This window comes from Pezoporus flaviventris, unplaced genomic scaffold (genome assembly GCF_033815535.1).
Source record: "Pezoporus flaviventris isolate CSIRO_AGI_PZ_B2104156 unplaced genomic scaffold, CSIRO_AGI_Pfla_v1 ptg000047l, whole genome shotgun sequence".
Taxonomy (NCBI): domain Eukaryota; kingdom Metazoa; phylum Chordata; class Aves; order Psittaciformes; family Psittacidae; genus Pezoporus; species Pezoporus flaviventris.
The window spans coordinates 17,674,563-17,918,210 of record NW_026892595.1 but is presented as its reverse complement, the minus strand read 5'-3'; the positions used below and the strand labels follow the sequence as shown (position 1 = coordinate 17,918,210).

The following is a 243,648-nucleotide window of genomic DNA, read 5'->3' as shown; positions in this document are numbered from 1 at the left end:
GCAGTTCATTCCCTGCCTACCAGTGACCTCTCTTTCCCAGGCCTGGGAGTATGCCTGTGATTTATCCTTTGTTCTAGGGGTGAAGGAGCAATGCTACCAGTGCAGGAGAAATCTCTCCTGTGGCAGGTCCACTTCAGAAGGCCACACAGCCTTTATCTTCTCCCTGGCTGGAAACATGAGCAAGGCCGGACTGACACCCCCCACCAAAACCCATGGTGGCTCTCCTCTTCGCCATTAACTGCCTTCTGGGGGGTGGTTCTGTCCTTCTGCCCTTCTTTTCAGGGCCAGCAGATGATAGAGGCAGGGGCAGAACAGTTGAAGAGCCAGTGACTGCTTCATTATCATGCAACTCAGTTTAAAATGTTTCAAAGCACACTACAGCACTGCCCAGAGATCTCGGGGATGATCTGTGGCCGAAGTCGGCTTCCTCCAGACACAAAAGGATGCATTCCTGCTCTGAAAAGCTCACAGGCCAAGAAGTTGTCAGATTGCCTTGCAAACAAACAAAAGGCCCCAGGGACAATGTTCAGTGTTTAGATGTTTGTTCTCTTCATGTTTCTGGGCGAGTTATGCAAAGTGTGGGAGGACTGGGATAAAATATAACTGTGCTTGCTTCCTGCAGGCTGGATAAGTCCCGGTGACAGCGCTTCCAGGCAAAAGAAATGATCCAGTATTGGTGATGTTACCTATGGCCATGAGAGCAGGGTAGGGATGCCTCTGAAGCAGTTACACCCTGCTTGTGTTTCTCAGCCCAGCAGAAGCTGAGGGATGCTTTTCTGCCTGGTCCCCGGGGATTGGGTTGGGTTTAAGCTGACTATTGACAGTTTGCAGGGATGCGTTTGTGAGCAAACATACCACAGGCTTCAAAAATAACAAGGGCAGGTTTCTAAACCTGCTAAAAATACAAAACCTGACAGACGGCTCTGCATCTTCCTCAGGAGGGGACAGGCTGCTCAGGAATGACCTGCCATACACCCCATGGTGTGCACACACATCATGCTGCTTGCTGCTGAACTGCTTGGCTCGCCACTGCACACGTGGCAGAGGGATGAGCAGGAATCTGCCAACCTCGATGTTCAAACACCACTGTGAAATTCAGACTTTGTGGTTCAAATATTTCAGGGATCGGTGTTGGGACTGGTCTTGTTCAACATCTTTGTCAGTGACACGGACAGTGGGATTGAGTGCGCCCTCAGCAAGTTTGCCGATGACACCAAGCTGTGTGGTCCGGTTGATACGCTGGAGGGAAGGAATGCCATCCAGAGGGACCTCGACACGCTTGTGAGGTGGGCTGATGCCAACCTCATGAAGTTTAACCATGCCAAGTGCAAGGTCCTACACAAACATAAACACATGCTGTGCAGAGACTGGATTGAGAGCAGCCCTGAGCAGAAGGACTTGGTGGATGAGAAACTTAACATGAGCCGGCTTCAGTGTGCACTCCCAGCCCAGAAAGCCAACCGTATCCTGGGCTGCATCAAAAGGAGCGTGACCAGCAGGTTGAAGGAGGTGATCCTAACCCTCTGCTCTGGTGAGACCCCACCTGCAGTACTGTGCTCAGCTTTGGGCCCTCAATACAAGAGAGACATGGACCTGTTGGAGCGAGTCCAGAGGAGGCCACAAAGAAGCTCCAAGAGTTTGAGCACCTCACCTGTGAACTCAGGCAGAGAGAGTTGGGTTCTTCAGCCTGGAGAAGAGAAGGCTGTAGGGAGACCTTAAGAGCAGCTTTCCAGTGCCTAAAGGGGGACTACAAGAATTCTGAAGAGGGACTTTTGACAAGGGCATGTAGTGATAGAACAGGAGGTCATGGCTTTAAACAGAAGGAGGGTAGATTTAGATCAGACATTAAGAAGAAATTCTTCACTGTGAGGGTGGTGAGGCCCTGGCACAGGCTTCCCAGAGAAGCTGTTGCTGCCCACCCCTGGCAGTGTTCAAGGCCAGGTTGGACGGGGCTTCCAGTATCAAGACTTTGCTGAAAAAAACAAGATTTGCTGGAAATAGAGGGTAATTATGTATTTACTTCCCTACCGGGCCGATTTTGAGGAACATCTGTCATGCCGGTTCTTTTGGAAAGCCGGTGAGGGGGAGCGATTTGTTTAGCAGGAGGAAAATCAATCGTACAAACAAAAATTGTTGGAGATTCCTGGGAAGGCACAACAGGGGCTGGTCAGAAACTGCACTGAAGAGCAGCCGCGACCAACAGAAGGGGAGTAAGTGCCTCTTGTTCTTACTGGGTGCTCTTCCCTCTGCTTCAGCTGCTTGTAATGGTCCTTTCATACTGTTTTCTGTGGAAATCTGGATCTGTTCATTGTTCCTTCTGTGTACTGCTGAACCCCTCTCAAAAAGGAGAGAAGAATAAAAAGAGGGATTTCGGTCGTATTCATTTGCACACAGCAGCAAATGCTGAAGGTCTTCTGAGGCTGCTCTTAAAACCATTTTACAAGCTGTTAATGCCATAAAATGGGGAGAATTGGAAGGCGAACATGCAGAACATGCAGTCCCCCCCTTAGGTTCCAAAACCTGAACGGCAGTATGAAAAAAGTGGAAGCACATTTGCCAACCATTTCCACCGCACTGATTATGGTGTATGGGAGACATTGTAGGTCAAACACCCTTCCGTTTACAACCCTCACACAGCGTACCCCACACTGTCAGATGTGTGTGTACCATAGGGGCAGAAGGGCAGTGAGTGTCCCACCTCTCCTCATCAGCCACATCACGAGTCTGCTGTGTGTGCATCTGCACTCTGTGTGTTCCTAATCTTGTGTTCCATTAATGGCCAATGTGCATCTCCCACCCCCTTCCCCTTTGCACTTTGTGTCCCCACATACACAGACGACACTTACATGTGCCTTTGGAAACAGAGAGAAATTGGATAAAAACAACCCAGAGATGATATCTAAGCTACTGCTTCACAAGTATCTCACCTGGTTGTTCCTTAGCATTCGCTTTTAAGGTACGACAGTGCTGTGAGTGCTACATTGGTTCTTCGGGACAGCTCCCAGAGTACCCAGGGAAGCAGGAGGAACACAAAGCTCCCTCACGTGTGGCTCTGCTCTCAGAGCCACCAGACGATGACAAAGGTATCTATGCTCTGTAAACTAGTTCATCTGATGGAAGATGCCGCTTACCACAACCCCTGTCCACAGGCACGGGGACGTATCTTCAGGTCCCACCATGAAGAAGAAACTAGCCTGTACACTCTCACTGGGAGTTATTCCTAACCATTGAGAGGATAAGGGAAATCCAGCTTCTCCATAGGATTCATTTTCTTAGCCTACTCTGGCTTTTAGCAGTGCAGGGGTTTGGCCATAGCTCTGAAGAGCATTAGATGAGACATTCCTCAGCATGACTGCCCAAAGACAAGATGTGGTTCCCTCCAGATTTACATACAAAATCTTTGCAACTGTCTGACTTTCATATTTCTTGCTGTAATGGTTCACCTGCCTGTCCAAGGGACTGTGAGCCACTGCCTAACCCATGTGTTGCAGCCGTGCTCTGCCTCAGTACAATGGTGAGATGTGAACACAACCAGCAGCCTCACCACCAAGGTGTCCCTCTGGGCACTTGGTGAGATCAGGCTGCGCACGTTTCTTTGCTCAAGCCACAAGAGTTTGTCATAAAGGAGAATATTCCCTTGTTCCCTGCCCCAGCCCGTCTCTTCATACAGTTTAGGAGGTCTTGTCCTTCTCATTCCTTTTCTTTTAGTGCATATGGCAACACGGTGCTGCTCTGCATGTGCACAGCCAAGGATAGAGGGAAAAACCAGACATGAATCAAGCCTAGAAGCTGACGTGGATCACTGTCTGCTCATGTAAGATCTGTAGCAGGATCTGATGCATGTGAGGCCATTGCTGGGCAGTCCCTGTAGCAAAGGCCTCTATTCCCATGGCAGTTGCATGAGCATTTTGTGAGTCAGGGCAGTCACATTATCCCAGTGACTGGTAATGAACACGCTGAGTGCTGCTGGCAAGGAAAGATGAACCACACTGCGACAGGACGGGCTCCATACATTTTATTGGCAATACTAGTGTCATACTCGGGAACCACAACCCTTTGTCAGACTGTTAGTGTTAACTTGCATGACAAGTATCAGTGACAACTGTATTTGAAATATAGTTAAAGTGCCTAGAAATAATAGGCATCTTGAAAGAAAAAAAAAGGAAACTCATTCCATCCACTCAAGCCAACCTTTATAGATCTTACATCTTAAGCACAACTGATGTACTGTAATTGTTATGTGGACTTTAACGTAACCTCTACAGCAGCACACAGACAATGCAGTTCTCTCATTACGCACATGCTTTAGGATCATTTATTTTAATGCTTTCAAATAAATATGTTCCATGCAGCACACCGCAATAAATAAGGAGCAGCAACTTTCGTATAGTACATCCATTCATAATGTAAGTCACCATGTGAAACACCACATCTAAAGTCTTTGGCCCAGTCCCATACAGTGAAGCACACCACATCTGCACATAATCATATCTGGCTTCATATGGATTTAATAGGACTATGCCAGAAGGGCAATGTGAGCACAAGTTTAACCAGGGGTTCCTAGCTATTAAATACAGCTACTAAGTAGTTAAAAGGCAACAACTAAACCCATAAAGGGTTGATTTGTCTTTTCTTTCTTACTTTTCAGACAGAAATATAAAGTATGAAAATGCTCTGGATATTTTCAGCCTTGTGTAAAGCAGTGTGATTAATACGGAATGCTTTGAGCAATACTGGCACAGACACTGGCATCGAAAGCCACAGCAGGACTGATTCTGACACTGAACACCGGTGTACTCAGTGGGGGGGAAGCTGCTGTTCTGGTGGCGGCGGGCACTGCTCCTTGTCCTCCTCTAGGCAGACAGCTCCACTGCCCCTTCCTCCTCGCTGTCTGCCCGGTTGGCGCGGATCTCCACCAGGGTCCGGGCGAAGCGAGTCCACTCGTCATTGTGTGGGACAGCCAGCTGCAGAGAGACCACAGGGAGTTAGGCTACATGGGGAGGCTGGTCAGCATCTCTCCAGCCCCAAACTGAGGCACCTCCATGGGCAGGGTTCCTACTGCAGTCATGGTGGCTGTGCTTGGTGAAGGACAAGGCATGGGCCCCCCCAAACCCAGCTCCAGGACAAACCCGGCAGCTTCCAATTCAGCACCAGCCAGGAGCTTCTGCATCAGTGCCACAGAAAAAAGCTCTATCATCTTCATTTTGAGGCAAAGTTTCTCTCTGGCGTGCTGTTGCAAAACCTACCTCTTGGTTAAAGTATTTCAGATTTAAGGTGAGGCCTTGATCTCTACAAGCATATACACGTCTGTTTAACCTTGCACATGTGAGCTGGCCATTTGAAGTCAGCGAGGCTGTGCCCAAGTGTAATCGTTTGCAGGACCAAGGTCAACGTGCACAAGGTAACAGCTTTTACAGCTCTGTATTGAAACTGTTTTCCTGAAGTACGTTAAAGCTCTTAACAGTAAAATAAATATATTATTTTAGTTACCCTCCTCTATGTGAAGGAATTCACAATTACAAGAACTGCATTACAACGGAAATGTTATACCAACCGGGTACTGCATTACTGGTCTGATTTTTTTATATCATCATGCAAGATCCATTTCCATTTAATACCATTGATGTTTCTAATGAAGAGCTCTTGAACATTAGGCTTCAAGAGGGATGTGTAATATAAATAGCTAAACTTCCAGACAAAACGCTTTAGTGCTATGGCAAAATAATACTGCAGTCATTTCCAGCTGGATCCAATACTGCAATTTCTGGAAGATAAAGCAAGCTGGGATTCAGATCATTAAAACAAGCAAACAAACAAAAAAAAGGCAGTTTTCTCAAACTTTGTTTTCATTAACTCAGATTCCAGAAAACAGCAACAAGCACCCAGATGAATGATGCCCATTTTTACTGTCTCACTGAAGCCCTGTCATCATGTCCTGGATACAATACGAAAAAATAGCTGTTCCAATATATTGTGCAGTGTTTGGTACTGAAGAAGGCAACTGTTTGGTAATTACAGGGCAGATAATAAATTAGCAAATGAAGGCCTTTAGACTGAACAGTGAGCACAAGTTTAGCTAATTCAGTTTGTGGTACCTGATATCCAACCTTACTGACTTACTTCTTTTAAAACACTGCCAAAATGCAATGCAGATGGCTGGCTGCTTATGTCCCTTTGGCACTAGCAGGTTAGAGCTGCACATAAGCCCGTATGGTACACTGTACTGGAATACAGTGCATATCCTCCTCTCCTTCCATCTCCACAGTGAGACACATAACTGGAGAGCAAGAGAAGGATTCATTACATCAACTAGCAAGCCCAGCTGGGGAAAGAGCCTGCATATGTGCCCAGTGTTAACCAGGTGTGAAAGCTCCATGTTCACTGCTGCAAGTCCAGTGTTAATCATACGGACAGGAATTCATAATACTGGATCTAAACATCTCCTCCAAATCTCAATGGCACTGAACAGTTTTTCAACTATTTTGTACCTGGTTTTGCCTCTACATCCAATATTTTGGGGAAAAACGCAGCATGCTTCAAGCTTCCCATGTATAGTGCATTTATCAGTGATTCAGTTATATTATGAAGGGCTGAAGTATAACAAGTTTGGGGGTTTGCCTGTTGGAATACTGAATATAATACAGTTCAGCACTTACTGAGGCTACAGACTGAGAAATGCAACCTGTGTGAAAGCCACCTCAGCCCCCCACAATGGGTGTTGCTGCTGTCCCTGTGTTTCCCCTTCTTTGTCTTCCACTCTTTGCATTTTGATCCTTTACTTTTCCCAGGAACAGAGACCAGACTTTTAGGAGTAAAACATTCGGGACAGCTGCCTCTCATGCTCACATGCACTGATGTGGATTTGTTATGGCCTTTATCTGAAAGACAGCTCAGTTCTCTCAAAAATCTTCAGCAGAAGGAAATGTAACACTAGATTGGAGGTCAGTGCACCAACACACACATACCATTAGCACAGGTTTCAGCATAGCCACACACCTACACAACCTACTGTACAGTAACTTAAGGGGCAGTACAGAGATCCTTCTATCGCAGACACAACCAAAACCAGCTGTATTGCAATCTCCCTGTTACTCTTGCTTGTGTCCTAAAAGATTTTTTTTTTGTCGCTATATGTACAGCACTACCATTAATCAAACTCTAGAATAAAAGCATAAAATGATATTCACTTATTTCAAGTAGTGAAATAAGTGATTTTAATGATTCTAAAATCATTAAAGTGCAACAACATCCTAGGCAAAGGATTTATTGAATTTATTAAAGGTTCATTTCTCCTTGTCTTTTAAAGCCTTAAACAGCATTACATTCTATTGAATGGCTAAAGAAGAGAGTATGTCATTCTAAAGAAAAAAATGAAGTAAATTTGTGACATTGAGATCATTTCATTTCCTTTACTCCACAGCATGGACGCAGACAAATAAAATCACGGTCCAGCCTATTAAAATAAATGGCATTTCAAACTTGAATAGTCTCCCCACAAATGCATGCATTAAGGGGCATTATTGTCAGCTGACGGATCTAGCAAGGCCTGTTTTTTATTGACTCAGTTCACAAAACAATAATTGAATACCTTCAGCACAGCCATGAAAACATTCAGTGCCCGCACATGATTTAATTCCTTAGCTTTTCATCTTATTTTACCTTATTTAATCTCATGGACTGCATCATGCTTTCAATAAGGGGGGCAATCCTGCTAATAGACTGTTAGTAGAATAAACCTCTCTAATAGAAATTCCTCAGAGATGTAGAGGGAAACCTTGGCAATAATTAAGTCAAAGGAAAAACTGAGCTTTATTCCCCCTCCCCTTCTTCCTGTGAAGGCCCTAGTACTGAACCACAATAGTTATACAGCAAAAGACCTCAAAACAAAAGTACCCACCAACTCCAAATTCTTCTCTGAATTAATGCTCCCCTTCCAGTCATTTTCCATTAGAGTCCCTTCAGCCGGGCACACCGACACCCCCAAGTGCTGGAGGCCTGGGTCTGCCTGTGCAATCTCCCTTTCAGCTTCTCCACACAAGTTTTTTCTGTAGATAGTAGGGCAGGGATGGAAGAAGCCAGGAGACACTTCACAGAGGAAGGGCAGAGGTTTAGTGTTATCTGGGTGTTCCTCATTTGTTCAATGTTTTTGCCATTTTTCTGTCCACTTCCAGATACAGATACCACAAAGCAGCAGCACCTGTTGAGCCCCAGCAGTCACGGTCTTGATGCAGGTTAGAAACATTCACCAAAGCATAATAAGTTGATGTAATAACTTGCAGTAACATTTGGGTCAGAAGGTTATTTGAATAAACTGACACTAAGGTATGGAGCCGAACAAGACAATAAATGCTATTGTGTTCTCCTTTGATCCCTTGACAATGGAAGGTAAGTGCTACCCACACCTAATTAATTGACTGAATTACTCACACTGCTTTAACTTAAATACCATGGAACATTTAGGTTGCATCAGATAGCAATTCTAATGGGGAGAACTAGTATTATCAAAGCAAGGTGGTGATTTTAGCTAAACTTTGTTAAGCTGTTGGAAGAGGGGTACTTTTGTCTTCTGTCTGGCTTTTAAAATATCAAAAGCGTTCAGTCTGCAAGCTGCTGACCTGCAAGTGTGACTACAAGTTTATGCATCCACAGAAACCTGCTTCTGCTTGTAAAGTTACACATGCTCAGCTGCTAACAGGAGTGAGAATTTAGCATAGGAAAACATCTTCTCTAGATGTTAGGATGGTCATCCATGTTTAACTGGGGAAGACATTTAAGTCAGGATAACTGGGGTCTCCTCTTCCTCAAGAAACCCAATAATAATCAAAGTTTTCTTGGTATCATCCTTTTAGATCTTCTCCCATAATTCACTTTCTTAAAATATTTCTCAAAAATCACTCAGTATCTGTAAGGGCCTCCTGCACGATCAGTAATGTACACAAATAACAAAGGCATGTAACATACTAAATACTAGACACCAGTAAGATTTTACCTAGCTCACAAGCCCTTTTTCTTGCTTATTAAAAAAATTATTTATGTGATGCAAACTCTCAGAATTATTTTTCCCACCACCTTCATTACTATGACTTGAGATAAACAGATTTTGCATAAGAAAAGATAACTCACCAGCACACACCTCCTGACTGAACAGTGCAGCACAAGTAAAGTGGCTGGAAAAAGGAAGCCTCCCTGGGCAGCACTGTCCAGCCAGCAGCCTTCAGAACCCCAGGCAAAATGGGTTCAGCTGAGCCCCCAGACTGCACCTGGCTGTGTGCTGCACACAAGGGATACACATCAGCCACAATTAAAAAACACTGGAGAGGTGGATTGGTAGAGTCAGCAAGCCCAGAGCAGCCTCAGATAGGAACACGAAATAGATTCCTGCCTATTCCTGCAAGGTGTTACAGTTATCAGTTTATCTTATTATAGATAAAAGACATTGCACATATGCAAATCTTTCCCAGCCTGTGCTTCCCCAGTCCCCGCTACATACATATACCAAGGGGAGGCAATTTTTGACTGAACAGAACACAAAGGGCCTAAAAACTGAGATAATGGGATGCAACAGCAAAAGGATTGTAAATTAGGAGCTGAGATCTCTCTGTCCCCTTGTTCTTCTCCTTCCCATCTGCTAGAGGCAGCTGGTTCCTGGCCAGCTAGAAGCCCCCTGTTCATAGTAACATTCTCACCCTCTTCTGTTGTGGGTGATAATGTATTGAGCTGTACTTTCAAGACTGGAGAGGATCTAAACAACATTTGGATTTGAAAAGAAGGGATTTGTCTAGTTGTGTGGCATAGGTCAACCACAGTAGGTCCCCTGGTTCATTTTTCAGTCATGGGGTTACAGCAGACTTTGAAGGAACAGGGCTTGTGAAGTTTTAAAGTAAGATTGTTCCAACTTGTGCCTATTTTCCACTGTAGATAAAGAAAACCACTAGATCCAAAAGAAATGACTGCTAGGATCTTCCTGATTTTCCTCTTGGCTTTGTCCTGCTGCTGTGTCACAATTCTGCGTGATTTATGCAGTGACAAGGTTATATCCTGTGGTTCCACCACAGAGCCCTTGGATTTCTGAAGCTTCTGAAGCTTCTTTGTGCTCCCTGGGTGATCACTCTAGCCAAATACTTCACTTACCTTTAGCTTTCCAGCCCTGAAGCACAAACATGTGCCCCCCTTGGTGCTCATACTGACCAAGGGGAACGTTTATGTGCATCTGTTAAGAGAGAAAAAGAGCCCACTGCCCCCGAGGCTCACCAGGCCAGTCACAGGCAGCAGCACCAGGAGCAGCCTCCTCCATCTTCTTCTCGTCAAGGCAGAGAGTTCCTCTGTGTGCAGAGCTTCCAATCCATACACAGAGATCTTCCAAATACACGCTATTTCCCACGTTTTCCCACAAACTGTGCTATTAGCAACTGCATTGAACACTGCTACTCTTAAAACTGCAAGATAGAACTCATGAAAAGGAGGTGCTCTGATCAGACAACTCTTGATGCTGGCAGTTATGTCTGCTTGTGCTGGGCTCTCCAAGCACTCAGAAAAAGCAACAAAAACCAATGCCTGAAGACACAAATCAACATAAATTTATCTTCATGATAAATTTATGATTTTCAGATTATTTAATACCTCCTGGTAACATTTGCTCTTTTAAGTTAGGTCTACTGAAAAAAGAGAAAGGAAAAATAAAGACTTGAGACAAAAATGCCAAAGCTTTGAATGTGCCTTTTAAAGGAATCTATCCAGAAGTTTGAAATGAGATATTACAACGTATTTCAAGATTTTTGTATATTCCCCTCCTATCCATCTTTTTTATGGCTGAGAGTGTTTCAGCTCAATTTGTCCAAATCTCTGTATAGCTTCAGTTTCCCTGAAAACCACTTTCCAGCAAATGAATTATTCATTGAGGATATTCCACTTTATTCCTGGCTGCCCACCTTCCCTGGAGCCTGTAAATCTTTGGGATGGAAGTGGACAAATTCTTCCTGCCTTTATCCCTCCACACTCTTCTCTAGCACAGCTCTACTCTGAGGGCTGGGCACTCTCTTGAGAAGGGGATGAATGCAATTTCAGGAGGAGCCTCCACTTTGGAAGAATGAATGTCCCATAGGCTCAAAGTGAGCACAGTCATAGAATCACAGAATGGTTTGCGCTGGAAATGACCTTAAGGCTCATTCAGTTCCAACCCCCGGCCATGGGCAGGGACACCTTTCACTAGACCAGGTTGCTCAAAGCCCCATCCAGCCTTGAACACTGCCAGGGATTGTTGTGCAGCCACAACTTCTCTGAGCAACCTGGTCCAGTGCCTCACCACCCTCACAGGGAAAAGCTTTTTCCTAATGTCAAATCTAAATCTACCCTGTTTCAGTTTAAAGCCATTCCCCTTGTCCTATCCTTGAAAAAAAGCCCCTCTCCCGTTTTCTTGTAGGTCCCCTTTAGATACTGGAAGGCTGTTACAAGTTCTCCCTGGAGCCTTCTTTTCTCCAGGCTGAACAAGCCCAACTCTCTCAGCCTGTCTCCATAGGAGAGGTGCTCCAGCCCCCTGATCACTTTCATGGCCCTCCTCTGGACTCATCCATGTTCAACCTATTGTGTTTCCTTTCAGTGCCTGTACCTCACAGGCCAATCTACCTGACACCAGTTCATAACCTGCAGGACCGTAGCCTGGTGAAAGTATTGCACAATCCCAAACACCAGGGAAATAATCACTTTTTTTCCTCACCTTCACCTAGATTTCAGATGCTTCAAAGCAAAACCAGCCATGGGAAGAACCTCCTCAGTGCCGTCTCTGACTGAGGGGCTGTTGAGAAGGGGTGGATTTTTCCAACCAGAAGGGTCTATAATCGCTTCTAACACACACGTCCCATGGACACAGGTGTAAAAAGAGAATCTGAAAATGAACCGTTACACCACGACTTGGAATGAGCTGCTGGAGTATGTGGTCTGCAGCCAGCCCATGCAACCGTGCTGCCACACACTGTTTTTAATTAGATGGTTGCAGACGAGCCTGCATGGTGGTCCAAGATACGCTCTAAGGGTGACAGTGGCTCCCCATTCAAAAACCTGTGGCCCATTCAAACACATTGCAAAGAAGCAGAATGGTTTCTTATTTTTGTATACAGAAAACCTTGTTCTGACCTAAGCTGATGGGTTTCTACAGCTACTCACTGTGCTCCTATGATCAGAAACTTTCTGATTAATGCACACCTTCTATTAGCTGCATTTGGGTCTGCTGCTGTTAAGAGGCAAAGGCTGATCTTATTTTAGACAGTCCTGTTTACTTGTCTCTGCTTCAGCACAGCTGTATTTGTAAAAAAACCTTATATCCAGCAGGGAAAAGAAAAACTGTATGAAAATTGATGTTTCCCTAATCTCTAAAATACTCTGTCGCTTTTGAGAAGGGCAAGAGAAACACTCTTTGAAGAGATAGCTAATTAGAGCTTAGGAAATATACAGATTAATTTGAGTTTGTGGGAAACAGCAAGTCTGGCAAACTAATGACTAAAATTTCAGACTTCACACCAAGTTATTTGTGTATGTGGTTTATCACCATTTTTATATTCGTTCAATTTAACAGCATCATCAAATAAATGTAGCTTCAGGCGAATTTCATTTCAGCTATTTTCTCTAAGCAGAAGTTTTGTCAACCTATATTGTCCATATCACCCTCAAAAATTAAGTGCTGTACTGAAATCTGCTGCAAACACTTTGTGCAATGGGTTAACATCTGAACGCATTTATGACATTGTAGATATAAATATTTTTAATTATGATATAACTACTTCAGCTTGATGTTCTCTCAGAAGCAGAACAGACAACCAGTCTCATTTTCTGGGTAAAAAAGAGCACTTGCAGAATGAGGACTGTAATACTTACAAGTGAAAACCAAGAAATACAATTCTGCTTTAAGCCACTGATCCTATCTTCTGGAGTGCAACAGATGTTTTATCACTATCGCTGAGGTGAAAACAGATATGTAAATGTAAATATTAAGTATCTTGATATGCACACACAGAGCAGGCAGGCATGCACCTATTCTGGCCCTGGTCTTGCCCCCCAGAATCAATTACAGACTGCCTTTGATATTTTTCTCAACCTATATGGATTTTTTTTTTCCTGAAAAAGCCTGTATTTTTCCAGGCAACACCCTATGCCACACACATGGATGGAAACAAAGTGGGAGGTAATATGCAAAGAAATGGCCACCAAAGTAACCAAGAGCACCCTTTCCACATAACTGTAGTACCACTGTATTTAACTCTTGGGAGAGCCGAGCATCACTGTTAACAATGGATGAAACCACTGGCAGGAACTCAAACCCCACATACTGCATGCAGATGATTTTAATAAGATACAGTGTTTAGACCACAAAGGATACACTCCAGAGTAGCTCTATATATATTTGTTTACTTAATTGAAGGGGTGGAATACCATAGGCAGCCTAAATACTGCATTTATTCTACACACAGCAGTCAGTCTAGTGTCACAGACACAGTATACACCACCCTTCTATGAAGTTAATTACTTAGCCCTCATCTAGATTAATGTCTGTTGTGATTTATTTCTTTGCAATTCACCAGCAGGGTCTGATTTAACTAGTGCTGCCATAGTAAAAAGAAGACAAAATATTAGCTTATATGACAAAAACCCCCTCTTAATCTCAAACAGAAACTGAACCCATTTTCAGCAAACTTTGACTTTTTCTCCTAAGGAGAACAGTAGCTGCTGAATTGTTACACATTTGATGGTAAATTATGTTTTGAATACCAAGCAAACAATGGTGTTATTTTAATAATTTATAAGTAATGTGCAAAGATACACTGTATAAATGGCCTACACAGGAACTCAAGAATTTGAATGCCCATTAATTCTTTTCTAAACTTAGTCCTCTTTGTCTACAGCAGTCATCTTGATGCCAGTCTAACAAGAGAACAGACCAAAATGTAGTCCATAAATTACACATACATGACACACAAATGCATGTTAACAGAACATTAAGATTGCAGACTGTAACACTTCAAAGATAGGAAATGTCAGAGTTGAGGCTAACTCCCTCAATTTGAGCACGTTACTCATTTTGTGTTATGATATTGTCTTTAATCTTTAAAGGAAAAAAAGAAAAAAGCAAGAAACAACAAAACCTGTGCTGGAAGCAAGCACCAGTTACGGAAACTTCAGCCTGAGGATTAAAACTTGATGGGGCCTATGGAAAAGAAAACAAGGAAGTCGAAAGTATCTTTAATTGAAGACAATGCTACAGTTTCACCTATAATATCAGAGTTGGATCAGGCTCTCCTCAATTAACCAGGAAGAATGATGTCCGAGCTACCAGACACATTAACATTCCCTCAGTTAATGTGTACAAATGCTGCCCTTGATATTGACTACAGAGGATAAAATAATGAGTAATCACCAGTCATCTTGAAAGAGATAACTGAAAATTGAAATTTAGATTACTTTTGCTTCCTTAGATCACCTCTTATTTTTAAATTACAAATGTTAAGCTATAATCTCATACCCTGTGTTTTAAGCACACCGGAGTGCTTTCACGAGTCATGTTATGGGGATCCTCTCCTGCAGATCCCCTCGAGTTATGCTTTCAATGGCAGAGACTATTGGCCTGTTTAAGTCCTTGGAAACAAAAAGGATTTAATATAATTAATAAACTATGGGAGCTGAGAGAGCATCTGACATGCTTCAGAAAAGCTCACAATTTTGCTTCAAAAGAGGTGGTGCCCTATGCAGCATCTTGCGGCTCCTAACTTCCCACCGCTTCTGCAATGCCATCGGTTTACAGGTTAAGAAAAACATTGATGCATTCTGCCTGCTGCTTGTCTCCCATAAGGATCTCAGTCCTGCTTTGATTACCATTTCGCAAGGTCATTGAAAACTCCTGTAATTTTTTTGCACGAGTTTCAGGACATTTAACACATGGAGCTAAGGGATCAGGAGAATTCCTTCTCTACTAAATCATGTTATCAGCTCTCACCATTGCACTTAGAAAGCCTAAATATACCAAATGGAACAAAACTAGAAGATAAGGAGCCTTTAACCTAATGTTCCTTCCCGTATCTATGTTTTCTTTCTTTTTTTACTGACAACTACATGGATTGGAAGAACTGTCCCACCACTTCCACTTGAAATAGCGGATATTCAGCCTCTGGGGTAACTGCACTGGCAAAGGTGCCTCCCTGAAAGTCCAGCTGAGTGAAGGACTGTTGCCACAGGGAAGAAATAAATCATGGTGTCTTCAGCTCAGCCTGCTTCATTTCCAAACCAAGTCAGTCATGTCCACGCCGTGATTCATGCCCAGAAACGTGGCAGAACAGGAACTGTACAGGACTTCTGTCACGGCTTTCCGGCTTCCAGCTGGCAAGTGGACACTGACCAAAAGTCGTGTACGAACTGCTCAAAGATTTTGGTTTGCAAGACAGTCGTTGCCTTTCCTGAGATTTTGCGCACATTCCATTACCTGCGAAAGCTCATCCATGGAACAGCAGTTTGGCTGTTGTCTTTTTTAATTTCAGACATGGTCTTTTCCCTTGCTCTACCCACTGAAGGATACATTTCACATTTAAATTAAACTGAAGATGGAATTTTAGCTGCCTAATAGGAAATATTAAGGCCCAGAGTTATCTTCAATTGATATTTTAGGTTCAACCGTTACTTTCCAAGTCAAATTAAATAAATTAGATATTTTTTCGTGTTCAAATACAGACCACTTTGCAAACCATAAAAAAAGACTGAAAACATAGTTAAGGGTTCTCAACATGAAAACTGCTGCTGAATGTGGCAGGTTGAAACCACAGAAGCATCATGAAGAAAATTAATTATACAAAGCAGCTGCTGTTTCAGTTTAACACCACAATGATAACACATGAATTTCAATGAAATTTGCAAATTGCTGCACACGGACTAAGCTTAAACTGAATTTTACATTTGGTACTTTTTTCCCTTCCGTACTTTTATGTAAAAGCTATGAACATTTTCCAGTAACACATCTTTTTGTGTATCTTTTGGGGATAAAAACTATCAGAGAAAATACCACCCAACAAACTTAACTAGTGTTAGTCTGGGACTTTATACATACATCGGCATACTTTGGGACTTTATTACATGCATTGAATTCAGTTTTGTCTCTCACTGGCGTTCCAGGTTGCACGATCAGAATGAGGAAGACCAGCTAAAACACTCGCTCAGCTTGTGCTGCCTCACCTGCAACTTCCATGGAAAGCCTAGACCCAGATTACCTTTTCCACTAAACCTCTTGAAAGGTTTTCAGGAGAAGCAGTAACTGACAAGCTGGTAGTGAAGCCATTGGTAGTGCTGAAGTGCTAAACATAGAGTGGATGGACAAGTATGTCCTATCTAGAGCCTACCTTTCTCCTTTCTCTCTTGCCCTTTACCATGTTTCCCAGCTCAGCAGGAAAAAAAGGGCAGGAAGATTGTCACAGACAGCTCTCCCTTCTCCCCCCCCCCCCCCCCCCCCCCCCCCCCCGCACAATTTACTGTGTAGAAAGGGAACGATCTCTTACAGCTTCTCTTCTGCCACTCTCATCACTTCGTTATCTGAGTGCCTTCTAATAGTGCACTAAGCTACATGATTAACTCCTGTCACATGTGGCTTGTTCTCTCTGATCTTCTCTGCAGGGGGAGGATCCGGGCCTTCGAAAGGGAAAAGGAAACATACATTTGCTTTAAAAGTAGTGTGCAAATGAATAAAAGGGACTGGCTTTCTGAAGCTTTTTATTTCATGTGATGAGGAGATGAGGAATCCTCATAAAAGATATTTGTATCATATAGGAAACTTATGTCTTTTTACCCCACGAAATTCTCTGGGGAGCTAGTGAGCCATCTCGGGAGAACTACTGAAATATTTCACCACAAGCAACTGGAAGGTAAGGATAAAGAATCAACTGAATTTTTAGGATGATTATTTAACCCACCTTGTTTTCTGTCTGTTTTCACTAATGCCCATTTAATTCCGCTGTCTATCAACAAGAGAAAGGTTTTTTGTTACAAATCTGGTACTTCCTCCTTTAGTTTTAACAAGTAATACTCTGGCAGTAAAATGATAGTGGAATCTGATGTTCATATATGTATATATATATATATATATTAAAAAAAAAAAAAAAACAAAACAGAAGAAACTCTGTTGTTACCAAGAACAAGCATACATCGGCAGCTTTCCAGTATCTGAAGGGAGCCTACAAGGATGCCAGAGAGGGACTCTTCATCAGAGACTCTAGGAACAGGACAAGGGTTAACGGGTTCAAACTTAAACAGGGGAAGTTTAAATTGAATATAAGGAAGAAGTTCTTTACTGTAAGGGTGGTGAGGCACTGGAATGGGTTGCCCAAGGAAGTTGTGAATGCTCCATCCCTGGCAGTGTTCAAGGCCAGGCTGGATGCAGTCTTGGTCTAGCGTGACGTGTCCCTGCCATGGGCTGGAACTTTCCAACCCAAAAGATTCTGTTATTCTATGATTCTATGATCATGGCATAGGCAGGAGTATGCCAGGTGTGACCCATTGCTATATCACACAGAAGCACATCACAAAATCCTGTCATCAGGCTCCACTTCAAGAGGATGTTTGTCCCACTGCCCCTATCTGTTCTGTAACTTCTGCCTTCTGATAGTTAAAAATAGTCTTCTAATTTTTTTGACTCGAATAGATGGCCAGCTTGCTGCCACATGTGTTGGTGGCAGCATGTCCTCAGCTCCACTAGTTTTCCCTCTCTGGCCCCAAGCACTCCTACTTCTGCAAGTACATGAACCATCTATATTGCCACCAGACTTCCTTGGATAGTCATACCAAGTTCTTCAGCCTCTTTCTACAGGCTACTCTTCTCTCCCAGTAGCCTAGATCCACACCTCTCTCTGATACATTTCAAGTGTTCTTTTTTAAAAAAAGAGGGGAAATGATTTTGAAGTAATTTTTTAAATAACATTGACTTTATGAAGCTACTTTGAAGTCAAAAGGCCACAGCAAAGGACGGAGAAGGGCAGAGAGGTAGTGGTGCCACATGATGTGCAAGAAGCAGCAGGGAAAGGGAAGTGCAAAGCCCCAGACTGGCACTGGAGATAAACAGCTCCAACCCGCAACAACCAGCCTTGGGTAAATCAGATTAGTTAGATCATGGCCCAGTCTTCCCTCTTGAAATGTACTTCTCTAATAAAGTCTGCTATTAGTAACACAAGCCTCCAATCCAGCTTATTTATGTACCAAAACAGACTGAAAGAAAAAGGTAACTCATACCCTTTTCCATTTCTTATCAGACTAGTACCACCTTACTAACAAGTACACAGCCAGGGATAGGAGTGTATAGGAGTACTGACATAAATGTCTATATTTCTATGCCTGTATGTAGCCAAGCCTTCTTTTAAACCCTAAAAGTGTATAAATGCTTGATTTTAACTTATCAACATGAACAACATTATTTTTCTACAGAAGAATAAACCAGTGCTTACATAAAGCCCTCATAGCATTCACAGTAACCTAAAGTAATGAATATTGTAATGAGAAACACAAGTATTTAGGGTGATAATGACTGGACTTTGCTCTACTTAGATCGGCTCACCCCCTATGGAGGCTACCAAAGCTTAAAGATTTTATCACCCTAGTAATCAGCAATGGGTAATGGCCTTCATAAAACACAGTAATTAAATTGACTGATTTCAAACTAGTGCATTTTTTTCATTAGGGAGTTCTTACTTAACCTACTTCAAAAATCCCTTTGTGAATACTGGCTGTATTAGTCAAAATTCAAATGACAACGGACGAAGAGCTTGTTCTGCTCAGTATTTCAGAGGCAGAGGGGAAGCAAATCAAAACCTTAGCTCCTGACATTTTCCAACAATGCAAGAGATTCTGCTTTGTTAAAACATGCTTTTAAAATTCTCTGAGGCCAGTGTTCCAACCTCCCTAGCAAAAATATCAATGGTGAAATTCAGGCACCGCCTCACAATCCATTTAATTATCCTTTATGCCTGGATTGTGCATGTTCTTGTAACTACTGTATCTTACTTGATCTTTGAATGCTTTTGAATAAAACCAGGTTGTAAGTACAGCCCTTTATTATTGCTCAAATTTGCTTTCACGATACGTGCGTGAGCCATTTATCTGTGTTCCAAAAATACTTGTAACTCAACACAGATTTTAAGCAAAGTATTTTATAGCGAGTCTCAACTCTGCTTTTGTGGCAAAAACATTTCCTAACTCAATATATGCTCTACAGGAGCTTTATGATGGCAAAAGTAAACCTACTGGAAAATCTACCTGGATAACTACATGACACAAAACCTAGTTTCGTATTTCTCTCTCTGGGCTACAGCAGCTTTTAACTGCATGAAAGAGATGCTGGATATATTTTCTGTATGAAATCCATAGTGGAACACAGGGATCTGAAGATAGGTGCACAAGTACCAACCCTTCCTTACTTTACCCAGAAAACAAAGTGACTCAGCGACCACGCTGAAATGTGAGAGTTGGTCACAAATAATGCATTTTTCTCTGTCTAGAACCCTAAGAATCTCAGAGCAGCTGTTAAAGGCTGTTGAAACCCAAGGTAATTATTTTATAGGCATCAGTGGGATATTCCATACTGTACTACTTTTTCTACATATTTCAGGCACTTGCCAGCTCTTCCCTCACTGGTCATGCACTTGAAAATGTGATACACGACTAACACCCATCATAGAGCAAATGGGGAAGTACACAAACAACCTAATGCAGCAGCCCTGAAACAGCTTAAGGAGATATTAACTCTGAAACCTAAAACAGTCACAAAAAGATCAATACGATTCCAATTCTGCTGCAAGGAAACATGGATAGAGGTAACAACTGCATGAAGAATTCCAGTAACTGCTTTCTTTGGCATAGCCATCTTTTCTGGGTGGTCTAGGTAAAGATCATTCCTTACTTCTCTCCAGTTCCACCTGTCCTTCTAGTTGCCCTTTAACAGCATGACCAAAATCAACTATCTGAAAGATCACCAAACAGACACAATAGTTTGTCCTGTAAACTGGTTTACCAAAATAATGTAGAGTAATAAGCTCCTTGTGACTACAGCTTCAAACTCTCCAGTCTTGTGCTGCAAAACTTACTTTACATTTTATTACAATCAAAGAATAAATAATTGAATTACAGTTTCTATCTATTTATTCACAGTGCAAGCAGAATATGACCTGGAAGAGATTAATGGAAAACAAAATAAACAATGGAAGGTGGACGAGAAGCTACTTCTTTCACAAAGGTGCAAAGAGCATTCTCAATAAGCCAAGTAAGCAACAAACCTGGTTGTTAGAGAATATTTATGACACCGGCAACTGTGTAACATCACTGAAGCATGCACAATGGAGCAAGCTTTCTAGAAAATATATCTACAAAAGAGACACACAGTTAGGTCTAACTATCAATCACCCGGACATGTGAATAAATCTACAGTCAGTGGTCCATGTTCTGTTAAAATCAACTTCTACCACACAGAAAACTTGTTGACCAGTAATTAAGACATACGACCACAGAAGCTAAAATACGTTATACATACTATCCTAATATCTCAACTACTAGAGCAGCAAAGGTTTGAATATTTAGGTCTCACAGAAAGTAAAGTGTATTTACAATGACTCATTCTATTCTCTGGATAACTTCTATAGGTTTAAGATCCCATCACACTCAAACAAACAGATTTTTGTGTGCTTGTTTGCAGTTTTCTTTCATTTTATAACTCACGTTCTTTAAATCAGGGGTTACTGATCCACAAGAGCACATCTATACGGACTATTTAAGTCTCCTCTCCACTGGAAGTGTGTGTATAACTCCCATTAATGCTAATGGACATAAAGCACATGCATTGAGGAGAAAATAGACCCCTCACTGTGAAAATAAATGTGTTCAGTTATTTTCAGACACGATGCTGAAATCAAACAACTAAAAGTACATACTCTAAGGAGATAACATTACATAGCCTAACTGAAAATGTCACCATTATTTTTAACTCCTTGCTTATAGACCCTGCCACATTCTTCATGTTTCTGCCATTTCTCATGTAATAAAGACCACGACTGGCTAATACAGCAAAAAGGGCCAAATTCTAAATACTTACACAAGCGAAACCAGCCCTGATCTCACTCTCCTTACCTTCACAAAGGATGCATGGTTAGGCCTTGTGTCTTGTGTTTTTACCTAAGCAATGAAATGTTTTCTCTTTACACCATGGGTTAATAGCAGCATTAATCTTTACTGTTGCCTAGTTTCTTAAAACCGTGATGAACCTAACAAAGTAAAAATCCTTATTACTTCAATTTTTTCCTTAATGATTTGATACTTGGCGTTTTCTGCTTTGATCAAAATTCATGGAGTCAATTATGTGCTCAAACAGGTAAGAAGAACTGCTTATACAGCAATGTGAAATTCAAAGACACTGTGCTTTATTATAACACAACTATAATCACAATTTTTTATGATGGATCCAATGTTTTATGAATTTACAGCTGACCTAATGTGATATTTAGAACAGTCATGAGAGAAGAAAGGTTTTAAAAAGGGTGCAGTATAAGTGGAGCATTAATGGTTTCAGTGAGTATATTTCGGGTCTTTACAAAGTGTCCTGCTGACTTTCTAATGCAAGTAATCACACTCATCTTCCCAAATCAGAGAGATGCACCTTCAAACAAGTGGATGCTACTGAGTTATCAGGCAGGGGTGAATTCTTCCAGTGACATGGCCTTTTCAGATGTTGGTGCTGTAGGAGATGGGTTGAGTGCTATTGCCTAAAAGTCAACTTTTGCAGCTTAGTTCTAGGCTTTGCAGTGCTGCTGGGTCAAATATGAAAGCTAGGTGCTGCCAGGCTCCCAACCCCTCGCCCCCAGTCACATGCTCACTCATCTATTCTCACACTGAGTTAGTCCATGGAGAAAAATACCCCAAGGAAAACAAAACGAAACAATGAATAAAACAATACGTCTCTGCTGATCTATCTCCCTCTCACAATGTGGGTGGTGACAAGCACTGCTACCACCACAAAAACTGGGCAGCGATGGGTTTGGCTAGGGACGGCTGGCAGACAGGGGGAGAAGGACTGCCGCTTTTAAACTGTCAGCCCAGCTCCATCATATCCCAGAATCAATCCATACAAAAAGGACAGTCAAAGGAGGACCCCAGCCAAGCCAAAGAACTGGCTGGTGTCTGCACACTGAAGTAAAGAGAGAGCCTTAAAGGCTGCCACATTTCTGCCAGACACTTCCAAAAGTGCATGCGCATGCTGTGAATCCCCCATGTGTCATGCCTGAGGACAGACAAGCATGGAATAACTCATCAGAGAGTTCTTTACAGACAGGCACAGAGGGTTAATGACTGAAGAGGCTGCTATTCACTTTACAAGCCCTCGATTCCAGGCTCTTGAGCTGCAAAGTATTTCTGCTTCTCACTTAAGGCTTTATAGCGAGAAGAATTGTGCTGGAAGATATATGAGTGCTCTTCTTTTTTTAAACCAGAAAAAGCCACTAACAACACAGCAGCCCTGGTAGCATCTGAAGCTGTTGCAGCCCAGACCAGCTCTCCTAAATTCGGTATAGGATTTACTGCAGCCTGCCAAAATGATCCAGCCAGCAAATTAATTAGCTCCTTCATTCGTTACTAAACAGGAGGAGGGATGGCAATGGCCCATGACATGCAACTGTGTGGATGGACATCCATCTGTCTGTGTAAAAGTGTGTACAGAGCTGAGCTGGAGACACTGGGGCTCTGCATGAGCAAGGCACGCAATATCCGTGGCAGAACACTTTATGTAACACTGATCTGGACTCACACAAATAAATACTGTTGAATGACTCTCTTTTGTTTTTCCTTTTCAAGTAATAGAAGCCTGTCTTTCTTTTTGATCTGAGTATATCACTGTAACTCATTTTGCGAGTTGAAGATTATACAGAGGAAAGGCCAAAATCTTACACGTTACTACTTCTGCACAGAACACTAAATCTATGTTTTCCCGGGTGAGCTTGCAGGGATAAACAATCCTATGAATGATTTGGTGTATGATATGCAAAAAGAGTCATTTCTACAGTCCGTCTAGACTCCCAGACAAGATCAGACTGTGCTGTCATCAAAGACATTTCCACAGCTTGTTGTATTATTTGTAAGACAGAAAAACCATCTTTTCAGAACAGGCATGCAAAAATGAAAAAAAAGTAAAAACAGCCTGACCTGCCAGTGTCATAGTGAGAATCTGAATGCGGGAACCTTAGAGAATTTAGAGATTATGCTAACAATACGGCAAGAAGTTTCAGCAAACATTTGTGAGGAAAGGCAACTCCTGCACAAGTGAATGCGATCCAAAAATATGAGTCATGCACAAGCAATTTCGCTCTGGGCCATAAAATCACTTTATGAGAGTTACAGATAATTCTGTATGTATTCTATAATGTTTCCCTACTGTGTAGAGATGGATATCTCAGTATCCTATCACAGATAATGATGGAAAACAAATTCTCTACATAAAAGCTGATTGCTCAGAGATTCACCCTTAACTGTTTCAAGGGACTGTAATACCGATGAAACACTTTATACTGTATTCATCAACAAAGAAGTAGATTCCATCAGTGCCAAACACACTGCAGTTCGGATGGTTTTTATAAGATGTAGCAGGGTGAATTCAGAGCAGCCTTAGACACGGAATACGCACCCTGCTATTTCTCAGCACCTACATACTCTTTATCACACATGCACTTACCATCCTTCACAATGACATCTCTCACTTCCTGGCTTATTCCAAAGAATAAGCCAAGTCCTATTCATGTGTAACAATACATGATCTTTTCTCAAACTTGGATGTAGCATTCTCCAGAAGCCAAGCTTTAAGAAAACCCCAAAGCAATAATAATACCTCTCCAACATCATAGATCCATATGCGGCCTTCTGAATCACCAACAGCTACCTCCTTCCCAGCCTGGGCCCAGCGGACACGGTTGAGGGCAGAAGCTCCTTCTATGGTGACACTGGCTGTGGGAACCTGTTGAAACAATAGGAACAGGAAGGACAATACAATCACACTGCCTGCGAACCCGGGGTCAGTTCTGAATGTCCTGTTTAGCTGGGTGAGTCATAAGTCCTTTGGCATTGCTGGAAGTAACATACAACCCTCGGAGCGGGGGGGGGAGGAAAAAAAAAGGGTTCGTTGTTTCTTCAATCACATGGGCTAAAAAGAGGAAAGAGTAAGAGATTGCTTGGAATGAGCAAGGAAGACTTTTCCACACTAAAGGGCAGTAAATGAAACGTATTTTTCCCTTTAACCTCAGAAACATGTGAAACCACATCTCCTTCTTTCTCAAAAGTGACAGACTTATGACCAAGAACCAACTGAGGGTAGGCTTTGGCTTCAGTCCTGCCCTGGCTTATGGCCTCTGACTTGGGCCCAGATAACCTTATGGTCAGCAGACATATCCCTGTATTCATGCTGATACAGCCGTTAAATCCATACTCACCTCTGTGGCTAGATGCAGAGGCTGAAACTTAGATACTATGTCAGAAAAGTCCTGAGCTAGTCACTTCAGAGTGAGGACACAGCAGCAGTGAGAAGAGCTGAACTGACATTTAGGAACTCCTACGGTATGTTCCCACAATTCTCTTTTACATCCCCAGGAGACTTCTGTTTTAAATACAGCTGGATGCTGTCTAATTTCCAAACCCCCTCCCTGCTCCAAGTCAACCAACTTAACAGGTGATCCACGAGAATACATGAAGATTCTGGTTAACGTGTGGGACAAATAAAGCTACGAACACGATCTTAGGAGAAGTATTTGTAATCTACACTGGAATGAGGGCATCAAAAGATGCTGCAGGAGGAAGGAACTGTGTGGGTGTTTGTCCCACATAGGCAGATCAGTCAGCTGATTTAGGTCACCTCACAAGACCAGTGATGGCAACCTGCAAGTCTGCTAACGCTCCACCCTGCTGCCTTTAATAGGAGAACCTGCCCGAGCAAGGAGCCTGTAGCTTGGCATGACGGTCTTCCAGAAAAGGCTTTTTTTTCTAATACTTTTTAGCTCTAATGCTTTTTACGTCAGGGCAAATAGGACAGGATAGCTGCAAAAACAGCTCCTCCACCAGATCCATCTGTGGGAACAGGTCTCAGTCACAGGGTGAGATGGGGACAAAGGGGTGTCCCGGGATCTATAAAAGGACATGGAATTGGAGAGCAGTTCAGGCAAGAAGAGGTAGCTGGACAGGAACTAGAGTCAGGGCTACCTCTGAGGGAGTGACAGGTACTCCTTCTGTCCTACTGTGGGCACAATATCACAGAAGCAAGAAGAAGGCAGTTTGAAGTTGGTATTAAAGCCTGGTCTGAACATAGACAAACTGACAAGATTAACATAACCAGTATTTTGCTGACTTCACCTCAGTTTTCCAGCTGCCGTTTTATACTGTAATTGTAAGATCAGTCAGAAGATACAGGAGAAAAATAATTTTAAAACAAACACTGTATATCTCCCATGCCAATCTCCTCCTCTGCTCTAACACCTTCACTGTGTCCCGCAAGATGAGGGACAGTGGGAAGCTGAAACTTTGTAGATCTCCCAAGACCCCTGTTATGGGTGCAGCATGTGCACAGCCATGTCAGCAGCAGGACCAGGACTGGGAAGCAGGGCTGCTTGCCTTGCCTCTCTCCCCCTGGAGACTCCCTGATCCTCCTCCTCCTCACTGACCCTGACACAAGGCTGCAAAACCAAACTGGCATCTCTAGCACAACAAACCTGCAAAGCTGAAGTGTCACCTCCGCAAAGGGCTTCATGGTAGCATCCTGAGCCCAGCATGTGAAACATGAGGATTTTGTTTGGAGAATGATGTAGAAATAATGCTGGATAACAGTCACAAAGCCGATTCCATCCTCCCCCCTCCTTTAAGAAATCATTCAAATGCAAATAAGCTACTGGGCCCAAGGCCTAGGTCCTGTCCAAGGCAGTATTACCCAAAAAAGCTGGCATGCTGTAACTCCTAGACCCAAGTCTGTTACTGCTCAGTTGGGCGGGAGCTAAAGGCCTAATTCTGACATGGGGTCATTGATCCATGATAAAATCACAGTAGAAAACAAACAAGTTTTTCTCCTGTGATCACTGATTTCTAAAATAAAAAGAAAATTAAAAAAAAAAAGAAAATAAAAAAAAAAGGAAAATAAAAAAAAAGGAAAATAAAAAGCTATTTTAATTCCAGGCAAAATGAATTTCATACCAGTTGGAAATGGGTTTCTTCAAACAACAACAACTAAATGCCACATTAGAGGACTAATCCACTAACCAGCTATGTTTCTCAGAAAACCGTAGATCAAAGATATTTGTTTCATATACAAATATACACAACGTATATTTAAGGCACTGAATTTTCACTATGTCTTTCAGGGGGCTGAAATACATAACTCTAGAGCTGCTTTTTTTTTGTTAATACAGCATTCTTCCAGTGTTTCACACAAAAGCAAGCAGTGTGCATGCCACACACGGCACAACCCATGCTTTATTTCAAAACCCAATGGTTTTGTAAAATCCTGTTACTATTCCACAAAGCTATCTAACATAATAAAAAGCAATAATGAAACAGTCTTTAAAAATCTAAATAAAAAGCCTTTTCTCCAGTGATATGGAGAGAAATATAGTCAAACTATAGTATCTTAAAATAGATTTGTCTGCTCTCGGTAGTGATAGGTTAAATTACACATGCTTATTTTAGATTTCAAAGATAAGAGTTTATTTTATAATGGTAGCATTATGTTTTTAAAATCACATTTGAAATACTTCACAAATTCTCTGAGGTTGGTGCTTGTCAGATTTTTAATGATTTAAAATGAGATTTTAGCAGGTAACAGATTAAGAAAGATGCAGTCAGAAAAACCTGCATGGTAAGAATATACCTTTTATTTTTCTACTTTTATTGCTTACATAGTGTCAAAACCTGCTTGTAAATACATCTGTTAGCTGTTTTGAGAAATAGACACTATCCTCATACTTTCGAAGCTGAGGTACGGCATGCAAAAAAAAACCCCAGAACATCCGAACGGGGTATAACACAGCAGGAATAAGCAGGTTTGTAAGTCAGTTTAGTATCAGTCCATAGATAAGTAAGATTCATCAACAAACTAGAGACCTCCAATCTTGATCAGAAAAGAAATGTTACGGATACGTCGGTAGGAGATCGGCTTTTGGTATCCTGAAACTATCATCAAACCCCACTGTCCTAATCCCTAAAAAATAATACTCAGTTTGCAAAAGAATGAAGGAGTGGGTAGGAATTTTTTCCATCTTTTTAAGGTTTTTTTTTGTATTCATTTATCAAATGTAAAATAAAATGTGATGACTTTCATTATTCTTACAAGAACAATTTCTGGTATCCACAGATCAACATGAAGCACACAAATACCCTTGTTACTTTACAGTAAGATTTTGAGAATATTTAGATTGATTAAATCTGTGGTAGTCAAATGATTTTAGTTATTTTGATCAGAAAGCAACTAGCTCTCAGGAGAAATGTCTTTAATAAATACGGGGAGCAACACTAGTGGAAACTGTGTTAGAGTTCAGGAATTTAAAGATAGCATATTGTAACTCAATCCAGGTATTTTCTTAATTTGCTTTACAAAATAATACCTAAATAATAATGTGGCTTATTTCCCAAACTAAACAAAACCAGCCCTCATTAATAACAATCACATCTAGCTCTTACACAGAGATTTTTATCAATAGCTAGCAGTTAAACACATTAATATACCTGTCATTTTCTGCCGTCTTCACAAATACTTTGACATCACGTATCTGACATCTGAAAGTAAAAAAGTTCTAAAAAATAGGTGCGCCGAGATTCCTTATTATAAAGCCGAAAGTGCTGACAAGGACTTTTCTGAGCAAATGGCAGTGATGACTTAAGCAGCGTAATCGATGGCAGGGATCTTGAAAATTATAAACTAATTATGAGCTACCAGATAGAGGGTAACAGCAAACAGACGATCACTTTCAGTTTAGAAGAACTGCTCACAGTTCTCTTTCAGAGGTACTTTTGCTCTGGTCATGCATAACAAAACCTCACATCTATTCAGAATCTGATGGTTTATCATTTATAGAGATTTTTTGTCTCATCAGTGCTCAGTAAGGAAACCAAATGGTAGTTCTGCCTTCAGAGACCCAAATTTGATTTGCACAAAAACAGAAAGCTCGGAAATAATTCTAGTCTGATCCTTACATGAGAACTGATTTTGACTTCTCAGAATGGAAATCATTTGTGAAATCAGGGGTGGCCTTGCACACAGAAGAAAAGCAGGACGGAGCTTGAAATTAACTTTTTTTTCCTGATGTTCCTTTGTATTTACATGTAAACACACTGAAAATATATCAGCAGTTTTCCACATACAGCCTTATTATTGATGGGAATGGGATCAAGCGGTCCATACTAATTTTTTTTGAAACAAATTATGGTCTCATTGAGTCAAATGGCAAAACATCAGTTGATTTCAAACAGAGCAGGATTTCAGCCCTGGAATTAGGGGGGAAAGGGTTATTTTTTTTTTTTTCTTCTTAAAATGCTGGGGTTTATGCTCTGTGTTTAAGCCTGCATTAATGAGAACACCTGAAGGATATGTCCCTCCCTTCCCAAAATAAATTCCAAGAAGACTCCTCCTGTATATCCTCCAGCTGTATGTGCTCTAATTAAAAAGGCTGCACTACTTCCTGCTCAGAGCACTTCAAAAGGCCTTGCTACTCCCCTTGACAATGCAGTGCCCGGTGCTGGTTCCTCTTACCTGTCCATGCTTATTTATGGCAAGCACCACTCACTAGAAGCCATAAACTGTTCCTGTATTTCACTCTGTCCAAAATGTACAGCATGTTTATGGGAAAGGGGTATTAATGGTCAACTAGTCCTAAAAAAAAGTAAATAAATAGGGTACATGGGGGAAATACTGCTGCTCGCTCTTTGGTCTTCTTTTTTGGAAATAAAAATAAACCATCAGTTAATATGTGACCTTTTCTTTTACAGTCTGTTTGTTCTTAATTTCACATGGAATTAAGTAAAAATATGCAAGATGTCACTTGTGAAGAAGATGACGTTGACTTCATTGTGATTCCTTCGTACTTAATACTGGTTGTTGGCCATCTGTGACTGACCTCAAGTGACCTGACAGGTTTGCTCAAAACCATTTTAGGAGGAAACTCAAATCCAGAAAAAAAAACAGTACCAGCATAAGTCTGCAGCATTTTTAAAAGTATGAAATAGTTAAGAGGAAAAAGGGGTGTTTGGTACGTTTAGAAAATGACATTTAAAAAAACACAGTATTTACTACTCTCGATCTTTGCAGAAAGGTGTTTGATTAATCCTTTCTCATCAGCAAAATACAAAGGTACAGCGCTTCCTCCCCAGTGGTCCTCACTATTTACTTAATAGCAATGTAAAAAAAAAAGTAGTTACTTTTCGTTGGATTTGTGCCTTTAAGTTTCGCAGCAAATATTAAAAAAAGGAAAAAAGGTGAGGGTATAAAATCACAAATAACATGTGATACACATGCTTTGTGCTTCGAAGACTGAAGCTGGGTAGCCAGCGACTCAGTGAGGTGAAGGCAGGCACAGTGGCACGCAGGGTTTCCGGCACGCTGGTGGCACTAGTACCGGGCTGGCAAGTTACCATCTCCAGAGGATGTGGAGCGCTGGATAAGCACGAAGGGAAATGAGGTCTCGCCCCCGAACACGAAGCACCTCCGTACCGCGGAAGGCTAGCGAAGGGCTGCCCGACAGGCCTGTGGCAGCCGTGGCCAAGTTGTGACCACCTCAGTGAGGGCATGCTGCTGTTTCTGTGTGCCAGAAACGGAGGCGGGGATGATAAAAACACTATGGAACGGGCGCGGTTTCAGAGCGCACCTTAAAATAACATTGATGGGAAGGAGTCTCCTTCCCGAGCCGGCACCGCGGCTACGTATTTGTGTTGGCTTTCCGCCGGGGGTGCTGCAGCGGGCCCTACCCACTCGTGGCAGGTACCCGAGAGCAGCAGCCCCGCCGCAGGGGAGGGAGGCGGGCGGGGAGGAGGGCGGTCAGGAGCCCCCAGCAGCGGCACCCGCCCGCCCCAACGCACCCCGGGGCATGGGCGGCGGCCGACGCCGGGCTCCTCGCACCCCGGGGGGGGGCCGGCACCCCCGCAGACCCCTGTTGGACGACGGGGGGTGCTCGGCAGCGCCGCTCCGCCGGCTCTCACAGGGTTAAGGACCCGCACGGCGCCCCGCCGCCCGCCCGCCCTCGCGTTCCCAGCGCAGGCCGCCGTCCAGCCGCCGCACCGCCTCACCTCGGTGTCGTTATTCAGGTTCCACAGATCCAGGCGCCCCATCCCGTCCACACAGGCGAAGAGCGCGGGATGCACTGGCGACCACATGACATCGTAGACATAGTCGGCATTGTCTTCAAAGGAGTAGAGCGGCTTGTTGTGCTGTAAAGCAGAGAGCAGCATGAAGACTTCGTGGCGCTAGTGCTGCCTGGGGCTGTCTGGCGAGTCTAATTAAAAACTTTGCACATTTACAAACTGTCATAAAACTTCCCCAGATGAAAGGTCCTCGCGAAGGGTGGGACTGCGCTTTAATGGGGCAACAACTGTCCGGTGGGATAAATGAGATGCCCGGCGTGAGGGGTGTGGGACGCGGGGGTGACGGGGCGGGGGGAGCGCCCGCGGCCTCTCCCGCTCCCGGCCGGCACCCCGGCGGGGGGTGCGGGAGGCGGTGGGCAGGCACCGGCCAGGCACCGTCGCGCCCGCCCGAGCCAACCGCGGCTGCGGTCGCACCCGATAATGAGGATGGTGCGATCGGCGCGGAGCCGCGCGGCGCCCTCCGCGCTCCTGCGCGCATCGCGGGTGGCGCCTGCCACCTAGCGGCGGGAGGGGCGAGCGCACGCACCGCACCCGCCGCCCCGAGAGCCGGGTGGGCCGGGAGGGAAGGCTGCCGTCTGCGGCAGGCGGGAAGTCGAGGGGGAAGTTAGGAAGTGCACCAGGAATAAAGTGTAATTGTCCGTCATGAATTATTCATCGCATCTGGCTTGTCTAATTTTTGCATAATGGCTCCGCTAATCCCCGATCAATTAATGGAAAATGAAATTTGAATGATAATGAAAACTCCAGAGATGAAGGAAATTAAGTATTCTCATGGCTGGTGACAGGAATCTCAACAATGGGACTGCTCTGAGGGTCTCCCTCCCTCCCTCCCCTGCCAGCTGCCTGCGGCGGACCCCTGCTGCTCACGAAGACTTCTGAGGGAAATGAGGTGTCACACGGGGTGCCTCGGTCAATGTCTGAACCTCATCCACAGGGTATCTGGGTCACGTCCCTCTAGAACATACCCCAGTGCCCTTTACAAAGGAAACTATCTCGTGAACAATGCAGTACATAGCCCTGTGGTATTTTCCAAACAGCAAAGCTTCCGATTGCAATATTATATCAATTTCATTTAGTGTATTATTACTTTAGAACCATAAAGCAGTCGGTTTAATCTCTATCTACAGCTGGGTCCATGTCAGTTTTGGTTCTGGTCCTCCTGTGCTACGTGGTGCTTCTTTGGGTGTGGGGCTGGAAGCACGTGGACCTCTATACCGTTGCACTTGTGAGTATTCACATGGCGTGTTGCTGTTGCAGTACTGTACGGTAAAGAATTCAGAAATACCTCTGTTTATCACAGGTGTTAAAAATATAAAAGAGATGTAATTACATGAGTTTGTCTTTTGAAAAAATACTAGAAATACAAAGGGATTGATTCTATAGGCTAGTTTTAACTCTGCTTAAATTCATGAAAGACACTTGGAATAATTACAGGATCAGGGCCCAGATTTTCATGAGTGACCTAATGTTTTTGTGCATTTCATAAGATTAGTAAACATACTCGTTTTGTGTGGAAATAAAATGAAATTAGAGCCTAGGCTTTAGTACCTCAAATTTATACAACATTTTTATTGCTTTTCCAAAGCTGGAGTCTTGCAAAAAGAAAAGGAAAAAAATTACAAGAATATCTTCTTACCTAAACAAGGTCTTGTTCTCCAAACACATATGTATCTCCTTCATATATTATCAGTAGCAGTGAAATGACTTACACGTGTTAATGGAATTACTTACATGCCTGTGCTAAAGCATTTTGAAAGGTTGAGGGCCAAAGGAAGACAGCTTTTGAAGAGGCAGGGGTGTTTCAGAGGAAATATCAAAGTAAATCTACAGCTGTGAGCTGGGAAATAGTATTTAGAGTGGGCCATGCAGATCCACAATGTCTATCTGCTGTATTTTGTATTTTCACTGGAAATATCTAATGTAGTTTCAAATACATCAGCCATCTAAATGCTAGGAAAATGGGCTTTGAATACACTAGTATACTGAAGGGAAAGGAAATCTGGTCAACTGCTAGGTGGCTGGTATTTTTCTTATTCCTGGCAAATGTACTGCCCATGTAGCACTTTAACATTTAATGTCATGGGAGAAGTAACAAAATTCCACAGAGGAGGACTATTAAGGTATCAGTCAATCCAGGGCATATTTCAATCAACATTTCCTTTTTGTCAACAAATTCTTCGAGCGTGACACTTTTTTAATGCTCTTTTTAGTTCTACCAGTTTATCTATCTTGCTATTCATGCCTATAGACCAAGGTGTTAGAACGAAGGGCCAGGAGGTTTGGGTCTAGTCTGTATCTTGCTGTTCACATGCTGTATAGTCTCTGGCAAATAGCTTTAGCTGATGTGCCTCAGTTTCCCTGTTTGGAGTGCTGGAATTTGAGATGAAACGCATAGCAGATATGCAGCATATATTGCCTTTACCGTAGCAGTGGAAATATTCAGTTAGATCAAAAGTCAGAGGGAAAATCTGGACAACAGGAATAACAAGTCTCTTGAGAAAGATCTCCAACATGTAAGGAATGACACACAAATGAATGGAGATGAACAGGGAGTGGAGCATTGTAAGGAAGTAAGAAACTGCAGCCATGTGAGCAGCCAAACCAAAAGGCAAGATCAACTGCAGTGTGGTTGGGAAAACCAGGCAGTGGTAGTGGAGCTGAGCTACAGCCTCCCTATTGCCCCCAGTATCTGTCCTCCCAGCCTGACTAGCCTTCAGTGAAGAAAACAAAAGTATTTCCCATACTGTGTCTTGTTGTCTTGTACTGTTTAGCTAGGGAAGAACCTAACAACTGCATCAGGTCAGGGTGGAGGTCCATGTTGCTTAGCATCCTGTCTTAATAGTAAGAGTGAGTGGCACTTCCGTAAAAGCTGGTATTTCATCCTGGTCTGATTTTCCCCACTGAGTGCAGTTATGTTAATTTCATTGCTGTATTTGTAAGGTTAAGTGTGTATATAAATGTTCACAGGACTTATTTACTGTAAGCCTGTTAACTAAGGGCCTGGGCCTACAGATTCTTTTAATGTAAGGATTTATGAGTCAGGACAAATACCACCCACTTCTAGAAAATGTTGAAATGTGGAACCCTGTAAAGGTCACTTGAAAGCAGTTTTAAATTACCAAAACTTCAGACTTACACAACCTATAACTAACATATGGCTATTATTATAAAACAACTGAAATTTAAACTTGATGAGCTTTCATTCTTAAATATCAACCCATTCTGTTATTCAATAGAACCAAAAATTTGTTTAAAGCAGTATCTTCAGACAAACTCAGGCCAAATCTACTTATTACTGAAAAAAAAAGAGAGTTTGGGGTGAAAATGTGGCCCTACTGAACTGATGGAGTTCTGCCATTGATTTCAACGGGACAGAATTTGAGTGTTTAGTGGAAGAAGCCAATTCCAAGACATGTGGTTTTGTCTCATTTATTTAAGCATGTCTTCAAAATCTATTGTTCATCCTTAGTGTTTGTATACAAGGCATTGTTTAAAAGAACAATGCAGAGTGAGCATTTTAAATACTTGGGAGCTGTCTAGGAATTAGCACTTGTCCATGAAATAAGAAACTCACCTAAATAAATACTACATATTTATATAGAACAGGTCTTTTTTTCCACATATAAATTTGACCAGTCTATTCCACTTCTTATTTGCATGGAAGAATTTTCTTTAATCCAGGAGGCGCCACACATAAAGTAGCTAATTATCCATACAGCTAATTATCCATATAAAGGAATGTATACATATTCACAGGTTTTAACTAGCATCTGACTTCTGAAAAGCCATGGAGAAAGCTATTGGCTTTGCCTCTTTCATGAACGGAGCGTTTTACACGTTGGCACAATTTCTGTGGGTGTCAGCTCCACTTAAAGGTACTTCCCTAGACTGTACCTTCCCCAGTACAGCTGTGTGGTGACACTACACACTCTCTTCTCTCCCCTTCTTTCTTCCCACTCCATTGTCTTTCGTTCCAAAAACAATAAGCCAAACCCGTACTTCTGGCTCACACTGGATTAACAGCAGCCATGTGTATTGTGCGGCATTATAAACTGATTCAAGCTAATTTGATTTTTCTAGGTGTGCAGCAAGTATGACAGATTAGTCTTTGGCATAGAAACTTTCCGAACAAGCTGGTGTTTGTTTAGGCTCAAGCTCTGGCTTTTGGGCACTTGGAAAGAGCAGGGCCAGAGAGGTCCTCAGCAGAGTGGCTGCTCGTGTGTCTGGCAATTGAACAAACCAGGGGACAAGGGGTTGGAACTAGATGATGTTTAAAGTCCTTTCCAACCTAAACCATTCTATGACTCTATGAATTTGCCCCTATGGGACCAAATATTGTATAAGTAGCCTTTTCATTAAAAAAAAAAAACCACCCAAACTTACAAAATGGTGTCAAAGGAAGACATCTCTTCTGGCATAGGTAACACATAGGGAAGTGAAACTCTTCTGCCTTTATTTAAGGCAAGTATTACAGTGTCATACTGAGCAGAGGGATACAAAAGAAACCACAGCAATCCTATATAGCTTGTGGGACTTCCACTCAGGTTAGGATCTGAGCTCTTTCACTATTTCATAAACCCCAGCTGCTAGGCCTCCTCTTCTCCACCTTGAGGGAGACCTCTTACTGCTTTTCTGAATCCAGGCTCTTCCTTTCCGTTCTGACCCTGCCAAGGGTTAGCCAGGCCAACCCAAAAGATGCAGACAGCCTATGCAGAAACTAAAAGCTGTCAGGAATTTTGAGGCGAATACTCCTCAAATCAGCTTTACTTCAGTCTTGACCTTTCCTTCTTCAGTTGTCTCCTTCCTGGGATACCAGGTGGTAGCTCTTTGGGGTTACTCGCATATACTTTTGTGCTGGTGAGTATGTCTTCCACTGTGTGTAAGGCTCTACTTACTCTTGTAAGCCTTCACTACTCTTGTAAGCCTACTTCTACTTACTCTTGTAAGCCTACACTACTCTTGTAAGCCTCTATTTGTATGGAGTCAAACAGGCCCATTTTTTTATTCAGACTGATTGGGATCTCCATGGGATTTTTGCCAATTCTGGACTACCATGTTTCTCTCAAATCTGTTTTCTAGCAGTTCAGGTAATTTAAGATAATCCAATAGTTCCGGGTTTAATACTATACTTATGGGACTTGACTTAGTTCAGATTATGCTAGCTTTTAAAAGCTACAGCAATCCCAGGAACTGTTATGAAATGCCATAAATCAGAGGTGCTAGTTACAGGTACATCCCTGATGGCTCAGCAAAGCCTGCCTGCATTCTTCCCAAAGGGTATCATTATCCCACGGACCCCAATACTATACAATTAACAACTTGTAGTCTGCTCCACCTTTTCCAGGGCTAGCCTGACCTTCAAGAACGGCAATGGGAAAGCGAAAGGGGGATGTTTGTGCTCTTCAACTTTATCCAGACAGTGTCACTGCTTAACTGAGGTGCCCTAGATTGAGTTACAGGAATAATAGCTCCTCTACCTGTCTTTAAATTCCTTCTGTCAGTCAGATTCAGTGTTGAATCACAGATGAGCCTCTGGGGCTCAATGGACATTTCACTGGGCTATGACCTATGAACATGTTGTGTCATCTCACTGTCAGATGATTATTAGAAAACTGAATCAAGTCTAAACTACATTTCTGGGCAAGGGAACAGGCTTCATTTTTAGATTCAGTAGCAACAGGGTGAAAGAAATGAGTGTGGAAATGATCCCTACACTCTTCAGAGCCCTGTTTTAAGTACTGTAGTTCTACACTGATTGGTTTTTGGCATCCTAGAAGTTTCAGACTGTCAAGGCATAAAACTGTTCCCTTTTAGAAATGATTGCTCTTGCGGAGATGCTGAACTGTTGCCCTTCTTAATTGCCAATAATAAAAGAAAGTCCAATATTTTTGCATAAACATGTGGGAATTATTATAGATGGAGGAGGGGACAAGGGTGAGACAGAAAGGAAAGGGGCTGTGAGAGCAGACCAAGTCTGGAGATAACATGATGATTACATTTTTGTGGTTTCCTTCAAAGTCAAAGCGTCACGGGTGAGCATACGAGAAGGAAGCAAAGAAAAAAAGGTTTGATGATGGGCACAGGAGGTTTTAATGAGAACTGTTCTTAATGTCCAGTACTGTGGCATGAAGGAAAAAACCCCAAAAGATACCACTTGACTTTTAGGAGCATCAGAAAGTCAAACAGCAGAGCTGCTGGGGTTTGTGGAGGTAGCCTGGAAGCTATACTGACAGGTGAACTGTTTATTTGGTTAATCCTCCGTAGCTATTTTAAGTCCTCTGCAGAGGTGTGACACATTCAGGCTGTGCTGCTAGACTTCAGCTGTTCTCCTCTACCCTGCCTTTCCACTTACTCAATGGAAAAAGACCTTTCTATTTTCTGAAGGAAGCATGGCATTCCTCTTCACCACTGCATATAGCTGAGGAACTATTTTCTGTTATTATATAAATCATAGAATCACAGAATAGTTAGGGCTGGAAAGGACCTTAAGATCATCTAGTTCCAACGCCCCTGCTGTGGGCAGGGACACCTCACACTAAATCATATCACCCAAGGCTCTGTCCAACCTGGCCTTGAACACTGCCAGGGATGGAGCATTCACAACTTCCCTGGGCAGCCCATTCAAGTGCCTCACCACCCTTACAGTAAAGACCTTCTTCCTTATATCCAATCTAAACTTCCCCTGTTTAAATAAATAATAAATGTGTATTATTTGATGTCTGAGATAAATTTAAGTGTATTACTGATATCTGCTTGCAGTGGATGAACTTTACAAACATCAGAATGTGTTGAAACATCACATTACAACACAAGCAGGCTTTGAAACTCTACAAGACAGGCTTAAGAAAGATTTCATGAGGAAGCTAATGCAGACTGGGTTATAGTGAGGCACCAAGGAGGGAAGCGTTCCCCAGCTCACTTTTCTCCCCAGTTCCTACTGGCATACTGGTGTATGCTTTTCTCTGCATTTTAGATGATCCAGTTTCATTCCCATTCTGGAGCCCCTCTTACTCCACACTCACAAGAGTTTTGCCTGTAGGTTTCCACTGCTTGGGGTTTAATACCTTCTACTCCACTCGCCCACATCAAGCTGGATGGAGCGTGGATGGCAGCAGTGGAGAAGCCTGTACAGGTATTTGCCATTTGTACTGTATTTCCTCAGACTGCTGACTTCATCATTAAATGTTAATCAAGTTCTCCACCTTTTATTTAAAACATGCTTTAAGCAAGCCAGCACTTTTCCCTGTGCTACTAACTATGCATTTCAGTCATGAAATGTCTTTATTAGAAATACTTCCTTTATCTTTTGGAATTTCTACCTACTTCTAAAGGTGGCTCAACTTCTTTTAAGAAGCTCAAAACACTATAAAGTCCTTATTGTCCCTGCCTAGCAAACTGATTCACAGTTTCTGTAGCTCATATTCCTGCCTTCATATTACTGTTTTCCTGTTGTTGTTTTTTTTTTTTCCAGAGAAGCATTTGGGGAACTTGATGAGAAATATGAGCAAGGTATGGTTTTCCTAGACTGATGGAATCACCAAATCCTGGTCAGAGAAAACACTGAACACAGTAAAACACTGAAGAAGGGCAGATTTGGTCTTTTACCTCCAGTTGTCACCCTCTCTTTGTATGGCACATAGGTGAGATCAGGAAGCAGGGCTGGAGAGTGAGTGGTAGCTTTTGGAAGAAGCTGGATCACTGTGCTAAGTGCTCTCCCATCATACAGGAGAAGCAGCAGCATGCACTCAAGTCCTAAACCTGAGTCCTGTTGCAGTCAGTGGAACTGGTCTTTTCAGGCCTCAAGTTGTTAGAGAGGTAGCTCAGCTCAAATTACGAGGCGAGGAGGGGACAGGGATAATGTAACTGTGGTTTCAGGGGGTTGTTTCCGACTCCTGTGATTCTGATGGAAACATTCAGTATGAGGTCCCTGAAAATTCAATTTTTCTTTTTAATGGAAAACGCTGCTTCATCACAGGGTACCTGGCCTGGCACTGCATGTGGACTTGGTGAATTACAAGGCTTTCAACACTCTGCTGCTGCAGTTCCAGCTGCTAGGAAGCGCACGCAGGAGCCTGAAGAAGATAGAAGGGCAGCTGATGCAGCCCGATGTTACAGCACCGTCTGCTGAACAGTCAAGATAAGTATTTGTAGCTGCTGCCACCGGGATGCCTACAGAGCTTTCATGGGTCAGCAAGCAGTGATTTTGAGGCTAATTATTACTGAGGAGAACTCCATCTCAGGATTCTGGATACAGTTCCTTTCTTTTACTGATAACAAAAGTCCCTCACACAGCAGAGAAAGGACAGCTGCATGAAGCAGGTGGGAGAAAATTTCCATAAGCTCTGGGTTTTACATATTGATAGTTTTCCTGAAGTGTTTAACTATTACGTGCAAGCCCGATCCTCCAGTGTAATTCTGCAACAGAACAGTCAGTGGGAGGTTTGCATTTTGATTTCAGGGGAAAAAGGAATGACAACTTTGTTTTGTACATATTATATGAGCTCCTGAAACCCAGTTCTGCTTTCCACATGCAAATAAAGCTTTCACTGCTACAGCTGGATTTATGTTAGGGCTTTCTGACACAGAGTTTAGCTCACTGAGTTTTTCAGAGCAGACTCAGTACTTTAGATTACTTTTATTTTTATTTTATTTTTATTTTATGAAATGTTTCACAAAGAGGCAGCCTGGTTCACATGAGTAAATGAAGTATGTTGGCCAGCTGAAGGATATTTTCCTATCACTTTCAAATATGGCTAAACCAAAAACCATAATCATGAGAAACATTTCATGTGAAAAACTTGGGGCTGATTTCAAGCCACCTGACTTCACTTTGGTTTTGCTTTTTAAAACTACCTAGAAAATAGCATAATCTTCTTTTTTGTACAGCTGGATGAGAGCCAGACCTCTGGCTCCAGAGGTAAAGGGCAAAAACTAAAAAAATCCTGTCTGAACAGGCAACTCCACCCTCTTCCCCAAGTCAGCTTGGCCTTCTGACAGAAAGTGAGCTCTGAAGCAAATTCATTCATTGCCTTTTTTTTTGGACAAAACTCAGAATTCTGGACTCACACCACAGAGAGACCTTTTCCATGAAATCCAGCACACTATTTTATCACCCTTTGTCTTCCCTATAATCAGATGGAATTAGCATTTGGACAGTGATTAATTAGATTAATCATTTTAATTGCTTTTATCAAAGAGAAAAGCCTGCACTGGAAATTCAGTGTTGTCAAAGGAAGGTGACGGCCTCATGAGTGGAGTAAAGAAGGAGCTCCGTGTTGTGATGCAGCAGTAAGGGGTACCATCCTAGCCAGGTATGCAAAATATGAGTGAAATTGTCCCCTGAGATAGACATCTGAGCCCACAGAATCAGTGGGAGAGAGAAGCAGTAAAGGACACAGGGGGAAGAAAACAGGGAGAACTGCCTGTATTTAGTCCACCTACTCACAAAATAGACTGAAGTGTTGGTCTCCCTCACAGTACATTGTTTCTTTTCCTCCTTCTCTTCACAATGCTATTTCTTATGCCTCCCTAAACTTTCTGGGCCCTTTTGAGATCACCCACCATGATACTAGAGACAGATGCAGATTTCATCTAGATTCAGTGGGGTGGTAGGTGCAGAAAGCCAGAGGTCCTGACACCACCATAGTTTGACTTAACATCTGGTTAGAACATACCCTGGCTTTCTTCTGCTTGTATCTTAGCTTTTGTGGCTGCAGAATCAAGGTACAGCTGTGTGGCATGGGATGAAGAGGCTGATTCCTTTCTGGCAATGGTTTGGGGGAAGCCAGAACAAGAAGATAGATGCAGGAGCTCAGAAGTGCTGCCACATCTGCTAGTTCAGATATGACCTGAGGGTGTTCAGATGCAGGAAAGCCATCAAAAGCTACAATAACTCATTATCTGCCAGACTTGGCCTCCTGCATTGTCAGTGGTGGGAAGTAATGGTGGTACCTCCAAGAGATGTCTGATGTACGCATTGCAATTACTCCTTTCCAGTAGCTGCAAAAGAAACTAAAGTATGGAAGCCCTAAATAATAAAGGATACAGGAGGATCCAAATTCATATGCAGTAAGTCATCTAAAATGCTTCATGTGCTAATGTGAGAAGACTGAATATGGCCCAAAGGATTTAGGAAAGTTTAGAAAATAATGTTAAGAATGAACAGGTTCTAGACTAAAAATAGTAATGCTTTCTAAATTGCATTAAGTCCAGCTCTCATCTGCACTTAAGTGTATGCAAGAGAAGGTACATGAGTAACCTCTGTGTTTCATCAGTCCATTTTGCTGTCAGAGACCTGTCTGATCCTGTTACAACCTGGAGCAGTAGGCTGGCCCCAAGTGGACAAAACTGGTTTTCATCAGGAAGTGTCAGCATATTAAAATCAACGCTTCACTCTGAGAAGATCCTACTTTCAGTGAAACCAGAGTTGTTCTTAGGCACAAGATACAGCTCAGAGCAAAATTGTAAGATCATTCCAGCACTTCCTTCACTTAGGGAAGACACATGTCCAGGTCGCACTCAGGCAGACCTTTGCAGCGTGGCTTGGTGTCCAAACCGCTGGCTTACAGGTTACTCTCATGGAGTTCCGTCACTCTTCATACATAACTGCATATTTCCTGGAATAGCAACATCTTCCATTAGGCAGGAGAATGCTATATACCGTTAACCACTAACATCAGTGTCTCTAATCTGTGAGCCACCGATCTACGCTGATCACTTGCCACGGGACTTCACTGAATCAAGTAATTGAGTCCAGCATTTCCAATTACAGTTAATTTTCATGAGGGAGAAGTCACCAAGCTTTCGTAATCATTCACTAGGTTTACTGTCCTTTTATCGTGACTACATGCTTGATTACATTTCTATTTGGATCTTTAACTTCAGGCAATACTATCTATAATACAAGAGGTTCTCACTCATCCACTTAAAGTGATTGAAATCATGCTAGAAAAAAATCTGAGGCAGTAACCAGATACCTTGCTACACGGTATTTGTAATGTAAAAATAGTAATTCTTAATCTTAAAAAAGTGACAACCTGACCCTGTTATTTTAGTAAACTCTAAAAATTGCTCATTTGTAAGTGCTTGTTTTCTTGGTGACTAATCCACACAATCACGCATTGCTCTGATTCATTCTGCAATACCATTTTCCAACACAGTAAATTTGGTCTATCAATTAAGTTGATGCTATCTGATCCTATCAGCCAGCTTTTGAGGATGAGGATAGGAGGGTCGAGGTACCTATCTTTAGCAACACCATCACATGCTACTTTGCATTGTCCTAGTGACACCCTTCAGCTTGACCTCTGAGGAGACAGTGTTTAACATCTAAACCGAATTAAAACCAGTGGAGTTTGAAGTTATATGCTCGTAGGAAGATATGAAAGTGCAAGGTAAAATAATTTACTCCAAGAGTCAGAAGGACTGGGCCATACCAACATAATCAGCAAATGGGGCATAAGATACTGAACACACAGCAATGTACGTGAAGGCACATAGCATAGAAATGTGAATTTTTGCTGTTTAAAATGTGCTTTCCCCAAAAGCTCAACAGATTTCAGCCTAGAACAGCACAGGACACCAAAAGAGAAGAGCAGCATGTGAAGAGCGTAAGAAAGATAAGACCATTGATGCACACACTAGTGAGGCAGAACAGCATGGTCACAAAAGGTAGTTTTGTCACCAAAGGCACACAGGTCTTTTGGCTCAGTTAGTCCTTGCTAATGGTTATGTGATGGTCCTACTACTAGTTTGCTCACCTCTGTCCCTCCTTCTGATTATACCATTCACCACTGCCCACCACCATTACTTAAACATTAGGCAAAGAGAGAGATAAGCATGCATGGTAATATAGCAGTTATTCTGATCTCTCTTCTTGTCAGCTGCCCATCTGAGCATGACTTAGGCAAAGGTGCAAGAGAAAAAGAGTCATTAGCATCTCCCCTCAATGGAAGCATAGGAGATAAAGGAAGCATGTGAAGGATGAAAGAGCTAACAAAATTTAGCTTTCTATCCAGACCTTTATTAACTCCCTCAGCAGCAAACAAGCCATCTTCTAGGCTTCAGCTGAAACTCACTTGTTTTGCTCTGCTTCAACAATTTCAATGTAGCTCCTGTCCCTTGACACAACACGTAAAAATTCACACTCCAAACAGCAATTGCTGTAATAATAACAATACTTACATTTCATTATTTAACCTCATGCTATTTGTTCATGAAGATTAGTGCTTAATTAATTAACAACACTTAACATTTCCACTTAGCACTTTACCTCTTCAAAGCATCATACAGACAGTACCTTATTAAGGGCAGAGCTCCACAGACACTTCACATCAGGACTTCCCTTTGACAACTCTGCATCCAAGACTTGCTCATGTGGTAGCATGAATTTAAGTTGAAAGCCCTGTTGCCTTCATCAGGAACCAGGTAATGCCCTGGCTATAAAGTGACTATCATCTTTGCAAATTCCTTTTCTTTTAATGCTGATTCTGGTTGCTTACTATTCACCCAGGGATCTAATTACTGGCTAATGTGACGGGTGATAATTTGAACCTTCTATTAGTGTTATCTACAAAACCTTCATTCTTCTGGTTAGTGAAAAACCTTATTCTGAGTCACCTGGTTCAACTGCCTTTGGGTAGAAAATGTGTTAACCGCGAAAACAGATTATAAAATGTCAAGCCACAGTTTTAAGGGAGATGGTTCTTTCAATCCATCAGTCAAATGCCTGCTATCAAAGCACATCCCTTGTAAGCACCCCAGGGTGCTACACAACATCAGTAGGCAATATAAACACAGTGCTTTTATGGTTCACTTTAAAATTGGACATTGACTCTGAACCTGTGAAACAGAAAGGAATTGAATTTCATGACCAAAGAGGTTAATGTGCACAGGATTAAGTAGACAACACTGGCAGAAGCAGGAAAGCAATATGGCATTGGATGCTGATAGAAAGATAAAGTTTGCAAATAAGAAACCAAAGGAATGAAATAATTCTGTGTAAATTCTCATAAACCAGCAGTAGCATTCAATGCTTCATATCAATTCACTATAATTTTTCAGAGAATCAAACATGCTGATGAGTTTATTCAAAGCCCACTGACTTACTGGGCCCTGACTATGGAAACTAAACAGAGAGAGCCCTACATGTACACTAGCTCCAGCCAAGAGAATTATCCAGACAGTATGGAAATAAACTTCTGTCAGAGTCAAATGGGAAGAAAAAGAAAACATTCCTCACAGTTCAAGAACTTGTCTAGCGTCTCAGAGGATGTCTCCACAGGGCAGTGGCTGGCATTACAGCAGCCTGGGGCTGCTGCTGCTCAAACCTGCTCCAGAAGCAAGCAAGTGATCCAATACAACAACATAGCTTCCAGCTCCGAGTGGTGCTGTGGTGTGTCACGTGCACCTCACAGCTCACAGCAACTAGGTCAAACAGCTTTCTCAGGAAGCCCCTCTTGCCAGATGAGCCACAGCTTGATAGATATTAGCAATTTAAATGGTTTGGTTCGTTGAACACTGACTATATTGAGCAGAATCTGACCTAACCGTTTTGGCACTGAATTATTCCACAAGGATAACTGCGTACTGCTAACTGCAGTGTCTTTGTACCCGAAATATGCTGTTACTGCTAACTTGTAAAATCCCAGGAGTTCAAAATAAAAACCAGGCCTTATTATCCCTTAGTATAATTTCATTTAAGCTGCCAATGGATGAGACCCTTATTGCCATATTCAACCTCAAGCTGAGGGTCAGATACTCATCGTAGATTTTTCTGGACATGTATGTTTGGAATCCATTACCTGTCTTTCATCTTCCTTTTAGTCCCCACAAATTCTTTTCGCCTTACTTAGCTTCAACTTCAGTGCTCCAATATTCCCTTGACACCAGTTACCACTGCCTAGGCCCCCCTTATCTTAGACACCCATCAGCCTAGTCAGTCCCAACCAGGTAACAACTAAGCTCTCCATCATTTGCTCATCCTGCAGTCCTCTCTAACATCTACCACCTTGGACCTATCCCAGACCCAGCCCAGCCTGTGCATGACCACTCCCCTGAACCACCTCTGCATTGGTTAAGGCTGGATCCACCAATGTATATGGTTAAATGTGAATTAGGTAAATCATGTGCCTTTTTATAATGAGTTTCCTAAAATGCCAGAAGACAAAACCACCAGCTGTTAGTTACTGCTGATCAGGAAAAAGATACCTGTTAATTAGCATGCACATTGGATCAAGCCGTTAACAAATGCATTGTGAAGCTACTATGGAAGATGATTCAAGTTACCACCTGGGTAACTGCGCTTCTGTTCCCAGCACAAGGCTGTCACATGAGCCCTTCAGATCACTTCTGTATTTACATTTGTTGTGCATCTGTTCTAGCATCTCCAGGCCCTGATGTTTTGGAGGAACACATGCTGAGATACTTCCTGACAGGGATGAGCTTCCACTACTATAAACCTGCTGGGTGCAGCTCAAGATGTGAACCGAAAGCAAGCATAAAACCATGGTTAAGACAAAAGCCTGGCATTTGGAAGTCAGTTCTCTACTCTGGTGTATGACAAAAATAACTGTCTAGATGACTCATATAATTAGAATTTTACCTCTCATTCTCCTGCTTTACTCAGCCCGTACAAAGAAACAGGTTGGTCTGTTTAATCTGTCACGAAGTTTCCACTCATGCTGTCATTACCCTATAATGTAATAAAGGGTAATATAGTACTGTTCTATGACAGAAAGCTTCAGAGGACTGCGTATCCATTTCTGTTTTTCATAGTGCTCCCCCTGTAAAAGGTCATGGGGACACGTCCATAGAGCAGTCAGCAACGGATCTGTTCTGGTCATGAATGTGAGTTCCAGCATGTATTTATTCCCTGCTTCCAGCCATCAGTGTCTGATGTCATTGGGACAATTTATACTTTCTGGCTATCACAACCTCCTACAGCAATGAATTTCACAAGTGATATTGATTGCATTAAGTCATACATGTGCTTCCCCTATTGCTTCATCAGAAGAAAGTGTTCCTGCTGCTGCCCCACCATGGTGCATAGTATCAGCCTTGCAATTTAGTCTGCACAGAGAGTGCTGGATGGAATTGTTTGATGCCTTGCAGTACAAGACATCCTAATCTCCTTGCCTAGTGAAATTACTCAGTACCAGGGTTAATACTGAAGTGCAGGCCAGCTGAAGCTACCTTTAAAGGGCAGGGTACACTCCAAAGTAAATACGGTTGACATGACACAGGTATATATTTTACTTAGAATTTTATCACTATGTCGACTGTAAGCACAGCTTTTCTTTAACTGATTCCTAGTATTTGCTACAGAGAATATTGAAATATTTCTTACAGCATTTTCACAGTAGCATTACTCATTCCACCCCTGCTTGGATTTCTTACCTTTGTGGTCCACAACTTGACTGTCCAGTCAAATGATGATGTGACAAAGAGATGGGAAAAGTCAATTGGACCCACTGCCATGTGACAGTTGATTCCTGTGACGGGTCCTTGGTGGCCTTCAAAAATTTCACCAATGCCAGCTTTACTGCAGGAAGAAGAGACCTTTGCATTTAGTGAGTGATATAACATCTGGTGATTTAACATCATTTTTCTTTACTCTTAGGTTCCTATTTCCTTTTAAAGTTCCACTTAATCTGTAAGTTTCTGTCCATTCAGTAAGGTCTTTGCCTAAAGAGGTTTACTCCTTTGGGCACAATTAATGATCAGAATCCAGCACAGGGAGACTTTCTCTTCCTTCTGAAGACTTGTCTTACTCACTTTTACATACACTGTCTACTACTGTACTTGAAATAATATTTATGTATAATCATAACATAATTCTAAATTATAATTATACTATCGCTTATGCCTGTGAGTAAGCCGTTATCACTAGGAATAACCATTAAAATAAAAATGCAAATATATTAATAACTTATCATGAGCAATTCTTTTTCTCTTACACATCTAAAATAACTTTCCACAGCAGTCAATCAAGTCACTAGGAAGAAAATCCTTTTTCACAAAAAGTGAAGGAACTGTTCCTGTGATCAGGTATCATAGAGTCACTACTTTGAACAAGGGGAGATGTGCATTTCATCAGCCTGAGGCTAGAACAGCTATTAGGAAGGAAAAATACAACGCTGTGTAAGAGAGAATGTGTGCAGTTTTCTTCTTCCTGGAAGCAAATGACACCAGATCAGTTGTCAGGGCTGTCTCACAGTGTATACAGAAAGGGGAATCATGAAATTACCCTTTTAGTTACATTATATAAAAATTGCCAGTGGAAAAAAAATACATTAAGAATAGCCACAGCCGTGACAAGGCTTCCAGCCCTGTGTCAGTGTGAGTACAGTGTACTCAAAGAGATAGGAGCTGCACTGGAGCAAATTGGTTCCTCATATTGCTAGAGCGGTCCTCTCACCTCTCCTGGTGACCACCATCACAGTGTGGCCTCACTTAGGCTTCCCTCCCAGACCCTGCAGCTTGTGCTGGAGCAGGGACTAAGCTCTGCAGTGCCTCTGCAGTGCTGGGTACAAAGCCCACCTCTTATTTTATCCCCACCTGTCTGTCATATAGTCGGTGGGATAAGGGGAGTTCTGGAGCACTGAGAACACCTTGGGTATCTTCTGTGCTTTGAAACACCTTTTTCCAGAATAACATACAGCTCTCCACTGTGCTGGGCTGAAGGACACAGGAGCCTCTGCAAATAAAGTGGGGATGATAGCAAAAAGCTCTAGGAAAGGCAGGCAGGAGCAGAAAAGGAGTGCATTTTTTGTTGGTCAGCTGAAGGTTTGCTAAAAAGTTGCACTAACAAGAGGATCTGGCACCTTCCTCCTCTTGTGAGGAACAAACCAGGCATGTCTGAAAGATCAGAAGTGAGAAATGCCCTTGGGCATACTTCATTTACCCTAGCAGCCTATGATTAATTCAAACCATCAGTCGCCACAGCCTGTAAGTATGCCTAAATAGACACAATTTTGCAATACTGCCAGTGGTCAGGCTAAAATAAAAATAGTTTAAAATAAAAATTATATGGAGCAAATATTATACAATATTATATGTATATATGGAGCAAAAATTATACAATATTAGGAATGTGTAATAGAAGCCTTACAATCTTAGACCAGTGTATTGATGTCTGTTTGGTCAACAGAAACACAGAGTATGATAAAATATGAATTCAGAGAATACTGCAAACTGTTGGTGGGGGTGAGCTTTAAATCTATCAGTGAAAAAAGTTTCTTTACAAAAGCCTGTCAAGTATCCCAGAGGATGAAACTACCACCAGAAGCCAACAGAGCACTCCAGCATCCTGAAGATTTACAGGGTACAAAATAAGAAACTTGCAGTATTAAACTACAGCCTGGGTTATGTGAGGAAGGGATATGAACTGACATTTCTGAGGTCCCAGTCATCTCTTCTTTGGGCAGATGCCTGAAAAAGGTAAAGGAATGCAAACCTAGGAGTAGTCATCCCCCCCACCAACTGTGCAGGGAGCAGTATAACAGGCAGTAGCACAGATGCTCAAAGTCAGGTGACCCCTGTCCTAACCATGCAAAGTAGAACAGTACAGACACTGTGATAAAAGATTAAAAACATAAAACGCTCTCCACACACGCTTGGCTACCTCATGCCAACACAGCCACACAGTATCAAAGTACAAAATGCTGAACATCACCTTCCATGACGACAGGCTGTGTAGACTGTTCCCTCTTCACTGCCAACAACAAAGTTATTGACATCTCCAGTTGGGAAAGCCATTCCTGTAACCGCCACTGGTTTGGACTTATTGTAAACCAGCTCCATGCTCTCCTACCAAAACAGGTCTTTGTTATTATTCTGCAATTTTGATATTATTCTGCAACCATCCTTTTGATCGGCTGTTTTTTTTCCTGCCATCCCTGCTGCTGTCTGTCACACATCTGAGAGTGGCTGAAAGGCACTGGTCTTTGCTACATCATCTTAGATCAGGCAGAGATGACAGGTGAGAATTTAAAAGCTAATGGGGCAGAAATTAAAGATAATACCTTAATGCTTACACTTGCCAGCCCCAGGCTCTAATAAAACGTACAATACCCTTCTATTTACAAACATTTTTGAAATCTGTTGTCTGTCAAGAAACACATGAAGTATCCTGTGCACCTGAGGCGTTATCAGACTGTGCCACTTGTCCCTTTGCAGAACAAAATTGAAAGTTGAGGTCCTCACTACCACCATTCTAAACATTGATTTTGAGGGATTTTCTGGGGTAACCCAAAACACTGCCCCCGGACTCCACCATCAAGCTATCAACCAGAAGGCTTTTTTTTTTACTCCTTTGGTAGCTACCTTTCAAAGTAAACCAGAATGCCCATTTTTGCCATTGTAAGTCCAACCAGCATGAACAGATTCTGGCCATTGCAAGATGCGGACGCTTTGAGCAGATTTTGCACAACTTTTTGCTTCTTCAGCCTAAATGCTGTAACGCAAGAATCCACAAAGGGGCTGAATGATTTAATAATTTTCATTTTTAGCTATTTAAGTGGGTATGTTTTCTATGTTTAAAATGTCTAAGCTGCTGTTCTTCTAGGGCCAAAACCTGTAGCGTTTTTCTCAGGAGGTCTTTTTGCTGTAGCTAAGGAAAGTGGGCATCCTTGTGAGAGGAGAGGGCTGCAAATCCATAGAGAAATACTTCTGCTTGGTTTATACTTTTCTTTGAAATACATTTGGTTCTACCAAAAAGAAGCAGAACTAGATCTGGTAAATGCATTGGCAGGGCACGTGTGGACCATATATTTCTGGGAAAAACTTCTGGGGTGAGATCATCATTTAGTGTCTCTGTGGAGACGCAGCCAGATACTGTGGTGGACTCCCTCCTCCCAGCGCCTACACCACGGCTGTATGGCTGTACATGAGTGCTCTGAATCAGTGCCTTTGGAAAGTTTCAGACTGACACACATCAGCAACACTCTACTCCTCCCAATTTAAAGCTATGGCTTGACGTCAAATCCTGTGCCTTCATCACCATGATCCACACGCCAAACTTCAGCGTAATGTGGGGTGTGTTCCCATCCCTGTTGAAAGCCAGTTTGGAGCAGGGAAATTCCATCTGAGTGATGAAGTACTGGAACTGAGATGTTCACAAATCTCTGCTTCAGAATTTAGCATTTCAGTAAGTGAATATGTAAAGGTGGGATTTATCTTCTTGATTTTTAACTGAGAAACTGGGGAAGGGATTCAGTTGCCTAAACATAGGTGACTGGGGCTTTTTAGATGCCTTCACTTCTATTCCAGAAGAGCATTGGTTTCCATATTGTTGCCTCAGATGAACACAGTCTAACTGTGAAGTTGGCTGCAATTTGAATAGGAAAAGAGATGGGATGACTTTCAAAAGCCCCTTCCATCCTAAGATTTGACAGTTCTGTACCCTAGGGTGGGTATCTGAAATGGTATTTCACACTGGGCTGGGAGAGTCGTCCTCCATAAGTGCCCAGTCTCTCTAAATTACCTGTAAAGGGAACTAAAATTACTAGCTTAGACTTGACATGGACCTAGCTTCTAGATATCAAAGTTTGGGATAGAGGAGTCCCACCTCTTTTGTAAACACTGAAAAGTAAATAATTCAATAGTAATTGCACATTAATGCATGATTAATGGATGATTAATGGAATCACGAAGAGGAGTTTCTATGCAGCATTTTGAAACAAGATCAAATCCCAGGATGCTTAGTAAAAATGATATGGGTCTTTTTTTCCTAAGAAATTACATATAAAAAATGAGTGATGTGTTGGAATAGAAAATGTACTACTCAAGAAGAAAACACTTAAAAGATGCTTTCAATTGGCCTTTTTCAGCATCAAATTCTTTGTTTAGTTTTCATTATTATAATCACTAGTGGTTTGGACAATTTTCCTGGATTTCCTTTCATTTCTGATACAAAGCGAGGATTGGTGGGGTGTGTGTGGGGGAAGACAATGGCAGCAAACATTCCAGAGGGGGGAAATCAGTTCTAAAAGTTTTGATTTACATTGTTTGTTCCTTTGGCTACTGAAGGCAGGCAGCAAAGTAAGCTTTCTGTGTGCCTTGGAAACCCATAGTGCCTAGGGCGTGTTCAGCAACAGTGCAATCTAGTCCGTATTTGTTAAACAATGCTGTAGAGTAAGTACAATTTATACCACAGGCGACTTCTGTAATTACCATGATTTAAAATGGATTATTTCATTTTCACTTGAAACTGACCTATGTATTAACGTATTACAATAATTACATGATTTGTGGTAAAGGAAATGGGTTTTGGCTCTTAACAGAGACTGCTGGAAGCAAGCTGTACTCTTTCAAGTGCATCCATTGGTTTTAGTTTGTATAGGACGTGAGGTTTTGGCTTTTAGGTTCCATTAAGCAGGTATCCTGCTCTACTGAGGGTGCTTTTTTTCCCTGTATATGTAAAAACAAACCCACCTGTGGAGTTGAGAGCATGTCCAGGCTCCAGGAGCACATTTTGCCATCTGTAGAGACGGTAATGAGATTGTGCGCATTCTGTGTTCCAACTACATTCACACAATACACGGGATGCTGAAAACACATTAACACTGGAAATCAGACAGCCATTCTCACATCGTTACAAACAGATTACTAATGTCATATGTTGTTTTAAAAAATGATTAAGTAGTCACATAATGCCTGGAAAATACAGGAGTCGGCTTTTGCCAGATAGGAATTGGTTTTTATTGTGGTTTTTTTTTTTTTTAGATATAAGTTTAAGGTGGTGGAGGTGGAAATGTTTTCAAAGTTTCATTTTCCTCATAATAAAATGACCCAGCTGAGTAATGCTGTGAAAATACTGAATTATGTGCATGAGATTTCACCCATGGGGACATGTATCAGTCTACTTTTGACACTGAAAATAACTGGCAAAAAGAGGCAAATGGTCCAAATGGAATGAAAATGAAAACTTTATTCAAGAAAACAGCTGCATAAAACTTGAACTTTTCCAGAATTTGGCTTGCATGCTTAACATTTGCAAATGTACTCCACTTGAAAAACATGAACAAGTCCATCAACATTTTCCAGCACTGGCCAATATACCTTTTTAAATCTGTCATCATAAATATGCAGTGACTAAATTTAGGGTGTTACACCTGGTTCACCATAGAATACTCATTCCATGGAGGCTGAATTCCACTTTGAGTGCAATACGAAACTTGGCCTATTCCTTTTCCGAGGAACCTGGTAATATTTGGAGCCTGAAGTGTCATCTGGTATCTGATGGTGACATATGAAGGATGGTTCAAGCTCAGCAATCTCCAGAGTGAAAAGTCAGTCAGACTGAACAATAAGATTTAATTTCTTTCGATCAGTACAAGTGAACCTGCTTAATTAAGGGTAGGGCATATACACAAGTCAAGAAACTAAGTATTGTATTTATCTGCCTCTTTTGCTGATGAATAGGAGACCTGCATCTCCAGGAAGAAAACATACTTTTCACTAATACTTTCAGTATTTAAAGAAAATTAGGACCAACTTAACAAAAGATCCCTATAGAGGTTCTAAGCCAACTCCAAGGAGGGTTAGAAACCTAGCATTTGCTCCTACTGAAAAGAATGGCTGCCCTACCACTTATTGCAGACAACTTTAAGATCCAGTTGCAAGTCACCTACCCAGTCAGTAGGGAAAGGCAGAAATCTTCAGAACACTGGAAATCTCTGAGGTTCGATACCTGAGAAGATCCATTAAATGCCCCCTAAGTGCAAAAAGGGCAGCATCTGAAAGCACAGTGCGTGTGTGTGCACCCACGCCAAAGATGGAATCACCAATTGCTGCTGAAATAGTACCTTGTGCTCAGAGGCTACCTGTACACACCAGCAAGTCACAAGGTCCATTTTGATGCAGACTTTCCTCTTTTTCTGAAGCTTGTCACACACCTCATTTTCCCCGGATCATCAAAAGGATGCCCAATCTGTCCCTCACACTATTACCCTTCTATGATGGACCTTCTTGATGCTTAGTGGTGAGCTAATGAGCCCAGTGCTAAACATGATTAGCACATGCTGATGTGTGAAATAGGCCTATTTTTTCATGGGTGTTTGACCTTCAGAAGTCCACGAAGACAGGGACAGAGTGGTGGGAGGAAGATAAAGCAAGAAGTGGAGTAGCTAGAATATTTAGGCTTGAGAGAGAAAGCAAGTCCTGTCTTTCCAGCAGCACCTCAGTGTGCCATGGCTGGCTTTAATCAGGGCTACCAGCCATCAATTTCATGCATAATAAAAATCACTACATAAATGAATAGACGTAAGGAAAATGGATGAAAAAGACAACCAACTGTACATAGAAGAAAGTCTAAACAGTCTACTTCCTTTCAAAGGGTTGCTGCCAGATTGCTTTTATTTATTTTGGAAATTAAATCATCATGCAAAAGGATTTTGTCTTAATTAAAATTTCCTGTTGTCCCAAGTGCAGATGTGTGGTGGGTGTGAAAGGAAATTAGTGAGTAAGCTGCGGGTAGAATTCTCTTCCCTGGTGAATCCAGGCGGTAATCAGTGACACTAAACTTCAGGAAGGTTTAAGTCAGTGATAACTCTATCTGTTTCAAATAAGCTAAGTGAGAGAAAGAACAGAGAAAAGTCCTTTTTTCACATCTGGTGTAAGTTCAAATTAAAAAATGACTGTTCATTTGACTAAAAAATTACTATTCACGTATGTTGCAGTACATAAAGTAACACTGCTACAGTAGAGTTCTCTTAATTTAATCCCTTTTTCTTTTTTTCTTGGCAGTGAGGATTCAAGCCAGCCTTTTGCAACCAAGACTTCATTTACATTTTATGTGATTCTTATATATGAACATAAAGCACTCTTTTATTGTAAAATCTGATCACTCCTTAAAAACATCATGCTTCCTCATGTTAGACTGTGTAAACACTTATTTATACCAATCCATGACAGCACATAAAGTGCCCATCCACAACTGAAAATCATTTATTGACATTTGTTAAAAGCAAAACATCACATATTGTTCTATTGCAATAACAAAACTAGTTTAATATATAATTCCAGGAGGGACAATTTTGTCTTAAACATTTTGTGATTGTAAACAAATTACTTCCCATTAATCTTTTTTTTTTTTTCCACTAGATTTTGAGTCCCAGTTGTTCAATTTTCAGTGACAGTCAGCTTCTTGCCACCAGTTTTCTGGTCTGCTACATCGCTAAATTGCACTTCCAAGAGAGACTGTTTCTTTTCATGCAGATTGAACAACATTACTGGCGACAAAATGAGCATAAACATTAGGGAAATGAAAAGCAATATTGAAGTTGCAACCCATGGCACAGATCATTAGATTATTACATCAACATTCATGATAGTGGAAATTTAGGGAACAATATTTGTACTGCCTGGCCCGCTAAGCATGTCTGTGCACACCTTTCGTTTTTTAATGTAAGAGACTTGCTATCATAATGCTGGCCCGATGCTGAATCTTTTGCACTAATTCACATGGCATGGCTTCTAGAGCTGTCTTTTAACTTCAAGGATTGTGTTGTCACAGCTAACTAAAAGCTGAACCTTGATCTCCAAATTCCAAAGAGAACAATCATAGAATCATAAAAGCTGGAGGTGCAAAAGACCTATCACTTAATCTGATCCTTCTCTTTGCTATAATAAAATTATTATCTTATCTCTCAGAGTGCTTTGTGAAGTTCAGTTTCTTATGTTTCAGGAAATCTGCATTTTTCTGCATTCTTATATCATACTATTACATTTTTCTCTTCTGTTTAGTTGCCCAGGGAAGTTGTGAATGCTCCATCCCTGGAAGTGTCCAAGGCCAGGTTGGATGAAGCCTTGAGTGGTATGGTTTAGTGTGAGGTGTCCCTGCCCATGGCAGGGGGGTTGGAACTTGATGATCTTAAGGTCCTTTCCAACCCTAACTATTCTATGATTCTATGATTCTATGCATTTTCTTTTCTGCTTCCCACTCAAGAATGGTCCCAAGCCCACTCCCAACCTGGGATGTGTTTATCATCCCATGAGTACACCTTCCAGATCTTCTGAACAGGCTGCCTGAGCCCAAACTCTGGAAGAGGAGAGCTCAAGAATGCATAACATCTTAGTGCAGGATGGTCTGGAAGTCAGTGCCATAGCAGAGTGAGGACACTTCAGCAGGCAATCCAGGCTTTTTCTTCCTCCAGCACAATATGAGTACTTTGCAATGTGAGAGAGTCATCTACCACAGAGATCATCTTTGGGGGATAGAGAAACCCTTTTTTCTTAGTCGTTTTGTGTTGCTGATCTGCCTGTATATCTCCCAGACGTCACCAGAGCCCTGTGCCACCATCACTATGTCTGCAAGTATTAGTGTGTAATAGCAAAATGTTCTTCCACATCATTTAATTGAAATAAGCTCCCCCTCATTGTGCAAGCTCTGCCTTATGGCCCTGTCTGGATTAGGAAACCATGACAGACATGTATGTATTGCTGTACTGTAAAACAGAAGCAAACTGTCCCACTCTTTTCAAGGATACCAGTGTCTATTTACAGGACTCCACTCAGACCACTGTAGGTGCCGAATCTGGTTCAAAAGAGAAACTTGTGTAAAAGACAACAATAAGCGATTCAAATTGCCTTCCATGTTGGACTGACAGACACACAGTCCCTATATCGACCTGACAGGCAATAAAGAGCTAGAGTTGCAGTGCCACTGTGCTGGCACAAAGGTGCCTTACTCAAGTGTTGTAATTGATCCTGCTTTCCTTCTTGGAAAGGAGGATAATCTCCTGACCTGACGTTATGAAGTGTGATGGTTAAGCACTTACAGGAGGTGGTTGTACATCTCTCTTACCTATTTCTTTCCCTTCAATGACAACACTTATATTGCACACACATCTGTGTGGCAACTATTACTGTAGACACACTAGACAGCTTCACTTCCCTGCTGTTTCCTCTAAAAAATACGAAAAGGTGATTTTTATCCTTACCGTGTGAGCAGCAGCAGATAAGGGAGTTCTCTGAACCGGAGTGCGCCTGTGACTGCGATTATCCCACAAGACGATTTGGCCAGAGTATGTTCCACCAACGACCAGGTTTGGGTGAAAGCGGGCAAAACAGACAGACATCACGGAGGACTGGAGTAAAACAGGTAGAGGAGGAGAGAAGGGTTACATGGTCAAACACCTTCAATTCTTTCCTTAAGGAAGCATATTGTAATTATCATTCTGTATTTTAGAAATCACTATATAAGCTCTATTCATATTCCTTGCACACCAGAAATTCTGCTAAAGCCAACGGGACACATGCAAAGAGCTAATTTGGACACTAAAATGTGTAGTTCCATTGGTGTTAGGGAAAATACGCACCACAGGGTGAGTCTTAGTATGATCCTAAAAATCTGAGATAACCTCTCCATGACGGTGATGGGACACTGCTTAATATCATTTCCAAAACTGAGAACTTCAAGTAACCAAATGCCAGCCCACCAGAGTGTGGCATCCTGGCCCATGATTTCCCATCAGGGAGAGCTCTTCCCCTATTGCTCTTGTCTCACAAGCCAGTATGGAGATGGATATCTATTCCAACTACCACCTTCCAGTCTCTTTAACGTAATATATAACATATGAAGTCCTCAAGGGAACAGTCTCTAGAACCTCCATATGCCAACAAGCTACGGCCAAGAGAACAAGCGGTAACTCCTTTGGGTCCTTCATTCCCTTTCTAAGGAATTACTTCCCATATTTATATAATTGGTCCTGGATGTTTTCTCTTTGTTTTATGCACATTGGAAACCAAAAGTTACAGCATTCATATAATTTCCTGAGAATTCACATAGTAATAAAGACTGACTGCAAACAGAAGCAAATGTCATTTTTTCATGGGCAGTTTTAGTGATGCTTACAAGCCACAGAGCAAGACTTAAACTGCTGCAGCAATTACAGTCAGAAAGTTAAATTCAGTTTTAGTGGTTGCATTCTTAAAACTTCATTTTTTGGTTGTTTCAAATGAATTTTTGTAACAAATCTTTGTTACAGTTTAATGACTGGGTACTTTGAAGTTGTGACGTTCCTACGTGTGAATCCATTATACTCGATGACAAAGGGTTAACTAAATTACCATATTTCAGATGCATAAAAAGCATTGCAGACATTTAAGTAAACTTTGTTGAATTGGAAACATTATAGCTGCCAAGCTGAGCTAAACCCAGTGTCTACCTAGCTGACAACCCTGTCTCTGGCAGGAATGGATTGAGTTTTAAAATCCTTGACGTGGGTAGATATGCTAGTTATCTTTCCTTACTGCTCCTGCTCCTCATCCTAATTTCTAGTGGCTAGAGACTGGTTTGAACTTTCACACCAGAGATTTATAAACCCTTTCTGATAGGGCCTGAATTAATTATGCTAACTCTCGATGTCTATAACTAGGTTAATGAGAATAAAGCAAAATGTGAAGTTTAAATAGATTTTACAGAATTCATGTGGCTGCCTGCTATTATTGTTTAAAGCCAGATTCCATGCTAAATTAGCTCAGCAGACATAGCATACAGCAGTACATTCTATACTGGTTTGTTTTACTAAGTAAGATCACCAAGGCAATGAAATAAGCAGCCACTACCTTTTTTTCCCTGTTCTCTCTGGATTTTCATGGCTGTTCACTTGACACCTTTGATCCCTTCCCTTCTTGACTAAAGCTTTTGCTGATGACTAGATGATTACTACACATAATTGCCCATCTTAGTCCATACCTATCTAAGTGCTTGAGCATAATAATTACACTATGGTCAGTCATAGAAACAAAAGGTAGCTTCCAAACACCATTTCCAAAGGACCTATTAGGTTTACAGATAAGAAATCCCACTTTTGAGTAACAGGACTTGGGTACTGCTAAGAGGAGCTTAAAACTCAGCTACAATGCAGCTGCCATTCCGCAGATCCCCCATCCATTATAATTAAAACGATCCTACAGCACATGTTCTATGTTTTATCTCTTTGTTTAATGGCTTCGTGAGTTGTTTTAATCATCCCCTCTCATTCCTTATAACTAAGCTGACAGATATTCTTACATGAAGTGAAATAGAAAGATGATTTTAAAACAGTACAGCTCCATCACTGTGTGCACCCCGTAGCAGCTACAAGGCTCCACATGTATTTTAAGAAACCCCAGTTCAAACAGTCAATCCACAACAAAGCTCTCAGTTTGTCTAAAACAAACTTGAGTGACTCTGAAGCAGGGCAAAGCAGCCCAGTGGACAGTGTATTTTTAAATGTTGTGTTTTCATGGTTAGCATGTTTTTGAACTCAGAATGCCAGAACACAGTTGAATGGTCAGGATATAAACTGCTAAAGTGTGTTTTTCATAAAGTTCAAAAATAACCTACAAACGTGACACGGACTTAAGTCCTCTGCGCTGCTTCTAGTTTTACGTATTGCTCCAAAGCAACTTATGTTCTTCTACTGGTGAAATGTTCACATCCTTTTAATTATGTCAATATTATTTTTCTACTGAGAAAAAACTTCTGTCAAATATTAGATTTTAACAATTTAAGGACTCCACTCCAGAGCACTTAATATAGTGATTATTTTCTTAAAGTTAATGGCAGTACTCAGATGAGTAAGGGCTGTAAGATCCAGCCCATTCATTTAACAACTTTAAAAGCATTCACTTCTTAGCCTTAATAGGAGAGAGCAGCAGACAGGTCTCCAGTCTGTCTGAACAGCTCTCTGCTCAAGGAGAGCAGCAGAAACCATTCCCTGTAAGCCTCTTCTGCCTTCAGGCTGCCTCTTGTTTGCCGATTCAAGCAGTCTTGCTTCTCCAAAACAGAGTTTTGCCACTGACTTCAAAGGGAGAGGAAAGAGCACATGGTCGGGTTTTAAAATAACAGCATATTCCCTCTTTGCACTTCTACCACACCTTTCTAGGGAAATCTCATAGCACTATCCAATAATGATGGCAAAGCTTTCCACTTTTTCAGTTAGGTACATTTTATATGCTGCAGGTGCATAGTTAAGCATCACAGAGAACAGAAGCAGCTAGTTTCACAGTATATGGCAAGAATTCACAGAGATGAGAGGGGAATCATGACAGAAGAGAATTCCACAAGGGGGGTTAGTGTCCATAGCATAAAAGCAGTACTTAGAATAGGAGGTTCCCAGTGTTATCTTTTTATGGGTGCCACAGAGCATCTGTGCCTGCAAGCTGTCAGGACCCACAAGAGACAGGCAAATCCAAGTGTTTGGTCACCTTCATTCCTCTGAATTGTGCTGTGTGGTGAATCATTTCATTATTCACTTTAACTTAATGCTCTGGTGTTTTCTCCCTCTGTGCAAACACAGCCAACTGGATTTAGCTTTCTCTGCCTCTGCCTCTCTTTAGGTTTCTGTACAACCCTACTGAAGTATTTCTGGTACTTCTGGCTTTGTGATCTTCCACCATATTTTCTGCTCCTGGTGGGTACCACCATGCCGGTGCTGCTGCCTCATCCCGTGTGTCTGCAGAGATGAAGAGCTAAGGAGCGAGCCCAAAGCAGCTCCAGGTAGGAACACTGCCCAGGCAAAAGGGAGAGCCAGGCCCAGGCTGGCAGACCTGAGATCTTTTGTGTGGAAAATGGGCAGTCCCTCTCCCTGAATGCTAAAGCTTCTGCTCCCAGCTGTTACAAGAACGGTGATGAAAACATAATGAAGAAACAAAGCATGAAATGTCTGTGCTCTTGTCATGGCCTCAGAAACAGAAGTGCTGCCCAGCCCATGGAGAGGCCTGCAGTTGGACGGATGAATGCAGCACAGACTGACCCCCATTTTGGTCATCTCAGGCCATATGGAGAGATGAGCTGCAGAGGTGGTGAGGTGGTGACTTTGCTCAGCTGCCTCTACCTCCTCCTTCTCCTCCTCCTTCTCCTCCCTCCCTCCCCACTGATGCACTCGATTCAAACAAGCCCTGAGCCCTCTTCAAGTGGCTGGCAGAGCTGTTTTTTATTTTAGAAGCTTAATCCAGGCCAGATTTGGATTAATGATGGCATATCCCTTCAACCACAGATACACATGCTAGGGACAGCCAGTCATTTAGATTCTCCTTACTGAGAAGCCTGACCTCAGTACCCACATCTGATGCATGTAAGGCCCCAGAGACTCAGCTGTCTGTGCTCATGTCCATAGATTTGGATGGCACTCTGCCCAGCCACCAGTCGAACAAGTTCACAAAGACCTGGGTGCTAAACAATAATGACTTTCAACAGGCAACAACTACTGCATTCAGCAAGACCTCTTCTGCAGGAAACCACCTCCATAGGCAGCGCTGCCATACTGGTACCATATGCCTACACTTGACACCAGATGTATCTCAAAACAATACTTTGTCAGTGGGAAGATGGGATCTGAGGAGTTCACAGGCATTTCTGGACTCCAAAATACCAGGTTATATTGCAGCAGGCACTCAGGAAACTCCTGGGTAGCTTTTCTAGCTGAGCAAACATATGCAAAAAAGCACCACAGTCTCTGGCATGCTACTATAGGTCAGTCTAACTGAGACAGCAGTGAGCAATAAAATTAACTGCAGCTGAGATGAAGAGCCAGGTCATTTTCCATGCTTGAGAGAATTGGCTTAGAGGGACTGACAGCAGAGGGAAAAAGCTGCTCTACTGCCACTTAGCTAGAAACATGAAAAGCTGCCAGACTTAGTTCTTTATCCATAGGAACTGAGGAATAGGGACTGGACCCCTGATCAATTATTCCTGCCCTCCTGAGAAAGAAATAAATAAAGACAAAGACCAAAAGTACACATACAGTTTACTTATAACCTTTTGCTCTCAGTCATGCTCATGAAGAACAGCATTTAAAGAGTCTAAGCACTCCTATTCCCTCTGAGAACTGCCCTACCTTCTTCTGGCCAGACAATCAGGAGACCATCTTCTCATGCTTGCATTGCTATACACACTTACATGAGGTCCCAGAACACATATGGATTAAAATCATCATCTAGAAACAAAACAGCAACTGAGTTACTAAATAAAGCCCCTTTTTCCCCTGCCAGGCCAAGGACTAAGAACTGAGAACCAGTATGGAAAGTAATGTATCACATCTGAACACTAGATTGTCTAGTTTAGTGCCCGATTACATCCTTCTTGCACCATAAAAGAAGGTGTGAGATACCTTGAAAGAGGCAATTTTAGGGTGACTTTGCCCTGGCTACTGAAATACCTGAAATAGAGACTATGTTCCTTTCAAGAGTCTTGCTTGCTTTTCTTTCTTTAGTATCAGCTATTATAAATCTGTGTTTCACATAAATGTCTAGGCATAATTAATATTAATAAGCAAGCAGCAGAGAAGACAGTGACAGAATTACAACTGCTTTTCCCAGCTGAATTTGAAAAGGTACCCAATACACAATATATCTGTACAGAAACCTTTACCAAAGAGGTTAGCTCTTAATTCTAAAAGCTTTAAATGCCAAGACTTCTGTATTGCGTCCCCAACTGTCTTCCTATTCAACTATGAAACAACATCTGAAAGATTTTGCACTAGAGATTGTGGTATCATACAAAATTCATCTTCTACTAAAAATAAAAGAAAACCAGTTGACATCCTTCACGTATTTAGAAAAATAAATAAAACCAAGCAAACACTTCTTCAAACCAAATGTCAGAATCATGTTTAATTAAAAAAAGGAAGTTTATACTTGGTTATGGTGTGTGTCGACATCCACCCCTTTGATTTACAAGAGTATGGACTGGAAAGAACAGATTGCTTTATTCAAGAGAAAGAAAGGAGGGAGGGGGGCCCAGTGTGACAGGAAAGAGTGTAGGCTGTATTAACTTCAGTGCTTGTTAAAACATGAAGGATTAATGGTAGAAAGGGAGGGAAGAATTGTGAATGTCTCCAGTTTAGGATCTTCAAAAATGTTTGGGGATTCTAAGAATGTCTCACCCGACCACATGAAAGCTGCACAGAGAGACTCAGCCACACGACTGCTCTAAATCCAAAACTGGTATTGCTCCACTTATACCATCAAACCAATGGAGCTGAAATGTAGCCACAAATTAAATTTATTTTTATTGAAAAAGTACTAGAGTCCTTAAAAAGAAGGAAAAGAGTACGTCAGGAAATGTAGCTCTTTCTTAGCCAAGTTTACAGGGTAGGTAACTGACATCTAACCTCAGTGCTGACATCCGAGCATTGCAGCAGAATCAGAAAGCTCTGCCCAAGTCTGCAGAAAGGCAATATCCAGCGTCATGCCTTCATTTTAATCAGAGCAGAAAGCTGAAGTTTCTACTTTCATCTCTGTAACTGCAGGTTCAGCCCATGTAACTACAAGAATAAAATAATCAAAAGAAAGTCCACAAGCCGCTTTGCCAGAAGGGGATCTGTACTTCAGCCCTTCTGGAAAGTGCATTTGCTAATATTATTCATTCAGTAGTGTTGTGATGACTCAGAAAAGCAGCAAAACTGCCTTGCTCTATGACAAAACCAGATAAACATGATACTTCTCAAATGCGACACAGGGAAATCCTGCCTGCCTTTATCCATGACTGCAACAATCAATCAATTTGGTAGCCCTGAATTACTACAGATACATGCAAGCCTAAGAATATAGTCTTTGCTGAATATAATACTTTCTTTGTTAGACTGATGAGGAGAGGATTGAAGTCTGGAGAAATAAGGAGCAATTTCATAACAGAAACACATCAAAATAAAGTTTTCGTTCCACCCAATTGCTTACATGGTAAATACCCAAATTTGTCTGTTTTCTCTGATTAGGATCTGACTGCTTATTAAATTGTAAGGACAAATCCTTGCACCTGCATGTTGGAGAAGCAAGCACTTTGTTTTGTTTAGATCATGACACTCTAACATGAGCACCCTTAATTGTTTTGATTAAATTATTCACAAGCCTAAAGTGACAGATCTGCACCATTCTTGCAGACCAAGAGCCTTGGGGTGTGTGTCTGTAGGAGGAGTGCAGAGACCTTCTGCCACCCCTGCTCGTACCACAGGCTGGCCAGAACTTGGAGCAGATGGTAGGTGTCAGCCTGAGCCTGGCATTCTGGCACTCTGCTTGCATGCATCAGGGCTCACTAGTTTCAGCACGGTATTAGCCAATGGCTTCTGGACCAGAGCTGCTATACACACAGCCAGTCCAGCACATGGGTGATGGTGTTGCTGCCTGCCACCACAAATAACCATAGCTTCAAGCTCTGTGGGACAAAGACTGCATTGTTATGATGGGTTTGTAACCAATTTCTTTCAAAGGTATCTCAGTCTGATGAAGGCTTCTAGAGTTGAGCAAATAATATTACATGAAAAATTTACTTGGTGGAGTGGTCAGAAATGCCATACGGTAAGAAGCAGTTCTTAAACTGAAGAGTGTTCAGTTGCTTTCTGAAAATACAGGGCTGGTGGCAGGACGTCCCTATCAACTAGGAGAAATCCTTTAGAAATCAGTCATCCCTACATGAGACATGACAAAAAAAGAAGCTGTTTCTACTGACACTTTAGGTTCTGTAAAGTGAAATTAACAGTTGTCATGCAGAGTGAAATTCCAAGGGATTTTAGAAGTTACATTTGGTGAATTGTAGCCTGAATAGTTTTCTAGTGATGAAACCTCCTTAACATTCTGCAGACATTTACCTGCAGTCCCTGTTTTAAGAAGCACACAAAACCAAAAGCTGCCTACGTATGCATAGCTATCTATGCACCAGCGAGTTGGGTAAACAGAGTAGTTAGGTGCTGCAAAGTGCACTGGCAAATCCCATTGCCTGCCTTTCTCTTCATCTTTAGGGACCTAACCACATCTGTAAATCTAGCTCAAAATCATTGGAACATAAATGAATATCTTAACAGTTTTGGTCTGCCAGCAGCCAAAACTCAGATTCAGCGACAATCAATTCCCAACAGAATTTCATTGTTAATTCAGGGCAAGAAGCGAGTCTTCCATTTTCAGCTTGCACACTGTTTGCTGTGGGGAATTTGCACAGTTTTTCTTTCAACACTAAGAAGGATCGGATTGAAATTATCACCCCTCCTCTGTTTTGTTCTTGGTTTTTTGTTTTGTTTTGGTTTTGTTTTTGCTTTTTTTTTTTTTAAATTGAATATAGGATGAGTTTCCAAAAGCCATCTCTGCATAGCCTCAAAGCACTGTTTGTATTCCATGCACTATTATCAATGCATGAGGATAGCAGAATAGACATAACAAGATTATAGAAGCTATAGTAAAAAAAAAAGAGAAAGAGCTCAGTTAAGCCTGTTTTGGTCAGTATATTCATCATTGTATCTCTTTGCATTCCTACAGTTTTGGGTTGGCTTTTTTTTCTTTTTTTTTTTTTTTTGTGGGGGGGGTAATATTTTAAGCACTGCAAAATGAAATACAGCTCTTGAGAAGCACATACTCAAAACATCACACAAACCAAAGCCTTCTCTAAGCGTTGTGTTAGGCAACTGCAGGCAAAAGCATCTATGAAGGTGAAGCCACTCCTATCTAGCAAATGCTTGGGGAACCTGGCTGGGAGGGACAAATCCAGGAGTTCCGGTCACTTTTCCTGAATTACTTCTGCCTATTCTCTGATATTATCTAATATAAACCACAGACCTAGTCTTGGCAGCTCAGCCACATGCTCATAAAGCACCCCAGCCATTGGGCTAAGGACTTAAGCTTCTTGTTGCTGCATATCTCTTCTCCAAGCAGAGTCTGCTTTCTGCTAGAACCATGACCTGGCATCAGCAGCTCAAGAGTCCCTATCCAGGGTGGCTCCCATCTAACACTATGCAAAAGCAGAAGAGATCCCCCAGAGAGGGAGGTATGGGCTAGGCTTGCCTGGCATTTTGGTGCTCTGGTCTCTTCAAAGAGAAAGCACAACTAAGATCACTTAATGGCAAGTTCTGGAAATATCAGTTAGACTTTACAGAGCACACAGAGATAGCAAATTCCAGACCTGGAGAACAGGAATAGAAACACAAGTTTTTCTTGAGCTGCAGTGGTAGCTTGGTGGTTTCTATGGCAGCAGCTCTCCAAACCACGCATTTGATCAATCAAACTATGTGAAGCCACAGACGAATTAGAAGTCAGTACAGATGCTGCAGGAACAATTATTTACAGCTCAGCCTGTGAAATTTGGCATAATAGTCACAGTTGCTTATAAGGGAGTTGCAGATAAATCTCAAGTGCAGTACTCAGTCCAATTCCCCCCCCAGTAAATGCATGGGCCATGAGAACTCAGGCATGGTCATCAGTTTGAACAAATCAGAACAAGAACACTTTAAAGCCCCAGCTGAGGAAAGAACTTATCTATATGCTTAAGTCCATCTTTTCTCAGAAGTTCATTTGCTTAACTGTAGTTAATTCCCATGACTTCAGTGACTCAAAAGCCTGCTCACAGCCAAGCAAATTGGTAAGTACTTTTCCTCATCAGGCAGTTTCTTTATTCAGGACTTCTGAGAGCCAGTGACCTCCTTTCAGGGAGGAGGAAAGAAACCCTGATGTTCAGCTGGTCCTGGGAAGCCTCTGTAGAATTAGACAGTCATGGTTCAGCTGACTTCTGCATAACCTCAGAGACAGGGAAGAGAAAAGGAGTATAATAAAGCGTCAGAGACAGGCTCACTGAACAGCCAAGGTTGGAAGGCACATCTAGTTGTTGTCTAGTCCAACCCCTGGCTCAGAACACGGTGCAGATTGCTGTTGACTATGCGTAGTTTTGGTTTTGAGTATCTCCATGAATGGAGACCCCATGATCTCTCTGGGCAACCTGCGCCAGTAGTCAGTCACCCTCACAGTAAAAGAGTTTTTTTCTTAAGTTTAAATGCAACTCCTGTATTTCAGTTTGTGCCCAGTATCTCTTGTCCTGGCACTGGATGTCACTGAGAAGAGCCTGCCTCCTTCCTCTTTTCTTTCTCATCAGATATTTATATACACTGATAAGACCCCCTTGAGCCTTCTCCAGGCTGAGTACTCCCAGCTCTCTGGTCCCTAAATTAACTTAGATATCCTTTGCTGGACTTGCTCTAGGATGTCCAAGTCTCTCTTTCCCTGGGGAGCTCAGAAATTAAGGAATTTCTACTTACTGGACCGCTCTACTTAACAAAGAGCCTACAAGTCTTTGGCTAAATGGAGTTCTGCCTGATCCTGGAGATAGGTCACTTGGTTCCCCAGATTAAGGCTAGGGAGCAAAGGGATGACAGTATATCTTATTTTACTTGTTTCTAAGCAATTGGCTTTTTGTACTCTGTAGTCTTGTGTCACTTGGGCAAACTTCTACCAGTTCACTGTCATAATAATTACAGTAATCTTTTCTTATCTTTTTGATTTAATTGTAGCTTCTAGTGAAGACTGACAGTCTATTATATTTGCCCAAATCCATCACTTTCACTGATGTATCACTTATAAGTAGTGTCACTATATAATTGGAAATAATTGAAAATTAATTAAACATTGCACATAGATATGAGGATTGAGAGACTGAGAGGCAAAACCAGCTTTCTAGTGTAAATGAAGAATATACCACAGGCAAGCCTGTATTTATGAATGAGGGCGGGAACATGACTTGCCTTTGCACTGCCTATCTCCAATCAAAAATTACTCTACAAATTCTGCTATGAGTAGCCTGGCTCTGCACCCATAGAGCATTAGGGGGCAGCTAAAGTCATGCAGGAATAGATGACTACTTCCCATTATAGACCCAATCTTTTATTCCCCTTTCTCCAAATGAACCTTAATTTCTTGAAATTGCACATCCTGCTTTCCTCAACTGCAAGGTTCTGCTGTTTGGCTTCTGCTATTTTTTTCCATGAGTATTCTGGTAGAGGAGGAAGGAATGAGACAAGTGGTTTTCTAGCCTCAAGGTTAAAGCCTTAGTTAAAATAAATCGGCACAGTTATGCCAGCTTACATTTGCTGACCTCTGGAGTAACATCTTTCTCAAAAAACAGCTTGCCCGGGTCATCCATGGACCTGCTCATGCGAGTCCAGGAGGAGGGCCACGAAGATGATCAGAGGGCTGGAGCACCTCTCCTATGAAGACAAACTGAGAGAATTGAGCGTGTTCAGCCTGGAGAAGAGAAGGCTCCAGGGAGACCTTACTGCAGCCTTCCAATACCTAAAGGGAGCCTACAACAAAGCTGAAGAAGGACTTTTTACAAAGATACGTATTGATGGGACAAGGATTTAAGCTGAAAGAGTTTGATTGGTTTGATTTAGATCAAACATTAGTAAGAAATTTTTATTATGAGGGTGGTGAGGCACTGGCATAGGGTGCTCAGAGAAGCTGTGGGTGCCCCATCCTGAAAGTGTTCAAGGCCAGGTTGGATGGGGCTTTGAGCAACTTGGTCTAGTGGAAGGTGGCAGGGGGGGTGGAACTGTATGATCTTTACGGTCCGTTCCAACTCAAACCATTCTATGATTCTGTGATCTGCTCCCATTAGTGATGGGATGTTTTATAATGCGTCACTGTCCTGACAGGAAGAATGGATTTACCTCAGACAGCTCATAGAAAAGAGCAGTTCTGCACAACTCCTATACATTGTTAACTCAGTCCAGATTGGGCTTAGTCTACTTATTTACAGATGTAAACGTGAGGTAGCAAATATTAAGTATGTCCTCCCCACGAAATGACTGGTGGTTCAGTAAATGTTCATGAACAACATGGAACTGCAGCAGAATTGGTATTTATCTTTGCTACAAAAATACTAAATTTTGTTATAAGAGCAATCAAAATGAATTACTCATAGACCCTAATGCACCCTGGCACATTTTATTGTAGAGATAATGAAAACACTCTGATCCCTCCAGTATGACAAGTTTTTAAAAGCATATTGCTTCTTGCACATAGGACATTTGCTTGTCATCTCATGCTAAAATAATTGCACTTTTTCTTTCTCTCTGCCCCATGGGAAACATCTTCCAAGGATAATATCAGTATCTCAGCCAGTCAGCACGTGCCTCTGCTTTCCCTTTGTGGGAAGCAGGGAGCGTAAATCATCATTACATCAATGTTGCCCATATACAAAAGTTCTTTTCAGGGAAGTGCTTGTCAGTCATCCAGCCATGGGGGTAGAGGACAACCTAAAGTATGCCCTCTGCTTTAGGTTAACCTAAAGCAGAGGACAGTTGTACCCTGGAGTGCAGTGATGGATTTCTTGGTTTCTGGGGCTTTTTACAGCACTTCAGAGGAGTAACTGTTTCACATTTTGTGCCAGGTAACACAGAAAGAGGCTTCACTCCTCACATAGAGCTCCCACAGAGATGAAAATCATGAAGTGAAATAATTTTCTCGAATTTGGACCAAATGCACTTTCCATTGCAAGTAGCTTGCTCTGAGAACAGTTACATAACCCAAACAGAAAAGTCATGCCTGTAGCTGTTTATCCATCATTTGCAGTGCAGCTAGGGAATTGTATGGTGTTTTATATTCCTTATGCAAAAAAATTCTGTGGAAGAATCACAGTGACTTATTGATTTCACATCTGATGCTGCATTTCTTGTTCACCCAAAACTCTTTAGCAGTGGGAATTTCAGATAGACAAGAAAAACTACAAAACACAATGTTCACATCATCAAAGGAAAGTTATATTATTTTTTCCTTTCCTTCCTCTCTGTCTCTGAAAATATTTTGCACTAGGTCATTTTGAAATGCAACCAAATCAACAACTAGTAAACTATTGAACACAGGATTTGGTGCTTTTTTTTTTCTGCAATTTTGGGATAGTGTGACAAATCAGCATTTTTTATCAACACAGTTTTAAAAAATTCTGAGTTGAAAGAATAATGTCATGTGCTTATAAGTATCAATAATCTAAGCCATCTGCAAAGGAATGGTTTTGCAAAGGCATCTCTTTCAGGACACTGTGGATTTTGTCACTGCTTGAGGTTTTGGCAAACCATCAATATCACTATAATTTTCTCTTATGAAATATAGTTTTTGACTGAGTTTTTTTTTTTCTTAGCTAGCTAAAGTTTAAAAACACTGCATGTCTAATGCCACAAATTCAAAGGTTGGGTTTTTTGCAAAATGCATTATTTGCTTATTGCTTATTAGATGCCAGCAATGCAGAAAGGTACAACGCAAGTTATTAGTGAAAACAAAGAAACTTCAAAATAAAAAAGAATGCCTGCCATATCGAGTGGCCAGCATATTCTTTATATTTGGTCTGAAAGGAAGACTACATGAACTTCAAGAAGAGAAACAGCATCAGTAAGTACATATTCATTACAAATCACTATTTTAATACCTACAAAAAGTACATTGCTATTGCTAGTGGTGACAGCATATCATTTAAGCATATAATAATCTACACCCTCCAAAAAAAGCTTTGAAGCAGAAGCCACCTAAAATTTTCCATGTAAGAAAGACAAGCAAACACGTCACTTCCTAATTCTTTGATTCATAATTGAAATCTCAGTTTCAAATGAGGAAGATGATCGATGTTAAGCATTGCTCTAAGCAACAGAGCATTATGTTGCTAGCAGACTTTGTTTTTATAAACACAGTCCTCAAGTAATTCAGAATGTTAGTTACTAATAGGGAAACTGCACCCACCTACATTTTACAGTCATTTTACAGGCTGATGGGCTATGGCATACAATTATGCTGTTATAATGCACACATTGGCTTTGATGGGTGTGTTGCTCTTCAAGGTTCTGCACAAGATAGTGATAGATCCAAGTCATCATAGAAAAAGCTTTGCTAAGCATTGGGAAAGATACAGCTAAACCCAAGGGAAGGCATGCAACTGCGAATCCAGCTGACATCCTTTTAGTCTGCATAATGATGCCTAGTTTTATCTCCAACCTTGCCTGGAAGAAGGTTACCTCTCTTACTTTTGCTATGAAAAAATACCATGACTTGATTTTCTGTGGAAATAAGGTCCATTTTTAAGAGGTTTTAGGACTAAAAAGCTGCGTGGAACATGCAGTTTCTTTTCTTGAACTGCAGATGCTAGCAGATTCCGCATTAACAGCAGTAAAGCAGGACTTGGGGCATTTCATACTGGTGATCTCAGGACAGGCTCAGATGCTGTGGCAGCTAAGACAGAATATACATTTTCACATTTTCAGTACGTTTTCTGTCCTCCCTTACTGATGCCTTAAATTTTAGTACTATCTGGGAAACAGGAGGCTCTGCCCCTTGTATATTTGGTTGTCTTTGGCTCCCTGTACAAATCTGATGGATGCAGGTCTGTCCTCTTGCCTAAGACATTGGAAACCTTTTTCCAAATACTACATCCAGTTGTTGGGTGTTTGGGTGTAACGTCTATTGACTCATACACAATCTCTCCACAAGTATTAGAGCACTAATTTTAGGCCAAAAGGTTGTTATTTTTAATCACCAAGTGCTAGAAGTGGTATAGGCTCCAATACAAAAAAAAAAAAAAAAAGGAACAAAAAAAGAAGCTGTTATCAGCTGGGAATGGGAGGAAGAACCTAAAACAAAGACCTAAGAGGCTCTTGTTTACTGAAATTCTCACAGCACAGACTGTGCTCTGTGTTTCTATGTTCCAGTCTGGACAAACACAACGGAACAGAGGAAAAAAATGCTAAAAAAAGAACAGGATGAGTATGCCCTGTCGCAAGCCATGGCGTGTGAAACAATTTCAACTGCTCTCTTCCCCCAGTGGCATAGTTACAAGTTCCCCCAAATTTTAGTCCAAAATAGTGCACCTGTGCATCTGCATGAATTCTTACAGTGTGCAAATGACCACATAGTCACAAATGTCATAGCAACAGTGCGTCCTGGAGAACAGGCACAGCAGAGGTCTACATAGCTGCACAAAGATCATCCTACCAACAATGCATAGCAGGAAATGAAACAGAAATGAAGACAAAAGAACCCCTTTATCTCTGACGAAGCCCTACTTCAGTCAGTTTTACAACATTTTGGTATATGTAACAAAAATTCTCCAACAAATTTGGGTCCCTGGGTAGAGGTATTGCAGCATTCCCACTATGGGAGCTGCCTCAGAATCTTCACAGGCATTCACAAACATTCAGAGGTCCACTTGCCAAAGAACTACTATGAAAATGGGTAGAATCTGATTCATGTTTACGATCGTAGGGTCACAGGATAATTCAGGTTGGAAAAGATTTTCTCTTTCAAATGAAGATTTTGTTTTGTTTTAAATTTGCAGTCAGCTCAGAGCCACGTGTCTTCTCTGAGATTTGCAGTATTTAAAGAATGACCACAGATGCCTTCTCTTACTAGACACTGAGACTGATTTACTTCGGAAATTCTGGAAAGCTTTGAGGGAGTTTAGGGTATGTCATTTCTTCTGTGGCTCTGAAGAACAGGATCCTTACTTGAAACTTAGATAGCAGCAACAAAGTGAGGAATCCTTTGTGGAGAAGGACCAACATAATTGTCATTTTTTCTTAAGTATTCCAGCCATACTTTCTTGAGAATTAAACTTGTTGTAGTACTTTTCTTCTAAAGTTCTGGAGGGACTGAGCTCTGGTCTGGCTTAAACAGAGAAGGAAACTCAAGGACAAGAGGAAAAGGAGGAGAGTAGTCATTCATGCTGTTACCTCAGCTTGCTCTGCACACAAGTCTCATGGATCTGGGTGCTCAGCACCTCTAGAAGGCAGGCTGCTGGAGCAAAAAGCACATCTGAAGGAATTTATGTTGATTTTGAAAGTGCAGACAACAACAAAGGAACCAAATCAGGAAAAAAAAAGTCAACTCTGGCCAACATCAGCCACTAAATATAGGCCTTCACTTACCTCAGAGCATCTAATTCTAAGATATGCATTTCTGACTCCATCCATTTAGTTGAAAAAGGAAAGACCACACCAGGATAAGCAATGAAGAGTGGTCAAACACATAACTTAATGGCAGTGTACAGAAGCCACTACAAAAAAGCTAGGGGAGAATGAAACATTTTGTGGTGTGGCTGAGTGGCTGATTTCTGTACCCAATGCACCAATATTTTCCAAGCATGGACAGCTTTTCTTGAAATTAAAATAGAAAACACAAGTCCCGTATCCCACAAAAAAACCTGACAGACTGGTAAAGAGATGGAACCAGCCAAGTAAATGTGACTGCATGGCACTTTAGGAAAAGGACAGAAATAGCTGCAGCTATTAAAAGTGATATACTGCTGGAATCTTTTTGTGATTATGCTAAAAGTCATTTCTGACTCCTTGAAAGAACTCTTAAATGTTAATGCTAAAGTCATTTCTGACTCCTTGAAAGAACTGCTTCCTCAAATAAAAGCTACTTCACGTGTGCTCTCCTTCCTTAAAAATACGCTGAATGGTGTTACTTCTAAGTGTCAGATTTGAATTTCTCACTGCCCTTTTGAGACAGTTGAAAAAGACGTAGTTGAGAAAGAGGAAATTAATAGATCAGGAAATAATCTCTAATAAATCAAAATGCAGTCAATGTAGTCATTCTTTCTGTTGCTGCTATCATTAGATTGGGTGTAGTAAAGCAGAATTCATCAAACTTCTCAAACACAATGCGGAGGCCTCCAAAAAAAGAAAGCAACATTACGTTTGGTTTATTTGCATGAAAATAATATCTTTAGCTGTCTTTTCCCATGCCTCCTTTCCTGAAATGATGGATGCTTGAAGCTGAGATCCAGATACCTCAACCAACTTTAATAAACCCTCTTTAGTTCCAGAAGAAAGGAAATGGTTTGTAATATCCCCAAGTCCACTACATTATTTCTTTTTCTTGTGACCTGTGTCTCCAGATCAGCTCTAACCCAAAAGCTATGAGATCTGGTATAAGAGCAGTGCTGCAGCCATGCTAACAGGCCCTGCTGAAGGGAATGGTATGATAGCTCAGCCTTAAACTAGCCAATTTATTGCAAACACAGTCTGTGTTCTCATTTGCCTCACTCAACCAGAAATGTTGGTGCAAAGTTTCACATACTTCTTCAGGTCACTTTGGCTTAGAAAGCTTAGATCAGACCACCAGGAAACAGAGGCAATATTGTGGGCAGAGATGACTAGCAGTACACAAACAGTGGGCATTGCATTACAAATAATCCTCATAATTAATGGGTAATGTAGATTTTAATTTTTTTGATCAGTGAAAAAGCACACAATGGACATTTCTTTCTAAGAAAGACTGAGAAGTATTGTTGATGCTACTCTAGCAATGAGTAATTCAGGCCAGCTCCATGCATTGCATAAACTGATATAGGATTGAGCTCATGTTGAGTCATATAATCAATAACCATGCCATACTATTTTAGGGCTTGCCATCCCCACCAAAACGCAGACCGACAGTAGCTGAGAGAAGCAGTGTGAACCACTGCTTAAAATTCTCCCACCAAACCAAGGGAAAGTCAATGTGATTTCCATGTTGTTGCTGGAATTCATTCCCTCTCTGGATACTGCCAAACCAACCCAACCAGGGATGACTCACCCAGGGCCTCATAAAGTACTTCTGAAAGGCTTGGGTTTTGTCTTTGGAATGCACTGAATTACAGCAAGAGTTTGTGATGCTCCAGGTTGTGGGCAGAGGACGTCCCTGACTCTTCCCTGCAATGACATTCCCAGTCTGCACTCTACAGTATTAACTGCATGTTACATTTATCCCTCACTACCTAAGGAAAGTATTGAGTGTTCATTCCTCTGGCGAATGGTATCACCTTTCCGCTTTGATTTTGCTTGAGACAACATTTTTTTTTGCTTGCATAGGAAAATAAATGAACAAATTGCCCAATCCCTCACTATTTTTTGCTTTCCCATTTCTAACCCTGTGGTAAAGAGATGTATGATGAGCTATAGAGGAAAAAATCTGCTAGAGTCCCAGCTAAAATACTGTCAGCACATCACTGAATAAAGTAGAAATCTAAAAACCCAAAGAAGGGCAAAAATAAAACAAGTAGAAGAAAAGGAATATTCCACAGGAGGAAAGAGTAGAAACCAGTTTTGTTTAGAAAAGATCTGATAGATCATATGGCGGTTCATATGAATTAATAAATAAACAAGTCCACTTGGCTGATAGTTATTTTCTCCTTAATGCATATTGACTAAAATTGAACCCAGAATTTGTAGCAAAACATATTCTAAAGCTATGAAATTTATTATGACCTACAAAAAAGCCAACAACTTAATATGACTTTAAATTGGGCAAGAATGTCATATTTCCAGAATGCATAATACCTCATGTTTGAGGACTTAAATCAATTGTTTTGCTGACTGAAATTAGGAAAAAACATTGCTGGTAGATTTTTGCATCATTATCTACCATGGCTGATAGACAGCTTTAGTTGAAGCACGTGGGTTCTGCCAACTTTCAGTGGAGGCACTGGGAAAGCCTCTTCTGATTACGACAATTTCAATGATCCTGTGCAAGATTACAGAAAGTCACAGAAAGACATAAAGAAAATTAAGAAATCCCACCATAATTATCTCACTTAAATCTGTGTAATATATCAGGAAAGACAGAAAAACATTACAGTTCCAAGCTTCAAGAATTTACCAGATATGCACAAGAGGCATCTGAAGTTCCGTTTGCTGAAGTTCAGTCAGCTCTTCAGCTGTCCAGAGACGTTTCATGTCTCTATTTCTATTGATGTTATCTGAACTTCTGAGGTACAATTTCTTAGAAGTTCCTCAGAAATGGCTTTTAAACCTATTTATTAATTTGGCTTCTCAGAAGTGGCTTGCATGAGTTCCTTGACAGTCACACCTGAAATGAGTTTCTACTTGCTTGTATCTCAGTCTGTGAGACCACATATTGAAAGGCAAAAGGTCTATTAGTCTGCACCATACAGTATTTATTAAGACCCATGTTTTTACAGAAAGTCTTTGGAAAGGAAAAGAGAAGTCTATGAGGAAAAGACGCTCAAAGTACTGCGTACATCATATCTGGGCAACCAGGCTGTAATGATAAGGTGTGTGTTCACCTCTAGATACTGGGCTAGAGTGTTATAAGGTCATGTATTTCAGAATTAAAATTGAGCCTGTCTTACAGAAGACCTAGAGAACTGACTGAATCAGGAGTGAATAAGGGAATGTTTCTCTTGCAAAATGGTAATAGAAACGATATGGGGCTGACTAATAATACACTTAGCTTTCACTAACAGAATAACATGATGATCTACAGAACTGAATACCAGACTCTGAGCTAATTTTTTTCTTATTTTCCATCTGAGTCAGGACAAAACCTCTGTTCAAAAGACCAAGTGTCACGCTTTTTGCTTCCCTATTTAATCCCATGTGGGTATCCCCATCTGACCTGAGATGCAGAAAACATTCCATATGTCAGAAGCCCCATAATGGTGGTTCAAACACGGTTCCAACTTGTAATGGGCTTATAATGCAAATTATCTGTGGACAGTTTGACCAAGAAAATAAGTACTTCCCATGGACAGAAGAACTGGTTTCATTTTACTAGAAGATGATGAATCCAGGATGCATGTGAAAGCACAATGTTTTATGTGTGTTTCAATTCTCAGTTTTTAAGGTTCCAGTTCTAAAAAGGTGGCCATCCAATTTAATGGAAGAATTAGAAGCATAGCCAGGACAAATCTCTCACCCTGACTTCGTCGTACATATATTTTTCTAATGGAGAGTATAGCCTGTCTCAAAACTTCCAATTTAGTGAATGATACCTCCCTTGCTTAAGTGTACCTGCTTTTAAAACTAGATAGAATTTTTAGTTAGCAGAGCTCATTGTTATGTCTGTAGTCAATCTCGCCTTTGTGTACTCGGAAGGGCTACCATGAATCTGGTTATTATCTTGCGAAATCAATCTAGTTGAAGGACGATGGGCAATCTCTCCTCTTGAGTATTTTTTTGTTTCATGTTAAGCTGCATGTGCGTCCTAGAAGAATTTGAACATGGGATCTGAGCTAACATCTTAAGCAGTCTGAAAGAACACATCTGTCTGCTGAATATGATATCCAGAAAAATACAAGTTCTCATTTCAAAGGTAGTATACACACACACACATACATATATATGTATATAAATCTGTATGGCATATTTGCTGTGCAGGCCTAGATTCCTTGTGAAGTTGTTTTTCAGTATAGCAAATTAGAAAAACATGCCCAGAATTAAAGGTTACTTAATCGGGTTGAAGCGGTAACTTCAATTCCAGCAACTCCCTCCCACTGTGTTATATCTGATAATGTACCCAAGTCCAAACATAAGTTTAGTTCAAAAAGATGTTTGGTCCTTGAATGTAAAATGACACTTAGCTTACACAATTAGCCAGGTAATACATATCCTTCCAAGAGAAGCAATTTTTTACCGCAGAATAATCTGCATTTTACTAATCTCTGATTGTTAAGTTCTACTTGCTGAAACTTTTCCATATGGCTTTTTGAATACTACTTCCTGTATTTAATTACCACAAAAGGATATTAATGAAGAGGTTGGAAATTTGGCCCAAGCCCTGCTCCACAGTTTGGATAGTTTGATGGAGATAGAACCAATGAGAAATTGACATTTCGTCAATACAAGGCTCTGCCACTTCACACGCAAAAGCAGCGGCAAAAGAGGAGTAAACAGACCTACAGAAATAAAACACCCACCTATATTTGAGCTGCCCATAAACATGTAAAATAGCATGATCATAAAGTAGCCCTGAGTCAAGTGAAGCACTGGTTTAATAACCTAAAGGACAGTCAAACAGTAACTGGTAGAGTAGTCCTTGTAACCAAGACCATTTTTATGGTGCTGTTAGTAAGACACATGCCCTGAAATGCAAAGTGTACTTCTCAGTTTTAAAGGCAAAACATGATATTGAGCAGAACCAAAGGAAGGGTAGGCAGCTTGGAGTGCAAAAGGACGCAAGGAAGCTAACGTGGGTGGGAAAGCATATGCTGCTGCCTGGATGAGGAAGTGGTACACCACAGTTACTTCATAAGTGCAAGGGCTTTATAAACTAAATCTCCTAGGGACTGTTTTAAATAGACAAAGAATGACATGCAGCCCTGACAGGCTTTCAGTATTGTTTGAGAAGGCTGGTTGCCTTCGAAAACCATTGGATTGCCACTTGTACTTTTTCCAAAAATGCCGATTTTTAACCTCAACCCCTTCATATAAACATTGGAAAGATGCATCATGTAGTAAACTGTTTTGTCTAGCATGAAATTAATGGCTTCCTCAGTCTTACCTGACAATGGAAAACATATTCTGGTGTGGTTTTCTTGAACTTCATGTTCCATACCAAGGCTACCCCATCAGGCTCATGTGGAGCATCTTCATTATTGTTATAAGATGCAACCATCAACTCAGGGTACTAGAAAGAAAAAGCAAATGAAGTAAGACAGATGATGAAGAATCTATGGAAAACCAGATGAGACAGAAATAATCTACACTAAATGTGCAATATCTGGTTTTAATTATAATACACACTAGTCCAATCATAGTATTCAGCTTCATTTTGATTTTATATTTTACTTGTCCCTGACATCCTTAAAGCCCCTGCTCCTTGGTTTCTAGCAGTTATTCTCATATACCACAAAGGCAATGTTATTTTCTGCAGGTAATTCTCAGTAAAAACATCAAACAGGATATTCATAAATAGAATGCAAAGCAAAGAAGAGGAAAAATCTGAAAGATTGAGTAATTCTAATGTATTTACTTAACCATTTCTTTAGGGACAAACCATCGTCTTAATTGATTTTGATAATGAAAAAAACTATGACCACAGCATTGACTTGCTTTTATTTTGAAATTCAGTTTTTTTCAGCATTCCTGAAAACTCATTTCATTATGCACCCTTCCTTTTCACTTATGCATAGAATAAACTTGAAAGCTCTTCTTGATGATTCAAATAGCAAGCAAAACATTTTCTTCACAGAAGCTCAATTTTGCAAGATGCTGAGGTCATTTTGTAAAGCACAGGGTGACCTCAGATTCCACTGACTCAGTAAGATTGATGCAATGAGCACTCTAAAATCAGATCCATATTTTCTTGCACACCCATTATCCACTGCTGTTTAAAAGTAGATATGCAACTCACACATATGCTTGCTCTGTTTATGCATGTGTCTATATAGAATCATAGAACAGTTTGGGTTGGAAGGGACCTTCAAAGGTCATCTAGTCCAACCCCCATAACACACAATACCATAAATCAAATATTCACATTCTGTTGACAACCTTATATGATTTTAAAACACCATGAGAAGTAACAATTTGCCCACAAAACACAAATTACTTTCTGCCTATGCAATAGCACCCAGTTATCCACTCTCTGTGTCTGACACTAGGCACCTCTGTTAGCCTCTGTCCTCTGAATAGTCAAAGTAAGGCAGAGGAGCTTATGCAATTCTTTCCCTCAAAATTTCTCAATGATCTCTGCAAATCATTGTCACCTTTTTGTCTCTTCCAGGTAAATTCCTGACAAACCATTCACCACTTTACATGGGGACAATGCAGCTGGTAGATGTAAAAGAAGTAGGACAAAGAAACTACCAATAGTGCTATTGGGAGCTGTGAATTTAGAATCATAGAATCATAGAATAATTAGGGTTGGAAAGGACCTTAAGATCATCTAGTTCCAACGCCCCTGCCATGGGCAGGGACACCTTACGCTAAATCATATCACCCAAGGCCTCATCCAACCTGGTCTTGAACACTGCCAGGGATGGAGCATTCACAACCTCCCTGGGCAACCCATTCCAGTGCCTCACCACCCTAACAGGAAAGAATTTCCTTCTTGTATCCAATCTAAACTTCCCCTGTTTAAGTTTTAACCCGTTACCCCTTGTCCTATCACTACAATCTCTAATGAAGCGTCCCTCTCCAGCATCCCTATAGGCCCCCTTCAGATACTGGAAGGCTGCTATGAGGTCTCCATGCAGCCTTCTCTTCTCCAGGCTGAACAGCCTCAACTTTCTCAGCCTGTCTTCATACAGGAGGTGCTCCAGTCCCCTGATCATCCTCATGGCCCTCCTCTGGACTTGTTCCAACAGTTCCATGTCCTTTTTATGTTGAGGACACCAGAACTGCACACAATACTGCAAGTGAGGTCTCACAAGAGCAGCGTAGAGGGGCAGGATCACCTCCTTCGACCTGCTGGTCACGCTCCTTTTGATGCAGCCCAGGATACGGTTGGCTTTCTGGGCTGCAAGCGCACACTGAAGCCGGCCCATGTTCATTTTCTTATCAACCAACACCCCCAAGTCCTTCTCCGCAGGGCTGCTCTGAATCTCTTCTCTGCCCAACCTGTAGCTGTGCCTGGGACTGCTCTGACCCAGGTGTAGGACCTTGCACTTGGCTTGGTTGAACTTCATGAGGTTGGCATCAGCCCACCTCACAAGTGTGTCAATGTCCCTCTGGATGGCATTCCTTCCCTCCAGCGTATCAATCGAACCACACAGCTTGGTGTCATCGGCAAACTTGCTGAGGGTGCACTCAATCCCACTGTCCATGTCAGCGATGAAGATGTTGAACAAGACCCTTCCCAACACTGATCCCTGAAGGACATCACTTGTTACTGGTCTCCAGCCAGACATTGAGCCATTGACCACAACTCTTTGCATGCAGCCATCCAGCCAGTTCTTTATCCACCGAGTGGTCCATCCATCAAATTGATGTCACTCCAATTTAGAGACAAGGATGTCGTGTGGGACAGTGTCGAACGCTTTGCACAAGTCCAGGTAGATGACATCAACTGCTCTACCCCTGTCCATCAGTTCTGTAGCCCCATCATAGAAGGCCACCAAATTGGTCAGGCAGGATTTGCCCTTAGTGAAGCCATGCTGGCTGTCACCAAGCACCTTGTTGATTTTCATGTGCCTTAGCATGCCATCCAGGAAAATCTGCTCCAAGATTTTGCCAGGCACAGAGGTGAGACTGACTGCTCTGTAGTTCCCTGGGTCATCCATTTTCCCCTTCTTGAAAATGGGGGTTATATTTCCCTTTTTTCAGTCATCTGGAACTTCACCTGACTGCCATGATTTCTCAAATATGATGGACAGCGGCTTCACAACTTCATTCACCAGCTCCTTCAGGACCTGTGGATGGATTTCATCAGGACCCATGGACTTGTGTACATTCAGATTTTTAAGATGGTCTCGAACCAGTTCCTCTTCTACAGTGGGCGCAAGGTCTTCATTCTCACAGTCCCTGCATCTGCCTTCCAAGACTTGGGTGGTTTGGTCAGAGCCTTTGCCAGTGAAGACTGAGGCAAAGAAGTCATTCAGAACCTCAGCCTTCTCCAAATCCCGTGTAGCCAGCTCTCCCGAGAGCTTCCTGAGGGGGCCTACGTTGTCCCTAGTCTGTTTTTTATTTGCTATGTACCTGTAGAATCCCTTCCTGTTATCTTTAATACCTCTAGCTAAATTTAATTCTAACTGGGCCTTAGCTTTCCTAACCTGGTCCCTAGCTTCCCGGACAACACCCCTGTACTCTTCCCATGCCACCTGTCCTTGCTTCCACTTATTATAAGCCTCTTTTTTCATTTGAATTTTCCTCAGGAGCTCCTTATCCATCCAAGGAAGTCTCCTGGCCCTCCTGCTGCACTTCCTTCTGGTTGGGATGCAACACTCCTGAGCTTGTAGCAGGTGATCCTTGAATATCAACCAACAGTCTTGGGCCCCCCTGCCCTCTAGGGCTATATCCCATGGAACCTACTAAGCAGGTTCCTGAAGAGGCCAAAGTCTGCTCTCTTGAAGTCCAGGGCAGTGAGCTTGCTGCACGCTCTTCTCACTGTCCTGAGGATCTCAAATTCGACCATATCATGATCGCTGCATCCAAGGCTGCCCTGCAGCGTCACATTTCTAACGAGCCCTTCCCTGTTGGTGAGCACGAGGTCAAGCATGGCACCTCTCCTTGTCGGCTCCTCTATTACTTGCAGAAGGAAGTTGTCTTCTACACAATTGAGGAACCTCCTGGATTGCTTGTGCCAGGCCATACCATCGTTCCAACAGAAGTCAGGGTGGTTGAAGTCACCCATGAGAACAAGGGCCTGCGAGCGTGAGGCTTTTCCTATCTGTCTATGGAGTGCTTCATCCGCAGGTTCTCCTTGATCAGGCGGTCTGTAACAGATCCCCACAGTAATGTCTCCCGTAGCTATATTCCCTTTAACCCTGACCCACAAACTCTGTGGACTGCTCACCTGTCCCCAGACAGAGTTCCATACTCTCCAGCCTATCCCTAACATAAAGGGCAACTCCCTCTCCCCACCTGCCAGGCCTGTCCTTCCTAAAGAGCCTGTAACCTTCCATTCCAACACTCCAGCCATGGGAGCCATCCCACCACGTTTCTGTGATGCCTGTTATATCATACCCCTGTACACGTGCACACATCTCTAATTCCTCTTGTTTGTTCCCCATGCTATGGGCATTTGTATAGAGGCATCTGAGCCAAGCTCCAAATGAAGCTGGCTCATTGGTTGGAGCAGCTGGGATATCTCTACATTGCTCCAATTTGGTCCATAACAGGCATTTTACCAATTATAACCCCCCTGCCTCCCCCTTATTAGTATTGGGGTTTGAACCTCTCTGCTCTCAAAATCAATTTGGAAGAAATAATGTGCGCAGCTATAACTTTTACCATCAGCAGCTGTTCTTTGCCACTTTGTGCACACTTCCATGGATAATACATCATGGAGCTGATGATTTTACTATTTAAGTTCACCATTCCAAGTGAGCCTGTACCCACATGTGGGAAAACCAGCAATGACATGTGGCTACCATAGCCACTTCTTTCCCATTCTGAGGCAGCTCTGACTGGGTTGTACCTACAACGCAGCAGACCCAGGCTGCTGACACAGTTTGCGAGGGCAGTTTAGCACCCACACCACTTGTACAGGATTTAGAGCATGCAGCAGACTTCAAGAAGTGAGAGGTACTTAAGAGTGGTTTAACGCCACACCTGAGACACCGCCTCTCTGGACACAGGCTGTGCTGGCACAGGTTTGTGTCAGCCTGCCCTCCACTGCTCTCATCCATCTTACCTATTTCTCTCTCTCATGACAGAGATTACAACCACCTCTGAACATTGAGCTCAGCTTCTTCCTTGGACCTTTTCATTCTGCGTTGGTGTAGGTCCAAGTAAACAGCATACGCAGCAGGCTTTTGTCAGGGCATCTTGTTTTGGCCGAACAGGTTAGGTACCATTCACGTGAGCAGCTAAGCCCGCACCCATGAAGGGGTAGATACCTTGGCAGGTAAAAGCAACAAGTCCTTCTACCAGAATGATTGCAGCCAGGTAGGGTGTGTGACCAGGTCTGAAGCACAAATTTAGAAACATCTTGGGGTTGGTTCTCGCTCCTGGAAAGTTTAGCAAGCATGTTCTGATTGGCAGCATGTCTGGTCATAAACAAACACTGGCTCAAATCTTGCTGGTCTACACGTAGGTTTTGCAATCACAGTTTATGCATCTTACTGTAAATACAGTTTCAAGTTTACACAGATGCTGGGGTCATACCTTGCTGGGCAACACCATTATGAGGTTTTTTGACTTTAAAGAAACCAGAGCTAAGAGCAGCACCCTAATGCCATGCTGGTGTTGCACATTTAGTGCTTCACTCAAGCTACTTGCATTTACAGAGTTTCAGTCCTCACCAGGTGCCTAGATGTCCTGTGAATACAACTGAAAACAACAAGGAAATGGTGCTTGGGAAGTGGCCTTGAGTATCCCTGAGACTGTGGTTTTCTTAGCTTTAGATGAGCTAAGATTACCTTCTCATGGACAGAACAAGGTGATCCCGCTCTCTCTGTTTACACTGTCTGTTCAGTCTTTCCCTTAGACCATTATTGACGCATCTAAGCCATTTTCCCTTTTCTCTGCAAAAGAATCAGGGGGCTAGTGGGTTGGCTTTAATAGTATGAATGATTCCACAAGTTTGGGACTGTATTTTACATGTGACTGAGAACAGAATAACTTGCTTTATCAATGCATCAAGGTCCTTTGTTTGATCAAGCTTCTGTCTGACTCCAGGCTGTTTTGCAGCAACAGCTTTATCACAGACAATTGAGCAATGTGTTCTGCAGTTCCCATGATTATTCAAGTTGTCCTTCAACATATGGGACACTGCCATGTCCTGAAGCATGGGAGCGAAGCGGAGCTAGCGGTTAGGTGAAATACATCTGTCCAGCTCCTGCCACGTGATATACCTCAAAGCACGCAAGAGAGGAGGCTAATCCCTACTCCCAAGCTATCACAGGGGGACAAGCAGAAGCCCCACAGCATGGAGAAGCTGACGGGGTGGAGGAGCCCCTGCTGGGGTGCCAGGGAGCTGAGCATGAGGAGTTAACGGAGGGGAAGGCAGGAGGGGCCACCCTGGAACAAAGAGGTGGGAAGTAAAACATGCCTTCGAGCCCCAGGGGCTGAGCAATTACATTTGGCAGTGCTCTTCTGAGGCGGCTTTTCTTCTTGCTGCCCTGGGAATACAGTAAGAGCTGCCTGTTAGGAAAATATCAGATAAGAATTCCATGTAATTTCCAGCCCCTGAACAAGTGAACAACCTAAGATAAGTGTTTCCTCAGGCTTATATTTGATTTCCGTGGAAATCCATATGTGCTTAAAGGCCACCCACGGCACGGCAGTGCATACCTGTTGTTAAGCTGATATTGTGTATGAAAGCAAAGATTTAAATCCTTCATTTCGCACATGGGGCGCAAGCTGGATATTGCAAGAAACCTCTCTGCAGCTGACTGTTGTGCACCACACCTGGCCAGACAGCCAGACCTGCCAGTGCCTATCAGCAATGCTTGGTGGGACCCTCCAGCTCCTCTCCTCCCTGCAGCCTGCCACATCCTGCATGGTCAGCTGTCACCTTACCTGAAAAATACTCAGAGGGATGGAAGCAGCCCTGCTGCCACTTCAAGAGGAAGGAGAGAAGGGCAGATGTGAGAGTCACTGCACTCCTTATTCACTGCTTCTCTCCAGCCTGCACCCACCATTTACATACTTAGCCTTAAACACAAACTATGCCCACATGCAGATCTAACTTGGTGCTGAAACTGCAGCTACTTCTAAGGTTAGGCTAAGCAAAGCTTGCTCTTAGCACTGGGCTGAGCTACATCTGTAACATCTTTGCTACCCACACCAGGGCACACCTCACGCTGGGCTGGGGACCAACTAGTCAGAATGGCTTGAATTCACATTTTTCAAGTCTATGCCCTCCTGCATTGTGGACCTCAGAACAGAGTCTCCCTGTTTCCTCCCCAGGGAAACCAGCTGCTTTGCTCGAGGCTGGAACCTAGGAACAGGCTAACAGGGACAAAGCAGAGAGGATGAGGGGGGCTGGAGCAAAACTGAGAGCAAATGAATTTGACAGGACCTGTGATGATCTCTGTGTGTGTGCTAATCACAGCTCTCCAATGGAATAAGTAACTAAGTTTCTGTGCTGTGCTAATGTGGCTGTATTGGTTTTGGGAAGCTTAAGCAAGTCTATCGTCAGTTTTATTTTGCAATATGTCAATGCTTTGCTGTGCACAGAAACTGGATCCATTCCAGGCATAGTGCTTTAGCAAGCCCCCTGCCCCCCAGCTGCAGCCTCTTCCACCACCTGAAGAGAGGACCCAGCATTCTTCAAAAGACCTCTTTTCAAGTTGTTCACATACTTTCAAATGTTGAGATTTAGTATATTAGAAAAATATTTTTTATTCCTATTATTAAATTTTATGTTATATATTATTATGTATAATTCTTTATTAGATCAATTGCTACATATTTAATAAATTATTTTAATTATTTTAATATTAAACCTTTTGTCCTAAAAAAATATCCATGTGGTGAAGGAGTGGCAGGATAGCAAAAGTCAAGACTCCATCTTAGTAGGTTGGTTAACCTGTAGTTTTAGTACAACGTTCTGGCTTTGATGCAAAGTAGCATATACAAAATAATGACAGTTTCATTATCGTCTACGACTTTTCTTTATGGAGAAACACGCATCTGCTCATCCAAGGCCCTGCTGTTAGCTAAAAAAATAACATCATACTGCAGAACAAAGGGCAAACTGAGGCTGGCTGTATTTTGTTAGGGAGAAGTTGGAAGGGATATGGAAAACGTGTCCCACCTTCACATCTTACCTGAAGAGACCAATCCATACAGGTGACGACACGATGCTTTGACCAGTGTTCATCATAAAATTGACGGTTAAAGGAAAGGTTGGCTCCTGCTTGAACATCTCTGTGTGAATGCAAACAAAGTGACAGTTTTTGAAGTACCATGGTTCAAATGCTGTGAAAAGCAATGCAAGAGTTTCTGACCACTTCTCAGATCCGTGTCCAGCCTGTGGAATTCTGTCACCTTGATTTAAGTGCTCTCGCTGGCTGCCCTGCTGGTAACAAATCTGCACCGAGGAACAGATTTTGTATCTTTTTTACAAAAACACATTTTATGATTTTCTACTGCTTTCCTGACTCTTCTGGATCATCCTAGGCCACCTCTGCCACCTTTGTTTCTTAGAACTGAACCCTGCCCTGGCATTCAGCTCTCCCTTTTCTGTGTCTTCACCTCCAAGCTATAACCAAATCTCTCTTATTTCTGACTCCATAAATCTTAAAGGTACAGCACTTCCTCCCAGCGATGCTCTACAGTAACCTCCAGTAAGTAACTTCAGTGTGACACAGCTATTGATTTGCCATGAGGCTCAACAGATACACAGCTGTTGAAACCTAAATACTTCCTCTCCTACTGACAAGTTTTGTTGCTTCTACTCCCCTATCAATTGCTGGATGTACAGCCTGTCACCTCTTGTCTTAAGCATTTAGATTGCAAACACTTTGGAGGATCGTTATTTTCATCCACACAATGCATAGTATAGTGGGATCCCTTACAGACCTAAGGCAGTAATATAATATAAACAACAGTAATTTGAATCTGTAAAAATACTATGATATAAGCACACAGATGTACACCACTGAAATGCACGCATACACATGTACATATACATCTGTATACATACATTTATGTATTTCAATTATTTCTTCAGAATTTGAAATTTCATCCCAAAAATGAAACAAAAAAAATTAAACCCTCTGAATAATATATCAAAAAAAAAACCAAAACCAACCCAACAAACAACCCAGAGCAATAAAGCATGAAGCTATTTTACAAAACAATTTTGGTTAACAAAGTGACACAGGCCTTCACAAAGAGATCTTTACCTTTTCATAGCTATAAAAATATTTAATTTAGTTTTAAAAGTTATGCTTCCTGACATTGGAATTCTTTTGAGAAAGATTATTTTACAAAAGAAAAACACAACAACAAAAAAAACCAAACCCCAAACCAACCACAAACTGACCCATCTTTCTCTTCTACATCTCTGCCACTGTAGTCAAAAAAGATGTCTGAATCTTCAGCCAAAGCTCGCTCAATTACACGTATTGTCCGGTCAAAAAATATCAGGAATTCTTCTGAATGGAGAACTTGCTGTTTTTCTTCTTCTGTCAGTTCTCTAGGAGGAGCTTGGAAAATGAAAAGATGTAGTTAAGAGTATGACATTTCACCCCTTCTCCAATGAATCAACATCTTCAGTGGGTTTCTTTTGACATGAAAGCTTGCCGTAGAAATGTCAGGACAAAAATCAAAGCTTTACTCTTAAAATCATGAGTAAGAATTTTTTAGTATAGCTAAACATACTCTTGTATATTTCCAGAATGTAGTATTTACATAGAAGAGATCCCATATCTTATATATTTATTATTCTGAAATGGAAAATACTTAAACCCCCAAATTAAATAAACTTGGTGTTCCTATTTCAGGAAATGGCTGTGACTGACATTTAGGCAATACCTAACTCAAAAAAGCAGAACACTTATGTAACAGGGGAACTGTCAGAGGAGCCAAAGATAAAATAATCTTCTTAACTTATACTACAGTTCTTTGTATTAAAAGGGCTCACATAATCTCTCCCTTTACTTCTTCCCATTTCTCCTTGGTGTCACTGGTAAATTCTGTCATTGCTTTATAGCTTCTGCAAAGAGAGGAAGAAAATAACCAAAGATACTCTCTAAGGCAGCAAAAATGAAAGCAAATGGCCAAACACCAGTCTTTTTAAGGCAGTTTTATTCCTTGCAGAGGAATCCTGACAGCCAGAGCAACAAATGCAACTGAGCTGTGGCCAAAGCTGCCCTGAGAGGGGTAGAAGCCATCTCAGGCACCAGTCAGGATAGCCTGGTCATCTTGTTGCTTCTGTACTCATACAGAGATGCTAAACCTTTACTTCCAGACCAATGACCAATATTTCCAGGATAGACTTTCATCTGAAAAACACCGTCTTTGCAGGACTCACCAAAGTTATGTCTCCATCAGTTTAATCACCTGTTGGTAAATTCCAACTCAAACATGAGCATCAGAGGGAAAGGAAACTGGGATACTGTCATTCCTACAGTGCAAAATTCTCTTCTCAATTACACTGTCAGGGTCATATTATATTGTGGCCAGTGTTGTAATTCAATTATGCCTTTTCCCACATGTACTTTTAAACTATCATTTTAGTTATATTTCAGAATTACTTGTGTTTCAAAAAGTGCCATTCATAGCTTCATAGTTACACCAAACCAATCTTTCAACTAGCTTAAATTCCCAGGATGAAAAGCTCTGTTGACACCATAGGATGATGCCAACAGAGAATTTTGTTCCAAATTTATAATTATGCACACAAAGAACACATAATAGGCAGATTTACTGCAAAATTTCAGAGGCTCATACTTAGAACTTAACCGGTGATCAAAGGTCTCCTGCATTTGGCTTTACACTACAGATTTGAGGTTTTTACTTCTGAAAAGTCTCCCTAGGCCATATTGGGTTAAACCACCAGCAGCCAGAAAAAAGAATTCAGCACAGTGCCTCAGAGAACACCCAGCATGCATCAAAGTTTAACTCCCACCCTGTCATACATATCTTAATGTTTAATTAAATAACAAGTGACACAGGTTAAAGTTGCAGTTCAAAATTATTTTCCAGTTGCTGTGCCACACCACACAGCTTCTTTCAGCTATCGGGGAGATGTAGCCCTTGCTCGCCATCTGATTCACGAGCTCTCATGCCCAAGTATGACACCACCACCAGCCGCAGGGGCAAGGATGAACTGAAAGGCGCAACAGCAGGGAGCAGTAGTGACATGGTCAGCGTTACTGCAGTACTCGGCTCACTAATCTTTGCTTTCTGAGCACACCCTGTGGCTGGGAGAGGCTGTTACCATCATGCTTAGGTTTGCCTCAATTGGTCAGAGCATTAGCTCTGGAAGACAAAATCTCTGCGCTACACCTCGGCTAAATACAGAGGGTAGAAAAAATGCAAAAGGTGAAGGAGCAATTTGGCCCTCTGGAGACAAAGCAACTAAAAAGTTAGAAACTTTAGCCTTTCGTGATCTCCTATAGCCTTGGCCCTGAAGTTCCCTACCACCAGGTTAGTGGTCCCTGTGGAGCTCCATACATCTAGAGAATATCTACATCCCCCTGCCTGGTTGCCCCTGAATAGCAGAGCAACAATTACCAGGCAGGAGCACAATTTGCCTCTAAGAAGTGCTTTAGACAGAAGCAATGCATGTGAAAAAAAAAGAATGGCTAGCAAAAAGTACAGGTTGACCTATTGCAGTGTCCACTGCTGCATAGTAATTGGCACTAGGGGAACTCATCTGGCAAGGAAGCCTGTAATGAGGCAGTATCCCACTGTCACCACTAAAGCATTGCTTTCCGAGAATCAAAGACAGCAAGCAGGACAATGCAGCAAAGCAGCATAAACGGGGAGAAAATAGCTGCAAAAGCAACTGGAAAACTAATTTTAAACTGCTCCAAATGGTAAAAATAATTTTCGAAATCAAATCCTCTCTACAGCTTGGAAATACAAATCTATTACTCGGCCATTTGCTGACTATAACTGGCAAAGAAAATACAACCAAAAAATCAATAGAAAGGGAAAAGGCAAAAAATAAACATCCTGGGAGCAGTGGAGTGTTCACAAGCAGTGGAGACGCAGACGACTGCAGTTCCACCTCAGCAAAATCTCCCTTGCAGTCAGCAATGATCTGTGGGAGGCCAGCAGTCTATTAAACCATCAGGAACACCTTGGCTAAAGTTTGTAGGGCATAAATCAGCTTACCTCATTCATCTGACTGACACACCAGATGCCCCCTGGCGATATTAAGCTTCATATTTTAACCTTATTTTCTTCTTTCATTCAGCTGCCTCTGAAGTTTTATTTGAGGCAATCTTTTCTTACAAGAATGTTAACATCATTACCTTTTTCCAGTGCTGTAACTACTGCAAATACATGAAGTATAAGCAAAAAACACCAAACAGGCTTGTTCTTTCAAATATGAAGATCTTCTAACCATGTATCTTTCAGAACCACTTCCACTTTCCCCTTGCTCCTTTTCACTGTCTGTCCATTACCTCGAATAAAATAAAAAGAACCTATGTAATTTTCTGTGATTTTTTTTTCCTCTGTCTGGAAGCTTACAGTTACTTTGATTTCAGCTTTCAAGAGACACAGGCTCTCTTCAAGGAAAACTCTGAGAAACACAAGTAGCTGATCAAAGTATTTTTTGTCTTGTTTTGTCACAGAGACCTGTGCAATGTGACAATACCTTCAGAAATTCCCTGTAAGAACACAGCATTTGCCTTCAAGTATCTGCTCTCCCTGGCATAAACCCCAAACAAACCACATCTAACCTTCCATGTCTAACAAAGCCTAGTGTGATGCTTAGCTAGTGCTAAAAGTTACGTGCTTATTGCCTGGAGTGAAATGAAAGCTCCTGTAAAGGAAGACCCATACTTTGCTTTTGTTTTCTATACCATAGCTTTGTAAAGAACTATTGTGTCTGTGTCTTGCTTTCCACCCAGAAGAGCTGAGCCCATCTGTGACCCTGCACAGCACACATCAGGAGGACCCATGGAGCAGCCACCAAGTTCTGCTTAATAGGGTCACTGGGCATGTCCATGAACCCACTGAAACATCAATGGGATTGCGTACCCTCAAGCAGAGTACTGTCTAGGTGGCTCTGGGGTTATGAGGTCAACAACATGCATCAAATAAGCCCTGTACTTATGTTAACATATTAATACTGTACAAAATAAAATGGAATTTAGATTTGAAATTAAAACATTGTGCAGTTATGTATGCACAGAGGACACTGCAGGGGAGGAAAATGCAAGGTATACCTTTAATGAAAGACATTGTATACTTGTGCATGAACGAAAAGGTCTAAGATATGTAACAAAAATTGAATGTGACATGAAAACAACTGATTTATTCAACACTTACTTATGAAAAATAAGAGCATTTATTTCACATGATTTAACATGATCCTCAGCAATACTGTATTTCCCATCAAGTCCTTTGTCCACACATTTCTTTGGACAACAGGAAAAATAAATTATAAACATTTCCTTAGATCTTGAGGAACTAAGATAAAAAATGCTGCAGACTTGTTCTTACCTAGCAGAGGCAGGTTTGTGGTAAACATAAATAGCTGTGATAACAGCCCAGAAAAAAATTCACAAATATGTAAATACTGGGATCCGAGTCTTCACCCAAGAGAGCCAAAAGGATATTAAAAAAAAAAAATCAAGAAAAAAACACAGAAAAAAGACCCATATTTAAATAAGTATAATAGAATATTAAAACTAATCTCCCGGAGTCTCAGTAAGCGTGAAAACCTGACAAGAGAAATGAATTCCATTAGAGGCAAAAAACCCTGAAAAAAAGGAATAAAAGGAGTAAGTGAATGAAAGAAAGGATGAACTAATAAAAACAGTAAAGCAGGAAGCAGCCTTGTTATGAGCCCAGAGAGACAGAAAGAGATTAGTAAAACCCTTTTAAGAGCTGCACTATTTCTTTCAGTGTATATTTAAAGCCACGTAAACTTTAGATATGCTGATGACCAAGAACGGTAGAAACGTACAGCATGAAAACTGCAAGGTGCTAAGTGGCTCTCAGCAGCTTTTAGTCCTTGCCTGCTGATAGCCTGTGATCCTCTTCTTTTTGTTGTGCTTCTCACTTCCATGTCAGGCTTGATATATGCCATATCCTGGCTCAAATGTGCCATATCATGGTTTGATATATGTCATATCATAGTTGTGTTGAGTTTAAAATGCAAGCCCCAGCATAGCATAATTGCTAAAGATATAAGGGGGAGGTTTCAAGGTGCATTTGGGGATTTGCTGGTTCTGGAGTAGGAGGGTCCAAAGCCTTAAATTTGAATCTATGCCAGGCTGGGCTGCTCCTATTGATTGTGCTTCTCAGGGCCTGTGCTGAGCACCATCCCTGAGAATGCCTGAGCCGGGCTGCCAGGATGGGTCAGCACACCCAAACTCACTATGGCGTTGGTTGCAGTGAAACCGTGGAGTTACAGGCTATTACAAACCGCAGTGCAACCTGTCCTGCTTCCCTGATACTGATGCCTGTGCTGTTGAGAGCTAAACCATCTCTCCCACCACATCCTGCTGCGTGGTCATCCAAGCCCCATGCACAGGGCCAGAGTAAGACTGGGGCAGAGGAGCTCTTTGAAGCTACAGATCCCAGCCTATTCCCCATAGCAGCCTTTCATGCAAGTTTCTGCGGATACATCCATGGTTTCAGATAAATGAAGGTTGAGGCCCACTTTCAAGACCCAGCCTGTCCCTCTGTTCATGTGGTTTCTACTGACACAAAAAGGCATCTTAGGTGGAGCTCCCGAGTACTCTGGTGGTGGAAAGCCCCAACCCAGTTGATGCCACAGTTTGGGACCAGTCTCTTGTTTACGTGGTGAGGAGAGGCAGAGCCCAGCCCAATTTACCAGCAGGTATCTCACACTCGGCTCTTCCAAGAAAGATGGGGAGACCGTGCACCTGAGACATGGGTGATACAGGCAGCCCCATGGAAGAAACACAAGAGGCTCCAAAGGCTTCATATGCTTCAACTGGTCAACAAGCCAGGTCTTCACCTCCTGCTGCAGAAACACTCTGGGGGGCTCCAGCTGTTCCTCTGCCCTTAGCACCTCCATGGCACTGAAGTGCTGCAAGAGGTTTTGTGCCAGACAGGCTGCCCTACTACAGGTGCGCTGTGTGCCTTATGGTGATGCTGAGACAGCTCCAGAACTAGGATCAGACAAAGAGCCATGACTGCTGAATAATACCACCAAACCCCACAGAGGTGTGTGAGGGCAAGACAAGGAAATTAAGCATTCAATAAATGTCTGTAGAATTAAATTGGACTACCTATAAGCCACAGAGGGGGAAAAAAATCACATTTCCTCTTAAAATACCATTATAAAAATAGACCACTCCTGCCCTGTTGGCTTGGGGAGAGGGAGACGGAACAGACTGGATCCAAGCTTTATTTTTCATCCTGACCTATTTTTGAGTTACATTCACCAAAACATTGTCTGCCTTTCTCTCCCTGCACTTCCCTCTCCCATGGTTTGTTGTTTTTTTTTTTTTCTTACACTCCTGTAACTCAAAAAAGGCCACTCCGATTTTTTTTTTAATCTGTTAAAAAATGTGCTCCCTGAGCTAAAACCAAATTTCAGCCCAGAGCAAATTTTTACGGTTGGGTTATAAATCCCTGAAAAACAGGATTCATAATGGAAGTGCTGACACAGCCTTAACTACTATATAGCAGTGTGAATGGCGCCACTATAATATCTATTAGAGATTCTTTAAAAAGTTTGCAAAATATTGTCTTGCCTTGCAGAGAAAAAGAAGCCAGAGTACTTAATGCCAACATAAACATGCTTTTAACCCATTATGTGCTAATTTGCAGAAAAGCTATTAATTCTGAGTGCAGCACAGCGCAGTACCGACAGGAAATGTTGTTCTAAACTCCTGTTTGACTTGTAACATGGTTTTAATCACTTCCATGAAACACAGACGATGGCTTCAAACTCTGAATGTTGCTCAGCACATGAGAAGGGTGATTACAACAGAGAAGAAAATGGGTTTTTATTGGCAAAAGGGCTAAATAAAGCCAATAGGGAGAGAAAGACACCAAAAGCTAAAAAATGGGACTCTGTTCCCTGTCAATTTGGGGACGAATGCTTCATTTGATTTCACAGCATTTAATGATGGTCATCAGCATGCCACTATTTTATCCAACAAAACACATACTGCAGGTGAAGTTCACTTTCTATCAGGTAACAAGCATGTCTTCTTCTTCCTTGAACTAAGTCAAGTGTTAGCACCTCACAAAGCCGGTTCTGCTAAAACAAGCTGTGCCTTGCTGTTTCAGCCAGCAGTTTGTGTGTCTGAGACTAGTGCTAGTTTAGCCTAGCTGATCTACTGTTCCAGGGGGTCTGCTAAGCAGGGAAGGCGAACATGGCCCTGGGACTAAAACACAACAAAGAAATAAAAGATGTTGGCAATGATGCTTACTCAGCAACATACATAAAAGGCTAACTTGAAAGCACACAAAAAAGTGAAGTAAATCAGTTCAGGAATGTGCTTAGATTTTTTTCTTCTCTTTGTGCAGGAGTTTGTGCTTTCTCCCCAGGTATGAGTGCTAGCTTCACTTTTATGGGGAAGTGGGGATGGGATCAGCTCTAAGCTGAATACTAGAGGGACGTACAGAAACTCAGGACAGTGCTTACACACTGGCTGCAGTGGTAGTGGGTTTTATGTTTCTACTGTTGTCATCAGTAGAAGAGATACATGCCAGGGCCAGCGGCTGCTAGAGCATGCGAGCTGGCCCCACAGTTTTTGGGAGGAAAGGTAATTTTCAGGAAAAAGGAAGTTTTTCTATATTGCCATGTTTCTTCATAGAATCATAGAATGTTTGGGTTGGAAGGTCATGCCTTCAGTTCTGCTTTTGCAGACTCTTGTGTTATTCCTCTTCCTGCTGCAACCACTGTTCATGCTCTCCCCTCTGCCCATGGCAGTGGTGGCTGAGGGCAGTGGGAGAAACACTGAGGAGTGGGAGGAGTGAGTTCCTCCCTCGTGTTTCTACAAGGACATAAAGAGCAATGGACACTGCACTGGGTGATTTCTGTGATGCTCTTAAGAGGGAAGAAAGATCAATCTGTAATCAAACCAGCATGACTGGTATTGCAACTCACTTCAGTGTGCTAGTGCATGTAGGCACTATACACCAGACTCATATTTTTTTGGCACAGATGTAAATCATGCCAGATTCCCTTGGATTAGAATGGAGTTAATTCACAGCTAACAATTTCATAGACTTCTCTGTAAAACAACCCTATATTTTTCCCCTAATGAGATTATCTTGTGAAAAACAAAGCCAGGGTCACAGAATCATCCTGATAATGATCTTGCTATAGCAAGAAAGAATTTAGGTTCCACCTTAGGAAGCAAGTCTCCTTTCAAGAGGGTAAACAGCATTGTGAGCAGTCCTGGCAATATAGAGCTAAGAAATGCTGGAGAAGACACTAATTTCCTCTCACACTGGAACTGCTGATGTTTCAGCTCTTTTCCCCCACTTCACATGGGGTAAACATCATTGACTGTTCAAAGTAACATAGCCGAATAGACAATACTCCAGCAAATTCCCAATGAGGAAGATGAAATTTCACATCCCTCTTCTAATTATGAAAGCTAAAAAGGGTCCAAGAGAAGCAAATGAAAGACACTCAGCATACGACATGCATGACTTTGGCAAATGTGTTATGTCTGCACCAGGAAGAAGCAGTAACCTGAATTTGTGTCTCTTGTAACTCTGGCGAGTCTCAATCCAGAGGAATGGACAGAAGGGCTGGACCTACCCATCTTTCAGTTTTGACCTTAAGTTCCCTTGGGGCAGCTGCCACAAGAAGTTTTCATTTTGACAGTCAACATTTTCCAGTGAAATGGTTTTCTGCTAGAGGATTCCAGGTTTAAGTTTGGCCTTCTCAAGCAGACAGACAGTTATGGGCTCTAAGTAACTTTGAAGACCAACCAACTTTAAGGAGCCACTGGAATGCCTGGCATTCACACTTTAAATCTTTTACGTAAGCAGGATATTTGAGCCAGAGGACAAGTAAGCACCAGTCCTGGAATCCAAGAATCTCTATTTTGTTCCCAAATTATGAGGACATGTAGCTTCTGAACAGCCAAAGTCTTGTGCCTTTCACAAGCTTCTCAGACCTACCAGCTGGGTTGCTGGGACATAATTTTCTGCTTTTATGCCATTCAAATGGTTCTGAATCAATAAAACTGGTGACTTTTTTGATTTTGCAGTGTTCTCAATAATCAAATCTACCTATGAAAATAACTAGCTGCGGGATTCAGTCCTCTAAAGCTGTAACAAATTACTTCTCATTTCTTAAAGTACCTTCTTTCACTTCCTGTTTCTGGTCTTGATTTTCCGTCTCCAAGTCATCCTGTGCTTTTGGCTCCACCATCTCTTCATCATCTTCATCCTCTAGAAAAAAAGGAAGAAAAAAATTTGTGAGATTCTCCTCTTTAAAAGGGATGGAAGTTGTATCTTCTTCACAATTATAAACTGGTAGTTAACGCAGGTAAAGCAAAGTGCACAATGAATGGAAATGTCTATATCTGTTCTCAGAGTGACACTCTCAGACATTTCCCCCCAAGAGTGCAAGATAATCTGCTAACACAGGGCACCTGCTACTTCTGCTCCCTGTAGCAACTTCCCATCTCGGATGTCGGCTGAGTATCTCCCTGACCTCGGAGATGACTTCTTGGATGGCATAAGAACAGATGCAAACATGTTTCAGCCTGGCAGTTATTCCACGGTTGGGACACCTGTTATCCAGACACCTCATTTCCAATTCAATTCTCACCAGATTAATTTGTCTTTTGACCTACAGGAAGGGGTTAAATAGAATTCTGACCTCGGGTCAGATGCCACTAGCAAGCAAACAAGCATCGTACAGTTCTGAAAAGTCATCACCATCAGCTGGGGGAATACAGCAACCAAAAGTGGCATTTGGAGCTTAGGAACCATTCTTGCATTAATACGAATTTAATGAACACTAAAATTTGACACATGTCAGTTACCACTGCCAGATGTTTTAATGACCTTTCCTGACCTATGCAAATGGCTCTCTCCCTTCCCCTCTCTCCCACCATTCACATGTTCTCATTCTATTCAGGAGGGCAAACCGTTCATTCCTTGATGTCTGAAGTTACAAGGGTTCTGATTGTCCAGACCAAAACATAATACCAGCAGAGCCAGAAAGACATCGATGCTACAAAATGGCTCAGAGCCTACCAAACCCTCATTTCTTGTTCTCAGCTACAGCAATGTGATTCATTCTCCAGTGCCCAGGGCCAAGACCCAACCCATTCACACTCTTGAGAGGGCAGTGATTCTAAGCCTTCTAGATTCAGTGAACTACAGAGACTGAAAATAAAGCTGGTCCTAAAAGAGAGTTACAGTAATTAACAATTACGATAAGCAAGTCTGTGGTCTATGGTGGAATTATTTTGGAGTGATTCTGGAGCTTGATGTGCCATCAAGGCATAGCAAACACCACTGAGCCCTTGATCAGTCCATCGCACGACAGAACACACGTTGTCCTGGCCTAGGGCATTCAGCCATCAGTAAAACCGCTTAAGTTCTTTCAGGGCTTCCTGAGCAGTCTGCCTGTCACCATATGGTTCCTCATGACAAGGCACTTCTCCAGGCACGCTCTCTGCTCTGACACTGCCATATTAACATGGCCTGGAAGTGGGCAGAGGGCAACATGTCATGCTTCTCCAACTGCTTGGCTACTGGCACGTTCTACAAAGGCTAGCTACAATCAGTCCTGGCTTCCTGGGTAGATGTTGGTGCTGAACAGGTTGCAGTAACACGCAGCTGTATTTTGTTTTCAATAATGTAATAGGCCCCGTACTATTTCCACCCCGTTGCCAACCCTAGGACTTCTCTCCCCAGAAGACCAGAGAATGCATGTTGCTAGCTGACACCTTGGCTGGCGAGCATGGCTTAGTCACATACTGTAAGGAAGTATCTCAGCATGGACAAATATGCTTTTCCCTCTTGGGAAAACGAGGAAATTTTGGCTTAAGTTCTTCCTTCACTCCCTGTACTGCAGCAACTGCAGCAAGGAGAAAGGGAAAGCTCTGCTTCCACACCATCAGGGAGGAGTGATAACTATGAGTTCCCTGGCTGGGAAGGAAAAAGGAATCCAGCATGGATGGGGAGGCATTTCCAGAATTAAAAGCACTACTAATGAATGCCACCCCCACCCCCATGGCTTTTTCAGACCATGAAACTCAGAGTGGGAAAAGGCAGGGTATTCACAATGCCTCCCTTTGGTGCCTCACTTGATAATTACATTTCCCTAGGTACCTTATATAGAAGGGCTATAGAGAAGAGCTTTAAGAGAGCAAGCGGGGTTGTTTCAGTTCATCAGGGTAAACACATTGCCCTGTTCACTGGCTGAAAGACAGATAACATCTGAGGCAGCCAGCAGAGAGTCAGTGAGAAGAGCTCTCCTGCTGTACATAGATAGGAGGGTTAAAAAAGTTCCTTCTGCCATTGGTCTGAGGCACTAACGGAGATTGGGATGCATGAAAAAGAGAGTCACTCCCAGTTTCAAAGAACAGATGAGAAGTGTGAGAAGAGAGAGAGGAATGACAGTGCAGCAGGGAGTGAATACTCTGCTAACCTCAGGTACATACGCACGCACAGATAGGATCGCAGTGGTGTATAGATATATGCACATGGATATGCTTATGGTAGATACCTAATGAAGCCAGCTCCCACAAGAGTTTTGTGAGTCTTGCATTACAAGTTTTCACCCCCTAGAGCACCAGCTCTTGGAGCCAGCTGTTTACATATGGATTTCAGGTTCCATTTTTAACTGGTTTCCAGCCTGTCAGCGGGTGCAGGGAAGTTTCAGAAAGGGAAGAGTTTGAGAAAACTCACAGGCAGCAAACAAAAAGTAAACCAATACTTAACTGCAAATCACGGAATTTTTAAGGCAGCATGCTATGCTTTCTAATGACTCACTTGTAATTTGGTAATGGATAGGGATGTTGTAGCAAAGGTAGAACTTGAGATTTAGTAGTGGTTTTTCAGATTTAAGTGAAGCCAATTTATCCCTGTCCCCTATAAGTCTTTGACCCTCCTGATTTTGGGTGTCAAATTATTTGCCTGACTATAGCCCATTCCTGCTGCTAAAGCAGAACAGGAATGAATGGGTGAGGAACAGCTGGAGCAGGGAGATGTGTTGATACTTCAGCACCTATTAAGGTAGATCTTTATTTCCCTTCCTTCCTCTTCTGGGAGCAATCAAAGCCAAGTTTCCCTAGATTTCTCTAGATTTAATTGCAGCAGGAAAAATAAGAACGCTTACAACAACAGATACCATGCCTTTTTCCAAGGGCCCACACATCCATAAATTAGTTTTACTGTAAGGGCAGTGCATGAGTTTTTTAGCAGATTAGACACAGTTCAGATGTCCTTATTTATTTACAGAGAAACATATACACACAGAGAGAAACTCAGCTACAAGAATGATAGTGTTGTGAGCCAAATGCTAAAATGTTAGCAAATGCCAGAATTTGGATTGCCTGGGCATGATTAGCTCCTTCCCCCTCCCCAAGTGTAGGCATGATGACATCATTCTGGAATTTCCTCCCTCTTGAGTGCTTGGCCTCATTTCTGGGTGCTCAACAAGAGACACCTGGGGCCCGAAATGCATAAGTGCTGAGAGCTGAAGTCAACTGGCCCCATGCTTTGAGTGGGGAAAGTGCTAGGGAAACGCTACGCGTGCGAAAGCTCCCACATCGCTCTCTCAGCTTTCACTGAAAGCTGTCAGTCCAACATTTTTGCCCTTTCTCCCCCTGTGCTTCAGTGCTTTTGCATGGTGGCAATAATACTGTGAAGATAATAGTATTCTCTCCCTGCACACATGTGTTGCAGAGCTATTTTCATCAGGATTTGGTGCATATTAAGATGCTGTCATGGGAGCAACAGAAAAACAAAGGCTCGAAAGAGGTTTAATGTTTTCTGTGTTCGGTGCAACACTTGGACCATGTGCATTAACATGGGACTTGAGGCCAGAGCACAAAATGGAAGAAGATAAAAATCAGAAGGGTTAAAAAACTGCCTCCCATTGACTGGATGAAACAAGAATCTGTTAAGGGAAAAAACCCTACACATTATCATGTAATTAAAACTGTATCAGCATACATATTCAAAAGGGCTAATTAAGGATGCCCAGGAAACCTTCATTTTGGAATATCCAGTGTTGCTTGGTTTTGCAACCTGAATGTTTACTTGCCATATTTATTTTAATATTGCATGCTATTTAATGCCAATGTATGCATACTTACACATGTTCATAGTGCGTTTGCTGTCGTGCCTAAGTATGATTATGCATTTATACATTTGACTGTGCTCATAAACATACATTACAGAGTAATGGGAAATGCTTCAGCATTCATTTTCCTGTGTTTTACTTAAATGTGAAAAAGGTAACATTTATTGTACATTTACTAGAGAATCAGTGAGTGCCTACATGGTTACTTGTTTTCATGATGTTTTCCACATCAAGTGCCTACTCAATTGGATGTGCCACTGCAGTAGTTGGCCAGGGAGGTTAAGACACTTTTGTATTTACTGTACAAAAATAGCCTTTCCCTATTTAAAAGCTTATCTGACATTGGGAAGTTTAGAGAAATAAATTTTTAACTGCCTACTTACAATAGTAGGAGTCTTCTGCAAACATTTGGCAGACACAGAGGTGCTACTAGTGCCAGTAGTGTTGCACCTTGTTCCGAAGATCTAAATCAGAACTCAAACGTCTATTAAAGGAACCACATGAAAAAGAGCTAGTAATGAAGAAGTGTATAGCTGCTGTGTAACACTTCTCCTTTGTAGATCTCAAAGGACTTTGTGAGGAGGCCAGTTTTATTACACTCATTTACCATGCAGAAACTGATGGACAGACCCACTCACTGTAGATCACTCAGTAGATCAGCAGCTGAGTGAAGACTAGAGAGCTGGCTTCTGAGTTTCAGCCCAGAGTCCTGCCTGCTAAGGCAACCCTCCCTTTTACTGTAAATAAATAATTCCTCAATGAAATGATCATTAAATGTTTAGGTTAAAGGAGTTTGATGAAGCTGGTGGAGCCATATGGGGTTAATACAGACTGGCATAGCTGGACCACTTTTTCTTAACTCAGAGCCTGATGACTCTCCAGGCTCTAGGAAATGGTCAATCAGTCCAAACACTGCTTTGTTTAACATGATGAACTAAAAGCAGAGCAATTGTTCTCAGCATGGACTCAGCTTGAAGACTCCTGCTTCTGTTCCAGACCAGAAGTGGTCTTGTCTGTCTAAAAGAAGTTGCTCTAATAAAAAAGTACGACCTCTACCTACAAACCTGGTTTTGTTTAATCTGCATGTAAACTACTAATTTTTGAACTTTACTGAACTACTAGCTCCAAATCAGCCTTCTCTATGCCTGGCCTTTGCCCTGGCCTCCACAAGGATGGGTCACCACTTTGCAATCACAATAAATGGAGGGGGAAGCCCTGTAAACATGTGGCTAATTCCCTGGAACCTGCAGAAGAAATGCCCAGATGTGCTGAATTGGATCAAATGTTCACAGAGAGCACAGATGAACTCAGAAAGTCAGACCCTGCATTTCTACAGAGCTGGACTATTTATTACCTACTTGGACTTTCCAGGGTTTTAAATCACTGTATCTATTTTTACAGCATATAAAAACATACAAGGCACATTCAGGACAAACTAGAATACAGTAATTACATTTGAGAGGACTGCACATGACACTGGCTTAGGGTTTTAATTCTTGAGATGAATACTGTTTTGCTTGGGTCAACATTTTCTTTGTTGGTTGTCAGAGTTTTGGATTGCCAGTGTTAGGCAGTTAGCACTGGTGCTGCTCAAATAGTTTACTGAATGGCTAATTTTTTTGAGGATATATGTAATTATAGGCCTCTGCTCTGCTAATATATGTGCCACCAGTTAAACAGCAGGCAGCATGTTGCGCATTCTTCTTGGGTGGAGGATTTACACCTCCTCAGACCTGCACCTCTGAGACTAGCTAAGATTTTGCAGCTCCTGTGTATTGTTTTTAGTATTGACAGCTATACTAAATTAGATTGACAGCTCTGGTTTTAATTCCAGGTAGGTACAAACAATCCCTTTATTAAAGACATGTCTTTAAAATAGCTATTTAATTAGCATCACAATGATATATTTTATTGCCTGAGTCACTGATACATGAGAAGCCAGTGGGTTATTATATGGGGTTTTATATCAGCATCAACATTGCTTCACTGCATGAGAAATATCAGCTGTGCATATGACATATTCAATAAAATCAAATGTCTTCACAAGAAGCAGGCTTGATATTTGCAACTATGAAATAGCAGACACTGTTGTATCAATTTTATAACTGTTCAAATTAATTTTGCTGTTTCTGTTATGAAAGAATTACAAACTCAGAATGAACAAATGCATCATTTTTATATTGACATAAGTCTGGATCAAACAAGTTGAATATTGTTGGCATTAGCCTGAGAAGGAGTTAAAAGACCCTCTTTCATTTTTGAATACATTATTTCCATCTCTAGCAAAATATGCAACAAGCAAGAGAACACATGCTTTTTCAAATAGGACTGTTTGACATTTCACAATTTGGCAGAATGACCTATTTTTCATATAATGTAATTTTTTGAAATATGTCCAGTTTTGAACTTTCATCTTTCAACTGCCCTTTGAAGCAAGAAGAGAATTAATTCATCAGTGGATTTTTTTTGCAGAGTGGGATGTGAAACTGGACATACACTGGGCACATGTTAGTCATCCCAGATGGAAATATTCTTGCACACGGGCTCTTCTTGGCAATAGGCAGCTGCCTTCTAAAATGTATTTCAGTACCCAAAAGCTGGGATGACTACTCAGTGCTGAATACCAAAAAAAAACCCCAAAACCCAGGCCTAAGCTTCGTGCAACAGGCAACAAATTTCAGATGAGAATTTCATGTGAGCCTGAGCTTGCAAGAATATTTGCATGCAAGATTGGTATGCATGCAAGGTATCTCTGCCCCCTACCCAGAAGGATACTTAAATGTGCTTTGCAGGAACATTAAGAAGTTCTGTGTCATCCTTCTAGAGTTCCCCATCCTGATATGGCATATTCCCATCTTGTTCTTATGAACTAGTACAGAGAAGAAGAAGTTGCACCTTCTAATGGCCATCAGGTGAAAAGAGAACATTAGGAAAAGAAAGGGTAAAATTGGATGAATGAATGCCTGGAACTATCATTTGGCCACAGCACCACAAAAAGAACAGAAGTATGTGATTTTCTTCCTTCACTTTCCACCTATACATTTTTTAATAATCTGAAGAAAATGGCCTGCGTGTATTTTTTGACTGACATTCTGCAAGAGCTAGAATAAAGCACAGCACTAGAAGAACAGACTGCTTAGTATCTCCAAGCTCCTTTCATTTTATTCTTCTCTTGAAAAGCTGTGGTGCTCTTGGAAAAGAGAGGCTTCACATGTTGATAAAATACAGGCTGTATGAGCCATGCTACTTTTACCAGACTCAAGTATATTGACTCACTCTTTCTGAAGAAAATATTGTTTTAAAATTGCATCATAAAATAATACAACATTTAACACATATATTGCTTTAATCCAGAAGATTACAGGGCACTTTTCCTGGAATTAACATATTTAGCCTAATATTTTTCAGAGCAAGTAGACTAGTAACAATACACTAGTTTTAAGAGACAAAGCACTAATTTTTCTGGTTTCTTGCAAAATGAAGTACTACTCACATCTGCCTGGCACACCTAACAAGCATTTTCTGATCACATCCCTTGTTCTGCAATGCAAATCTCTGCAAAGATTCCCCCCTCATCCCTTAAGAGGCAGGTGGTGTCGCCAGGCATTACGACCAGATCCCTAGAGTCCTCCTCTCAGGCTTCAGCCACCCCTGTATCAGCGCAATGAAGGAAATACGTATTTTACCCCCCAAAACAAACACTGTAGCCTGGCTGACTGAGAGCAGTCATTTAGCTCAGAAAATTTATTTTGCCTACAGCATAGGCTGTGCCTGTATTATTGCCACTTAAAAATTTTGTCCTGAAATTTACTACACTTCCCTCTTAAAACAAGCACCCCCTAAGTAATTTTTACTCAACATTTCTTTTTAAAGCTCTCCTTAACAATTACTGCATTCAATTACTGCTGGTAGGGGGATTCTCAGGTCTCCTGGTATATCATTTCTCATAACCATCTCCTGGTCTAGGGTTTCAGCACTCTGCTTCAGTCCTTATGCCTCTTCCTGACTTGTGTTTGCAGTCAGACTTCTTTTTGGTATGTTATGAACACAGATCTTATTTTTTCCGTTTTGTGACAAATGATAGACTATCATGGCCAAATGGCAAGAAAACGTCCCAGAAAAAATTGTTTTACTGTTGCATTTCAATAAGCTCCATGTGAAAGTACCCAAGTCTCTTCACAGCCCCGGCTGCAAACCTTTGCACTGGTTCAAGTGTTCGAATCAGTGTCTCAGAATATAATAATTTCTTTACCAACTAAAGTGGAAAGCTGCCTTTGATTCTTCAGGGAAGCATTTCTCTAATCCAAGAAACTGATTTTCCAGTTACTTGGCCTGAGCACAGTTTTCAGTTGTGGTGAGCGTCTCAGAATTCAAAGTGTCCCTTGTTTTTAGTTTCTGGTCGGTCTAGACCAGACATGGATTTTTCTCTCCTCTTTTGGACTGTTGCAACATCTCACTGGTTGAAAGCATTTTTCAGTCCCCAGAGAACTAAACTGCAGAGTACCCCATTGGAGTCATCATCTCTTCTAGCTGATTGATTCTCTTTTCTCCTCTTCCTCCCTCCTCAAAGCTCATGTTCAATTCTACTGTGCTTGAACATATTCCAGTTGGAAGATATAACAAAGAAAGAAAAGTACAGAAGCCTCCTTTTCTTGGCCATGGTTGGGCCTTCACATAAAAATGCCAACATGAAATAATGATTGAACAGCAGAAGCCTTACTGCAGCATTTACAGACCTCTAGCTCCGAAACCAAATAGCATAAATTTAAAATAACCTGCTACAGCACAACTGCTGTGGTATTATCCTTGAGAAAGAAAGCCGTGGAGACCCTTCATTTCTGTGGGTGAAGAAGGCAAAGGCATTGCTAAACCATGCAGGCTTTTACACCCTCTTGAAACCCGCGAGGACTTCTTTCTGCTGCGCTACTGGAAGAAATCACGGTGTGCCAGCAGTGTGGAACAACTCCTGTCCTGGGAAAGGGCACGGAGACATGTGGCAGACTGTGGATTGGGCCTGCTCAAGTCATTTTCAAGCACTCAGATCATGTAATAGTGTTAAATCACAAAAGCCTAAGTATGTTAATGAAAACCAGTCCCCACAACCTATGGCACTAGCAGCAACTATAAAACAAAAGCGGCTTTCATATTAAACACACACATACACACACACACACACGGATGATGTATCTGGCATTTACACAGTGCCTGTTTTGGAGGTCAGTCACAGAAGACGGTTGCCTCAGCTGGGCACTAGATACTTAAAACTTTAAGTACAACATAGACCAAGCAAATTCTGTGAGACTTTTACTGCTGACATACAGGCACTAAGACTTCACTCATATACACTCATTTATTCCAGGTGCAAATGACTTTATACTTCACAGGCCACCTCTCCTACTTTCCACGGTGCTTTTGCTTCAGCAAGATTATAAAATCTTGCTACTGTGGAAGAAATCAATTCTCCGCAGACATACTGTATCTCTGTATGTGAAGGCACACTAATATGCTGTAGGTCAAATTCTCCAGCCCTGACTCAGCTCTCCTGCAGGCATTAGCATGAGTTCTGGCCTTTAAAGTTTCTCCTTTATTTTTTTGACATAAAATAACATTTTGGCCCTGAAATTAGCTGTATGGCCACGTAGCTGTTTGCATGACCATGGTTTAACTTTTAACTCCATTTTCCCTACAAATCTCTCTCTTGCTGTTCTATTCCACTTTATGAATAAAAAACCAGTGCTTAAGATGCAGCATATACTCTTGTAACTGAAGCACCTGAGAGCACGCATCTCTACGTTCATACACAAACCTCAACAGAGAGAAAGGGAGACAAAACTGCTGATGCATTACAATTGCAAAGGATAATTGGGAAAAACAACTATAGCCATAAACAATTACCACAGCAAATACACAAAGACTCCCTCTCTTTGTCTCCCTGACACACACATGCATACACTTTGCTAAGCACTTTAAACATGACCGTTAGTCATATGGCAAACGCATTTTACATGAGCAAAGGTTCATTTCAACATTTGTCTTAAAAAAGATGACCAAAAAAAAAAAGGTTTATTAAAAAAAATAAACTACAGAAGAATAGCTGGGTCAGGGCTCAGTCAGTGTGTGCTTATTACTTATATAGACGCAGAACCGACCCCGTTTAATTCTGTTTCCCACTGACGCCACTTCACCTTAGTCACTGATGTTAGCCCTGATTTGCATCAGGGCATGTGAAAAAGGAATCCTCTCTGACAGTTTAGAACTTGCCATGTTTTAATTTCACTGATTTTGTCCTACCGCACTGGGAGAGGAGAGGCTTCCGCTTCTAGTGTCTCAGTTTCAGGGGTATCAAGGTGAGCAACACCTTTTGGTGGTGGGGAAACCAAGGTGCAAGCATATCAGCCTGAAATCACTCCTGAAATAGCTGCAGATGATGGAATAAAATCCTTGTCTCCTGATTCCGAGGCTGACACTCCAGCCACTGCTTCCCCCGAGGCATGCGATCAGGGCTGCTTTGGAGGCTGCTCAGCCTTCATTATGTCAAACCAGCTGTTAAAAAACACGGCCGGTTTCCCCCAGCTGCTTGTTGCAACCTGCCTGGAGAGCACCCAGCTCCCGGGGATGCTGTCCCCACTGCTGGGAGCCTCCCTGCCCGCACGCCCTCCTGCCTGACCCTTGCCTTCATTCCCCTGCCTCCGCAGCCACTGCACCCTGCTGCCCCTCGCCTCCACTCCCACCCCGGTTCTGCTCGGGGTCACACTTCAAAGCCTCCCGCCCCTCCCAGGAAGGCCTCTTCCTTCCTCCTGGCCCCTCTCCAGCCTCCCTGGCATCAGTCTTCCTGAAGCAGATATCAAAAATCCCCTACTTGCAATGTGGGGGGTTGTGTACGCCGAGAGCCATACCCACCTGCAGATACCTGCTTGACACAGAAATGCCCTCTGATTTGGATTCTCAGGTGAACACTTCAAGGTTTTTCTGAGAACGCGGGTTGTAAGACACTAATTCAAAAAACCCAGACAACCAAAAAACCAGCCCCCACCCCCAAGTTTCCAATGGCTATGGTTAAACCCCAGCTTATCCACTGCAGCTCAGAGGATCAGATATGCTTTTCTGTGCTTAAGCTCAATAGACTTCAGTAGCTTCAGATGTCTGAAGAGGCAGACTGCATCTGCAGTTGGGGTACATGTGAAGATTAAACTGCACCACAACCGCTCACTGGAATATGCTTCCCTTTTCCCACTTCACAGTTCAGACTCACCAGGAAAATCATTTCTGTGGCTCCTTTATATCTGTCACACTTTGGAAAATGGGTGCTTTGAAGTGATGTACGACAGGCTGTCTGTAAATCAAAATCCTCCCTTTCCTACCCGAACACCGTAGACCCTCTATTCCATCAGCTTTCAGGAGCTCTTGGCTATAGACAGGGGTGTTAAGTCAAGACAGCCACATGAAAATGAGATAAAATAAACTGGGTTATGTTCCCTCAGTCCTTCACTTGAAGAAGCATCTTTGCACAGACCTTTTTTTTTCTAAGAGGGAAACAAAGAAAGAAGTTGCTGGCTTCATCCCCAACATCCTTTCAATTGTAACACAGCTCACAGCTGCGAAGTTTACATGTGTTAACTTGGGATGCCACAAGCCAACCAGCAATGAGGTTGTCATCCTGATCTGAGGAAACACAACGTGCATACATGCCAACGAATTTACCACAAGTGAAGCGTTTTGCTGAGATAATTCAAAGCACATTCTATTTCATCAGTTGACTATTCCATCTACAGCCAGTCACAAAAGACAGCAACACTGGAGCCATATTCCACCAAAAAGGTGCAGCTCCGTAAAACCTTAGTCTTTTGCAAAATGGTGCCACTCTCTTTGTGGACGGGGAAGATAAAAAAAAAACAACAGAGGAAGAAACAGTTCTGGCAATACCAAAATGGCTTGTTTTCATATTTTCTGCATGGATTTTTTGGGGGGCTTTCCACTAAAAAGTGTTTCTCATCTTTTACCTTCAGACTATTTTTACATATGAGATGAAGTAAATCAAAATGAAAATAATTTTTTCATTTTCAAAAAATAAATGTTTTGTTAAAACATACATGTCGTGAGTTGCCAAACTGGAATACAAGGCAAAATTTTACTTAAGGTGGAGTTCCAGTCTTCTTTCAACCTGGAATGAAATTGTATTTTGAAATTCGCAGTTTCACAGCACTGCATGAAGAAGGGATTCTTTCTGCGCCTGACTTTAATGCTGTCACTGCCCAAGGGATACAGTCTTAACTGAGTTGGGATTTTTAAAGCAACACAGAAGCACAAGCTGGGTTGGGGGTAAGGCTGTCTTTCACCACAGCAATGACAAAATCTCTTTTCCTATGATCTGAGGTTCTCTCTCTTATGACTTCAGGTTAATAATTTCTTTTAGACAGGACAAACTTAAAGTCATGCTTCCAGTACTGAGTGTCTGAAGGTAAATTTCACATCTGTGTCCTAAGAACAAGATAACAGGCACCAGTGACAAATTACTTGGTGCACGTTTAAAACACAGCCCAATACACCAGATGGTGCCAATATTTGGAGGATATATGCAAACAGGTGTATTTATCAGGCATGATCCTGGTTTGGGTTGGAGTTTTTTTTCATGCAGAACACCAAGTGAATGGGACAAATGCATTATGAAGTCAGAAAAGTACTACTGGTCTCTCTTGATGGCCCTTGCATGGAGAAAGACCTGCCTAAGCAACTCTGACGAGCTTCTTGGGAACACTGTCTTAGTGGCCTGTACTGTTATATAGTTGAATAAAAAAGGAAAAATCACCACAACAGAGGTGTTTTCTTTGGGGGTGAGCACTGGGGTCAGTGCTAAATTCAGCAGCCACAGCAGAACAAATACAAACTGTGAGCTTTCCACCACATTAATGAAACTTCATTCAAAAGGTGGAGTGTAATGTTCTCCAAGATGGATAATTCACATAGGCTGTGTGATTCAAACACTCATGTCTCCACACTGGCTCCACACCACCTCGGGATTTATGTTTTATTTCAGTTTTCATCGGACTGCTCGTGAATGACTGACGACAAAAGGGCATGTGTGCATTTTTCTTTTTCACAGTTCCCCGTTAATGAGGACTCTGTTGCATTAAGACAGTTGAGATTGTCTCTGGCAAAACGTGTTGAACCAAGGTGTTTGTGCCTGCATAAAATTAAGCCACAAGTAAAGCACTTATTTCTGACAGCAAATTTATAATAGGAAAATCCCAGCAGGAATGAAGAGTTAGAAACCCCTGTTGTAGCCTTTTTCATAAACTTCACCTTGATTTAGTATCTCAAACAAGTAGCAGGAAAGGCTAACGGCAGAGGTAATCCTATCATCTTTTCTCCGACAGCACCATTCCATCTTCTTGACTTCCTCATGCTGCTAACATGAATTCAAATCATCTGTGTTTAAAGTTAAATGCAGTGATTGACAGATCTTTGTAGTCTCAGTCCATACTGATGATTATTCTAGATACCTATTGGTTATTACTACAAGCCCTGCCTGATATTCAATACCTACAGGGAAAATTGTTTTTAACAGTGTAATGTCTGATCTATTTTGAAAGCTATTTTAAAATAAGAAACTAATTATAACCAGGTGGCTAAAATCCAGACAGTTTTTTTACGGGTTGATTTTGGGGGGGGAGAAAGTGAAAGATAACAGCAGAACTCTGTTATACTGCAGTAACAACCGTGATTCAGAGCTAAACACAGACAAAAAAAGGAAGTATTTTACTTTGATTCCATGACATCAATTTCTGTAAAAAACACCTATTGTAATAACATAGGATACAGGGATGTTTAGAGGTTTGCTCCTGGTTTTTAGTACAGACTCATGACAGTATATGCTACTCTGAAATAATTGCTTGCTTCCATGAACACAAGTCTCTTCAAAGGTCAGTTGCTATGCCAGAAAACTGAAATGATGAAATAGACCTCTCGGTGTACTCAAGTCTTACTGTGGACACAAATGCAAAATGAAATAGTGAATGTAGTGGTCAGACCATCCACTGTGCTCAAGGGCCAGTAGTGCAGAAAGGCAGAAGGATGACCTCTTTAATTAATAATCCCTGAGCTCAGCTCTGCAAACCCCACTGCTGTGATGCAGATAGAGCCTTGCTGCTCATGCTTGCAGCATTACAGAATAGACTGGCTTTAGGCACAAGAAGATCAGGCGGTTGGTTAGGAAAGCACTGCAGTCAGTGACCCTGCACTCATGGGGAGTAAAGTGGAATCACTGCCTCCTCACACAGGCAGCCCAGCAAAGGTGGAAGATGGAGGAGTGATGCTGGGGCAACGCCAGCTGATGCCTTTCTTCAATTCCCTGAGCTGGTCACCTCACTCTGAGGCAGGCTCTTCCCTTAGCCTATCCCATCTTTCCCACCACTTGTTTTTGCTGCTGAAAGATCTTAAATCAGTTCTGAGTAACAGCCTCATGTTCTCAGTGCTTTCTCCTACAGCACTGAAATGTAATGGCAGGGAAAGAAGAGAAGCAACTTGGCATAAACTGCAGGCAGGACATTGCCCTCGAACTCCACCACTTTCCAGAGCTCCTACTAACATGACTGAGATCACACCCAGATCTCTGGGAAATGTGATTAACTTTGTACTTACAGTTAAATGAATCTCAAACTGTTAGACAAGGGCTTAACAGTCCTTTCAGTTCAAGAAAGGCTTTCCTGGTTTTGTGATTGGGATATGAGGAGCAAGCACAGCTAGTGTGTTTTGGCTGTAAATCATGGTAGGAAACATATAAACAAAACTGGGGAATGAAGCCTGTGTGTCTTGGGTTAGATGGGATGGTTCAGGCTGCTGAATTCCTGGTGGCTTTTTCAAGATTGAATTTATCCTTGGTTGTTACTCTGTGTGCTTAGCAATGAAAAAAGCAGTACAAAAGATGAAAATACAGACATTATAAAGCCAAACGCAGCCCCCTAAAATCAAAGGCACTAAAGGCATCAGTAAATGCCAAATTGGAAAGTCATGAAGATGGGCAAATTCCATCAGCAGAATGACAGCTAAAAATAACCTCACACAGAAATGTGCACGGAAGTTCATTTTCATGCGCTGAGCAAATAAAATCTGGTCGGTTTTTGCATTCTGAGTATTACTCCATTACATTACATGGGAGCCTGAAAGAAGATGATGATGATTTAAACAAAAAGGTCCTCCCCTGTTTGTCAAGTTGTCATTTTTCCATCTGCAAATAATGAAACATAAACTATTCTGAAACGGAGAGAGATGGAAGGGAATGTGTTCCATGGATCTGTGGAGAACCACATAGAAACATATACAGAAAAAGAAGCTGCAGCAAGGAGCACTTCCTGACCTCCTCTTGGCTACAAGTCTAAAAGAAGTCTCCAAGGCAGGAAGCATGAAAGAGCTTAAACAAGAAACCCTTCAGAAGTACAGCTCTTTGCTGCATGAATACCACAACACAGGGAAAATCTGCTGTGTAGGAGTACAGTCCTCCCACTTGAAAAGAGCTGGTAATGCCATCATGTCACGGAAAGATTTTCTTCATGGCTTTTGTGCATTGAAGGCATTAGCAAAGTGGGAAAAGTGTGAGCTGACAATCGTGTGAAAAGAAGGTTTTCTTAATTACATTGTATAGCATGTCTCATTTAAAGATGCAGCAGAATTAATGTTATATGTCTTTCCCTATAAAAGGATGCAAAATCAGTGCAGGTTAATCTAGCAGATAGTGTGCTCCAGAGCTCTTTACAAATGTTAAGGAGAAAACCTTCCTCAACAGCACATAAATATCATTACCACCCCGACTTCCTCCTGTAGTATTTGCTGCAGTACTCACAGTTACTCACTATACAAGTCAGGACATATACAAGAAATACAAGTCAGTCATATACAAGTAATACAAGTCAGTCCATGCCTCAGCATTTAGACTATTGCTTTGTCTGTCCTGTCAGTTTCTCATTTCCCACTTCACAAATCCCCAGTTCAGGATGTTGTTGACCCTTTCCTATTTAGCCATGTCTGGATGTCTGCTCACATTCCCTGTCCCATGTGGCTTCAACCAGTTACATCTATCCTGCTTGTGAAGCTGAGATTTGAGCTCAGATCAGTGTCTTGCTGTGTTACCACCCAACTAAGTTTCTGCACCTGGAGATCACAGCTGTCTCACAGTTGTGCCAGACTGCAAGTCAACAGTCAGGCAATATGCAGTATCAAGGCATTCAGCCTGGAGCAGAGACTCAAACTGTGAACCCTCATGACAACAGAAAGACATAGCCCAAGTGTCAGAGCCGACAATTGAAGCCAGGGCTCTGTATTTTGATCTGATACCTTACACAGAAGTCTGTGTAAGCGACCAAATCAGTCTTTAGCACCAGGAATGCAAGATCTGCTGGCATTTGAACCAGCACTGTGGACCGAAGACTACACCAGGATGACGGCAGCTTTGCTGTTAATGCCAAGCTTCCTGGGTATGCTGAATATGAACATGCTTATTCATGCTATTTCCTCTTGTTACATGTTGGTGAAGAGCAGCCTTCATCTCTATGCATGTCATTTCTCTCATTTCAACTGGTATATCAGTCACCCTGCTGAGCCTGACTAACACTGTAAGGACCAAAAAATATTCTATACAAATTAGTGACACAAACCACTTGTAGAGTACGAAATCCTTACATGAAATGAATACCAGAGATACACTTACCTCCCTGTCCTGCTCATAGAATTCAGCCCTTTGAAAACTCTAAATAGCATTATTCTCCTTCTGCCCACTGATCCTTCAAATGGCATTTTCTTCCCCTGGCATATTTTTTAATTCAGGAAGCATTTTTTTTTCTTTTCTTTCATTAGCCTTGGAAGTCCTCTGTAACACACATGGATCATGGGCTCTGGCTCACATGCTATGCTTGTACAAGGTCTAATGTGCATGTGCAAACATACACATGCACACCCAAACAGACGGTGCTAACATGCACTGGTGCAGCTCAGCACTTCACCTTGCTTTGGGCTACACTTTAATAGAAAAGCCATCAGGGCCTTGAAGCGTGGCAGTAACAAGCTGTTCCAAACATGCTTTGTGTTTTGTTTTCAGAGGAGGTGTGGTAGGGGCACAAAGGATACTTAATCATAAAAATGCTGAATATCTAAGCCTTTTCCCCCTTCCACTACTCCATTTAAATCAGCAATGCAGTTGGAATGAAATACAACTCGGCTTTCAAACATTTTCGTATTTAATTCAATTTACTTCTAGATTGATAGCCAAACTCAAAACAGATTTTACCCCTTTTCTCCTGGATGGGGAAATGGAGATGACCAAGTTCCCTTTGAACTTGGTTTAGAATGTTTCTTTTTTTTTTCCTGTTAACTAAAAACAAACAAACAAAAGAAAGCAATTATTAGAGTGGTCCATAATCTATTCCCACTAGAAGATTGCAATGAAACGGGGTGAAGACCTGAGTCTCTCTCCAAGCTTAAGGGATAGGTGTTTCCATTAGCAGACATACCGGTTGGTTAGCTCAGAAAAAGAACAAGATCTTGATTGGCCTTTTTAGAAGCTAGCTTTCCCTACAAAAGTTAAGGTGCCTCTGTGGAGTGCTTTGGGTGCTATGAACTGTGATTTTTGGGGTAGGTGGCTCCAACAACCACCTACGTATGTGAGGAGAAGAAGCCATTGGTGTAGATCACGGGAAGTCAGACTGAGAGGTGAAACTACTCAGCCACCATGCGTATTGTACCAGTTGACTTCTGGGAGGAATGACACCAAAGTAATAACTCAATCATCTATTTTTGGAAAGACATGAGTCACAGAGAATGGAGATTGATAACAAAATCACAATTTCCATTGATGTAAATGAAGCTAGACATTTCTAACACTCTAAACAGGGAATATTGAGACTTTTTTTGAAGTTATCCATCAGCAGAATGGAAGAATTAAAAGCTTGTGGATACGGGGCACACAGTTCACTTGAGGAAAAGCACTACCTCAGCCCAGCCCCAACTGAACCCATGCTGCCAATAGCTCTATTCTTAAGCAGAGATCTTTGATCTCCACAGATGTCAATCTTGCCTCTTTCATAAACATACACTGCATTTTAATACCCTCTTTTATTGTTTTAAGTCTGGTTTTGGTGTCTATCCCAGAGTTCAGATGTTTCTCCAAAGTTTAGAGGACTTCATTCCAACATCTATTTTTTTTTTGAAAGTACACTGGAAATTTCACAAGAAAATCTTTTCATTCTCAAATCTCCACATCATTCAGGTTTCATCCAAACCTCCAAAGAAAAATTTGTTCAGAGACAAATTTTGCAGCTTGATCACATTTTGTTTCACATGTTCACTCAAGCCCAAAAAGCAATAGAGGAAAACGATGAGATGATGACCTCCAGAGGTCTCTTCCAGACTCAACCATTCTGTCATTCATGAAAACTGACTAAAAATGAGTTAACTGGGTCTTCAAAAATATGAGTTCTTTGAATTTTGGACAGAGGATGAAGCCGTGAGACTTTTTATTTGAACATTCCTATTGCCGTAACTTCCTAATATGCATTTCTGAACAAACAACTATTCTCACAGTGTTTGTAGCTGAGGTTTCTGACTCATCCGTTTTGATACCTGAGAACAACGTCCTCTCACTGGAGTTGCAGCTACCTCTATCTAGTAGGAGGAGAGTGGAAAGGGCTGTTCAATTACTTCCATAATTCTTCCAGACCCTACAATAATGAAACACATCTAGAACCTTCTTCTACACTTCATTTCCATTCAGAGGCCTATTTTACCCACCACAAGCACAGCTCTGTTTCATACCTCTCAATTTCAGTGGGTGCAAGTTCAGGCACCAAGCCAGCCCTGCTTCTGAAGGACTCGGCTCTGCAAAGTCTGTTCACGCTCATATCTCCTCTGATGTTTAAAAGGGCCCAGCCTCCCTTTAAGAAGCATTTCACAATTCAAAAGTGAGGGTGAACTATTTTCTGTTCAGAAAACTTTGCTCTGGCCTTGCTAGCAGACACAGACTTTCCATGTGCACAGGAATCCAGTAAATACACAGGAGAGAAAGATCTGTGAGGAAAATCATTTAGAAATCAAAGGGTCATAATATACCGCTTAAAGTATTTTGCGGATTAAATTACTGAATAATAAAGAAAGATGAGAGATCAATCGCAACCTGGTCCAAAGCCCTCTATTTATTCCCAGAGCAAATAAAATGGTAGGCAAGTGCACTGTATCTCTGACTCTATGGAGGACTTCTGCCTTCTCACTTTTCATTCCCGTTACCGTTATTATGTATGCTTTTGTAAAAAGACAAAATACATTTCCCGGAGTTATATATTTTATCTTTAGCATTTACGTCCATCAATTACATTTTTTTGGCAGTACTATAAAACAATGCAGGACAAAAAAGTATCTTGATCCATACTGAGCAGAGTTCCCTCCAAAATTACTTTCATCTTTGTTTAGAGGCAATCCAGACAAACTATTAAAATATCTTATTTTTTTATTATTTTATGTTTCCTCCTGGCACTGGAATTATCTGAGATTTTTTTTTCACTCTTTTAAGAATTTCAGGAATTTTTATTTTGTTCTCACTCTATTTTGCCACTTCAGTGACATCACAAAATTGCCAGAACAGAAAATTGTAACACAACAGCAAATGATTTCTAAAGAGAATAAAACATTTATTTCCTTCTTCTAGAGTTTTTTAAAAAGTCAGTCCATAAATGAGGCTATGTTAATGCCCTCTATAGCTCCTGCTCCAAAAGCTCTTCCACTCTTACCCAACTTTTAGTTGCACATTTGTACTTTGTTCTGTAACAAAAGAAGCTGAACAAACCAATTTTCTTGCAACAAGTTTGCTCATCTATGAAGTCTTTTAAAAATGGGGGGGGGGGGGGGGGAAACGATGTTCTGTTAGAAGTTTATGGCATCAGATACTTATTTTATTTCCCCTAAGTTAAGGTTCTTTGTGATAAAGAACCACAACAAACAGCATCAACAAAGATCAGAAGACTGAATATAATGGACTTTTAATGCTAAATCATAAACAACAGAGCATTTATTGCAGTGTTTAAGTTATAAGGAAAAGTAATGACTGGAGAAACCAATGATACAAAGAAATGGTCTTGAGGAACATTAATTTCTCTGGATCAAATTCTGTCTGATGGCAAGAGGGAATGGCTAACTGAAAGCTGTTCATCAGAGTATGCAAAGTAAGAAGGTGACCTTAGCCTAATTCCCAGTAGAGAAATGCCAAAAGCATACACCGATTACAAGCTATATATTGAAGATATAGACTAGGGTACAGACAAAGGGTAGCAGTGGTTTAGCTAAAAAATGTGGTTGTCATATAATTTTGCTGAAATGAAGCTTTTGTTACAGAAAGGGCATCATATCCTGGCAGTTGCAGGACACCTGCAATTTCAAACTGTGCATGCAACGTATTTTAGTGATTCACTTTGCAAGTGATATACAGGAAATGCAGCAGACATGACTGCAAAGTGAAGCCCTATAGAGAGGAACACAGTTTAAACCACTAAAAAGTGTGGGAGGAAAGGAAAGAATGGGAGCTCAGCTCTATAAAACTTTTTTAGGCCAAACCCTAGAAAATCAACTGGAAAGGCTGAGTGCTCAGCACTTTGGGTAACCAGGCTATTTGTTTAAGTGCCTGTATACAGATTTATGAGCCAAAGTTCCAGCTCTTTATAAATCCTTAAGCACAAAGGCAGCAGGTTAATATTTCAGGAGTGCTCAGTTCTTAATTATATTAAAAAAGATTAGGTGCAAATTTATGTTGTAGAGAAGATTTTCAAAAGACCTCGATACCAAAGAACTCCCAGTGTGACTACCTTGAGGCTCACAGAAAATCAAAGTCTGCTTATCTTAGACCTAAATAAGGCCTAAATGTATTTACAGACATGACCCTAGGTATCTATGCATAAATACACTAAACCAGTTAATTCTTGTGCCTAATAGTATTAGACGCACTTTGTGAGGCTTGCCCCATCTCTGTCGCCTCAGCTCTATCCTTTTGTCTCCAACAAATTCCCCTGACACACAGTGTTTTTACAATTCTTATTTAACTGCAAAACTTCCGTGAGGATGTGAGGGCAGGAAGGGCTGCAGAAGACATGGGTGCACCAAAGGTGACCTGGATGGGTTGCTGCTCCCCAGACCTGCCACTTGTCCGCTAGACCACCTCAACTGTGTGAATCAGTGGTTTCCCACACATCCCCAATTCAGGGCCAAGATCAGAATGTGGTGCTGCTTCCATGGCATATCTGAGAGGAGGCCGTTATCACCATTTTCCTAAGGACCACTGCTTTTGAACAACAAATACATCACTGAAAGAAATCTAGAGGAGAGAGATGGAGAAAGGAATCGAGGGAAAAAAAAATATTAAAAGATGAGGGGAACTGACTAAAACCAACTAAGGAATATTTTTCTTATTCCAGCATGAAATGTTGACAGAATTAAATGTGGGATTAAAAAAACCAACCTTCTAACGCACAGTTTCATGTTACCTCCGCAAGAGTTTTGATTCCACTTATGAGACTTCCCGAATGAAAATGCTGGCTGTGTGCCGGCCTCAAAAATACATTTTTTCCTCTGCAGAGTGGATTTGCCAGTTGTCAATGCCATTTCTTTGCTAGCCAGCAAAATATGTTCATACTCATAGCAGGCAATTACCATTCTTTTCTCTACTGGTAAGGGGCATGACTTCACTCCTAGGCCTAAGATCCCTAGATCCTTTCCTTATTGCATGCAGTTACCCAGCGCAATTAACCCTTAAAGCAAAAGGAACAATTATTTCCTTTCTTTTTAAAGTGAGTTTAAATGGTTTCATCTGAGAATGGTTTTGTAAACAGGCGAATATGTTCTATACATACACGGCCTGTTCCAAGGGGCATTGGTTGCTGGGAATGCCATCGGAGCTAGGCTGCCTCGCACCACAGCTTGAAAACTGCACTAACAGTCAGCCCTCTGAAAACAAAAACACTGGGGATCGGATCCAAAAGTTCTTGAAGTTAAAAGGAGCCTTTTAATTACTCTCAGTGTCTTTGGGGAAGGCCCTTAGGACAAATATTCCTTTTTGAAACTTGTTCTCCAACTCATGGGGCCGGGAGGTGGTATTTTTCATGCATACACAACAGTGCTGCAAATGCTCCCAAGTGCTCTTATTACAAGCCCCAAACCATACTGGGGAAGAAAAAAAAGAAAAAAGAGAACAGGTATCTGGATTACGAATCTGATTTGCTTTCTCTGATAAGAGCAACAGTATTCCAGGGAACACTGAATGCAATAGTGCTAACAGATCTGGGCACCTCACTCACTGCAGGCAGACAGGGGAAATTACTGTGTGAGTACAGGATAGCACACTAACAACTGAAAGGTGCCACAGTTTAACAGAGAACAAAAAAAGATAAATCCCCCAAAAGTCAGGGCCATTACATAAAAGCAGTTGGGAATTCAGCTGCATAAAGCAGTTGCTTAAAAATGCTAGGCACAGAGATTTACTATGGTCAGTGACATCTTCCATAGCACAGCCAGGAAGGTTGGAGACCAGTCACTAGACATCTGTGTTCGTTTTTAGAATACATGGCTTATCACATCATTCCTTGTCCGATGGAAGCACTGTCACTTATTTCTGCCAGTGCACAATACACACTCCAAAGCTGGCATTGTGCTGGAGGTAGAAAGACAGCCATTGGTCAACCTCTGACACGCATGTAACAGCTCCTTGCTCAAAGGAGCAAAGTTAACTTCGCTTTATCCCATGTTTACACCACAAAAAATGGAATCAGAATCTACACCACAGTACATGGGGTGCAACTTTCCAGCCCAAATATGGTCTTGACCCAGAGTTATATAGAACAACCTGTCTGTACCAGAAAATGCAGAGAGCGTCTTAAGGGTTACATTTCCTTTTTGCATACTTCTACATCAAAACCATATTGCAGCACAGCCTCAGATTCAAACACATCCTACAAAAACAGGCAGCATAATTCTGATATTGAACTTCAGCCCAGTTTTAATTGACTGCCAGCTCTCAGCCACTTCCTAAAGCTCCAGATAGCCAATACCAATGTTGTAATTTCTAAATGTGTGCTTCTCTCAGCTGGAGACCAAACCTAAAGGCTTTGGCCCGCTTTCTTAAAATATAAACATGGTATCTTAACTCCAACAGTGGATCCCCAGCTTAGACACCTTTCTGAAGGGGGAAAAAAAACTAAGAAGGGTGGCAGGCAAGCAGTCGCTTATTAAGAGGATATTCCTGAAGTGTAAGCAATCCAGTATTTTCATCATTCATTGACAAATAATTCACAGTGCTGCTTGTGAAATCCCTTAGAAACCTCTTCAGGCACTGGCAACAGGGTAGACTGATAAGTATTTTTAATTAAAGCCACTGTAATCATGTGTTCCATGCACATAGGATGGTGTTTTCATGCCAATGGTTAATAGCAAAATGGCTTTTAGTGCATGCTACTGTTCACAAAAGCATGAGTCTACAAAACTTAGAAGCAGCAGTTTTGGGCAAGAGAAGTGTTTAATCATGGGAATTTAGGTGAAAACTACGCACTGCACAGGACTGGCTGTGAGTGCGGAGACGTTTTGTCCTAGCTAGGCAGCCTCACTAACATTTCTAGGCTCATCGTGCCAGATAGTGTTGATGGAGGAAGTCAGTTGATGAAGTAATTTGGGGGCTCATGAGCCCATCCCTTCTTCAGATAGTTACTCCTCATTTTGAAAGTCTGTATTTTCCCAGTTCTGTTGCATTCACTGTTGCCTCCAAACACCTTCTGAGAAAACACTTCCTCTGCAGAACCTTCCCAGGGGAACAGCCAGTGACAGTTTGTCCTTTCCTTTCAAGTCAGAGTAAGTTTTTAGGCAGAGGCCAGGGATTAAGACAGCTATGTCGAGGTCTGGAGGACTCTCATCTTCCTAGCAATAGCCCACAACAAGAAGCAGCACGAGTTTTGTTTATTTATAGCACTGAAAGGTTTCAAAAGTGCAGTGAAAAACATACTGTCACTACCTGAAGCAGGTATAAAGACATACGAAAACGTGTTCTCCAGCCAGCCAGAGAATGTAGTTTGGTGCAGTAACGAGGTCGTCTCTGTCACTCTGGTAAATGCACTTAAGGCGAAAGTTGAGTTCCAGTCCTGTCTCCCAGTGTAAGGGGAGGGGTGATTTCGTAATTATTTCTCTTGTTCGTTATAGCATCTCGTGCCTGCAAAGCTTGCAGAATACTGGCACTATCCCAAAATATCTCCAGCGCTGATACAACATCACAAAGCACCAGAGTGCAATGATGCCTCACCACCTCCCCACACAGCAACATGACACGAACAGCACTAAAGAACAAGACAGTGACTTTATCACTGAGTAATTTAATTGATGACTTGAGCTCTAAATAGCCACTTCCCTTCACCTCCTCAGCTGCATCCCTCTTTCTAAAGATGTCACTCACACTAAACTAGCGCTTACTGTTGTGATCCTAATTGATGCTTCATGGCAGCAAGTAACAGGAAAGAGCACTAGTGAAAGTTCATTAACTTTAAGCTAATGCATTTCATGATAAACAACAAACTGAATCACTAGGGGAGGGAGAACAGCTTTGATTAACATAAGATGACCTGTAAAACATCAGGAATGCCCAAAAGCCAGATGGAGCAAAGGGTGAAACAGAGGAAGATGGAGGAAGCTAGAATGGAAGACAATACTGTCTCTGAGCACAGACTGTCAATACAAAAGCCCCCAAGATGTAGATTCCCTAAATATTATTAGACAAAGTAGGATCTCTGTCCCAACAGATGTTTCTTTCAGAAAAAAAAAAAAAATAAAAGGAGAAGCTGGATATTAACCCATGTCAGCTGATGACTTTCACATACTGTGATTCAAATGGTCTTTGCTGGACAACAGCAGTTTCAAGATAACTTGAGTGATCGGGTTTCTGTTTAGATTGCAAAGAAGCTGGGAACCCGCCTCACAGTTACACCGAACTCCATGGCTGTACTGGAGGCAGGCCAGAGGTTTCTTCAGGAGCACATACACTGATGGAGCTAGTTTGCCTTTCCCACTCAGCCCCTTCTCCTTTCTACTCCAAAACTTCTTTCTCTGCTCATACGTTGAACCCACTTTGTCCCTTTGCAAGTATATTGTCTACATCCTGCGCTCAAACACTTAGTTGTAACATTCTTGGAGAGTCAAGACAGAAACCAAACTTGTGACCCTCTCTACATTTCTGGTTATCACATAATAAGACTAAGGTTTCTTAAATCTCCTGGAGTAGAGGGATGCAGGCAGATTCCCATAGCTGGGAAACTCAAGAATTGCACAGGCTTCTTAAATTCCTCCAAATTTCTTCATTCAGCCTCTAAAGAGAGTAGGGATGTGGGACATGTCAGTACTTGAAGATTAGAACTACTGCTTGGTTAATTATATAGCTGACTATGTAGGACTCTGTTGGCTGACTTACACACAAAAGCTTGGGCATTTCAGTAAAAAAAAGTAAAATAAATAGAAAGACCTACTGCCACAGCGTGGCAGGAGCTAGGAATGATGAGAAACAAGGTCCTCTGGCTTCATGTGTGGCATTTCCAATATGGAAAACTCAATGCCACACATGAAGTACAGTAAAAGTAACAGAAACAACAAAGTAGCTCTTGGTTTCCTTATTTAAACACTTCAACTACAGCTGGAAGCTCCCCTTCTGCAAAAGCCACTCAGTCAGCAAAAGCCCTCTGAACCTTTTCACCCAAGTTGCCTTGTAGAAAAAAATAGCTTCTTCCTTCTCAGTAACTGAATTTTTAAGAGTACGTGTGTATATTTAGTGAGGTTGTTGAATTACAAAAACCAGAGCTACACCCGGCAGATACTCCTTGAAAAAATAAAAGTCTTTTGTGCATTTTGATTGGGATGACTGCTAAAAATACTTCTATGCAGCTGTTTAATTTGCTGTAGCTTGACTGCTAGTTTTATACTTTTAATTGCTACTATACAGAATTCTTTGATTGCATTTGATGAAATTAAGATTTTCAGTGTTTAATGATTAAACCTGGGGAAAAAATGTAACCACAAGCTAGTTAAAATGTAAATTGTCTCTGCTGGGAAACCTAGGTAAATCTTTTCAGCTAGTTGTCACAGATCTAGTTATACCTGTCTTGATAAACTTCTCAAAACCTGATCATTCTACAGTCTCCTAAGGGGCAAAAAAGGTGTTCTCATATTAGAAAACCTAGATACCGCTGCAGTCACATCATTTCTGCACTTATTTCTGAGGATAAAACACATCCCTGTAGCAGCAAATGTCACTTTTTCAAAGATATTCTTTTAGATACACATAATTTTGTGGGTACGGTTTTTATACACTGTCCCTCAGGCATGCAAACACTGGGATTCACCTGGACAAAATCTATGCACCGGGAGCCTGCAAACACGCATGTATAAAGGAGATATTGACAAGAGCACACAGAGCTTAGTGTTTGAGATGTTTTGCTATGCATATAGAGACACAGGTTTTGAGTTCTTCTGGACTGATCCTGAAAGCCAGGCACAATTAACCACATATTCTTTTGTGTACTGTACCTTGACCATGTCAACACAACGGCCTTCTGGGGAGAAAGCAGAGTTTCCACCTCAGAACATCTGATCCCTCAATACACAATCACTGTTAGACCACTTATTCCTTGTAAAGGATGCATCCCACAGCCCTTTCTCTTTATAAATTTTGAAGTGCTCAGACTGTTTAGCCTTACTGAAAAGCTGCTGTAAGGGCTGTGCACTTCATCTAACATATTTCCTTTATCTGGGATAGATGACTGTTGGGTCAACATCTGGGATAATGAGGCTGATTATCCTCTGGAAACCCAAGTCTATCACCCCAGACAGCATTACTCAAGCATAGCTCTGGCAGCAAACAATAAATATATATTGTTTTTTTTAAACAGAGCAAGCCATATGAAAGGGAAAGCTGAAGTGTCAAGTCAAAAATACAGTGGGTGTTATTAGAAGCATGTACCACAGAAGCATTTGCTCTCAGAAACATTTTAAGAAATATAGCAACTGGTATCTGTATAATATAGCATGCTGGTATGTATAGCAGAATCTGAGTCTTCAGGTAACTGCACCACAAGTCCTGGACTTTGCCGCTAAATAAAACTTGTGCACCTACTTGACAAGCTGCACAGGGATACTAGGAATTTAACAGCAGCCTCTGCTCCTATACATGTATGCAGTTGGCTGTACTTAATTCAGACACGCCATTTTTTTCTTACGCTGTTACATTTTTACCTAGTAATTATATTACAAAGGCACGTACGCAAAGGACAAGCACACAAAGCACACTCTCTTTCCATTTTCTTCCTCCCTGCAGAAAATGCCAGGATTTGAGATGATCTCTCTGCCTGATTCTTACAGTACCAAATTCTGCCTTCATTTAGCAATCTAGTATATTTTTCACCATCAAAATTTCAATTAAGTTAAATATTTTAAGTCAAGTACAACTGGTTATGCCTCCTGAGCACGATACACTTTGTTCTGGCTCAATGAACTCTTGTCGTACATATATACTGTAATACTGAAAAAGCTTTATAAAGTCAATTCTTATAGTATTTCAAATGAAAGCAATATGACATACCATCTTCATGTCAGTTGTGCACCTCCCACAGATTACAGTAAATGCGGCATGTACATGGATGCATCTGGGATTTTCTGGTTGTTTTGGTTTTTTTTCTTTTGGAGGGGTGGGTGTTGTTTTTTTTTTTTTTCTTATGATGGGCAACAAAGGAAAAGCTGTTTTATTAATAGGGTGCAGGAAGAACTGAACTAATTTTCTAGCCCAGAAATCAAAAGGACTTGCAGCAAGATTGGGGTCAAAACAGAAGACAAGTAAATTCTGTCTCTGGCAAGGAGTTGGTCATGGTATGCCTATATAACATATTACTAAGGGTAGGCAGGATATAAATGTGGGACAAGAGTTCCTGTGTCTGCCCAAATTCCCTGTACAGCCAACTGACCATGCATGATCCATGCTGCAATGTGTGCTTGCGTATGACCCAGAACATGGAAGAGGCGAGACCAGAGGTCCCATAACTCCGTAACATACCTGCCCTAAATACCTCCCGTGGTGCACAATATGGACAGTGGGAGAAGAGGTCAGGGAGAGAGCTCTGCTTTATAGCTCAGCCTCTGTCACATGTGCCTACAAAGAGCACAGATGCAGCTTGCATAGTTTCAGAGAAGTCTTACACTTTCTTTCCATTGCTTTCCCTGCTGCAGAGTACACAGGAAAATCTTGACTTGTCTGATTTCTGAGTGTGTAGCCATGGCTAGAGTATTTTTAGCAAATCACAACAGAAATATTTCCCCTGTATGTTAATAGAAATGGCACCTGCATTAGGCGGTACATACCCTCACAGTGATTTTGCTACATCCTCTGGCACTGATGCATTTAGGTCCTTAAAGGCTCATCATGACTTAAGTGAGTCCACTCCTATCCTGCTAAATATATGGTTGCAAAAAGTTAAACAAATGTCATTAAGAAAGCTGTGATCTTTCTTCAGTCATCTCAGGTATTTGCTAAATCTGCCCTTTTCCATGGTGTTTTCTGTGATCATTATGATGCCTGCAGCTCCAACAGAGGTAGTAACAACAGGAGCACTTGTTTATACAAGCCACAAAGAACTGTCTACATTTGAGTACTGTTCTCTTTTGATCTCACACACTTACAATTTTACCTATTGAGTCCATCTTTTTAGCTATAGCCACTTTTCCCATTGTTTCCAGAATTCTCAGCTCATGAATGTGAAAATCAAATTTCTTCTAACAGACTGATTTTTGTGTGTGTGTGCCAATGAATACAGAAAAATTTCATGTTTTTAGTTTCATGTTTCTAGTTTCATGTTTCATGTTTCAAGTCAAATACTAAAGATTGTATTAATGGCACAGGCTTGTTTTAATGACAGACAATATTTTTTGATACAAAGCCAAAATAATAATCTGGCAAGATCCTCTCTCATTACCCAAAAGTCTGAAAACAAGCCAAACTGTAAAGTGGATACTGTGGAACCTAGAAAGATATGGGCCATTTTTGTTTACTGATTTTTACCAGAAATAAAGATTAAAAACTATTCCAATGTTTTCTCCTAGTCTTTACATTAAAGATAGAGGCTTATTCAAATTATAGTGAGCAGCAAAACCCATCTACCCTGAGGCATGACTCATGTTTTTTTCTTTTGAACTCCCAGCCCAAAAGCAGCACGCGTGGTAAAAGGCATGGGTTCGCTTGCCAACGCATGACATTTTTCATGCTGTCACAATATGTCTTATGACAGCTAATCAGCCAGCCAAGAGTGGCACCCACCAGCTGCAAAGGATGCTCATCACCTCCATTCCCAGCTGGCGGGAAAGTGCCATGTAGGGCAGAGTTTGGACACATGGAGAAAAGTTGTTTCTAAAAAAACAATTTGTAAAAAAGCAAACAAAACCCAAATCCTTATGACAACGTTGTAAAAGATAATAAAGCATTGTCACAGAGTCTTTCAGAAACAATTCATTAGACTATAAATATTTATAATTCATAAATATTTAAATATTCTTAATTAAATATAAATATTTAAATATTCTTATGCAAGCTCTGGCACAAAAATACTGCAAAGTCTGTATAAGCAAAGTAAAAGGTGATGAAATATCCTGTACAACCTCAATTCCTCCTCCCTATCCCTCCCCTGAATACTGAAGTTGCCAAGGTTTCACAGATGGTTTGAGATCATAACACAGGGTCAGAGGATAACTGGTAAGGTCAGCTGGAAAATGGGGAACGTAAACACGTTTTTTTAGACCTCTGTGAATGGGACTCTCAGAATAGGAACTTCAGGCTGAAAGAAAAATGAGATAATCTGACTCCATTGCTCTCCAATACTGTACTTCTCGCCTGGGATTCACAGTGTTTGCTACATGACTCAAAGTTGGTTTGCCTGCTGATTTTGTGACTGCCACTCCAGCAAACATGATGGTAAAGGGACACAAATTCTAACGTGGCAAGAATAATTTTACATCAAGGAATAATAAAAAGAAAAGATATTCAGGGGTTTTAAGTAACTTAAATTATTTTTTCATTTCATCATAAGAGAGCAGCACACTCTACTGGCTGTTTCCTTGCAGTTTTTTAGATAACCCCCTACACATTACTGTAAATCAGTATCTTTTGCTGTTTCACTGATACAATCAGAGACAATATAGTCTGGTTGGAAAAAAAGAAAACTGAAGGACATGGATGGCAAGTTCTGCTTCTGCCACTGGCTCATGTTACTCAAGGCAAATGAGTTGACTTGCGGCACTGCAGTTTCCATGTTAGAAGAGTAAGGAGAATGCACTGCAAAGCACATGAACACTCACAGCTTAAAGGCACAGAGCACACAGAGAGAGTATTATCACTGATGTTACTATATTAACAATGAAAATACAACGATAGAGGTTTAAATTTCATCTTTCATACCAGCCCAGTCATTCAAGATTCTTCTGTATTTTAGCACAGCAGAGTCTCAGGAGAATGCACGTCTGTATACTTATCAAGATGTCTGCGGTAAAATTTTGTCTGTTCTTTAGTTTTGTGTCTCCATGCAAATACATGATTTTGCCTGAAAGTATATAACTGTTGAAACTGAAGACTGCTATTTTGCTGATTTTGCATGGAGCACATTACAAAGAGATGTCATTCACTCTCATGAAAAGCCCATCTCGAAGGCATATATGCTACATGCCAAGTTGTGTGTTAGACCACAAGAAACAGTTAAACTGATGCTCCAGTGTTGTGTGAGGTTTCTGCTGTTAGCACCCAGTGCACAGAATCCAGCTTCATGTAACTGATTGGTTTAATGTGTTTTTCCTTTCAAAATACACCAATTCAGTATGTTCCAAAAATGTTACTCTTAAAAAACCAGCCTGCATACTTCAACATCCCTGAATGTCATATACAAGGAATTCTTCTTTAGGGTTCAAATAAACTAGATTTTGGTTTGGTTTTTTTTTTAAAGAATCCCAGCTCCTAAAGCAAAAACATTGCTTCATAAACAACTATCAGAAGTCATTAGTGCACTGCAATAGTTTGAATAAAACCCGTAACTTTCATTTCACACAACTATCATCTGCAGCATTTCACGACTATAGACATTTTCATTTCCTTATCACAGCTCTACACTAACCTCTCTAACTCAAAAGAACCTATCTGCATTCCCCAACTACAGCTTTGCAGCTGTATTAAATAAGTATGAAATTAATAAGTATTAAAAGAAACTTCCTAACTGGAAGTATGGGATTGTGAGAAGAAATAAAAACCAAAGTAACAAAACCCCAGAACTTACAAATATTTTTGTTCATATTCATACAGAAGCATTTTTAAGAATAACTTATTTCTTTATACTAAAGACTTAATGTGATTTTTGCCTTTTTTTTGGTTTCAGGTCAAGAAATAGAACCAAACTCTTTAAGAGTCTACAAAAGAGACAACATGATTGATTGCATGAGACTTCCAGGTTTTTATTCTACAGAGAAAGAGATAATTCCCTGGGGTCACTGAAAGTCAAACTGGCTCTTATGTGCAGCTGTAATTTTTAGTTTATATGAAAACAAATCAATACTATCTCCACAAAACTCTGACTCGTTATAATAGCACCAAACTGAACTCCTATTTATCAATTTCTCAACACAATTTCAAGTTTATTTGTCTATGTTTACAAGAGATTACATTCAACAAATTGCACCTATGAATAGAGCACACAGCTCTTTTATTGAGAAAACTGGACAAGAGCTTGCTTCATGAAGCTGCTTCACTGTGTACAATAGAATATACGATCATATACAGTATCACAGGAAAACAGGTAAGATAGTTTTCAGAGGATGGCATCTTTGGGGCAGCTGGCACATTTCACACACTTCTTTTTGTCTCACAGCTACAGAGGGATGAAATTTAACCCTGTAAGCGAATCTAAATCCTTCTGGTATTATAATTCAACCAGTCAGACTTCAGTTCCTTCGTCCTTAGGGCTTGATTCAAAACCTTTTGAAGTCAATAGAAAGACTTCCCCTGACTGCAGTAACTTTGGCTCTGATCCTAAACCACGCTCCTACACCTTTCACTCGCCCTTATGCCTTCCCTCCTTCCCAAACCTTGGAACCAGTGTGCATGTCATGGCTTAGAGGAGCCTCAGGGCTGCTTTAAATTACTTCAGCTAATATTATCTCCCAAAGAACTAACTTGGGGGGGATACAGCATCAATCTATTGTACCTTCTCCTCTGGTGTATCTCCATAATGGGCTCAGAAGAATGGTTGGCTTGAGAGAGCTAAGATTTTTAGTGTGCCAAGGGAATTCATATCCAGAAACTAATTCAGCTGGTTTTATTTTACTGGCAGAAAATAAGGCCAGGTTCTGGCTGGAAATAACTACAATTCATCTCAGAAAACAACTTTCTCCCAGCCCTGCATTCCTTCCCAGCAAAGGGGACCCACTCGGAGCCCTTCACTGCAGGGGAGTGTGCATGGCATAAGGCTCTCCACATCCCAATGGCACCAATTAGCAGAACAGACATTTATAAATATAATAGTAAGGGTCAGATGCACAAGGACTCTCCTTTCATATGGCGATTACAATCAGTCTAAATTTACAAAGGCAGAAGTCACAGTGCCCATTACATGTGTTTTAAGTGTCTCTAAATCTGGCTGAGCCCTAGCAGGATACCATCCAGAACCCCGGGTTCCTCTCAGAGAGGTGCTGCCTCTCTCTTTTTTCTTCTGTAATCTGCAGCTCCATGGTACTCCAGCAACCATGCATTATTCAGTAGAGCATTGAGTAGGGTGAGTGACGTCTGTGGTCCTTTTCCCCTTCATATTCTCACCAGAAAGAATTATATTTCATTGTTATCAGGCCCAATATAACGGTCAGATGGCATAGACTGCTGGCAGAGCCACTTGCTAGAAACAGCTCTCCCATGTCAAGTACGTTTGTCAAAGCCATTTTGACCATATAATCACTTCCTGAAATCACACTGCATCTCACTGTTACTGAAATTAAGGTACATCGCTTCAGTCTAAATGACCAACACAAAGAAGCTGACTGCTGAACTCCATAAAAATGCAGTCAATGCTATTATGATCGAGGGTCTAATGATGGAAAAAAAAAGGATAAAACAATACAGAAGGTTTTTGAAGAATAGAAATAATGTGATAAGGATCAAATGCACTCAGTTTATACATCTGGAGAAAAATCAGCTTCATTCATTTATTGAATTCTTTTTCATATCCAGAAAAAGTGTGTAACTTTCTGGTAAAATAAGAAGTGCAGAGCTGCTGGAAGGAAGATTTTGCATTTGGTTCAGTACTGCAGAGAATGCAAAGTGCAAAAATATCATTCTCTACAGCAGAACCAGAAGGGTATAACACAGTCGCTCTATAAAGCTACACAGCCCCTAAAGCCATTGTCCTTTTTTTATTTGCTAGTTTCTGCTCACTAATCTTCTTCTTTTAAGTGCAATAATAAATTGCATGGGTCCATTTTATTTACTTGCCTCCTTTAGTATAATGTGACAGCCTAGCAATCTGTCTGCATGCTTATACCTTTTCCATTCTAATTAATGGATGCCTGAACCACACAAAAACGAGAAGCTATGTGCACTCTGCACTGTTTGTATCTCTTATTGCTTCTTTACCAAATTTGTTCAAATAACTTCTGTAATCACTAAACAAAATTCAGGAATACACACAGTCACAAAATTCCCCTTCAGGACTTTAAAAAATATACCAGCGTAGAGAAGAAATCTAATTATCACATCAGCTCATCATCAAACACACACATACACACATATTCTTCTAAAATAGATTCAGAATTACATACTATTAGCTGTCTAAAATGTGTGGAGTTATTTCTGTCTTGTGACCTAGTATTTTTTGAAAGCTTGATGAAACATAAGCACAGTGAAAGCGAAATGCTACTCCAACCTGCAATTGTATGAAATAGGAAGTAATCAGGGGGCTCTCTAGCATTACTTGAATCATCAGAATGTGGAAGAAAACTTTGACCACTGGAAATTGATTACTAAGCAAATAGTCAGCTGCACGGATATGTTCCTTCTCTTTCCCAAAGCATGTTTAAAACACTCTGCCTGCTGCAGAGCCTGCCAGAAAATGTGTGACAGATACATGATTGTGTTGGTGGGCCAATGACCACTGCCGTGTTCTCCACAGTTGCTGCCAGCTGATACAGGTCTGCTCCTACCTAACTTTAAGCAAGCTATCTGAGCTCTCCATGTGGTCAACAGGCTGAAATAGGGATATCCTGAAGGCAGCTCATCCCACTTTAGAGTCTTATCTTGCTGCTCTCTAGATACATCCCTGACTATGTAGGCAAACCTAACAAGTAACATAAGGTGCTTCCTAGCAATCTGGGTAAGACAGATGCTGTATTCAGTGAACAGGCTGCAGCTGGGGTCTCAAAGGGGCTGGATCAAAGAGCAATAAACACAGCATCCCTTGAAGTCTTCACCAGGAGCACCCAAAAAACCGTTAGGAGAGTACCTTCTCCTAACTAACCACGGGCCTGGTGAATACTCCCTGCTGGCATCATCATTCTTACTGTCTCCTTACGAGTGTCGGGTTTTGTCTCTTGCTGCTTTTATCTACATGGATTTGATCAACTGGTAAATATAAGAAAATCTTATAATATCTGGAGGGCCAAATGATGATTGGGGCAGGATTCAGGCACTGGTGTATCTGCAACACAGAGCTGCTAAGCTGCAGCTTGAAATTCCTATTGCGCTGCACAAGAACAGGAGAACAGTCTGCAACTGAACAGGAGCAAATTCAAACTTGAAAGGAGGAAATACTTTTTTCAAATAAGGTGTAATTGGACCTTGGAGCTCATTATAACAGGATGTTGCTGGGGTTATGGTCTTATGAGAGTGTAGGCATGTACTGAAACAGTAGTAATATCCAGTGTTGTAATAGCTAATGCTAAAAGGAAGAGTATGGGAATAAAAATGAAACCTTATGCTTCAGGATTTAAAGTGATCTCAGTTTACTAAGAGAGATCTTTTCTAAGTGTGATGAAAAGCAGGAAGAATTATCCACCTCTGCCTGCTCTGAGTTGCTGAAACCTTTCTCTGAAATACCTCATTCTGGATGTTGTTGAAAATAAAAGTAGTACACTGGATGGTTCTCAGACTTCATCCAAACTGGCATTTATGTTATCAAATATCTCCTGTATGTTGTATTGTTGACTGTATACTACAATAAGATAGTACTGTAGACAAGGTATTTCTCTTTCAGGGCAGACATTCAGATGGACTAATTGTTTGTTTGTTTACTTCAGTGTCAGAGATGTATTTTCAAGCCAAGTATATATTCATTTCATACAAAGTGTAATTAGACATTATCACATGATCTCCCTGCGGTATTTGTATGTAAGAAAAGATTATGCATTTTTAGCTGTCTCTGAGGACCACAGAGATCACAGTTCAGACAGTTTAGGCAAGGATATCCCTCTGGGGAAATGGTAGGATGCGAACAACTCCCACTGACACTGGCAGAGACAGCACATACAAAATAAGGGCACACAAAATGAGCCCAAAAGAAAACACCAAGGGCAACAAGGGAAGGTTGTACATACCCACAGAGAAGGTTTCAGCTATGCTAAAATAAGATGGGTTATTGTTTGTATGAGGTGAGAAATTTTCCCCTTGTCAATTAATAGGAGGCCTGGAATACAGAACATGCTGAGTTATGTATTTTTCTGGGGAAATAATTGGAAATATTTTCTTATTGAAAAGGAGACAAGTGGATTTAAAACATATCATGTTTTTAGATGACTAAGTTTCCTCTGTATGGAAGAAGAGGTATAAATATTGCATTTGAAAAATGTCATGTTGATAAAAAAGCTACAGTTTCACCAAAGTAAAATATGAATGTAAACAACATGTCTGTCAGACACGGCTATAACATACTGCTTAACACTGCTAACTTATAATATGCACCTATTATTGTTAGTTCTCTTAATGAAAGAAAGACACTGCATAAATTCTTGAACACATGTTTCACTTTTCCAGCTGCCTTGTGCTGTAGAACATCATGTTAACAAGAAGTGATGCTAACAAGAAGCTAAAACCAGTGTAGCAAATGGGGCATTTAAACATATATAAACATACAGACATTCATATATAAATAGAAACTGGCTATTTTGGGGAAATGAATGGATCCCTAGACAGACATATTTCAGTTTAATATTACCTATATTTTCCTACATGGTAACCATTACAGTCCTGCTTAATCAGAAAAAAAAAAAGGTTATGCCCACTGCTGAAGTGGAAAGTCAATAGTCAGCTATCATCTCTTTTAGGCTCAATATGAAATTTTGTCTGTCAAGCACAGGGAGCAGAAAGAATAAGAATTCTGACATTTTTCCTCAGTCACTTTAAATTGAGACTTGACACCTCTACCTGCTAGCTAAAGGTGTGTGTTCATGTTCAGATCATTCCCATACAGACTGCCAACACGCAATGCCACTGACAGTATCAGAAAACCCAAATATTTAACATTATAAAAAAAATCTTTTAATATCATCTCCAAATACACTGTATATGCACTGTCTCAGAGATATTGTGCTCTTTCCTGCACCAAAACCCCTTGTTTTCTGCTGTGATTTTCAACCTCCACCATTTCAAGTGCAAAGCATCTACATCATTATCTACTAGAAACTTTGGCTCAACGTTGCATCAGAGTGGCACACATCTATCTAACCACCACACCATAAAAATGGTATCCTATTTGCACTTCACACTAAACAGAATACAGAGTCACATGAAAGCATTAAGCTATACACTTTCTTTCGAAACAGAAACAAACAAACCTAAAATGAAACCAAGGGGACTGCATGAAACAGGTTGAGATGTTAAATACTTGATGATGATTACTAAGAAGTCTGTAGGTTTGAGTATCTGATTAAACAGAGAGAGAAAAATGACCCAGTGAACTTGTAACCTACTGGGGGTGGTTTCTACTGCAATAACACCCCGTTTAAACCCTATGGCTACAGTACATCTGTGGTTCACTGGCTATAATTACAGTTTTAATACTGTAACTGTAGGAAACAAGTCCCATGGTGTATTAAACTAAACACACGAGGCATTTTCTCCTCTTGACTACAGCCTGTTTAATGGTATTTCAGGCTCCAGCACATAAGTCTGTTCTTGGCTATGCACTCCCAAGCAGTTAAAGTTGGCCTGAGCTGGTTCCAAAGGAGCACCGATCCAACCCAACTGGGCATTGGACAATTACTTGAGAATATCATTTAGGGTTGAAACTGATATTTATCTAGTGATTGAAATCAGTTGGGAACTCAGTTACTGTTGTGTCAGCATTATGTCTTTCCTGGAGCTTTCAGCACTGTTGGTTTGGCTCGTTCCTACACTGGGCATTTACAGCTGGGCTGACGTGGCAGCAGAAGCAGCAGCATACCGAGTGTGTTTGTGTTTTTTTATTATACTTCAGTCTTTACCCTGGCCCCCTCCTGAAAAAAAGCAACATAACCCACATCAAGAGAACTGAACTCACTTTGACTATACTTTCCCCTCCTTTTCAGAAGTCTACTCGTGCTCTCCCCTTGTCATGTATCACAGGCAGGAGTCCAGGCTGGAGCCAAGAACTCACTTTGAGCCTGCTGTCAAGCACGTTGCAATGTGCAGCCTCATCTCTATAGTTTCTCAAATAGAAATAGGGTGAGTGACTATTGAAACTCATTAAAGGTGATGTTTCCCTCTGCCTTGATCAGATGTTCTGGCTTTAACTCTGCTGTTGAGGACTGGCCAGTGGAGCTCCTCATTCTGTCACATCTCATGATGCATGTATGTGGACCTCTGTAATCTCCTCTTTAGTGGGAGGTTTCATCTATACAGCCCTGACCAAAAAAAGATCAACCTTTGAACAGCTTGGGTCTCCTTAAATCCTGTACTAAAATGAGTCATTAGCAGTCATTAACTTTGTCCTGACCCTCAAAGTAGGAGCCAATTTCTATTTCCTATTTCCAATTAGGATTTTACTTTTTCATTCCTTCAGTAAAACACAAATTTTCCAGTTTTCTGAGTGTATCGCTTGGGCAGAGAAAAACTTAATGATCCTGCTAATACTCCTGCCTCGAACAGTTGAACATTCCTCTTACTGACTTTGTACCTTTCTTTTTGACATCTTCTTTCAAACCTCTTAGTTGGTATTTTCTCCTACATACCAGGTTTACCTAAATGCAGAGTGATCCTGGATACAAAGACCTGACATTCTGTCTGCGGGGTGGAGATAGGCACTGGTCTTGAAAGCAAGGCCATGCCTTTGCTTCCCCACTGTCCATTCCGGAACTTCTCTTCCCCTGTAGCACACTCCCTTCCACAGCTCCTACTCAGTAACTGTACTTTCCTATCTCCATGAAATACCTGCATCCCCATTCCCTCTTTTTCATCTGGAAAGCCAAGAGACACTATGCTGTTCCTGCAGGCACTGCAGAGGCATAAAGGGGCATGCTGTTTACTCGCCTCTGTGTTAAGTAAAAAGAGCAAGTTCTTGACCACAAGGAAAATATAATGAATATAAGACAAGTGTATTCCTAGGGCAACTATTTGGAAAATAAATAACTAAATAAAATCTTGTTCTTTGTTTTTGTTTTGTAATGTAGGAGAAATGGTAGATTTTACAAATACCCATCAGCAGTTTACAGCACCAACTAGAATTTAGTGGGAGCTGTTTCCACTAGCTGCAGGTAGACTGCAAATCACATTCAGAGACTTATGATCTCGTACCATAGCTACCAGCCAAAATAGTCATGGTCATTTCCTTAAAATATTGGAACAGTACTTGGCACACAGTTTGGGCAAGGAAAGGAGACTGCACATGAATATTCACATTCCCACTACATCCTCAAAATAATGTAGGTTAGAACTTTAAAAATAATTTATTGCCCCTAATAATAACAGTAATACTTCACAGGGTTGTAAGTACCTTTCAACCTAGGTTATCAAAACACTTTACAAAGGCAGTTAAGTAAGTATCATTATATCTATTTTACTCTGAGGTGACAACGACTTTGTCAGTTATAACTGCAGAACAATCCAATACTTATCCATTATTCAGCTTCCCAAAATAACCTGTAATTCTCTAAGCAACTCTATCAGGAGAATGAAGTTACAAATGGGGCAACTGAATGATTCATCCAACAGTGGATTTAAGGGCTTATTCTCCTAACGGGCAGAATTACCACTTATGCTGCAAATAATAACGACTTGCACCTATACAGCATTTTCACCCTGAATGATCCCAATGCACTGGACAAACTCTGCAGCAGCAGCTGAGGACTGCCACATGGCAGCATAATGCAGCCACCTCTGGGAAGGAATGCAGATAGCACACTGAAGCAGAAAATTAAAGAAAAAAAAAACACAGAAATGTTAGCTTTTTTAAAGAAAAGCTGGAAAAGGGTGTAAATTCTGCTCAGTGCAGAAATACAGCAGAGCTCTTTTTGGTAGGCGACACAAAAGTTATGGTGAGACAATCAGTTGAAAAACTCTGTGGGGTTTCCTAAATAAACACAAAAGCCAGGGCCCCAGCAGGTGGCCAAGTTTGATATTCAAATCATTAACATTTTACATGTGGAGTTTTCATTAGGACAAGGTTACTGCATGATGGACAATCTGTATATATTTGCAGATGTGGCATGCAGGGAAGTCAAACCTGGGCAAGGAGCGTAATTCACAGCAATCCCTCTGCCGGAGAATAGCTGAAGGCAATGTCCAATCAAAGTACTGTCAGTGCAGCGCACAGCGAATAAATGAGTTGCTTTGACAGGAAATTCCAACAGCAATTTTAATTCTGATCAGGCTTCAGGAAGTGGAAAGAATAAAAACACATCAATTATACTGACAGGAAGTTTTAAATCACATGGCAAGCAGCTGCTGCCAAAGGACACGTCTGCCAGCTTTGTTAAGAAGTATGGTATTTTGGTGCGACCAAAATTTTACACCAAAATTTTACAGGCTGACATCAGTCCCTAATTGTATGTTATCCCTACAAGGGTAAAGAAAATGACACGGTGTAGACAGCACACCGTTATTACAACAAATCAGAGAGACCACTGTTTTTTTTAAATCCTGACCCAAAATGAGCATATATATATATATATATATATATATATATAACAACTCCAGAACACATCACCAACTAATGATATGAAGCCCATGCACATCTACCTCAGTAAAGCAGGAGATCCCAGCAGCAAGGCAGAGAGACCATCATTTCCTGAGTTGGCCTTAGGCTTCAGAACGACCAGCACTTTAATCATTTTACATATGTTGCCTTTTTTCATTAATCCATGTTGTAAAAATGGTGACCACTGAGATGAATCAGTGGTGCACTGGGAGGAAGCCTGAAGAGCTGTTTGAGACCAGGTTCTTACTGTATGGTGCAGACTCAGAATCTACCAAACAGCTTCCTTCAGTTTTAGGGTTGGGTGCTTTTCCGTGTTCCCTGTGAAGTACCACATCTAACATGAATGAATTCTAGGCTAAATTTCTTAAGGCAGAACCTAATTAAGCTGTCCTGGGAATAGGATGATGTGGCAGGGATGGGAAGGGGGAGGAAGTCTCAGGCTAAGCTGCTGATTTTCCTCCATTCAAACGGTTATCACTTCAGGGCAAATCATTCAAATGGATGCAAATTGTTCTGGTTTCACTTTCAGGTACAGTGAAGCTGTTTTATACAGCACTGGGGCTGGAGAAGGGCATTAAAGCTAATGTAAATACGATGTATAGTCTGACACAACATTGCAAAGCAGCCCAACTATGCAGGGGATTTAGATCCCTAGACGAAAACCTTGATCTCACCTTTGTCAATGGAGATTTAGTAATTGGCTTCAGTGAGTATTTCTGCCCTAAAGTCCAAGAAGGGAATGGCTATCACTGGCTACATGACACACTCCTACAGAAGGTTAGTCAGATGTGGCAAGTGCCATTCAAGGCAAAGTGACCAAAGAAGTGTTGAACTGCCAAACAGTGATTGACTCATATACTACATGGCTAGTTGACTTATATCCTCCACAACTGAATTACACCCTCTGCGACACAGCTTCCTGGCCTGAGTAACTCCTGCTGTCCCTCCACTGAAATGACCAAGAGTGTCAAATGGCTCAGAGCTGAAGACTGTGTTTTTCAGATGGGTGGTTAAGTGCAGGACAGAAAAATTTGCCCTCAGAAAAGGAGGCACTCATGAGTTTCCCTAATCACATAGATACAGAAAGTATAGATTTCCTGAACTGCAGGAAAAATACTCAACCAAAAGTGACAGAAATATTTATGCAGCTTTAGCAAAGGTCACCAAAAATGTGCCATTTTGACAATACTGGCAAGCTTTGTATAAAGTTTTGCTTTTCAAAGAGAGTATTTTTCAATAAAAAGACTACTGGAAGAAAGATTTAAACTAATTCTACATAAAATTTTTCATTATGTCTTTGGAGACAGTGTGAATATCGGATCCCAAAACAAAGGAAAAAAACCTGTCAAGATAAGACATGATACATCTTTTTATTTCATTTTAACTTCTACTTAAATAGTAAATGAAGCTAAAACATGAAAGTGCTCATAGTTTCCTGCATAATTATCCACATTCAAATCTCTCCTCAGGAGAGATTCTGTGGGCTTTGATCCAGGGATTTTCAAGCATTTAAGGAAGATACAGGAGCCAAATCTTATACTTCTTCTGAAGAAAATATGATATAATTTCCTTATGCTTTTAAGGACATTCCATACATGGACAATCTGGCCTGAAGCCAGAGACAAAGGAAAATACAGGCAGACTTCTTAAATGTCCATTATTTTTGCAAGTCTGATTTGATTATTTTTTATCTTTATAAGGCTCTCTGTATATTCTGATACAATCAACGTTTCCAATCCAAGAACACTTAAAGAATATCTATCTTACTAATTGTCCATATTTTTCATCAAAATTATGCTGTTTCACCCTGAAATGACACATCAGTCTACATACATACAGATACATATCTTTTCCAACGATCGTGCAATATTTCAACTGCAAAGTCATGAAGCAATGCACCAAAAATCACTTAACTCACACCATATGCTGCCACTCTATATATTTGGCAGTGACAGCAGGCTTAGAAGAGTGTGAGAAACTCATCTTTAAAGAGTAGGGCTGAGTCCTAAGAGACTTTTAAAGCAAGCAAAACAAAAGAAATGGACATTTGTATATAAAGACAGAAGTGTAAAATAATTCGTAATGACTGCTCTAGCACCACATCACTTTGTGCTTCAGTGAGTCCCTAAAATGGGTGAAAGAGTGAGCGGCAGACATTTCTGTCCTGCCAACAGTTACTATGAACATATATACACAGATTTGCTTCCAAAATCCAGTACTGGCCAAAATCATCTAGGAGTTTCCCTAGGAAAACCCAGGACACCTAGAACTGCACCTTGAAGGATAAATGTCTCCTGTGGCACATCTTTAGATGTGCACCTTGGCTGTACCTTGACTGCCCACCACAATGCTCTTGTCAGCACCATTTTGTACAATGCCTTGTTCTGCATGAGGGCTCTGTCAGAATGCATTGCTGAACTGAGAAAGCTCCTCTTTTTCAAACTAAGCTTATTCTTCAGTCTTCAGTGCTGCTGTGGCAGTTTCATGTGCCAGTAAAACCTGGTATAAATTAGACTCTCATGCATCTTCCTCCTTTGTTAGTAAGCCAGTTTGTGCAAAGGAGCTACAAACCATGGAAATTAATATTTGGTTTCAGTGATTTTACTTCTTTCCTGCTTAATTTCTTCTCTCTCTGCTTTTAATGATAAGACCACAACCAACACCTGAACTCCAACACTTTTTTATGGCCCTGCCTTTCTGCTTATGCCCTCAAAGGTCTACTGTCAAGACTGTCTGCGTTCACAGGCTGATGAAATACTAGCAGTGCATCATGGGCACAGGCAGATGAAACTCAACTCCCTTAGTCCCAGGCCTTAGTCCTTCTCCAGTTTCTTTTACTTTGGTCCCAACACTGCTTGCCAAAAGTAACTCCAGGAACAAAGGGCACTAGTTAAACATAATGTTGTTTTAGCACTGGAAACCACAGGAATATAGACAGGTCCCCCAAAGTTTGACCACTTGACAACATTAACCAAAGGCAAAAAGCAGCATTTGTTTACCAGGAGGTGAGTTATAGAGCCTTTCATGTCCTGACTGATACTTAGTGATGTGCGCACCTCCGTTTTGCATTATGAAATGATGACCTTATAGCTGTGTGATCATCCATTCCATCTGGTTCTGCCCACCTCGAGATACAGACTTCCCATGCTGGGATGCACAGGGTTGCAGTTCTGAGACTATCACCTTCACTCCCAGCCATGGTTGTTCTGATTTATACTGCACAGCATCTAGTCCACCAGCTGACAACAGACCCACAAAGACAGAATGCAACCAGATACTCAGCTGCTGGTACATTTAGTCCAAGAGCAATCTGTGTTGACTGAGAGAAGCCTTACGTTCTCTGAAGGGCATGCTGCAGCTGATCAGACCAAGTTTATTTCTTGTTTATTCTAAAGAGCAAAACTGCAGTGGACTCTGCAATCAGAGCATCTGGAATAAGAAGCAGCGCAACAAGTTGACTCACTAGTTCATGGTCAGACTTCTTCCAGTGCGGGATGTCAAGCTTCTCACATCTTTTCACTCTGCTGCCTCCAGTAGCATCCTCTTAATTTCTTAGGAAAATAAAAATATAATTTTTTGTGGTTTTCAGTACATCTTCATTCTTAGCAATTTATTCTTCATTCACCTGCTTGTTCTATTCTGGATTTCTTGTCCATCCCTGTCTCCAGGAGTTATTCTTTAGCTTATGATGCCCCTGCATGTCTTCAGCCCTTTGTCATTCCACCAGGTGCCAAATGTCGTCTTCCTCAGTATTTTCTCCAAACTTTTTCTATGACCAATCCTCTCCTCTATCATTTTGTTTCTTCAGCAGTTGGGGAACACCATGTACAGCAATTTACTTTAGTTATTACTATTGGCTAATGCTTAGAAAAAATGTGTTAAAAATCAGAGGTGGATTCAAAAACTGAAATTCCTCCCCCCAAGAAAAACGTCTCATCTCCAGATGACCACTGATTACTGGTTTCCAGCTGATACAGTGGAGGTTCACCTCCTGGAAAGCTCCTCCTCTTAGTCACCTTCCAATGAGGCCACATAAGGGGCTCTCCCCACTTCAATGAGTCTGTCAATGATATAAAAGGGTGATGCTGGCACACGGTGATTTTGTAACCAGTTTCCTATCTAGTTCCTCACAACCATTAGAACAGGAGGAACTGTTTAGGAAGATGACTTTCAACATCCATCTAAGTTTTTCTGGTCCCTGCAAAACCACTGCAAGTTTGTAGATTCCATTCCTGAGACTTCTCCAGAGATCACACGACCCCCTGTAGAGAAGTGAGTTCTTCCTAAGTCCTCTTCCTTTGGTCCAAGACATCTTGATTCATTCATTCCTTCCCTGAGGAACATGCTCAAGATTCTTGCACAACTGAGATCTCAGCATCCAAAGAACCGCAAAAAGCCAGCTCTGTATTCCAGCTTGGCCACACCCAGACTCAAGAGTTTGAAAAGCAAGTGCTTAAAACCAATCAAGAGCTTACCTCCTTGAGCATGACCTTGTTTCTCCACAGAAGAAATACTGACTGAACAGAGCTTGCAGGAAAGGAAGATGGGTCATCACCCTTTTTAGAGACCCTGCATGAAAGCCACACCAGCACAAGAGATTCAGAAGACTGGAACTGAACTAGCTCTAACCAGACATAGGAATGACCCAGCTTGTTGCAGTGTCTCAGTGTGTCTCATAAAATGCACTGAAGCATTTGCTAACAGGACTATCTCCATGTTATTGTTCCTTTTTATTACAGCAGAACTAGGAGTGCCCATCAATATCAGGACATTATGCCTGGTACAGATGTCAGTTTTCACTGTTTTAACCCAAAGAAGACCAGATATTCAACTTCCTACTCCCAATATAAGCAGTCAGATAACAAGATCCTTTCATGTCAATGTGCTATTTGTACAGACAAATGCTCAGCATCATAGGCTATAAAAGCCAGCCCACCAGGACTCTTTCCGGGGGAAAAAAAAAAGATTCTCAAACTTGTTTTAGGATTCATATCTATGCAGTCATGCATGTGCATTTAACCATACACATAATTCACTTACTTAAGTTTAAGAGACCTGCTTTTAAATACTTCACCACTGTGTCATACCATGGAAACTACCTCAGGGCTACTAGGAAGGGGGTTCAAACATCCCTCATATAAAACACATCATTATGCGTTAGAGGAAACTTCATTCACCAGAGAAGAATGGCACACCAGCTGGAGGTGAACACCATAAACCACATAAAGTTTTAATTAAATTCATTAAAAATTCTTTGTCTCTCACTGTGTTTGGAGGCAGATAGAACCCTTTAACAACGGCCAGCATACAATCAGGTTTGTCAAAACTAATAATAATACAAAAGCATTTGCTTACCCTGGGACATTCTGAAAAAGTCTGAGTAACTGCATTATTTTTAATATGGGGCATTTATAAATTATTGCAAGATGTGGCCAGTCTTGGAGCAGAGTAGCTGTTTCTATTGTTCATTGGATTGATAAAAGGTGTTAATAACAAAAGGCACACTTTTAGCAGCTGACAAAGTGAATCAACCTGGAATACAGGAGAGAAGCATGTTTTCCCCTTAAAACATGTATATATATGTTATACGTATATATGTTTAGTAGGGCCTGCTGCAGTAGGAGGTGTAGTAATGGTTTTAAACTAGAAGAGGAGAGATTCAGGCTGGACATGAGGAAGAAATTTTTTACAGTTAGGGTGGTGAAACACTGAAACAGGTGGTCCAAAGAAGTTGTGGATGTCCCATCCTTGGAAACATTCAAGGTCAGGTTGTACAGGGCTCTGAACAACCTGATCTAACTGGAAATGGCCCTGCTCATTGCAGGGGGGTTGGACTGGATGTCCTTTAGAGGTACCTTCCCACCCAGACTAGTCTATGATTCTATGATATACAAAACCATTTTTCATTATGAGCATTTCTTTGCAACATATCTTCTATATCCTGGACTAATAAGTACAATATACAATTACACTGTCCTTCAGAGCTTGCAGTCTACCAGCAAAGCAGGATATAACGAATGTTACAGCACTAGGCCTCCTCCTGCAAATACACACATGCCTGATGTCAGACAATCAAATATGCCAGGGGACTAATCATGAGCACATGCATAAATGTTTGCAGGATTAAACCTACTAACAGGGTAAAAGAGGATAGCTACGTGGTTGCTTAGCTCTTATGTAAATGACTTTGTTTTTCAAAGCTGGAAAGCCTTGCAAAATACTTTTATGTTTAATCAAATCCAAATAAAATGATTCTGCAATGTACTGAAGAGCTTCACATGATGAATCAGTGACAATGTCAGCTATTTAGACTCATGGCAAGCACTTAATTTTGGTCCCGGTCCAGGTCCCACTTCAGTCAGTAGGAGTCCTTTCCCTGATTGCAACATGAACCTTTGTTACTAAATTATCTCAAGCTGATGAAACGTGAAACAGAAAAGTTACTTTTACTAACCATTCCTAATCCAGACTTATTAAGGATAATTGTAAACTAGTACTAATTCAGTAATTAGATCTGAAAACACACTCACTGCATAGCTAATACAAAAGGGTTGAGTATTCATTTTTCGTAATTCTTCAAGACGCTCTGACACAAGAAATATCTCAGGTTAAATGAACAGTCCCACAACCTGCGTGATACGGTTGAAAGTGGGGAAAGAGCAGACAAGAATGAGTAATCGCCATCTTACACCTCAGCAGACTTATGATTTTGTCCATTTCATAGTCAGGGTGCTCTAAATTTTAGATTTAGAACTGTGTCCACTTGATGCTCTGTGATTTTTGGGGTAAGAATTCAATGGGCTGTACCTCTACTTTTACTGTAAGGCATATGTCTTGAGCAAAAGGTGACGGAAACATGCATTTGAGCAACTATACAATACAAAAATTAATTTGGTGGATCAAAATCAATGTTACCACATAAAGTGTAGTATTGAGTCTACAAAACCAAGTATTCTGACTAGTATAAAAAGAGTAATTGAAGAAACAAAAGCAAAGTAATTTTTCTGGTTTTAATCTCTCTCATTGTTTTTAAATATCATCTGTAGAAGTGCTGTGCTCGATTACATATTTTTAAGAGGAAAATAAGATGCCTGTTTTTTCACTTTGCTTTCACACAGGCACAAGCAACTTGAAAGGAAACTAGCTAAGAGACAAAGGAGCTGAAGAAAAGAAATAGCAGTAAGAATAGTCCCAGAACTGTTTCATGGGTTGACAGAAACACACTGCAGAACACATCTGCCCATATTCCCATCACAAAACAGTGGGAATTAATTTATCTAACCTCAATCATCTAAAAATGAAGCTTAGAATTTTAATGTACTGGCCAAGTCCTGTAGGCAATGGAGAAAAGCACAAATAGAAGAGAATTCATTGTTATGATAAATGTAATAGGTAGGCTAAATTGCCTTCTGGAAAGGTCTGTCTTACTCTTGACCATAGACAGTCTACACAAATAGGCTAGGCCTCCCAAGGTAGAGCTGTTGCATGTGATTACACCGAATAACGATGTGACTAGTCAGCTTGGGTACTAGCTTGAGTCATATTGCCAGATCAGGTACCTCTGTGACAACTAAAATATCCTAGTAGGTTTGGCTGCTGCAAGTTCACTCAGTTCATGTTTTGTAGTGGTCAGCTTCATATATATATCTACAAGTTTCTGTACACCTATAGATATAATACAGATAATACACCATCTGAACATTGTTATCTATAGCAATACCTATAGGTAAACACTTAAATAACTATATAAATACATGAACAACTTTTCAACACAGTTCAGACCATAAACTAGGGAGACAAAAGAAGAAAAGGGAGACTAGTTTTATCTCTTGTTCACTCTCTGCCTCCATAATGTTATAGCCTAGGAATTGCAGAACAGATGTCTCCCAAGCATACAGTCAGTGCACTCATGCCTGCACACTCAACCTTAATCCTATCCAAGGCCTTCCTGAAAATGGGTGCTCACTTTGCCCACTGGACACCTTTCCATGACTGCACTACTGAGACTGATGTAAATTTATTGTATCTAAACAGCAACTCTTACATCCTTAAAATGTGTCCAAACACTTGAGTGCCTAGGAAATCCACTCCTGTTTGGAAATCCACAGCCCTGAATTCAAGCCTTCTGCATTACCCAATCTAGCAAAAAGTAAAATGCAGACAAGAAGTAATCCTTATTCCTCATCAGTCCAAACTGTGGGCATGTTGTATCATGCCCAGTTCACATATGGGCCAAATCAAGTAGTTCCATTGGCCTGGAAACTTGGTCACAGACTGAAGAACAGTCTGGGCTAGGGTCCATATCCTGCCTCATAAGGCTGTGTTGGGTTCAGCTTTCTCTGTCTCCATCACATCTCACACTCACAGATAAGAAGTCTGTGAAATGCGTAGAAGTTTGTGCTGTATCATCACGTAACATGATGGGATAGCTACCACAGTACACTATAAACCTGACAAAAAGCAATATGGGTACAACTGACTGCTCCAAGAGATTCTGAGGTTTTAACATTGGAGGTGAGATGACCCAATCCATGCTATTTGGCACAGGTATCATGGACCATTCTCTGGGATCACCACCAGAAACACGTAGCCTGTGTAGATGGACTGACAAGAGCCGAGCTCCTACCTCTGGTCTAGGCAAGCATCTACCACTTCTCACCATCCTCAGCAACAGATCTCCTCCAAAATTAATTTCCCCTAAGCCAAATCTGGTTTGCCTATAATGGTAACTGGTAAGTGATCCTCTGGCCTTATTTCAACCCATGAGCTTTATCTTTTATTTTTTATGGGTTTTATTTTCTCCCCAGTCCTGATCAGGAAAGGGGAGTGAGAGAGCAGCTGGCTGGGCAACCAGCACCAATCCACCACAATGTATTTGTCCCCCAGCTTCCATATATGAAAACAACAGGTCAAGGCAATTTTGAGACTCCATTCTGAAAGGCTGGCCTGAGCTGTGTTTTCAACCTGCACATTATGTGTGAGGCAGCACCAGTGCATGGAGAGTTCTTCACGCAGTCGCAGGCAAAATCTTCAGTGCTTTCTGTTTAACAGCAGATGAGCATGTTGCTGGTGAGTAACTGGTGCCTAGGAGAGGGAGAGTAAGACCTGAACTTCTGGTGGAGATGACAAAACAAAATACAAAACAACCACGATTAAGGGCTAAAATTACAAAAATTCTCCAACTCCACAGTTGGGGCCAGACCTTTAGGAAAAGTTTGGCTCCAAACAAAGTAGTGAGATCTGAGAGAGTCCTCAAAACCCAGCAGCTACTACTGAGACCAGTGAGGCTATTCATAAGTGCAGAGATCTGCTTGTGCCAAACTTAGAGGAGCTGGACCCATTTTGAGTTCTGATGTCGCAAACTTTACAAGGCAAGTGGGGCAAGGGGGGGGGGAAAGAGTATCCAGAGCAACAACATGCAATTATAGACTTAAAGTAAGCGTGAAGCTTCATGGCTTGAGTGCAACACATTTTAGAAAAATAATGATTATATTGTCCCTTCCTGTGGGCTTTAAGTAGGACATTAACTTGCAGGAAGAGCATGCACTGTTTTGGAGGTTTATGGCTACAACATACATCTAAATCAATTGTGGCTCAGAGTAAATTTATGTTAAGTTTATTTAAAATAAAATAGATGGGCAAGTGGCAGCCAGGGTCTGGTTGAAAAGTGACATTATTTGTGGAGACAGGCTATTGTATTGCAGCAAAAGAGAATTCCATCTTGTATTAATAGTGGCCAGTAGGAATTCACACTGAGACACTTATTTCACTGACATATCCACTTCATTAAAAATTTCTTCATCCAGATCCTTTCTTCAGTTTTCATACTAACTCTTCATGTGTGAGCAAGCAAAAAGATTCCCTGGAAAGGATCCAGCTACTACTGATTTCAAAGGAGGGATCCTCAAGTACTTCATGTGAGATCTCCGATTCATCATTGCAATACCTACAGCATGGCACTACACAACCTTGGGAGCGGCTTTTGGGAGGGAGAAGTGGGGACCAGGGTTGCCTTTGGAAGGCTCTGACCAGGTCCTTGGGCCAGGCCATGAAGATCCACCTGGTGAACAAAGACCCAGTGTGGGGTGCATCCTCATTCATCTTTATGGAGGGTAACAACGTGGGGTGTGGCAAACCCTCCCCATTCTACCCAACACAGCCTCTTGGCTCCCTCTCCAGTTAGTCTGAGGGCAAGCAGCTGACACTCTAGCCAAGGCAGGTGACCTCTCCTATGGAAATGAGCCAATTAAGGGAGCCTATAGAGGGGCACAATTGGCCAGCTTCTTAAACCGTGGCTCATATATAGAACTGGAGGTAGAGGTGATGAACAGGAGAATTTTCAGCTGCGTAATTTTGACTCAGTACATTAGGAGCATGGGTTAAAACAGAGGAGGGGATTTTGGCATGTGAATCTTTTTCCTTCCTTTGAGTCACAAGTGCCAAGAAACAAACTGAGAAGTGTGAAGTAAGACAACAGCGGTTTCTTTTCTGTACATCTTTTTAACACTACTAATGAAGGGCTTTCCACATTATGGTCTGTGTCTATTTCAGCCCTGAGTTTGCATCTACTTACAGGATTAGAAAGATTAAGTGCTAATTAGAGTGCTGAGGATTAATAACTCTTACTTCTGCAATACACATTTTTGTTAATCTTGGATTTAATTCCAGAGGAGATTGGTCCATGTTACAAAGCTAGAGTTTGCCAATGGTTACTAACCATGCAATAGTATTAGTTTTCTTGTATATACTAAATAGGCATCATCCATTAGGCTAAAGGAGGAATTACAGGGATGGTAGGAAAAAGCATGCTTTGTTTCTGAAGAAAAAACAAACCTGTGTCTTCATTGTTCTTTTGCAAGCACTATTAACCCAACTTTCCCCCTTTTTATATTTTTCATATCTATGACTTCTAATCCGAGCACTGTAATATGTACAACACTTTGTTAATTTAAAGTATATTCAAATATCACTGAAATGATACATACAGTAAAGTGAGAACGATAAACTATAAAAATAGAGAAAAATTGGCCACTGTCTTTTCACTGACTGTTGACTGCGGAAATCATCATTCATTAGTGGGATAGTTTCCTTCTGTTCTCATGTTAAAGCTCAGTTGTAACATATTGACAGTCATATATTTGCAAATTAGTTCAGAACTATTTGGTTACTTGAGGGGAACACATAACAAATCAGCTCACTATGGCAGTTGTTCATGTGTAAAACATGGCTAGTATGGTTTTCATTTCCAGGAAACAAAGCATTCAATTTGCATACAGGTATTACAGTGCTTCTTTCTGGATTCATGGGTCACTGCTAGTTTCAGATGTCAGGACACAAGGATGGGTCAAAGGCACTGTGAGATGACTTGTGGCTAATTAAATGAGTTTGAGGTCAAGGCTGCTAATATCAGAGTTCTTGTTTTCCACCAAGTGACACCATGATCACTCAATTACATATTTCCCAGGGGAACTAAAGGAGCAGGTTGAGTTCTTCACAAGGGGGCTGACTACAACAGTTTTTGTTTATTCTAGGATTGAGTAGCCTCCCACTTCTTGGATGGAGGATGGGATCCACTTATTAAAAGCACAGAGCAAGGACTGTCAGTGCAGTAGAGCATGGTCATTGTCCATGCTGTCTGCGGATGCTTTGAAGCAGTATTCCTTCCACGCACAGAATGACAGCTGCACAGCAACCCTCTCTGAGGCAGGCTCAGCCTAAAAACTGGTTCCCTGTTTCACTGAGAAGGCAGTTAAGCTTTCTGATTTGTTCCTCATTTTCTGGCACCTGAATGGTTTAGAGAAGGTGCAAGCACAGTTGTGACAAGTCTGTTGTTCTCCTTCCACCCTTGTAAAGGATTATGAGATGTGTTTCTTGGGCTTGCATTTAATGCAGAGGTACCACGTGCAAGAGAACTAGGGTCTGCAGAAGGCCTGGGCCCCTCTGGAGCAGGAAGTTCCCATGCATGTTGGACTGGTTTTCAGAAGACCTTCCTGGGATTTTGTTAAGATTACGGAAGAGCTGCAAAGAGTCAGATTACCCTGTCTCTGTGTAATGAAATGATCAGGGACAAAGTCTAAGATCTCTAAGGAGTTTTCCTTCCTCAGACCTCCTACTGTGTGTGACCACAGCCAATCTTCTCTCTGTTAAATCGGTTCTTAGTAGATAATTCCCAGAGAACTATTGATGCTTACTAAATTCTCAGATCTGCCTGTTCAAAACAGTTTAACATTGAGAGGGCTCTCTGATGGAAACTATCTGAAAAAACATCTGGAGTATAAGAAAAACCCTTCTCCAGAAGTCTTTAGAGAGGACCTGGACGGAGAGACAGGAAATGGGAGCAAATACCGCAGCAATGATCACTGATAAATACACCAATAGATCATGGATGTAACAGGCCACCTTTTAGAAACGGAGTGGGACTGACTGACAGAAATCCTATTTTAGCCAATATGTGCTACATATTTCAGGAGATAAGACATCTGATTTCTCCTCCTGCACTCAAACACCAAGCTGCATGACCACAGAGTACAGCCTCTTCATTCCTCCTCCCACAAGAAACTTCGTCAGTGTCAAATATATTATTCTGCACAACAAAAAACACAGAAAAACATTTTCCAAAGTGAAGCCCTTATCGTAATTCTATACTACATAAAATTATCATGAGCTAGTTGGTGATGAAAGCCTTTAGTGGCATACACCTAATGTCTGTAGCTTGCTGGGAGTGGAACACAGACCCACTACAACTGGTACGTGCCTGATGTGGCTGTCCTGGAGAATATGTATTGTAGCAAACTGTACTTTACTAATTGTACTTCAGGGAGGGACTGGCAAGAGAAAAAGATTGCAGTTGATTTCACTAGTGCATTACTCCCCTGGATTTTTGTTACAATACCTATAACTGAATTTTTAAGGCTTTATTTAGTTATTTTTTTAATATATACATATTTCTAGATAATAGCTTTCTTTGTTCCCAACTTTTTATATAAACTCTTGGTCTCTTCTCCCACTTCTTTCATCAGCACTTACATTAATACAGCTTTCAGTCATACAATTCTTGCCTCGGTCAAAAAAATGAGGCAAGTGTTTTTTGCAGGTAACACCAGCCTCCTGTCTTCCCTCCCTCTCCTCCATCACCCCTTTAGAACGACGCGTCGGTTCACCGTTTCACCACCAGAGAGCGCAGCCTGAATGCCTGCGAAGGATTTTTATGACAGATTTAAATGAAATAAATAAATATTCCACCTTTGAAATCCTGTTATTTAGAAAAGGGATGCAGTTGTGACAGGCATAAAATGGAATTATTGAAAGACCATTTTCCAGCGCGATGCCTCAAATCTTTGCTCCGCTTCGTTCTAGTCTCATCCAATCTTGTACAGTCTGGTACAACAGTACAAAATAAGCTTTGTTGATTTAATCAAACAAAGCAGCCTTGAATTAGGATGTTTATGCCAGCCATTGAGATCCACAGTATGGCTCTGATGGACTGAGATTAGAGAAGAAAAGGGAAGCTAGATTTTTACAGAAACTAAAAACACAGATGCAGGGTAATGCCTAGAATAGACAAATAGAGCACATTTCTCACAAAATTAGTGCCCATTAGTACTAAGGCTATGTCTGTTTAAAAACAGAACTTCTGCTTTAACAGCAATTCATCTTTAGGTTGTCTCTTCTGTTTAGTAGTGATCTCTATCCCAGTTCTGCTCTGCTTTCCAACACTACCATTTCTTTACAGAAGAAGGTCTCTGCTTGCCCCCTCCCCCACGTTATGTCCAATACCTTTCTATCACACATAATTTCATGTATCCTGATACATATGTTGCAGGCATGGTGATGCAAAAATGTGCATCTGCATTTCTCATTAAATGAAGGGTTCAAGGCTTATCTTCTCCTCCTCAAACTGGAGGTGAGCTCTAAGATTCTCCGGAACAGAAAAGCCAAAGTAAGCTCTTTAACTTAACCCCCAGCTTCTGATCCGTGAGCTCTAGACAGACAGGGCATGGGAAAGCTCAAGTATGATTTTGCTTAATTCTGAGACTAGATTTTCTTAAGTACAGCATGCACTCACAAAGCTAGAGCTGCGCTACAGTCAGATATGGGAAGGCACAACAGGCCTGGTGCAGAATTTGCCATGCTAGAGGTTTGTTGCGAATTATCTTACAGGATAAATAGAGCCAGAGCTCCATAATGATTAAACCTGGAAATCTCAGCCCCTAATAGTAAAACATAAAAATAACTTTATCTATGGATTTTATCATGGAACTTCCAGAAGCTTGACTTGTTTTCATAACATTGGGGCTTGTTAGTCCTAGTCACAGGAAACTCCTAATCTGATTATCAAAACTCAGAGTAGGGCAGAGCCCTCACACAGAGCCAGTGTATGACACTTTCAGTCATACACAGATTACTCGATAATGAGAAACCTACATTAATATGCCTACATGAAGCTCTCTGCTGTCAAGATAGTCAGTGAAGAACTACTCAATGCAGTCAGTGGCACCTAGAGAAAGTCTTGGTTCACCCTACAGTAGTCACTTGCACTTGGTATCACACAGAGATTCCTAAACTCATGTGTTTTAGTTTCATGAGTCTCAGACTGTGAGCGGAATTCCCCTCTCCTCCATCACCACTTTAAAAAAGGTTAGCTTTGAGGAACCTCAGTTCAGAGAATTACAGTGTCAGAGAAATGAAGAACCCAACCCAGCCTCTGGAGTTTCACCTCTGTTTTCGAATTTCACCTCTGGTTTGCCACTCCATTCCTGTCAACTTCCAAATGGAGTAAAAATCTTATTTTTCCCTCTTTCCCTAATAGCCCAAATATCCTCAGTGTTTCAATACAGCAGAGAAGCAGATGGAGCATGGTCCTGAATTGCGTTCTCTGCCAGAACTGGGCAAACAGTTGTGAGGTATGATGAGGTTATCCTGCTCAGGGGGGCGAGTATGCTAACACATTTGTTTCCCCCATATGAACAACCATCTGTTGAGGATGATAAACAGGTGAAGTACATAGGATCTCCCTTGTTCTAGAAAGTCAAATCTTCTTCCCCCTGTATATGGGATCCACATTTTCATAAATGCATCTCAGAACAACCTATTCACAGTGACAGTCTGGCAAGACAAAAAAGTGAAACCATCTCATTTTGTCAATGAAGAAGTAGTTTGTACTTCATGAAAGAGGAATAACAACATTCCTGACACTGGCCAGCAAAGCCGGAGACCTCACAGACCTTCATCTTTTTACTGCCCCCTGTGTTTTGGGGGGAGACAGATAAGAGGATTATCCCACTTCCCAGTGCAGGGGCAGTGTGATGTTTTCCTCACTGAGATTTTATCTCCTGGCCCATTAGCAAGCAGGAGAACAGTAAGCTGGAGCTGAGGCAGGCACCCAACAGAGCTTGAATGTGCAGGCTGTTTTCCTATCTGAAAAGGTAGCTTGCAGGCAGACATACAGCTCTCCTTCCAGGGCTGTACGGCAGTGAAAGATTCATCCTGGGCAGAGGTCAGGCCATGGCTTTTCTGTTGCTGCTTTCTCCTAGGTGTCATTCAGCAAAGGGCCATTCTGCAGTGCTTTGGAGGGTCTGATAATCGAAGGCTACATGGGGCAATATGAGAGTCTCTGTACAGTGAAGGAATGTGTGCAAAGGCCTCTCAGAAAACACTTGGCATAGTCTAGATCTTAATCAACTCCAGAATGGAAAAAGCAGCACAAGTGAAATGTCTCTCAATGCCTATGAATACCTAAATTCAAATTCAATTATAGAAGGAGGAGGGGAAAAGTAATGAGCTTTTTTTTTCTCAGGCTCCAGAGCCAAGATCTGGGTGTTTTTGAAGTCATCCTACAAGGAAGAAAAGGCTGAAGCTTACTGTGACCTAAATAAAGCAAAAGAATAAGGTACTTGTGATCAAAGGGTTGAATGATGCATATACACATCTCCCTAAATAATAGAGCGGGTGGGGGAAATGACACGTCATTATTCCTCTGAAATAAAGTGAATTACCTGTTCTGAAAAAAAGGAGTTAATCTGTTTTTATACAGTGAAGAATAATGCCACATTATTTCTTCTAAAATTAGCAGCTGACAAGCTGAGACTTCAGTGCTCATAACATCTAGCTCTCTGGCACCACATTGCACTTGCCACAGTGAAACCTTCCTTTACTGGTTTTATGAGTTTTGGTGCAGAATAGCCATTTCCACAAAGGCCTATATCCACTGAGCTTCAGAACAGCAGTAGGTCTAAGACATCCCGGAGTATCTTTCTTTCTAGAGAACCAATGTGCAGAAAACGCAATACTGACATTACAAAAACGTTGCAAAACTTTGAAGGGACTCCAAGTCCTCTTTCAGGGCCTAACTGTATAGGAAAGACCTTTCCAACCAGTGCGGTATCCCTTTCTTAGTTGTCTTCCAAACCAGAAGCAAGCATGTGACAATCTCATCCTAAACTTCTGCATTTTGACATTTCCAGTGTCCAAGGCAGGCAGCAAAGACTGAATTTTGAAAGCTGAGACTCATCTGAGGAAATAAGGGGTTTCTTTTTTTTCTTTTCTCAAACTGCAAGGTTTCAGCATCTGAATGACTGGTCACATACCCATAGTAATGGCCGAACAATTTATTTTGAAAAGATAATGGCTATATTTTATCACATGAATGCATAGGAACAGCATAGAGACTCCTCTTCAAACCTGTTCTACCGAGGAATTCCCCTCTGTTTGCTGTTCATGTTCAGAGTGACAGTATGAAGGGCTCAGCATTAATAAAAAGGCATAGGAGATTGGAAACCTGACAATTCATTTCCATCAGACCTGGGAGACAAAATCCACCAAGTTTATTTATCCCCTAGAGAGTTTCAATTAAATACTACTTTGATGAATTAACCAAGCTTTTCTGACTCTCCTTTACCAATGCAGGGCCATATTATTGTCCAAGTTAATGTTATTCCCTAGAAACAGATTGGAAAGGAAATATAAGTAAAATTTTCTCTCCCCCACACATCTGAGGGAAGTGATCAGGTGATATTGGAGAGGTTGGCCTGTTCACATAGACATGTCAGCTAATGCATGCAGTCGAAGGCCTGAAAGAGGTAAACACATCAAAGCCATGTCTTCAACTCCCCATATCCACAGGCTTTTGTACTGGATAAAGGCCCTGCATCAGGGAGGATGGGCATCCTCTTCATCTAATCTAGCGATGACTCCATGATAATGCCTCAGAATTGAGCACCTACTGGTCTTTACCCAGGAAATCAATGCCTCAGGGGAAATCTCCGATTTTTTTGAGGCTTCAGCAACCCTCAGAGAAATGAGCAGAGATGAAATGGATTGAACTAGGGAAGCTTCTAAGGCAGCATCTCCCTCCAAGAAGGCAAAACTGCCAGGACACGTTGATCAAGAAGCAGCATCCAAGCAACAAGGTTGCCTATGCTTGAAGGTGCTCTATGAGACAACAGATGACTAGGGCAAACTTGTGGTCTGGGACAGTAGAATCTGAGTATCTAGCTCAGCAGTTTTCATTTGTGGTTTCTTGAAGGCAGACCTGATAACCCAGTTGCAGGAAAAAAGCAGCCTATGTTTATCACTGTATCCTCCCTGACAGCAACTTATATTTAGAAAGATTTACTTGCACACCTTTTTCAACCTACTTGATTCTTCTTCTGTATGGAGCCTGGTGAAGTTCTACAATATCTGCTGCACGAAAGCACCTAACTGGTAAACTTTCCTTTTGTTGTTAACAGCAAAAATTGCTGTCAAGACTGCCTTCAATTTCACTTCTGCTACTTGTTTTGTAGTAGTATGTAAATTACATCAGGCTAATGAACAGCTTTACATTAAGTTTAAATGGTTTCAACAGACCTGCAATCAGTGTTCTGCAGTACAACACTGGCAAGTGTGTAGTCTAAGGAAAAGAGAGAACAGCACTCCCCTCCTAACTACTCCATGTATTTACCTGTCAACAGGAAAGCCAAACAACTAATAAGCAGCTCCATGAGTACAGATAATATATCTGCCAACAGACAGAAAGCAAGACCATCCACAAAGTATCTAAGCCTCCTTTTTCAGCACATAGATCTAAAATGCAACTTCTAAGACTCACCTACTGGAGTGAGACACAATTACACTTTCCATCACTGCCTATTTATGAAGCACAGAAAATAACTTCCTTGAGAAAGCAGAAAATTGGAATAAAGCACTGTTTTAATTATATTCATAATGATTTATTTGAAAATATGTTCTCATTAAACTCTTATCTAAGCACAACCCATTGTAAGGCAGAAGTAGTTTGGTTCCACCTGAATTTAAAGTCATTATTATAATTATTCTCACCAGAACAGGCATTAATCACATAAACAATACCAGTCTTGCAGAAAATATGTGATAAGTAGCTATATTATAATTTACTATTATTTTTCTTAACATTCTTTAACTCTTACTTGAATAGTTATTTTTTACAAAAAAGTTATTTTGAAAAAAATAGTAAAAAATCTTACCTTCAGATTGATGTGTGGCAAGAGGTGTCTGTGTCTCCTTGGAGTATGACACCACCTCCCGAGGTAAGAAATCAACCTGGGTAATCTTTGACACCCCTAGTTTGTGCAGTCTGCGTCTAAGATGGAATACATGACATCAAAAGGTTAGTCACGTTAAACGTAAACCAGCAGCAGGAACAAGAGTGCTTACTTTTATGAACTGGATTAAAAAACTACTTCAATGTTTGCTAAGATGAAACACAATACACTATGCATGAGAAGTACCTAATTGCAGTGAATAAAATTAACCTGGGAACCACTAGCCATAACAGAGTTACTCAACTCATCTGATCATGCTGCTGAGAGGGATTGTAAATGGGAGAGAGAAATGACCTGCTTGTGCCCCTTGTAACAACAAAAATCTGCCTCGTACCATCATTACTACAATGTTCTGCCTGCTCAAAAGAGCTAGTCATCAGTCTGAGATATACAATAGCGGAAAGGGCACAGTGAGTGTAAACCAGGCTGGATTAGGACTGTCAGATGTTCACCTGAGAGCAATAATAGAGCCTTTAATTGGCAAGGTAGGTCATTTCTATGAAAAAAAAAAGGAGATTCTCCATTCCACAGGGGTCATTAGTAGTGGAATTGGTATAGGTTTATGATTAGTAGAATCCTAATGCAAAGATTGGAGAGAAGCTCCAAGACACAGCTGGAACAGGGCAAGTATAGCCTTCTTTTTCTACTCCTTCCCTTACTTTAAATAATTCATACAAAATATAACAGTAAAGCCAACTATCTGTGATTGGCTAAGGGAAAAAGAAGAAAGACAGCTGAGCACAGTCATGAACACTTGTAGTCATACACAGTTCCCTCAACAGTGTGGGAAAAAAGTCCATTTATTTCCTGACTATTATTTGACTGTAGGGAGGAAAGAATAAACAAATTATTACTTTCAAGTGTTTTACTGGAAAAAAGCCAACTTTCACGAGAGAAAAGAGTATCTTATTATGTGTACATCCCCTATCTTATTATGTGTACATCCCCATTATTATGTGTACATCTGAGGCACACAATAAACAAATCAACTAAGTAAGTCCAGTTGCCTACATCAACAATGGAAATATGCTTCTGCATTTATGGGGAACAAATTCATGGATACAGTGTTTCTGAACTGCGATGTCATACAGAAAGCAGTTTGGAAAAGTAGAAAATTCACACACATTATCCATATCTGCTGTATTTTACAGATTGTCAGAAGAACAGAGGTCAAAGGGGTTTTGATCTAATTAATTTACAATGGTTTAGGTATTCAATTAAGATTAAGATGGATGTCTGTAAAGGAAATGGGTGTCTCAAAAGGAAATTGTTATCCTGGGGTGACACCTACTGAACTCTTCAGCAGCATTAATGCTACATCAGCTATGTATTGTTATAATCTAACTTACTGGCTGAGTTATTAAGATGAATTCAATTAGATTCAGCAGGTAATCAGTATAAGTCAACTGTAACACATAGAAAGAGAAAGAGTTGTTACAGCTCTGAGTCTTCTAAGACTCTTCTAACCATCTGTGACTTTGCCAAAATGAAGAAAAGCTATTACTGCCTGAAAATCCTACAGAAAATAACCTCTACACCCTTAGCTGGGACAGAAAAACTTCTACAGTTTGTGTTATATTTCACCTAACAGAATTCTCAGTCGCACTACATTTCTGTAGTTGCTTTAACTGAGGGTTCAAGCAAAATCTCATGTGCTTTTCCCTCCTTCAGCACCAGATGTGCAATCTCTGTGGCCCACTTGTTCAGTTAGACTTTCCTATGTAACCAGTCCCCTGCTACTGGTTCCACTTACTGAGATTTTTAAGCTTCCTGCATTGAAAGAGCCTCTTGACAGTGGTCTTGGTTAAGTATAATCTCTAATTAATTATGTGTTTAATCTGGGCCTAATTAGAGCCTCACCTAAATCCAGCAACAGTTTCACGAGGTCACTCCATATCTCCTCAGCTGCCTGAGGATGTGGAACAGACAGCTGGATTTAACTGCTAGTTGGGTTAAGCTCTTTGTAGACTGCTAACCAAGAAGTAAGATATATCCCAGAGCACTGTGCTGAAAATATGTGTGGAATTTTTCACCTAAAACATTTCTAAATCAGGAATTGCTGGTGCCTGTACAAATGCCTGGTGTCACCCATATCCTGGTAATTACTAATGAAGACAGGGAGAACTTTCTTCATATGAAGGAATGTGGTCTCTTAGCTCTTTTTTGCCCCTGTTAAGGAACCTGTAACGGTTCTTGTGTAACTAAAAGTTGGCCTAGCCCTTGGTCCCAAACACTTAGGTATGACTGGAGCATCCTATCCAGACTACCAAATATGGACTGTAACGTTCCAGTCTCTAGTTCTTTTTAGGGCAGCACTAAACTGTCTATGGTTTTCCAAACCCATTTTTCATCTGAGGTGCTCATAATTCTTGTAATTTACAGTTTGCTGAATATTAATCTTCCAGAGCATGTAAGCTTTGAAGGATTCCTTTCAAAACTGCCTATGGGATGTCAGTAGGACTGTAACTAAAGTCCACACATTAAAATTGATTCCTCTGTCTGTAGGTGCCAGAAGAAAGACGTATCAGCTAGAATTGCTTTGCTACAGACATAATTTGATTGCTGAGTGCAGGATTCCTTTTGCATTGGTATCTTTTTTCTTAATCTAGTCTCATGACATCAGAGGAAAGTCTGGTCCTCTCTCTAATTCTGCCTTACTTTTGAAGACAGTTTTCTTTCAAGAGGGGTAGGACTTCTGTTACAGAGTATACCTGTGGATTTACTCTTTGGCATGCTGCTTTGCTGTCTTTGCACTGACTGCTCATAAACGATTGAAATCTTGTGGCTAAACAGAGGGTTATATTGCTGCAAGTCAAATAAAGGAACTTGCCTTGCTCCTGGGAGTGCTCATCTTTTAATTCAAACTACTGGGAAAGGGCAGCTGAGATTTCTAAAAAGTTTCTGTATATTAGAATAGCTTAAAAAACCCTTAACTTTTTGGTGTGGTCCAGGTAAAGTTCTAGAAGTTCTAGCTATTTGAAGGCACACTCAGGTGAAAATTACAAACATTTCTAAAAGTTCTGGTTGTAAAGAAACCCTGTTTAGAAAGCTCTCTGGATACTTTTCACTCCCTCTGATCTTTCATGGTGAATAACCCTAACATCCCTGACTGCATCTGGGAGCACCCTCAATTAGTAGTTAAGGGGAAATTGTTGTTTTTCTAATAGAATGGTGAATGACTTTCACATGAACCAGTAAAAGCATAAGAACCTTGCCTGCAGATTCAGGCAAGCAAGCTCATAAGCTTATAGGTAACATCTTCAATATAGAGATTTGGTTTTGCCTATGACTCAAGTTCTGAAGAATGTAAAGGACTTCCACCTACCCCTTTTAGGGGAACAGTTTATCCTAAATATCTCTGCAGGTAGGCATTTATAAATTGTTTAACTGTCTTTTTTTTCAGATGTTTGGGGTAGAGGAGTTCCATTCCAAACTAGAAAATATTAATTTATCTCTAGTACAATTTTAAAAGATGCTTGATTAGACTGAACTCAATTAAGATGGCAATTACTGTTGGAGTATGATCATATTTAAGTGCACAGTTATAAGCACATATACAGCTCCTAAGGAAAAAGGGGAAATTGCCACTAGATGTGGGAACAGCATAACTATGGAAGACAGGAAGGAGGGGAAAAAGTAGCTTGCAAATGATTCAGAGAGAAAAGTCTGAATCAACAGGTACAAACGAGACTAAATGTAACCGTACATGCACATAAGTGCCACAATAATAACATTTCATCTGTAATGAAATAGTTATTTGATTTGTGTTTCAGGCAACAGAAAGAGCAGCTTATCTTTTCACGCACTTCTTTAAATAGTTGGGTTTTTTTCCCACAAAGATGGCTTTGCTGAAGCTTCTTATTGATTAAACTAAAAAAAAGCAAACTTAAATTATGGTCTTTTTGAGCCAACAAAGCAAATGAAAACCACACAAAAACAGCTCAACCAAGAAGCATTTTCATCATAATTATTGCAAAGAAATAATGAATGAGTAACAAAAAGAGCTGACATATACCCAAGTTCAGAGTCAGACTGGAGCTGCAGCACTGAGGGGTCTGTGTCCCATTGCAAGGTCCTAGGGTGGTAATCAGCCGTGCAGCACAAAGGGGAGGGGAAAAAAGAACACACAGAATTAACTGAAAGGATGAACAAAACCCCATCTTATTAGTTACATGCTCTATGTAGTACATTCAACCTCCAAGTGCAAGGGGCAGCCACAGTATGTTAAACAAGGTTTGTATGTCAAACTTTGTCAGGGCAAGTAACATTAAAATTACAACTTATTGGTAAAAAAAAAAAAAAAAAAAAGGAAGAAACTGTATTTCCTTTCAAATATTGGTTAATGTTAACTTTTTTTTTCCTTTTTCAGAAAGATTTCTAACTCTGTAACTGTCTGTAACTGTGGCTGACATATTCACAATATTCTGTAAAATCTGCAGGCACTATTTATTGTAATCATGTTTTTATGATAAGGTGTAATTGCCATGAACTCCACTGAAGAGTCTAGCCCTTTGCACAGTAAGCCATCCTGTAAGACAGTGCTCTGGGCACGAGCATCCCATAGTGCATATGCCAACAAATGGCACACTGACACAAGATTGACACATACTGGGTGCATCTGGGACAAACAAATTTTTCTTCTTTTCCTCCAGGTAAAATTTCTGGGGAAGTTGGGAATGATACATCTGGGGAAACCAGATCTATGACAGTCTTTTAATAATAGATTGCTGTCTTATGGGACTGTCACCAAATGCATGAATGCTCCTTAGGCGTACTCTGAAGTGAAGATGTTCCTTGCATTGCAGTGCAACTTGCCATGCTACCATCTCTGAAAGACTTTGCAAACACTCACAGAGCCTTTCTGGAGTCCTGTAAAATACTTACAAATCCCTTAGTTTAGAAATACACAAACTGGCATATTAAGGCCAACGTTTCCAAAAGTGCCCACTCATTCCTTGGCTCTCAATTTTACTTTAACTTCCTTGGGAAGCCACATCTCCTACACAAGAAAACTGCCAGAGTCTGTGACAGAATCAGGAACACAAGTTTGGCTCCTGAGCACCTTTTCAAGTAGTATGAACACTAGATTATGCATTGCTTTCACTATCAGAGGCCAAAGCAAAGGAAAACACTCATGCACTAAAGCCAGCAAGTCATGCAGACATGCTGATAGTCCTCAGAATTAAAAATGTCCCTTATTTCTTCTGAATACAAGTTCTGAGGATACAGAGAACACAATATTATCAGGTTCAGCCAAAACCAGCCATGTAGCCAGTCATACTCGATTTACACAAGCCTTTCTGCAACAATAGCAACCTCTGCCAATGAATCACTCATATAAACTAGCAAGTTATTGAATTATGGTAGAAGTAGATATCTTAAAGCCATATAATTATGCTACCTCCTGTACTTAGTAAATGCACCCATTCTATTACCAGTGTTAACACACTCTCTGGAGAGACAGACAAGGGCATGTGCTGCACTGTGTTGTGTCAGAGTGAAAGAGAATCAATTCCAACACCCTGTACGTACAAAAGTAATGAAGGATTGTAATTCGAAGGTGCTTTCCCATGCAGTGTAGGGGCACTTATTCCCCTCAGCTTCTTATGATCCATAGTGATGTGTATTGGCATGAAAGACTTTACAGTGATACAGAAAGGATTCTCCAGAAAGGGTCAGAGACAGAACCACACAGTAATAAAGAACAGGTTTTTAACTTGTAAATTGACCATAGCTCAAGTATAGTGGAAAGTGGACATAAGGATCTGAATGCCTGATGCAAGGCAAAGGCATCGGTGACTAATGCATTATAGGTACTCCATTAAAAATGCTACCTGTGTGAAAATTACTCTCATAAATATCACCAAGGTCAGTAGCATATATTAGGACTTGCTATGTAAATGCAGGTTCCTAATCTTATAGCTACATAGGGGATACTTATACATACATATCCAGGTTTTCCAAACACTTAAAAGAAAACATACATAACTAATTTCTCACCCACTTTCAAGCCTACAGAATCTCCCAAGGTATAAAGTCTGTTCCACCAGAAAGAACTCATCATCTGATTAAAACAAGAGCTTGCAACAGGTCTCTAAAGAGGTACAGCCCTTACATTTCACCTCAAAGAATCCAGACCAGGTTACAAGAGAGGGCACATTCATCCAGCTGCATGTCTAAACAAAATAAATTTGGAGATCTCACACACTCAAGATAGCACTCAAATCCTCAAAATTTGAGAATCCCCACAATATAGAACCTATGGTTAAGGGGCCATCATTTGTTACATGCAGATCATACATTTTAATAGCAATCCTCCATGACTCCTGTTTTCAACAGGTTTAGGGCACCTGAGAAATATTTCCAACATTTGTGCTCCAGATATTAATTGTTCTCTCTGCATCATTGTGTTACCACTTGCAAAGCCTTGAAAAATAGATAAGGAAGCAATCTGCTGTGTTGCCCTCTCAAGCTTGGCTAAGCAATGTCATCACAGAAAATGAGGCTGTAGGTAGCAGATCTTCAGGTTTCAAGTCTCTTGCCCTAGGAGACCCAAAACTCAAGTGGCTACACTTACGTATTGGAGGCTAGAGAGCACATGGAGTGACTATATGTTTCAAGGAGCAATATTGATTTGCCCTTTGCCTCTACCGAACACCTAAAGAAGGTCTGCAGATCAAAATGAAAGTGAGCGAAGAGCAAAGATGTAATCTGGACCTGCAGTTTAGCCAGTTTCCATGGCAATAACACTGGAAAAGAAACAAATTCTTTGAGGATTAGCAACCAAAAGACGATGTTGAATAGCCTGTGCTGTCATCCAGGCTCGGAAATTAAATGTAATCTGTGATGAACAGACATAGTTTATGATGTTCCTTGACCATCTGGATGAGCACCACAGTCATGCTTGCTCTCCTGTGGGCAGTTCTCAGTGGGGATTGTGAAATGCCATTAGATCTCAGTGAAACAGTGGTGCTGATCTTTTTCAAATCTAGTGCAGGAGTTCTTTCTCCAGAGTTCTTCAGGAAGAACTGTTCCTCTTTTTCTTTTCTTTTTCATAAAAGAAACTAGCTTTGGGACTTCGAGGCATACAAAGATGGGGCAGATGGAATAACATTACAGACCCTGAAGACAAGTGCTTGGCGTAGGAGAACTGTTTGACCGGTAGGTCAGCAGCTAGGCATACTCTGGGCCCTTTCAGAAAGCACGAGCTGAAAGTCCCTCCAAATGGATTCAGTGGATTTTGGCACAAATCTATATAGAAGAGATACAAAATATTTTACCTTAACATATTTTTTTTAACAGGCAAAAGAGATGAGCATTAGACCAAGCCAGGAAAAGTATTGTTCCCTTGCACTTTACAGTCTTCCACAACTCTCCTACAGACCATGTGAGTCGAGCCTCCTCCAGTGGGGAAAGTGAGTGCACGTGGCATGGAAAGGGACCCTGGAAACCCACTGAGTGTGAGCAGCACAGTCAGGACTGAGCTGATCAGCCTGTTCCCACCACCCGCACAGCACAGACAATGCTTTAATCAGAACTACCCGACTTTGTTTCAAAGCTGGTTGCTCTATCAGTCTCCCACATAGTGCCAAACAATAGCCCTGCTATCAATCTTCCTTTTACACATTTGGTGCACAGTGGCTGCCCTTGGCTGACTGTACGATAAAAAGCTGTAGCTATTATCGAATAACAGATTGTTCTAAGGCAGCATGAATGGAATGAGGGCTTCAAGATCATGCATTAAGTAGACAAGGTATTTAGGACAGTATTAATGCTGGTGCTGTTTCAGCTCTTAGCACTGAAGTAGTACCAGATAATTTTTGACTGAATGCATCTTTTTTCCCCAGTCAGTAGGGGAATAACATACAGAAAGAAACCCATGGGAGAAAGAAACCCAGCTGTCATACATCTATTAAAGCACTGGATGGTAAAGCAACTTGCTGGATTTTTCTGTTCTGAATACCTGCCCAAAGCATTAGGGAGATATTCAGAGCACAGTTTTAAGAGGACACAGGCCATGGCAAAATCTGAGGCTGGAGGTGAAAGGAATCTGAAAAGAAGAGTTCCCTTTTCTGTATTATTATTACCACAGAAAACCAGGCACTGTGCCATCTGTTATGATGGGCCGTGGAACCTCACTTCCAGAAGATTTTATTCTGATTGCATAATGTCAATTATGTAGATTAAAAATGTGGAAAAGACTAAAATAAATAAACGAAAATTAAAATAAAATACTTGAACTCTTTTGTAATGTTCCTAACCTCAGAATGCATTAATGAACCATGGAGCCTGTCATCTAAACCCATCTGGAATCCATGAGAACTTCTCAGCTGATTTAAGCAACTTTGGGTCTGGCCTCAATGACAGTACATGAAACACATAAGGCATCAGTGCCAATACATATACTTATTAAGTCACCATCATAAAATGATATTTAATATCTAGAATCATGTTCAGATTGCAGTACAACTTGGGTCTGGTAAGTGCCCCAGTCCAACACTTTTCATTCAACCAGTGTGCGACATGCTGGCAGCTTAATTCTGACTTTGCCTTTTTGAAGCTAAAATCAAATACTCCCTCATCTGTTGCTGATGCTGCAGAACATGTGTTCTGCATGACTTCTTTTCTCCTCCCACTCTCCCTTCCCAGGTCAAAGCATTCAGGCCTGGAAATCCACACTTTTGGAAAAGGCTACTCACAGCAATAAGAGCCAACTCTGCTTTCCCAAGGGCCTCTTGCAGGGTAGAAATGTCTTTGCAACATTGCAAATCACACCTTCAAGCAGAACTGGAGGAAAGCAAACACGACATTCTGGCATCTCCTGTCACCAGGTGCTGTTGTGGTTTTCGGACCAGCAGAAAACAACACTGACAGTGTACTGAGTCTTGAGGTACTTCTGAGCTGAGATATCCGCGTGTGTCCCAGATGAAACAGCATTAGACCTCACGAGTCCCAAACCCAGAATCTTTCATTGCAGCACTGTCCTAAAATGACCCTATGCCTTTCAAACCCTAAATTACAGTGAAGGAGTGTGTCATGACTCCACAGATTAAGCTACGCTGAGGTTTTCAGAGATCGAAGGCCAATCCCATTAAGCAGAGCATAGATTGTTGTTAATAGAAACAGAGAGAGCAGAAATGAAGGAGTGTCTCACCCAGGGCATATGGACTCACCCACAGCATATGAAGTCTCAAAGCACCTTGCTTACCAGAGTAATACTTCTAAAATTATGTCAATGTGACTAGACTCATTTTCCCCATCTGTGATAGCAGCAGGGGGTCCTGACTTCGCAGTGGGTGTTTATACTGTCTTCAGACACCTAAATCAATTGTCCAACAGTGAAACAGGTCACCACGGGCTCTGTGCATACAAACAGACAGATAGGAGATCGTGTCATGCAGCAGTTCTGAGCACCCAACTTAAACTCCAGCTGTGAGGAGGTTGTCCACAAAGAATCTGGGGGGACGACGGGGGGACGGACGGACAGCCTAAGTAATTTGGGTGCGTGACTTGGGAGGGTGAGTAAAGAAGACTCTTCTTGCTGGTGTACAGTAACAGGACAAGAGGCAATGGACACAAACTGAGAAAAGGAAATTCCACTTAAACATAAGAAGAAACAACTTTACTATGAGGGTAATCAAACACTGGAATAGGTTGATTGGGGAGTTCATGGAGTCTCCATCCTTTCAGAGACTCAAAACCCAACTGGAAATAGTCTGAGCAACCTGCTCTAGGTGACCCTGCAGAGGGGAGATTGATGAGATGATCTCCAGAGGTTCCTTCCCAACTCAGCCACTCCTAGTTGTGTGAGTCTGTGCTCCCCCTGTCATCTCCCTGCTAGCACCTGATGAAGAGCCAAGGGCTGCATTGACAGGAGAGGGACTTGAGAACCTGCCAGCTTTAGTCTGCTTCTTGTTTTCTTTTCTTGTAACTTCAAATGAAACTAGGAAAATAATAGAATTAGGAAAAAAAGAGCTAACCAAAAAGCCCAATATTACGAAGAATAACAGGATTCTTGGTTTTGACTTCAATGCAAGGAGGAGCCCTGTGCTTAAAATGCAGGCTTGGATTACAATTTCCAAAGATGGAGAACTGCTTATATTAAGAACTGTGACCCTTCACATTTTAAAATCATCAGTAGAATACAATGCTTAAGATGTGTTTGAATGCCTTTTTCAATATATCAAATATTGTCACCAAATATTGTCATTGAATTGCAGTCCAGTATTATCTGCAATTTCAATATATAATCCATCATGTATCTAGTCAGTTGTTTTTTTAATTATTTTTAATGTCTAAATATTGCCACAATTGATTTAAGGCTGCATAATTTTTAAATGACAAAATTTTAAAGAGTTCTAGCAATTTTGTTGCGTCAGTTTCTCCAAAGCTCCCACTTTGCTCTTGATTAATGAAAATATCTGAACTAAGAAACTGTTGGTGAGAAATTACTGCACGTTTAAAATAGACGTGTGTATAGATAAGCTGCTTGGTTTCATTCCTTTCCTTCTAGACTTTTACAATCTTAATTTTCTCCACTATAATTTTCACTTTCCGATACCAGTTGTAGTATTGAAGTGTGTCTACAAAACAAAATACATCAAGAAAAGAAGATTCAAATCTACTACTCAGAGATGGAAAAGTACCACTTGCCTCAATTGATGCTTTGCATTTAAGCCACTATTCTGCTGCCATCTGTGCTCTGCTCTGCAGATCTGTTCCACTTTGAAAGGATTGGCAAAAAGAAAATACCCTCCTTGTGCTACTTGTTTTCTGAAGCACATTATAAGCAAGATGGCTATCAGCAGCTAGGGAGGATTTGTGCCTCTCACCAAGACACTCACTTATGCTTTAGAGCAGTATGCTCTGACGCTCCTGTGTCCAGCGCTGGTCTGCTAATCATAAAATAAAATACCGTGATACATTCAGTGAACATGGAGTTTGGCACCACTTTGGAGCACAGCCAGATAGTTGGGTTTTGAATTTACACTTCCAAGCAGGCTGACACCCCTGACTTTCAGTCTCACCAATAAAAAGAGCAACTGTGACCTCCCTGAGAGCAGAGCACTATCTTTCAGCTGCCTGGCAACCATAACAGCCTTTCTCAGAAGGGCATGAGTTTAAAATTCCCCCATGTCTTTTAAAGGTATATTTATAAAAAGTCATGGGCAAATAATACTTAAACCACATGTATATTTCAAAATTAAAATCAAGGCTATGCTCCTGAACGTATTTAATGGTTTTCAAAATTCACCTGACTTTTAAATCAGAATGAACAATTCTGGAATCCCTTTAATTGTAAAGACATAGCACAGGACCAATACCTTGTTGATTTCCACTTCACAGAATCCCACTAATTAAATCAGCAGTGAAATTCATCCAGTTTGCTGAACTTATTTGGTATATTTAAAGTCTGTCTTTTGATTCAGGTCTACGTTACAGAATACAGTCTCATGACAATGTAATGAGCCTCATCATTCTCTCAATGTATATACTATCACTACAGAAATCTTAGTCTGCAAATTTATGCTGGTTTACCAAGAGGGTCACTGTGAGCAGCAGGCTGGATCTGCGAGGAATAAAGGTCAAATAGTTAGAAGCTTCTCCTCAGCCCATGAACTGACACAGATTTACTGTAAATGCCGGATAGCATGAACTGCCGTTATGAAAGTGCAGTAATAAAAAACACGTTCCAGAGGGGGAAAGGCACAAGTTTTTTGTTCTTGTAGCAAAACCTGAAAATTCTTTTTTTAAAACAGTATTTTCATCTTGTTTTTTTATACAAAGAGTAACTCTATGCAACAAAATAGAACTCAGATGAACACAAATGTAAAGCAAGAACTTGGCAGGAGTTTTTACATATTAACAGATCCTGCAGATGCTTTAAAGGAACCACAGTACTCACATTAGGATACTTTGATCCAGAGTTGATGGACATGCATATAAAGGAAGGCTTTAGATAAAATTGCATAAAAGACAGTCACATTTATTAGTCAAATCTAGAAAAGGCAATCCACACCCTTTCAGAGGAGTCAAAGAGCTAACAGGAAGGCTAGAACCTACAATTTTTAGGTCTTGTATTATTCAGCTGAAGAAAAAGGGGACAGATTTCAGCAAATTTTCATTTTTGCCTCAGTGCTAAAATCCAGTAACTACTAGCTGGAAAAAGAGTTTTGTTTATAGAATTCATTTGGTACTAGAAACAGCAGAACCATTCCAGAGGGGATGAGAGGTTTGCTACAAATAGGTTGAAACAAGAGGTCACTGTATGAGAGTTCTCAATATTTTTTCACATCAACAGTAAAAATGTCAAAAGTTTTCATAACCCAATTACCCGACTCTCAATAGACCAGATCAGAAATTTTATTCTGATTTTGAATTATTAAATTAAATAAGTAAAACCAAAATTTCAGAATCAAAATCAGTTTGAAATGGAAAAACAAAATGTTCTGCTTTTGAAGCAAAAAAATCACAGCTTTGGAGAAAATTCCTAAAAGAAATGAGTTACTGAAATAGCTACTCAGAGCCTCCTTTTATTTTTCCAGATTAAACATAAAATTGTGATATAGGGATATCTTAAAGGGCTTTTTAATCGGTTAGTGAAGAAAAAAAAAAATCTACATGCACAAACTGTACCAGTTCAACTATGTTGAACAGTTCAACATAGGAGGTGATCACACATAATTTAATTAAATCAAGATGAAATTCTATGCAAGAGAGCTATTTAAGCTGAGCTGACTTTAGCAGTGAGTTGTTTTGTTTTAAGAGGATTAGTGTTTTAGTCCTTAAAATCATCTGATTGTCTGACTAAATACTTTCATGATATGTCTGGAAATAACTACAGAGAAGTAGCTACAGCTGGTCTGATAACCTACATGGTTAAGTGGGGCTTTATACATTAGTATTATTTTCTTCTGGATGCAGCTGAGGCTCAGGTTTCCAAGGCACTTTACGAAGCACCCTGGGAATGGCAATCTTTCCTTCTCCTTTAATTTATAGCATGGAGATGCTTGCTAATGAGAAAAATAATCAAAAATCTGGAGCAATGAACTCTATCCATCCTTCAGGAATGAAAGCATGAAAATCCTTAACGATGCCACAGGCTCACATGCTAAAAGGATTGCAGATGATTTTAATTAATAGAGACCATTCTGACTTTGTAACTGGCATGCACTGAAAAACACTCCCTACTTTCTAGGTCAGACATACAGACACTTGAAAGCAACTGCCAAATATCAGTCCCTAAGGTGTCTGCTTATGTTTAGAGGCTAAAAAAGAAATTGGCAGGGAAAGCCTTCAGATATCTAAAGCTAAATATAAATTGAATATAAAGGAGAAGGGTTGTGGTTCTTCTCGTGCAGGGACAAAACGAGGGAAAAGACTGCAAGAAATCTGCCTTCCTCCATCCTTGTATACTAACTTATGCAGGGCAAGCAATGATGTGTGCAAGCAGGCACTCATCCTGAGCAGCCCATGCTCACGGGAGGAGGACCGGCCCACCCTGTTACTGTTCTGTAAATGGGCTGGGGTAGAAAGCGTGAGAGATTTGCAGCATCGCTTTAAAAGGTAGGATAAAGATAGCTGAGATAGCCAGGGTCTCCCCAGGCAGGGGGAGGCAGCTGGCACTGTCACTCCTTCATAGATGCCAGCATGATTCAGGTCAAGAAGGCTTAAAGCACGATTTGGCCTCTAACACTGTTGGAAACTGTAAGATAAAACATGTGTGCCAAGAGATCCTGACAATGGTGGGATGCTAAATTATCCTGGAAAAAATTTAACAGCTGAGGTGTGTATTTCTGCCTTACCATGTAATGGCAACATCCCATATCAAGGTCAAAGCCATTAAAGAAGAGCAGCAACACCAGCATCCCATGGGTTATGGCATTTGCCTTAAGCCACCAAACTGTTTCTCTTCACTCTCCACTGTGAAAGACTCATGTCTGCACTACACAGTAACCCTAGGGTTACAATCCTTCTTTTTTTCTGAATAAAACACCATTCAAGTGAAGGTCACCATAATGTAGGTATTTTCCCTCAGTCTTTCCTGTTGCTCTCTCTGAGTTGTTACACTGTTCTTTGCTTCCCTTTGGCTCAGCCCATTTATGAAACACACATGCCGTTAAAACAGCCATTTAAAGGCCATTTTGTACATATAAGCTGATCTTAAACAAAAAAAAAAAAAAGACACCATAAAAAAAACCCTGCTACTGTTTTGGCTGCTCCTCCTGAGGCAACTCAACACAAGCCCACTTGTACTGGTTACAACTGAAGAAGGATCCATATCATTTGTGAACATGGTAACACAATGAAATGCTGGTAATGCACAGCTAAGCAGCAATGACAAAACAGCATCATTGCACAGAACCTGTCAAATGCATTTACTTAATGATAAGTAGCTAAGCCCTAGGCAATAATGTTACATTTAGCAGATCTTACAGAAACATGGTTTTGTTAATGGCTATGAGAGATGTTTTCTAGAGTTAGAGAAGATAGGAAATAATGCTGCATGGACTTTTAGAGACCAGTTGAGCAATCTGGACATCCATAAATCCATGGGTCCAGATGGGATGCACCCGCGGGTGCTGAGGGAACTGGCGGAAGTCATTGCTAGACCACTCTCCATCATCTTTACCAAGTCTTGGGAAACGGGAGAGGTGCCTGAGGACTGGAGGAAAGCAAATGTCACTCCAGTCTTCAAAAAGGGCAAGAAGGAGGACCCGGGTAACTACAGACCGGTCAGCCTCACCTCCATCCCTGGGAAAGTGATGGAACACCTTATCCTTGGTACCATCTTAAGGCATATCAAGGATAAGAAGGTTATGAGGGGCAGTCAACATGGCTTCACCAAGGGGAAATCATGTTTGACCAATCTCTTAGCCTTTTATGAGGAAATAACACGGTGGATGGATGATGGCAGAGCGGTGGATGTGGTCTACCTTGACCTCAGCAAAGCATTTGACACAGTCTCCCACAGCATCCTCGCGGCTAAAATGAGGAAGTGTGGACTGGATGATCAGGTAGTGAGGTGGACTGCGAACTGGCTGAAGGAGAGAAGCCAGAGAGTTGTAGTCTATGGGGCTGAGTCTAGTTGGAGGCCTGTAACTAGTGGAGTGCCTCAAGGGTCAGTACTGGGACCGGTATTATTTAATATATTCATCAATGATTTAGATGAGGGAATTGAGTGTACTATCAGCAAGTTTGCTGATGACACTAAGCTGGGAGGAGTGGCTGATACGCCAGAAGGCTGTGCTGCCATCCAGCGAGACCTGGATAGGCTGGAGAGTTGGGCAGGGAGTAACTTGATGAAATATAACAAGGGAAAGTGTAGAGTCCTGCATCTGGGCAGGAACAACCCCAGGTTCCAGTATAGGTTGGGGAATGACCTGTTAGAGAGCAGTGTAGGGGAGAGGGACCTGGGGGTACTAGTGGACAACAGGATGACCATGAGCCAACACTGTGCCCTTGTGGCTAAGAAGGCCAATGGCATCCTGGGGTGTATTAGAAGGGCGGTGGTTAGTAGGTCGAGAGAGGTCCTCCTTCCCCTCTACTCTGCCCTGGTGAGACCCCATCTGGAGTATTGTGTCCAGTTCTGGGCCCCTCAGTTCAAGAAGGACAGGGAGCTGCTGGAGAGAGTCCAGCGCAGGGCAACAAAGATGATTAAGGGAGTGGAACATCTCCCTTATGAGGAAAGACTGAGGGAGCTGGGTCTCTATAGTTTGGAGAAGAGGAGACTGAGGGGTGACCTTATCAGTGTCTATAAATATATAAAGGGGGAGTGTCACGAGGACGGAGCCAGGCTCTACTCAGTGGCAAACAATGATAGGACAAGGGGTAATGGGTACAAACTGGAACACAAGAGGTTCCACTTAAACTTGAGAAGAAACTTCTTCTCAGTGAGGGTGACGGAACACTGGAACAGGCTGCCCAGGGAGGTTGTGGAGTCTCCTTCCCTGGAGACATTCAAAACCCGCCTGGACGCACTCCTGTGTAACATTATCTAGGTGTTCCTGCTCCGGCAGGGGGATTGGACTAGATGATCTTTCGAGGTCCCTTCCAATCTCTAACATACTGTGATACTGTGATACTGTGACTCTGAAAGATCATCTACTACAATAATTCAACCTTCCTGTATAAATGGAGACCAGGATCCAGCTTCTTCTTTTGACTTCTTCATTTGTCTAATTAAACAACAAAACAAATATTTAAAAGGGAGAATGGCATTCTGATACCCTTTCTTCAGCTTGTCACTGGGTTACATTACTGTACTAGGTAAGTAACTGTTTAAAAGCAAAACAGTGAAAATAAAAGCTGAGTTGCCAAGTCTGATTTTGCAAGCAAAAAGCCTAAAAAACACAGAACTTAAAGACTTTCGTGATATTTAGACATGCTTGTGAGAGCTCAGCAAACAAAATCTTTGTGATTTAAAATATTATGTGGTAACAACACAACTAGAGATGCCTTTTTTATTTAAAAAAAAAACAGCAAAAAACTTGAGTGATAGTGAGCAAGATTAAATACAAAGCCGTAAAAGGGTGAATTTAATAATGGCATGCTCTGACACACTCAGTGCCCAGGTGCTCAAGAACTATCTACTTCCTTTCATCTGAGAAGCAAGAAATGTTTGTATTTGAGTCAGACATGAAGCAATGCAGGATTAACACGTCTCGTGCGTGTGTTTAGATATTGCATTATAAAGCAGAACACCTAATAACAATACAAAATGAGTAAATAATATGCTGCAGACAAAAAAAACAACCTGGAATTAGATCTGTTTCTCCCTGTACTGGACGAATACAAACTGAGGGTGGACATCAACACAGTGAAAGAAAACACATCCTATTGTATTTCTTTTTACACCCAAATGCCTCAAAATGGGCATGGTAAATGGAAGCAACTCATATCACATCTGATGAAAACATACATGAATGCAGACTAATATTATCAGCAAACTTCAAAATAGAATGCAAGAGAAGAAGACATGTTCTTAACTATCAGTAAGGACACCCAACCTAATGTGACAGATGCTACTGTGCTCTCTGGAACACAGCAGGGAACACACTCAGAGGTCATACTAACTGCAAGATGAACTGACATACTGGATAAAACATTATGCCAACATCCAAAGCCAGAGGTGATACTGCTCCTCAGAGAAAAGATCTCCAGTACTACAGGCAGCTGTTCTGCTTCCCATGTACTGTATTTTATCTAGAGATAAAAACCAGAGTGATGATGAGGCAATCACGATTACAGAGTGGTCTAACTTCTATGGCATACTACTGCTACAAAACCTCTTCGAGAAATTATTTCCCTTTTTCTTTTATCTTTTAACTGCCTTTTCTTTTATCTGCTACCTGATGCTATGCTCAAACTCATTCTCACTGGAACTTTCATTAAATATTTACAGCTTCATCTAAGTAAGGGCTGACCCTGCTTTGCTGCGAGTAAACTTCTTACACTGAAGGAAGCTAACCAATTTCAGCGCCATTTCAAACACACCTCTGTGTTTGAAACTGTGATATCATTAATTAATCCAAGTAAGAACAATAATTATGGAACGAGTAGCTGTAGCCAGACAAACGCACCAAAACCAGTGGACTGCAACAGAAACGGTACAAAACAATCCACCTTGCCTCATGTCACAGCAGATGAAGCACCACACTGAAATAACTATCCTCTGATAATATATTATTGCTCTGATAGTAGCAAAAGATGAAGAATGCTTCCTATCAATCATCTTTGCCTTTATGGGAGCCCACAAAATAATCAGGTATCTAAACATAGGTGCAGCAAAATATGCAAGTTAGAAAGTGAAAGGGCACAGATGAAGCTGTTGCAGAAAGAAAGGCAACCATTAACCTTTACACATCCAAGACAGCTGAGCCTGGTGCAGTTTACTGAGCAGATGGAAACCTTATACTCAGCTAATGGAATCCTCTCATGTTTCAAAATGCAGAGAAGTGCTGCATGCATGGGACTTCACTGCATGCACACACACACACAACCCAGCTCAACAATAAATGGGATGCTACCATGCAAACCTACCACCGTAGGGTAAAAAAGCTAACTGGGAATGTATAAGAGTAGTGAAGGATATAGGGAGAAAAGGGGCCACACAGGTAAATCACACCTTAGTCCACAAACGGAACTCCTCAAAGTGTGCAATATGCCAGGGTGAACACACGGACACCCTCGGGTAATACAAGAATACGTACCAGCACAGGCTAGTATTAGCACATGAAAACTAGCCAGCCACAGGAGTCCATCCTTCCAGCACAGATGTATTCCTGCTATTTTATGTTTAGCTGGCATGCAAAGCGCAGACCAACCCTAGGGCTCTCGCCCTACCTGTATCAGGGTATTGGGGCTTTTGTAGAGAGCTGCTCAGCCCACAAGACGTGGTATTGCGCTGCTTGGCTCTGAAGCACTGCACAAGTTTTGTCCTTGTGTACTCCCTCCGAGGACACAAATATACAGTTCATGGCTGTGAGTGATGAGAAGATGAAATTTATGAATGTCTTAGGCATATTGAGTAGTAAAACATACGTCTCCATGGGCACTGTTTCTTGGCAGCTGCACTATAATAGAACATCCTCTCCCGCACACTAAGGTAGCAAAAATTCAGAGTATCTGCTAGGGAGGGCTGAGATGCATATAGCTGTCATGAGGAAGTTGCATATTAATAGCCCCAAAGAGGCAAATTTGTTTTTCACACCATGCTATAGCACAGCAGCTCTCAGCAAATGTCTTTACCTCAGCCCCTTTCTTTACAACATTTACTCAGATCTAGTTAGTTGGAATCTGCATTTCAGTTGTGAATATCTGTATCAGGTGACCATCAGCAACAGGACACTGGGCATTAGCAAAATGCATACAAAACACTAAACCAAACAAAATACTGATCCTCAAGGAGCCTAGCATCTCTATGCCACAAAAAATCTTCATGGGATCCTGCAACATTGTCTTGTGGAAAATGAGCCATGTCTGAATACACGGTAACAGAAAATACTGTAAATCAATAACCCACGTCCAGAGATAGGTATCAGTTCAGGCTGTGATGTAGTTTTCCTGTCCTGTCTGTGTAGCAAAAGCTGTCAGAGAAGTGAAGTGGGATGTGTGAAGCAATGTGGAGACAGGCAAATTGCTCCATGTGCAACAACAGGGCTCTAATTCATTCAGAGCAGCCTGCTGATAGCTAAGAGCAGCACATACCAATCCCATTCCTTAAGCACACAGTTATGGTAAAATCTTCCAGCATCAAAGCATGAGGCACCTCTGCCTCCTCAGAACTGATCCTCAAAACCACCAAAAAAACCCCAAAACTTGTCTCCCTTGTTTAACTGAAAGCACTCAAAGAAAGCTGTCAGTAGTTTCTAGCACAGTTACTCACCCAACATCTGCTCATTCTTACAGTTGCTGTTACGGCTCAGAGGGAAGCTTGAATGCTCCTCAAACCCAGCGTTACCCCAGTGAAAAGGCTATGACAAATAGCAATGTGCTACTAAAGATCAAGCAGCTAAAAAAAACCTTATAGAAGCCTGGGCTGCAAGGACAGAAATGGTTCCATAATTTAGTGCCATTACCAGCTGGCCCCATACCTTCTCCTAATAAGCTTAATGGCATCAGGGAAAGGACAGTGTTGCCCTAGCTATTCCGCTGGAGATAATGGACAATAGTCCTGCAGCATAGCAGCACTATTAGTCCACAGATCATATGGCAGAAGGGACCATTGTGACCGTGCAGCTTTTCTTCCTGTGCAACAAAAAAGCTGTATGACTTTTCTGAATTAATTGTTGTTTGACCTGTCATCTGCCTGTTGGGCAGGCACATTATCCTGAATGAGCAATGTCCAGTGACAGAAGAGCCAATAAACTCTTCAGGTAAATTGCTTTAGTGTTTTATTTGCCTCATCGTTAAAATTTCTGGGTCTATATTTGTCCAGCTTCAACGATGAACACTTTGCTGTTCTTACACATTGCCTGCTGAAGACCTTCTGCTCACTTATTACCCTTGGTGAGCAAGTTGCCAGTTAGTTTTCAGCTTGCAAAGTAAGATTGAGTGAAGTCTCTGGTTCCAGGATGATTGTTCCTTAATGCTGTCCAATCTCTCTAACTTATCAGTTGTTCTTCCTGAAAAGTGGATGTCAGAAACCTGAATTTCTGGATAAACTACACTCACTCTTCCATAAGGAATCACAGGTGCTTGCCAATAAAAACATGACTCAGATATATATACTTCATGATATTGCAGCAAATAGGTTAATTCTGACAACTACCAGAAGTTCCAACAACTCACAGAATTATGAACCCAACCTAGTTCTGCACCAGAAACTGCTGCCTCAAATGGGAACATACAAAGATCTCTTGCTTTCTTCGAAGCTTTCAACAGGGCCTCTCTCCCGCAGTGATCCAAAATCTATGACTTCACAGGTCTCTTTTTTTTTTTTTAATATCCTTATCTTCCTCTGGAGAACACATTAGCAATGAATAATCAGACTGCATGCAGAATTTCTGCCAGGCTCTGTGAGCTCGTTATTTCTGCAGCAGCGTTAGCAGCAATAACAACACACGAGCTGTGATCTCTGAGACGGGGGCATTAGCAGCTTTGGAACTAATCTGCTCTCCTCTAATGCCTGTGCTCAGTCTACTGTCCTCCAGCAAATTTGTATCAGAATGAGGAAAATGGGATGATCTTTCAAGCACGATGGCATGACAAGGGATCTGTCAAAAGTGCCCTCTATCATAGAGACTGAAATGGAAGGATACATTAATATGAAGCAAAATAACCTTGCTTTTAGAGACAAACAGGCATTCACACATGCTGTAGTCAAAATAAGTCAGAAGTACGGTCTAGGCATCTCTCAGAAAACAGCTGAGGTGGTTTCATCTTGTTTATCCACTGTGACGACAGGTCTACCAACATCCTTCTCATGGTTTACTTCCCACTAAGTTTGCTCTATCACACGCATGCTTGAGTGCTCTCATTCACACAAACATGCACTGAGAGCATCTTCCTGCACCCTGTGGCAAACTAACCCAACTAATTGCCACCCAATATTATCCACAGCTTAGAGAGATTCACCGATGCCTGCACCAGATGTTGAATTACCACAAACCAATCACTCCAGGCAAACATCTGCAAGAGGTCTTCATGGCATACAGCTCACCCTTCCAACACCAGAGAGGATGGCAAGCAAACTGGTGGACTACAAACAAGGTCTTTGGATTCCTACTGAAGTCCTAGTATGGCCACAACTAGCCAGAAAATGGATCCGAATCAAAAGCTCACAATGCAGTACATAGTAAGCTTTGAAGAGGATCAACTCATTCTCCTCCACAGGGATACATGGTTATGTGCTTTCATTGCTTGTTACTGACAGAGTCAAAGTGTGAATGTATGTCCCAGCAAAATGAATCCTTCAAAGAGCATTTCACTACCTTAACAGTAAAGAAGTTACACCATTAAAGTTCAGAAGAAACCCAGGAATTTAGAAGTCTTCAGCCAGTGCTGTCTTAGCTTCAGGTAGGGCTGTGGGAAATAACTTTATGGTGAGCAGCAAGCTATATTTCACTTAAAACCAATTTTTGTTTGCTCAAAGTACTTTGACTTGCTGAAACCTACTGCATTTATTTATGAATGTAGCATTACATTATATTATTTTCTGTGTTTTGAACAGCTATATCAGACAGGCTGGGTCTTTTCTACCTAGCAACCTGTTTCCTCTGGAAGGCAGACCTGGGAGAAGGGGCGAGGAGATTTCAGCAGCAGCTGCGCAACCTGTGCATCACAACTGATGGTGTCTGCATCTGGCTGAAGGGGAACACAACTTACTTTCAAATTACAGAAATGTGAATTTTCTAAACAGAAGGCTGGTGTGATACAAAATCTGGTGACCCAAAGCTCTGTCACATTACTGCTCGTGTCTGTAGAGGTATGGTGTCTACTCCTGAGCACTGTTAACTACAGAGAGCAATCACTGTGTTTTCAAGCCACTAGCAGAGTCCTGGCTCGCAGATTTGGACGCACTGGCAGCTCAGCTTGATGTTGAATTAGTTTGATACATAAAGATCTCGTAGGCACAATATGTTACATTTCTCAAAACATACATTAAAGTTTGTTGCACCTCTTCTTACTTGAACACATGCTCCTTTACCAGCAGCATCATCCTTTCTTTTCTAATCCAGAGAAGAAATTATTTTGGCTACCTAATTTCCTATTTCAGCCATACAAGCAAAGGTAAGAAGGCTGCTCTTGTGCCCATGCCTTATACATTCCCCACAATCCCTTTCCAACAGGAAGAGAGCTGCTTCCCTCCCATTCTCCATTAAACTCTCTCATATCCACAATTTCCAAGGCAGAATTGTCAGTGTGTCCCAGGCTGTTTCAGCCTGTTTCTGTACAAGCTCTTCCCTTACACTGCCAGTGGCACACACTGCCATGAGCAACCACACAAGAACCCAAGGCATTATACCTGGGAGCACTTCAAAGGGCAGTAGTTATGTGAACAAAGATAACTCACATGGATAACAGGTTCTACCACTGGACACGTCCCCCTGGTCTTAGTGTATTTCCACACAGTATGACAGCTTTCTCTAGGCCATTTTAGAAGCATAAATTCATCTTTTGCTTCCAATATGAGGTTTGGGACTCATGGCTTAAGATCTACTTGCTGCTTGCATTTATTTCCCTCATATATGAGAGCAGTCTTACTGAATGGTAACATACAGTGGAAAATAAAGAAACAAAAGTACCCATCAGATACAGCACATTCTCATTTACAGAAGCAAAGGTAAACATGGGGAAGTAAGAGCAAAGTGAAAAAAAACCAACCCACATTTATTCAACGCTGTTGACTCTGTGTCTTACCTTCCAATGGGTCCCAGATCTCCTGAGTCCTGGCTGCCTGCGTCACTGGGTGTGCTCACTGATTTCGAAGAGGGAGACATAGGGGTTGGGACTAAATAATGAAAATAACAGGTATCCCATGTTAACACATGCAGCGACTGCACTGATGAAGAGCAGTGTCAGACAAATCAAAACCAATGGACCAAAATGATAGTGGATGAATGAGTGGGAGAGTTTGAAATGGTGAAAGCAAATAAGGAAGGAAAGAAAAAGAAAAGGAAGAGAGTCAAGTGAATTTTAAGTCTTTTGGAAGTGTTAAAATTGACATGAATTTAGACAGGACTGAAAGCCCAAAGGGAATCTACAGCTAATCAATGGAGGAGTTCCCTGTGGAAATAAAATAGCAATTGTTTTCTTGGGTATAGTTTAAAGTTGGCTTGCAAAAGATTTTAAAGGTATGAAGAAATATCAGGGGCTTGTCAAAAAACTAAGTGAACTCTTCTGGTAAAGCCAGATAGATAGGCAATAGAACAAGCATACTTTCCAAGGTTTGAATATAATCAAAAGCCAGTGTCCATTAGAGATGGTCTAAGGCTGCAGTGTGGAAATGACATAAAAAATAAAAGCTAAATAAGGAAATTCAGCTAAGTTAAAATCATTTCCCAAAAATGGTGAGAACACACATTAGTTTGCTTAGTGATTGCATTTTCTTAAGTAATTTAGGTCATATAAAGGTTCCATTTTGGGTGGGACATGATTTCAACACTCAGGGAAGTTTCCCTTTAGATACTATTTGCCCAAGCTCTAGAAATGATTTTCTCTTTGGCTTGCCAGGGCTTTTGAAGCATATTTCATGCAAAGGCAGTTTTATTTCCTGAAACAGGAAAGGAAGTTCATAGCTCAAGGTCAGCCCATGTTAAAGCTCTTCAGCAAGGAAACAATAAATAAAAAAGTGAAAATACCCTGATTTCTTTTAAAATGGTTTCTCAAAAATGCAAAGGTGGCTCCAGTCAGTACTTAATCAAGTATTCTTCAAAGCAGCCACATTGAATAAAACACAAAAAAGGGGGGTTAATGCAAGAGTGAAGTTTCCCATTTGGTTTAAATCATGCGCATTTCCCTTTATAGATTTAACAGAGTAAAACTTTAAGCTATTTTGTTATGCTCTATAATGTATAATGACAGACCTGCCAAGAGATTTGGATTTTCCATGTGGTCAAACATTTCACACAGATTCTCTCTGGAGACTGTCACAGAAATGTCTGCAGCATGAAAAGTGAATTCATCTTTGTGACAGCCCTTTGGCAGGTCACAGGTATGTCGTGGCTGTTTGTGTGTTCCTTATTTACAACGGGATCTAGGTACCACATGCATGTGTGAAGGCATAATTAAAGCCTCCTTTGTATATTAATTGTAAGGGTATATACAGGGAATTTATAGAGGACAAAATACTATTGTTTAACTAAAATGATTAATCTCACAGGTGAATTTTCAGGTGGTTTTGACAGTATCAACCACAAAATAATTAACTAAGATAAGAATCGATAATTTGCAACACAAATATATGCATTTAGTTAATAGTATGATAAGTAAATACATCTTCAATTTTAGATAAAAATGAGCTTTAAATGGTAGAACATGGTATCTGATTTTATAATATCACAATAAAATTTACAAAACGTATTTTATGACACATAAAAATAATCTAACCATTGCTGTTAGAAAATTATTCTGAGAAGTGGTATTTAAAAGCTTCAGTCACTGTATCATAACTTACAAAAATAGCAACTTTTCTCAATAAATGTTCAACATCGACTGATGCAAGCTATTAACTGAAATTCCAGTTCAGAATGACGCAATCTACTTGTATACACACCCAAGCATCTCTATAAGGTGCTTTCCTAAATCGAGGCTTCAGTATTTTGTCAGATTTGGAGTCCTTCCTAAATATTACAGGCAAGAATGTCTAGGAGTAAAATCCTAGATTCACCCTCAGTGAATTTAATGACAAGGCTTGATACCTCCAGAGAAGCCAATATTTTAGCTAATACAGAAGAAGGCACAGAAAGGAAGGCAGGAAGGCGTGAAGGCAGGAAGGAAATTTCTCACTTTTCAACGGGAATTCCCACATGACTATGTTCTTCCTTCCTTAGCAAATCGTTAATCTAAATTTTTGGAACAAAACTTGGGACTAATGAACTGCAGCATTTATAATAATATTTCATGGGTCATCAAATAAATGTGATAGAAGACAATAAAGTCCATCAGAAAAGAAATCACTGCTGGTATGCAAACCCGATCTGCACTATGTTCACAAAAATTTCTTGAAGAGAAGAAACAGATGTTTTAGGCAATGACAAGTACTCAAAAATGCCATGAGCTGGTATATGTGTATGATATGGCAGGCATTCAAACAGAAGAGTTCACTTCACTACTACAGCCAAAAATCAAAAAAGCCAAGCATGCTTTAAGAGAAAGAATGCATTCATTGTGGCAGAGCTGAATGCTTTACAGTGTGCTTCTCTTAAATACCTAGAGGTGGTTCTGGGGATATACCAATGCTCTGTAACAAAGCTTCTGTTTCTCTTCTTTTGCGGTCTAGGTCAGAATCTTCCTGAGCTGGCTCCTTCTTTTGCTGTAGATCAGCCTGAGTTAAAACAAAGCAAAGCAAAACAAAACAAAACAATACAGAAAAGTTTCATCCACGTTTCATCAGTTTTCACCCAGTTTCATCAGCTCTAGCAATTACGTGTGGAAAATACATGCACCACTGCTTAGGTACCCTTTGAAATTCGTTTACATAGGTTTAGATAATTTATAATTCAGATAATTCATGCTGTATATTTCTCTAACAAATTTTTTCCCTGAATGCATGGAAAAACTGATCTTTGCAAGGATATTTGCAAGGATTTTTACAGCAAACCAATGGAAATCTTCTGCCTCTCACTCATCAGATGCAACTTATTCAGCTAATGTAAAAGCTGACTGTAAAATAAGAGATATCATCACCCTGAATAAAAATGGCCCCTTCCTACTACCTCCAGAATCAAGAAATAAAATTTCATTGGGCTTCAGTGATGTAGCTTAAGGGCCCACATTTGCTCCCAAGCACTCGTTAACTATAAAATTACTTTCTCATAAACTTCAGCATCTAACAGAAGCAAAGGACTAATGTGTCTGAAATAGGATTTTGGCAGCTCTGGGCACCAACAGCCAAAACTAACGGTTCACAAGACCCCTCCCTCTTTACTTCAGTATCTGTACCTCCTTGGAGCTTCCACACATTAGACTCCTCCCGCTCTGGTCTACTGGGACCTAGAAACAGGAGGAGCAACATCTGCATTAGCCAGAATCCCTTATATTTGACTCATCCTTCCCCAATTTAGCAGGGTGGAAGGAAAACACCAATACTCCTGCCTAGTGGTTAGAACATTTCTTTTTAAAAAGCAGGCTTGTGGCCCTTCTCCCAGGCAGATGAAGGAACTGAACCCATGTCTCTACTTTGTTAGTCTAGTGCAGTAATCAGTAATGCAAGTAAAACAAAACACAAGTGGTCATGTCTATCATTTTGTCATGTTTCAAATGCAGCAATTCCAGCATATTTCTTACAGAGAATGTTGGAGGCATCTGCCTTTGTACTGTGGAACCTACGCTGGATAGCATCAGCTTCTAAATCAGTTGTTCCTACCCAACTTCCACACAGAAAGGTTTTCTGTTCTGCTGAAACCAGAGTGTGGGGCACAGAGGACTCTCACAGAGCATCAAATTAGAGCTGATGTTGGTGCAGGCACAACAGAAAACCTTGAATTTCAAAAGCATCCCCACGTAGTCCAGTTTGAACATGGCCAGGTTGCAGAAGAACACTGCTTTTACAGACAAAGTTTCAGGCATATCACTGTGTTCAGCTCTTCCCATGAGCTATCCTGAAGTATCTCAGTACACAGGGTGGTAGATAAATCTTCTGCACCAGCGTACGTGGCTAAGCACTTAAGTGAATGTTAGACTTCACTCCTGGAGGCCATTAGACATCCCAGTGCACCCCATTTACGATGCCACAGTTAGGCACTGCAGCATAGCCTGCAGAGCTGGGTGTCCCAGGCTGGATCTGGCTATTGAGGCCAGTGCAAAGTTCCAGCCACCACAAGATCTCCATGAGGCATGAAACCAGAGGCGGGGAACAAAGGAAAGGACTTAATAGCTTCCTTCCTTCATTAGCTTGTCTCCTTTCCCTCCAATTCATTAACAGGCTAGTAATGAACACTGAAAATGTTAATGTTTAGAGTTGTGCTTACAGAGGACTCCCCCAGTGACTCCAGGAGACTCAGGGGGGTGGGCTGGTAATTGCACACAAATGGCTCAAATGAACAAAGATTAAAAAGACAGCCAAAACTGGAACACTGATTTCTTGGATCACATCACATTTTCACAGTAATTCCACGAAATTCATGTACAATATTAAAGTGTCAGTTTAAAAGGAAACCAGTTATTAGTAAAGGATAACAGGTGCTTTAAACTGTAGTAAGTGTTGACATTTGAAGGAAAGGAAACATAATCACTTAATGCTTCTCTGACTTTGCATGAAAATGAATATCCACTCCCTGTCAATTCTCACCTCTATTCCACTAAGTGACTGAATAAAAAGAAGTACAAATCCCTTAATGAAAAACCTAATGCATATTGTCAAGGACAAATAAACTAATATGTCAATCAAACTTTAACAGAACTGAAAGATGCACCCATGCCAGAAGATGAAAATGCAATTGCAATTATGTTTTACTTTGGTGGAGAACAATAATTGTAAATCTGTTACCTTAGCTAGTAATCAAACTAGTCTTCAAAAATACACACTTAGATTGTAATGGCTTGGAAAAAACATGAGCCCTCTTTCTGTCTTTCCTTACTCTCCACTCCCTTTCCATTGAAGAAGAGGCCAGGAAAAAGCATCGTGGCAAATCAATTTTTCTTTCTACACACACGTACATATCATGTTGTCTAAGCTGTTGTCATCTGACTGTCTACTGGTTTTAAAAGCAATTCCCTCGCCCCAACTTTCTTCACTGAAAATAAGCATTTTTATTTTAAGGTTAGACTGATGTGGGTTTGAGGATCTCATTCCACATGACAGATACCTTGGGGTATAAAATACCGAGATGTCAAAACCTCAGCAACCCCTTTCTGCAATCCTGAGCTATCTAAAAGACACTTCTGCATATTTACCTCTTTCTTCTTCCTTTCCTCCTCCTTCCGTTTCTTCTCTTCTCTTATCTGAGCCAAGCGCTGCTTTTTGCGCTCAAGTTCCGCTTTTAAATCACTTTTGTCTGACATTTTGACTCTGCTGGAAAGAAAATTACAGAAACCAAGGTGAAAACAGAAATAAATGTTTTCCTTATTTACTGAAGAAAACAAATGATTATATCAAAAACAGCATTTCTAAAATTCCTACAATATATTTCTATAGAAATACTGGCCTTTGGACTATAGTTACGTTGTAGAAAGCAGAATATTTGTTCCGCAATTTTTATTTCAAGAAATTAGACCAGAATATCACCAAACATGGAATATTATCAAATGACCTTTATTAGAAAACTACCTATGTGAAGCAAACCCATTTTTGTCTGCTGGTCAGAATAATGCTTTAATGCTTTTACACACTGAAGCTAAAGTCTTTTGATTTTCATCAGCTTCAGCAGCATTGCCAGACTGCAGGGCCCAGATCCACAAAAGGATTTCAGTTTGAAGCACAAGAACCAGATCTGCCCCACACAGCCCCATACATCTTAGACAAGTAATAATTTTGCTTGCAAAATTGGAAACATGATAGCTTTTGCTTCTGCAGGTGCCTTGAATGGCTGCCATGCCAGGATCCCCCCAGTTCCACTAGTACAGCCCCACAGAGACACCAGCTCAGTCCCAATATCCTTCACATATTCACCCCTGTGGGGAGCACCCTCACCAAGCTAGGGGATATTCTGTTCAGGAATCAACTCCACCCTTTCCAGGGAAAGCTGGGCCATTCCCCCATAAAGCTGCAGACTAGGTACAAAACCAGAGAACCCAGCAAACCTGAGCTTCTCTTTAAAGCAGCAGCACATTCCTCTGCCAACAGTCTCATGCTCAGATCATCTTTCCAAGAGGCAGGAGAAATGCCCAATATTCCTGATTTGACTCCAACCACACAAACTTGGCAAAAGCATTTCTTCTGAGCTTCTGAGCTGACTGTCCCTCTATTTACTCTTAAACACAGTTCTCTGTGGCATACTGATGTGAAGCCATGTACACTCTTTTAAATCTCTGTCAACCTAGTTACTGTTATGCGAGCCTTGAAAATGACAAGTAAAGAGATAGAAAGTCACATAATACAGAAATGCAGCCAGATCTCTAAAGAACATAGGATACCAACCTTTCTCTACAGTTTTAAAACCCCACTCATGTACAAATCCGTAATTTAAGTTACAGATATTTAACTTCTTTTCTAACTTCATAATCATCACAGGCTGTCATCTAACTCTATCAATACTGATGAGCACTTTATTTCAAATATAATCCCGACTAACAGAGACATTCATGAAAACAGTTAACTGCCTTTCCTATTAATTCACACATCACTGACCACATGCAACCCCAAATCAATCAGATCAATGGCCGTGCCATGTATACTCAATGGGAGCCTATTGTTGGCCTGATGCATGGGAAATTTAAATGGCAACTCTCTGCTAATATGATGAGAACTCCACCCACATTACTGTCTGGGTGGGTGGATGACCAGAGAGTGAATTTATATGCTAAAATTATACAGTGCTTTCACCCATCATGAATTCCTCTGTAGTCAACAGCTTTCTTCCCAGAATGATAAAAGCACAGTGCTTTGTTGTCCTTGCAAGCATTTTCATTTAATGGAAGAAAAGAATAATATTTGAAATCAGAAATAAGAGCAGCATGAGGGATGCCAAAGGGGCCAGCACACCTGTATTTGTGTGTGGACCACACCACAGATGCTAACACTTCCCAGTCAAACTCCTAGCTGAAGCCCTCACGCGGGAATTAAACCAGTCCAGCTCACATTGTCATAGATCCTACACTTCAACAGAGCTGCCCCTCCTGGCCACGTGCCCTGCAGTCCTTCCGAGGCCCAGGGACTCCTGGTTCAATCCACAACAACTCACAGTAAATGGTATAGCTAGGAAGGACATGAAACTCCTAGGAAACTGGACCACCTGGAGCACTGGCTGTATGAGGAGGAACATAATTTCTCTCTTACTCTGGTTCTATTCATTATTATACTGTTTTCAATTTGAGAAAAAGAAATCAAAAAATGGTAGAAAAAAGTGCATTTGATACCAAGAAAACTAAGCAGTAGCACCTTATTGTTAATCTGTGTGATCTGTTGACGTCAGTGAGCTATTTTCACATAAGAAATGCCTGGAGAAGAAAACAAGCTTTTTAATGGCAGGTAGATTTTGCTTACCAATCTGCTCAGGATTTGCGGGTCTCTCTCAGATATGGCAGAAATCCCTTTTGGGGGATCCCTATGGCAGAAGAAATTTCCCTAATCTGTTGCACACATTTGAATTCTGATTATGAAGATCCCCCTCACAGCCTTTTGGACTAGGTAGGGATTTTGCATCCTTTTAGTTCTGCAGTTTGGCAGCAGAGAGAGAGCTCCTGTTTCTATGCAAAAAATATGCAAATATGTTTTAAGGCTTATGACAGAAACCCTGAGGGTTTGGCATCCCTTTCAAGCTCTTTGTCAGATATCCATGAATGGCTTTCTAAAAATTCGTTCTCTTTATGTCAGGGAAGCTAACTAAGTTCCCTCCTGATTTGAGCGTCACCAGTTTTGTGCCTGGCCCCTTCTTTACAATACTCCAGTCAGGGCGACCAATCCTATTATAACTTTGCCCTATTTTTAACAAAACAGATATTACATACAACAAAGATGATGTATTAAATTTCCTTCAAACAGCTTACCAACCTTCAAACTGGCTAGCTACAATTTTAGCACAAACTGAACACTGAGGGTATGTAATCACCTTTCTCAGGCGTCAGCAAGTCAGGAGTGAGCAAGGAGGCAAGCATACTTAGCACTCTACTTGGTGTTAAACATGGCGCTAACACTATTCATTACTGAGTATAAATTTCTATTGATTGCCATTCTGAGTGCCAAAAGGCATGTCCCACCAAGAGAGATAAAGGCAAACAGCAAAAAAGATTTACTTTTAGCATTCTCTGTGATGCAGAATGACAGCCCAAGGCTTATGTACAACCTGATCTTCTCCAGCCTGTGAGAAAGCATTGGTCAGAGGGAAACAGTAAGGAGCGCATTTTGTAGTGAAGCAATTAAATCTTGTATGTGGGAGAAGGAACACATTAGAACAAACACACTGAGCATTGCATTCGATGTAGAAAGAGTTCTTATATCAGGGCAGCAGCGTAGGGCTCCTCTCAGCAAGAGAGGTTCGTAATCTTAGATCAAATTTTATTTTGTTTGGCCCAGTTTACTGTCAAGTGACACAGTTTTAAGAGTCCTCCCACTGCAAGAGAGCTTACCACCCACATGCAGATGTAGCAGGATACCTGGATGTGAACCACCTTACACAGAGCACTCATCTGCACTCCTAATACTCTGAGGGAATTCTCCTTTCTAGAGACAGAGGCCTGCTCCTTTTGCTGTCTAATGAAACAGACTGCTCTATGTCAAGATGTCAGTTTTCCCTGTACTCATTAAACATGCCTCAGAGTCCCCTCTTAGGCTTAGAAATACAGCCAATACCACTCCCACATCAGAGGGTCACCAGATCCATCAGGATAGCAGCCACCCAGGTGTGTGCAAAGGTGGAGCTGAGGCTTCTGAGGACTGCATTATGGGACCTCACCATCTACAGGGATTATCTCACTAAATCTGTATGTTCATGTTGTAGATGCATGTAGAGTTATCCTTACCATCAATGCAGGTAAAATCAAAAGAGTCCCGGTATCCTAAGACGTGACTCCACTTTTCCAAAAGCAGTTAATAAGCATGCCCCAAAGCCATCAGTTCCTCTCCAATGATGATAAAGGGTCCTGGGTGATCAGTTAAGCTCTAAAAATTTCCATTGTAAATGTCTCAGACTGGGTTAGAAGAATCCTGACCTTAACATGCTCCTAGCAGTTCCTTTTAGCTTGTCAGTACATAAAAAAACTTTGAAAGACCATTTACATTAATCTTAAAATAATAATAGCGTTTGCACAACCTTCTCTGCTGTACAGAACATACGCAGAACTATGCTACTAAACATATCACACAGGCACTAACATCTTATGATCATTTCGTTAGTTGCAGCTGTAAGCACATGAGCATGGAAGATGCAAACAACAGCATTTTACCCTCAACTGGACTAAAAGCCATGCACGTACTTTTGCAAGTACAAGCCAGTAGACTTATTACAGTTTTATAATAAGCTACAAGGTCTTTAATAATGATCAGCGTTACAATACTTGAGCAGATATTTATACTATTTATGTGAGAGCACAACAGCAAAACCAGCCACAGGCATCTAAAAAGGTTTACTACAATTGCAGAATTGATTGATAAATTGATACTTGCATAGTAATAAAACCACAGAGATAGAGGAAAAAAGAGTGGCAACACATGTATATAGCTTGGACTAAATGTAAGAAAAAATAAGCATGAAGTGCCCAATGTAGGATGAATAAAATAAAATCAAGGAAAATTATGACATTGCACACTTTTTATAAGCAGAAAAAGAAAATAAGATATAACAACTCCCTCCTCTTAAAGACTGTTCATTATATCTCCTAGAATAGCATCTTGTCGGTATGCTATCACCAAGCTCATTTAAAAAGAAACCTGAATTTCCAACTCTGTTAGTCTACATTTTACTGCTTTTTGGTGTATGGGGGATATTTATATGCTGTCCATTTAGTAGGCTGCACTAGAGTAGAACTATATTCACCACTTCATGACATGTCTTTCCTGCTTTGTGACTTACGATGTTGCCCTTTTAATAATTATTATCATTAAGGGGTTCATTAAGTAATGTTACATATGGCATTAGTCATCCTATACAACTAATTATAAATAATTAATTCATTAATATAGTTTTCTAAAATAAATAGGCAGCATCCAGTACTTGTAGATGCTGTACATGTATTATTCATATGTCTTCATAAAGAGCCAGTTAGTCTTGAGTCCAAAACTGCAAAATGTCTTTAGTTGAAATGCAAAGGAAGTTGCACAATAAAATACATTACTCAATGATTTTTGGCTTTTAAAGAGTGGGTTTACAGAGTGGGAGTACTATTACTATTGAAACAGCCTGGGTGGATAACTGTTTGAGAGCAACCCCGAGAAGAAGGACTTGGGGTGTTGGCTGCTGAGAACCTCAACATGAGCCAGCTTCAGTGTGCGCTCCCAGCCCAGAAACTAACCGTACCCTGGGCTGCATCAAAAGGAGTGTGACCAGCAGGTCAAAGGAGGTGATCCTGCCCCTCTGCTCTCATGAGACCCCACCTGCAGTACTGCATTCAGCTCTGGGGCCCCCAGCACAAGAGTTATAGGGACCTGCTTGAGTGAGTCCAGAGGAAGGCCAGGAAGATGATCAGAGGGCTGGAACAGTTTTAAACTGAAGGAAGGTAGATTTAGATCAGATATTAAGAAGAAATTCTTTACTATGGAGGTGGTGGGACACTGCAACAGGTTGTCCCAGAGCAGCTGTGGCCGCCCCACCCCTGGCAGCGTTCAAGGCCAGGTTGTACAGGGCTTTGAGCAACCTGGTCTAGTGAAAGGTGTCCCTGGAAAGGTGGAACTGGAGGAGCTTTAAGGTCCCTTCCAACCCAAACCATTCTATGATTCTGTGAAACTATTACATACGGAGTTTGCTCCTGAAAAAAGAAAAAAGGATTAATTTCTACTATACACCATATTTTTCTCTATTTTGTACAAACGAATACATTTCCTACAGTTAGGAATACTATACATTTTCATAACAGAAAAAAATTCCCAAAATACCTGTAACTTTTGCAAGTCTAAAGTGTGCATGCAAAGTATGAAATTGAACAAAGCAGTTGAGTATCTTTGGTCTGCAAGAAACCACAGGGGAACTGTTCCCCTAGCATAAATGCACTCTAATACGTGGCATTCATTTGAAAATAATGATTGAAACACACTTCAGATGGGCAAGAGGGGCTGGAATCATCTTCTTGACAGCAATTTCTAAGTAAACATATGAGTACCTCTTTTCATCATGCATCAGAATTTGCACTTGACTTCAGTCAAATAACATAAACACTTTTGCTAAATAAGCATATAAATATTTACAAGATCACAACAATGGGTAAATATTTGCAGTTGCAAAAACTTCACATTTTCAGTATTTTAAGGAATCTCCTGTGTGATGAACCCAGGGAAACACTGAGTAAAATTGGAAAGACTAAGTATTTTTTTCTACATAACCTTGAGGCAAAACAGTCAGGCTTTTTACACCGCATCTGTGTATTTATCTATAAATAAAAATGGTTGTTAAGTGTTAGATTCCAGGGAATGTACCATTTTTATCCTTCAGCTTCTGAACATTTCTAGCAGACAGGCAAAGATCTTTTACTTTGTTCTGTAAAGGTTTACAAATCACAGCATCCAGAGATTTGGTTCTGTGCTTCCTCCTGGTTGCTATGCAACAGGTCAGCGCATCTCTAGCCTATTTATTTTGAGGTTGACAGGGTGTAAGATACATACCTACAACTGCTCAATTATACATCCCTTACAATCTGCTACTATTTAATCTTTTCACTCTTGTTCTGCCATAATGGCCCTTCAACAAAATGAACTGAATTACAGCAGAATTACAGGGTGCTTACAAATAGCATATGAGCAAAGCTCTACTACTGCCCATTCTTCCAGCACCATGCATAGTGTCAATGAAGCATCACCTTCTTATCATCCCATTCTCTCATGTGCCCTTAAGCCTCTTAAATTTACCATGATCTTTTCAATTCCAACAAGCATAGCTCCATGGAAGAGCCATCAGGGTTGAAGAGAACAAGCTCCTGGCAACAACTCACTGGAGATAGATAAGTAAGGACTAAATGACATTCCAGCTAGTATTAGAATGAATTTAAGTACTATGTCCTAACAGGTCGGGTCACTCTAGCAAAGCTGTTGCACAACTCTGCCCAAATATGTTCCTTTTATATTGAGTTCCACAGAACAGACTGCATCTATCACCTCAAAGAAAACTAAATTTTCAATAGGTCTTTTTGACTGTCTTGGATTTTCCCCCCAATAAGCATTACTGAGTACAGTTATAACTGCACAATGACCTCACATGGTGGGAGGTGATTCTCAGTGATGCATCTAATAATGATTTGTAGCTGCTCAGGGTCTGATTCCACAATTGTGCCCCTGTTGGAAAGAGTGGATGATTTTAACAAAACAACCAACTGCATGCCTGACCACATTCTGATCTTGTGGAATACAGGATTTCTAGGTCTTCTCAGTCAGTTCCCCCTCTATCAGTTTCTGGTTTTGTTATCTTTTACTGTTCGGCTGCAGTCACAATTCTGAAGCATTGTGACTCTTCATTGCCCATGCGTTAACTGGTCTTACTTCTTGTGCCGTGCTATCTTCTGTGAATTTCCCAGCTTGCTTCTGAGTGGAACTGCAGGATAGTTTAAAAAAGTTTTCTGACGTTCAAAGATAGCCAAATGCAAGCTATAAACTGTTAAGATCTTAGAGATGGATAATGAGAGAGAGATGACAGAATCTAACCCTCAATCTGCAGGTCACTTACCTACAAAAAAAGAGCCCTGCATTTCATGTTTCTGATTTAAATTTCTTTTACATGTAAGTCTTATATAATGCTTAGACTTCAATGATATCTGCTGCTGCCATTGATAACACCACTTCTTCAAAACCTATATAAAATAGCTGGTTCATCAGAAGAGTACCAAAGTGCCTCCCAGGAGTACAGTTAATGACTTACTGAGACCTAATGTAGAATTCTATTTCAAGATGTTTGTTAGTCTCTCTTGAAGTGGCACAAAGACTCATTCTCTCCATCCTGCAAACATTTCAGACATTAAAACATGTACTTCTACTCCCTGTGGGGGCAAAACTGACCCCTCTGGCTTTTCTAACCTCCTCCTGAGATAACCCCAGTGGCATATGGCCAGAAAACTGATACTTCAAGCCATTTACCCAAACATGAAAAATGCATGCTCTAGTGTCTGCTTCGTAACCCAGTTATGACAACTGTCAGACAGACATTAAAGAGAAAGCGATGCTGCCAACATACAGGTTTTGCTGGAAAACTTATCCAGATATCACTTCCTTCTTAAAAAAAAAATATACTTTGCTTTGTGGCTGATGTTTGTAAGGATGCAATTAGGCTAAAAATATTACACATTGATTTTATCTCTGAAGTCAATACACCTAAAGATTTAGAAACCAGGTAGGAGCCCAGGCTGTAGGAAATCTGCAGGGCATCTCATAGGAGTTCTCATAATTTTTAAGGAACTAAATGGGAAAAATAGCATTACCATTCCCTTTGTGCTTCTCAGGGCTTCTTCAGATGTACTAACAAAGCACAAGGAATGACCAGAGCTAGCCTTAGCCAGTCATCCCTTTTGATTTACTTAAGTGGGAAAAGATATGCCAAGATAAAAAAGCAAGATGATAAATGCAGATGTCTAACAGCATAATTTAATGGACATATAAAAAACTGTAAAGAATTTGAATATGAGAGAGGACTGAGAAACAAGAAGTCTATATCTTCCACTTATATTCTCTGTGATTAAAATATTCCACTAAAATGGTATAAACATGTTTTTTGTGGGTTTTTTTCTGTCTGTGTTTTGTTTTGGGGCTTTGGATTTTTTTGTTTGTCTTGAGAGGACTGAAACCCACCTCCCTAGGGTTACTGTTGGCTAATGGGTGAGAAAAACTAGGGGAATGGAGATTGCATTCTTAACCATTGAAGCTATTTTCTATTAATTTTTTTTTTCTGCAAAGATCCATTGGACCAGAAGAAGCACATGCAAGAGAGAGAACATTAGTCCCTAACTGAGGCCCCTGGGTTCTAGCCTTTATTTCAGAGTTAGTTTATATTATATGCAATGACTGTTTAGTTTAAAATATAGTGCTGTATTTATTATCTGGAGCCAAAGAGTCCATTCTCTTGCTGAGCGCTTGAAACAACATGTGGAAGTCTTTTCTCTTTTTCCCACATGCTTTGTGGCATCCAAAGAATCTTTAATACCTTAGACTTACGTGGAGCAGCTTCAGTGGGAAAGACTGGGACAGCACCTACTGAGGAAGACATGTAACTTGCTGAATACTGCATAAATGAAGGCAAATATCTCTTTAAGCAATGGAAAAAAAATTACCTGAGACTCCTTTACCTTAGGTGAATCCTGTTAAAACCAGAGTGCACTAAAAGAGAGAGCACATGCTACCAGTTTGGTGTGGAGCATGCAGTCTCACAGATGGGCTCAAAAAATGCAAACCAGATGCAGCAGCCCAGGGGAGACAGACAGCAGACACCATTGAGCCTGGGGTTTCAAAGGTGAGAACAGATCCAGAAGGAGAGCTCTAAGGAGAAAAAGGCAGTTTTTAGAGCCTGCATGTTCTTTGGGAGCTAGGGGACCAACAAGCAGAGGTTTTTGAGTACTGCAATGTGGGTTTCTGCTTCTATACCATTCTGCCAGCCTAGATTTATGTGAGCTTCCCAAGCAAGATAAGAACTTCAAGTCTGGGGAATTCAGGGATGTGTCCTGGGTTCAAGATGTGGGCATGCTCTGTACCTTAACCACTGACAAGGCTGGCTGCACCTGAACTCTTCTCTCCCATACACACATGTACCTCTCAAGTGCCCTGGCTGCTGCTGGGAAGAAACCTAGCAAATGGGCTGACTGAAAACAGAAGTAAACAAGTCCCCAGCTTAAACGCTGGGGCAATCACATGTCTGGAGTGCACTGCAGGACTCTTCCCGCAGTAAGCCTCACTACACGACTCATTGTGCCAGGACCTTGGCTCCAGAATTTGAGACCAGGACACCAGTTAGATGCCCCCAGCTCTCTTCAAATGAGGAAAGTTCTCTTCAAATGAGGAACTCAATGTTATAGATATTTCTTTAAAAAATAAATCAACTTTTAGCAGTGGTTCTCAAAATATGGGACTACTGATGGTCCACAAAGCAATCAGAAGTGGTCCATGTCTGGTTTCCAGCCACATTAAATTGTACAATGTACGGGCTTATTGGTTCCAACAGAAAGTCTTGAGGATTAAGAGGGGAACATAGTTCAAAAAGTCTACAAATCATTGCAGTATCACAAGAGAGAACTGAGTAGAATCCAGGAGTAAGCAGGTAACAGCCCTTTAGAAAAATAGATATTATGTGATATAAGAAAGCACAGCAGTCTTACTGCTTTATACATATATACAGTGTTTTAAGAAAAATAATGCAAATATGGGAGGCCACTGGCTTTAATTACACTTACACCTAATTCATCACTTAGTTTAGTGAGATCAGAAACTTTCTTGGGAATAGGTTGTAATTAAACTTTGAGAACTTTAATTTAAATTTTACTGAATCAACACTGATGAGACATGATCTTCATCTAAGGACTTCAAAATCAATAGTAGTATGGTGTAAGATTAATATTGCCTTATATTTTCATTTTGTTTGAAAAGACTCATATGTTTCTATGGCAATGTGGCTGTCCGCAGTTTTCTATTTCCCTCTTCTCTGATTCATTGATAAGTAAACAATAAAACCCAGTAAGTGTTCTGCACATAAAGTAAGGGCTGCTGTAAAAGGTCTGGAGAACATTAGTAGTATGTTTGCAATACCTTTTCTTTTTTTCCATCTTAGCCCCTTCCAGTGAATATAATTTACTGTCATTTTTTTAGTTCTACGCTTTAGACTTACGAGATAAAAACTAAAGATCTGTAATCTACAATTATCAGATAAAAATACTGACTTTGCAGAGGGTGTCTTTAATACATCTGAAGGGCCCATAAAGGCTGAGAAACTCGGCTTTCCTGTGTTTCCTTGCTATCGCTATTCAACTTTCTGTGAGAAAGAAAATATTGTGGGAAATAATGGGACAGTTTTCCCACGGGCTCTTTCAGTACAGACAGAGAATGGCATCACTGTTTTGTTTTGTTTTTTTTGTCTCCAGTACAATAACCTCCTATCCCATCAGCACTATTTTTTTTTGCATTATTATTACTCCTGTGGAGACAGTGAAAGGCAGGGATACAGCATTCACAGGCTTTGCCAAGTGCAGCAGATTACGTACATGAATAGCTAACAGCACACTAGGGGGTATGATTTAGGTCAAATTTCTTGTTTCATTCCAAAAGGTTATAGATTTTTTAAGCCATTCATTGTTTAATGCACCACACAGCTTATACCCATACATACATATAACATGAACTATCTTTTCCCAGTTTTATGCAGAATTAATTTGTGTTCCTAGGCAATGAAGGCTGGCAGAAGTTGATAGTCTGTAACAAACTGCTATGAGTCTGTAACAAAGCTCTATGAACACTCAGAGCTAAAAAAGGACAAATAAGTTAAGAATTCATTTAGAGGTGACCAGATCTGAAATCCCTCAGGATTATGATACAAACCAACTTCTGGCTCAGCAACTGATCCAAATGTAACTAGAAACAAACTGATGGGGGAAAAAATGGCATCATACGACTTTGAATAGTGTGATTAATGAAAATGCTGGTATTTTACGTTACTTAAAGAGAAGACAAGCATGTATTATGAAGCAAGTCACATGAGTTTAGACAGTCCTCAACTTTGTGCTATGAGAATCAGAGAAGAAATTCTTCTAAATGCTCAGTCATTGGCACAGTCCTTAAGCCAGGGCAGACAGGTTCAAATATAAAGAACCACATTAGACAGCAGTCAGTTTTAGGGCTCTTTGGTTATTTAGGTTTGTTTGGAGTTTTTTTGTGTGACCTGGTTTTGTAAATATTTTAATTTCTGAAAATATACAATAGCAATCGTTTCCAATGTCTTTGCCCCAATTACCAAGTGACCTGGTAACCACTCTGGTCCTAACAGTGGTTGCCTAATGTGCACAAAACAAGGCATGCCTTGAACAGTACAGATTTAATACTGCTGTCTATGCACTTTAAGAGCTATGATCTGTGTTAATGGATACAGAACGGAAGGGCTGAACAGTTTAAAGCAAGAGATCCATATTTTCCCTGAACGTGGTCTAGGAGCTACAGTGATTAACTTTCAATACTAAGATAGATGATGTAGTTTGGGGAATAGCGTTTTCTGTCAAATTCAGCCTGAAAATATTAGAATCAAGCATTAGAAAAGGCTTGAAGATATTGATATAAATAGATAAACAATGTATCCTCCATTACATTTATTTATGTTTAATCACACTAGGCAGTTTTATATGTTTGCCTTATTACAACTCCCTGTTGTTTGAACACAAAACACACCGTGTCCAATTTTTCACTTCAGTCCAGCTTTTTGCTGGACTAATACGAAAAATTAATAACTGAGGATCAGGATTTGGAATTACTTGTACCACAGCGCATAGCAGGGAGAAAAGAACAAGGAACCAAAACTAGTTCTATCCCAGGGAGAGAAGACAAGAGGGAAGGAAAGACTGTGAGGAGGGAACACTGCATTAAGACTAGTATTGCGTAAGAGAGAAAAGCATAGGCTTCAGAGGACAACAGCAAGAAGGAAAAGAAATGTGAAAAGAAGATATCGCTATGTCCTTAAAAGATTCCCTCTGTAGTTGTTTTCTGCTGAGTGGCAGTAAATGCACTGAATTACTCATTAATTATTCTAAGGCCAAGCAGCGATTGTCAGCCAGCAGCCGCCAAATACACATGGTAGAACTGCACTGGTCCAGAAGGTTTATTCCTCAGGTTGATGTAATCTGTCTCTCCAGGTCAGACAAGCTGATCCACACACATGGGAGCAGTATTAAAATATGATAACATGCACTTTAAGATTAACAGCCAAGGAACACAAGAGTCATCTGCCAGTGATTATTCAACAGGTGGCACAGGTGTCTGCACCCCGGTCAAAGCAGCAGTTACACAGGACCTCATCAAAGCCAATACAAAGACTCTCATTGGCTTCAATAGTCTGGAGACGTTTCACAGCTTTCAAGCAATATACAAAGCTGTCACAGTTTCAGTTGGAATACAGTTAATTTTCTTCCTAGTTGCTGCTGGGGTTAAACCAGCATAGCTGGTGACAATAGCTGACTCCTGCCATCACTCTAGAGGCTAGATTCACCACCACAGAAGCCACAGAGAAACTCCTGTTACTATCAGCAGCAATAGGGCTGGGAGCTCTGCCCTTAATACTTCAGCACGGAGTTACAGTGTGTTGCCCACAAAACACTTCTACAACTGCCACTCTTGCTCTGTGCCTTCTGCTGTTGCGAAGCACTCCCAGGCACTCACCAGAATGCTTTTGCTTCAAATGGGAAAACAAAAAGTGTTGAAGAAGCACAGTAAAAAGACAGAGGGGGTATAGTCTTAAGCTCAGGAGGAGTTGGGACAAATGATCAGAGGTGTCTTGTGTCTATGAGACCTAGTGGTTCCCACATCAGCCTTCTTCGCAGCTTCCTGCAGCTCCTGCCATCTTCCTGGAAGTAGCAATTTCCCAGAAAATTTGGCAGATGATGCCACCTAAAAAGAATGGTACTGGGGAAGCAAGCTCACGTATACTGTATACTGCCTTAATTTGAGCACTTGCAGATGGCCAAGTGAACAACAGCTCCCAATGTCATGTCTGACTAAACAGAGTTAGCACGGTTTTAGATGGGTAATTACCAACCAGCAAAAGGGACATATTGTGTCTCTCCGAGACTTAGACTGAGCCAGGGTCTCTGGCTGCCACTGCAGCTTTTTCAGACACTTCTTTTCAGATTATTCAGATTTTCTGGGTTTTTTTTTTTAAAAGCAGCATCATTCCTGCATTACCATTTCTGCCTGCTTATATAGGTCAGCCAAATAGAACACGATACCATACCTCATCTGGAAATCAACCCTGCTTATGAACACATAGATGGGTATTCACCTGTATAACTTGTGTTGCTCAAATGAACTAAAATAAGCTACGCTGACAAAAGCGCAGTTTTACTAATACAAGAAGCATCTGTACTAAGGGCACATTGCCAGCATACTCGATCGGTATTCCTGCCAGAAAATGCCCCCTTTACACACAGACTATGTCTACAGCCATTATGTCTTGTTTCACTTAAGGTTTTAAAAACAAAAATATGAAAATATCATATGTGTACTGCACTGAGGTCATGACGTTTGGCTACGGCTGCAGAAAGGCTGAGACTGTACCGCTGCAGATATGAATTTCCATGAGCACCTCAGTGGTGATTGCAGTGTTAGCTTCCTCTAACTTCCCTGCAAATTAAAGCCCATGGGTAGGAGAGGGAGGATCTTTCTGTTAACATCCCACCACCACCTCCAAGTGGCATGTTGTTTTGGCACTAGGCATTAGGAGCTCTGAAACATTCTTAATTACTACTTCTGTTGTTGGTCAAGGCAAACAGGAGCTCAACAGGGCACTCAAGGCATGGCACTAGTTAATGAGCCTGAGTAGTCCTAGAAGGAGACCATGAACATATTTAAACCTTTATGAGAAGTCAAATTTGAGGAGCTGAAAGATACCACATGATTACCTGAATCATTAGCAGGAGCTGGTGAAGCTTTGAGAAACAACAACGCCTTTCTGTACCCTTATGTTGTCCTATTTTGCTCCCTTATCTTCCCTCCTCCACCCCCCCAGTCTATTTCACCTCTTTGTCCAGTGTCCTGCAACAGAGGAACCTCTATCACAACCCATTGAGCCCAGCTCTGTCTAATATTCCTTCTCCCTCTCCTTGCAGATTGGAAAACTGACCATAGCAAGGAATGAATCTTAAAAACTGTCTTACAAAAGAAAAGGAGACCAAGAGACTTGATCTGTTAATTTATTTGAATAAAGCAGGTAAGGTCTTGCTGCATCATTTAGAATACCTACACTGAAGACAGGTGCTAAAGCAAAGCTTTTATCTGTGAGAGTCATAGCAGGAACCAGGAACCTGAAGCTGGAAAAACACAAGCTGGAAAACAAACAAATGCATTTCAGTAATGAAAAAAAAAATAGGCACTGAAAGGCATCACAAAGGAGGGCAGCTCACTGCCCTTCCTCCTATAGAAAGAGCTGGAACGTCAGCTTCTTAATTTAAGATCTGCAGGGTACAAAAGAGTATTTGCCTGACTATTCTTTGAGTCCCCAGATTTCCAAATTCTGAATAATGATTGTACACGGAGGGTGTGGTTTATTGCTGCTCCTTTAAATTAGAGTCCTCTCCTAAACTACGGATGAGGCAGCACTGCAGTTAATACATTGTTACGGTAGCCTAATTTGAGGCTGAGGTGTTTAGAGACAAGAGAAATCCAGCTAATCCAACTCTAAACATAATCTCTTGAACCACTACATACCTGGCCCTCAGAAGTCTTTCATATGTCAAGGAAAAGGATAGCAAACCCCAATCCTCAAAGGACTCTGTGCACAGAGAAGAAGGTGCAGAACGGACAACACAGTTTGCATTTTCATGGACTGTATATGGATGGTTTTGGGAAAACAAAATGAAGCAGAGGACAGTTATCAGAGTGAGCACTCCTGGGAGAAAAGACCTGGGTGCAGCCCCAAGTTTTGTGTTGAGGAAACCCATTCTTCCTGAGAAATGCTACACATAAATCACAGGAGTTTTATCCACCTTCACTAAGCATGGAGACTGTTACTAGAGATGTTCTCTAAAATGAAAGAAAGTAAAAAGAGGAAGTTAAAAGCATCATAAAACATCTAACTTCTCATTAACTGCTTCTCATTAACTTAGCAAGAACAAATGAGGCACTTCAGCAAAGCACATTGGTATTAACAGAAGTGAAATTCCTCAGTGGCCCTGATGATACCATCTATCAGGAGATAGACGGTCTCAGGATTTGGATTTCCATTCTGAGACAGGTTTTGCAGCACTTTGCTTCATGATGTTTAGAGATATTTCAGGGGTAATTTAATGTCCTCACACAGAAGCAAAGAGCTGACAAAACCCTGTGTGTCAGGATAAATTACCGGGTGCAAGTGCCAAAGCCACGTTCCAACTTCATGTCAGGTCTTTCCATCTTGTCCCCCTATAATAGCAGGTTAGGCTGTTTGTTGTGCTGAGAATCCTTATTTTATACGTATTTATATAAATCTAAATACATATTTTATATGTATTTATAGTTGAAACTTTTACTTTCTGTCAATGCCAGTATTGACAGAGAAACATAGTTTATTCCAGACAGTAAAAGAGGGGCTTTGTCTAGGAAATGTCTAGGGACCATATGGTTTCTGCCGACCCAGGGGGATTCTCAGCTCAATGTAACCGTAATAACAGCCTTCTGAAAATGTAATTCAATGGACTATTAGTGAAAAAGGCCTCTCGCTGATTCCCTCCTTCTCTCACCCTTCTAGGGAATTACCTTAGGAACGGGAAAAGATCTAATTGTCTGCTGTCGTCATGGACTTGGGCAAACCCGCTGTTGCGGGTTTTATTCTTTGCTGGGCAAAGAATTAAAGATAGGAAACTTTTTCCCACCCACTCCGCTTTGCATTAAGGCTGCTCGGCGCTGACACACAAGCCGGGGAGCCTGCGACAGTCCCTGCGGCGGAGCGGGGTACCACTGTGCCGGGGCCAGTGTCGGTGGCGGGAGGAGCCCCAAGGACTGGAGCAGGTGATGCTGAGGCCGGCAGGTCTCTCCGCAGCCCTCCCGGCCGCTCCCGCCCCGGAAAGGGTGGAAAAGCCCACTCCCGGAGAAGGCCAGCCGGTGCCTGCGGGGCAGCCGGAAGATGTCCGGGGAGCATCTTCGGCTGCCGGTGTGCATCCCAAGGAGCGCCCGCCGCGCCGCCCTCCCAAGGGAGTCCCCTCTCGTCTCCGCCGCCTGCCGCGGTGCCTTACCTCCCGGAGGGGCTCCCGGCGCCGTGCAGCCCTCACCGAGCCCCCGCCGCCGGGGGAGCGGAGGGATGCCCCTCTGCCCGAACGGCTGCTGCCGGCGGCGCTGCTCCGCGCCGTGCCGCTGCAGCAGGACGGCCGCCGCCGGCTGAATGTGCTGTCTCACGCTGGACAGGCTCCTCCCGAGAGCTGCTGCTGCCGCCTTCCTCCTCCCGCCTCCTCTCCTCTTCCTCCGCCCGCGTGCCCCCGGTAGCGACACCCCCTCCCCCCACCCCCGCCCGGCGGAACCGGGGCGGGGCCGCGGGGCAGGTGGCGGCTGCGGGGCCTGCGGGGGAAGCGATGTCCCTGCCCGGCCTGGACCCGCTCTCCTGCCCTCCCCCCCCCGGCAACCCCGGCCTGAAGTGCGTTCCCCCGGCTCCTCCGGGGGCCCCTCGCCGTCACCCCCACGCTGGCGCAGGTTTCCCCTGCAGCTGCACGGCTGGCGATCAGCCCAACCACGGTATCACCGTCACCCCCCACAACAGCATAGACATCACCCACCGCAGCATCCTTGCCACTATCCCCACGCAGCAGCTGTCAGCCCCACAATGGCTTAGCCATCACCCTCAAAGCTGCCTACATTTATTCCCAATGCCTGCCTCTACTTCAACCTTACCATCACCCCGCAGTGTCCTCCCCATCACCCCACAGCAACCCAGCCATCAGCCCTACCATGCTTTGGCCATCAGCCCCATAGTAGCCTGGTCAACTGTCATGAGGGCTGCAGACCCCTGCTTATGCCCTATCCTTTTGGAGAACAGGGAGAGCTCCAGAGCAGGTGAATGATACCCAGTTTTCACGGTTAGACAGGGGTAATGCTGCCCAAAGGCAGAGGATGTTTTTTTGTCCCTGTTCCCTCAGATCACTCCTGTGGGGACAGGTATCATTAAGGAGGGCCAAACTTCTTCTAGAAGCACACCCACTCCTCTTCCCACACCATCATGTCCTCCTGGGGAAAGCAGCCAAGCAGAGCTGTTGGAGGTAGTCCATGTTCCTGCAGATAACATCCATCTCCGGTGTAGATAATCCAGCTTTCCTCTCCCTCTTACTGCACATGGGTATATTGCCTTACACAGGAAGAAAACACACACCCTTTGGTACCATGGTTTGCTCCTTAAAAACATGATGTCCTGGACATATGACTCACTGTGATATGACTCAGCCCTCTGGTCCGAGAGACCAGGAGAGGTACCCTTCTCAAACCTGTCCCTGGAGCCATGTTTGGTCACCATCATTCCAGGTCCAGGGCCTGTCCTGGGAAGAGTGAGGTATACCCAAACAACTGAAAAGCCATTCACATCACCTCCAGCTCCTGTCAGATCCAGCTGGAGTACACCTGGCCGTGGGACAAAGAACCCTGAGGAGGTGCAGCATCCATTGAGGGTAATGAAATAACGGTTTCACAATTTAGTTGGAGTTGAAGCAGGAAAGATTTGTATCTTGCTGTCCTGTAAGAACCCTTAAAGAGCAACCTCTGCTTGTGCAGGCTAGAGCGTGTGGGAAAGAGCCTGTGGGTTTAAATGCATGGTTTGGAAAGCTTCACATTTGGGGCACTCATTTTGCAACTCTCTATTAAAATAAGGCTCTTTCAAAATCAGACACTCAAAACTGAGCTTCAGAAAGTGCTGTTTGCTTTTGGAAGTGTTGGCCTTTCTCTCAGCTTTAGCATAAATCCCACAGGGTTTGTTTTGGTTTGTTTGGATTGTGCATCATTTGCAAATTCCCTGCAAACTCAGCAGATGCCTTTAAGTTGTTCCTGACCTAAGAGGGACTTGAGGTCATTTAGTATTCCTGAATTGACAGATCAGACTGGTACTCCACAGTGCTTGAGGTTCTTGAGTGCCATGAGGTTCTGCTAACATACACATATAACCATGATGACATCTTGTACATGTAACATAGTATCATAGACTATATGTATCATGCAATCACACTGTAGGATAATCATAGAATCACAGGATCACAAAATGGTTTCGGCTGGAAGGGACCTTAAAGCTCATCCAGTTCCCCCTGCCATGGGCAGGGACCCCTCCCACTAGAGCGGGTTGCTCAAAGCCCCATTCTACCTGGCTTTGAACACTACCAGGGATGGGGCAGCCACAGTTTCTCTGGGACAACCTGTGCCAGTGTCCCACCACCATCACGGGGAAGATTGTTTTCCTGATGCCTAATTTAAATCTACACTCTGTCAGTCTGAAGCCATCTCCTCTCATCTTATCACTATATGCCCCTGTAAAAAGTCCCTGTCTCTGATATGTCATTAGTAAGTCTTCAAAGTTTACTAAATCCTACATTTTTTGTTACAACAGAGTGCTATTTTATATTCCACCAATTACTCACATAGGATGCTTTTTTAAAAAGCATTCTAAACCATAGTTCAATGTGACACAGTTTCAATGTTTGTTATATTCACAGAGCAGAGGTGATCCGCTCTTTTCAAGGTATAAAAATAAAGCACCAAAATGGAAATGTCAAGGAAAAACTGTAAAAAAAACCCACCATGAAACACAATGACAGGTGTGGTAAAAATTATTATTGAGTAATGGGAAGTCCTATATAGAAAAGTTTGTAAAGAACTTCAATGGCTGGGGTAGTATAAAAAATGCATGTCTTCTCAGAATCAACTGTTGTAAGGAAATTTGGAGAGAAGCAAGTCTTGCTTCATATTCTTAACAGACAATCCTAGGACTGACAAGCTTTGGGAATGCAACAGAAATACACAGCCAACCCATTTTAGGAGTCCTCCTTCGAATTCTTCCTTGAGAAGTTATCCTTCGAATAAGCTAACTTACAAGTGATACTCTGTTCTCTTTGACCTCATTTTTACCATTGTCTTCTCTAATCTTCCACAGCACAAGCTCTCACCATTTTTGCAAATCTCTAGGGATGTAAACTGTACTATCACTAATATTACAAGGGTGAAATCGTTATATTCCAGGAGGATGTGATATTAATTCTTACAAAAAAAAATAAAAAAACAATTCACTATGATCACTAATGTCTCTTCAACAGATTTAATGAAAAACATCCTGTCATTTCGGTATACCCCAGGATGAGTGCTAATTTTACATTTTCCCATTAAACATAACTCCATTTCCATTAAAACCAAATCCATAGAATTATCCAACTCGTTATATTCTGCCAGTAGGCATTCTCTGATTATGTCTCTCTTAATTACCAGGTGAATGTGCAGCAGGGCAGAGTAAAGATTATTTTCAAAACTTTAAAGTTCTCACGCTATGAAATGAGGAGGTAGTTACTGAACCTTGGACTGCTTTATTACAACAACAGAGGGCAAACTTGTCAGCAACCACAGACATGGGACAAGCTGCCTTCCGTACAGCAGAGGTCAGTTGTCCATGGACAGACAGCATCCATGCTGGCATCTGAAGAGAAATCAAAGATTGAGGGGAAGTTTGAGGCTCATCGCAGCCAGGGATTGTGTGGAGTAAAGGCTATGGATAAAACTACACAGATTCAATGTCTTCCTGTCTCCCCTCTTCTATCTTACAGACACACGTGTAAAACTTAGAGGTTTCTGTGGACATTAATAAGTACAATATGTGGTTGATTACCAGATTGGCGAAGTTCAAGAGAACACAATTTCACATCATTTATTTTTGAAGTTACTTTATATAGAGTTGTTCACATGTAAGTTACTAATGAAGACTGGCGTAAGTTGCTCTGACAAGCTAATAACCATTTATGATGCAACATGAGACAAATAATTAGTAGTGCATTGCATTTCCCTGCCTTAGGCACCAGCAACTCCTACTTCACAAAAGGCAGTAACAAATAAGCAAACCCTCTTCGAAGTTTGTGCCACTGGAAGATTAAAAATGAATTTCAAAGCAGACAGTTCTAAGGCTTAATGGAAATGGCAGCACTTTTTAGACACTTTGCATGATAGGCTTCACCTGGGCTCTGCAAATAACAAAGGATGTTACAAAATGCCTTCCAGCTTTTCAAAGCCAATGATTTAAACAAAGGATCAAAAGGCAGAATGAAATACGAAAGCAAGCTTTAGAAAAGTGGGGAATATCACTTCTGAAGTCACGTCTATTGTCATGGCAGTAAAGTCACTATAGCGCACTATTCCACATGGCATTAGAAATCTTTTCTTTATAAATAAACTAGTTGGTTAGTCTTGGAAGAAATACATGGGTGGCTACTTGGTTATGAAAAAGTGAAGCAGAAAGTATTTGAGGGCTTTTCTTACTGCTTGCTAAAACCAGTCAGTTTTCCAGGCAGATCACTGAACTGAAATTTCTGCAAGCCTGAATATTCACAGTAGGTGCCAGAATATAAATGAAGACTTTAAATGTATCTGGTATGTAGTCACTAATAGTTCCTCTGACAATTGATTTGCTATTGGTAGATTGCCAGTTTCAAGATCATTGCACAAACACATGTGCAAAGCTAAAAAAACATGTATCTTAGAAAGGACAAATTATATCTCGGAATCAATATAAGAGATGCAGAATTTAAAGGGAGATCTGTGGCACACAGGTGAGTTCCACATTGTTAAAGATTCGGGTTAGTCTTCAAAGATACTGCAACTGTGCGCTCTCAGAAACAATTATTTTAGTGACAGGCTCACTGAGTCTATTAATCTGAGTCTATTTTCTTGCTTAGTTCCTCACTTTCCTATAACATTGGCACCTAAGGGATTAGTTGGAAGGCTGGAAAATAATAGTTTCAACAAAGTTGTATGGGACCATGGATAACTATGGAACTTAGAAGATATGAGGTACTGGTTTCAGGATCTGAAAATCAGCCCAATTGCAGTGGCCCACATGATGCCTGGAGCATCCACAGAAGCAGAATAAAGCTGCAGCAGTATATTTCATTTTGCTGCTATTTGGGCAACAGAAAAACAAATTAAGGGCGTGGCAAGAAAAACATTGGTACTTGCAATACAGGAAAACGTGGTCGTGTTCAAACTGAGCAGCATTGGACATTTTAATCTAGTGGGGGTTTTGTTTAGTTTAGTTTTGTTTTTCCCAGAAAGTCTCAGCTCCATCCTTGCTGTTCCTACAACTGGCCCTCTGAAGCCCTCACTTGTCTCCTCTGACAGCTTCACTTCACCTTGAAAGCTCTCTCAGCTTGTTTGGCTTGTGGAGACGCAAATATGGATAATGTATGGCCTGTTACCCTATAGAAGAATCCTAGTTCAGGTTAAGAGAAAGAGGAATAGCAGCATGCCCTCCTTTCCATCCTACTTTCAAAAAATGACAAAACTAACTTCATTCACAAAGTTAACTATACATTGTGATTGATGTACTCACTATATTTCCTATTTTTATGAGACTATAAATTCTTCAGCCAATCTGTCTATACAGTAGTTAGTAGATTAAAGTGTCAGCTGTGATTGAAAAAGCTTGGTGAGCTGTAGTATAAATGTTAATGGATAATAATAAGCACCAACTAAAATAGCAATTAGCTGGAAGTTGGAAGGTAGCTCTCTACATTTCTGCAAATTGATCAAATCTTAGCAGAGCAGCTCTAAGCAGGATGTCTGTGGATTCAACCTGGTTCTTAGGGTAGAAGTCATTCCAAGGAATCCTAGTCTTTCCATGAAGATAACCATTCTCCAAGAATCTGTCTTTTTTGTGTTGTCCGAAAGCTCAACAGTACTGTACATCTCACATAGGAATCATGAACATGACTTCACATTTGAGACTCTGGCCATTAAAACACATCATTACCCAGGCTTCTGGTTTTGCACTTTTAACTGAGGTACGGAAATGGCATGCAGGAAAGAAAGCCTCCGGAAATTTTGTTCCTGCCTTTGTAAATAGCAGGGGCTTGCCACATAAAACAACTGGTTCCTCTTATTTGAAAAGGTTCAGTGTACTGGGAAGGGCTTGGAAATATAGCAGCAAAGCAGCAAACTTGGGAAGGAACTGGAAGGTTCTGGGAGGTACTTCCCCAAGCTTCCTGGCGAGACAGACTCAGTGGCCTGTAGAGGACTTCAGGCTTGAAGGGTTTTACTGTGTTTTGATACTGTGCTCATTCTGAATTAGTAAGGAAGCTGTGCAAGGAAAGCTCCACAACTTGTATGGTAGAGAAATGGGCTTGGGGCAGGACTGAGTGAGTGGCTTCAGGTACGTAGACTTACTCTCTTAAAAACCACACTAAATAGTTGTCTCCAATCAGCTCTGTTTTGAATTCCTGATGATTTAGGAACTTCATTGAATGCAACAAAAGAAATGGCTCAGTTTACAGAATTACTAGCAGCACTCAGATCTTCAGAATCATTGGGTCCTTTTTTACATAAAGCTGTCTCATTTCTCCACACCACTTTTGGCTTGAAATCCAGTCACTCATGCTTGATTTGAAACAACAACAATTTTCATTTTTACAAACATTAAAGGATGCTACATTTCTTTATTGGATTCCTGAAACCTCCGAAATATTAACTTGAAACTTAGCTTTACCAGTCAAAGTTAAAATCAGCTGTACATACAAGGCGATCCATGAATTTAGTACATCATGAAGATGTATTCAAATGTATGAAACCAGCTAAGTGCTGTTTTTGACAACAAACTGGACCTTATGTCAGATTATTCATATGCTTGAGAGTAAAAATGCATTATGGAGAGAAAATCCTAAAAGAAATGTCTCTTTGCTCTGTCCCTTACTTTTCATACTTGGTTCTGCCCAAGACAGGCTTCTCCATTATGCCTTAACCATGAACTGGATGGACTAATTGGTGTAAATCAATAGGAAATTGTGGCCTTAATGTCCCATCTACAGAAACAAAAAGAATAGGTACTAATTATAGTAGTGATCTGGATCTCTTCGGAAGTTGCTATCAATGTGTCAGTGCACAACAAAAGTTTCTAAGCAGTGTCCTAGCTCTGGGTTTATGCTGCAGTCTTAGAAAACCACTTATCTGAGGCCTGAGACATCCAGTCCTGTCCATGGATTCCACTCTTTAATATGCTCTTCTTATATATACCCATTGCTTGTTGATAAACAGGCCTGTCTTTTTGCTTTCTCTCCCTCATTTCTCCTGACTTGAAGTCTCTAGATGAGGATAAGCAGCTATGCTTGCCTGGAGGTCTGGATGACACTCACAGAGGGAAGATGAAAGCAGCAGCAGAGAAATATAACAATTTAATCTTCTTAAAAAGGGATAGCTGATAAAACAGTTCTGGGGTAGGACTTGTTCCACTGCTTTGAACTGCTGCTTTGTTAAGGGAATTTAATGTTGCAGTGTGTGAGCATTATTTCAGCATTGCTTCTGATCCCCAGTCGCTGTCAGTGCCTGGAGTTGTGTATGCTTTTTTTCTCATTGAAATCTAAAAATAAATGCTGAAGGAACAGGGGAAATTACTGGTGAATGTGATGAGCTTTCAGACACAGCAACCATCTTAGTAAGAAAGCCTAAGGGAAAGATATGGTAGCACAGACTGTTCCACCAAGACAATGCACATTAAAATTCAACAGACAAGTGGCCTTCATACCCAGGCTTTTGGAAAATCAAATCACTTATGCATTTCAGTCTAGAGCTAGGAGGCTGCCTCCATATAGCCAGAATGAATAGGGTTGCTTAGCATGACTTGAACAGAGCTACCTGTCCTTACTTCATGCCTGAACAGAGAGCTGTGTGTCAGTGGCATAAAGAAGGTAAGGTGATTTGGGATCCCTCAACTCACAGGACACATTATGATTTGGGACTAAAAGCAGGCAGGCATCTAGTGCCATTTTAGACACTGTGGGGCATGACAATGATTTATCTTGACTACTTCCCCACAATTTTTAACACACCCATCTCCTGCACTGAGATATCTGTGCTTGGCAGGCAGCTCAGTTCCGACATTTTTGCTTTGAGGGATGCCTATGTCACTCTCACATATATAAAACTGACACATCCTCACTAATCCATCCCCAGTGATGTAGGCATTTCATGGCCAGTGCCTTTCTCAAGGTCTGCTCATCTGCTCTCTCCAGGCACGACAGAATTATGTCTGCACCAAAAAGGCATTTCTAGAATAAGGTGCCAGGGGGAAGAATGAATTTTGTCCACTGGTAATAAAAAATCTGGCCCCACTGTGCTTAGCCTACAGCTTAGTGGAGACTGCAGAAGAAACCGAGGCAGGAAATTGTACACTAGATGGGTTTAAAGACAGTCAATTAGAGTAAATAGGGAGAGTTTAAGGCCTGGGATGAAATTTAGGTCTGCATGAGTTCAGAACGAGCAGCTCTGCAAGATACAGGTGAGGGTTCAAGAGCAATAGTGTTAAGGATTGATGAGGGCCTAAAAGGGATCACTGCGCCATCCCTTGTCTCCTAGAATTGTGGTGGAGGAACTCACCCCATAGCCTTTTGAGGAAGGAGGTTCTGGCAGGAGCTGCAGAGGCTGAGGTGATGGTAGCTCCAAGAGTAGTTCTCTGTGAATTAATGACAGCTGTCACAGCACAATCATTCCCTGAGCAGAGAAGGGAGAGGGGATGACAGTCAAAGATGTTACAGCTGTGATTACAAGTTTAGGAATCCATCTAGCACAGCCCAGATGATGTAGAGACAGTGAAGGAAGGAGGAAATACTCTGTGTCTGTGTCTCCACCCAACAAAAAGGAGATAACTGAATGGAATTCGCGTCCCCAAGCAGCGGCAACTTGTCTTACCACTGGGACTGTGATCACCAGGTACAGCAGGGCCTCACTTGGATGGCTTTCCTTCTGCACACTATCCTGAGAGAGTTAATTATTAAGAAGGTGCTGGGTTAGTAGTTGACAGTGGGAAATATATCTGTAAGGGACCATGCTGTTGCAATAGTGCTCTGCAGTGCTAAAGTCCCTTGGCACATCTTAATGTGAAATAGTTGCTGGCTTTGTTTTCTGGAGCACAATGCACGTCTTCAGAAGGCAGCCCAAAATCTGAGATGTTGACTGAGAAGATAAGACCAAGGTCATATTTGAAGAAGAGTTATTTCTGCTGGAAAGCCGTGTGCTAGGAGTGATGGGTTGCAGTGGATACTAGGGAGAGAAGGGGTGTATTAGGGAGGTCGAAGTCTGTGTACATAAATCTCTCATACCTCTTGGACTGCTGAAAGCAGCCAGAGTCTGTGATGGCCGAATCATGCAAGCACCCATCCACAGGCCATATTCACATGTAGCTTCTGAGACATCTGGCAATGGTCTATACAGAGGAAAGACAAATGTATAGTCTGGTCAGGAGCACTGGTCATTGGCTTGCTGGTGTCTGAGGGATGAAAGATCAGTATCAAGATATCTTTAGTAGAGAGCTTGTGTTTGCATTGAAACCTTACTGCTAGTCTTGCTGGAAGTAACCAGTTGTATTAAATTCCTTTTTTTCCTACCCTATGGACCTAATCCCTAGCTGCTGCAATGCAACCACATCCCAGACCCCTGTATGTATGAAGACAGCTGGAGAGTGGAGCATCAGTTAGGTGCCACAGTAGGAAACCCACATTTCTTGTGGGACCACATGAGCACAATATAGGGAATGTGAGAATCCCCAAACTATCTGTCTATTCATGACGCCCAATGTGGAGGAGGAAACGGAGTTCTTGGCAGAGTTATGCCATCTCAGAGGCACCACACCACACTATTGTCATTCTGGAAAGGGTTATTTCCTTGTGGAGGAGGAGGAAGCCATGCTTTCAAATGGCGAAGACAAGCACTGATTTCCTGTGTGTCAGACATGCTTACAGCAGAGCTATTTGGCATCATTCACCAGGGCTGATGCAGAGCTGACATGGGTCTGGTTGGCTGCATGGTGCCATGAGTCTGGGGAAGGCAAGGACCTCTCAACTCAAACTGAGGATCTCTTTTCCTTTTTTTCCCCATGAAACGTGTCAGCAGAGAAGTCTGTCAGCATTGTCTTGACTTTGCTGCAGTATTTATCCAAGGTACTGCTGTGCCTCACTGTGAGCCCACCCTACCCCAGCCTTTCCCAACATGAGGTGTTCCTTCTTGCCACTCATGTAGTTGGCAGAAGGCAGTGATGTGGTTGAGGTGCGCACGTGAAGCTGGAGACCTGCTGTTGCTAACGGTGCTGCTGCCCTTCATCCCTGTAGTGACGCTGGCATTTCTGAGACCTTGCGTTACAAAGGGGTCTTATCTGTTGGGGAGGAGCATAAGCTTCCAAGGCCTTTTTCCCTGCGGGAAGGCAAAGTATGGTACATGGGAGAGAGGGTGAGGGGTCTCTCAGCAGCTGCCTCGAAGCCACCTTGGCAAACATCTCAGGTATGCTGGAGCACTACACAGCTCCACCTGCAGCCTTTGACACCTCTAGGCTTCCTCTGAATGAGCAGGGGAGTAAGATACCTGCTGCATGACTGAACACATGCCTCAGCTTTGTGAGATGCCTGTAGCCTAAATGTGGATGTCATCTTTTAGTCAGATGAGCTACATATCAACTATCCACATCTGTTGTAAAATATCATGTAAATGCATGTTGTGAGAGATTCAGAGCCTGCTCCTGTGTAGTTGTAGCCAACACCAAGGTAAAGGTTTTACTGCAGCCTTGGGACTGTGTATTTCATAGGGTAGACATGGTTCATATCATATTCAGCAACCCTTCCTATTTCTGTGTCAGTGGCTAGTGTTGCCTGTTCTTCACTGGGCTGCACCTGCTGTGCAGCGTTTTCTATAATACCTTCTTGTTCATAATTGCTTGTCAGCTGCCTGCAGTCCATATGTGCTTCCTGGATCTCGCAACCTCCCAGCAGCACAGCTGGCAGGTCTGGCACATATTGTTAATGCCTCTCCAAAAGCATCCAGGAGTTGTAACTCATTAGCAGGAATTCAGTTTTGAAAATTAACTGTCAGACTTTGCAGTACAGTATGTATATAAACCCCTGCTTACTAGCAGCAGCTTTTGTTAATGTCCTATTAATACAACTAAACAAGGCAAAATGATGATAACTTGGAATTATGTTGAAAGCATTGTAAGCAGCTTAGGAGTCAAAAGTTTACAAAGGTGCTGTAATTGTCCCCCAGTCTATTACACATCCAAGAAATCCTGTTCCAGGGTTACAGAGGAAAAATATATATCTATATCTACATATAAATATGTAGAAGGCTGCTGCCAATTTTACACTATAATGATATTATTATAATGGAATTTTGTGTTTGTAACCACCAATTAGAGTAGACAGATTTATAAGAGCATACTGCTTTTCCTCCTGGTGCCCTAAAAAAAACCCTTATGGTATTGTTACTATAATGAAACAGAGAGTTAACAGAAAAGTAAATATCTGTGAAAAATGGCAAACTCTGCAAGAGGAACTATTTATTACCTATGTGTCACACTCCACACTAGGAAGATGAATCTATCCCCACCTCGGCATGACTATGATGAACACAAAAACAGTTCTGTGTATATACACATACAACTCTCTCCAGTAAATATAAATACCTTTTGGAGGCACAGCCAGATACTCTGCCTTCCACTGGTTTATTCTATATATATGCTTTTTGGGGGGACTATCCTAAAAAGACAGCTAATGTTCTACTTAGGCTTTATAATAGGCTTTATATGTAAAGGCTTTACTGTAATATCTTCTCTCTTTACCTGAAGAATGTTTATATATAAACAGGAAACTTCATTTCAATGCATTTCAATGCATGCTGAGATAGTTCTAGTCTTCTAACATACAAATTTTTATTTGTATGGGTTTCCTTCATATTTGGGAAGTATTCTATCCTTGTCCCAAAACCTCTAACATACAGGTAGGCTGTGAAACAGACTGTGCAAAAAGTCTCAGTGAGCTCCATGGGACATGTAAGCCTGCAACACTGCAGTGACAAAGCCAGGGCCGATGTCTGTGTGTAGCAGACAATGCTGATTACACAGAGTTCAGTGCCAAAATCCCCCTTGCTCAGAATGCATATAATGTGCATTGTGAAAAACTTCACACCAAATAGATATATAGCATCACCATATAAATGTGATGTCGAAGAAGAAGCTTTTGCAATACATGCCACTGTCATGCCTCAGCATTTATTTCAGACCACCAGTCTCCTTCAAGATAAGCTGAGTTACATACAAAGTGACTCTTGAGTTGTGGAATCATTCTGGCATGGCCATTCACAAAGCAAATGAATCATCAGGCTCATGCCATCAATATCAGTCCTGTGTTCTGCTACCCAAAGCTGCAGCCTCTCATTTTGTGATCTCTGCCCATAGAGATGCCCAATGTAAGTCTTCCACTGTAAGTGCTTTTTCTACCTCTGTCTAAATAGCACATTTTCATAATCATCCCCTTCTTCAGGTAAGTCAGGATGAGCCACGTCAGCCGATGGGAAGCACTCGGATGTTCAGTCTCCAGACGAAGTGGCTGGGATCTTTCAGAAGAGTGAGCTGCTCCACGCCACCCCCCTGAAAAGTCAGCATCTTATCCAGCTTTCTGTCATTCAGACCATGGATTCTGTCCCTGTGAACTTAAAATTATGAATACTTATTTAGCCTATGAATGCATCCCTTCAATCCCTATGGAAGAAATCATTTCACTGCATGTTGTATCATTAACCGTCATACTTTCCAGGAAGATATGATGGGTGAGTGGGAGGGTATGAGTATATTACAGGGTAGAGCATACACAGGATATAACAGAGTGATTGGAACAACCACCATTCTTTGTTGTTTGGGAGTTGGTTTTTGTTTGTTTGGTTGGTTGGTTGGTTTTGGTGGTTTTGTTTGGTTTTTTGTTTGTTTATTTTTTTGGGGGGGGGGGAGGGTGTCATTTAATTTCTTGTTTAAGCAGGAACATTTATGTCATTTAGGAGATAAAACTAACAGACCTAAATGACTTATTATGAAAACACTACTTTTGTTTCCTTACTCACCTCTGTATTTTGAGTTTGCTCAAGCATTGGTACTTTGAAGTGTTTAATACACTGCTAATAAAATACAGCTATTCAGTAGTCTTGATCCTCCTATTTGTTTAGGGTCCTCATTATATATAAGAATTTTCATTAAGACTCTTAACATTGATTGATGCTTGACCTTCCATTAATACAAATGGGTTTAATACATAGAAAAGAAAAACAAAACACCTCATAGAAGTGTGAGAATCATAGTAAAGCTAACATCAAAAATGCACTTAATTACTGCGATACAGTGACATATTGCCACTAGGTGGCAGGGCAACAAGGCACTCCGGCAGGGCAACACTTCGCAACGTTAGCAAACTGAATTCCTACTCACGTCCTCCAAGGAATTAATGATAATATTGTCTCCTCCCTTATATGTCAAAGTCAAAGGCTGTAGTGGAACTTCTCTTTGACTTTTCTGAAACCTCTGTATACTGGTGCATTTTACCACTCTGGTAACCATAGTGAGGGAGTTGGAAATTGAAATTAGAAGCAGAGTATAAAGCATAAAGACAAGGGGAGAGTTGTAGCTATTGTCTACCTGGACTTCACTAAGGCCTTTGACACTGTCAGAGTGTCACCAGATCATAAGATGCTCATAGATAACTAGGTGAAGTATGGCCTGGATTGAGCAGTGAGGTATACTGAAAACTAATTGAATGGCCGGGTCCAGCGGGTTGTGATCTGTGGCACAAAGTCTAGTCAAAGACCAGGGACTAGCAGTGTACCTCAGGGGTCAGTGCTGGCTCTAACCCTGTTCAGCATCTTCATTAATAATCTGGATAATGGGGCAGAGTGTAACCTTAGCAGGTTTGCACAATGACAGAAATCTGGGAGCTGTGAGGAGTGGCTGATGCTCCAGAGGTCATGCTGCCATCCAGAGGGACCTTGACAGCAATGGGTGGACAGGAACCTTAGGCAGTTCAATAGGGAAAGTGCAAGCACTGAACCTAGGGAAAAACAGCCCATGTGTCAGTATATGCTGGGGGCCATCCAGCTGGAAGACAGCTTTGCAGAATAGGATCTGGGGTCCTGGTAGGTGCAAAGTTGAACATGAACCAGCCTGTGCCCTTGTAGCACGGAAGGCTAATGGTATCCTGGGCTGTGTTAAGAAGCAGCGTTGGCAGCAGGTAAAAGGAGGTGATTCTTCCTCTCTAATCAGCACTAGTGTGTTTTGTCCAGTACAAGAGAGACAAGGACATAATGGAGATTGTCCAGCAAAGACTTCATGCCACTTATCACCACCCTCTGGGCCTGGCCACTCAGCTAGTTTTCAACCTACCCAACTGCCTGCTTGTTCAGCTCATGTATCAACAGCTTGTCTATAAAGACCTTACAGGATACAGTGCCAAAGGCCTTACTGAAGTCCAGATAAACAATATTCCCCACTCTCCTCTCATCTGCCAGGCCAGTCATTTCATTGTAGAAGTTTATCAAGTTGATCAAGCATGATTTCTTCTTAGTGAAGCCATGCTGACTACTCCTAGTGATCTTCTCGTTGTTCATGTGACTGAAAATGGTTTATAGGATTAGTTGCTCCCTCACCTTCCCAGGGATCAAGGTGAAGCTGACTGGTCTGTAATTCCCTGGGTCCTTCTTCTTGACCTTTTTGAAGACAGGAATGACATTTGTTCTCCTCTAGTCTTCAAGCACTTCTCCCAGTCAACATGATCAATCAAAGATGATCAACAGCCTCCTCGCAATGACATCTGCAGTTCTCTCAGCACTCATGGGTGCATCCCATCAGGGCTCATGGACTCATGTATGTCAGTTTGCTTAAGCATTCTGTGACCTGACCCTTTTCCACTAAGGACACATTTTCCTTGCTCCAGCCTTTCCTCCTGGTTTCTGGGAACTGGGATTCCTGAAGGCTGGTCTTGCTAGTAAAGACAGAAGAGGACATTCAATACCTCAGCCTTTTCCATGTCCTGTGTGACAAGGTCACCCATCACATTAAGCAAAGGGGCCTACATTTTCTCTAGTCATCCTTCTGTCACCCATGTGCTTATAGAAGCCCTTTTTGTTGTCTCTGGCATCCCTGGCCAGATTCAATGCCATTTGGGCTTTACCTTTCCCAACTTTATCCCTAGATGCTCAGACAATATTTCTGTATTTGTCCCAGGTTACCCACCCTTGCTTCCATCCTCTTTGTGTTTGAATTTGGTCAGGAGTTCCTTGTTTATCCTCAAGGCCCTCCTGGCATTTCTGACTGACTTCTTACTCACTGGGATGGAACTCTCTTGAGCTTGCAGGAGTCAATCCTTGAACATAAACAAGCTTTCTTAGCCATCCACTTCCTCACAGGAATTCTTCCAAGCAGATCTTTGAAGAGCTGAAGCTCTCCTGAAGTCTGGGGTTGTGAGTTTGCTTTTCACCAGCCTTGCTGCCCTCAGGATCCTAAATTCCACCATCTCATGGTCACTGAAGCCAAGGTTGCCTTTGATCTTCACATCCCCTACAAGCCTTTCCTTGTTGGTGAGTATGAGGCCCAGCAGAGCACCTCTTCTCATTGTGTCCTCTATTATCTGGAGAAGGGAGTTATGAATGCACTCCAGGAACCTCCTGGCTTGCTTATGTCCTACTGTGTTGTGATCATTATTATTTTCTAGATACTACTATCTAAATTTGCCTGAATACTGAACCTGTTATGAGAAGTGGTTTACTCTATTGACATCAACTGACTTCTGTAGGTTTGACAGTCGTCTGTGCAGGATCCACAGAACAGCCCCTTTTGCCAAGTCCCCTGAAGGTCATCTCTTCCTGCATGGGGATTTGACTTGGGACTGGAGCCTTTCTAACATGTGTGCTGTAGCTAAGATTCCTGCTTCATTTTAATCCACCACTACCAGCCTCAGAAACATGAGCTGCCCTGCAACTAATAAGTAAAACAGTGGACAAAATGTTCAGGAAAAAGAAATACTTTTTTTTTTAGAAATTGTAATAAAATAATCTCCAAAGTAATTACAGACTTTCCACACCCTGTAGGGCTGGTCTGTTGGTTATATAAAATGATGCAATGATAGGTTGCTTTTTGTATATCTATCTGGTGACACAGTGCAGGAATGTAAAAAGCAAAAGTAAGGGATTTTTAAAGCAGCTTGAAGATTTTTCTTGATAACTTGTCATTTCTGCTCAGAAATCTGCAATTATGGTTAAAAAAAAATTAATTCTTTGGTGAACAACAGAAGACACTCACATGACCAATTATAAACACTGAAAACAAATGGAAATAAAACCTGTAAATAGGAGTCTTAAGTATGACTGAAAGCAACCAGGCAAAACAAAGGACCAGCACTGCAAGTATACATTTCATGATCTCAGCAGGTGACATCCTTGAGCTCAGACAGTTCCACACAGTCATATCTAACCTAGGCTGAGTTTACTGTCATGACATACTGCACTGCCACAGAAATCTGCTGGGGTGGTATGTCTTAGCCAGAATTCATCCACTGTATTAAAGTCTACTGTGTATTTCAAATCCTTTTGCTCTCTAGGTATTTTTTTTTTTTTTGCTGCTTCTTTATTTATTGGACTACAATTAATTTAGGGATTTTGATAAGTGCCAAGTTTTCTCTCTGATTATTTATCAAGGATGGCTACAACATACATTTCTTCTAACAGATGCACACCAAGATTTTCCCCATTCCAGGAGTAAACTCTCATTAAAAGCACTAATCAGAAACTTAGTTTGTCTGGGCCAGAAAGAACAAGCTTTTATGTTTTGCAGAAGTTTCCCTAGTAGATATTTTCACTATGCCAAAATCCGGGGATACAGTAGTGTCTGTAGTAGGGCACAGTCTAAGTCTGGAAGTCAACTTTTTGAAGGAAAGATCAGTCATCTATTTAAGCTGTTTTGAGTTGCACTCCCAGAAACTTGGGCCTATAAAAGGCATTTGTCTGTTCTAAAACCATTTCCTTCCATTTTTGCATGAAGACCGTACACAGACACCTAGTGGCAATACTTTCCCCCATTAATTTCTTAGCTGGTATTGATTTAAGCAAAGGGACAGACAGTTAGTGTGAACTGGCACAGCTCTGAAAACTTCAAATGGAAAACCTGAATGCATAGAATAATTTCAGAAGAATAATCTTTAATTCCTATGAAAGTTTTAATTTTCAACTCTGCAGGATTTTCCTCCAAAATGTTATTGAATTTGTCTGTGTTAAAAGAGAAAACAGGTATAGCTTGACCAGAGGTTTGGATTAGATCTGGCAACAACTTGTGATGAATCCTAAATACCTAATCTATTTATATGTGCCTATATCATATTTTCCCTTACAATCTCTGCTCAGAGCCAAACCACAAATCATGCTGTATGTGGATAATCTGCCACGTGTAGGCATATCAAGCTCTCAGACAAATGCAGATGAATCAGGAACTGCTTCTTTCCAAGGTGGGAAAAGATTTATGTATTGTGGAAATGTTGACACTTTGCAAATAATAAGAGAAAAAACACATCATCAACTAATTCAGACATAAGGAGGGGGAGAACTCCATGGAATAGTAAATAATATTTCTCATTTTATTCAGCTCTCAGTCAGTTGTAAAACATTATTTAAATACTGCCTCCTAGAGTGAAAAAAGGAATGCCATGCCATTGTATTGCTGCCTAGTGCTCATAAATAGGCTATTTCTAAAGAATCAACACCTATGACTGCCATGCTTCTGACAGAAACTAATTTGTCTGAGCTATGCTTATATCCCTTTCATACCTTCATTAAACTAAATAATTTCCTTTTATGTAAGACAGTAGCTTTGGGTTTATGTCATGCAGCAGATGTAATCAGGCTCTAATTATGTCTAGACTTAGTTCAAATGCTTGCAGACTATTTGCTTGGAAACTAGATAGTAATAATATACTACCTTGCTCATTGTCCTACCCACATTGTATCTTTAGTGCAGAATTGCTCTGAAATTCCTTGCAGAACTAGGGTCAGTTCTCACGAATATTTTGTCAAGGAAAAGAATATTTATACCCTTAAATAAGTATGTAACATGGTACATATACTAAATAGACACATATATACATAAAGTGTAAGTTTATACTTACAAAAAATTGATATCCTCAAAAATCTTACTGTTCACAGAATACACATTTTTCTATTACCAGAACAGAACCTAAACTGGAGAAACCCTACTGCTACATCAAAGGTTGTTCATAACCCACAGTAGCTCAAACTTTATAGATTTGTTTTTTACATTATTCTCCTAGGTGATGCCTGTTATCATATTCATATAATGGAGTCTGTAAGTTTGTTTTGTAAAAATTATCAGAAATCTGATCTTTACACAGGTTCAGTTCAAATCTAACATCATTTATGAGGATAAGTCACTTTCAGATAGTCTTCTCTCCACGAAAACTTTTAATCGCAAAGCTTTCCAGATCAGAAGAAGAGAGTTTGTTTCCCTGTCCATCAGGAGAATGTGATACACCAGAAAAACCAGCCGCAAGCAGTACATAAACCATGCAGAGTTTTGGGGGTTGATTTGCTGGGTTTGCTGTTTTGGGGTGGACTGGTTCGGGTTTTTGTAGAGGTGAATTGCAGTGAAACATTACTAACTAAACCATAAAATAGATAATGTTAGGAAAAATAAGGATTAAAACATTAATATTCAGAGAGGAATGTAAACCTTGCTCTGAAAGTCATGATCAAGAAGGCCAGTAGTAACACTATGAAATACATGTGCCTCTTGGAAACATTTTCTGTTGCTGGCCAGGATAAACAGGTTGCCTATGGAGACATTTCTTTTGCTTCCGAAGCAGAACTTCTTTATTTTGCCATCTGTAACACTACTCTACTAGGTGATGGGTAATCTCCATAAATCAAGGCTCAGAAAAGGTCTGGAGCTGAGTGAACGAACATAGGTGGCAGCACTGCCATGCCCTGGAGGTTACATTATCACTCACTCCCAGTGGCAACCTTTCACACAGATAATTTTTGTTCCAAAACTACAGACAGGGGAGACTATAAAACATGCTTCACTGTGAGACAACCAAGTATTCTTTGTGGAATGAAGTTAAATAAAACATTACAGAAAAGCATTTTAAAATAAGGTTTCTCAATGTTATAGAGGTATTTTGTAAGTAAAGATGAAAATGAGCAAAGTAAAAATCACTCTTTACTTTTTTTTTTTTCTTTTAAAACTGCATCTTTTCTAGAAAGTTTTAAATTTAGCATTCATAGAATTCAGAAAGACCTTGGTCACTGGACCAGAATTCTCCACTTTACAAAAATGACTGTATAACAGACCACAGACGTGGGGAGATAAGTGTGTTTTGGAGGAGGATGCATGACATGAAGTGTGCAAATGACACAGTTTGCATTTATCCTACCACCTTCTGCCACCTGGCACGTCTTCCAGGGAAACTGGATAAGGGTTCTTTCTCAGAAGGTTACTCTCCCAGAAGACTCTTTGCCAACTATCATCAGAGCCTTCCCCAAAGCAGGCTACTCCATGGATTGATTTTCAGGACTGTGAACTCCCATTAAGACAGTCAGTTTGATACACATCTACTGCAAAAATCAACTTCAAGATGGTTTTTTGTTTTGGCAGTGTCACCCTGAAAAGTCTTAATATAGAAATATATTGTTGACAGGTTTTGAAGTAAAAAATGATGGAGAAATGGAGCTGAAGTGTTTCACGTTGCTTCATACTCAAGCCATGGTAAAGAAGACGCCACCTCACTGATAATCTTGTGAATGTAGAAATTAGAAAGAGAAACCCTTTGTCTTCCATAATGGTTGACATTCATAATCTCTTTCTGAATTCAAACCATTGCCTTTGGCATACTTTGTGACCAAAGTTTTCACTGAAATAAATCATAACCCATCATCCTGTATGGATACCAACCCTCATATGAACTCTAAATTACACAGGTGGTACAAAAATCACTCTCGGCTACTTTCATTCCCTAAACATAAATCTGAAATAATCATTACAGCAAAAACAGCAAAGTGACCAGTGCCCACAAGAAAATACATGACCTGAAAACATAAATGAAAATGTTGTCTAAGTGCACTATCAACAGCAGACCTCTCCATGTCCATGCACATCACACAGGATACAACAATATCTAGGTTCTTTCAATTTTCCTTTCATACTACCTTTCCCTACTCTACTGTAATTCTAACACCACCCAATAATAAAACATAGGATATTAAGTCTGAACACAGTCCTGAACACTGCTCACAAGCAATGAGTGTTGGGACTGAGGATTTGGTGTTCACCTGAGACCCAGCAGCCTTGCACACTCAGTCCAACCCTATCCCAATCTGCAAAGCCCCTGACACAGGGGTTCATACGAAAACATGCCTCCACTGCCTTCCAAGACAGGACCTCACTTTAGCCATACTGCTCTCTCTCCACTGGTGAGCAGAGCTCTCCTATCCTTCTACCTTTCCTGTGCCAAAAGGTAAGCATCCGTGTGCAGCTGACTGAAAAACTACTTCCCTAAAGGATATTGCATGAGGTCTTCCATTCAGGCATCCTCCTCTCTTCTCTAAATTAATCGTGTTTCTTATCCTACTAACAGGTGCATAGAGGTGCATAGCCTTAAGCAACACTCCAGGTGTCTGGATTGAGGTGACTTGCATCTGATTCCCTAATGAGTACCCAGTTTCAGAATTTCTATGCTGAGTACCCATTTTTCATAATTTAAAGTAATGCAGGCAACAGAGTTACACATGTAAAACATTTAGGGAATTTTCTAGACATACATACATCAGTGAGTCATGAAACATTGTTCATGCTGATAGCAAAAACATATATCTAAAATCTGAGGGAATAAGGAAAGTAATGATGTTTTGCACAATGCAGGAGGCTTGCGTGCCTTGCTAGGAATAAAGTATGCAGCACTTAAAATTCATGTCTCATCTTCTGACCAGTCTTATTTTGAGTATGGGTCTGAAGTTGACTTTCTCTTCCAGTTCCTCTCCCGCTCCAATACCAAAAAAGCCCAGCGAGATGAACTCTTCTCCGTCATCAGCTATGAGGTACCAAATTTGTTATGGCAACAGCTAATCAGAGCCCTTTTTATCATACTGGTATGAATCCTAAAAAGGCCTTGATAGGACCACTGTATAGAATATCTGTCCTGGAAGAAGTCTATACTGTATGAACATAGCTGGGATAGTTTAATGAAGCTAGCTATCTGACATGTCATGCATGTCTAGTCTGGGAAGATCAGAAGAGCTAACAGAATGTGGTAGCCATGGCCCCAGCAGCTGATTGAAAGAAGGGGGCTCTCTTCACTGAGATCCTGCGCAAGGCAACATTCAGTGTGTTACAAGGGGCAAATCAGACTTCAGAATATTTTTCTGAAAGTTTTTTAAAATGATTGAAACATTTTAAATACGAACTCCTAAAGTGACTTTTTCCTTTCAGTGGGCATTTTGCCCTCTCCTATCTTACAGAGGTTTGATCCAGTTCCACTGGAGACTACTGATGAAACAACTGGAAACATATAACTAAATGAAGTGGACACTGGATTACGACTTCATTCGCAGTCATTAACACACTATCCAGTAACTGGATAATTGGATAACTGGAAGTACAACTTCCCTCTTGCTGAGAAGTTAACCCATCATTTCAAGGATGTCTCAGTGATCTTCTCTATTATCTCCTATTGCCATATCTGTGCATAATACTTCATACTATTTGCAGCTGCCAAGAGGGTTTCATGCCATCCTGCTGAAAATGTCCACTTTACTCATACGTGAACTTGTCAGTTGCTAACTGAACTCTGATGAGTACAGAACATTACAGCAAGTTCTTCAGCAAAGCAGTAGCTAGTGAGCACACCAAGCCTGTCCTTTCCTATAAACAACTTTTGCTTAGTTTATTTTCAGACACACAGCTGTCGGATCCCCAAATACTTCAAAAAGCATTTGAAAGTCTGGGTTGGACACTGCTGGTGACAGCTCAGTTTCCCAGTCATAACACAGAATAAATCTGTTCTACAAGCATAAAACCTTCCTCTTAGGCCAAATCAAGACTATGTAGCAAATACATGCAGCAGCTGGGATCAGACAGTCCATACACTCCTACTAGAACTAGGAAACACGCCCTTTCAAATATGCTGTAAACAGCGTACAAGGCATAAAATTGATATTTTTAAAAAATAAAAAAAAATTACTTTTTTAATAGCAAAAAAAAAAGGAAAAAGGAAAAATAAGTCAATTGCATATTTCAAGCACCAGTCAAGTTGTCCAGTGTACTTCTGGAAAACATGTTTATTAAAATGAAAAGAGTAAGATAGGACAGGACCAGAGAGGGTCCCTTTCCAAAGGGAAACGTGGAAAAAATAATTCAACTGATGTAATTACTGGGGAATTGTTAGAGGTTATTTACACCAAGGAAAGCAATGTTTTTCTGGCTCAGGCCGGGGGCCCCAGCAGCATTTCTCAGCATCTAGCACACCCAGGCAATATTTGTGTCATGGGACAAACCCAGTGGCATGCAACTGCATTTTTGGTCCCTTATCAAGATGATGGGTGACTCTTAAAATGCCACCCTCGGAATGCAGTAGTAACCGTCATGCTGACTCCGTACAACTGTGGGAGATGCTCCTAAGGAAAGTTAAAAGGTCATCTGCATAGCTAATGGTTTAAATGTTATGTGCACTATGTTGATGTAATGCCAGAAACTATGATGTTAAAGCATTCACCATATTCTGCAAGCTGATTGATACCAGTACAAATTTGATAATTCTGACAGTTTAGATTACATTAACACAAACTGCAAACAAAGAGCAGCCAGCGAGGTACACGGAGGGAGGGAAGGCAGCAAGGCACACAGTCCTTATCAGAGCACTGAGAAAAGAATCAGGAAAAAAACCCTTTGGATGATCTGCATCTGTGTCTATCTATCCCTTTGAAATACTGGAATGTGTTTCTTTACCACAGAGGGGGAAGTTAATGGAGAGGTAGTGACTGGATGGTAATAACCTGAAGTGATGTATGTTCAGGTGGGGGTGGTGAGTCACAACTCCCTCGAGCAGGAGCATTTAGTCTATAAGGTACATAAATAACATACTTGGAAAACTGCAAATGGCAGGTTGTAGCCTTGTTTTATTTGGCTGTCCTAACTTCAACTGGGGTTCAATAGTTCCAATTTTTCAATTTCAGACCATTAGAGAAAAGAAGAAAAGGAGGTTGTAATTTTTTTGTTTTGACTACCTCATGATCTTTTCAGCACATAAAGGTCACCTACAGCAGATATCAATAATCACATTCTTTACAGTTTCCTTAAAGTTCATCATTTTAGTTAACCACTTCACAGGTTACTAAACCAAACCAAATTACTGCTCAGCAAGTGTGAATTGGTGCCTTTCCTATATAATTTTATGTGTTCCCTCTGAGTCTTCTCTGCCTCAAAGCATTCAAGCATTTGGAACAAGGTTTTGAGACATGAACTGACTGCAAAGGGCTAGAATTATCTGGAAGTTTCAAAAGTACAATTTTAGATAGATTTCTCCTGGAATGGTTAAACATGGCACACACACCCTTTTTATTTGAAAGAGAAAATTCTGGGAGTCAAAATGCTGTAACTGGTCTCTTTGAATGACTTGGGGTGGAAATTTATCCCACATTTTCAGCAGTACATTTGAATTCAGGATATTGGTCAGAACTAGCACCTAATTCCTGAAGGCAATATGGGTTTACAACTCTGACTGATATCCCTCGGAGCTGCAGGGTCTCACAGCCTTTATTAGGCAGCCACATGAAATTACAGACCACTTTTCAAAATGCAGTCCACCACCTCTTTGAGCCTTTCTCATGGAAAGCGCAGACACCACATCCATATCCATTTACTGTACTTAACAAGAAGAGTAATGAAGGTTTGAGTAAGATTTTTTTAAAATGGGAAATGTTTCAGAAATCTCTTTATTAGTTTGCTTTCACAAAGTCTCTGTTTTTTTCCAAGGACTTAAAGAAGGTGATTTTCAGCAAAAAATACATACCGTCTAGGATTCTTGGCATTGATTCGATTTGACTTTTTAACTTATATGCTTACAATTTAAAGACACTGTGTTTCCATATATGAGAGAAGATTAGCACAGACATCACTTGAGGTGCATATTCTAAGACAGCCCAGAACACCCATAAAAATAAATGCAGATACAACTGTTTACTTCCGAGTGGCAACAGCCATGCAACACCAGTTTCTCACTCAAATTATTACCCTGTTCTTGCTGGAACTACAATGAATTTCTGAATTTCAGGTGTGTCTTTAATAACTTCCTTGTCACTGTTTCTTAAGCTTCAGCAAATAGGAAGTTGCAAATAAAACACAGGGTTTTAGGCTTCCACATAGCATGTCTGTAACAGAAAGCAGACGGAAAAATGGTGCTCCAGCATCTACAGTGGGGGGAAAGTACTTGCCCTCCCTCTCGGCACTTGATGAAAGCTAGCAATGTCTCTTGTGGTTACTGAGTGTTTTCTTGGCTAGAGTAGAGGTTTATAGTATTGGCTAGAGTAGAGGTTTATAGTAGATCTACTGCTTGATCTGAACATTAAAATTTCACATTTCTCCAGTACTGAATGAACTAGAGCTTATACTTCTTTCTGGGAATGAGGAAATCCCCAAATATTCAACCCTACTTAAATATGTATTACTCATGACTGCCTATGAAATAGAAGACTTGCCAGTTCCAGCTTCAACAGTAGGTGTGTGAGTGTGTATGTGGAAATTACAATGTTTCCTACCAATCAGGAATCAATTGAGATCTTACACATTTCAATGAATCTAATTTTTGTGCAGTGAAAATCTATCTTTTGAATAACATGAACTTTTGTCCACCTAAATTTGTAATTCAGTTGGTCTCACAACAAAGACATTTTCCATCTCTATTTCACAGAGTGTAAGCTAATACTAGTATGTTAAAATATTTTCTTCGAGAATCCAGTGCCTGCAAACACATTGCTGATTATTTGTACAGGTATTATGCCCTGGATAGTAGGGAAACAAGATTTGTATTTGCACCCATTTTGAACTTTTTTTAAAAATAGGTAAATACATCAGTTAAAACTCTATTCATTCTGTATTTTTGAATGTCTAGAGGTCTTTTACCATGTAGAAACTTAATAAAATGCATGTTCATAAATGCCACTTATAAATATAACCACTACAGTTCATTTAGAATATTGGTAATTTCAATGAGTGAAATGAATAAATATTAAGCTAGTGTGGGGTTTTTATGTCACTTTAGGTAGACTGAAATCTTGGAAACCGAGTAGCACCATAGCTCTGATGATTTTCTTTTTCAGTTTGGTAACTATTAGGTGAGCACTACATTGAAAAATTAATTTTAAAATGCCAATGTGGATAAAGTAATAAAGGATATTAAAGGAATTACAATAAAGAGTAAACATACTAAAACTGCACAGTGAAACTGTGCATTTTGCTAGAGTCTAATATGCCACGAGATTAAAGCAGTTCCTCAGTTAATGGTAAGCTTCCCTTGTTTAAGCTGCTCTTAATGTTCCAGCAACATTGCATTGATGATTCACCTATAATTACATATCTGTTAGTCATGACACAAAAATATTGTTGTACTTATTTGGACCCAATGGCAAACAATTTTAATTGTGCAGTACATTTTTTATTGTACTGGTTCTTTATCAGGGCTATTTTAACACACAAGCTACATTTTCATATTCAGCTGCAGCTATTACAGCTTAGCCTGTGGTTATACATTTCATCAAATAAAAGAACTCCCACAGACTTACTGTGTGGATATCTTCTGTAGAGTACATTATGGGAACTCAATCTGTATGAGATCACTTTATTTGTGTCTGTGAGTTCACACTTCAGTAATAATAGTCACAACACTGCAAACATGAAACAAACTTCCCTTGGGTATTCGGAAACACTAGGGGGAAGCGGCATTCCAGTGATATCATGAACTCCACATCTTTCTAAAGGGTGGCCAGATAACACTGTAGCAAGTCTTCTTCTAGATGATGTCTCTTGTCTTGGCTTAATATTTCCTAGGCTAAATTTCTCATTCATGTTCCTATGATGTTGGACACTGAATTAAAATAAATTCTTCCAGATCTGATGAAAAACATTCTGAGAGGGAACAAGTAGGGAAACAGAATGCTTTCTAAGATCAACCTCAGACTAAATAACCTGGAGAAACAGTTCAAGCCTATTGCTGTGAGCAGAAACTCATCCACTTTACCACTGTCCTGCTACAGTCAAAAGTACCATGTGCCGCTGATACAGAAGACTTAAAAAAAAAAATCTCATCTTCACCCAGAGTGGTCCACACTGAAAAAGAAAAGCAGTATATGTACCAGTTCAAAGCCCTTGACTTTGCCTGTGACCTTGTAAAGGTTATAGGTGAGGCTTGAGCTCATTCTTAAACACCTTCTTCTGAGGTGTTTCTTATGATGTCTAATCTAAAACTTTCAAACTGATCCATCTTGACCCACTAACTCCCTTCCCATTTTCCTACAGAAAAATAAAACTGTTTTCTGATCCTGCTGAAGCATATTTAGGCCTTAAAAGTTGTATTATTTTGGTAACATTCACCTGCTTCTGACTTTTCACAAGTTGTCCACCTTTTCCCAGGTGCTATTCTGCAGAGCAGGGCTGTTCACAGTAAAGGCAGCCATGGCCCAGACTGACAGCTGTCCTGATGATACATTTCCATCCTCTTTTGCTCTTCATCAGCAGCTCTTAGCCACATGCTCGTCCACAAGAATGGACATGGTAGTCAGCTGAGCCTGGAGAAGGACATATTTTTTTTGTCTAGCTGTATACTTTAGATCAGTGCCAGCCCACACTAAGAGTTCACCTCTATTTCCTCTGCAGTGGTGTACTTGGCTGGAGATTACTATTTTCCTACATAGTAAGCAGCCTCCTGAATTCAACATGCTCTAGTGACAAACTTTTCAAGATAAACACTTTTAAGTTATACTTTATCACAGTTTGAGTCCTAGGTTTTTTTCTCAAATGGTACAGCTATAGTCCAAAACAGTTTTCTCTCTCTCTGCTCTCTCTATGCTCCCAGTTTGAAACTTGAATTAATCTCATGCAAGCCTCTCACTATTTTTTTTTGAAAAGCAGTTCTGAAATCAGCTATCCATTCTCCTTCACACTGATTTTGAAGCAGTTAACACACATTTCATACATGGATTAACAAGGTAGGGCATGAGGAAAAAGGGTATCTCCTACTCAGGGCTGCTGCGTTGCCATGCACATCCTGGTGTTTACAGCTCCAAGCAGGCTGCTGGCCAGCCATAGATCCAGCAGTAAAATGATCCAGCTACTGTACTTCTGACTTTTGCAAACTATGAGCAGTGGGGGAGACTGCGCAAGTGCAGGACCTTTGCCTTACTGAACACCAGCCTGTGTGCTGCTCCACAACCTTTCACCTACTTTGGCTATTTTGGCCATGCCAGGAGCCCTCAGCAGCTCGGCAGCTCAGCTCCTGCGTCGGGTGACAGAAAGATGAGAACAGGAAGATATGACCCTTGTTTGTAATGCTATTTCTGTCTCTCTTTTTCCAAGCAGAGTGCCATATAAATACTTAGAAAACAGAAGTGTTAGTAGATCAAAATATCAATCCAGTTGCATAAATACAGACCCATCTGCAGGTGGAGGGTGTGCACTTTGCCCAAGTTACCACTGGAAATTTCACAAAGTTCTGTGAATACAGCTCATGCCCTTCAGTCATCAGACCATTCCTAGGGCTTACCTTTAAAACTTTGTAGCACTACCATTAATTTCCATCCTGACTTTACTGCTACTCCTGAGTCATCGTTTACCCTTTGTTACAAAAGACAAGTTAGAAATTGTCCCTAGTAGAAAATGTTAGTTATGTTTTTCAAGGGAAAAAACTCCAATAACCTTGCCTGTTCACCTGTTCACCAAACCACCCCTCCTAACCGTTTCAACCTAGTCTGGATAATCAAACCTCCTACAAACTGGGTACAAACTGGCAGATGGTTTAAGGAGGAGATATTCAAATTTTAGTCCACACTGAGGAAAAGGCAGGGGAAACTGAGCCAAGATTCATTCTATTAGAGAGCAGCAACCCCACCAGTTGTCGTCACACATACTCTGGCTGGTCAGGACAGGGCACCCACCCCAGCACAGCACATTGCATCACCAGCCCTTGTTGGCAGGTGGATTAGGAAGAAGAGCCTTAAATTTGTGTCCCCATAGAGAATAAGATAGGGCAAAATAAGCCAAGACACTACTAGACATCAGCAACTGTGGCCTGGTGAGCCAGGATATAGTTCTGACCTAAGTACAGCACGTTGTGTCTCTGCAGTGGCGAGGACATAAGGAACATTGAGAAGAGATACAGCTAATTGAGATGGATAGCAACTAGGAGATAAATGGACAGGGATCCTGCTTTCATTCATTCAAACTCTCCTGGACCCAGCTGTTGTGCCAAAAAAGCAGTTCTGTTTTCCTAAGGAGAGTTGACAAAACATTACTGTGATTGAGCAGCTGAAAGCATTGTTACTGCCTTTCCAAAACTTGCCCCAAGGCAGTTCAGACGAGGAAAGTTAAAATATTAAAGCAGCAGAAATGAGACACCATCTGATGGATGCTGCCGTTCAAAATCTGGAACTCTCCTTCACCATCAAAATGCTGTTCTCCAGCACCTGCACTTACAACTGTCACATGCTCTGGAGCTTCTGGAAGACGGGGAAAATGGTGTGGGGAAAGGAAATAAAGTGAGAACAAACAGTACTACAAACAGGATAGATGGTGGGGTCATTTGAAGTGGTTACAACTTTCACAACCTAGTCTTCTTCACATGCGGCTTGGCTCACTGTGAATCCTGATATACTGTTACCTTTGCACCTAAAACTTAGCTGTCTTGCCCAGTATTCAGGAGGACATCCTTAACAATTATTTCCCACATGTATCATTTATATTTACAGAAATGGCAAGTTATGTTGTTCAGAACCTACTGCAACACATAACTCATCATAAAAAGAATGAGAAGCAAATTTGCATTATGAAGCAGATATGCTTCTTCCAGAAGCTTGCTTAAATTGTTAGTTGTTGAGCTGCTGCTATGTAAAATTCTTGTTTTCATTTGAAAAGCTTCCAAGTTTGGAGTAACTGGAGCCTTGCCCTTTTAATAATTGAGGAACGCAAACCACTTCCTGTATTTTCTGCAACTCCAATTGTCTTGTTTGTTCAGAGGTAAACTGAATATCTGAGATTTTTGTTCATCCTTTATGGCATATAACTACCAGGAAAACTACAAAAAGACAAACTACTGTAAAGAAAATGAATGTAAAGGACAGGAATTATTACCAGTAGACTTTACCCCTATTCATAACAAGTTACTTATATTAAGCAGAGTCAGCACACCATCAGATTAAAACAAATTATCTCAACAGGAACAGAAATAGTGACCTTATAAACTAGAATAACTGCCTTGTGAGGAGAACATTGTTGATTCAGATTTTATTGCTAAGCATTAATCTCAAGATTCCTGCTTGCCATTGACTAGCAGCTTCAGGAAGAACATGAAACAAAACAGAAGCTGTCCTACACATGCTCCAGAATTTAAACAAATTTGTGTGCTAGTTCTACTTCTGTGAATCATCTGCAACTTGCAGGCAAAGTTAAGAGTCAAAAGCAAACCCAGCGTCTATTCCCAAATTTTCAACTTCTGGCAAGCCCACAAAAAAAGTCAAAATGGTTAAATTTGTTATTATTAAGATTTTGTTTCATTTTGATTCATTTCTGCCAACATTCAATCCCTGTGGTAAAATACAGCCAGTGGAACAGTAACAGAGTAATTCTCCCAATAAAATAATAAAACAGGGAGCAATAAAGTAATAATACAGAAAGTATAGTTGAAGTAGAACTATAAGCAGATATAATGACTAGGAAGGCAAAACTGAGATAAAGCTAAGAAACAAATTTAATGATGAGTTAAAGTGTTTCCCTACTATGTTATATGGATTTCTGGTTAGGCATGCATATTCCTTCCTATGAGAAAAAAATACACATATTTGCATGTGTGTAGAAACATACGCATATAAAAAATGGCCCAAGTTGTATACAAATATTAAGGAATATTCTTTTGTATTGGTGCTTTACTGCCACATGCTTCTGCTGTTACTGACCAAGATTTGGAATGTCAGGAAGTCCTTTGCTGACACTGACTCCACACGCCACACTTTAGTGAAGTGGATTTGGACTTGGGAACCAAGGCCAGGCAGCACCGGATATCAAAGTTCCCCTCCACATAGAGGACGAAAGGTGTGCTGGCTTTCCCTAGCTCAGCTTGAAAACAAGCTGTTCAGTCAGCCACCGCCTGGGTCAGCTGCAGACAGTAAAAGAAAAGGGTCACACAGCGATTTGGGACCAGTGCGTCACCGAAGCAGCTGTCTCCAGATCTCTGGTCGCGATTAATCGGGGTCACCAATGACCTACTTGTCAAGCAGCCCGAACCCCGTGGCTAGGATCTAATTTTGCTCCTTCTGCACCTCCACATACCCTCTGCGCGCACCCTGGCCTTTGGGGAACTTCACCGCTAGCACCCCGGCAATGACCGCCGTTAGAACGCTTCCCTTCGGTTAACCACCACCGCACCAACTCCCCCCAACTCCAGGACCCCAGCCCCCATTGGCTTCCTCCAAGCTGCACCCCCCCCCCCCCAGCAGCCAATGACGCACGGGGTACGAGCGGCGCTCTCAGGTCCTGGCAAGCCCGCCCGCGGCTGACATTGCCAGTCCCGACCCGGTAAACAAGGTCACCGGGGGCGGCACCGGGTCCCACGCTGGCTCCCCCGCGGCCTCCCCGGCCAGCTGGCGGCGGCGGCGGAAGGGGCGGGGGGGAGGGGGGAACGACAGGGGGACAGAGAGGGGGGGAATCGGTGAGTCCCGCCAAGGGCTGTCACGAGCCGTTCCGCACGGGAAATGTTCCCTTTGGGGCGGGCGGGGGTGAGGGGGCGTGTCCTACGGAGTCCCGCCCCTCGGGGGCTGTAAATAGAGGCGGCACGTGAAGCCACCCGCCAGAGGTGTGGGAGCAGTGGGAGTTCTGCTGCCATCGCCTAGACTGAGCACCCGTCAACCGGATAAACACCGACCGACCGACCGACCGACCGACCGACCGACCGACCGACCGACCGACCGACCGACCGCTTGTCGGACACCCACCCACCGACTGACAGCCCGCCCGACCGCTTATCGGACACCCACCCCCACCACTGACTGACTAACCGACCGACCGGCCCGCCACTTATCGGGCACCCACCCGCTGACCGATCGACCGACAGGCTGACTGACTGACTGACTGACAGAACCACCTCCCCGGAGCGATGAAGGCCGCCCGGATCGCCCTGCGCACCGCCGTTCCCCTGGCCGGGACCAGCGGTGTCAACAGCAGCCGCGCAGTGCCGCGGGAAGTGGAACAGTTTTCCCGCTTCTCACCATCCCCGCTCTCCATCAAGCAGTTGCTGGACTTCGGTGAGAGGCGGAACGAGCCGGGTTGGGTCGGGGGCTCGTTTACCAGCCCAGCGCCGGGCGCAGGGAGGGGAGTGGCAGGACCGAGTCCCGCTGGGGACCTGCCGGCATCGGGGGAGGTGGCGGCGGGGCGGGAGGGCCCCTGAAGCACCGGCTGGCCCGTTGCTGGGCGATGGTGAGCTGTGACTGCCAGGGTCAAAGCTGGCTACAGCTACAGCTCTGTTTTCGGTGGTGTTAATGGGATGGGAGGAGGAGGGAGGGGGACCAAGAGTTCATTAGCTAAGGGTTGTTTTCGTGTTCAGTGTACACGTTATCAGGGAGGGAGGTGTCATTAGCCTTGTCCTGCTGGAGTGAACAAGCTGTACCCAGGTCTGATTACTGCTTTGGCAGCTGTGAGGTCTGTGCTCGCATGACATTTTCAGACGTCACCCTGAAGAAGCCCTTGTTTACAAAGCCTGGGGTGCCTTTTCTAGAGGATTAAAAATAAGTCCTGTGTCTAAATGGGAAACGTACACAGATTGATGTCTCGCTGTCATGCGAATAACGCTTGGCGCAAACATAAATGCATGCTTAGGAGAACTGGCCAGTAACAGTATGATGACTGCAGAGGAATTTAGTCCTGACCTCTGTGGAAAGACAACGATTTGTAGTTGCATCTAAAAACTTTTAAACTTCTCTTTTTTTTTTTAAATTCTTACTATTTTGGATTTATTCATAGGCTCAACTAATGGGTGTGAGAGAACTTCTTTTGCATTTTTGCGACAAGAACTCCCTGTGAGGTTTGCAAACATACTGAGAGAAATCGATCTTCTTCCTGATAAATTACTAAGCACTCCATCAGTACAATTAGTAAAAAGCTGGTAAGTAAGAGCCACTTGAATTCAGCCTGTAAAATAACATAGCTTGGGGAATTTTGTTGTCATAGACTTTTTTGAAGAGTAGAAGACAATAACAAAATACACTAGAAATGCAGTTCCTTCATCCAAGGTGAATTGCTAACTGTTGCATGTTGTCCTTTTCTGGCATAGTAAAATTAACTTGAAAATTAGGTTGGTAGACTGTTATTTTGAATAGTTCTTCTTTTTTAAAGCTAGTGACTTGTAATAGCTGGTAGAGCAAATCTCATTTCTTGCCACTAAAGAAGGGAGAGAAGGAAAGGTGTTCTGTTTTCCCATAGCATTATAGACCCTCAGAGCTAAATAAAAATGGGAAAGCAGGCTATATACATGTTTGGTTCTCTCACTGATGGAATTACTAACAGAACTTCCATTTCATAGCATAGTGCCTTTGCCTGTGCAGGAGGTGTTTGGAATAGAGTGCTGTTGACAGTGGTTGAAGCTGATTCAACCTTGCTTTACTGGCATAAAGGACAAAAGTATTAGAGTGAGATCTAGAAAACGTTCTTAATCTAGCAAACAGCTGTGCCTTTGCAGCATGCGTCAAGGCTGTCAGATGTTAGCACAAGAGGCTCAAGTACTTAGCGTGTGCCAAAGCTGATCAGATTTGTGAAAAAAAAAAAATATATATAAATAATTGGCTTAGGTGGTTTCTGATCCATGTTGTCATTTGGATCTTCTTTTGAAACGCTTTCCTTCTCAAGAACTGTGAGGGGATCCTGCATACCTAAAGTGACGGTTTAGATTCCTGTGAATAGCAGGCACAAGAAGGGACTTTTGAAACTTATAGGGTTCAGGCAGTCATGAATTGTTCAGCTGTGATTCCGTACTTGGATGGAACTTTGATACTTCGAAGGTACTTGAAACTTCAAGGTGCCTTGTTAAGAGTAACAATTTGAACAAGACAAAAAGTCCCTACACTAATAAAAATCAAAGTAATAGCATATGTTTCTTGTGTTCTTTTTTAATAGGTATATGCAAAGCCTAAGAGAGCTGATTGAGTTCCATCACAAAAACCCAGATGACCAAAAAGTCCTATCTGAGTAAGCTTTTCATTTGTTTCTTTGAATTGTTGATCTTGCATTCCACTTTTCACAGTGTAGTCAGTTTAGATCTAGACAGCTGTCATGACCTGAGTTTGATAATCTATCAGGAAGTGCTAGATAGAACAAGCTGGTTTAAATTTGTGATAATTTCCAGCAGTATTGTAAACAAGTATGACCCATTGCAGCTTCATTTCAAGGGCATACTGGTTCTTGAACTGCCATGACAGAGAAGTATCAACAAAGGTATCTGATGTCACATCTCTGCTTCTTAGCAAGACATCAGCTAGGATTTTATGCCTTTTCTCACATTCTCCTCTGCTTAAACTATTATCAGTAGTAAACAGGGAGTGAATTTGACATGACTAATGAGAACGCATTTTGCATGAAAAAATATTAAACTCTTACGGGTTAGGTCAGCAATGAATTACTTCCAAAATAATGAAAAAAATAGACTGTATTCTAATATTAAGGTAGTTATGCACTTACCTGTGCTGCTGCTGGATTAGATAATGACATTGTACAAATCTTGCCTCCATGTAGTCCTAGAATGATGTTCTAAAAAGATCTCTTTTTGACATAGATTTATAGATACATTAATTAGAGTCCGAAACAGACATCATGATGTGGTTCCTACAATGGCACAAGGAGTCATTGAATACAAAGATACTTTTAAAGTTGATCCTGTCACCAATCAAAACATCCAGTATTTTTTGGATCGTTTTTACATGAGCCGTATTTCCACTCGGATGCTAATGAACCAACACAGTAAGTAGAAATTTTTACCTGAGGAAGTCTTCACCCTAATGAGGAACATATTAATGTAAACATTTCTTAAAACTGTTGATCTGCTGCAGATGATTTTGTGGGACAATAAAAAGTTAGGAACTGAATTTATGACAGAAGTAATGGGAAAGTCTTTAGTCTAGGAAACAAGTTAACCGTAATGTACTTTGTGTAATATGTAGGCACCTCATTCTTTACATATGAAAAGCCTTTAGATATTGAACTACAGAAAAATAAACCATGTTTGGTGGTAGTAGATAACATTTTTGGCTCACAAAAGGCATAAACAACACTCATTATCTTATGTGATCATATGTTGTGATAACACTGTATTAGTCTAAATTTAAGGCTTTTTTTTTTTTAATAACACAGTATTGTTTTAATCTCAAACAGCCCTTCTTTTTGACGATAAATCCGGCTCAGGGCACCCAAGGCACATTGGAAGTATTGATCCTTGCTGTGATGTTGTTGAAGTAGTGAATGGTACGTATTCTCAGATCCTTAATATTTCTCTTCATGATCAGTATTTATATCTGATTGCAAGCAGTTCAGGTAACCAATATGTGTTGTAAAGGATGTGGACTGTTTTTTATTGGAGCAGGTGAAAGCAGTCTATCAAAACACAAGCTTTTATAGGATAGAATTTAAAATACAAAGTAGCCATAAAAATGTGTTGGAATAAGGCCTAGCAAGTGACAGATGAGGTAGGACTTATCTGTGGTGTTGAGATTGGCATCACCTACTGATATATAACAGATACATCTGTTAAGAGTTATCAGTTTGTACTGAGGATTTGCCCGTGCTGCCCATGTGTTCTAAATTTTTAATGCACACAGTGGTTGCAATGTTATCAGTCCTTTGAGACACAGGCATAGAGGCTGTAACATCTTAGCAGCTAATGCAGTTAAAAAAATCATACTTTGTCCTGTATTAAAATGAGTTTCTACAGTGTTTGATACTATACTTGACATCTTTATTTAAATATTTCAGATGCTTATGAAAGTGCCAAGATGTTGTGTGACCAGTATTACTTAACATGTCCAGAACTGAAGCTTAATCAAGTCAATGGTAAGAAGAGAGCTTTTATGTCTGTTCTCCTATCAGTAGCCAAACCACTGCTTTTGTTAAATCGAAAGGCTCTTATTTTTATAGCCATAATGGATCATACCAGTCGATCTGTCGTGGGCTAGTTCCTCTTCATACTCTCATACAGGCATCTCATTTAATCTTTTGTGTTGAAACTCAAATGTGATAGTATCTTAAATACTAGATTTCTTGAGTTAGTATTTATGAATTTGAGAGAAGTAAGACTAACCTGTAGTTAAAGTAAGTTGTTAGAGAGTAGCTTTGTAGCTGGAGTGAGAAAGTGAGGCTACTGACTGAAATGCTGGTTCTCATCCAGCCTGCCTGCATACGTCTGATGTCAGGTGTTCTGCTTAACCTTTGAAATCCCCTACGTATAAAAGGGAGTTAATACTTGATTTATTTTTTTTTCCAGTTTATTTGAAAAGAAAGTGTTAAGCAAGTGGCAATTCAGCCTAAATACTGTTCTGAGTTTTCTGCTCATCTGTGTGGACAGGGAACAAAATTGAAGCATATTTATCTTGCTTGTTTTGGCATACAACTTGTATCCAAGTCTAGCATACAAAACTTGGATACAATACAGAAAAATTCCATCACCCTTTTAAGTCTTGCTTGTATGTTTCCCTTTCTCTAGGAAAACACCCAGGAGAACCAATTAACATTGTGTATGTTCCATCTCATCTTTTTCACATGCTTTTTGAACTCTTTAAGGTATGCGGGTATAAACTATTTCTTCCCCTAGTAGTCTTGAGCTGGAGAATTAATACTTAATCTTTAGCTAGATCTGAATGAAGTAAAGCTTTGCATGGGACAATGAGTTTTCTAAACATTTTTTATTTGGGGAGTAACTTTGACAATTGAGAAAGAAATTATTTCAGTTTGTAGGAGAGTATTTGAATGCTTTCTTGTGATGGTAAATGGGATGGGGTAAGGGAGAGACAGTAAAAGTGGGACATGAAGTTGTGACCACTGCTGGTCACCAGCATTTAGAGATTAAATCTCTAAATCTGCAGATTTGCCCTTGTGCTTTTTTGGTTGAGTGGGTGATGTATCTTGAAGTAGTGAATGGGCCTCAATTAATGTGGGGTCAACATGGGGTGCAGAATTCTCGCAGCCAGCCTATAGCAACTTCTGAACTCTGCTCTTCAGAAACCTGGTGCCTTTTAAAGATACTATGTTACTTATTTTACATTGGCTGAATTATGTTGGGCAAGATGAGTATGATCTTCCAGGCATAGAAGAGTTTGGCTATGCTTAGTTACTTCTGGTGTGGTATCTCCTCTCTTCTGTTCTACTAAGTTGCTAAGTGTATTCCTTGGAAGTTAGGCCCTAATAAGAATAGGGGGTAACTGTGCTCAGCCTATGCATAACAATGGTATGATTTTAAGCGTATAGATTATCAACATTCTCTGATAATAGTGACCTTCTTCTCCATAGAATTCAATGAGGGCAACTGTTGAATTCCAAGAAGACAGTCCTTCTCTTTCTCCAGTTGAAGTGACAGTTGTTCTAGGACAAGAAGACCTGGCAATTAAGGTATTTTGTTGCCCTACTACCATATGTGTTTAATGTAATCTTTGATTGCATATGCTGCAGAAAATTCTATTGAAAGAACTTCCAGCATTTGACAACAGATCAAAGATAGTATGCATGAGCATTCTGGCCATACCCTCCATTTAGTGCAATTAGCTAAATGAAAAATAATATGCTACAAAACCAAATGTTTACATTTGTTACTATTGGAAAGGTTTGTTTAAATAACAGCATTTTATATACCATTCTTGGTATATGATTGTAGTTAATTTTACTCTCTCCTAAATCAGATCTCAGACAGAGGAGGTGGTGTTCCAGTAAGGAAAATTGAGCAGCTGTTCAGCTACATGTATTCCACAGCACCAAGGCCGAGAATGGATGATGGTCGAAATACCCCTCTTGTAAGATATTTTCAATATTCATGTTGCTAATAAGGCTGTTAAGTGTTGGACAGACTATTAGGTTCATGGATAATGAAATGCTATGTCCACCCTACTGCTCTCTGGAATATGCAGAGATTAATGGGCCTCATAAATACAAGTTAATGCTTTCTGAAACAGGTTTTTAATATCTAGCTTAGCGGACAAAAATGTGCTTTTAAAGATATAAACAAGAGCATTCCAACTTGAGTCTAACCCTGTTCTTTTGTTATACTCCAGTAACAATTTATTTGGTCTTCACTCCCACTTGCTCCTTGAACTTATAAGTTATGCTAGCTTTATGGAGGCCAGCACAACTGGAATAGGCTTAGACTGTTTTTTGTCTGATTAGCAAAAGGAGTTTGCTACTAGTAATCTACTACAAATTTGCTACTAGTATTAGGAAAAATGGGGGAGGGATAATACAGAATGTAATGTATAAAAGTGGGACATGTAGATAAACCTTCCCTCTTTCATAGAGATTTCTTGGGGCTTTTTTGATTGATTTTGTTTATGGTTTTTGTTTGGTTGTTTTTTTTTCTTGTGGTTTTGTTTTTTTAATGGTCAGTTTTAATATTCTGTATGAAATTGATTATATACTTCTTTTTTAAGAGGAAGTGAAAATGACTTTGTAATAGTTAAATCTCTGAACGCTTTCACACTGTTTAAAAATAAATTGTCTTGTACTTTATTTTTAGGCTGGCTTTGGGTACGGCTTGCCAATTTCTCGTCTGTATGCTAAATACTTTCAAGGAGATCTAAATCTCTACTCAATATGTGGTTATGGAACAGATGCTATTATCTACTTGAAGGTATGTGTTTATTTTTGTTAAATAAACAATAAACACCATTAATGCAGTGAGGTAACTACTCAGCATTTTGCAGTAGACAAGTTATCTGCTCACGAGTAGAAAAGTTCTCATTTTTATTACGCAATGCCAGTGTACAGCAGTGTAACTGCTGTCTAGAATTAAAGAGGTCACTTGGCTTTAACTAGTCTACTTGAAAAACTATGAATGAGAGTCCCCTCAGTTTTTAGGCTGTATTCCATGAACCAGTATATAACAAATCTTAATACAAATTACTGGAGGAAAAGTAAAGTAACAGAAAGGTGTGAACAACAGATCTGATTTCTTTACTGTTGTTTCTTTATATGGACATTCTGGTTGTCAGAGTAAACTAATCCTTAAAGAGTCTAGTACGTGGTCCTATTCAACATCTGCCACAGCGTGTATATGGGAAATCTTGAATACCTGGCATATAACATGCACTGCTGCTTTTATAAGTAATCTGGAAAAAATGACTACATATTCTTTTCAATTCTTTGTGCTTACTCATGGGAAAAACATGCTTTGAATTTCTTCTAGTAAACAAAACCCATAGTTCCCAACAAACTGAAGCAGTGCAAAAGGAAGAGAGAGTTCAGCAATATAAATGTTGCATTTCTATGTATGAGTTTCCCAATAGAATATGATTATTATTCTAAAATGCGGAAGTCGGGAAGGAACATATTTTAAAGTTTCTCCAGAGTTTTGTAAATCAAAGATCTCTTCCTCATCTTTCAGTACTATCTTGAAAACAGGTTACAGGGAAACTCTAAAGGCTTATAAATGATTTGATGCATTTGTCCTTATCCAAAGCAGACATATATGCTGAAACACAAACTACTGCATCTATTGTAGAAACATTTGTGTAAATAAGTTTTGTAGTGTCAGTGGCTTAATGAAACATAACTGCATGAATTTCTACCAAGTGGCACTATTGAGAGGTAGAAACAAAGTAACTTTTTTTCCTTCTTGATTTTTAGGCCCTATCAACAGACTCAGTAGAAAAACTGCCAGTTTTTAACAAATCATCTTCGAAGCGTTACCAGGCTACGTCAGAGGCGGATGACTGGTGTGTCCCAAGTAAAGACCCAAAGAATTTATCAAAACAGAGTGCAGCTATTTGAAGAGAAGTTGGTATCCAGGCACCTGAAGGGATCAAGCTGGCTTCTTAAAAAAGACTAATGTTTGGAAGTACTCATCTACTTCCAAACAAGTAAATTCTTCAGTTTTAGGACTGGCAGAAGATAAAGGCTCTTACAGCCTAGGCTGTATGCTCTGAATGTGAAATCTTTCTGCAGCCTTCAGGCTGAGGAAAACAGGAGCATGTATCTTTGAAGATATGTGTATAGAGGAAAAACAGACTATATTTTTAACTATGATCAAAAACTTGATGTGGTAGAGGTGTGCAATTTTTCAAGTCCTTTTTAATGCTTGAATACTGATAAATGTCGGTTATGCTGGTGTATATTTTCCTCCTAGAATAGTTACCAGCAGTTCATCTTATAGAACTTCTCAGGTAGCCAACACCTATGCTTTAAAGATGTATTTATAACGTTTGGAAAGGCAAAGATCCACTTAACGTGGCAGTCTTGTAGCAACATACAAACAGCATTCAAATACAGCCTGACTGGAAGGGGGGAGGGAGGAAGTGTTTTCCATGTATAATGAAGTCCTGTTTTTTAAAAAAAAAACCCAAACAAACATAATAGTTCTCATGTAATATCTTGCTCTGAGAGTTACATCACTGGAGATTTAAGTTAAGGTGTTCAGGGAAAACTAGCCATGTAAGTCTCCTGTGCGTAAGATAACGAAGAAGGAAATGAGGATGATTTTGAAAAGTACTGGAAAGGAATGGAAAGCTGCTTGGTTATAGCAGCTGTAAGTTTAGGCTACATCTGCACTTCAGAAAGCATGTGCCACGTAAGTCAGGATTTTCTAAGAACTGAAGTCAGAGATGCAAGTTGAATGGAAAGGTTTTGGTGATCTGTATTATGGAAGAATGATGTGGGAAATGGCGTGTTTAAAACATGGTCTTGTGGTTCCTTTTTGTCTTGCTGTTAGAAGTTCAGTGGCTCAGGACACTAAACTAAAATATGCTTGTTGTATTTGTGGTCCAATACAAATTTGACACTAGCTCAAAGAAGTACATGGGGTTTCTGCACCCTGAAAGCTGCAACGAGTGGCGAAGGTCTGTCTGAAAGGTTTTCAGGACAGGTACTGTTGCATTAGAATTCTATTCTAAGAACTGTTCATTGCAGTAGAAAGAGCTTAGGAAAGAGAAGTTTTGAAAGGTGAACAGCACTGAAAACAACAAAATACTTCTCATGAACAGCAAAACAATGGGGAATTGTCACAGGACCAGTGCCAGTGGGAGAGAGCTATTGGGGAAATATTCCATTCTCAATAAGCTGCTTCATTTCCCATTTTCTTTGTGCATTTTCTCCCTTGTAACAACAGAAGTGAAACTATTGGACATTTTCAAACTGGCCAGTCAAAGTTTATCAGGGCTGTATAATATTACTTGAATTTTTTTACTAATTAGCATCTTACCTTAAGTGAATATGATACTTTTCAAGAAGCTGTAAGTACAGTACTTAAAGCATCCTGTTCAGTCAGGTGACAGTTTTCTAAAACAGATTTGTATTTGTTGGACCGAAAACCACTCCATACTCTTATCTACTGTGAATACCAAATATTTTTAAAAGGAATGTTAAAGATTACCTTTAGAAGTATTGTTGATAACTACTGAAGTCATTACACTCAGTACTGCATCAAGGCCGTTTTTATCCCAGGGAATAAGCTGCAGTCACCAGAAATCACCAGATCATTTCTGAGCTCAGCTCAGTATATGAAATGGGTGATAAAAATGAAATACCTTTGTCTAGAATATACGGGTGTGAAAAAGCTGCCTTAACTGCCATAGTATACCTGAGTATTTGAGTTGGAATCAAGGTCACAAAAAGATACCTAGGTAGTCATGGTTGTCAAGTAAACTCAAATTACACCTCTCTCTGCACCCTGTAATGCTTAAAACATGAATTGAGATCTCATGGTATACTGTCTGTCTGTAGCATAGCTGCAGCTACTACAGGTTGGTGCTGGAACATCTGCTTCAAAGCAGATAAGGCACATGGGTGCTGTAAACACATCTGTAATGTTGCTTGCAGTGAAGTTGCAGAACACAATTCACAGTGCAGACAGAGGTGTGTATAGCACTTAAGAAACTCACATGGAATCTCTGGTATTAAAAATTTCTTAAGGGCTACCTACCCAAATACTACAGAACCTTTTTCAGCATTTACTGAATTTTTATTCCTGAAAGTACAGCTGTAGCCTTAAGCCTTTTACTTGGATGTAGATGTTGAAATAATTTTATAATAAAATCTTCTAAATGGTTTTTGTCTTTTTCTGCCCAGAAATGTTGTGCAAACAAGGGCCTTTTTATTTTAAGCCTTAACAAGACTTAAGCAAATCAACATTTATACCGTGTCAATAGGTGTAGCAGGAGAAACTCTGAAACAAAGGTCTGCTCGTGCTTAGTGTTGCATCTGTTGAGTTTATATAGTGATTATAATCAGTGCCCCACCTCACACATGACCTTACTCTTTCTAATGAGGATAACATGGATCATCAGAGATGAGAATCCTTAGTGCAGACTGTACCCTCTAAAATACCTTTTGTTGTTGTTCAACTGTAAAGAATATGAAAAAACATCACTGTTATTTTCGTTTTATATAACGAAGGGCAGTCATCAGCAAGTCTCTATTTAAATCTTTTCACAGACTAGATGAAAGCCTCTCATCCAGCTCTTGAAGCAGTGGTACAACTGGCTTTTATCAGCTGATTTGTCAGAGAATGGCAGTTAGCAGATGCAGTGGACTGTGCCATGATAAAATAGTCCTGTTCAACTGGTGGTTTATTAGAAGTATGTTTGCCTCGGAATGTCCTCTATCAACCTTAATTTTAAGATGACAGAATAACTAAAACTGGGTGTAGATACTTCACCTGAGAGAGGAGAGGTAAAAAACAGCCAGACTCTTGAGTGTCTGGCAATAATCTGCAAGTGACAGCCTCATGTATGGAGTTTCTTAATGGTTTTTCACCTGTATGAACAGGGGAGTGGATCAGATGGGGTAAACTTTAAGCATTTTGCAATTACAGAAATGTGCCACTCTGACATACTGATGTATGTCAGGTGTCTTGAGATAAACCCAGAACTAAAGTATATGAGGGATGTTAGCAAGCTACTGTGGAAAACAATCACCTGCTGTGTTTTCCCCATCCACCTTTACTGTCCTGCAGACCCTAGAGACAGCGCTAGCACATTTTCCCTTAGGGTTTTACATGCAGAAATACTTATATATGCATTCTTCACCTTACCCATGGCAGGCTTGGTAGCCACGCATGCTGTATGTGTGACCCAGGCATGCTGTGGGTGCAGCAGGAGTGTACCCAACTTGCTGAGTTGTATGTCAAGCGCTTTGCCTAGCAGGCAATATGTGGTGTCTCCACAGCACAATGCTCGCAGGCCATCAGTTCCAGCCAAGCTGCTGCAGTCCAGAGGGTGCCAGAGGTTGAAATGGTCTTTTTTTTCCCCCAGTGAGTGACAGAGATCATGCACTCAACTCCTGATTCAGCAAAGCACTGGAGGTACAGGGCTGGCTTGCTTCTAGCACGTCAGAGGTTCACTGAAATCAGCAAGTTTACTCAATGGCTAAAAGGCATTCTGGTTTCATAGGAGATAAGCAGATGTTGCTTTTCCTCTCCTTTCCCCCTCCATCAGGACCTTACAAAGCCAGGTTCCTGATGTCAACAGAAACCATGCCAAAGCACCTTATGTTTTCTCTTCCAGATCATTAGCTTAAACACGTACACTGATTTTGCTACTGTGCCTTGGGCACACATCCAGATTAATCTCCCTGGAGCCTTGATATGCAGTTGTTCATTATGGTCTTTTTCCTGTCACTTAACCAAGCCTTTGAATACACCAGACTTTGCCCTTAGCATGCAATAATGTCCTTCCCAGGGCATTATTACAAAACAACATTTGCTGCCTTGGGTAAGAAACACTAATGGACTGGGAAAATAGGGTTTTGTTGGGGTTTTGTTAATTTTGTTTGTGTTTTCTTTTTTCCTTTACAGTAGTGATGATGACTTAGAGAATCAGGTTATAACAGCCAAGAATTGTCTGCCCTTAAATTGTTGGGCAGTGTTGGCAAATGGAAGGTAAAACTTGGAGTTTCAGATGCCTCAGCTCAGCTAATCTGGGGGGTGGGAATGGTGAAGAGGAAGGGGCACACTTCTGGGTTAACATCTTCAGTTAATGCAACATCTTTGCATTCCTCAAAAGCTGACAACATAATTTAAGATGCCTATATACCAATACTGTATTACAGGCCCTATGGTTTGTGTTGCACATCTGTGCTGGGATGCACATTCAAGACAGAATGACTGAGTTGGTACTTCACATGATGCTGCTCCTCCTTGCAAAGGAGTCAACAAAGAGAAAGCAGGACATCCCACCAGGCAGCCTCAGTGCTGCTTCTCTCCAGTCACCTCACAGGGAGGAAAGGGCAGAAAATCTCCATGGGCAGTCTCAGTTCTTCCCTGCAATCTTGAATGTTGGATGGCACAGCAAGAGCTGTGTCACCACAGTCCTGGGTGTTTAGAATATTTTGAGGCCTCTTAATGAGTAATATTTTTCAAATGAGTAGAAAAATATGTATGGGGTATCAGGAGCTGCTCCTCATCAGGTCTCCTCAATATTCTTTCTGCAGCTATGAAAGAGAACCGAAACAGAGTGCAACAAATTTGCCCATATAGAATTTGTGGAGATTTTCCTGTGTCACTCCCTTGATTTGCAGTGCCTAGCAAGAAGAGGCAAGAAAAGAAAGGACTACCTTATTTCCTGCTGCATGAGAGACCTCAAAGGATGAGCCTTATGTTGCCTTCGGGGAGTCATGTCCAGTTGAAAAACTGGGCAGACTAGAGATGAGGGAAATGCATCAAGAGGAGTGACCACCATTCCCACCATTTGGGGTTGCAGAGCATCCTCCTGGAAGGTGGCAGAGAATTTCTAGTTTAGGATGGCCATACATTAATATGATACATTGAGACATGCCCTGCCTGAAAGGCTCAAATAAGAAAATGAAGTAAAAAAAAGACAATTCTTTTCATTGTTGTTTATAGCTTGGATTTTATGTACTATATTGCATTAGGGGTCTGCACCTGAAAACCAAGAGCCTTGGCATGAGGTTCTGCACACCAGATGCAACACCTTATCATGACACTGTGTATGTGTCTGTATGTATGTGCTGAGGTGCAAGTTGGGTATCTAAACACCCTTTCTCATGACCAGTCAGATACCTAGATATCTAGAGGACCCCAGAAAGCTGTCAGCCCCTCCTGAAGCAGACACCTACTTCTGGCCAGCTGTATAGCCCTCCTGTCTTCAGTGGCAGAGATCAACTGACCATAATGGGACCCCAGAAACTTGTGGTGCATGGAGGCACCTGTGTTTAGGTAGCTTTAGCGGTAAACTGGCTCCGAGCTAATTCAGCTACCTAAAAATAGACACCCGATGCTATATGAGGAGCCCTGGATGTACTCTGTCTTTCTCTCATCTGTCACTCCAGAAGACCAGAGATCTTCCACAGGTCCTTTGTCAGGTCTGCAGTCCCATGCAAATACCTTGGAAGGACATGTGTGGCTTTCTCAAGTATCACTGAACATTTATGTTTAGGTAAATGTCTCAAGTCCCCTTACTAGTTCTGGGTGCTTGTGCGAGGCTGGGAATACAGAGCCCAAAACAACATCACTGCTGTGTCATAGCTAATGGAACTGCAGAAAATGCCAGAGGGATCATTGCAGATGAGCCCTTCTGGCTGCTGGCAGAAGCTTTGTCAGCTTCCCAGCTGCCTCTGGGAAGCTAGTCACCAGTGGCTGCACTTCCAAGTGTTGCAGGTCTGCCTGAGTTTGGGGCTGACTATGGTGCTATGGGACTGCAGGAGACAGCATGAGGCTCACCTCTTGGAGCCCTGAGCCACACTTACTCCACCTGGGACACCAAAATACCAGCTACTGGGTGGACTTTTTACATAAAATTAGGAGCTATCTCTAACTCATGCTAACTGTTAAACACCATGAGGCATAGTGAGAAATCAGAGGCATTGAGAACCCTTTACTGAGTGTTTATTCTTATGAGTGGTTTTCTCTTCCTAGCAGTTTTACCGTCCACAATGTTCCTGGTTGATTTTTAACAAATTAACTGGGAAACAGGGTGGAATACCTGGCAGGGATACTTGCCTTTCCTCCAATCACTGTGGTGCGCAGTACGATCGGTAACGTGCATTGCAAAGGGTATTGGTGACTCAGAGTCACTCCCCTGCTTACAAAGGGTATGACTGGAGAAATTCAACCTTCCTGCAGGGGTGGATACAATGGTTTATACCGCTCTAGGTATTTACAGGTATGTTTCATTGCTTCACAGACACTAGGAAGGCTGTTTGCTCAGGCATAAAACTTCATTTGTGTTGACACAGAAGCACTTGTTTGCGCTTAGTTAGGCCCTGTTATAAAACCCTTTGAACCCACTGGACAACTTTCCCTTGCTTGTAATCAGCTTTGCCTCAGGTTTTACATAAACGCACAATGAAGAAAGCTTCATTCAAACTCAGACCAAGGACACTCTTACATTTTTTATTATCCATGTTACTTATGGGGCT

At 41.2% G+C, this 243,648-nt stretch overlaps 2 protein-coding genes and 1 long non-coding RNA gene across 17 annotated transcripts in view; 1 reads left to right on the top strand and 2 right to left on the bottom strand.

The window, feature by feature from the left end:
* Nucleotides 1–4,001: 4,001 nt before the first annotated feature.
* DYNC1I1 (dynein cytoplasmic 1 intermediate chain 1) lies at nucleotides 4,002–198,220 on the bottom strand. 14 transcript variants are annotated; one of them, XM_061468517.1, is made up of 18 exons: nucleotides 198,002–198,220; nucleotides 181,220–181,337; nucleotides 179,267–179,317; nucleotides 178,535–178,649; nucleotides 176,024–176,165; nucleotides 157,176–157,235; nucleotides 153,083–153,198; nucleotides 94,416–94,505; nucleotides 85,474–85,636; nucleotides 84,254–84,353; nucleotides 76,378–76,503; nucleotides 55,314–55,460; nucleotides 50,806–50,919; nucleotides 48,047–48,180; nucleotides 45,769–45,913; nucleotides 30,298–30,438; nucleotides 23,876–24,001; nucleotides 4,002–4,964 (listed from the first exon to the last, which is right to left on the bottom strand). In XM_061468517.1, exons 2-18 carry the CDS (start codon nucleotides 181,325–181,327, stop codon nucleotides 4,854–4,856), a joined length of 1,989 nt encoding a protein of 662 aa, XP_061324501.1. In that variant the 5' UTR covers nucleotides 181,328–181,337; nucleotides 198,002–198,220; the 3' UTR covers nucleotides 4,002–4,853. The 14 variants fall into 14 exon arrangements, with proteins under 14 accessions (XP_061324501.1, XP_061324502.1, XP_061324504.1 ...); XM_061468518.1 differs by having other exon boundaries at nucleotides 181,220–181,334; XM_061468520.1 differs by having other exon boundaries at nucleotides 176,024–176,114; nucleotides 198,002–198,219.
* Nucleotides 198,221–229,110: 30,890 nt separating this feature from the next.
* PDK4 (pyruvate dehydrogenase kinase 4) lies at nucleotides 229,111–239,320 on the top strand. Its single transcript, XM_061468516.1, has 11 exons — nucleotides 229,111–229,340; nucleotides 230,056–230,197; nucleotides 231,205–231,276; nucleotides 231,860–232,044; nucleotides 232,456–232,545; nucleotides 233,053–233,130; nucleotides 233,780–233,856; nucleotides 234,583–234,681; nucleotides 234,969–235,079; nucleotides 235,796–235,909; nucleotides 236,905–239,320. Exons 1-11 carry the CDS (start codon nucleotides 229,193–229,195, stop codon nucleotides 237,046–237,048), a joined length of 1,260 nt encoding a protein of 419 aa, XP_061324500.1. The 5' UTR covers nucleotides 229,111–229,192; the 3' UTR covers nucleotides 237,049–239,320.
* Nucleotides 239,321–240,443: 1,123 nt separating this feature from the next.
* The window catches only part of LOC133276833 (uncharacterized), a 4,219-nt gene continuing 1,014 nt past the window's right edge, over nucleotides 240,444–243,648 (bottom strand). The window contains exons 1-4 of one of the 2 annotated variants that reach the window (XR_009746029.1): nucleotides 243,618–243,648; nucleotides 241,825–241,979; nucleotides 241,481–241,701; nucleotides 240,444–240,612 (exon numbers count right to left, since the gene is read on the bottom strand). The exon at nucleotides 243,618–243,648 is cut by the window's right edge and continues 1,014 nt beyond it. This is a non-coding gene — a long non-coding RNA (uncharacterized LOC133276833). Of the gene's footprint in view, nucleotides 241,702–241,824; nucleotides 241,980–243,617 lie in introns of both variants that reach the window. The other variant, XR_009746028.1, reaches the window with a different exon arrangement.

Bases quoted from the DNA above. Each gene is read 5' to 3' on its own strand.
- DYNC1I1 (XM_061468517.1), bottom strand. From the start codon at position 181,327: ATGTCAGACAAAAGTGATTTAAAAGCGGAACTTGAGCGCAAAAAGCAG. The intron at 45,914-48,046 runs GTGATGTTCAGC...TTCTTCCTGCAG, and splicing joins ACAGCCTGTCGTCATGGAAG to TAAAGCTGGCATTGGTGAAA. The intron at 24,002-30,297 runs GTGAGGCGGTGC...TTGTTTCAACAG, and splicing joins ACCTGAATAACGACACCGAG to GTTCCCACAGCCAGTGTCAC.
- PDK4 (XM_061468516.1), top strand. From the start codon at position 229,193: ATGAAGGCCGCCCGGATCGCCCTGCGCACCGCCGTTCCCCTGGCCGGG. The intron at 232,546-233,052 runs GTACGTATTCTC...TAAATATTTCAG, and splicing joins TGTTGTTGAAGTAGTGAATG to ATGCTTATGAAAGTGCCAAG. The intron at 233,131-233,779 runs GTAAGAAGAGAG...CCCTTTCTCTAG, and splicing joins GAAGCTTAATCAAGTCAATG to GAAAACACCCAGGAGAACCA.